General features: G+C 45.0%; 2 protein-coding genes and 2 pseudogenes across 2 annotated transcripts; 2 read left to right on the top strand and 2 right to left on the bottom strand.

Annotated features, from left to right (window-relative positions):
• Positions 1-66,270: 66,270 nt before the first annotated feature.
• Positions 66,271-71,815, bottom strand: LOC137345779 (probable G-protein coupled receptor 139). Its single transcript, XM_068009033.1, has 5 exons — positions 71,774-71,815; positions 69,462-69,698; positions 68,769-68,827; positions 68,154-68,256; positions 66,271-67,173 (listed from the first exon to the last, which is right to left on the bottom strand). Exons 1-5 carry the CDS (start codon positions 71,813-71,815, stop codon positions 66,271-66,273), a joined length of 1,344 nt encoding a protein of 447 aa, XP_067865134.1.
• A 17,039-nt stretch (positions 71,816-88,854) lies between these two features.
• LOC137345778 (zinc-binding protein A33-like) lies at positions 88,855-92,637 on the top strand (annotated as a pseudogene).
• A 17,544-nt stretch (positions 92,638-110,181) lies between these two features.
• On the bottom strand, positions 110,182-244,063 carry LOC137346015 (nuclear factor 7, ovary-like; annotated as a pseudogene).
• LOC137346319 (probable G-protein coupled receptor 139) lies at positions 193,823-198,238 on the top strand. Its single transcript, XM_068009810.1, has 2 exons — positions 193,823-193,937; positions 197,328-198,238. The coding sequence occupies exons 1-2, from the start codon at positions 193,823-193,825 to the stop codon at positions 198,236-198,238; spliced, it is 1,026 nt and encodes a 341-aa protein (XP_067865911.1).
• Positions 244,064-288,358: the final 44,295 nt, after the last annotated feature.

Here is a 288,358-nt window from a genome sequence, read left to right as displayed (position 1 = left end):
TTAATGATTATATTTTTGTTAAAGACATACTGGTTTTTAGGAAAAACAATTTTTTACATGTAAATAACCCTAGAAATATTGGTTATATATATTTTCAATGTGATTATAGTAATAACAGGTATGTCTCCCAACCTGTTAAAATTTCAGAGTATTGTTATTGTATTCTGGGTACCATTTTATATTTAATGTAAACATTTTAAGTGGGGAGTGAGTGTCATATACTGTATTAAACTGGTTGATTGTATTGTAATAGCTGCACTGCAATACTGTCTCTCTGCTGCCCTCTCTGTTCGGAGGTGTTCCAACAAGGTTGTTCCCAGGAAAGACCTCATGCAGTTTTACCCTGTGAATACACAACACTCTGAAAGTCGTGTGGTGAACAATCAGGAAAGAGAATTGTTTTCACTGCTTCCCTTCAATGGTTCAGTTTGAAAAGTGGTGAAATACACTGGAAAGCAAACCAAAGTTATCCTTTGGTCTCTGATTCAATTCCGGGCTTGAAGGAGTGTGTGTCTTTTGGAGTAAGTGTGTATAAGCAGCAATTAACTGAAGGCAGTGCTCTTAACTTGACAAGTAGATTCTGGTTTAACGTGTTGCTGCCAAGGTGCAGGAGCCCTCCTTTCCTGTCTGAAAACAGCCTGCACACGGCTGTTCCACTTCTGCAGTTACATCTGCTGGCCAACAGGGAGCTCCTTTGAGCAGCAACTCATCCAAACACTCAGCACTCACTTGAAAGCAAAAGAAGTCTCTGTCAGTCAGACAGGGCTCTCGACTGCTCCCTCACACTCAGGGCAGCTGCTAGTTTCCAGTCACCTCACTTATCTTCCACAAGTTCGGGCTCCTCTCGGCTTCTTCCATCATTATTGCGTCTTTCTACCCGGCCGGTGCTTGTCTCTGTTGCTCAGACCGAGCAAAGTATTTACTATGTTGGGAGATAGATCGCCCCTGTTGACCTGGATACAGATTACTGGTGGAGGCAATGCCATTCATTCATTTACCTGGATGGATGATTTCCTTCATTTCCCTCCACAGCTTGTAATGTAAAGGATATTTGTATGACCCCAGGCACACATTCCCAGACATAGCAGTGGGCATCTCTTCAGAAAAACTGCCAAGAACATTAATACCTGTCAGAGAACACAAGGACAGAAAAACACCGAGAACCTAGGAGCAGGAGTAGGTTAAATGACCATACCAAACGAACATATGAATTAGGAGGAGAAATAGGCCATTCGGTCCATCTAGCCTGCTCCGCCATTCAATAAGATCATGGCTGATCTGTTTCTGTCTCGTATTCCACAGTCCCATCTACCCCCGATAATCTTTGATTCCCTTGCCTAACAAGAATCTATCTACCTCCACCTTAAAAATATTCAATGACCCCGCCTCCACCACCATCTGAGGTGAGAATTCCAAAGTCGCACAAACCTCAGAGATAACATTTCTTCTTGTCTCTTTAAAACTGTGCCCCATCATTCTGGACTCACCCACAAGAGGAAATATTCTTTCCTCATCCACCTTGTCAAGACCGTTCAGGATCTTATAAACTTCAATCAAGTCTCCTCTCACTCTTCTAAACTCCAGTGAAAACAAGTCCAGTCTATCCAACCTTTCCCCAGAAGGTTAGCACCACAGCCTCACAGCTCCAGCAACCCAGGTTCAGTTCTGGGTACTGCCTGTGCGGAGTTTGCGAGTTCTCCCTGTGACTGCATGGGTTTCTGCAGGTGCTCCAGTTTCCTCCCACAGCCCAAAGACTTGCAGGTTGATAGGTAAATTGGCCATTGTAAATTGCCTGTAGTGTCGGTGGTAGGGAATATGGGATTAATGTAGGATTAGTATAAATGGGTGGTTGTTGGTTGGCACAGACTTGGTGGGCTGAAGGGCCTGTTTCAGTGCTGTATCTCTAAAATAAAAATAAATAAAGACAACCCACTCTTTCCAGGTATCAATCTAGTAACGCTCCTCTGAACCACCTCCAACATTCAGATCCTTCCTTAAATAAGGAGACCAAAACTGCACACAGTATTCGAGATGTGGTCTCACCAATGCCCTGTGTAACTTAAGAATAACATCATTACTTTTGTTTTTTATTCCTTTCCTAATAAAGGATAGCATTCAATTAGCCTTCTTTATTACTTGCTGTACCTGCATACTAACCTTTTGTGACTCATGCACTAGAACAATTAGATCCCTCTACAGCTCGGAATTCTGCAATCGTTCCCCATTTAGGTAATACTCTGCTTTTTCATTCTTCCTGCCAAAGTAAACAACTTCGCATTTTCCCACATTATACTCCATCTGCCAGATTTTTGCCCACTCACTCAACCTATCTATATCCTCTGTCCTCTTCACAACATATTTTCCTACCTATTTTTGTGTTATCTGAAAATTTAGCTATCGTGCCATCACTCCCCTCATCTAAGTCATTGATATAAATTGTAAACAGTTGAGGTCCCAGCACAGACCCCTGCGGGTCTCTACTTGCCACATGCTGCCAGTCAGAAAAGGCCGAATTTATGCATACTCTCTGTTTTCTGCCAGCCAGCCAATCTTCTAACCATGCTAATATGTTACCCTTTACACCATGAGCTCCTACTTTGCACAATAACGTTTTATGTGGCACCTTGTCAAATGCCTTCTGGAAATCCAAGTACAGTACGTCAATGAGCTCCCCTTTATCTAAAGCATATGTTACTCCTTCAAAGAACTCCAATATATTGGTTAAATATGATTTCCCTTTCACAAAACCATGCTGACTATTCCCGATTATCTTGAGTCTTTCTAAGTGCCCAGCTCCAGTCTCCTTAGTGATCGATTCTAACACCTTCCCCAAGACAAACGTCAAGTGAACTGGCATATAGTTACCCCTTTTCTGCCCCACTCTCCCACCCCACCCCCACCTTTCTTGAATAATTTGCTCCTTTCCAGTCTGATGGAACCTTTCCAGAATCTAGTGAATTTTGAAAAATTAACACCAACACATCTACTACCTCATTAGCCACCTCTATTGAGACCCTAGGATGAAGTCCATCAGGACCCAGGGACTTGTCAGCCCACAGCTCCATCAGTTTGCTCAGTACTGCTTCCCTGGTGATTGTAATTTCACCAAGTTCCTCTCTTTCTTCCACCTCCTGATTTACAGCTACTACTGGAATTTTTTTATATCCTCTATAGTGAAGACAGAAGCAAAGTTTTTGTTCATTTCATCCGCCATTTCCTTATTATCTGCTATTAACTCCCCATTCTCACTCTCCAGAGGACCAACACTCACTTTACTTACTTCTTTCCTTTTAAAATACCTGTGGAAATTCTTGCTATCCATTTTTGCAAAACTAGCTAGCATCCGCTCATACTCTATTTCTTTCCCCTGATTAATCTTTTAGGCATTCTCTGCCATTCTTGATATCTTGACAAATTATCTGACCTGCCACTAATCTTTGCACAATTATATGCTTTTCCCTCAAGTTTGATGCTTTCCTTAACTTCTTTACTTAACCACAGATGGTAGGTCCTCCACTGGGAAGTTTTCTTTACAGAAGGAATATACTTATTTTGAGTATTCTGAAATATCGCCTTAAATGTCTGCCACTGTGTTTCGATTAATCTATCCAGTAGCCTGGTAACCCAGTTCACTTCCGCTAGCTCAGCTTTCAGGTCCACATAGTTGCCCTTATTTAAGTTTAAAATACTAGTCTTAGACCCACTCCTCTCTCTTTCAAACTGGATGCAAAATTCAATCATATTGTGGTCACTGCTACCTAGAGGTGCCTTTACTCTTGGGTAATTATTTATCCTGTCACATTACACAATATCAAGTCTAATTTAACCAGTTCTCTGGTTGGTTGCAGAATGTGCTGCTCCATGAAACTATCTCAAAAGAATTCCATGAACTCCTCATCCAGTCTACTATTGGCAATCTGATTTTCCCAGTTTATATGTAGATTAAAATCACCCATGATTATTGCCGCCCCTTTATCACAAGCATCCAAAATTTATTTTTGGATACTTCGTCCTACATTGTGGTTACCATTAGGGGGCCTGTGGACCACTCCCATTAGTGACTTCTTTCCCCTACTATTCCTCAACTCCACCCAAATCGATTCTACATCCTGCTCTCCTCAATCAAGGTCATCTCCGACTATTGCACCAAGGATTAACAGTACTATCCTTACACCTTTACCTAGCTTCCTATTCTTCTTGAATGTTGTATACCCCTCAATAATGAGGATCCAATCCTTGTCATTCTGCAGCCATGTCTCCGTAATGGTTATCAAATCGTATTTATTTACTTCAATGTGCGCTATCAGTCCATCTACTTTGTTATGAATGCTCCATGCATTCTGATACAGAGCCTTTAGGTATGTCTTTTTGCTATCTTTGTAACATCTAGTCTTGACTGTTGGTGTGTTATTTGTTTTTTTCTCTCTGTCCTGTCCTGCCATTCTCTGACCTTCATTTCCCATATTACAAAATACTGAAACTGCTGTAAATCTGATAAAAATAGAAGAATGTTGAAAACACTCAGCAGGTCAGGCAGCATCTGTGGAGAGAGAAACAGAGTTAATGTTTCAGGCTGATAGGCTTTCATCAGAGCTGGAAGGTATTCGAGATTAACAGTTTTAAAGCAATCATGTAGTCAGTGAAAAGTGGGGTATAGGGGGAGCAAAGAACAAAAGGGGAGGTCTGTGATCGGGTGGAGGGCAGGAGTGATTCAATGATAAAAGGGATGATGGTGCAAGGTGAATGGGACAATTAAAGAAACAGAGGATGGGTCCAGAGGAGGTGTAAATAGTTCCAGCAGAATAACAGAGGGAGAGGGGAGCATAGAAAATCTGGCAAAGGGGAGAAGGCTCCAGTGGCCTGGAAAAGTGATGGAGAATGGTGGGTAGACCCCAGGGGTGTGGACCAGCCTGCCAGCTGTGTACCAATAGGGGATCCCAACCCCAAGCACCAGCCCACACCACCTCCACTCCCAGTGACTCTGGTGTAGCCATCCTCCATTACCAGCACAGGCCGTCCCAGAAAGTGGAAGAATGTAACAAAATATCTGAATATATTGATAATAATAATGAATAACCTTTCACAATGGACATTTAAATGGAAAATGAATTTCAGTCGAGCTAAGTGTGAGGTGCTGAATTTTAGGTCAGAAGAATGAGTTACCCAAATATTAAGGAAAAAAATGAGACTGAAGAGGAGCGAAGGGAAAAGGGGTGCAGGGGAAAGATTCACCAATCAACACAGGTTAACAGGGCCATAGAACACAAACAAAGCACTGGAGTTCATTTTGAGAGGAATGGAATTGAAAAAGCTCTTTGAAAAAGCAAAGAGTTGATATTAAACTAAGATAGAATCTTGGTTATACTACACTTAGCATACTGTGTACAGTTCTGGTCTCCATATTACAAAAAGGATGTTGATGCACTGGAGAATATGCAATTATTTTAACCAGAATGATACCAGAAATGAGAGCAGTGTACGATTTATTTCATCATTTGCAGTTTACTGATGTTATTATTTACTGCCATTGGCCTGATCTCTGTTTATTAAAACACAAAGGCAGATTCATGGAATGGAGAGATCAGATACCTGAAACAGTGATTTCAAAATTGAACTGAGTTGTACAACTATACTCAGTACAATTCCCCAGTGACAGATACTCCCAGTAATACATGATCACTGGGATCAGGTGTTCCACTCCGGTTAGTGACCCACACTCAGTACAATTCCCCAGTGACAGATACTCCCAGTAATACATGATCACTGGGATCAGGTGTTTCACTCTGGTTAGTGACCCACACTCAGTACAATTCCCCAGTGACAGATACTCCCAGTAATACATGGTCACTGGGATCAGGTGTTCCACTCCGGTTAGTGAACCACACTCAGTACAATTCCACAGTGACAGATACTCCCAGTAATACATGGTCACTGGGATCAGGTGTTTCACTCCGGTTAGTGAACCACACTCACTACAATTCCCCAGTGACAGATATTTCCAGTAATACATGATCACTGGGATCAGGTGTTCCACTCTGGTTAGTGACCCACACTCAGTACAATTCCCCAGTGACAGATACTCCCAGTAATACATGATCACTGGGATCAGGTGTTCCACTCTGGTTAGTGAACCACACTCACTACAATTCCCCAGTGACAGATACTCCCAGTAATACATGATCACTGGGATCAGGTGTTCCACTCTGGTTAGTGAACCACACTCACTACAATTCCCCAGTGACAGATACTCCCAGTAATACATGGTCACTGGGATCAGGTGTTCCACTCCAGTTGGTGACCCACACTCATTTTGATTTTGCACTGACTGATGCTCCCACTAATACCTTCATTCAGAGTGTTATTAGTATTGGTGTCTGAGTAACAAACTTGCATTTGGACGACACATTCGAGCCTGAATCCTGAAGAATCATTTAATTGTGTTTTAAAGGATTTCCTAACACAGTTTAACAGGCTTGAAGGGGCTGAATGGCCTCCTCCTGCTCCTGTGTTTACACTGATTGGTCAGACATGGTGTAGGGCAGTGGATCTCTCTCACTGGTTAACCCTGTCCATGTCCTGTGTCTCCTCCCCACTCAGGTCTAATTCAGCATTACATGATATTCCACTAAATACAATAACTTGATAATTCAGAGATCCTGTCAGTTACAAACAGAGGTTTATTTTCAGCTGAGACAATAGAATAAAACTGCAGAGATAATTCAGGATATTTGAAAAAAGGAAATGATATCACTGATTGGGTGTCTGTATAACAGTGACCTCAAGATCAGCATTTAACATTATCAGTCACTGAATAAAACCACAGACCAGCTCACACACAGATTAACAACACTTCAGTGGATATAGACACTTACCAGCAACACAAATGACAGCAAAGAATAGGTAATATACTTTCTCGATACTGTCAATTGTTGTTCGATGCATTTTCTCTGTGAAGTGATGTGTCTCTTCGTGCTGCAGACAATCTCTCTGTATTAAACTCTGAGGTGACACATTGTCAGAGCCTGTAATTTATACCCTGTGGGATCTCCCCGGGGATATTGAGGTTGACACATTGTTCAAACTGTTTTATTAAATTGAACAAATAGATTACGATATCGGGTTCAGTCCGTGTTGTGATAGAATATATTTATTTCTGAGATTGAATTGGAAAACGCTAAAGACTGGACAATTCTGATCACATTAATTAACTAATGAAAATTGGAAGCTGTATTCTCCCAGCAATGAGGTTGTTCTCTCAAACACCATCAGTCCCATCTCTAGATCTCATGTTGTTTCAGTGATGTCGGGTGGTGAAGAGCAGATTGTGGTCATTGTCCATCTGGGCCTTGAGCTGCAGGCTCTCATTGTAAAGCACGGAGAACTGGGACTGCAGGCAGTGAAACTCTGGGGAGTCCTTCACCATCTCACTGGCAAGAGTCTTCAGCTGTTCCTGGGGAGGGGAGAGTGGGGAGGAGACACAGGACAAGGACAAGGTTAACCAGAGAGAGAGATTCACTGCCCCATACCATGACTGACAAATCAGAGTAAACACAGGAACAGGAGGAGGCCATTCAGTCCCTTCGAGCCTATTACACAGTATTAGGAAATCCTTTAAAACACAATTCAATGATTCCTCAGGATTCAGGCTCTAATGTATCGTCCAAATGCAAGTTTGTTATTCAGACACCAATACTAATTACACTGTCAACACGAATAACTATTATGGTTATACAACAGATTCATACAATCTATTTCTTGCAAACCCAAGGTTTGCAACATGTAGATGTTGTCTCTCCAGCTGTGCTGTGTGTTCTCCTGATGTTGTCCCTCTGGCTGTCTTGTCTGTTCTCCCGATGTTGTCCCTCCAGCTGTCTTGTGTGTTCTCCTGATGTTGTTCCTCCAGCTTTCCTGTGTGTTTTCCCATTGTTGTCCCTCCAGCTGTCCCGTGTGTTCTCCCGTTGTTGTTCCTCCAGCTCTCCTGTGTGTTTTCCCGATGTTATCCCTCCAGCTGTCCTGTGTGTTCTTAACCAAGGAAAGGACGGTCTCCTGATATTTATGTCTCCTTCCTTTGTGAGTTCTATCACATGATGCTCAGAATGTGTATTGAAGTGAGCTCCTACTCACCCAGTCTTCAGAATTGCATAATGACTGTCTTGATGGCTTAATTGTTGAGCAGTTAATTTTATAAAAGGACTTGGATGACCTGGACAATCCCAAATAGTTAAGTGATATTGCTTGGGTGTTTCCATTGTTCTGGCTAATATCCGATACTCGCACCTTGACTTGGGATGTAGCCAACATGTCTGCTATAGTTGCTACTTGTATTGTTTTGAGTAATCTCTGTTAATTCAAATCCAAATTCTGATAATCAGATTAACTTTGGGACTCAAGCACATTCTAACTTTCCCCCATCGTGAACCTTAGTTTTTAAACTCTGGTTCATATATTTTGCATACAGCTCTCAGCCTGATCACCCTGAGTCTCCAAACTTACACATTACACAGCACCAATTTATGTACTAATATATTCTACTAATTGTGTGTGAGCTTTGTCTACTCATGGAGACCCTCCAAAAGGCCCCCATTAGTTGGCAAATCTTGCTGGACCTGCAACTGATCCTCCAACCGCTGACGCACACTGTCTGTACGTATCCAAGCAATAATGACAGTGATGGTCAACACAACTGGATCAACCAAGAAAACATAAGAAAGCAAACGAGCCCAGACAGATTGTGATCAAGCTTTGCCTCCGTACGTGTTGAACCTCCGACTGTCCTAAGAGCTCTCCCTCTTTAGAAGGCTGCTTCCTCATATTCGTAACCTCTTTTTGGTCAGTCATATCTCATGATGCCCAGAATGCATATTGAAGCTAGGTTTCTTCTCACTGAACCTCCAGACTTGACATCATTGCCATCTGGATGGTTTAACTGTGAAGCAGTTCAACCTGACACACGGCCTTAACATTACAAAAGGAACAGGACGGCCTAGACAATCACTGATAGTTAATGTGATACAGCTTGTGAGGTTCCATTGTTCTGAACAATACCTCATACTCACACCTCACATGGGATGTAGCCAACATGTCTGCTAGTTACGATCCATTATTCTGACTAATCTCCGATGTTAACAAAAATCCTTACCTAACAATCACATTGAGATGTGATTAATTTTGATGGGATGCAAGCAAATTCTAATAATATCACATGAAGTGAATCGAATTGACTGAAGACTGGCATCTGTGGCGCCATGAACCTCAGTCAGAGATTGAATATGTCTGGTATTTTGTGGAGTCGGACCAGTTAATTGGTTCAGTTTCAGTAATTTTATGCTCTGCCCTGCAGTGAGTTTGGAGGCTGGGAGAGCATATAATCGGGTGGGATGGTGGCGAGTGGGGCCCAAATTAGGTCCTTGGTAGGAAATCCCAGCAACATCACTTCTCTCAAATTTTCATATGAGGGTTCCAGAAATCAAAAAACATGTGTTTAATTCTTGCAAATTCAATGTAAATCTGTCTGGGTCTTTTCCGGGTGTGTCTGAATTTCTGTTTATATGCTTCTGGTACCAGCTCATATGCATTTAGAATTGCAGTTTTACTTTGAGAAACATTCTTCTGATCTCAAAGAAAAAGCTTCACGAGCTCTACCCATGAACTCACCTTGTAAGAGGAGAGTGTAAAACTCTTTTCGCCATTTTAGCCTGGTCGCAATTTTCTCAAGTGAGATAAAAGACGACTCCACCTCCTCCTGATTAAATTTTGACACTAACCGTGACTATCGCAGTACATTAAAGTTTTGCTCTGAATTGGGGATAAGGTTTGAGTGTCTGGTAACATTCTCATTCTGGGTTTGCAGCCTTGATAACTCAAACTGTTTCACCTCTCTTTCCTTTCTTTCCCTCTGATACTCCCTTTCTCCCTTTCCTTTTGAAGCTAAAACTCCCTTTCTTTCTTTTCTTTCTGAAGCTGAAAATCTCTCTCTTCCTTTTCCTTTTGAAACTGTATCTCTGCCCTTTTCAACGACAACTGTATTTCTTTCCTTATCATCTGCATCTGGATTCTGGCTACAATTACTTTTTTGGGTACGAGGTAGATTCTAGACTTTCTTCTTCTAGTTCAGTGGTAAATTTAAAAGCTCGGCTTTTCATCAGTTCAGTTTTTTTTTTGTTTTTATTTGAAAGTGATTCCCATCTCTGTAGCTCAGCTTTTTAAACCTTCAATACTTAACTTGTTTAACTTATCGTGGGATAACTCTCCCTGCTGCACAATCTTCTTATCAATGCATGTGGCTATCTCTTTTGTTCCTAACACTGCAGATTAAAAAAAAAGAATAATGCAAGAAAACCCATCTGTTTATTTTTCCACAATTTTCGAGGTTACGTTTCCTCCTGCTTTCCAAATCTCTCATTTGTTTGGCGGTTCAGATCCTGGCTTTGAGCCCCCAATTTGTTATGGCCACGTGGGGAAGTGTGGGGGGTTCCCACTGTTCATCTCCCACCTGACCGCAGCGAGTCTGTTTTGCTATCTGGGTTTAACCCCTTGATGTTTAACTTGTCAAATTAGCAGACACCATCCTGTAGGTACAAAACAGAAAATCAATTATTTATTGATCAATACGCCTTAACCCGAAACTGTTGCAATCACATCCACACACATTCGCTCACACCCACACATCCACAAGAAGAGAGGGATGGAGAGGGAAAAAGGGGTAAGTGATTATCAGTGGGCGGTAGGTTTTGGGAGGAGTCACAGTGTCCTGTTGAATTCTCTTGGAAGTCAAGTTCTCGTTGGTTGCAGGCCTGAGGTGATTGTAGATTTCGCTCTTTGTTGAAAGTTAAGTTGAAGTCGGTGGATCACTTCCAGTTCACTTCTGTGTAGGTGTAGATGTAGAATTCTACAGTAGGGCACATGCCTTCTGGTTTACTGTAAACAAGCTTCTTAGATGCTTCTTTGTGGAAGGTCTTGCTCCAGGCTGCTTTTTTAAGGTAAAGCTGTGTTACATCTCCCCTCTGTGTAGGAGATACTTTGGTCTCTCCCCCATGCTGATCGCATAATGGCCCAGCATGTGGCCACTTCACACCTTCTTTGTTTCAGAAGAACCCATTCCATTCTGGGATATTTTTGGATGGGTGTAGGAAGAGTGCAATTGATACCCCTTAGATTTGAAGATTGTCCTTTGTATATTAAAACTGTCTGACAGGGATAAAGGCCAAGTCTCTTTCCTTTAGCTGCCATTTTGGAGCATTGTACACTTTTTAAAAGAAATGACCAATTTTAAAAGACAAAGTAAGTTTTGTAACTCTTCAGATTTTGTCTGTATGTTTTTATTCTCACACTGCTTGCATGCGTGACATAATTATAACCTGTAATTGTAAGTGTGGTGGAGCAACTCAGAGTGCCACATAATATATTGAAAGAAATTCAACTGTGTTGCAGTTCTATGTAATGTACTTTTACAAATTTTATGAATAAACCCTATTTTTAGAAAAAAATAGTGTCTGCATGGTGAGATCACTTCTGGGTATTGCCACGATGGTGACTGAAGAGGGGAAGAGGCGGTGGTGATCATATTGACCATGGTGTGTGTGCGGTGAGGTCACCTCCAGCAGTGGACACTGAGCCCACAGGCCCCTTCACCATCAGCATCAGTCAGAGGGAAAGACAGGCTTTAATTTGGGAGATTATAAAGCACTAACACACCAAATCCTGAGATATGATTGGTTTTTAATTTTATAAGAATCCGCCTGATTTTCAGCGGCCCCAATTCCCCACCCGCCGAAGTGAATTTTAATCACTCTAATCAACAGCAACTTATATTTATATAGCACCTTTAACATTGTCAAACATCCTGAAAGGTTTCAAACAAAATTTGATACCAGGCCACAAAAGGAGATATTAGGACAGATGACCAAAAGCTTGATCAAAGAGGTTTGTTTTAAGGCATCATATGATATCACTCACAAAAAAGGGGGAACAGCCTTCGAGAGAGGGAGAGCTCTCAGGACGGTCAGAAGTTCAGCACATGCGGAGGCCAAGCTTGATCACCTCTGGTCTTCAGTGAATCATGTTGTAAGAGTCTATTATATAATTGTAATCGTTATTGTACTATTGGTGTCTGAGTAATAAACTTGCATTTGAACAATACACTCAAGCCTGAATCACGGAAATCATTTAATTGAATTTAATTTCCCAAAATACTGGTGTCCCTGGGTGGGCCTAGAGTGAAAGTGTTGAAAGAAACACAAGGGGCTGGATTTTAAATCCTCTCTGCCACTGGGAACGGTGATGGGGGGGCAATGAAGACTGCTACGGAGGAGGCCCGCCACCAACCCCGGGGGCAGCAGGCACAGCAATGAACTTGGTGGTGGCCGCCGCAATAAAATATGTTAATGCCTACTTATCAAGCAGGCCACAGCAATTCTGCCAGCACAATGCAATATATATTCTGGTGTCTGGCAATGAAATGTCTTCAGTTCCCTTCGGGGACACGTGGCGCAACACCTGTGGGGAACAGGGCAGGAGGTGATTATCTCTGTACAGGAGGGGGGAGTGGGGCAGGAGGTGATTATCTCGATACAGGAGGGGGGAGTGGGGCAGGAGGTGATTATCTCTATACAGGAGGGGGGAGTGGGGCAGGAGGTGATTATCTCTATACAGGAGGGGGGAGTGGGGCAGGAGGTGATTATCTCTATACAGGAGGGGGGAGTGGGGCAGGAGGTGATTATCTCTGTACAGGAGGGGGGAGAGGGGCAGGAGGTGATTATCTCTGTACTGGAGGGGGGAGTGGGGCAGGAGGTGATTATCTCTATACGGGAGTGGGGCAGGAGATGATTATCTCTATACAGGAGGGGGGAGAGGGGCAGGAGGTGATTATCTCTGTACAGGAGGGGGGAGAGGGGCAGGAGGTGATTATCTCTGTACTGGAGGGGGAAGTGGGGCAGGAGGTGATTATCTCTATACGGGAGTGGGGCAGGAGATGATTATCTCTATACAGGAGGGGGGAGAGGGGCAAGAGGTGATTATCTCTGTACAGGAGGGGGGAGAGGGGCAGGAGGTGATTATCTCTGTACAGGAGGGGGAAGTGGGGCAGGAGGTGATTATCTCTGTACGGGGGTGCGGGGGGAGAGGGGCAGGAGGTGATTATCTCTGTACAGGAGGGGGGAGTGGGGCAGGAGGTGATTATCTCTGTACGCGGGGGCGGGGGGAGAGGGGCAGGAGGTGATTATCTCTGTACAGGAGGGGGGAGAGGGGCAGGAGGTGATTATCTCTGTACAGGAGGGGGGAGAGGGGCAGGAGGTGATTATCTCTGTACGGGGGTGCGGAGGGAGAGGGGCAGGAGGTGATTATCTCTGTACGGGAGGGGGAGCATGGTTAAACACTTCGGATTGGTTTTTGGGGGGATGATGAGAAGGTGTAAAGGACAAAGGGGTCAGATTTTCAATATAGGCATTCTGGGGGTGCGGGGAGGGAAAGGGCAGGAATTTTGTTTTACGCCATTGTTATTGTTGAGGTCGGGGCGGGGCGGTGAATGCATTGGATGACTTGTCAATACATTTTTTTACCTTTAAAGCAGCTGGATCTTTAAAAATGTAAACCTCATTTTGGGCTGTAAACACTTTAAAAATGGCGCCTGCATTATGCAAATGAGTCGCCATGTTTGAAATTGCAGCGGCTCCTGGACGTGGTCCTCATGTGTCTGGCCTGCATTTTTTTACAACTGCCGCCTGTTTTGGCGGCGGAATCTTAAAATGCAACCCCAGGTTAGGCAGGGTTCTAACGGGAGGGGTATGGTTTGCGACTCAGTGAAATAAATGTGTGGATGGTCTCTCAGTCTCAGTTACCAGTTGAGTACAGGAGGTAGGTGTCATGGTAGAAGAGTTAGTCAGTACTATTCAGGAATATGTCGACAAGAAGGTCGGAGCATATAAATCATCAGTGCCTGAGGTAAACAGTCTGGGACAGGGGTCAGAACTACACCAAAGGTTACAGAAGGAAAAGAAAATGAAACAGCATGATTGGAACACCATGATTATTCTGTGGAAAATGTAGAAAATAACCAAATTAAAAGATGAATTAGAAGGACAAAAGGGATCGGTGGAGATGAACCAAAGCCGGTTGAGTGAGGTTAAGAAGCAGTTCGAGGACAAAAAGCAGCGTTGTGAGTCTCTGTCGGGATCACTTTCTTATTTAAAGATTGAGATTGGTGATAAGATCAGAAAATTGATGCAGTGTGAGGCAGAGCTGGGAGGAAAGAGAGGGCTGGTAGAACAATACCAAAGGAAAACCCATGAGCTTAGTGCTGTCCTCAGGGGTGTTCTTAGGCAACGTGTGGAGGAGCAGAAAATTGCTGGAAAGGGAGACAGTCATGTTGTTTGTCAAAAACAGATTCAGGAGTTGAAGGATAAGTTGGAGCAACAGCAGGGTCTAATGTTCACTGTATCGGGACGACAGGTTGGGGAACAGGAAGGTTCCATGGGAGAAATAGAATGTAATGATCTTACATGGTCTACATGGGAATATGAATGTAGAAGGGAAGAACAGGGTGACCTGAATGTGAGTTATGATAACAATGGCTTAGAGGGAAAAGGGGTGATGATGTCCCTTGAGGTAACAAAGAGGGGTGGATGTGGGAACCACCACAGCACTGAGCATGTGGGAGCAGCGATCTCTCTCCATTATAGGTAAGAACCTGGTCATCAGGTGTGAGGCACTCACGTTGTTGCTGCACGTGGCGCAGGTCTGGCCCATATGCTACTCCTGCGCTGTGGCGGTCACCCAAGACATTTTCCGCTTCATCTGGGGATCCAAAATGGACCTGGTCCGGAGGGACAAGATGTTCAAACCTCTGGATAAGGGCGGGAAAAATGTACCCAACATTGCCCTCATCCTGATGATTGCCTTCATGTGCGGCTGCATCAAGCTGTGTGTAGACCTACAGTACGCAAACTCCAAGTGTCACTATGTGCTGAGGTTCTATCTGTCCCCAGTGTTGCGAAGGATGGGCCTGGTCACATTGCCGTGGAACGCTCCATCCAGTTGGACTGTGCCGTACCACCTATCCTTCATGGACAAGTTTCTGTGGAAAAACATCTTTGACCACCAATCCATCAGGCAGTGGTCTGCATGGAATGTCCTCAAGGCCCTATGGGAAAAGGAGATGGTGGATCCTGTCGATGGTTCCCTGAGCAGACTGCCAAAGTCATTTGGCGGTATGCCTCATCACCAGAACTTTCAAACAAGCACCAAGATGTAGCTTGGCTGGTGGTGAGAAGAGCCCTCCCCGTCAGATCCTTCCTGCACGCCCGAAGTCTCACCCACTCCGCACAATGCCCCCGAGGTGGCTGTGGTGGGGAAGAGACAGTTGCCCAACTCCTTCTGGAATGTGTCTTTGCAAAGCAGGTGTGGAAAGAGATGCAGTGGTTTTTGTCGAGGTTCATCATGAGCAGCTCTGTAACACAGGAGTCTGTGCTCTACGGGCTGTTCCCAAGGACGCATACTGAGATAAACATCAACTGCTGCTGGAGAACTATCAATTCGGTGAAAGACACTCTTTGGTCTGCCCGAAACCTGCTGGTCTTCCAGCGCAAAGAGTTGTCCATGACCGAATGTTGCAGACTGGCACATTCCAAGGTCCAGGACTACGTGCTGAGGGACGCACTAAAGCTTGGGCGCAGCCGCAGCAAAGGCTCAGTGGGGAAAGACCACAGTGTAAGGTCCCCCCACCAAGCTGAACTGAGGGGCTCGATCCATGGAAAACCCCTCAAACTATATCCGGAAAATATTTGTTTGCTGTAAAATATACATGGCAGGTAAAATGAAATGGAAGGGTTGTGAGACAATTCACTCCTGTATTGAAGGAAACTGATCTCCTTTGCACTCTTTGTATTTTTTGACTTGGTACTGTTTTGTACTTTTCTGTAATGTATTTTTTTACAGATTTTTATGAATAAAATATATTTTTGAAATAAAAAAACACAGTACTGTTTGATGCTCTGCAGTTAAAAGAGAGAGCTCAGAATATCCCACAGATTAGACGTAGGGAGGATCCGAGTCCCAGTATAACAGCAATAGAGCAAGTAGCTGACTTACATAATTGTGATGAGGGAGAGAGGGTGAAATTGGTACTGCACATGTGTGCCATCCAGATGTGTATAAGTCTCTTCCTACCTTGATTAAGAAAGGCACTGGGACCTGGAGAGGGGTGAAAGAGACAGTGTGGAAAGCCACAGGTCATGGGTCAGCATCTGATCACAGCTCCCTAAAGGACCTGCTGGAATGCAATCAGGAGGCTAGCGAGTCCCCGAATGTGTTTACAGACTGATTATGGAATCACTATCAGGCAGCCTTTCCCGGGCACGATCGTGATAGTGATGACCCGTTCGAAGTAAAGCAGTGGATTCAATACCTGATTGGGGCTGTGCATGAAAGATATAATGTGATTAATAATGGTTATGATACCTCCAATAAAAACCACAATGAGGAGTGGGTAAGGGAGTGGATAAACCAGAAGTGGGAACAAGTAAAATCCCAAAAGGCAAAGATCCATGTGATCCAGCCCCTGGGTGTACGTCCCACAGCGTCCCCATGGAGGACCGAGGGGAGCCCACAGTATGGGCCCCCTGCCCGGCACTCCCCTAAAACCCAGACTCGGTCAGCTCCAGGGTGTTGGAACTGTGGCCAAAGGGGCCAATTTTCCAGGCAATTTCCAAATGGAGGATCTAGCAGGCCTCATGGGAAGGGCCCGATAGGAAGAGAGACCGATGAGGTGGAATGTTTACAGAAAGAGATTGACTAATTAAAACAATATGTGAGGGAATCCGGGAAGGTGGGAGACCAGGTGATTGCCTGGGTCAATTGTCAAGAGGGGAAATGGAACCCAAAGTTCCAGCGTCCTTACCCGATTATTGACAAATTCAATCCACAAGTATATAAAATACACTGTCCAGGGTCCAAACGGAAAAATGCAGACTGGTGGATCCATGTTCACCAGCTGAAACTGTATAAAGGTCGTGTAACTAAGGGGAAAGTAGACAGTTTAAAAATGATCATGCTGGATAATGCTGATGAATGGTGACCACATGATGAACCAATGGCCATTACTGACAGGGAGCTGTGGCCCCGTCCAACTACCCAGCCCGTGTGGGTACGGTCCGGTGACTATACGGCCCCGGGACCCTCTCCCTCACCCCAGTTATCCTCACACCGGCCAAAACAGGGCTGGAGGTGAGGCCAGAAGAAACAGTAAACAGACTGTTCAGTAACCAGATACTGTGTTTGATCACTTCCCAGGTATGGTGAGAATCGTTGTGTGTATGTGTGTGATAATCAAATTGAGCCTGCTTCATCTGTGCCACTCAGCAGTGATTAAGGGTTGGTGCCAGAGTGACCCTCAAGATGAACAATATAAATACAATACGACCAGAGAAGAAGAAAGGGTGAGACAAATCGAGGAATGACTGAGTTGACAGTGGAACTGCCGCTGGGAGGTGGCAAGTCCTGGTTACATGGAGGAACTGTTGGATGGGAATCGAACTATTGGTGCACATGTGGAGAAAGGGAATGGAGTTCAGGTAAAATGTATTTGTAACGGTAATGGAACAGCAGTGGGGATCCGGTGGCAGTGGTTTCAAACCAATTCAACATGTTTGCCCCTCCTGTAGGGGATGTCAGGGTGCCCTGTAAGGGGAAAATATCCGGACAATCTGATGGAAAGAATGGCCTGGTACTAATTCAAACATTAAACTGGTCCCAGTTCTGGAATAGACACAGTGGTAACGTCCGTTGTGAACCGGGTGATGACAGTGCCTATGTCAGCTCTCAGGTGAGGTTCGAGACCATTGGGAAACCAGGTCAAATCACTGCTGGAAGTCCGGCTCCCCCTTGTCCCATGTTACTCCCTAATCCACAAACAAATGTATTAGAAGTGATGGAATCAGGTGATTTGCTTTATAATGTTGTTCACTTTGAAATTGTTCTGGTTGTTTGTAATTTAACCACTCTGCATTTGCCTGACGGATTGTGTCACAGTAACTACCTGAACTCGTTTCACCTCATGTTAAATGAAGTGGTCGGGGAGGTGCAGGTGAGGAATCACAGGACAGATTGGAGGAGCCCTGACTCAGACATGGGCGAAGGGCTGAAGGCCCAACACAAACAAGGTTTAGCCGAATGGGTAGGGATAGGAGCCACCGCCGCCGGTGTGGCCGGCCTGAATCATATAGATGTCGAGTCTATGTGGGAACATGATGAAGTCATGTGGAGGCAACTGAAGGGGCTTTTAATCAAATTAAATGACCAAAGTGGGATCGAATCCATGAACAAGGTAAAACCCTGTTATCCACCCGAGAGATAGTAGCAGCCATGCATTCCCTCTCAGATAAGGGTGATGAGATTATTGGGGAAAACAATGAAGAGTACACACAGCAGAACATCACCAAAGCAGCCACCTGTAATATGGATGGAAACTTTGTGCTTATCTTTACTACAAAAAGGATTGTCTGACCTCGAATCTAATCATATTCCTGCCCTTGTCAAGAATCACCACTTGACCACCTGGCTTGGAACCAATCAGACAGAAGAAGAATATAAACACATCAGACAGCACGGCCTGGCCTTCTTCACCCCTCTAGCTCACTCTCAGTGCAGGAACGGCCTGGTTCCATTTATTTTGGCAGTCCTGATCATTGTGAACTCTACAGCACCTCCTGTAGAATCCATGGGTATCGTTGAACATTCCCATGATGATATTATCTTTGAGGAATTTCAGGACCATCCTCGATGGTTGATTATTAAAATGAACACGTGGCTAGTCTCAGACTTGGAGTGTTGCTGACAAGTTGGAAACAAGAGGGTGTGTAGGTGTGACATGTACCAGCATACTACACCCACATGTGGGTTCACATTGGACGAGCATTCTCCAAACTGCACAGTCACTGTAAATCGATGGAGTCCCGGTCAGGCTGGAACTGCCTATGTAGACAGGGGAAGGTACTGTGTTACAACAGCGTCTCACTCTGCCCCTTATTAGCACCATGTTCTGTTTCTCCCCAGTTGAACTAGTTGAAATAGGAGGAAAACTGTTATTACCAGTTCACCTGCACAACATTACAGAAATGCAGTTGGAGCTGCCCCTTCAGGAGGAAGCCTAAGGTCAGTGTCCACTTTGGTCACCCGATTAACAACTTTCGCTTAGTTTGAAATCGATCCTTCAGCGTACAACTGCCTCACAAGAACATTTGGTTCATATGCAGCAGGTTAATAAAGGCATCGAGAAAGGAATCAAACCTTTAGGCAAGCACAAATGGTGGGAAATGGTAAATAATGTGGGCCAATCCATCTGGGCTCGTCTACTTTCTTCTGTTTTCTTAGTTGTTCCAGTTGTGTTGACCATCACTGTCATTTGGGTGGCACAGTGGCACAGTGGTTAGCACCTCAGCCTCACAGCTCCAGCGACCCGGGTTTAGTTCTGGGTACTGCCTGTGTGGAGTTTGTAAGTTCTCCCTGTGACCATGTGGGTTTCTGCCTGGTGCTCCAGTTTCCTCCCACAGCCAAAGACTTGCAAGTAGATAGGTAAATTGGCCATTGTAAATTGCCCCTAGTGTAGGTAGGGGAATGGTGGGAATGTGGTAGGGAATATGGGGTTCATGCAGGATTAGTATAAATGGGTGGTTGTTGGTCAGCACAGACTCAGTGGGCTGAAGGGCTTGTTTCAGTGCTGTATCTCTAAATAGATAAATAAAATTATTGCTTGGATACGCATAGACAGCATGTGTCAGCTGTTGGAGGACCAGCTGCAGGTCCGGCAAGACCTGACTACTTATGGGGGCCTTTTGGAGGGTCCACATGAGTAGACAAAGCTCACACACAATTCGTAGAGTCTGTAAAATTTTGAGTAGATAAGTTGGTGCTGTGTAATTTGTAAGTTTGTAGACTCAAGGTGATCAGGTGACAGCTGTATGCAAAATATATGAACCAGAGTTTAAAAACTTAGCTTCATGTGGGGGGAATGTTAGAATTTTCCTGAGTCCCAAAGTTAATCTGATTATCAGAATTTGGATTTGTGTTAACAGAGATTAGTCAGAACAATGGAAGTAGCGACTACAGCAGACATGTTGGCTAGATCCCATGTCAAGGTGCGAGTATCGGATATTAGCCAGAACAATGGAAGCACCCAAGCAGTATCACTTAACTCTTTGGGATTGTCCGGGTCATCCAGGTCCTTTTGTGAAATTAGCTGCTCACCAATTAAGCCATCAAGACAGTCATTATGCAAGTCTGAAGGTTGGGTGAGTAGGAACTCACTTCAATACACATTCTGAGCATCATGTGATAGAACACACAGAGAAAGGATACACAAATATCAGGAGACAGCCCTTTCTTGTGGGGAGAACACACCGAGCAGCCGGAGGGACAACATCGGGAGAACACACAGGACAGCCGGAGGGACAACATTGGGAGAACACCCAGGACAGCAGGAGGGACAACATCGGGAGGACACACAGGACAGCTGGTGGGCAACATCGGGAGAACACACAGGACAGCAGGAGGGACAACATCAGGAGAACACACAGGACAGCTGGAGGGACAACATCAGGAGAACACATCACAGCTGGTGGGACAACATCGGGAGATGACACAGGACAGCTGGTGGGCAACATCGGGAGAACACATAGGACATCTGGAGGGACAACATGGGGAGATCACACAGGACAGCTGGAGGGACAACATCGGGAGAACACACAGGACATTTGGAGGGACAACATCGGGAGAACACACAGGACAGCTGGAGGGACGACATGAGGAGAACACGCAGGACAGCTGGAGGGACAATTTCAGGAGAACACACAGGACAGCTGTAGGGACAACATCAGGAGAACACACAGGACAGCTGGAGGGACAACATCGGGAGAACACAAAGGACAGCTGGAGGGACAACATCGGGAGAACACACAGGACAGCTGGAGGGACAACATCGGGAGAACAGAAAGGACAGCTGGAGCAACAACATTGGGAGAACACACAGGACAGCTGGAGGGACAACATCAGGAGAACACACAGGACAGCTGGAGGGACAACATTGGGAGAACACACAGGACAGCTGGAGCAACAATATTGGGAGAACACACAGGACAGCTGGAGGGATAACATCAGGAGAACACACAGGACAGCTGGAGGGACAACATCGGGAGAACACAAAGGACAGCTGGAGGGACAACATCGGGAGAACACACAGGACAGCTGGAGGGACAACATCGGGAGAACAGAAAGGACAGCTGGAGCAACAACATTGGGAGAGCACACAGGACAGCTGGAGCAACAATATTGGGAGAACACACAGGACAGCTGGAGGGACAACATCGGGAGATCACACAGGACAGTTGGAAGGACAACATCAGGAAAACAGACAGGACAGCTGGAGGGACAACATCGGGAGAACACACAGGACAGTTGGAAGGAAAACATCAGGAGAACACCCAGGACAGCTGGAGGGACAACATCGGGAGAACACAAAGGACAGCTGGAGCAACAACATTGGGAGAACACACAGGACAGCTGGAGGGACAACATCGGGAGAACACAAAGGACAGCTGGAGCAACAACATTGGGAGAACACCCAGGACAGCTGGAGGGACAACATCAGCTTGTTTTCACTGGGGTTTATAAGTATGAGGGGATACTTGGTTGAAGTATATAAGATCCTGAATGGTCTTCACAAGGTGGATGTCGAAAGGATGTTTTCTCTTGTAGGGGCGTCCAGAACTAGGGGGCACTGTGTGAAAATTAGAGGTCACCCTTTTAGGACAGAGATGAGGAAAAGCTTTTTCTCTCAGAGGGTTGGGCGACATTGGAACTCTGCCTCAGAAGGTGATGGAGGCAGGGTCATTGAATATTTTTAAGGTGGGGGTAGATAGATTCTTGTTAGGCAAGGAATTCAAAGGTTATCGGGGCAGATGGGACAGTGGAATTCAGGACACAAGCAGATCATCCATGATCTTATTGAAAGGCGGAGCAGCTACAGGGGCCAAATGGCCTGCTTCTACTCTTAATTCATATGTTCATATATACATATGTTCATGCATGAGAACACTCTGAACAGCTGGAGGGACAACATCTCCAAATTTTATCACCTTGCTCTTGCAATAAATAGGTTGGATGATTCTATTGTCTAACCATAATATTTATTAGTGTTGATCGTGTTATTAGTATTGGTGTCTGAGTCATAAACTTGCATTTGGACAACACACTCGAGCCAGTATCATGAGGAATCATTTAATTGTGTTCTAAAGGATGTCCTCACAATGTGTAACAGGATAGAGGGGCTGAATGGCCTTCTCCTGTTCCTGTGTAACAGGCTCAAGGAACTGAATGGCCTCCTCCTGTTCCTATGTTTACTCTGATTGGTCAGACATGGTGTGGGCCAGTGAATCTCTCTCCCTGGTTAACCTTGTCCTTGTCTTGTGTCTCTTTCCCACTCTCCCCTCCCCAGGAATAGCTGAAGACTCTTGCCAGTGAGATGGTGAAGGACTCCCCAGAGTTTCACTGCCTGCAGTCCCAGTTCTCCATGCTTTACAATGAGAGCCTGCAGCTCAAGGCCCAGATGGACGATGGCCACAATCTGCTCTTCACCACCCGAACCACAGTCGAGTGAAGGACATCACTGAAACAACATGAGATCTAGAGATGGGACTGATGGTGTTTGAAAGAACAACCTCATTGCTGGGAGAATACAGCTTCAAATTTTCATTAGTTAATTAATGTGATCAGAATTGTCCAGTCTTTGGAGTTTTCCAATTCAATCTCAGAAATAAATGTATTCTATCACAACACAGACTGAACTCGATGTCAAAATCTGTTTGTTCAATTTAAAATAAAAAGTTTAACAATGTTGCAACCTCAATATCCCCGGGGAGATCCCACAGGGTATAAATTACAGGCTCTGGCAATGTGTCACCTCAGAGTTTAATACAGAGAGATTGTCTGTAGCACCAAGGGACACATCACTTCACACAGAAAATGCATCGACCAATTGACAGTATCTTGAAAATATATTATCCAATACTTGCTGTCATTGGTGTTCCTGGTAAGTGACTATAACCATTGCAGTTGTGTAAATCTGTGTGTGAGCTGGTCTCTGGTTTTACTCTGTGACTGATAATGTTAAATACTGATCAATGGTTACCTTTACACAGACACCTGATCAGTGATATCATTTCCTTCCGTCAAATTTCATGAATTATCTCTGCAGTTTTATTCCATTGTCTCAGCTGATAATAAACCTCTGTTTGTAACTGACAGGCTCTCTAAATTATCAAGTTATTGTATTTAGTGGAATATTGTGTAATGCTGAATTAGACCTCAGTGAAGGCAACTCTCTGAGTGAAGGTATTTGTGGGAGCATCAGTCAATGTGAAATCAAAATGAGTGTGGGTCACTAACTGGGGTGGAACACCTGATCCCAGTGACCATGTATTACTGGGAGTATCTGTCACTATAGAATTGTACTGAGTCTGGGTCATTGGTAATAGAAACAATGAGTTTCCTCCAGTCAATTTACATTTTTACATGACCAGCATCTTGTCACACATTCAAGAAATGCGACGCTGAAAGACTTCAGGCAAAAACTGAAGAGTTATAAAAACTGACTTTGTCTTTTAAAAATTGAACTTTCTATTAAACAGTGAACAGTGTGCTCCAAAATGGCTGGTAAAGGAAAAGGACTTGCTCTTTGTCTATTTAAACAGCCTGACAGGGACAAAGTAAACTCTTCAAAGCAAGAGGTGTCAATTGCACCCACCCTATACTCATCCTAAAATATTGCAGAATTGAATGGGCTCTTCTGAAATAACGAAGGTGTGAAGTAGTCACATCCTGGGCCACTATGCGATCATCACAGGGGACAGTCCAAAACAACTCCTAACAGGAAGCAAGCTGTAACACATCTTTACCTGAAAAGTCAACCAAGAGAGTGAGAGAGAAAGAAAGAGAGACAACCAGAAAGCAGCATCCAAGAGGCTTGATATCGCGCAAACCAGAAGGCATGCGCCCTGCTGTAGAATTCCACACCTACCCTTTATACAGCTGTCAGGCAAGTTCCCCAGCTGCCAAGAATGAGGAAAATTAATTTCATCACATGAACATTGATTTTAAACTGCTGATGGTGAAGATAGAACTTGCTTTAAAAAAAACAATTGGAAACTTTGGCTGGAGAGAGTCATTAACATATCCACAAACAGTACTTTAAAGAACAAAGGGGCTATTCCCAGCTCCAATTTAATCTACAATGGACTTTTGATTACCAGACATTGAAGGTGGAAAGGCTAACATTCCAGGTTAACTGCTAAGATGGCTGAATACACAAACAGACATGTAAAACCCAAGAAGGTCTGTTTGTGCTCATTTCTTTGCCTTATAATTGGAAAGTGGTGAACAGGGATTCACCAAGGGGGAGCTCAAAACACACTGTGTTTAAAAATTAAACCCTGCTACTATAAGACCATGTGAAGACAGTAAATGACCCCTAGACACCTTTCTCACCTGGTCGTAGCACTGCAGCTAATTAGAGATTTTCCACTGTCTTCAACTGAACTTTCAACCAAGGCTCAGGCTTACAACCAATGAGAACTTGAGTTTCAAGTAAATTCAGCGGGCTTACCGAGACAACCCCCACTACACACCTTCCCACCCGCAACGCCCCCTCTCCCCCTGCCCCCCCTTACACACTTATAAATGCTAACCCCATTTTCCTCTCTATCTGTCTCTGCATGAGGCATGTGGTTACAATAATTTCGGGATAAGGCATATTGATCAATAAATGATTGGTTTTCTGTTTTAAACCTGCAAGAAAGCCTGTCGCTGTCTGTGTATTTGACAAATAAAACACCGAGAGGTTAAATCCAACAAAACACATTTGCTGCAGTCAGCTGGCAGTTGAACAGTTGAACCCAAATCTCACCATGCGGTTGTTACAATCTCCACTCCATGGTGCTGTCTCTGAGTTTAACGAATGTAATATGTGGCAAACAGGAAGTCATTTCCTGTTACTTGAAGATGTTTGGTTATAAGCGTCTAAAGTGAAATCTATCGATTGCTCAGTTTCCTATTGAGTTGCTGCAAGAGAAACACCTACTGTGTGGTCCCTTCCCAAAGATCATTGGAAAACCAATGTATATGATATCACAGAATATCATCTGTATTAGTCTTATCCACTCTTTCTGATATCATTCAAATAATTTAATATGATTGGTCAAGTGTGACCTTTCTTTTGGAATATGTGCTGACTACTATATTATTGCATTATGTTTTTCCAGATGTTTTTCTCTTACATCTTTGACTAAGGATTCCATGATCTTTCCTAACATTGCCATGATGCTAACTGGTCTGTAGTTTTTTGGACTTGTTCTATGTTCTGATTTTTGTGAAAGAGCTTCTGTATGTTTTGGAGGACTTATATTTAAATTGTGGGGATGGATTCATTTGAAGCTGAATATTTCTTCGAAGCTGGACTTTGCTTTGTTGTTGACAGTTCATTGAAAGGACAGTGAGATGTTGTTTAAAAACAACCTTGCTGGAAGTCATGTGTTTTAAGCAATAACCTAAAGAAACCTTGGGAACCTGGGGAAGAGAAGTGACAGGTCAAGATTTATAGGGGTTAGGAGGCGTGACTCTTGAGATATTGTTTTTGGTTTCACTTTGGACAGTGTGTTGGGGTGTGAACTGTTTTGTCGAGAGTTGGAGAAAACCAGCCAAGAGAGCAACCACCATCAGCTCACCCTCTTTCATCTCTTTGAGAACTTCCTCAGAATCAAGTGGAAGAAATAGAGAAAGTGATGCTGCATTTCTCCTGGAAAACCAGCCAAACCAATCCTCAATGTCACCTGAAGAGAACCTGTTTAGGAAGTTCCCAGTGACAGCCATTTTTGGGATGTCAAAATGAAAAGGGACAACTGACCTCTTAATATATCTTCTCTTTTTTCTTCAAGAATTAGCAAATATTTGGACAAAGTATTCCCTTTTCTTTCTTTTTTTTTAAAAATAACAGACCTTTGCAGAGAGAGTTTCTGCATTTTTTTCATGTGTGTCTGTGAGTTTGTGTGTGGGGAATACAAAAAGGAAACTTTTATATCTCAGTCTGTGTATTAATGCTTTGCTTTGTTACTGGTTATGTCTCGTTTTATAATAAACTGATAATTCGGTTGTTTGTTAAAGAAACCTGGTTGGTGAATTTTATTCTGGGATAAAGAGTACAGCATATTCTTAACCACATGGTTAATTGGGTAAGCATTTAAAAAAACATATATCTTGCAGCCTGTGGAGAAGTGGAACTAGAAATGACAGTGCACTTCTCCCACCTCGATTGTAACATGATGATTATTAATGAACAGATAATCGTGCCTCTGCTATCTCTACCTTTCTTTTTTAATATTTGTGGATGCAATCCATCTGGACCAGAGAGTTTGCTCTCTCTCTGATTACTTAATCAAATATCTCCCCATTTTCGACCTTAAATGTCTTGAAGTTTTTCATTGAATTTGTTCACTATTATTTGACAGTTTAGTTCCTCCCCTCAGAGATCTCACTCCCTTCTTCAGGCTCTGAATCCTCATCCACTGGGTCATTCTGGCCCGACTGTCCCACAACACACGAGACTTCCTTCCTTCTGAGCTCGGAGCTGTGCTGCAGAATTCCATTTACATTTCTGTCCATGTCAGTCTGTCCCTCTTTGATCCAAAGTCCAGTAAACCCGAGCTCTCCTTAAACTCACAGTGGTTTGGATCTTGCCTGACATACACCATGAGGCCATTTCCTGGCCAGTTTCCCTCCACCATCTCCTGCTGGGACATTCCGAGGGGCCCATTTGGAATTGATTCATTTTGTTTCAGTCACTCGCCATTCCCGCTGGAACTCCTCTCTTCCTCACTGGCTCTGGTCTGGGAATGAAAACCCTCACATGTTCCTGATCCTGATGCCTGTGCAGGGACCCTGTTGTAAAGTATAGGTGTGTGGACCTCGGGTGTAAACATTGGGATATTCCACACGCGAATGTTGTCACTATGGGAGCTGTATGGGTCCTAGCTATGCTGCCTTTGTGTAGGGTATGTGGACCATTCTTTGTTCCAATCCTACTTAGCTCCCCTCATTCACATATTTTTCCAATACTTTAATGACTGTGCTGGTGTCATTTCCTTCTTTCACCTTGAATTTGAAAATTACATCAACTGCGCCTCGAGTTTCCACCCCTTTCTCATCTTCACATGGTCCGTTTCTGACACTTCCCTTCCCTTCCTCGACTTCTCTACTTCCATTTCAGCGGATTGGCTGTCCACCATTATCCACTATAATCCCACCAACTCCCACAGCTACCTTGATTATACTTCCTCCCACCTGGCTTCCTGGAAAGACTCTGTTCCATTCTCCCAGTTTCTCCACCTCCGTTCCATCTGTTCTGATGATGCTACCTTCCACACCAGTGCTTCTGAAATGTCTTCATTATTCCTCAGCCGAGGATTCCCCTCCACTGTGATTAACAGGGTCCTCGACCATGTCCATCCCATTTCCCACGTTACTGCCTTCACCCCTTCCCTCCCTGCCAGAACCATGATAAGGTTCCCCTTGTCCTCAACTTCCACCCCACCAGCCTCCACATTCAACACATCATCCTCCAACATTTCTGCCACATCCAGCTAAGTCCAACACCAAACATATATTCTGCTCCCCTCCCTTCCCCCCACTCATTGTGACACCCTGATCCACTCCTCAATCACCCCCAACGTCAGCTCCTCTTCCCCAGGCACCTTCCTGTGCAAGCACAGGAGATGTAACACCTGCCCTTTTACCTCCTCCATTCCCACTGTCCAAGGCCCCAAACACTCCTTCCAGGTGAAACAGTGATTTACTTGGACTTCTTTCAATTTATTAACAGTATTCACTGCTCACGATGGAATCTCCTGGACATTGGGAGAGGAGCAAACACAGATTGAGTGATTGCTTTGCTGAACTCTTCTGTTCAGTCTGCAAATGTGACCCTGAGCTTCTGGTCACTTGTCATTTTAATTCTGCATCCCACTCCCACTCTGACCTCTCTATCTCCGACCTCCTACACACTTCACTGAAGTTTAATGAGGAACAGTACTGTATTTTCAGATACTGCATTTTATTGCTTGTCAGACTCAAAAATGAATTAAAAACTTCCGATTATAACCATTGCTCCCACTTTCTGGGATGGCCTGTGCTGGTAATGGAGGATGGCTACACCAGAGTCACTGGGAGTGGAGGGAGTGTGGGCTGGTGCTTGGAGTGAGGATTCCCCATTGGTACACAGCTGGCAGGCTGATCCACATCACTGGGGTCTACCCACCATTCTCCATCACTTTTCCGGGCCACTGGAGCCTTCTCCTCTTTGCCAGATTTTCCATGCCCCCCTCTCCCTCTGTTATTCTGCTGTAACCATTTATACCTCCTCTGGACCCATCCTCTGTTTCTTTAATTGTCCCATTCACCTTGCACCATCATCCCTTTTATCATTGAATCACTCCTGCCCTCCACCCGATCACAGACCTTCCCTTTTGTTCTTTCCTCCCCCTATATCCCACTTGTCACTGTCAACATGATTGCTTGAAAACTGTTAATCTCTAATATCTTCCAGTTCTGATGAAAGCCTATCAGCCTGAAACATTAACTCTGTTTCTCTCTCCACAGATGCTGCCTGACCTGCTGAGTGTTTTCAACATTCTCCTATTTTTATCAGATTTACAGCAGTTTCAGTATTTTGTTTTTACACCAATATTTAGGCCTGGATATTAACAGGGGTGAGTGACATCGCTGCGGAGCGAAGTTTCAGAGTTTTAACTCCACAGACTGCCTCTTTTATCCTCGACAGGTTCCCCGCCCTGAAGTCAGCCTGATTGACAGGCTTGGCTTCCAATCGGGCAGGGTGGACTCTGGAGCAGGCCTCAGGACCAGGGCGGTCCAAATGCTGACCCCGGTGTTTTGGGGGAGATGCTTGATATCGGGTGGGTGTCCAATGACCATCTCCAGAAGGGGAGACAGTGGTGACATCTCTGATCGCTGGTCTGTCGATCTCCAACCCTGGGGAGGAGTCTCCTATCCTGGAGATTGGTCGCAGTCCAGTTACGGAGTGCAGCCGGGGGGAGTGTCTGATCCAAGACACAATGGGGGAACCTAATTTTACAGGACATCTGAACCCAGTAGAGTTGTCTGACCCCAGGAGATGGGTCCAAGCCCATAAGACGTCCCATCCAAGGAGGAGAGTCCGATCACGGGGGCGGGAATTTCTTTATATGTGGCATGGGGTGTAACGGGGAAACCCGGCTGGACAGAGTTAAACCTGTAAAACAGATTAAATTAGAGACTTCAAGCCTCATTGAAATATTTAAATTACCAACCCACCTCCTGGGAATGATTGGCTATCTGGCACCTTTCCCGACACCAATAAACCTCAAAGTAGAGGTTGGATGTGGTCAGCGTTGAGATTTTTAAATTTTAATCTCTGACCTGCCCCCAACCCCCCTGTTTTTGGTGCTAAAATCCTGCCCTTACTGTCTGGGTCAGACACGGAGAATGTTTGATCAGTAATTTCCAGTCTCTTTTCCCTTCTCTCTCTTACAGTTAATTTACTGGCGATTGTGATCCTGTCCCGGGGAAAGTGCGGCCTCTCCACCTGCACCACTCGCTACCTGGTGGCCATGGCAACGGCGGATCTACTGCTCATTATCACTTTGGTCATCCTGTTCAGGATCAATTATTATTATTTCCCAGGATCTTTCCTGTACATCACCCCTGTGTGTAGTGTTAACGCTATACTGATTCGTGCAGCTGGAGACTGTTCTGTCTGGTTCACCGTCACTTTCACCTTTGATCGATTTGTGGCCATTTGTTGCCAGAAGCTGTAAACAAAATATTGCACCAAGAAAACTGCGACTGTGGTTCCAGCAACAACCTGCATTCTGCTCTGTTTTAAAAACATCCCCATCTACTTTGTGTATGAACCTAGAGAGATAATCGACAATGTACCGTGGTTCTGTTATGCAAAGCCAAGCTATTTTACTGATCCCGGATGGGTGGGATATGACAGGTTTGATACGGTTTTAACCCCATTGCTCCCATTCGCTTTAATCCTGTTTCTCAACGCTCTGACAGTCAGACACATTTTAGTGGCCAGTCGAGTCCGTAAGGGACTGAGGGGTCAGAGCAAGGGAGAGAATCACAGTGACCCAGAGATGGAGAGCAGAAGGAAGTCTGTGATTTTACTCTTCACCATATCCGGCAACTTCATACTTCTGTGGTTGGTGTATGTTGTACATTACTTTAACATCGCTGATCACTTTGATGATGATTCTCTTTACATGTTTCAAGAAGTTGGATTTATGCTGATGAATTTAAGTTGCTGCACAAACACATTTATTTATGGGGCAACTCAATCCAAGTTCAGAGAGCAGGTCAAGAACGTGGTAAAATATCCGGTTACATCAATTATTCAATTAATGAAGAAACAAAACAACTGAGAGCAGCCCAGAGGTAGGTCCCAGTGTTTCCAGTCCATGAATGGAATATTTATCCCCAGACTTCCATCAACTGAATGACAGCAGGAATCACCGGGGATGTGAAAATACCCCCAGTGGTGGGAGTGGGGGCTGGAAGAGACTAACACCACCCCCTGCAGGACAGGAGGAGAACAGCAACCACAGTCTCTCCTCCACCTTCACTGGTTCGATTCTCAGCTCTTCACATCTGCTCAGAAAACAACAATTTTCTTATAAAAGGCAAATGCTGCAGATGCTGGAAATCTTCTCCGGTGAATTGATTTTTTTCTGGAGACACTTTATTGAGTCCGACTCCCTTCCATTCCCCCCAACTGGTCACTGCCGTCTTTCTTTCTCCCTCTCTCTCCGATTCAGACGGTGTTGTGTGTTGGAGGTTTGTGTGAGGACAAACCCAACCGAGGGACTAGGATAGGGAGTTAGAACCCGGGACGAGGGAGCGGGGTCAGTCTCAGCACAGCAGCCAGCAGCCCCAGGGCCTCAGCTTCGCGGTGCTCGGATGGACGGGGCCGAGTCCCTTCCTGGCTCCCATGTTAGCTGATATTGTTAACGGTTCCCTCTCATCAGGTTCTGTCCCTCTCCCTTTCAAATCTCTAGTTATCACCCTTCTCCCCAAAAAACAACCCTTGACCCGCTCTGTCTTTGCAAACGAACGCCCCATCTCCAAACTCCCTTTCCTCTCCAAAGTCCTTGAATGTGTTGTCACCTCCCAAATCCATGACCATCTTTCCTGGAACACCATGTTTGAATCCTCCAATCAGGTTTCTGCCCCTGTCACTGTACTGAAACAGTTCTTTTCAAAGTCACAAATGACATCCTATGTCACTGTGACAAAGGTAAACTTTCCCTCCTCGTCCTTCTCGACCTGTCTGCAGCCTTTGACACGGTTAACCACACCATCCTCCTCCAACACCTCTGCACTGTCGTCCAGCTGGGTGGGACTGCTCTCACCTGGTTCCATGCTTATCTATCTAATCATAGTCAGCGAATCACTTGCAACGGATTCTCTTCCTGCTCCCACACTGTTACCTCTGGTGTCCCCCAAGGATTTTTGATTTTTGATTTGGAGATACAGCACTGAAACAGGCTCTTTGGCCCACCGAGTCTGTGCCGACCATTAACCACCCATTTATACTAATCCTACACTAATCCCATATTCCTGCCACATCCCCACCTGTCCCTATATTTCCCTCCCACCTACCTATACTAGGGGCAATTTATAATGGCCAATTTACCTATCAACCTGCAAGTCTTTTGGCTGTGGGAGGAAACCGGAGCACCCGGAGGAAACCCACGCAGACACAGGGAGAACTTGCAAACTCCACACAGGCAGTACCCAGAATTGAACCCGGGTCGCTGGAGCTGTGAGGCTGCAGTGCTAACCACTGCACCACTGTGCCGCCCCAAGGATCTATCCTTGCCCCCTCCTATTTCTCATCTCCATGCTGTCTCTGAGCCACATCATCTGAAAACACATCCCCTGTAAACCCCCCTATCATTGCAACCTCCTCCAGTCCTACACCTCTGCCTCTCTCTGTAACATCCTCCAGCACCTACAGCCCTCCCTATCTCTGTAACCTCTTCCAGCCCTACACTCGCCCCCATCACTGTAACTTCTTGCATCCCCTGCACATCCCCCGTCTCTGTAACCTCATCCAGCCCCTATGACCCTCCCTGTCTCTGTAACCTCATCCAGCCCCTATGCCCCTCCCTGTCTCTGTAACCTCATCCAGCCCCTATGCCCCTCCCTATCTCTGTAACCTCGTCCAGCCCCTATGCCCCTCCCTATCTCTGTAACCTCGTCCAGTCCCTATGCCCCTCCTATATCTGTAATCTCATAAAGACCTTGAAACCTACAAGATCTCAGCGCTCCTCTGATTCTGTCTTGTTAATCTTCCCTGATTTTAATCACTCCACCATTATTAGACCTGTCATTCAGCTGCCTGGGCCTTAAGCTCTGGAACTCCCTCCGTAAACCTCTCCATCTCTCTCTCTCTCTCTCTCTCTCTGTCTTCTTAAAGACAGCCTTTAAACCTCATTTGTTCATCCTAATGTCACTTTATGTGGCTTTGGGTGAAATTTTGTATTATAATTGTTCCATAAAGCACCTTGTGATGTTTTATCCATGGAAAGGAGTTATATAAAGATAACCTGTCACTTTCTCTGCATCTCTTGCATGGTGATACTCGGTGTGTGTCTTTTTCTCTCTCTTTCATTGTCTTTGCCTCTGTCTGTTTCTCTCTCTCTCTCTCTTTCTGTCTCTTGCTCTCACATTCTCTTTCAGTCTCTTGCTTTCTCTCTCTCTGTCTCTCTCGTCATCTCTTGCTTTGTCTGTCTTTTGCTCTCACTTTCTATTTCATTCTGTCTCTTAATCTAAATCTCTCTTTCCCCACTCCTTCTCTTTCACACCTCCCTCTCAGTCCTCTCTGTCCCTCTCTCCCCCTCCCCCTCCCTCTCTCACTTACACTCTCATTTGGTCTTTCAGTCACCCTCTTTCTTTCTATTTGCCTCTCTCCCCCTCCCAACACTTTCTCTCACCCCCTGCCTCTCTCCGACCTGCACCCTCTCCCTGTCTCCCCATCCCTCTCCCCTTTCCCACCCATATCCCCTCTTTCTCTCGACTCCCTCACTCCCTACATCCCCCCTCACCCAGTCCTTGCCCCCCCTCCATCTAACCCTCTACTTAATCCCACACTACCCAATCCATCTCTTACCCTCACTTACCACCCTCCCTCAACATCTCCCTGTCCTAATCCCTGTCCTACGCACTCTTTCTCCCCCTCCCATTCCCTCCCTCTTTTGCCATTTCCTCTCTCTCCACTCCTCCCTCTCTCTGTCCATCCCTCCTCACTGTGTTTGTCAACAAAGTGAACAGGGAGCTTGACTATGTATCTCTTTTTTGTTTGTTGTGGGGGCTTTTATTCTCCAGGACCCCATTATGTGTAGTTTGAATAAATAAATTTGTTAAAACAGGGAAATGAAACAAAATTTAAATTAAAACCTGAAAAATTAGTGAAGAACCTCACAAGGATGTTGTGCTCAGTAATGTGCTCAATAATGTCATGAATGGCTGGTCGAAAGAGTGTGATGATGAGAAATTGCAGGAGTATTTCACATAGAAATGAACTGAGTGTAGATCAAGGCTGTCTCCTATGGGGTTTAAGAGTCATTATTCCACAAGGTTTAGAGAGAGATTGTTAGAGGAACTTCATCAAGAGCACACAGGGATAGTCCGTATGAAAACAGTAGCAAGAAGCTATTTTTAGTCTCCAAAGGTAGATAGAGATATTGAAGAGTTGGTGAAAAGTTGTGAAGTGTGTCTCAGAATGAGAAATGATCCAAACAAGGTTCCTTTCATTCCATGGTCAAACACAAGAAAACCGTGGGAACGAGTACATGTCGATTTCTTTGAAGTGGAAGGGAAAGATTATTTTGTTTTGGTCGATAGCTATAGCAAGTGGATAAATGTTGAGTTCATCTCCAATACCACAAGTGACAGAACTATTGAGGTTTTGCGAAGTTGGTTTGCAATTTACGGGTTGCCAGAGGTGTTGGTGTCAGATAATGATCCACAGTTTATGTCAGAAGAGTTTGAAACATTTCTGAGTAAGAATGGAGTCAAACACACTCTAATACCACCATATCACCCAGCATCGAATGGTGCTGCAGAAAGAAGTGTTCAAATTGAAGAGGTCTTTGCAGAAGTATTTGCTAGTTGACAAGCGAGGCAGTACTTTCCATGTTTCTCTTTGACACAAGCTAGACAATTTTCTGTTCTCTTACAGAACAAGCCTGCAGCCTACAACAGGTTACTCGCCTTATGAGTTAGTGTTGAAACGCACTCCTAGGACAAGGCTTAGTTTGCTTAAGCCAGACGTCAATAGCAAAGTAAGAAAAAAGCAAGACAGAGTGAAGATGAGTCATGATACAAGAGGCAGGAAACTTAGAGAGTTCAGTGCTGCTCAGAAAGTCATCGTGAAAAACCATCAAGGTGATAAGGAGAAGTCTGTGTTTGGAGTTATTGTAAAAAGACTAGGTGCATTCACATATCTAGTGAAGATTGGCGAGACACTCCATCAGTGTCATGTAGATCATTCGCTTGAAAGAGGAAATCTGACAAAGGGAGAGCATGAGAAACCTCCTGTTGTCCAAATTCCTACAGTCTCAAGTGAAAGTCAGAAACTGAAAATTTGCCGCTATCACAGAATCCACAAGTAGAGCAAACTGAGGCAAAGTTAAAAACAAATCAAACAATGGTCCCAACCATTAAGTGGAGTTGGTACTCAAAGTCAAAGTTAAGTGTTGACACAGTCTGAGATGTTGGGAGAGCAGAGTCAAGCTAATGCAAATGGAAGTAGATACCCAGACAGAAAGAGAAAGAAGCCAGATAGGTTAATTGACAGTATGTAGGAAGGAAGAAGAAATATTTGTTCTTCTCATAACGTACGAACACACATACATGCGAACATATAAATTAGGAGCAGGAGTCGGCCACTTGGCCCCTCGAGCCCACTCCACCATTCAGCAAGATCATGGCTGATCTGATTGCAACCTCAACTCCACATTCCCACCTAAGCCCGATAACCTTCCACCCCCTTGCTTATCAAGAATCTATCTACCTCTGCCTGAAAAAAAAATTAGACTCTGTTTCCATTGCCTTCTGAGAAAGAGAGTTCCAAAGACTCATGACCCTCTGAGAGAGAAAAAATTCTCCTCATCTCTGTCTTAAATGGGTGACCCCTCATTTTCAAAAACAGTGACACCTCGTTCTAGATCCTCCAACAAGTGTAAATATCCTTTCCACATCCACCCTGTCAAAACCCCTCAGGATCTTATATGTTTCAATCAAGTTGCCTCTTATTCTTCTAAACTCCAGAGGATGCAAGTCTAGCATGTCCGACCTTTCCTCGTAAGAGAAGGCACCCATTCCAGGTATTAGTCCAGTAAACCTTCTCTGAACTGCTTCCAATACATTCACATCTTTCCTTAAATAAGGAACCACTGTCCTCCAGATGTGGTCTCACCAATACCTTGTATAACTGTAGCATAACCTCCTTACTTTTGGATTCAACACTTCTTGTCAATGGCTATATTTTTTATTAAAGACATACTGGTGTGAAGGAAAACTTTTTTCACATGTAAATTACCTTGGAAATATTAGTTACATGTTTTCATTGTGAGTACAGTCATAGCATGCTTTCTAACCAGTCTTTTTACTGCATTCTGGGAAATAATATACAAGTATCATTTTACATTTAATGTAATAACTTTTAAGTGGGGAGTGAGTGTAGTATACTGTATTAAACTGGCTGATTGTATTGTAATAATTATACTGCTATACTGCCTCTTTGCTGCCCTCTCTGTTCGGAGATGTTCCAACGTGGCTGCTCCCAGTAAAGACCTCATGTAGTTTTACTCTGTGAATACACAACACTCAGAAAGTCGTGTGGAGAACAATCAGGAAAGAGAATTGTTTTCACTGCTTCCCTTCAATGGTTGAGTTTGAAGTGATGAACCGCACTGGAAAGCAAACCACAGTTATCCTTAGGTCTCTGGTTCAATTCCAGCTCAAAGGAGCGTGTGTCTTTTTGGAGTAAGTGTGTAGAAGCTGCAATTAGCTGAAGGCAGCACTCTTAACTTGCCAAGTAGATTATGGTTTAACATGTTGCCACCAAGGTGCAGGAGTCCTCCTTTCCTGTCTGAAAACAGCCTGCACACAGCTGTTTCACTTCTGCAGTTACATCTGCTGGCCAGCAGGGAGCTCCTTTGAGCAGCAACTCATCCAAACACTCAGCACTCGCTTGAAAGCCAAAGAAGTCTCTGTCAGTCAGACAGGGCTCTCGACTGCTCCCCATACACTCGGGCAGCTGCTAGTTTCCAGTCACCTCACTTCCCTCCCGCAAGTTCGGGCTCTTCTCGGCTTCTTTCATCGTTATTGTGTCTTTCCGTCCAGCCAGTGCTCGCCTGCTGCTGCTTGGACCGAGCAAAACATTTTAATGTGTTCAGGCAGCATGTCAACCAGAAGCAGGATTTCACTGCTGGTCACAGAGCATCATGGATGTGGATGCTGAGGGGCTCCTGTGAAACAAGTTAGGGTGAGTTGACAGCAGAGACCAGGGAGTTAGCTCAAATGGTAGAGCACTCACTTTGCCTGTGAGAGGTAGTGGGATCGATATTCACATTCTCCACTGTGTTTTTACCTCGGGGCAATTGATCAGACACAGCAGTGGTGTCTGGTGTCAGTGAACAGTTGTGCACATACTTCCTTCCGAAGCATTTCCATGTGCTGAGGTACAAAGAGGTCGAGAGGCATCAAATCCTTTGGTGTGTTATAGTAAGCAAGGCTTATTTCTTTTTATATGGAGCAAAGATGGAGATCTGTGGTGAGAGAAGGGAAAGAAAGCTTTACAACACTGGATAATTTACTGAGGATTTTTATTCAGGACATTCACATTTTGAGACTGAAACGCTGCCTACGAAGCTAAGAAGACATTTGCCCTGCAAGTGGTCAGGCAGCATGACCAGGTAGATCAGCTTGCAAACTGTGTGAAGTCAGAATGCAAAGTTTACAAAATTCATCGCGCCAGGTAGGAGTCAAACCTGCAATCTTCTGATCATTAGTGTTGCGACCAAGGCAGGAGTAATGCACTGTTAATTCAGTCCCACTACTCCACAGGTCACAGTAATTAGTAAAGTTTCCCACCTACTGGAGAATAGCAAAATTAAACACTATTTGTCCCCCAGAATGAAGCACACCAAACCAAGTTTCTTTAAACAACAACAAAATTATTTATTTATAAATATGGCATATGGGATACTTGCCTTTATTAGCCGAGGCATAGAATATAAGAGTAGGGAGGTTATGATGGAGCTGTATAAAATGCTAGTTAGGCCACAGCTGGAGTACTGTGTACAGTTCTGGTAGCCACACTATAGGAAAGATGTGATTGCACTGGAGAGGGTGCGGAAGAGATTCACCAGGATGTTGCCTGGGCTGGGGCATTTCAGCTATGAAGAGAGACTGAAAAGGCCAGGGTTGTTTTCCTTAGAGCAGAGAAGGCTGAGGGGAGACATGATTGAGGTATACAAAATTATGAGGGGCATTGATCGGTTAGATAGGAAGAAACTTTTTCCCTTAGCGGAGGGGCCAATAACCAGGGGCATAGATTTAAGTAAAAGGCAGGTTTACAGGGGATTTGAGGAAAAACAATTTCACCCAGAGGGTGGTTGGAGTCTGGAACGCACTGCCTGAAGGGATGGTAGAGGCAGGAACCCTCACAACATTTAAGAAGTATTTAGATGAGCACTTGAAATGCCATAGCATACAAGGCTACAGGCCAAGTGCTGGAAAATGGGATTAGAATAGTTAGGTGCTTGATATCCGCACAGACACAATGGGCTGAAGGGTCTGTTTCTGTGCTGTGTAACTCTATGACTCTATGATTGTTACTCATGTAACTCTATAAGGTTAAATGCATGACAAAGCATCAGCAATAACATTGTTCTTTCCCAAAATGTGTACAATCTTCAAGTGATAAGGCTGTAACAATAAACTCCATCTGAATATTCGGGTATTTTGGTTTTTAATTTTTTCCACAAAGGTGCTCCCAATCAGCCAATTTCAATCATCCAAGCATATTCTCCCAGTTGTTTCATGTGTTCCTTCCAAGTGTCCCTATAGACCAGCACCTCAGCAAAAAAATGGAGTGCAGATTGCAAGCTGAGTGTAGAGATACGAGTTTGATGAGTGGCGACTTCGGTGAAGGGGGGAGGAGGTGCTTCTTTTTTCTACTTGTTTTTCTACTTTTTCAACCGTCCAGTATTTGGTTCCTACAGTTGGAAGAGCTGTTCGGTGAGTACCTTTTACACTAATCTACTTATAATAAATAGTTTGCAAGGTTAAGGTATGGCAGGGCAGCTCTGCTGAGTGGAATGTACAGCCTATGGCATGTGGGAAGTCATGGACGCACCATGTGTCCTAGACAAATACATCCACAGGAAGTGTTATTGGCTGCAGAAGCTTAAGCTCCGGGTTTCGGAACTCGAGGAGCAGCTGGAGTCACTGTTGTGCATCCAAAAAGCGGAGGACTATGTGGGTAGTGCAGTTAAGCAGGTGGTCACACCACAGGTTAGGAGCAGGCACGCAGATAGGGACTGGGTGACCGCCAGACAATCTAAGAGAACCAGGCAGGTAGTGCAGGAGTCCCCTGATATGATCTCACTCTGTAATCGATTTTCCATTTTGGATACTGGTGAGGGTGATGTTTCCTCAGAGGAGTGCAGTCAAAGCCAAGTTTGTGGCACGACAGGTGGTTCAGCTGCACAGGAACGGAGGAAGAAGAGTGGAAGAGCAGTAGTGATAGGGGATTCATTAGGTAAACAGACAGGCATTTCTGTGGCAGTAACCATGACTCCAGGATGGTGTGTTGCCTCCCTGGTGCCAGGGTCAAGGATGTCATGGAGAGGCTGCAGGACATACTTCTGGGGGAGGGTGAACAGGCAGAGGTCATGGCCCACATTGATACCAATATGTAAGAAGGGGGATGACGTCCTGAAAGCAGATTTTAGGGAGCTAGGAAAAAATTTAAAAAGCGGGACCTCAAAAGCAGTAATCTCAAGATTACTCCCAGTCCCACGTGCAAGTGAGCATAAGAATAGGAGAATTGAACGATTGAAGATGTGGCCTGAGAACTGGTGTAGGAGGGAGGACATCAGATTTCTGAGACATTGGGACCAGTTCTGGGGCAGGTGGGACCTGTACAAGATGGACAGGTTGCATCTTAGCAGGACTGGGACGAATATCCTCGGCAGGGAGATCTGCTCGTGCTGTTGGGGAGGGTTTAAACTAAATTGTCAGGGGAATGGGAACCTGAGAGTAAGCTCAGATTAGAGGGAAGCAAAACTGGTAACTTGTCTGGGGTGGGGGGACCAGGAGCAAGTATGAGAGAGGAGTGCACAGAATACTGGGGGAGATAGATAGATCAAGAGTAGGGAATAGTACGTTATTAGGTGTCATCAGAGTAAAGGAGAAGGTAATAAAGTTTGAATCAGGGTTAATATGCATGTGTGTGAATGCACGGAGTGTGGTTAATACGATTGGTGAGATGCAGGTGCAGATTGCCATGTGGAAATATGATGTGGCTCTAACAGAGACCTGGCTCAAAGAAGGGTAGAACAGGGTGTTGTTAGCGGGAATGAATCTAGAAGAATCACTCGACACTCAGGTCTGCTCCAATGTCAAACAGTTTATTTAGTTCTGCCAGCGGGGAACAGGTCACTGGACTGTCCAGATGCCTCTCCACTGAACAAAGGAAAATCATCCATACTTATACATTTTCAAACAGTTACTCAGCCCATCCCGGCCGGACATGGTCCAATCACAATGATTATCGATTATATACATTGATTATTAGAGCCAATAGAAGCGGTTGCTAGGCATAGAGGGGCTGCATGACCGGCCCATACACAGATAGGGGATTACTCATGATGTTTTCCATACCCCCTTATCTTCACCTCGTTACCGGCCCATACACAGATAGGGGATTACTCATGATGTTTTCACCTCGTTACAGGCTAGCACCTTTGTCAGCATTCCACAAAGGTGTCTGCTTTTCATATTAATTAGCCTTTTGTTTGAGATTGGATTACTCAGCTCCTGTGGAATGTGGTCAAGTTCACTGAGCCCCATGGTGCTTTGCAACCTCCTCACTGTTCACTAATATTATATGTTACTGGTTACTCAAATAATATTTAAACATTATGATATTTACTGCAAGTGCCTCTGCGCTTGGGAATACCCTACAACAATCCCCCCTTTCGGTAGGAGACTAACCCGAGTCTTCTCAACCGACACTATTTATTGCTGTTGTTGTTTTTTAACCCTTTGCACTCATCCGGTATTCCCTGCCCCAAACGTGCTGGCCAGTCACGTGATTTCAGGAATTCCGGTCGCATTATATCAAATTAATGTGATCCACCTGACTTAGCCCTCTAGATAGACAAATTGTCTCCCTTGCCTTTGCTCTGGTTTTCATCCTCCTTCGCTGCACATAGCGCCTGTATGATCGGCAAGCTAGTATGCCCCATGTTATGGCCAGTATTAACTGTATTCCAACTAGCACATGAGAAATTATCCTAATCCAAGGGTTGATGTAGACGTTCATCCCCCAATCCCAGATCTTCTCCTACCAACTCCGGTCCTGCAATTCTGTGTCCGTATCTTTCTCTAGCTTTTTGAGTTTTGTCTGCAGTTGGTGGTAGAGTTTTACGGATTGGCCCACCCTGAGTCTTAATTCCCTTAGTACTTCGGCCAGGTGTGGGATGGGGACTGGTTCTGGTTCCTTGTAATCCTGTAGGTGGTCATGGAAATGACCAGTGACGTTAATGATCTTGGTACCTCTACGCCGAACCTGCATAATTCGGGCTTGCCCTATAGTGACTGGTCGTAAGGTCGTAAGCAAAAATTAGAAAATGGGATAGGGCATTGTAGATTATTGTAGCGGTAGGAACTTTCTGTGGTGGAAACGCAGTATTTCCCTTTACCTCCGTAGCCTGTTCTTGCAAAATGCTTTGGGGCAGGTATGATCTCTACGACACAACCGTCGGTTCGATTGAACCCACATTCATCCAGTTCTCTCTGTCCCACTGGGTGAGGATATACTGTAAATCCCCACTTTGCTTGCATCCCATGAGGGAGGTTTCATATAGTGTATTGTTTCTGAGTACGGCAGAGGTTTCAGTTAAATAGTAGCGGACGGAGGTATTACCCCGTACAACCCCAATATTTTCCAACTGGTAATGGGGAAATGGCCCTGAGTCCCTACAGTGACTATTGGGATCATCAGGACTATTGCCACTCCTGCAGCTTTGCCCATTTCACAATCTGGGATCACTGGGTATACTCTGATGAGTCCTTTCGGAGTACAATTGTCCAGTATCCCTTTTCTCTTGGTCAGCTGAGCCAGATGTGGGCTGTCTGTCCAATCGGGCACCTCCCCACTTTGGATCTGATCGAGGTTGTGTCGTGACTGTCCCACCATCCACAAGCCATAAGCGTGACCGAGTTGTCCCTGGCTTAGCTTTGCGGCATCTTACCGTTCTCTATCTATGAGGTGGTTGACGGTTCTGGCAAGTGCCTCTAATGTTGTAATTCCGTCTAATTGTGTCTCCGTGCCCTCTTCTCCCAGATTGGTCTGATCCTCCTGATTTTTCTCTGCTCTCTTTAAGAGTCCCTTCATTACTCCTTTAAGGTGTTTCATCTTTTCATTCAGACCTTGTATATCTAATGAGTTTATTATGGAGGCACCGGTATTGAATCCGGTGGCAACGTCATTAACTATCCCCCTCTTTGTTCTATAAAGCTGATCCTGGCCTCTAAATCTAGTGGCACCCATGGCATCGGCAGCCTGCTGCATTACAATCTTACTTAATACACTATACATATTTCTTGCCTGTTCCGTACAATACCCTGGCATTTGCATTCCTGAGATATTGACCAGGGCAGGCACAATCTCATGTTTAACATTATCATACAACGCTTCCCCTGGGCTCGATGTACCCACACACATCCATGTTCCTTTCAACTTTCCTTATCATCTGTTGCCCAATGGGAGGGGCACAAAGAATTCCAAAGACACAGCTCTCAGTTACCCCTTCCCCTTTCTGTCTGGTCACGCAGTTAGCACGGTCATCTGTGGAACACCGTACACATACTGCATCTTTGCCCGGATTCACCGTAAGCCATGCAGTCAAGTAGGTTTACTCACCGTTATACACTTCCCATCTAACATGTTGTGTAATGCCCCATAATTCATATAGTCCATATTAATACTCCTTTCATTAATCCGTGTGCATCCATTACCGGGTCTTTGTTCTTCCTCTCCGGATATTAGCATCAGGCCCCCAGCCACTGCAGTCCAGTTCTTTCCCATTCGCCACTAGTTGGTATATCTGTAATTTAAACACACTGCCCCGGTGGTCACCAGGTGTTAGTACTTGTCCATGTTGTGAGTATCCCCTGACGAGGGATACATGTCTACCTGTGGGGACCGAACATGTCCTGGGGAAACCAGGAGTTAATTTATATTCTTATCATCTCTACTCTTTCGAAATTATCTATATGGTCCCATCACGCTCGGGCTTCGTTCCCCACAATCCTTGCCCAGTTAGTAGCCCATCTAATAATAATCCAAATGCCTATCAACACTACCATTATTCCCAGCCCCCCGAGTAGTCCATTCTCAAGTGTATTCTACCATTCCCGGTATCTCTTTGCGTACCAGGTGGTGTTTATTTCGGAGTCTATCATTTGCTGTTGTCTTGACATACCTTCAGTTGAGACCTATGTTTCCATCGGCCCTTCTCTTTACCATTACTTTGTCTCCCACAACAGGCACCTTTGTCTGTTCCTCTATCATGTTTCTATCGAACCTCCTGCCTCACCTTGTGCAGTTGTCTGCACAACTCCTTCAAAAATCTTTTAACCCTTTCTCTTGCGGGTCCTATTTTCTCACTACCTGCTATGACATCCCCTGGCAACCTCATTGTCCTTCCTGTCATTATTAAAGTGTTTAATTTATCCTAATTATTATAAAGTCATTTTCTCTATGTGAGTTGTCTCACTGCACTGGCTGCATTGAACATTACATGCCATGCTGTTTCTCAAGTCAGTAAACATGTTTGAGACCCGTTCGTCAGGTGATCTTATCAAAAGATCAAAAAGGGCCAGACTTTCAAATGTAGCTCTCCTAAAAACTCATATCTCCAAGAGAAAACTAACAATTGCCAGTCTTATCTACACTTTCCTGACTTTCACTGTAAAATTCTAGACTTCTTGGAAATTTCACACGATATTATTTTAGCTGTTTGAATTCTAATTTCACCATTTGTTTATACCCAGAATTCCTTTATTAGCTCTTGCATCAACCAGATCTAATTGCCAATTCCTATTAATTATAATTCTATTTCATTTTGAGCCCTGGAGAACCTTTACAATCAATATTCATAATTCCTTAAAACAGAAATCAAACATTTCCATTTGATTCCAGGCATTACTATATATTGTTTTTTTTTTACCTTAGATGACATTTTAATTCCTTAAATAACTTGCCAAATTAAACTGGATTTTCGACATCTCAGATTATTCCAAATTCAAATAACAGTAAATTTCCCTTTGAATGCTTTAAATAACCACTCATATCAATTTAATTTTGTTTATCGATTCCAATTTCTTATGCCCAGACTTGGTGATATTGCATTTTTTTTCGTAAAGACAGAAGTGCTTGCAACTATTTCACCTTATCAAGCACTTTGTCTCATTGATAAAGATAGTTGCAGAAAGGTTAATTTCTTGCTTGTCTCCAAATGGGCGGAGCAAAGCATTCTCCGCTGCGTCGCTTTACGTAATCCTTTTTTTTAATGGAAAAGAACTAAACTCCATTTTAAATGTTTTTTGGTATCTTTAGGATTTTCAAACAACAAAATCTTTAGTAACATTATCAACTTCAAAGGAAACCATCTCCATCAGGAAAGACAGCATTTTAGATTAAATTCCAATTGTTTCCAAACTTTTAGCATCTTTTCTAAGAGGTTTCTAATCCAAGGATTTTTTTTTTATAACAAAGATGATTCCAAATTCCAATTCACTGCAATAAATATTTAAAAATCAAAACTGCCGATGTTATATGAGTGAGTCCTATGTCCGGAACTTAACACTCCCCTAAAACTCAACATGCTAAACTTGAAAGTTCATTGTGGTTGCAAATGACATTTCCAGTTTTTTTTTCAACTAAACAGGTCAATTAACCTTAACAGTATTAATTTAATTCAGACTTATTAACTTATAATACTTATTAACTACACACAGAACAGAATAGCACGCGCTTTTTTTTTAAAGATAGGTAAGTTACGTCATTTTTTCTTGTTCTTCGGGCGCCTTTTCAAATGACTGTAATAAAACCAAAAACTAAAAAAAAAGTTATTTAACATTCTTACAACAAAAGACTTAACATCAGCTCCTTACACAAACTTTAATCTTTCCCATGATCTCCTTTGCTTATCCTTCTCTCCCTTAAAACCAATATGCAATTCCTGACATTTGCTACTTAAAACAGTCAGTTAAACATGTCTTTAATTCAAACTCCAAAAAACTTGAACAGATTTTAAACTGGAACTCCAATTAAAGCAGGAGTTGTAAACTTCAAATTGGATTTCTGCCAAACATCTTCAGACCTTCAAGGCTGAAGCTTATCTCTTAGAAAATTGTTCATTGCCTTTTCACAGTTGCAAAACCAACTTTTAAAATAATAAAACTTTAACTTAAAATATAATTCAAGTTTATATCCCATTCCTGGGTGCACAATCTTAAATCGAAATGAACATGCTCAACAATCACTTTTCACACTCATTCAATTCCAAACAACTTAATACTCATGCTTTCAACATTAAAGCCAGACAACAAAGAGTTAACGACAGTCAGTTCTACAGAACACAAGTTCCACAGAACACAAGGGGCACATCCCAGTAATTCAATTCATTCGTGGACGCTTCCAACATTCTCACAGTCGAATCGAAGACATTAACTTGTTTTTACTCTAAAACATAGTCTTTTATGTCGCTCTGCCATAAACTTAGTGAATGCTTTTCTTCTTTTTGTCACCACTCCCTTTGTTTTGTGGCGGGATCGTGGGGATTCCAATTAGATTTAATCATCTTCTCGATCAACTTTTTATGTTTCTTTGCCAGGTGGCAGGTAAGGGACCCCTCTGGTCCCCGCTCGAGCTCTATCTTTTCACTGGCCAGGCTTGGGTAGGATTAGAACCATTAGAATCTACTCTCAGAGGTCCTCTTTTAACTTAGCGCAACTTGTAGTAGACCGTCTCCTGGCTAACTGTCGGGTCACAAGTCTGTCCGTATTTCATAAAACAAGCTTATGATATATATATGCATACATATATTCCAAACCCTCCTTGACAATGCCTAAGTCTCTTAATGAACTACCTACCACCGTTTGACCATTGTTCAGATCCTGTTCACAAACTTGGCATTCGTCGGTCGCGAAACACCACCCGGCCCCGGGATAAGCTTTAAAGATACTCACCCGGTATTCCTGATGGCATTAACGACCGCCGAATCCTGTTCTCAAGTTCGGGATCAGGCTTCAGCCAACTCCCCCTTGCCCTTTTTCGTTCCCTTCGCCCACTTAATTCCTCGCCTTCATGTGGGACTCAGTCCTCTTAATTTCCGGCTCAGGCTGGGTGATTGGGATATCAGGGTCGCAGAAGAGTTGACTTAAACCTGATCCTGCCGACTACGCCAATTGTTAGCGGGAATGAATCTAGAAGAATCACTCGACACTCAGGTCTGCTCCAATGTCAAACAGTTTATTTAGTTCCGCCAGCGGGGAACAGGTCACTGGGCTGTCCAGATGCCTCTCCACTGAACAAAGGAAAATCATCCATACTTATACATTTTCAAACAGTTACTCAGCCCATCCCGGCCGGACATGGTCCAATCACAATGATTATCGATGATATCCATTGATTATTAGAGCCAATAGAAGCGGTTACTAGGCATAGAGGGGCTGCATGACCGACCCATACACAGATCGGGGATTACTCATGATGTTTTCACCTTGTTACAGGCTAGCACCTTTGTCAGTATTCCACAAGGGTGTCTGCTTTTCATATTAATTAGCCTTTTGTTTGAGATTGGATTACTCAGCTCCTGTGGAATGTGGTCAAGTTCCATGGTGATTTGCAACCTCCTCACTGTTCATTAATATTATATGTTACTGGTTACTCAAATAATATTTAAACAGTATGATATTTACTGCATGTGCCTCTGTGCTTGGGAATACCCTACAACAGTGTTAAATATTCCTGGACATAAGGTGCAGGTGTTTCAGAATTTCCACCCCATTCTCAAAGACAGTGATATAAAGAATGTTATCTTGTCCACCCTAACCTCAGACTTGTGAGGTAATCCATCTTTTATTGTTTTTAACCAGGATACTGCCCTGAATGATTTGATCACTGCTTTGGGAATAGATAACACAGACCTGGGAGAAAAGATATATGAAATTAATGTCATGTTCGGTCCCCAACTGCTAAGAATGAGGCACTTTAATTTTATCATGAACATTGATTTTAAACTGCTACTGGAGTGAAGAAACGACTTGTTAAACAGATCAGCCGTGGCTGGAAATATATTTGCATATTAACAGACAGTGTTTGGAAGGACAAAACAGCGACTTCCTGACACATTCAACACATAATGGACTTTTGATCACCAGACATTGAAGGTGGGGGAGCTCGCAATCCAGATTGACTGCTAAGATGGCAAAGACAAAGCTGAGGTGTTTGCAATCACCTTCAGCCAGAATTGCTGAGTGAATGATCCATCTCTGCCTCCTCCTGAGGTTACCCACATTCTAGATGCCAGTTTTCTGCCAATTCGATTCACTTCATGTAATATCTGAAAACGAATGAGCACATTGGACATAGCAAAGGCTATGGGTCACCACGATATCCCGGCTATAGTACTGAAGACATGTGCTCCAGAACTAACTGCACCTCTCGCTAAGCTGTTCCAGTACAGTTACAACACTGGCTTCTACTCCACAATGTGGAAAATTACCCAGGTATGTCCTATCCACAAAAACTAGGACAAAACCAATCTGGCCAATTACCGCCCCATCAATCAACTCTCAGTCATCAGCAAAGTGATGAAAGGTGTCATTGACAGTGCTATCAAGTGACACTTAGAAATAAACTGCTCCCTGACCCTCAGTTTGGGTTCCACCAAGGTCACTTAGCTTCAGACCTTATTACTGCCCTCATTACAGCCTTGGTCCAAAAATGGACAAAAAAAAAAGCTGAATTCCAGAGGTGAGGTGAGAGTGACTGCTCTTGATATCAAGGCCAAATTTGACCAAATGTAGCAAAAAGGAACCCCAGTTAAATTGAAGCCAATTGAAATCGGGGGGAAAACTCTCCACTGGCTGGAGACATACTGAGCACGAAGGAAGATGGTTTTGGCTAATGGAGGCCAATCATCTCAGCCCCAGGACATTGCTACAGGAGGTCCTCAGGATAGTGTTGTAAGTCCAACCATCTTCAGCTGCTTCATCAATGACCTTTCTTCAATCATAACGTTAGAAGTGGGTATGTTCGCTGATGATTGCACAATGTTCAGTATTATTCGCAACTCCTCAGATACTGAAGCAACACAAGTCCATATGCAGCAAGAACTGGAAAACATCCAGGCTTGGGCTGATGAGCAGCAAGTAACATTCGCGCCACACAAGTGCCAGGCAATGACCATCTCCAACAAAAGAGAACCTAGCGATCTCCCTTTGACATTCAATAGCATTATCATCACTGAATCTCCCAGTATCAACATCCTGGGGGTCACCATTGACCAGAAACTGAACTGGAGCAGCTGCATAACTACTGTGACTATAAGAACAGGTCAGAGAATGGGAATCCTGCAGCGAGTAACTCAGTTCCTGGCTCCCTAAAGCCTGTCCATCATCTACAAGGCACAAGTCAGGAGTGTGGTGGTATACTCTCCACTTGCAGCCCCAACAACACTTTGGAAGCTCAACACCATCCAGGACAAAGCAGACTTGATTGGTACCCCATCCACCACCTTCAACATTCACTCCCTCCACCAGTGACGCACAGTGCCAGCAGTGGGTACCATCTACAAGATGTACTGCAGCAACTCGCTACGAATCCTTCGATACTTACCTTCTACACCCGCGACATCTACCACCTAGAAGGACAAGGGCAGCAAATGCATGAGAACACCACCACCTGCAAGTTTTCCTCCAAGCCGCATGCCATCCTAACTTGGAACTATATTGCCATTCCTTCACTGTTGCTGGGTCAAAATCTGGAACTGCCTCACTAACAGTGTGGGGGTACCCACACCAAATGGACTTCAGCGGTTCAAGAAGGCAGCTCACCACCACCTTCACAAGGGCAGTTAGAGATGAGCAACAAATACTGGCGTTGCCAGTGACGTCCACATTCCATGAATAAATAATTTTTTTTAAACTTCACTATATCAAGAAAAAGCTCAAAGCATTGGACAAAGCAAAGACTATGGGCCTCACTATATCCTGGCTGTATTGCTGAAGACTTATGCTCCAGAACTAGCTGCGCCTCTAGCTAAGCTGTACAACTACAATACTGGCATCTCATGGATGAAGTGCAAAATTGCCCAGGTAGATCCTGCCCACAAAAAAAAGGACAAAACCAATCATAGAAACATAGAAAATAGGAGCAGGGGTGGTCCATTCGGCCCTTCGAGCCTGCTCTGCCATTCATTATGATCATGGCTAATCATCCAACGCAGTAACGCGTTCCCACTTTCGCCCCATATCCTTTGATCCCTTTAAACACAAGAGCTATATCTAACTCCTTCTTGAAAACATACAATGTTTTGGCCTCAACTGCTTTCTGTGTTAGAGAATTCCACAGAATCACCACTCTCTGGGTGAAGAAATTTCTCCTCATCTCAATCCTAAATGGTTTACCCAGTATCCTTAGACTATGACCCCTGGTTCTGGACTACCCCACCATCGGGAACATCCTTCTTGCATCTACCCTGTCAAGTCCTGTTAGAATTTTATAGGTTTCTATAAGATCCCCTCTCACTCTTCTGAACTCCCGCGAATATAATCCTAACTGACTCAATCTCTCCTCATACGTCAGTCCCGCCATCCCAGGAATCAGTCTGGTAAACCTTCGCTGCGCTCCCTGTATGTGGGAATTGACAATTTAGTCAATTACCGTTCCATCAGCCCACATTCAATCATCAGCAAAGTGATGGAAGTTGTAGTTAACACTACTATCAAGCAGCACTTACTCACCAATACCTGCTCACTAGGCTCAGTTTGGAATCCGAGAAGATCGCTCAACACAAGACCTCATTACAGGCATGGACCAAATTTGGACAAAACACCTGAATTTCAGAGGTCAGCAGAGAGTGGCTGCTCTCGACATCAAGGAGTCTTGGTTAAATGTAAGTCAATGGGGAATCGGGGGAAAGCTGGAGTCATACTGAGCACAAAGGAAGCTGGTTGGCCCTTTCCAACAATCATCTCAGCTCCAGGATGTCACTGCAGGAGTTCCTCAGGACAGTGTCCTAGACCCAACCATCTTCAGTTTCTTCATCAATGACCTTCCCTCCATCACAAGTTGAAAAGTGGGGATGTTCACTGAGGATTGCACTGTGTTCAGTTCCATTCAAACTTCTCAGATAATAAAACAGTCCATGCTTGTGTTCAGAAAGACCTGGACAACATTCGGTCTTGAGCTGATAAGTGGAGACTAACATTCGAACCAGACAAATGCCAGGCAATCATCATGCCAAGCCCTGGCCATTCAATGTCATTACCGTCTCTGAATCCCCCACCATTAAAATTCCAAGGGTCATCATTGACAAGAAACTGAACTGGACTAGACACATAAATATCGTGGCTACAGGAACAGGTCAGAGGCTGGGTATTTTTCTGTAAGTAAAACACCTCCTGATCCTCAAAGCCTGTCCACCATCCACATGGCACAAGTCAGGATAGTGGTGGAATAATCTCCACTTGCCTGGATGGAGACAGCAACACTCAAAAAGCTCAACATCAATGCAGTCCACTTGATCAGCATTCCATACACCACCTTCAACATTCACTGTCTCCACCACCAGTGCACTGTGGCTTCAGTGTGTACAGTCTACCAGACACACTGCACCAACTCACCAATGCTTGTTTGACAGCACCTCTCAAGCCCTTGTCCTCTATGACGCAGAAAGACAAGGGCTGCAGGTACATGGGAACAGCACCAGCTCCAAGTTCCCCACCAACTCACCTGCCATTCTGAATTGTAAATATATCACCGTTCCTGCATCGTCACAGTCAAAATCCTGGAACACATTTCCTACCAGCAGCATTGGGAGAATATCGTTCCCACACGGATTGCAGCAGTTCAAGGCACCGGCTCACCACCACCTTGTCCAGGGTAATTCGGGATGGGTAATAAATGCTGGCTTTTCCAGTGAAAGCCAGATCCCAAGAATGAAGAAATTTTAAAAAAACTTGTTTTTTTCTGAATATATTGTGCTTGTTCTTTTTTAATTATAAATTAATTTTGCTTTAACCTTTTCCTATTCTTTCTCCTGTTTTTCAATTTTTTTTTAGTTTCCACCTCTCATTTTCATTCCCCATTCTTTACTACTTTCTATCCATCTGATTCTGTACTGAACTTTTCTCTCCCATTCTCTCTCTTATTAATCTCTTCATTGATGAATTATTATTTCTGCCTTTCCTTTTTCTCTTCTCAGTGCTGGAAAATGGGAGTGCAATAGTTAGGTGCTTGATGGCTGGCATAGACACGATGGGCCAAAGGGCTTGTTTCTGCGCTGCATAGCTCTATGACTCTATGACTATTACTCCTCTTGATCTGCAGCCAATCTGGATTAATTGTGAACAAACATTTCAAACATATATCTGGTATGAACACACCATGATCTGAGGATCCTTATTTTGTTCAGAATCCAGTTCTTCAAATCTTTATATTTTCTGAGTCTTTCCTTCACCATCTCTTGGGTCAAGTGACTGACTGTCTTTTACAGCAGAGCTGCCGTTACCTCCCTCTGCAGGGGACTTCCAGCATTTCTCCATCTGCCACAACACAACAACAGGTGTGGGCAGGATGGATGTTGCTGGGTGTAACTGCACATGTCCTACCTCTTAGAGTGGTATGTGAATGAGTTAGATAAAGAGTAACTTTCCCTCTGCACTGTCACAGCAAACACTCCCAGGGCGGTACATGAATGCAGGTGTCAATCCCACTACCTCTCACAGGCAAAGAAAGTGTTCTACAATTTGAGCTAATTCCCTGGTCTCTGCTGACACCTCACCCTAACATGTTTCACAGGAGCCCCTCAGCATCCACCTTCATGTTGCTCTGTGACCAGCAGTGAAATCCTGCTTCAGGTTGACCCGCTGTCTGAACACATTAAATATTTTGCTCGGTCCAAGCAGCAGCAGGTGAGCACCGGCCGGATGGAAAGACATAATAACGATGGAAGAAACCGAGAAGAGCCCGAGCTTAATTTGTTTTTCACATTAAATTTAAAATGGTAATTATATATAATTTCCCAGAATACAATAACAAAACTCTGAAATTTAACAGGTTGGGTTGCATGCTTGTTGTTACTGATATCAGAAAGAAAACATCAATAAACAATATTTCCAGGGTATTAAAAATTTGTTTTTCATTAACACCAGTATGTCTTGAACAAAAACATCATTATTGAGAAGAAGGAATGAACAGAGCAACTTATTTCTTCTTCCTTCCTACATACTTTCAATTAACCTATCTGTTTTCTTTCTCTTTCTGTCTGGGTATCTTCTTCCATTTCCATTAGCTTGACTCTGCTCTCCCAACATCTCAGACTGTGTCAACCTGATCTTTGACTTTGACGACCAACTCCACTTAATGGTTAGGATGTGAAATTGATTGATTAATCTTAATCAAAGACCCTGACTCACTTTGCTGTACCAGTGGATTCTGTGATACTGACAAACGTTGACCTTCTTTGTCATTTACACTTTTTGGGGCACTGTAGTTAACGTTTCTCCCAATCTCTCTCTTATTTTTCTCTTCACTGATTTATTCTTTCTGCCTTTCCTTTCCTCTTTTCATCTTCATTCTACTGATCTTTGGACTGGTTTCTTTCTTTCTCCCCCTCAGACATTTTTCGCTGATTATTTCGTACCTTTTCTAGCATAATTTCCCTTTTTTTTATTTCCCTATTTAATCCACATCATTCTCAAATTGAACCTTAATTCCACATCTCATCTTGTACTTACCACATTTCATCTCCTCAAATCCAATCCTTCCTCTCCATATAATTTCTTCAGTTGGTTTTCTTAATTGTAATTTAATTTTACTTTGCTTATTTCCCATTTTACTCCTTTTTGTTGCTCTCATTTTCTCTTGACGTTTACTCTGAACAGATTTACCTGTTTCGATTTTTCTTTTCTCAATTCCTTTCCATATTTCACATTTCAATCTTGTTTTAACCTTCTCCCTCATTTCTCTTTTTCTTTTTCCTCATTCATTCTACTTCCCTTTTAACTCTTCATTTTCTTATTTTTTTAATTAACCTTTGTCTCTTCTAATTTCCTACACTTTCCTATGTACTTTTTGTCTCCATCACAGGATTCTTGTTTCTTTATTTCTCACTTCCTCACATCTCACTTCACTATTTGCATTTATTAGTTCCTGCTTAAACTTTTCCTCATCTCATCTCCCTCACTTTTCGACAAACCTTTTGTCTCCTTCGTATCTCTCATTTTTACCTCAAACAGATACACAACTGGCACTATCAGCGTTTACACACTCCTTAATCTGACACAATTGAGATCTCTCTGAAATATTCACCGTGATTGGGACGTTACCAGACTTTGGATCAGAAATTGGCTAGCTGAAAGAAGACAGAGGGTGGTGGTTGATGGCAAATGTTCATCCTGGAGTTTAGTTACTAGTGGTGTACCGCAAGGATCTGTTTTGGGGCCACTGCTGTTTGTCATTTTTATAAATGACCTGGAAGAGGGTGTAGAAGGGTGGGTTAGTACATTTGCGGATGACACTAAGATCGGTGGAGTTGTGGATAGTGCCGAAGGATGTTGTAGGGTACAGAGGGACATAGATAGGCTGCAGAGCTGGGCTGAGAGATGGCAAATGGAGTTTAATGCGGAAAAGTGTGAGGTGATTCACTTTGGAAGGAGTAACAGGAATGCAGAGTACTGGGCTAATGGGAAGATTCTTGGTAGTGTAGATGAACAGAGAGCTCTTGGTGTCCAGGTGCATAAATCCCTGAAGGTTGCTACCCAGGTTAATAGGGCAGTTAAGAAGGCATATGGTGTGTTAGCTATTATTAGTAGGGGGATCGAGTTTCGGAGCCACGAGGTCATGCTGCAGCTGTACAAAACTCTGGTGAGACCGCACCTGGAGTATTGCGTGCAGTTCTGGTCACCGCATTGTAGGAAGGATGTGGAAGCTATGGAAAGGGTGCAGAGGAGATTTACTAGGATGTTGCCTGGTATGGAGGGAAGGTCTTACGAGGAAAGGCTGAGGGACTTGAGGTTGTTTTCGTTGGAGAGAAGGAGGAGGAGAGGTGACTTAATAGAGACATATAAGATAATCAGAGGGTTGGATAGGGTGGATAGTGAGAGTCTTTTTCCTCGGATGGTGATGGCAAACACGAGGGGACATAGCTTTAAGTTGAGGGGTGATAGATATAGGACAGATGTCAGAGGTAGTTTCTTTACTCAGTGAGTAGTAGGGGCGTGGAAAGCCCTGCCTGCAACAGTAGTAGACTCACCAACTTTAAGAGCATTTAAGTGGTCATTGGATAGACATATGGATGAAAATGGAATAGTGTAGGTCAGATGGTTTCACAGGTCGGCGCAACATCGAGGGCCGAAGGGCCTGTACTGCGCTGTAATGTTCTAATTCTAATTCTAATTCTAAAAGGTCAACTCCTTAGTGAAGAGCAGACAGTGTCTGTCCAAAGATTGTCAGCAAATTTCCCCTCATGCAGTGGGACTAATATCACTACCTCTCAGGTGGGCATTTCCTCCAGAACCAAAGATACTCTTGTAAATTTCTCCATGAACCAACCTCCCAAAATTAACCACAGTCATTCTATTCCTAGGCCCCAGAGATTGGTTCATGAAGATGGTTCATGGTTCATCACATTCAATCAAATTCTGCTTCTCCTGAGTCTGGGCCGTGCACCTGGAATCATAATTAGAAGAAAAATAGTTTTCAGGATTCCCTGCAGTCTAAGAAAAGGAATCAAAGGAAGACCAGTAAGGTCAAGCTGTTTTTTTTATGATGCAGGAGCTGGTAAAGGGATGTTCTGCTGCTGATGGGTGAAACAGACCCAAGGGCAGTCTTGGTGCCATTAGAGGGAATCCTCCTCACACTCATGAAGTGCTAGAGACTGGATTCTCCATCAGTCAGATGAAGCTTTCCATGGATATGGAGATGTCATCTCAGTATTTCAGAGAGACTGGGCCTTGTGTCCCCAATCTGACCCAGTGTTAACAGGAATGGTGACTAAGGGAGCTCGCGGTTACCACTTGTGTCTCCAAAGAGTTATGGGTGATGTAAAAGATTAGAAAATGATCTGTATAAATTTGCCCTCTGGTCCAGTGTTAGCCAGTGTCTGTACATTAGTCAGCTCTGTACCATCAGCCTCTGGAGAGGAAACATCACAATAAACTGAACTGAAATAAATTGGATGTTAGAAACAAAGAGTGAGATTCACTGTTAGCCCATCGAATGGGGCCAAACCCACTCCAGAAGCAGCAGTGGGAAAGGAAATGTAAGTGGGAAATGTTGATCCTCCTGCTCAGTCCATGGCCCAGCACATTAGTGCTTCAGTGTCCTGGTTATTCCAGATTAGCACCTTCCTTCCTTCTTTTCCTCCTTCCTTCCTGCTGGGTCAAATTTCATCCAATTCCGATCTTCCCAATGATCAATACTTCAATGTTATTTATCTGTGTCCGGTAACAAGCCTCATATGTGTTAACCTGATATTGACTGTTACTCCTCTTGATCTGCAGCCAATCTGGATTAATTGCAAACAAACATTTCAAACACATGTATCTGGTATGAACACACCATGATCTGAGGATCTTTACTTTGTTCAGAATCCAGTTCCTCAAAGCTTTACATTTTCTGAGTCTTTCCTTCACCATCTCTTGGGTCGAGTGACTGACTGTCTTTTACAGCAGAGCTGCCGTTATCTCCCTCCGCAGGGGAATTCCAGCATTTCTCCATCTGCCACAACACAGCAACAGGTGTGGGCAGGATGGATGTTGCTGAGTGTGACTGCACATGTCCTACCTCTTTGATTTCACTCTCTTGTTCCTTGGACAGTCCTGGAAATGCACTGTCAGGAAATGCAGGGCATCTGAAGGACAGTCTTGGTCTTCAATGATGAGCTGAACTCAAAGAATTGAAGAGATCAAAGTGGGAAATTCCTCAGGCTGGATGTCACACACACACAATATTCCAAGTGTAAGCAGAAGAAAAGTATAAAGTAGAATGGGAGTGGACAAGGGCTCATCTCTCGAGGTTTCTAATGTCCCTGTAGAGTGAGTGCTGCACCATCCCAGGGGCAACTCCTGTGAATGGAATATTTCGTGGTCTTGTGCCGATCTCTGTGAGTGTGCAGAATGTGTCTCAATTCAGGTCAGTGCTGGATACAACAACAACTTATATCTGTATAGCACCTTCAACTTTATAAAATGTCCCAACGTGCTTCACAGGAGCATTTTAAAACAAAGCATGATACCGAGCCACAAAAGGAGATATTAGGTCAGATGACCAAAAGCCTGGTCAAAGAAGTCAATTTTAAGGAGTGTCGTAAAGGAGGAAAGCGAGGTGGAGAGGTAGAGAGCTGCTAGAATCAGGGGACCTTAAACAGCAGGAGAGAGGGTTTAGGAGGGAAAAAGAACAACAGACGGCCACAGATGAACATGCAGAGTGAGGAGGTCCCTCGGGAGCTGACTGTCCAGGAATCATGTTACACTGGTATGTGAAGGAGTTAGAGAGAGTAAATCTCCCTCCACACTGTCGCAGCAAACACTCCCAGGGCGGGTACAGCCCCAGTTAGATCCAGTGTAAAACTCTCTCTAAATTGGTTCACAAAGCACAGCCGACTCAGTAACAGCCTATGTTAAACACAGCGGACAAACTCTCTGACACTAACCAACAACACACACCAGTTCAGGTACAGTATGGTAAACAGACAGATTAAAAATCCATCTACATGTCAGTGTCAGGTCCTCCCAGGTGAGGTATAGACTCACTTTACACACTGGTTAAGATACAGTCAACTTGTTGCATCAAAGCCCAAGCCTCATGGTTAGACTGTCACCTCGGCAAAATCCTGGACTGATGGGAATCTCAGTAAAGTTCCTCACCTTTCCAATCATTGAAGCTGCTGTTTCATCCCATCCTCAATACTGAGGGACTTGGAGCCACCAGATCTGCTCTGTGAACCCAGAGACCTTTCTCCAGTCCCAGTTAATGTGGTGATAATTCAACTTCTCTGTGCAGTTTCCTGAGATACTGTTCATCCAAGAATCTTTCAATATTAAAGTGATGAATATTAATTCTAGAATCTGTATCTTCAATACAGTGAGACTATGTGTCTGACTATGATTATATTTAATTTGAATATATTTATAATTGTTGACATTTGTTTGAATTACTTACTTTAATATGAAATTGTTCTTTTCTTTCCATTTCCCTATTGATATGGTCTAAAGTCACTCACAGTGTCAGCTGCCGACTCCAGCCCCTCCCTCAGTAACACCACTGATGTGGAACCAGGGCCGTAAAACCGCCTCCAACTGACATCACATAGGAGCCAGGAGCCAATCACACAGCAGTCAGGATGATGTCACAAAGCAGCCCTCGCCTCTTCCACACATGGTGCTACAGGGTCACATGACCAAGCTCTGCTCCAGTCACAGAGTCACCACAGCACAGAGGAGAAATTATTTCTATTGGCAAAAGCTCTGGTAACCAGAGGACACAGATTGAAGGTGATTGCTAAAAGAAAGAGGTGATATGAGGAAATATTTTTTACAGTGAGTTGTTATGATCTGGAATGCACTGCCCAAAACAAGCAATGGAAGCAAATTCAGTAGCAACATTCAAAAGAGAATTGGATAAATTCTTGACGGGAAAAAATACAGAGCGACAGGGAAAGAGCAGTGGAGTGGGATGAATTGGATAGCGCAAGTAAAGGCCATGCATATATACAGGACACAATCATTCGGGGTCACATCAGTATGAAATCCTACAGGAGGCATATTCATTTGGTGCCAATTCAATACGTAACACGTAATAAGTATCAGGGCATCACATTTCAGATTGAGATGCACCTACAGCTGAGGAGAGGATTTAAACATCCTCGACAGAGATTATCACCCTGTTATTACAGTCCTGCAGGCTGTTAACTGTGAACACAGAAACCTCACCATTTTGGAACTGCCAGAGATCCAGCTTGTTGATACCAATGTCAGCAACTTCATTCCCCAATCCAAGATACTCCATGACCAATAACTCTTCTGGATACAGGCAGTGTCATTGTGTGAATCAAATCCTCCTTCAACATCACAATATCATTTTAGTTTGTCAGGTCCAATTGTATCTCAGGAAGGGCACTTGTAGAATGTGTTGCTTCTGTGCTGGAGAGATTGGGACGATTGGCCCCTTCAAAAGGGTTCCAGTCACAGGTACTGACAGGGTTAATGAGGAAGTTGCTATATCTGTCAATCATCTTTGGAGCTGAGTTCCTAGATCCACTTTACCAGGCAACCCAACTTTACAGCATTTGGGAAATGAATTAAACTCAATTAGATGGAAAGGGAGCCAGTAAAACACATTTAGATGGAAGGAAAGTACTTGCTTCATTCCTCTGCTGTAAGTGCACAGTTTGTTTAAAGCAGAAGAGCTGTTGGATTAATATTAGTAACTGTCCAGTCTCTGGATTGATTGTTTCATGGCTTGCAGTGCAGAGAATGGGAGTTATGGAGAAGTCCTCATCTGTCCCCTTTGCTTCAGGTTATTTGTTGATGCTGTCCTCATGGACTGTGATTGTAATTTCTGCTGTATTGTGTCCTACAGGAAGGTGCAGGGAGGGTCTGTTTCTTGCCCCCCAGTGTGGTGAGGATGCTGCACAGCTGACCCTGCAGCCCAACCATGTGTTGAGGAATGTGGCAGACAAGATTTGTAGGCTGACCAGTCTGCAGGAGGTGATTGAGGAGGAGAGGTGTCTGTGCCAGAAACACCAAGAGAAACTAAAGTTCATGTGTATATTTGATCCTCTTTCCTGAAGAAAATGGGGCGTAATCTGATCTGCCATGTTGCACAGCAGTTTGCTGACCTGCACCAGATCCTCAATGACCAAGAACAACAATTAATGTAAAAGCTAGTGGAAAGTATCTTGACAGGAATGGAAAGCAACCTGACCAAAATGCATGTAATACTCTTCTCCACTGAGCTGGACATCACTAACATTGAGGCCAAGCAGAATCAAAGTGACTTGACCTTTCTGAATGTACACACTGCGCTCATTTCCTCTGCCATGGAGCTGGTTGACATCTGTAACTTGGCTTCCAAATTGCTTGACAACAAAGGGAAGCCAAAGCCAGGGTTTCTGTAGCAGACATCCATTGGTTTCACTTAGTTCATATTATCACACCTTACTCTTCCTCCGAAAATGCATTGTTTTACATTTGTGTTAAATTTAATCAGCCATGTGCCCACCCATTTTACCAGTCCATGCCCTGTTACTATCCCCCTCACTGTCTGATAAATTTGAATTTCATGCCATTTGTAAACTTTGAAACACTGTCCTGTCGCCTCAACTAAATCAGAAAGAACAAGTTCCTACTATTGTCCCCTAGGGGACACCACTATATAACCTCCCTCCAGACTGAAAAACAACCAGTCACCAATCTGCTTTCTGTCTCTGAGCCAATTTTATATCCATGCACCCACTGTCCCGATTAATCCAATGGGCTTTACATTTCTTAGCCAGTCAGTTATCTGGTACTTTATCAAGATATCCTAAACCTGCATCTTTTTTAAAACCTATTGCACAATAATAGAAGAGTAAATCCATGTGAACTCTCTGAGCTGATGGGTGAGGGAGGGGAAGCCATTTGAACCATCCCAGCTCCAGAATCTACAGTTATTCACATTGCTCTGATTTTTGTCTGTTCAATAGTTCCTGGCCGTTCCCTTCACCCATCTGTCTGTCTGGAAATCCATTCCATGTGTCCTCTTTGAGTGAAAAACTTCCTGACCATCCGAAATTTAACTTTACCCGGTTTAACCTGTGTCCCTTTGTCTGTCATAATTTACCTTGAATAAATTCTGATCCATCTCTCAATGCCATCCACTATATCATGAACTTCTCTCCTCTCACCTGTTCCCTCCTTACGAGCCTCAACAGTCACCAGTCGTTTCCTTCTTCCGTCTCGCCTTTACTGATTATTTTTTTGAAGGGTTTAAAAAGGGGAACAGGAGCAGGTAACAGAGCTGCTGGTCCAGTTTGGCTCCTCCTGCTGCCCTTCCCACCCGCGGTGGTCGGGTAACTCGTTCTGCCAGAATGCGGAGCTGCCGACTGTCCCTCAGCTCTGTCATTCATTCAATTCCCGGAGATGGCGATGGCGTCTCCGACTTCCCACAATGCAACGCGCCCGAGAAAAGGCCCCATCGCTCGGGCCGCGCAGCACTCTGGGAGACCAGCTGCATCCAGTGTGCTGAACATGGCAGCATTTTGTGACCAGCAGTGAGATGAATGAGGATCGATTGCTTTTGGTTGAGAATTATAAAACAGTCCAGCACAATAGGAGGCTTTTCTGCCCATCGAGTCTGTGCTAGCTCTTTCGAAGAGCAATCCAGTTGGTCCTGCTCCCCCGCTCCTTCCCCCATTCCTGCAATTTTCCATCCATCAATTATTTCTCCAATTCCCTTTTGAAGGCGACTGTTGAATCTGTATCCACCGCCCTATCAGGCAGTGCATTTCAAATCCTGAGCTCTCGTGTAAAAAGTTTTTATTTTCTCCTGTCATCTGTAGTTCTTTTGCCAATCACCTTTAAATGTGTGGCCTCTGTTATTGATTCTTCATCCGTTGGAATTAGTTTCTCCTGATTTATCTTTTTCAGGATTTTAAACACATGGATCAAATCTGTTTTTAGGCTTCTCTAAGGAGAACAACCCAGCTTCTCCAGTCTGTCTGTGGAACTGTAATAACCTCATCCTGGAACCATTCTAGTAAATCTCTTCTGTACATTCACCAAATCCTTTCTGTCCTTTCTAAAATGTGGGGCCCAGAATTGGACACAATTCTCCAGCTGGGGTCAAACTTGTTTTTTTATAAAGGTCTAACATCACTTCAGGGGGGAACAGTGTGATTTTAATTACTGGAGTGGGGAGAATGAGGGGAGAGGGGCCTTGGCTTAGCACCACTGGGTGATGACAGCACCTCTGGCAGCAAAGCAGTCCCGAGGGAGGTAGGACCCTAGGAAGTACAGAGGGTCAGAGGGACTTTAGTGTACTTGTCCATAGATCACTGAAGGCAGCAGCACAGGGAGATAAGGTGGTTAGGAAGGCATACTTGCCTTTATTAGCCTGAGGCATAGAATTTAAGAGCAGTGAGGTTATGATGGAGCTGTATAAATCACGAGTTAGGCCACAGCTGGAGTACTGTGTACAGTTCTGGTCACCACACTATAGGAAGGACGTGATTGCACTGGAGAGGGTGCAGAGGAGATTCACCTGGATGTTGCCTGGGCTGGAGCATTTCAGCTATCAAGAGAGACTAGATAGGCTAGGGTTGTTTTCCTTATAGCAGAGAAAGCTGAGGGGTGACCTGATTGAGGTATACAAAATTATGAGGGTCTTAGATAGGGTAGATAGGAAGAAACATTTTCGCTTAGTCGAGGTATCAATAACCAGAGGGCATAGATTTAAGGTAAGGGGCAGGAGGTTTAGAGGGGATTTGAGGAAAAATGTTTTCACCCAGAGGGTGGCTGGAATCTGGAACAAACTGCATGAAAGGGTGGTGGAAGCAGGAACCCTCACAACATTTAAGAAGTATTTAGATGAGCACTTGAAATGCCATGGCATACAAGGTGATGGGCCAAGTGCTGGAAAATGGTATTAGAATAGATAGGAGCTTTTTGGCTGGCATGGACCGAAGGGTCTGTTTCTGTGCTGTATAACTCTATGACCCTATTAGCACTGCACTGCAGTGCCTGTTATACCGATTTCCCATCTCAAGCCCAACAACCTTACAGCTGAGCTGCCAACCTGACATTCCTGAGCACAAACCAGCTTTGTGTAGGTCCTTGAATTCTAACCAGATCCTCCGGCCTTTACCACCTGGAAGGACAAGGGCAACAGATGCATGGGAACACCACCATCTGCAAGTTTCCCTCCAAGCCACACACCTTCCTGACTTGGAACTATATTGCCATTCCTTCACTATCACTGGGTCAAAATCCTGAACTGCCTCTCTAACAGCATTGTGGGTTTACTTGTTCTGCTATGCTTTCCATCAGGGTCCCTTTGTCACTGAGCGAGTGTGCCCTGATTAACCCTACCAGTTTTCCCTTTAGTTTCCCCCAGCCAGCTTTTAAATACCCTGTCTTATTACAATGGAAACACACAGGTCTCTGGGTTAAAATTTGTTTTAATTGATTCAAATCTCAGAAACAATTATGCCCAGGATTGATGGTTTAACATTTCAAGGTGGCTTCAATATCTTCCTTTCTCAAGCACTCTGTCTTGGAAGGAAACAAAATGAGCTGAATGGCTTAAGGCCATATCTCCAAAAGACAAAACCTTTTTAGTCCAAATCGTCACTATACTATGACATGTGGGGCTGCATTTTACGCCAAGTGGATGGGAGCTGGCCATCAACATAAAAGTCGGTGGTGAATCCGCTTCCTCCCAGCCCTGGGACCTGTTCCGCATTTTATGGCTCTCCGGGCTTTAATTGGTCCAAGACAGGACCCCCCACACTGAGGGAGGAAGTCCCGCCTCATTGAGCTGCCAGCCAATCATCGGGCCAATAACTCTTAGTCCCAGGAAATGCCACCGGGAGCAGTGGCCACTGCTGGGACTGCAGCCCAGCTGACGACAAGGAGCCAGGAATGCAGGAATGTTAGGATTGCTTGCGCCCCGGCGAGGCAAGGGTGGTTGTTTGGGGGGAAGTCGGGGGCGTGCCTCTCGGGTCCTGGGGGTGGTTGAGGAAGCGGGGCTGGCCTTCAATTGGGCACCCTGTGCCCTTTTGTCAGACCCCGCCCCCGGGTCACTGAGAGGCGCCGACTTTCACTAGGTGACCTTTCACGTCTCCCGGACGCTCACTTGCCAGGTGTAAAATTCCTGTGGAGGCAGATGAAGGCCCTTAAGTGACCATTAAGTGAGCACTTAAGCACCTTGATTGGCCTGGGGCAGGCGGCACATTTCTCGCCACCCCCGCACCCCGGTCCACGTAAAGTGGGGCGGAGGTGGGAGTGGGTTGGAAAGGCCTCCCGGAGCTTCCTGCACAATTTTATGCCACCCTCCGCCACAATCCGGCTTGCCGGAGTGGCGTTCAATTTCGTCCATGATGTCTGCAGATACGTTCCAAAATTATTTTAAAATATTGCTAGCTCTCCAGCTGTGACATCAGTCCTCATGTCGTCCTGGAAACCATCGTCACTTGTTAAAAAAAACACAAAGAATCCATTGTGATTCTGCCTCAGAGTCCAGTGGTTAATTTATCCAATCATATCTGTCAATATAGAAACTTAAAAATTCAACAATGTCCAATATATGAATCTACACTCAACAATAGTGTGTGGTGAATTAAATTTTTTAAAAACACAGATGTCAGCAGAAGGGGTTAACTTCACTGCTTGTTTTCAAGGGGGGGGGGGGGGGGGCGGAGCAAAACCTTCCCAGATGCATCACTTTATGTAACATTTTATTTCCAATCAAAGATGAAACAAGCACTATTTTAAACTGATTCACAAGTTTTAGAGCCTTCATAACATCAACACGTCTTTTTTTGTGGGGGGATTATCCTGCAGTATGTATTCAGGGTTTTTAACAGACCCTATTGAGTGGGGGGATTATCCTGCAGTATGCATTCAGGGTCTTTCACAGACCCAGGTGAGTGGGGGGATTATCCTGCAGTATGCATTCAGGGTCTTTCACAGACCCAGGTGAGTTGGGGGATTATCCTGCAGTATGTATTCAGGGTCTTTCACAGAACCTGGGGAGTTGGGGGATTATCCTGCAGTATGTATTCAGGGTCTTTCACAGACCCTGGTGAGTGGGGGGATTATCCTGCAGTATGTATTCAGGGTCTTTCACAGACCCTGGGGAGTTGGGGGATTATCCTGCAGTATGTATTCAGGGTCTTTCACAGACCCTGGGGAGTTGGGGGATTATCCTGCAGTATGTATTCAGGGTCTTTCACAGACCCTGGTGAGTGGGGGGATTATCCTGCAGTATGTATTCAGGGTCTTTCACAGACCCTGGTGAGTGGGGGGATTATCCTGCAGTATGTATTCAGGGTCTTTCACAGAACCTGGGGAGTTGGGGGATTATCCTGCAGTATGTATTCAGTGTCTTTCACAGACCCTGGTGAGTTGGGGGATTATCCTGCAGTATGTATTCAGGGTCTTTCACAGACCCTGGTGAGTGGGGGGATTATCCTGCAGTATGTATTAAGGGTCTTTCACAGACCCTGGTGAGTGGGGGGATTATCCTGCAGTATTTATTCAGGGTCTTTCACAGACCCTGGTGAGTGGGGGGATTATCCTGCAGTATGTATTAAGGGTCTTTCACAGACCCAGGTGAGTTGGGGGATTATCCTGCAGTATGTATTCAGGGTCTTTCACAGACCCTGGTGAGTGGGGGGATTATCCTGCAGTATGTATTCAGGGTCTTTCACAGACCCAGGTGAGTTGGGGGATTATCCTACAGTATGTATTCAGGGTCTTTCACAGACCCTGGTGAGTGGGGTGATTATCCTGCAGTATGTATTCAGGGTCTTTCACAGACCCTGGTGAGTGGGGGGATTATCCTGCAGTATGTATTCAGGGTCTTTCACAGACCCTGGTGAGTGGGGGGATTATCCTGCAGTATGTATTCAGGGTCTTTCACAGAACCTGGGGAGTTGGGGGATTATCCTGCAGTATGTATTCAGTGTCTTTCACAGACCCTGGTGAGTTGGGGGATTATCCTGCAGTATGTATTCAGGGTCTTTCACAGACCCTGGTGAGTGGGGGGATTATCCTGCAGTATGTATTAAGGGTCTTTCACAGACCCTGGTGAGTGGGGGGATTATCCTGCAGTATTTATTCAGGGTCTTTCACAGACCCTGGTGAGTGGGGGGATTATCCTGCAGTATGTATTAAGGGTCTTTCACAGACCCAGGTGAGTTGGGGGATTATCCTGCAGTATGTATTCAGGGTCTTTCACAGACCCTGGTGAGTGGGGGGATTATCCTGCAGTATGTATTCAGGGTCTTTCACAGACCCAGGTGAGTTGGGGGATTATCCTGCAGTATGTATTCAGGATCTTTCACAGACCCTGGTGAGTGGGGTGATTATCCTGCAGTATGTATTCAGGGTCTTTCACAGACCCAGGTGAGTGGGGGGATTATCCTGCAGTATGTATTCAGGGTCTTTCACAGACCCTGGTGAGTGGGGGGATTATCCTGCAGTATGTATTCAGGGTCTTTCACAGACCCAGGTGAGTTGGGGGATTATCCTGCAGTATGCATTCAGGGTCTTTCACAGACCCAGGTGAGTTGGGGGATTATCCTGCAGTATGTATTCAGGGTCTTTCACAGACCCTGGTGAGTGGGGGGATTATCCTGCAGTATTTATTCAGGGGGTCTTTCACAGACCCTGGTGAGTGGGGGGATTATCCTGCAGTATGTATTAAGGGTCTTTCACAGACCCTGGTGAGTGGGGGGATTATCCTGCAGTATGTATTCAGGGTCTTTCACAGACCCTGGTGAGTGGGGGGGTGGGGGTGGATTTTCCTGAAGTATGTATTCAGGGTCTTTCACAGACCCTGGTGAGTTGGGGGATTATCCTGCACTATGTATTCAGGGTCTTTCACAGACCCTGGTGAGTTGGGGGATGATCCTGCAGTATGTATTCAGGGTCTTTCACAGACCCAGGTGAGTGGGGGGGATTATCCTGCAGTATGTATTCAGGGTCTTTCACAGACCTGGGAGTGTGGGTGAATGATCCTGCAGTATGTATTAAGGGTCTTTCACAGACCCTGGTGAGTGGGGGATTATCTGCAGTATGTATTAAGGGTCTTTCACAGACCCTGGTGAGCGGGGGGATTATCCTGCAGTATTTATTCATGGTCTTTGACAGACCCTGGTGAGTGGGGGAATTATCCTGTAGTATGCATTCATGGTCCTTCACAGAATCTGGTGAGCGGGGGAATTATCCTGCAGTATGTATTCAGGGTCTTTCATAGACCCTCCTCCAGGCCCTGCACCCTCCCTATCTCTGTAACCTCCTCCAGCTGTACACTCCTCGAAATCACTGTAACCTCTTGCAGCCCCGACAATCCTTTGAGATCTCTGTCATCCTTTAATTCTGGCTTCTTCTGAATCCCCTCACGATCCCCACCAACACCACCAACTGACTCGGGGTGGGGGAGAGAGGGAAAGAAACGGCAGTAGGGGAATGGAAGGGAGACAGACTCAATAAAGTATTTCCAAAAAAAAAGTAATAATAATTAGCTGTCATGAGACGATTTCCAGCATCTGTAGCATTTTGCTTTTTTAAAAACAGGTTTTATTTTCTGAGCAGATGTGAGGAGCTGAAAATGGAACCAGTGGAGGTGGAGGCCAGACTTTGGCTGCTGTTTCCCATCCTGTCCTGCAGGGGGTGCTCTGAAACCTCTCCTGCCCCCTTCTGTCCGCTCCTCCAAAGGTCACCTCTTGCCTGCCACTCCGCTGCTCTTTGATGTGTGTGGCCGCCACACCCGGCCTGTGTATTTTGGGTCATCCAGCTGAAGGTCACTTCTTTCCTATTGGGGATAAATATTCCATTCATAGCCTGGAAACACTGGGACCTGCCTCTGGGCTGCTCTCAGTTGTTTTGTTTATTCATTAATTGAATAATTGATGTAACCGGATATTTCACCGCACTCTTGACCTGCTCTCTGAACTTGGACTGAGTCACCACATAAATAAATGTGTTTGTGCAGCAACTTAAACTCATCAGCATCCATCCAACTTTTTGAAATATATATTCAGAATCGGTGTAATCCCTGTGTTCTTTTCCTGTAATGTTATAATAAAAGAATTCTATAACAAACACCAACCACAGAAGTATAAAGTTGCCGGATATGGTGAAGAGTAAAATCACAGACTTCCTTCTGCTCTCCATCTCTGGGTCACTGCGATTCTCTCCCTTGCTCTGACATCTCAGTCCCTTACGAACTCGACTGGCCACTAAAATGTGTCTGACTGTCAGAACATTGAGCAACAGAATTAAAGCAAATGGGATCAATGGGGTTAAAATCATATCAAACCTGTCATATCCCACCCATCCAGGATCAGTATAAGAGCTTGGCTTCAAATAACAGCCCCACGGTACATTTTCGATTATCTCTCCAGGTTCATATGTAAAGTAGAAGGGGACATTTTTTAAACAGAACAGAATGCAGGTTGTTGCTAGAACCACTCCCGCAGTTTTCTTGGTGCAATATTTAGTTTTCAGCTTCTGGCAGCAAATGGCCACAAATCGATCAAAGGTGAAAGTGACGGTGAACCAGACAGAACATTCTATGGCTGCAAAACTAAGGACCCCGATAACACTACACACAGGGGTGATGTACAGGAAAGATCCCTGGAAATAATAATAACTGATCTGCCACAGTATGACCTCAGTGATAATGACCAGTAGATCTGCCGTTGCCATGGCCACCAGGTAGCGAGTGGTGCAGGTGGAGAGGCCGCACTTTCCCCGGGACAGGATCACAATCGCCAGTAAATTAACTGTAAGAGAGAAAAGGGAAAAGAGACTGGAAATTACTGATCAAACATTCTCCGTGTCTGACCCAGACAGTAAGGGCAGGATTTTAGCACCAAAAACAGGGGTGTTAGAGGCGGGTCAGAGGTTAAAATTTAAAAATCTCAACCCCGACCCCAACTAAACTCCGACCTGCCCACTTAAACCAGAGAACCAGAGAAAAAGTGCAGCACAGAAGGAGGCCATTCAGCCGGTCGTGTCTGTGCCAGCCGAACAAACTAGCCACCCAATCTAATTCCACCTTCCAGCACCTGGTCCATAGCCTTGCAGGTTACAGCACTTCAGGTGCATGTCCAGGTACTTTTTAAAAGAATTGAGGGTTTCTGCCTCCACCACCATTCCTGGAAGTAAATTCCAGACACCAAGCACCCTCTGGCTACAAATGTTTTTCCTCATTTCCCCTCTAATCCTTCCCCCAATCACCTTAAATCTGTGTCCCCAGGTAATTGACCTCTCCGCCAGGGGAAAGAGGTCCTTCCTGTCTACTCTATCTAGGCCCCTCATAATTTTTCATATCTTTATTAAGTCACCCCTCAGCCTTCTCTGTTCTAAGGAAAACAACCCTCGCCTATCTAATCTTTCCTCATAGCTGCAACTTTCAAGCTCTGGTAACATTCTTGTAAATCTCCTCTGTACTCTTTCCAGAGCAATTCTGTCCTTCCTGTAATGTGGTGACCAGAACTGTACGCAATACTCCAGCTGTGGCCTAACCAGCGTTTTATACTGTTCCAGCATTACATCCCTGCTTTTGTATTCTATACCATGGCCAGTAAAGGAAAGCATTCCATATGCCTTCTTCACCAGTCTATCTATCTGTCCTGCCACCTTCAGGGATCTGTGAACATGCACTCCAAGGTCTCTCACTTCTTCTACCCCTCTCTGTATCCTCCTGTTTATTCTGTATTCCCTCCCTTATTTTCCCTCCCCAAATGCATTACCTCACACTTCTCTAGATTGTATTCCATTTGCCACTTTTCTGCCCACTCAGTAAATCCATTTATATCATTCTGGAGTCTACAGCTATCCTCTTTACTATCAACTCTTTGGCCAATTTTTATGTCATCAGCAAATTTCCCAATCATGCCTCTCACATTTTAGTCCAAACCATTAATATATACCACAAAGAGCAAGGGACCAAGCACTGAGCCCTGTGGAACACCACTGGAAACAGCTTTCCATTCGCAAAAACATCTGTTGACTACTAACCTTTGTTTCCTATCCTTGAGCCAATTCTGGATATAACCTGCCCCATTCCACAGTATTCCATGGGCTTTCATTTTACTGACCAGTCTGCCATGCGGATCTTGTCAAATGCCTTACTAGAATCCATGTAGACCACATCCTCTGCACTATCCACATCAATCATCCTTGTTACTTCCTCAAAAAACTCAATTTACTTCGTAAGACATGACCTCCCCCTAACAAATCCATGCTGACTATCCCTAATTAATCCATGCCTTTCTATGTGGTAGTTTTTAAAATGATTTTAACAATTTACCCATCAGCGAGGTCAGACTGACTGGCCTATAATTATTTGGCTGATCCTTCGCAACCTTTTTAAACAATGGTGCAAAGTGGCCAGACGTCCAATCGTCTGGTACCTCGCCTGTACCTAGTGAGGATTTGAAAATGATCCTCAGCGCATCCGCTATTTCCTCTCTGGCTTCATTTAATAACCTGGGATGCAATCCATCCGGCCCTGGTGATTTATCCACTTTCAAGGATGCCAGACCCTCTGATAAGCCCTAACCTTTCTTAGTTATCCTCTTGCTCTTAATGTGCTGGTAAAACATCTTCAGGTTTTCCTTGATTATACCTGCTAATAATTTTTCATGTCCTCTCTTTGCTTTTCTAATTTCCTTTTTTACTTCACCCCTGCACTTTCTCCTCCTCTAGGCTTTCCAAAGTATTACAATTTTTTTGATTGTCATTAGCTTTCTTTTTCTGCTTTAACTTGCCCTGTATGCTTCCAGATAACCGGGGGCTCTAGATTTGACAGTACTACCCATTATCTTTGTGGGGCCATGCCTACACTGTGTCTGGAGTATCTCGCTTTTGAATGCCTCCCACTGGTTTGCCAGTGGTTTTCCTTGTATCCAGTCCACTTTCACCAGGTCACCTCTCAATTTCGTAAAATTTGCCTTCCCCCAATTTAGAACGTTTAATCCTGTTCTATCTTTGTCCTTTTCCATGATTATGCTAAAACTAACTGTATTATGGTCACTATCTCCAAAATCGTCACCCACTGTTACTTCATCCACTTGCTCAGCTTCATTACCAAAGACTAAATCCAGAATTGAGTCCTCTCTCATTGGACTTGCTACATGCTGGCTAAAAAAGTTCTCGTGAACAAATTTCAAGAACTTTATCCCCTCTGTGCCCGTCACACTGTTTGTATCCCAAAGGCACGACAGACCCAGCAGAGGTGGTGGCACAGTGGGATACAGTCGGGAGGGAGGTGACCTGCGACTCCTCAACATTGACTGGAAAACCAATTATGTCTCATGGCATTAGGTCAAACATGGGCAAAGAAACCTGCTGCAGATTAACACCTACCGCCCCCTCTCAGTGATGAATCAGAGCTTCTCCATGTTGAACACCAATTGGAACAAGCACTGAGGGTTACAAGGGCACAAGAATGTACTCTGGATGGAGGACTTCAAAGTCCATCAACAAGAGTTGCTTTGTAGCACCACTACTGACCGAGTCCTCATGGATATAACTACTAGACTGGGCTGTGGCAGGTGGTGAGGGAACCAACAAGAGAGAAAAAACATACTTGACCTCATCCTCAGCAATCTGCCTGCTGCAGATGCATCTGTCTATGACAGTATTGGTAGGAGTGACCACCGCACAGTCCTTGTGGAGACGAAGTCCTGTCTTCACATTGAGGATACCCTAAATCATGTTGTGTGGCACTACCAGCATGCTAAATGAGATAGATTTCGAACAGATCTAGCAATGCAAAACTGGGCATCCATGAGGTACAGTGGGCCCTTATCAACAGAAACAGCATTGTACTCAACCACAATCTATACCCTCATGGTCAGGAATATCCCCCCTCTACCATTGCCATAAAGTTGGGGAACCAACCCTGATTCAATGAAGAGTGCAGGAGGGCATGCCAGGAGCAGCACCAGGCATACCTTCTTGTGTGCCAAACAGCAGAAGCAGCATGTAATAAACAGAGCTAAGCAATTCCACAACCAACGGATCAGATCTAAGCTCTCCAGTCCTGCCACATCCAGTCATGAATGGTTGTGGACAATTAAACAACAAACAGAAGGAGGAGGCTCCATAAATATCCCCATCCTCAATGATGGGGGAGCCCAGCACATCAGTGCAAAAGACAAGGCTGAAGCATTGCTTCCATCTTCAGCCAGAAATGTCAAGTGGATGATTTATCTCGGCCTCCTCCTGAGGTTCCCAGCATCACAGATGTCAGACTTTAGCCAATCTGATTCACTCCACATGATTTTAAGAAAGGGCTGAAGGCACTGGAAACTGCATAGGCTGTGGGCCCTGACAATATACCAGCAATAGTACTGAAGACTAGCGCTCCACAATTTGCCACGTCCGTAGCCAAGCTGTTCCAGTACAGCTACAACACTGGCATCTGCCCGGCAATGTGGAAAGTTGCCCAAGTATGTCCTGTACATAACAAGCAGGACAAATCCAACCTAGCCAATTACCACCCCATCAGTCTACTCTCAAATCATCAGCAAAATGATGGAAGGGGTCAACAGTGCTATCAAGCAGCACTTGCTCAGCAATAACCTGCACAGTTTGGGTTCCGCCAGGGCCAATCAGCTCCTGACCACATCCCAGCCCTGGTCTAAACATGGATAAAAGAGCTCAACTCAAGAGGTGAGGTGAGAGTGACAGCCATTGACATCAAGGCAGCATTTGACCTAGTGTGGCATCAAGGATTCTGAGCAAAATTGGAGTCAATGGGAATCGGGGAGAAAACTCTCCACATGTTGAAGTTACACCTAGCATAAAGGAAGATGGTTGTGGTTGTTGGAGGTCCATCATCTCAGTCCCAGGACATTGTTGCAGGAGTTCCTCAGGGTCGTGTCCTCGGCATAACCATCTTCAGCTGTTTCATCAATGACCTTTCCAACATTGTAAGGTCAGAAATGGGGATGTTCGCTGATAATTGCACAGTGTTAACCATTATTCGTGACTCCTCAGATACTAAATCATCCCGTGTCTAGAGGCAGCAAGACCTGGACAATATCCAGTCTTGGGCTGATAAGTGGCAAGTAACATTCACTCTGCACAACTGCCAGGCAATGGCAATATCAAACAAGAGAAAATCTAACCATCTCCCCCTGATGTTCAATGGCATTACCATCAGTGAATCCCCCACTATCAACATCCTGGAGGTTACCATTGACCACAAACTGAACTGGACCAGCCACATAAATGCTGTGGCTAAAAGAGCAGGACAGAGGCTGGGAATTCTCTGGTGAGTAGCTCACCTCCTGGCTCCACAATGCCTGTCCATCATCTGCAAGACACAAGTGAGGAGTGTGATGGAATATTCTCCATTTACCTGGATGGATGCAGCTCTAACAACAATCAAGAAGCTCGACATCATTAAGGAAAACACAGTGCACTTATTTGGCACCCCATTAACAAACATTCACTCCCTGCACCACCGATGCACTGTGGCAGCAGTGTATACCATCTGCAAGATGCAATGCAGAAACTCATCAAGGCTCTTTCGACAACACCTTCCAAACCTGCAATCACTACCACTTAGAAGGACAAAGGCAGAAAATGCATGGGAACACCACTACCTGCAAATTCCTCTCCAAGTCACACACCAATCCTGACTTGGAACTATATCACAGTTCCTTCACTGTCGCTGTGTCAAAATCCCTTCCTCACAGCACTGTGGGTGTACCTACCCCACATGGACTGCAGCAGTTCAAGAATGCAGCTCACCAGCACCTTCTCAAGGACAATTAGGGATGGGCAATAAATGCTAGCCTGGCCAGCAATGCCCACATCCCATGAAAAATTAAAAAATAACACTCCCCGTCCCTGCCTGGAACCAATTTCTAGGATAGGAGACCCCTCCCCAGGGTTGGGAATCAGACTCTTGAGCTAAGGGCAGAGATTGGTACAGGTTACATGTGTCGAGACTTTGAATCATAGATAAGAACTGATCCGTCAAACCATAATCAGTTACAGAAGTGGACGATTCAATAAACACAGCCCAATATTCATCCTGTGGAATAGACAGATAATAAAATTCACCACACGTGACCCACAGATTCTCAGGACCATGTTGGGGGAAGGGGATTAATCATCACTAAAATAACTTGTGTTTACAGTAACAATACACAGAGTAAGAAACGTCATATACAGAGGATTAGAATGCTGTAACTGTGCTGTCCTGCTGTTTAACTGTCAGTAAGTCGTTAACATATGTTTCTGTCGGAGCAGTTCAATAGGAGACAGAGCAATATCAATACATTTCACTTTATACACTTATTACCAAACATCAGCAAAAACCACTTTGCAATAAATTACATTGTTAAAACACAGAGGCAGCTTCATGGAATGGAGAGATCGGATACCTGAAACAATGATTTCAAAATAGAACTGGGTTGTACAGTTGTACTCAGTACAATTCCAAAGTGACAGATACTCCCAGTAATACATGGTCACTGGGATCAGGTGCTCCACTCCGGTTAGTGACCCATGTTCATTTTGATTTTACACTGACTGATGCTCCCACTAATACCTTCACTCAGAGAGTTGCCTTCACTGAGGTTTAATTCAGCATTACACAATATTCCACTAAATGCGATAACTTGATAATTCAGAGGAGCCTGTCAGTTACAAACAGAGGTTTATTATCAGCTGAGACAATGAAATAAAACTACAGAGATAATTCAGGATATTTGACATAAGGAAATGATATCACTGATCGGGTGTCTTTATAACAGTGACCACTAGATCAGCATTTAACATGATCAGTCACAGAGTAAAACCAGAGACCAGCTCACACACAGATTTACACAACTTCAATAGTCAAAGTCACTTACTAGAAAACCCAATCACGGCAAGGAAGGGGTAATATATTTTTAAGTTACGATGTAATGTTTCTATTATTTTCTGTGTGATGTGTCTCTTCATGCTGCAAGCAATCTCTCTATATTAAACTCTGAGGTGACACATTGCCAGAGCCTGTAATTTATACCCTGTGGGTTTGCCCCGGGGGATATTGAGGTTGCCACATTGTTCAAACTGTTTTAAAAAAATTGAACAAACAGATTACGACATCGGGTTCAGTCCATGTTTTGGGAGGATATATTTATTTCTGAGATTGAATTGGAAAACTCAAAAGACTGGACAATTCTGATCACATTAATTAACTATTGAAAATTCGGAGCTGTATTCTCCCAGCAATGAGGTTGTTCTTTCAAACACCATCAGTCCCATCTCTAGATCTCATGTTGTTTCAGTGATGTCCTTCACTCGACTGTGGTTCAGGTGGTGAAGAGCAGATTGTGGCCATCGTCCATCTGGGCCTTGAGCTGCAGGCTCTCATTGTAAAGCACGGAGAACTGGGACTGCAGGCAGTGAAACTCTGGGAAGGCCTTCTATATCTTACTGGCAAGAGTCTTCAGCTGTTCCTGGGGAGGGGAGAGTGAGGAAGAGACTCAGGATAAGAACAGGGTTAACCAGAGAGAGACATTCACTGCCCCACACCATGTCTGACCAATCAGAGTAAACACAGTAACGGGAGAAGGCCATTCAATTCCCTGGGGCCTGTTACACAGCAAAAGGAGGAGGCCTTTCAGCTTCTCGCGCCTGTAACGGAGGAACAGGAGGGAATTCAGCCCTCGAGGTTACTCCATCTTTTGATTGAAGCTGAGGGAATAGGAAATTAGGGAACAGATGAGAGTTTTAATGTGATAGAGAGTCTCTTAGCTGGAAGGTGGGGCCGTGGAATCTTTTACCTCCGACAGAGAATATAAACAGGACCATGTAATAACATCTTATGATAAAACAGCACCTCCAATAATGCAGCACTCCCTCAGCACAGACCCTCTGACAGTCCAGCACACGCTCAGTACAAACTGACAGTATAGCACTCCCTCAGTACTGACCCTCTGACAGTGCAGCGCTCCCTCAATATTGTACTTCCGACAGTGCAGCGCTCCCTCAATACTGACCCTCTGACAGTGCAGCACTCCCTCAGTACTGACCCTCAACAGTGCAGCTCTCCCTCAGTGCTGCCCCTCCGACAATGCAGTACTCCCTCAATACTGACCCTCTAACAGTGCAGCACTCCCTCAGTATTGATCCTCTGACAGTGCAGCGCTCCCTCAGTACTGACCCTCTGACAGTGTAGTGCACCCTCAGTATTGTCCCTCCGAAACTGCAGCACTCCCTCAGTACTGATCCTCTCACAGTCAAGTGCTCCCTCAGTACTGACTTTTCGGGAGGTGGTCACACCGCACTCTGAGAGAGCCAGGCAGGTAGTGCAGGAGTCCCCTGATATGATCTCACTCACTCAGGCACTTGCTGCTGTTCAATATTCAGTGTATTCACACCTAATCTGTACTAATGCTTTGTCTTTCAACACACCATTAACATATTGTTTGCCTTTTCTCCGTGACCTTTTGGTCAGCTATGTGGCCTGGTCCAATCTGCACCTTCTCCTTTGTTATCTCTTGCCCCACCCCCACCTCACTTGTTTATAATCTGTGACTTTTCTAATATTTGTCAGTTCCGAAGAAGGGTCACTGACCCGAAACGTTAACTCTGCTTCTCTTTCCACAGATGCTGCCAGACCTGCTGAGTGATTCCAGCATTTCTTGTTTTTGTTTCTGATCTCACTCACTCATCGATTTTCCATTTTGGATATTGGTGAGGGTAATAGTTCCTCAGAGGAGTGCAGTCAGAGCAGGTTTGTGGCACAACAGGCGACTCAGCTGCACAGGAGGGAAGGAAGAAGAGTGGAAGAGCAGTACTTATAAGGGGTTCATTAGTTAGGGGAACAGACAGGTGTTTCTGTGGCAGTAAACATGACTTCAAGATGGTTTGTTGCCACCCTGGTGCCAGGGTCAAGGATGTCATGCAGCGGCTGCAGGACATTCTTCTACGGGAGGGTGAACAGCCAGAGGTCGTGGTCCACATTGGTATCAATGACATAGGTCAGAAGGGGGATGAGTCCCTGAAAACAGATTTTAGGGAGCTCGGAAGGTGATTAAAAAGCAGGCCCTCAAAAGCGATAATTTCAGCATTACCCCCAGTCCCACAGGCAAGTGAGCATAGGGATAGGAGAATTGAACCATTGAATACGTGGCTGGAGAACTGGTGTAGGAGGGAGGGCATCAGATTTCTGAGATACTAGGACCAGTTCTGGGGAACGTGGAACCTGTAAAAGATGGACAGGTTGCATCTTAGCAGGACTGGGATGAAAATCCTCTCAGGGAGATTTGCTTGTGCTGTTGGTGAACGTTTAAACTAAATTGTCAGGGGGATGGGAACCTGAGAGGAAGCTCAGATTAGAGGGAAGCAAAACTGGTAACTTGTCATGAGCAAGTATCAGACAGGAATACCAAACAGCACAGAATATTGGAGGAGATAGATAGCATGAGAGTAAGGAATAGTACCTCCTCCAGCGTGATGCCACTACCAGTCGCATCTTCCCCTCCCTTCCCCTGTCAGCATTCCGAAGGGATCGTTCCCTCCGCGACACCCTGGTCCACTCCTCCATTACCCCCACCACTTCGTCCCCGTCCCAGGGCACCTTCCCCTGCAATCGCAGGAGGTGTAATACCTGCCCATTTACCTCCTCTCTCCTCACTATCCCAGGCCCCAAACCCTCCTTTCAGGTGAAGCAGCGATTTACTTGTACTTCTTTCAATGTAATATACTGTATTCGCTGCTCACAGTGTGGTCTCCTCTACATTGGGGAGACCAAGCACAGACTGGGTGACCGCTTTGCGAAACATCTCCGCTCAGTCCGGAAGCAGGACCCTGAGCTTCCGGTTGCTTGCCTTTTCAACACTCCCCCCTGCTCTCATGCTCACATCTCTGTCCTGGGATTACTGTAGTGTTCCACTGAACATCAACGCAAGCTCGAGGAACAGCATCTCATCTACCGATTAGGCACACTACAGCCTGCCGGACTGAACATTGAGTTCAATAATTTCAGAGCATGACAGCCCCCCATTTTACTTTCATTTTTAGTTATTTTTTCTTCCTTGTTTTTACATTTTTTACAATTTTTTTTTGCATTTATTCATTTCATCTTAGTTTGTTCAGTTTGCTTACCCACTGTTTTTTTTCAGGTTTGCACTTGCTGCTGTTCAATATTCAGTGTATTAACACCTAATCTGTACTAATGCTTTGTCTTTCAACACACCATTAACATATTGTTTGCCTTTGTTCCGTGACCTTTTGGTCAGCTATGTGGCCTGGTCCAATCTAGACCTCCTTTGTTATCTCTTGCCCCACTCCCACCTCACTTGCTTAAAACCTGTGACTTTTCTAATATTTGTCAGTTCCGAAGAAGGGTCACCGAACCGAAACGTTAACTCTGCTTCTCTTTTCACAGATGCTGCCAGACCTGCTGAGTGGGTCCAGCATTTCTTGTTTTTATTTCAGATTTCCAGCATCCGCAGTATTTTGCTTTTATTATTAGGTGGGGTCTGATTAAGGGAGAACGTAATAAATTCTGAATCAGGGTTAATGTGCATCTCTGTGAATGCACAGTGTGGTTAATAAGACTGGTGAGGTACAGGCACAGATTGCCATGTGGAAATATGATGTGGCTATAATAGAGACCTGGCCAAAGATGGGCAGGACTGGGTATTAAATATTCCTGGATACAAGGTGTCCAGGAAAGCTCGGAAAGGGAAAAAAAAACAGAGAGGGTTGGTGGTATTGATTCAGGAGAGCATTGCTGGAGAATAAGGATGTTCCAGAGGGGTCGAGGACAGAATCAATTTGGCTAAAGCTAAGGAACAAAAAAAGTTGTGGTTACATTGCTCAGTGTTGTCTATAGGCCACCAGCTAGTGGGAAAGATGTGGAGGAATGAATTTTCATGTAAATTACAAAAAGGTGCAAAAATTATAGGGTAGTTATAACGGGTGACTTTATTTATCCAAACATAGACTGGGATAATAGTAGTGTAAAAGGCAGAGAGCGCCAAGAGTTCCTATGGTGTGTTTTGAAAAACCTTCTGCAACAGTATGTTGCTAGACCTGGTTCTTGGGAATGAGGTGGGTGAAGTGGATCAAGTATCCGTAGGAGAGCATTTAGGTGATAGTGATCATTGCATCATACAGTTTAGGTTGACTATGGAAAAGGACAAAGAGCAATCCAGGGTAAGAATAATTAACTGGGGGAAGGCCAACTTCAATAGGGTAAGAATGGAACTGGGGCGAATTAATTGGAGTCAAAATCTGGCAGTAAAACCGATTGAAGAACAATGGGCTACCTTCAAAGCAGAGTTAGTTCGGGTAAAGACAAGGTATGTTCCCTCAAAGGGGAAAAGTAGGACAAAGAAATCAAGAGCTCCCTGGATGACAAAAGAGGTAGCGATTAAGATAAAGAAGAAAAAGTGTGCTTATGACAGATGCTATTGAGAACCAGACTGAATATAGAAGGTCCAGCGCGGAAGTGAAAAAACAAATAAGAAAAGCAAAAGGAGAGCATGAAAAGAGACTGGCAGCTCGCATTAAAGGAAACGCCAAAGTTTTCAATAGGCATATAAATAGTAAAAGCATGGTAAATGAAGGAGTGGGACGATTAGGGACCAGAAAGAGGATTTACACATGGAGGCAGAGGGCATAACTGAGGTTTTAAATGAATACTTTGCATCTGTCTTTATCAAGGAAGAAGATGCAGCCCAGGCAATGTTGAAAGAGGATACTAGAGGGGTTTAAAATTGATAAAGAGGAAGTATTAGACAGGCTGTCTGTACTTAAAGTGGGTAAGGCACCAGGACCAGATGAGATGCATCCAAGGCTACTGAGGAAAGTGAGGGTGGAAATCGCAGAGGCACTGGCCATAATATTTCAGTCTTCCTTAGACCCGGGATGGTGCCAGAGGACTAGAGAATTGCAAACATTACACCATTATTCAAAACAAGGGTGTAAAGATAAGCTCAGCAACTATAGCCCAGTCAGCTTAACTTTGATGGTGAGAAAACTTCTAGAGAAAATAATTCTGGACAAAATTAATAGTCACATGGACAAATGCGAGTTAATTGAGGAAAGCCAGCATGAACTTCTTTAGGGAAAATCATGTTTATCAAACTTGTTGGAGTTTTTAGAGGAGGTAACAGAGTGGGTTGATGAGGGCAATGCTATTGATGTGATGTACATGGACTTTGAAAAGGCATTTGATCCAGTGCCGCACAATAATCTTGTGAGCAAACCTGAAGCTCATGGAATAAAAGGGACAGTAGCAACATGAATACAACAGGAAACAAAGAGTAGTGGTTAATGGATGTTTTTGGGCTGGAGGTAGGTCTGCAGTGGAGTTCCCATGGATCAGTGTTGGGACCCTTGCTTTTCCTGATATATATTAATGACCTAGACCTTAGTGTACAGGGCACAGTTTCAAAGTTTGCAGATGATACAAAACTTGGAAGCATTGTGAACTGTGAGGAGGCTAATGTAGAACTTCAAAAGGACATAGAAAAGTTGATGGAATTGTCAGATAGGTGTCAGTTGAAGTTCAATGCAGAGAAATGTGAAGTGATTCATTTTGGCAGGAAGAACATGGAAAGACAATCTAGAATAAAGGGTACAATTCTAAAGCGGGTGTAGGAGAAAAGGCACTAGGTCATTAAAGGTGGCAGGACAGGTTGAGAGCGCGGTTAATAAAGCATGCAGTATCCTGGGCTTTATGAATCAGGGCACAGAGTACAAGAGTAAGGAAGTTATATTGGACTTGTGTAAAACACTAGTTCGGCCTCAGCTGGAGTACTGCATCCAGCTCTGAGCGCTGCACCTCAGGAGACATGTGAGGGCATTGGACAGAGTACAGAAAACATTCACTGGAATGGTTCCAGGGATCAGGAATTTCAGTTATGGAGAAAGATTGGAGAAGTTAGACCTATTTTTCTTGGAGAAGGGAAGGCTGAGAGATGATTTGATAGAGGTATTCAAAATCATGAAGAGTCTGGACAGAGTAGATAGAGAGAAACTCTTCCCACTCATGAAAGTACCGAGAATGAGAGGGCACAGATTTAAAGTTTTTGTAAAGAGAAGCAAAAGTGACATGAGGAAAAAATTTTTCAAGCAGCGAGTGGTTAAGGTCTGAAATGCGCTGCCTGAGAACATGGTGGAGGCAGGTTCAATTGCAGCAAACAAAGGGAAGTAGACAGTTATATGAAAAGGATGAATGTGCATGGTTACGGGTAGAAGACAGGAGAATGGAACTGAGGGAATTCCTCTTTCAGACAGCCAGTGCGGACACGAATGACCAAATTGCCTCCTGCACTGTAACAATTCTGTGACCTTCCAACAGTGCAGTGTTCCCTCAGCACTTCCCCTGTGACAGTGCAGCACTCCCACAGTATGGCTCTTCTGACAGTGCAGCACTCCTCCGGCACAGGATTTCCATTGTTTATATCCCAACTTGAGGTTCTATATTTATAAAAACTGAAAATGATATCAGTTTCATTGAATCATCTGGAGATGGCTGAATTTGGCATTTTTTTTGAAAGAAGGAAAAAGGTTTGGGACTGAGTTTGACCTGAGTGTGGAATGTAAACAATAACTGGAAAACACCTGTTTACAGTGAACCTGACAGGGGGGTTGTTTTCTGACCTAAAGGGACAGATGTTTACAAGCAAGTGACAACAGAGTGATTTATGGTGGCCATGTGACTTGTTTCTGGAAAATTTCAGCTTCATTTTGAACTTTAAAAAGCAGTGTGTTTGGACAAAAGCAGGCAATTGGAATTTGAGATGGACCTGCCAGGAGATCAGAAAAAGAACCAGGAAAGTATTACCTCTCTGTAAAGAAACCTTGCTCTTGAAAAGCAAACATTTGCATGAAGTGATACTGTTGCCTCCTGCATTTTTGAAGAAACCCTGAATTTGCAGTAACCTTGCAGTTTACACAGGACTTTTGCATCGAGAACTGACACCTGTTGCTACCCTCTGATGGAAGAGCTATATGAAGCCTTCTACAGTTGAATTTCTTTGAACATAGACTGTTCATCAACCTCGCCTAGAAAGACTTCAAGTGGCATCCAACTATTCAGTTTTGGGGCACCTAGTGTAGGTAGGTGGTCGGAGAATGGTGTGGATGTGGTAGGGAATATGGGATTCATGTAGCATTCGTATAAAATGGGTGGTTGTTGGTCAGCACAGACTCGGTGGGCTGAAGGGCCTGTTTCAGTGCTGTATCTCCATGACTATGACAAATAGAGCATTTAATTGGCAGTTTCAGTTCTGGGGAACATTTATTAATATGCTGTGACCTGTGGAGAAGTGGGACTGAATTAACAGTGCACTCCTTCCACCTCGGTTGTAATACCTTTAACGGTGCAGCACTCTCTCAGTAGTGATCCTGTGACAATGTTGTACTCACTCAGTACTGTCTTTAATGCATTCTTTTTATGTTGTCTGAACAAAGATGAGATGTGTGGAGTCCCAGTTGTTGAAGATCTCCAACTGGTTTATTAACAGATAAATTATACAGTACAGAGCTAACTATTTACAGAACTTTCCTCTAAGTGTTCAAGCAACAGAATGAGTCTAGCATGCAGTCACATGACTATGTCCTGGCACTTAGCTCATTAGCATACTAAGATCTTAAAGGGACATCACTCTTATAGGCAATCATACAGCATCCCGTTTCTTTCCAAAGATAAGTCTTGTATGCTAGAATGAAAAAAAAACACTAGATAACATCAAAATTAGTATGCACAAGGATCGAGATTGTGAAATTTAGAAAGAATAGTAGTAGTGGTAATCCTGCCACTGCTGGCCTGCTCGTGTCTACTGGGTAGAACGTTTGTGATTTCCATGCTGACTTGCCAAAGCTGCATTGTATTGTTAGTGTGTCACTGCAAGAAATAGATGACCCATTGTATACGGTGTTACAACTGCTCAGGACAAAGCCCCCAATCAAAATATATGATTCTGATTGTGGTGGGAGAATTGCACTGTCAATTTAGTCCCACCATTCCACAGTTCGCATCATATTTTCCTGAAGCTTTCCAAATCAAAAAAAAACCCAGCCAAACTGAACAATCTCGTAACCCCAGAATGAAGCGAACCAAACCAGGTATCTTTTGTGCCTCTGTGCCTCTGGAGAGTTCTTAAATGTGCACTGTTCTTTTTACGGTCTTAAAGGCACACTGCAATATTTCCGAGGAGAGAAATAAAAACACATGACCGTGATAGCAGAGTACTTGGCAGTTATCGGTTATATAATTAATTTCCAGTGACTCTGGACATATCTTTGAGGATTTGGACTTGTCAGATATTTGCACAAGCTCCAGTGTCAATCTTGACCCTGAGTCTTTGTTTGCCAGCTTTCTTTGGGCATGTGATGTTAATGGGGGCAAAAGCTTCCAGTTGTTTGACTTCATCAACATGATGTGTCAGGTTCACAATGTGGAACGCTTGCTCATCTTCTGTCTGACAACTGCCCAAGTGTCCACATTTCATTTTGATGGTTTGACAACTCCTGCTGGAGAATGTGTGTCTCAGGTGTTGCTTTTCCTTCGAAGTTTGCCCCTTTCTGCATTCAGTTTCTGTTGCTCTGCCTTCAGCCTGCTAACATGCTCTGTTGCTTTTCTCTCGTTGACCACTTTTGAGGCATTGAGGTAGAGTTCCGGCACCTCATCTTGAGCATCCAACAGACAATGCTTCAACTCATTCTTCCTCTGCCTCTTCAGGACATTGTGTGTCCTTCACCTCGCTTCATCCTCCATGTCTGAAAGCTTGAGGCTCAAGGTTAAGGAGCAGTTGGGGGAGGAGTACTTGGCCTCAAGGAGCTACCTGTCTATTCTGGCTTGTTGTGGTGTTGGTGGTTCTCTAGAGAGCAGAAGTGAAGGCATGGCTAGTTGTGCTGTCGCTGGGTTTCCAGACTGCACCATTTGATACTGGTCAGAGTCTGTGAGTGGGTTCTGGTCCATGGAGATTTCCTCTTGGTTTCTTCTGCTGTAATGGGTACCTTGGTAACCTTGTGGATGGATATGATGTTGAGATCCTTATACACTGGTAGTCCTGCCACTGCTGACCCGCTTGACCGTTGTGGTTTCCATGTTGACTTGCCAAAGCTGCATTACATTGTTAGTGTGCCACTGCAAGGGATGGGTGACCCATTGTATGCAAATAACTTGGCAGTTGTTGGTTGTATCATTGATTTTCAGTGACTCCGGTACATATCTTTTAGCGTTTGTACTGGTTGGATATTTGCACTAGCTCCGGTGTCAATCGTGACCCGGAGTGTAAGTTTGTCAACTTTCTTTGGACACATGATGTTAATGGGGGAAAAAGCTTTCAGTGGTTTGATTTCATCAAGATGATGTATCAGGTTTGCTTGCTCTCTTCTGTCTGAGAACTGCTTCTCTCAGAGTCTGGTCTCAGGTCTGTTTTACTGTGGACTTTGTGTCTCAGCTTGCATTTATACAGGTCTTTGGTGCGTTCCTTGCTGCTGTTATCCTATTTTCTGTTTGCTTGCCTTCTACCGTGACTTCTGGCTGCATATTTGGAGTCAGAATTCTTGCATTCGTGGGCTCAGTGTTCTTTTACACTATGCCTTGCACAGGTCTCAGAATGCAGGACAACTTTGCAGTGACAAATTTACCATGCAGTTTGCTTGCTCTATTCAACCTGGTTATCGCAGATACTGTTGGCTGATTCTAGTGCTTGCAGGTCCTGTTGTCCAGCTACAGTAACTTTGTATTTCCTGCCATCTTCCAGCAGTGCATCAATATTGTGACCTTTCTTTTTCTCTAAGAGGTCTTTCTGAAATGCTTCAATGGGTGTTGATATGATCATCATCTCTATTATTTGATCAGACAGCTCAGTTTCTGTGAAGTTGCATTTATTGCACTTACTACAGCATCTACTGATGAACTGGTTTATTGATTCCTGTGGCAGTTGCCTGTAGGACATCAATTCTAGGCGGTGAATATTAACAGACAGTGTTTGGAAGGACAAAACCATGACTCCCTGACACATTCAACCCATAATGGACTTTTGATCACCAGACATTGAAGGTGGGGGAGCTCGCATTCCAGGTTGACTGCTAAAATGGCAAAGACCAAGCTGAAGTGTTTGCAATCACCTTCAGCCAGAATTGCTGAGTGAATGATCCATCTCTGCCTCCTCCTGAGGTCTCCTGCATTCGACATACCAGTTTTCTGTCAATTCAATTCACTTCATGTAATATCTAAAAACAAATGAGCACATTGGACATAGCAAAGGCTATGGGTCACCACGATATCCCGGCTGTAGTACTGAAGACATGTGCTCCAGAACTAACTGTACATCTAGCTAAGCTGTTCCAGTACAGTTACAACACTGGCTTCTACTCCACAATGTGGAAAATTACCCAGGTATGTCCTATCCACAAAAACTAGGACAAAACCAATCTGGCCAATTACCATCCCATCAGTCAACTCTCAATCATCAGCAAAGTGACGGAAGGTGCTGTTGACAGTGCTATCAAGTGACACTTAGAAATAAACTGCTCACTGACCCTCAGTTTGGGTTCCACCAAGGTCACTTAGCTTCAGACCTTATTACTGCCCTCATTACAGCCTTGGTCCAAACACGGACAAATAAAAGAGCGGAATTCCAGAGGTGAGGAGACAGTGACTGCTCTTGACATCAAGGCAGCATTTGACCGAGTATGGCATCAAGGAGCCCTCGCAAAACTGAGGTCAATGGGAATCAGTGGGAAAACCCTCCGCTGGCTGGAGTCACACCTAGCGCAAAGGAAGATGGTTGTGGTTGTTGGAGGTCAATCATCTGAGCTCCAGGACATCACTGCAGGAGTTCCTCAGGATAGTGTCCTAGGCCCAACCAACTTCAGCTGCTTCATCAATGACCTTCCTTCAATCATAAGGTCAGAAGTGGGTATGTTCGCTGATGATTGCACAAAGTTCAGCACCATTCGTGACTCCTCAGATACTAAAGCAGTCCCTGTAGAAATGCAGCAAGACTTGGACAATATACAGGCTTGGGCTGATGAGCAGCAAGTAACGTTCGCGCCACACAAGTGCCAGGCATCTGCACTTCCAACAAAAGAGAACCTAGCGATCTCCCTTTGACATTCAATAGCATTATCATCACTGAATCTCCCAGTATCATCATCCTGGGGGTCACCATTGATCAGAAACTGAACTGGAGCAGCTGCATAAATACTGTGACTACAAGAACAGGTCAGAGCTGGGAATTCCGTTGCAAGTAACTCACCACCAGGCTCCCCGAACCCTGTCCATCATCTACAAGGCACAAGTCAGGAGTCTGGTGGTATACTCTCCACTTCCACCCCCAACACCACTTAGGAAGCTCAACACCATCCAGGACAAAGCAGTCAACTTAATTGGTACCCCATCCACCACCTTCAACATTCACTCCCTCCACCAGTGACGCACAGTGCCAGCAGTGGGTACCATCTACAAAATGCACTGCAGCAACTCACTACGAATCCTTCGACACTTACCTTCCAAACCCGCGACATCTACCACCTAGAAGGACAAGGGCAGCAAATGCATGAGAACACCACCACCTGCAAGTTTTCGTCCAAGCCGCATGCCATCCTAACTTGGAACTATATTGCCATTCCTTCACTGTTGCTGGGTCAAAATCTGGAACTGCTTCACTAACAGTGTGGGGGTACCCACACCAAATGGACTTCAGTGGTTCAAGAAGGCAGGTCACCACCACCTTCACAAGGGCAGTTAGGGATGAGCAACAAATACTGGCGTTGCCAGTAACGTCCACATTCCATGAATAAATAATTTTTTTAAAACTTCACTATATCAAGAAAAATCTCAAAGCATTGGACAAAGCAAAGACTATGGACCCCTTGATATCCTGGCTGTAGTGCTGAAGACTTATGCTCCAGAACTAGTTGCGCCTCCAGCTAAGCTGTACAACTACCATACTGGCATCTCATGGTTGAAGTGCAAAATTGCCCAGGTAGATCCTACCCACAAAAAAAGGTCAAAACCAATCATAGAAACATAGAAAATAGGAGCAGGGGTGGGCCATTCGGCCCTTCGAGCCTGCTCTGCCATTCATTATGATCATGGCATATCATCCAACTCAGTAACGTGTTCCCATTTCGCCCCATATCCTTTGATCCCTTTAAACACAAGAGCTATATTGAACTCCTTCTTGAAAACATACAATGTTTTGGCCTCAACTGCTTTCTGTGGTAGACAATTCCACAGATTTACCACTCTCCGGGTGAAGAAATTTCTCCTCATTTCAGTCCTAAATGGTTTACCCAGTATCCTTAGACTATGACCCCTGGTTCTGGACTCCCCCACCATCGGGAACATCCTTCCTGCATCTACCTTGTCAAGTCCTGTTAGAATTTTATAGGTTTCTATGAGATCCCCCCTTATCTTCTGAACTCCCGCGAATATAATCCTAACTGACTCAATTCCTCCTCATATGTCAGTCCCGCCATCCCAGGAATCAGTCCGGTAAACCTTTGCCAACTCCCTCTGTGTGGGAATTGACAATCTAGTCAATTACAGCTCCATCAGCCCACATTCAATCATCAGCAAAGTGATGGAAGTTGTAGTTAACACTACTATCAAGCAGCACTTACTCACCAATACTTGCTCACTAGGCTCAGTTTGGAATCCGAGAAGATCGCTCAACACAAGACCTCATTACAGGCATGGACTAAACATGGACAAAACACCTGAATTCCAGAGGTGAGCAGAGAGTGGCTGCTTTCGACATCAAGGAGTCCTCGTTAAATGGAAGTCAATGGGAATCGGGGAAAACTCTCCACTGACTGGAGTCATACTGAGCACAAAGGAAGCTGGTTGTTGGAAAGGGTCAATCATCTCAGCTCCAGGATGTCACTGCAAGAGTTCCTCAAGGCAGTGTCCTAGACCCAACCATCTGCAGTTTCTTCATCAATGACCTTCCATCCATCACAAGCTGAAAAGTGGGGATGTTCACTGAGGATTGCACTGTGTTCAGTTCCATTCAAACCTCTCAGATAATAAAATAGTCCATGCCCACATGCAGCAAGACCTGGACACCATTCAGGCTGATAAGTGGTAAGTAACATATGAACCAGACGAAGGCCAGGCAATCATCATGCCAAGCAAGAACGAGTCTAAGTGCCTCCCCTGGCCATTCAATGTCATTACCGTCACTGACGCCCCCACCATTAAAATTTCAAGGGTCATCATTGACAAGAAACTGAACTGGACTAGACACATAAATACTGTGGCCACAAGAACAGGTCAGAGACTGGGTATTCTTCCGTAAGTAAAATACCTCCTGATCCTCATAACCTGTCCACCATCCACATGACACAAGTCAGGATAGTGATGGAATAATGTCCACTTGCCTGGATGGCGACAGCAACACTCAAAAAGCTCAACATCAATGCAGTCCACTTGATCAGCATTCCATCCACCACCTGAAACATTCACTGTCTCCACCACCAGTGTACTGTGGCTTCAGTGTGTACAATCTACCAGACACACTGCAGCAACTCGCCTATGCTTGTTTGGCAGCACCTTTCAAACCCTTGTCCTCTATGACGCAGAAAGACAAGGGCTGCAGGTACATGGGAACAGCACCACCTCCAAGTTCCCCTCCAACTCACCCGCCATTCTGAATTGGAAATATATCACTGTTCCTGCATCGTCACAGTCAAAATCCTGGAACACATTCCCTACCAGCAGCATTGGGAGAATATCTTTCCCACACAGATTGCAGCAGTTCAAGACAGCAGCTCACCACCACCTTGTCCAGGGTAATTCGGGATGGGTAATAAATGCTGGCTTTTCCAGTGAAATCCAGATCCCAAGAATGAAGAAATAAAAAATAAAAAATTGTTTTTTTAATATATTGTGCTTGGTTTTTATAAATTATAAATTAATTTTGCTTTAACCTTTTCCTATTCTTTCTCCTGTTTTTCAATTTTTTTTAGTTTCCACCTCTCATTTTCTATCCCCATTCTTTACTACTTTCTATCCATCTCGTTTTGTACTGAACGTTTCTCCCATTCTCTGTCTTATTTTTCTCTTCATTGATGAATTATTATTTCTGCCTTTCTTTTTCTCTTCTCAGTGCTGGAAAATGGGAGTGCAATAGTTAGGTTCCTGATGGCTGGCACAGACATGATGGGCCAAAGGGCTTGTTTTTGTGCTATGACTCTATGACTATTACTCCTCTTGATCTGCAGCCAATCTGGAGTAATTGTGAACAATAAACATTTCAAACACATGTACCTGGTATGAACACACCATGATCCGAGGATCTGTGTATTTTGTTCAGAATTCAGTTTTTCAAAGCTTTACATTTTCTGAGTCTTTCCTTCACCATCTCTTGGGTCGTGTGACTGACTGTGTTTTACAGCAGAGCTGCCGTTACCTCCCTCTGCAGGGGAATTCCAACATTTCTCCATCTGCCACAGCACAGCAACAGGTGTGGACAGGATGGATGTTGCTGAGTGTAACTGCACATGTCCTACCTCTTCGAGTGGTATGTGAACGAGTTAGATAAAGAGTAAATCTCCCTCTACACTGTCACAGCAAACACTCCCAGGGCAGGTACAGCTGAGTTAGACACAGAGTAAAACTCTCTCTAAATTGGTTCACCAAGCACAGCCAACTCAGTTACAGCCTGTGTTAAACACAGTGTACAAACTCTCTGACACAAACCAATGACACACACCAGCTCAGGTACAGCAATGGTAAGCAGACAGATTAAAAATCCCTCGACATGCCAGTGTCAAGTTCTTCCAGGTGATGCATAGACTCACTTTACACACGGGTTAAACTACAGTCAACTTGTTACATCAAAGTCCAAGCCTCATGGTTACACTATCACCTTGACAATATCCTGGACTGATGGGAATCTCAGTAAAGTTCCTCACATTTACAATCATTGAAGCTGCTGTTTCATCCCATCCTCAATACTGAGGGTTTTGGAGCCACCAGATCTGCTCTGTGAACCCAGAGACCTTTCTCCAGTCCCAGTTAGTGTGGTGATGATTCAACTTCTCTCTCCAGCTTCCTGAGATACTGTTCACTCCAAGAATCTTTCAATATTAAAGTGATGAATATTAATTCTAGAATCTGTAACTTCAAGACAGTGAGACTGAGTGTGTGACTATGATTATATTTAATTTGAATATATTTGTAATTAATGACATTTGTTGCAATTACTTACTTTAATATGAAATTGTTCTTTTCTTTCCATTTCCCTATTGATATGGTCTAAAGTCACTCACAGTGTCAGCTGCCGACTCCAGCTCCTCCCTCAGTAACTCCACTAATGTGGAACCAGGGCCATAAACCCACCTCCAGCTGACATCACAAAGGAGCCAGGAGCCAATCACACAGCAGCCAGGATGATGTCACAAAGCAGCCCAAGCCCACCCCCCCCCCCCCCCCCCCCACTCAAGGTGTTACAGGGTCACATGGCCAGGCTGTGCTCCAGTCACAGAGTCACTACAACACAGAAGAAGACCATTCAGCCCATTGACATCCTTCTCCCATCCCCTGATTTTGATAAGGTAAATAAGGAGAAACTGTTTCTATTGGCAAAGGCTCTGGTGACCAGAGGACACAGATTGAAGGTGATTGGCAAAAGGACCAGAGACATTATGAAGAAATATTTTTTACACAGTGAGTTGTTATGATCTGGAATGCACTGCCCAGAAGAAGTGGTGGAAGCAAATTCAATAACATTATTCAAAAGAGGATTGGATAAATACTTGATCGGAAAAAAATACAGAGTGACAGGGAAAGAATAGGGGAGTGGGATTAATTGAATATCTCAAGTTAAGGGCTAACACCAGCACAATGGCTGAATGGCCTCCTTCTGTGTGGTGTGTTTCTATGATCCTCCATTTTTTCATTAATTGCCTCGAAGAAAAATCCCAGCACATCACACTCTGGGAATGTTGTAGAGCCATGCATGTATAGGACACAATCATTCGGGGTCACATCAGTACCACATCATACAGGGGCCACTTTCATTTGGTGTAAATTCAATACATAACATTCAATAGGTATCAGAACATCACATTTCAGATTGAGATGCACCTACATCTGAGGAGAGGATTTAAACATCCTCCACAGTGATTATCACCCTGTTATTACAGTCCTGCAGACTGTTAACTGGGAATACAGACACTTCACCACTTTGTAACTACAGGAGATCCAGCTTGTTGGCACCAATGTCAGCAGCTTCCTTCCCCAGTCCAAGAGACTCCATGACCAGTGAGCTCTGCTGGATGCAGGCGATGTCATTGAGCGGCAGAATCAAATCCTCATTTAACATCACAATATCATTTTAGTTTGTCAGGTCCAATTGTATCTCAGGGAGGGCACTTGTCAAATGTATTGTTTCTGTGCTGGAGAGATTGGGATGATAAGTCACCCCTTCAAATGGGTTCCAGTCAAAGGTACTGACAGGGTTAATGGGGAAGTTGCTACATCTGTCAATCATCATTGGAGCTGAATTTCCAGATCCCCTGTGTTCTCTAGTCTGAATCCTGTAGTGTTAACTCACATCATACAAAATTAGCCATTATTTCAGGGGCTTGGAGTACAAGAGTAAGGAGGTCTTGCTGCAATTGTCCAGGGCATTGGTGAGATCACACCTGGAGTGCTGTGTACTGTTTTAGTCTCTGTACCAAAGGAGCTATTTGCCTTAGGGAAGGTGGAACAAAAGTTCACAGGATTTAATTTCTGGCATGAGCAGGTTGTGCTATGAGGAGAGATTGAGTAAATTGGGCCCATACTCTCTATAGTTTCGAAAAATGAGAGCTGATCTCAGAATCTTCTGTTTCAATGAGGGGATGTGACAGGGTGGATGTGAAGAGGCTGTTTTCCCCTGGCTGGAGAGTCTAGAACTAGGGGCATAGTCTCAGGATAAAGGAGCAGCCATTAATGACTGAGATGAAGAGAAATTTCTTTACTCAGAGGGCTGTGAATCTTTGGAATTCTCTGTCCCTGAGGTCTATGGATGCTCAGTCACTGAGTATATTCAAGGCTGCGATTGATTAAATTTTGGGACTCTAAGGGATCGAGGGATATGCGGATGGGGTTGGAAAAGTGGAGTTGAGGTTAAGGGTCAGCCATGGTCTTATTGAATGGTGGTGCAGCCTACTCCTGCTCCTAGTTCTTGATGTTCTTCTGTCCTTGTGTTCTCTGACAGATATTAATATTATTGGCAGGTTTTCTGAGGTGATGCCCACTGCTATGTCTGGGAATGTGTGCCTGGGGACATACAATGGTCCTTTTTTAGTACAAACTATGGAGAGAAATTAAAGAAATCATCCATCCAGGTAAATGAATGAATGACATAGCCTCCATCAGTAATCCTGTATCCAGGTCAACAGGGGTGATCTAACTCCCAGCCTGTGTTCAATTGTAAATGATTCTTTCCCAAGTTGTGTCTGCAGAATTCACTTAGAGGGTTGGTGGTTTGACACAAACTGTTGATATTCGAAGTTAGGTTGGTGAGGTGGATGAAGGGATGTGTGATTAGGACTATTCGCCCATGGAGAGGGAATAAAGAGGTAAATACCAATATGGACTAGCTGGGCAGACTGTAACCTGTATGTGGGAGGGTGACAGGAATTTTATTTAAACACTTTACACTTTATAGCATTTAAATACAGTCCCCACTGCTTACAGTTTGTGCTAATGCAGTTTGACCTCTATACACAGTGGTTTTGTCCTAAAGTTGTGACTCTAATAAATCTAAAAATGGATACACACATTCCTTCGAGGGAACCTGTGTGTAGAACCATTAGTACTTCACATAGAAAAGGCACGCTTTGATTGAATCTGTGTCACCTGTTTGTCGTAAACTTATCACAACAATGTCCTGCGTAAGGACAGCAGAGGACCCTGAACTCCACAGAAGCTTGGCAGGAGGAGCAAATGACGTGACAAATAGCAAAGATTAAAAATAGTCTTTTGTTTTTAAACAAAGCTGGTTGGATTATGAGTAGCTGAACTGATTGGTTGGGCTGGTGTAGTGTAATTTACTGAGACACTCACTGTAAACAGGTGCAGCCTCCACACTGAACATCCTGTTTCTGCACTGAAAGAGCTGGTGTGTGGAACACATTAATCAGTAACTTTGTAATTGACGATAGCAGCAATGGAAATTGATCAATGCTCTTTGCCCAGTTGAAGTGGTGCGGACTGTGTGTCTTTTACTGAGGTCGGTGGGGCTGCTGTTCTTCTACCGGGGCCAGTTTGTGGGTCACAGCAATTGGGTGGAAATGCTTGGTGATTTCTGACCCCTCCCCATGCTCAGATTTCTGAGGAAATCTTTTGATTCATGGGAAATGAAATCTGTTTTACAATGTGACGTGATCTTGTGAGAGTGGGAATGAGCCATTTGTTCCTTTACAGGAGTGGAGCAAGTCCCAATTTAATTGGGACTCTGTGTGGGATGGACTCTTAAAATGTCCTTTACATTTCTCGCATTAGGCAGTGCCCTCTCTGAAAAGAGAAAAATGGTGTAATATTTGACCTGTAGTCCATCCCACACAGAGTCCCAATTAAAGTGGGACTCTCTCCACTCCAGTAAAGGAACAATTGGCTCATTCCCCCTCCCCCAAGACTCAATCACTGTCCTCTCTTGGTCATCCATTGACGAGAGGGAACTCCAGTAACCCATGGACTTTGTCCTGCATTCCCGCTTGCCCTGATCCTGGACCCTCGAACAGCAAACCCTTGTCTGCTGCTGTCTGCTGACCTGACCAGTGTGACTGTCATCGATACCAAGCAGCTGCTTCCTGACAGCCCGGCCAGGTTCGACATGTGTGTCTCCGTCCTGGCCGCTGAGGGCTTCACAGCGGGGACGCACGAATGGGAGGTGGAGGTAAGCGGAAAATCCAAATGGGACCTGGGCGTGGCCAGAGAGTCCATTAACAGGAAGGGAGATATCGCTTTGAAGCCAAAGAATGGATAGCTGGCACTGTCCCTGAGCAATGGAGAGCAGTACTGTGCACGAACCTCACTGACAGTCACCCCACTGGCTCTGAGTGGGAAGCCCAACTGCATTGGAGTTTACCTGGACTACAAGGGAGGCCAAGTGTCCTTTTACAATGCTGCTGACTTGTCTCATCTCTACACTTTTACAGAGATATTTGTCGAGAGAATGTTCCCTTTCTTTTACCTGTTTGAATGACACTGGTGACAATGGTGCTCCTCTCTCTGTAGTTTTCTTTAGGTGACTGTGTCTTTAAAGATCTGTTCAGCTCTGGCTGCTCCTGGCTTGGTTGGTGTGTGATTAAAAACACTTGACTGAGAATGTGTAACCGTGGGTGTGAGACTGGGAGGAATGGACTATTTGAATGGTCTTTCTAAGCTAATCTGCATTGCCCAATCTCTACTGTGAGAGCCGAGTGGGACAGGGAATGTGTGTTGACCAAACTCTGCTGTCCATCCAATACACATTCCCTGTCCCAATCTGCTTACACTCATGATGTTTCAGTGTACCTGTGTCAGAGGAATCCACATCCCTGCTCCAATGAAATAGAAGCTTCATAAATTTCATCCTTGACAAATATACAAATTGCTTCTGGTCTCTTTTCTTTACTCTACAGCATTACCCCTGAAATAATCAAGAGTGCCAAGCCTGCTATACTCTCAGCACTACATGAACTGCTATGCCTGTGCTGGGACGAGGGAGCAGTACCCCAGGACATGCGCGATGCCAGTATCATCACCCTCTAGAAAAACAAAGGTGACCACGGTGACTGCAACAACTACCGTGGAATCTCCCTGCTCAGCATAGTGGGGAAAGTCTTTGCTCGAGTCGCTCTGAACAGGCTCCAGAAGCTGGCCGAGCGCGTCTACCCTGAGGCACAGTGTGGCTTTCGTGCAGAGAGATCGACCATTGACATGCTGTTCTCCCTTCGTCAGATACAGGAGAAATGCCGTGAACAACAGATGCCCCTCTACATTGCTTTCATTGATCTCACCAAAGCCTTTGACCTCGTCAGCAGATGTGGTCTCTTCAGACGACTAGAAAAGATCGGATGTCCACCAATGCTACTAAGTATCATCACCTCATTCCATGACAATATGAAAGGCACAATTCAACATGGTGGCTCCTCATCAGAGCCCTTTCCTATCCTGAGTGGTGTGAAACAGGGCTGTGTTCTCGCACCCACACTTTTTGGGATTTTCTTCTCCCTGCTGCTTTCACATGCGTTCAAATCCTCTGAAGAAGGAATTTTCCTCCACACAAGATCAGGGGGCATAGTGTTCAACCTTGCCCGTCTAAGAGCGAAGTCCAAAGTACGGAAAGTCCTCATCAGAGAACTCCTCTTTGCTGACGATGCTGCTTTAACATCTCACACTGAAGAGTGCCTGCAGAGTCTCATCGACAGGTTTGCGTCTGCCTGCAATGAATTTGGCCTAACCATCAGCCTCAAGAAAACGAACATCATGGGGCAGGATGTCAGAAATGCTCCATCCATCAATATTGGCGACCACGCTCTGGAAGTGGTTCAAGAGTTCACCTACCTAGGCTCAACTATCACCAGTAACCTGTCTCTAGATGCAGAAATCAACAAGTGCATGGGTAAGGCTTCCACTGCTATGTCCAGACTGGCCAAGAGAGTGTGGGAAAATGGCGCACTGACACGGAACACAAAAGTCCGAGTGTATCAGGCCTGTGTCCTCAGTACCTTGCTCTACGGCAGCGAGGCCTGGACAACGTATGCCAGCCAAGAGCGACGTCTCAATTCATTCCATCTTCGCTGCCTTCGGAGAATACTTGGCATCAGGTGGCAGGACCGTATCTCCAACACAGAAGTCCTTGAAGCGGCCAACACCCCCAGCTTATACACACTACTGAGTCAGCGGCGCTTGAGATGGCTTGGCCATGTGAGCCGCATGGAAGATGGCAGGATCCCCAAAGACACATTGTACAGCGAGCTCGCCACTGGTATCAGACCCACCGGCCGTCCATGTCTCCGCTATAAAGACGTCTGCAAACGCGACATGAAATCGTGTGACATTGATCACAAGTCGTGGGAGTCAGTTGCCAGCATTCGCCAGAGCTGGCGGGCAGCCATAAAGACAGGGCTAAATTGTGGCGAGTCGAAGAGACTTAGTAGTTGGCAGGAAAAAAGACAGAGGCGCAAGGGGAGAGCCAACTGTGCAACAGCCCCGACAAACAAATTTCTCTGCAGCACCTGTGGAAGAGCCTGTCACTCCAGAATTGGCCTTTATAGCCACTCCAGGCGCTGCTTCACAAACCACTGACCACCTCCAGGCGCGTATCCATTGTCTCTCGAGATAAGGAGGCCCAAAAGAAAAAAGAAAAGAGAACCCCACCCCCTGCCCTGTCGCCTGGTGTCCCAGTCTTTATGGTCAACTATCACAGTCCAGTTACTCTATCCAGTCACAAGTAGGCCAGCTACTGAGAACAATGAATTAACAGGCAGTAACCAAGGCGAATATCTCACTTCCCAGTGAAACAGCATCTGCAATCCCACTCAATTGGCTCGAACTGCACTTATATACAGTTTTACACATAACCTAATATTCATGCAGTAATGTTTGTTTATAATTAATTCTTGTATAAAAATAGTATTTGGCCACGTGTCGTTCTGACACACAGACCTCTGCCACCTTCCTCAATCTCATTGTAACAGGGGCTTGGCCAGGTTAAGGCAGCCCTTGCATTGGAGGAAATGTATGTACAACATCCTTAACACTGTTAAAATTACCCTCATAATGTCAGTGATACCCTTGGGTTGTATGCACAAAAATATGATTTTGCTGTGTAATGCAAATGTACGTTATAAGTAAAATGGAATGGTAAGAGTTATGAGGCAACTCACCTTCTGTATCGAAGGAATCTGATTACTTTACACCCTCTGGAACATCAATTTGCAACTGTTTTGTAATGTATTTTTTATGGATCTTTTTATGAATAAAATATATTTTTGGGGAAAAAAATGTCTGATATTAAAAACATACCAACGTTACTATCATCCTGATGGCCACAGTTTGTGTGTGGTGTATCGAGCTGAGTCTGGACCTTCGGTACACAAACACCAAGTGGCACCACGTGCTATCTACGTCCTTGTACATCCTTTACAACACATTTACATCCTTCCTTATAGGTGTTCTAGTGCATGATTCACAAAAGCTTAGTATGCAGTACAGCAAGTAATTAGGAAAGCAAATAGAATGTTATCCTTTTTGTGAGGGAAATTGAATACAAAAGTAGGGAGATTATACTTCAGTTAATCAGGGCATTGGTGAGACCACATCTGGAGTACTGTGTACAGTATTGGTCTTCTGATTTAAAGAAGGATGTAAATGCGTGGACAGGGGAAGGTACTGCGTTACAACCAGTGCCTCAAATCTACACCACGGGGAAACCCTCTGCCCCCTTAATAGCCCCATGTTCTGTCTCTCCCACGTTGAACCGGTCCATGTTGGAGGAAAACTGTTATTACCAGTTCACCTGCACAACTTTACAGAAATGCGGTTGAAGCTGCCCCTTCAGAAGGAATCCCTAAGGTCGGTGTTCACTTTGGTCACCCGATTCCTCCCATTTCACTTAGATTGAAGTCAATCCTTCAACGTACAACTACCTCACAAGAATATTCGGTTCATATGCAGCAGAATAATAAAGATATCGAGAAAGGAATCAAAACCAAGGAGACCACACATGGTGGGAAATGATATATAATGTGGGCCAATCCATCTGAGCTCGTATGTTTTCTCAGTTGTTCCAGTTGGGTTGACCATCACTGTCATTATTGCTTGGATATGTATAGACAGCGTGCATCATCAGTTGGAGGATCAGTTGCAGGTCCACCAAGACCTGTCGACTTGTGGGGGCCTTTTGGAGGGTCCTCATGAGTATACAAAGCTCACACACAATTAGTCAAGTCTGCAAAATTATTCGTAGATAAGTTGGTGTTGTGTAATTTGTAAGTTTGTAGATTCAAGGTGATCAGGCTGAGAGCTGTAAGCAAAATATATGAACGAGAGTTTAAAAACTAAGGTTCATGAGGGGAGAATGTTAGAATTTGCCTGAGCCCAAAGTTAATCTGATTATCAGAATTTGGATTTATGTTAACAGAGATTAGTCAGAACAATGTAAGTAGCAACAATAGCAGACATGTTGGCTGCATCCCATGTCAAGGTGCGAGTATCGGATATTAGTCAGAACAATGGAAGCACCAAAGCAGTATCACTTAACTATTTGGGATTGTCCGGGTCATCCTGGTCCTTTTGGAAAATTAACTGCTCAACAGTTAAGCCATCAAGACAGTCAATATTCAAGTCTGAAGGTTGGCTGAGTATGAATTCACTTCAATACATATTCTGAGCATCATGTGATAGAACTCACAAAGAAAGTTCCAGAAATATCAGGAGACAGCCCTTTCCTGGGGGGAAGAATACACAGGACAGCTGGTAGGACAACATTGGGAGAACACACATACAGCTGGAGCGACAACATCGGGAGAACACACAGGACAGTCGGAGGGACAACATCGGGAGAACACACAGGACAGTCGGAGGGACAACATCGGGAGAACACACAGGACAGCTGGAGGGACAACATCAGGAGAACACACAGGACAGCTGGAGGGACAACATCAGGAGAACACACTGGACAGCTGGAGGGACAACATCGGGAGAACACACAGGACAGCCGGAGGGACAACATCGGGAGAACACACAGGACAGCTGGAGGGACAACATCAGGAGAACACACAGGACAGCTGGAGGGACAACATCAGGAGAACACACAGGACAGCTGGAGGGACAACATCAGGAGAACACACAGGACAGCTGGAGGGACAACATCAGGAGAACACACAGGGACAGCTGGAGGGACAACATCAGGAGAACACACAGGGACAGCTGGAGGGACAACATCAGGAGAACACACAGGACAGCTGGAGGGACAACATCAGGAGAACACACAGGACAGCTGGAGGGACAACATCAGGAGAACACACAGGACACCTGGAGGGACAACATCAGGAGAACACACAGGACAGCTGGAGCGACAACATCGGGAGAACACACAGGACAGCCGGAGGGACAACATCGGGAGAACACACAGGACAGCCGGAGGGACAACATTGGGAGAACACACAGGACAGCCGGAGGGACAACATCAGGAGAACACACAGGACAGCTGGAGGGACAACATCTACAAGTTCTATCACCTTGGGTTTGCAAGAAACAGGTTATATATACCTAATGTATAAACATTATTGGTGTTGATAGTGTTATTAGTATTGGTGTCCGAGTAATAAACTTGCGTTTCGACAACGCACTCATGCCTGAATCATGATGAATCATTTAATTGTGTTTCAAAGTATTTCCTAACACTGTGTAACAGGCTTGAGGAAACTGAATTGTTCTTGCAGAGAGTGGGCATGGGCTCCACAAGCTGAATGGCCTCCTCCTGGCCTGTGTTTCCTGTGATTGGTCAGACATGGTATGGGGCAGTGAATCTCTCTCTCTGGTTAACCCTGTCCTTGTCCTGTGTCTCCTCCCCACTCTCCCCTCCCCAGGAACAGCTGAAGACTCTTGCCAGTGAGATGGTGAAGGACTCCCCAGAGTTTCACTGCCTGTAGTCCCAGTTCTCTGTGCTTTACAATGAGAGCCTGCAGCTCAAGGCCCAGCTGGACGATGGCCACAATCTGCTCTTCACCACCCGAACCACAGTCGAGTGAAGGACATCATTGAAACAACATGAGATCTAGAGATGGGACTGATGGTGTTTGAAAGAACAACCTCATTGCTGGGAGAATACAGCTTCCAATTTTCATTAGTTAATTAATGTGATCAGAATTGTCCAATCTTTTGAGTTTTCCTGTTCAATCTCAGAAATAAATATATTCTACCACAACACAGACTGAATCCGATGTCGTAATCTGTTCAATGCAAAAAACAGTTTGAACAATGTGGCAAACTTAATATCCCCGGGGAGATCCCACAGGGTATAAATTACAGGCTCTGGCAATGTGTCACCTCAGAGTTTAATACAGAGAGATTGTCTGCAGCACGAAGAGACACATCACTTCACAGAAAATGTATCAACCAATTGACAGTATCTTGAAAATATGTTACCTAATCCTTGCTGTCATTGGTGTTCCTGGTAAGTGACTATAACCATTGAAGTTGTGTAAATCTGTGTGTGAGCTGGTCTCTGGTTTTACTCTGTGACTGATTATGTCAAATGCTGATCTAGTGGTCACTGTAATACAGACACCCGATCAGTGATATCATTTCCCTACATCAAATATCCTGAATTAACTCTGCAGTTTTATTCCAGTCTCTCAGCTGATAATAAACCTCTGTTTGTTACAGACTGGCTCTCTGAATTATCAAGTTATTGCATTTAGTGGAATATTGTGTAATGCTGAATTAGACCTCAGTGAAGGCAACTCTCTGAGTGAAGGTATTAGTGGGAGCATCAGTCAGTGTAAAATCAAAATGAGTGTGAGTCACTAACCGGAGTGGAACACCTGATCCCAGTGACCATGTATTACTGGGAGTATCTGTCACTGTGGAATTGTATTGAGTACATTTGTACAACCCAGTTCTATTTTAAAATCATTGTTTCAGGTACCTGATCTCTCCATTCCATGAAGCTACCTCTGTGTTTTAACGATGTAATTGTTTGCAAAGTGTTTTTTGCTGATGTTTGGTAATAAGTGTATAAAGTGAAATGTTTTGATATTGCTCTGTCTCCTATTGAACTGCTACAACAGAAACAGATGTTAACTACTTACTGACAGTTAAACAGCAGGACAGCACTGTTACAGCATTCTAATCCTCTGTATAATGATGTTTCTTACTGAGTATAGTTACTGTAAACACAGTAGTGATGATTAATCCCCTTCCCCCAATGTGGTCCTAAGAATCTGTATCAACCAATGAGTGGTGAATGTTATTCTCTGTCTGTTACACCGGATGAATATTGAGCTGTGTTTATTGAATCGTCCACTTCTGTAACTGATTATGGCTTTGACAGATCAGTTCTCATCTATGATTCAGAGTCTCAACACATGTAGCCCGCACCAATCTCTGCCCTTCGCTCAGTGAGGTGTGTCCCTGTGAGGAGAGACAACTATAACTGAGGAACAGACATATCGGGTTGTCATAATACAGAGATCAGACCGAGGGCAGTAAATAATAACATGAGTAAACTGTAAATGATGAAATAAATAATACACCTCTCTCAGTTCTGGTATCATTCTGATTAAAATAATTGCACCTTCTCCAGTGCATCAATATCCTTTTTGTAATATGGAGACCAGAACTGTACACAGTACGCTAAGTGTTGTATAACCATATCAGCTCTTTGCTTTTTTAATTCCGTTCCTCCAGAAATGAACTCCAGTGCTTTGTTTGTATTTTTATGGCCCTGTTAACCTGTTTTGTTACTTTAAATGATTTGTGAATCTGTCTCCCTGAACCCCTTTTCCCCTCGACCCCATTCAGAAGCTTACTTTCCAAGTTATGTTACGGAACCTTATTCTTCTAATCAAAATTCAGCATCTCCCACTTAGATCAACTGAAAATCATTTTCCATTTAAATATCCATTGGGTAAGTTTATTAATTATTAATAATTTCTTCAGATATTATGTTACATTCTTCCTCTGTATTAACCCTTCTCAATTGGATATGTCTGCATTCCTTCCCTTCCTGTCAGACCCACCTTCCATCCCACCAGCCTCCACATTCAACATATCATCCTCCAACATTTCTATCACATTCAGCTAAGTCCAACACCAAATATATATTCTGCTCCCCTCCCTTCCCCCACTCATTGTGACACCCTGATCCACTCCTCAATCACCCCCAACATCAGCTCCTCTTCCCCAGGCACCTTCCCGTGCAAGCACAGGAGATGTAACACCTGCCCTTTTACCTCCTCCCTTCCCACTGTCCAAGGCCCCAAACACTCCTTCCAGGTGAAACAGTGATTTACTTGGACTTCTTTCAATTTATTAACAGTATTTGCTGCTCACGATAGAATCTCCTGGACATTGGGAGAGGAGCAAACACAGATTGAGTGCTTGCTTTGCTGAACTCCTCCGTTCAGTCTACAAGCGTGACCCTGAGCTTCTGAATCACAGAATCGTTACAGTGCAGAAGTAGGCCATTCAGCCCATCATGTCTGCACTGTCTAGCTGAAAGAGCAATTCCCTCAATTTCATCCCCCTGCCTTCTCCCCATAACCCTGCACATTCTTCCTTTTCATATAACTCTCCAATTCCCTTTTGAATGCTTCAATTGAACCTGCCTCCACCATGTTCTCAGGCAGCACATTCCAGACCTGAACCACTCACTGCGTGAAAAAATGTTTCCTCATGTCACTTTTGCTTCTCTTACCAAATACTTTAAATCTTTGCCCTCTCATTCTCGATCCTTTCATGAGTGGGAACAGTTTCTCTCTATCTACTCTGTCCAGACCCCTCATGATTTTGAATACCTCTATCAAATTACCTCTCTGCCTTCTCTTCTCCAAGGAAAACAGTCCTAACTTCTTCAATCTATCTTCATAACTGAAATTCCTCATCCCTGGAACCATTCTTGTGAATCTTTTCTGTACTCTCTCCAATGCCCTCACATCTTTTCTCAAGTGTGGTGCCCAGAACTGGACATAATAATTCAGCTGAGGCCGAACTAATGTCTTATACAAGGTCAACATAACTTCCTTGCTCTTCTACGCTATGCCCTTATTAATAAAGCCCAGGATAATATATGCTTTATTAACTGCTTTCTCAACCTGTCCTGCCACATTCAATGACTTATGTACATATACATCTAGGTCCCTCTGCTCCAGCACCCCCTTTAGAGTTGTACCCTTTATTCTATATTGTCTTTCCATGTTCTTCCTACCAAAATGAATCACTTCACATTTCTTTGCATTGAACTTCATCTGCCACCTATCTGCCCATTCCAACAACTTGTCTATATCTTTTTGAAGTTATACACTATCCTCCTCACAGTTCACAATGCTTCCAAATTTCGTACCATCTGCAAACTCTGAAATTGTTCCCTGTACACCAAGGTCTAGGTCATTAATATATTTCAGGAAAAGCAAGGGACCCAACACTGATCCCTGGGGAACTCCACTACAAACCTTCCTCCAGCCTGAAAAACATCCATTCACCACTACTCTTTGTTTCCTATCACTCAGCCAATTTCGTAGCCATGTTGCTACCAGCTATTTTATTCCATGTGCTTCAAGTATGTTCACAAGTCTGTTGTGTGGCACTGTATTAAATGCCTTTTGAAAGTCCATGTTCACCACATCAACAGCATTGCCCTCATCAACCCTCTCTGTTACCTCCTCAAAAAAACTCCAGCAAGTTTGTTAAACATGATTTTCCCTTAAGAAATCCGTGCTGTCCTTCCTTAATTATCTCCATTGACTATTGATATTGTTCCAAATTATTTTTTCTAGAAGTTTTCCCACCACCAAAGTTAAACTGACTAGCCTGTAGTTGCTGGGCTTAACATTGCACCCTTTTTTGAACAAGGGTGTAAAGTTTGTAATTCTCCAGTCCTCTGGCACCACCCCAGAGTCTTAGGAAGACTGAAACATTATGGCCAGTACCTCTGTGATTTCACCCTCACTCCCCTCAGTATCATTGGATTCAAGTCATCTGGCCTTGGTGCTTTGTCCACTTTAATTACAGACAGCCTATCTAATAATTACTCTTTATTAATTTTAAACCCATCTAGTGACCAACTTACCTCTTCTTTCAAAATTGCCTGGATTGCATCTTCTTCTGTGGTAAAGACAGATGCAGAGTATTAATTTAATACCTCAGCTATGCTCGCTTCCTCCATGTGTAAATCCCCTTTCTGGTCCTTAATTGGCTCCAGTCCTCCTTTCCCCACCCTTTTACTATTTATATGCCTGCAGAAATCTTTGGGATTTCCCTTAATGCGAGCTGCCAGTCTCTTTTCATGCTCTCTCTTTGTTTCTCTGATTTGCTTTTTCACTTCCCCTCTGGAGCTTCTATATTCAGCCTGGTTCTCAATAGTATTTTCTACCTGGCATCTGTCATAAGCACACTTTTTCTTCTTTATCTTAATCTCTACCTCCTTTGTCACCCAGGGAGCTCTGGATTTGTTTGCTCTACTTTTCCCCTTCGAGGGAACATACCTTGACTGGGCACGAGCTACCACTTCTTTGCAGGTAGCCCACTGTTCATTTACTGGTTTTCCTGCCAGCTTTTGACTCCAATTTATTTGCCACAGTTCTGTTCTTATCACACTGAAGTTGGCTTTCCCCCAGTAAATTATTCGAACCCGAGATTGCTCTTTGTTCTTTTCCATAGTCAGCCTAAACGTTATGATACATGATCACTATTCCCTAAATGGTCTCCAACAGATCCTTGATCCACTTGGCCCACCTCATTCCCAAGAGCCAGGTCTAACAGGGCGAGTGTCTGATCCCCAACCCGGGGGAGGGGTCTCCTATCCTGCAGCATGGTCCGAGTCTGGGGAGGAGGAGCAGGAGAGGGAGGGAGAGTGCTTGATCCTGAACCCTGGGGATGGGTCTCCTATCCTGCAGCATAGTCGCATTCCGGTTCGGGAGAGTGGACATTTTGGGGCTTCTGATCCCAGGAAGGTGGTCTGATCCTGGGAGAGGGGGTCCGAGCCCGTAGGGAGGAGAGTCTGATCCCAGGGTGGGGTGCAATACTCGGGATCGTGGGGTCCACTCCTGGGGGTGCAGAGCGATCCTGGAGATTGGTGCAATCCTATCATGGGGAAGCTGGGGTGCGGTCCCAGGCGGGGGAGGGGGGAATGATCCTGAGGAACTGATCCAATCCCGGAGTGGGGGATTGTGCCAATCGTCAATCTCAGGTGTCTTTGTATGTGGTGTGGGGTATAATGGGGAAACCCGACTGGACATAGATAAACCTGGAAAATAGATTAAATCAGAGACGTCCAACCTCATTCAAATATTTAAAATACGAACCCGCCTCCTGGGAGAGGTTGTCTGTCCGTCCTCTTTCCCAACTCCGGTAGTGAGCGGGCCGGAGGTCATTTGGGGTCGGTGTTGAGATTTTTTAATTTTAACCTCTGACCTGTCCCCAAACCCGTTTTTGGTGCTAAAATCCTGCCCTTACTGTCTGGGTCAGACACAGCAAATGTTTGATCAGTAATTTCCAGTCTCTTTTCCCTTCTTTCTCTTACAGTTAATTTACTGGCGATTGTGATCCTGTCCCGGGGAAAGTGCGGCCTCTCCACCTGCACCACTCGCTACCTGGTGGCCATGGCAATGGCAGATCTACTGCTCATTATCACTGAGGTCATACTGTTCCAGATCCATTTTTATTATTTTCCAGTGTCTTTCCTGAACATCACCCCTGTGTGTAGTGTTAACTTTGTCCTGATTCATACATCCACAGAATGTTCTGTCTGGTTCACCGTCACTTTCACCTTTGATCGATTTGTGGCCATTTGTTGGCAGAAACTGAAAACAAAATATTGCACCAAGAAAACTGCGGCTGTGGTTCTAGCAACAACCTGCATTCTGCTTTGTTCACAAAACATCCCTGTCTACTTTACATATGAACCTGGAGAGATAATCGACAATGTACCATGGGGCTGTTATACAAAGCCAAGCTATTATACTGAGCCCAGATGGGTGGGATTTGCCAAGTTTGATACAGTTTTAACCCCATTGATCCCATTTGCTTTAATCCTGTTGCTCAACGCTCTGACAGTCAGACACATTTTAGTGACCAGTCGAGTCCGTAAGGGACTGAGGGGTCAGAGCAAGGGAGAGAATCGCAGTGACCCAGAGATGGAGAGCAGAAGGAAGTCTGTGATTTTACTCTTCACCATATCTGGCAACTTCATACTTCTGTGGTTGGCGTTTGTTTTAGATTACTTTAACATCACATATCACTTCGATAATAATTCTTCTTATACATTTCGAGAAGTGGGATGGCTGCTGTCGACTTTAAGTTGCTGCACAAACACATTTATTTATGTGGTGACTCAGTCCAAGTTCAGAGAGCAGTTCAAGAGCGCAGTGAAATATCCAGTTACATCAATTATTCAATTAATGAATAAACAAAACAACTGAGAGCAGCCCAGAGGCAGGTCCCAGTGTTTCCAGTCCATGAATGGAATATTTATCCCCAGACTTCCATCAACAGCAGGAATCGCTGGGGATGTGAAAATACCCCCAGTGGTGGGAGCGGGGTCAAGGGAGCTGGGAGAGATTAACACCACCTCCTGCAGGACAGGAGGGGAAACAGCAGCCATAGTCTCTCCTCCACCTTCACTGGTTCGATTCTCAGCTCCTCACATCAGCTCAGAAAAGAAAAATGTTCTTACAAAAACCAAAATCCTGCAGATGAGACACTTTTCTGGAGACACTTTTTTGAATCCATCTCCTTTCTATTCCTCCTGCCTGGTCACTGCCGTCTCTCTTTCTCCCTCTCTCTCTGAGTCAGATGGTGTTTTGTGTGTAGGGGGGTGGTTTGCATCAGGGAAAACCCAGCCGAGGGTCTAGGATAGGGAGTTGGGACCCAGGGTGAGGGAGTGGGGTCGGGGTCAGCGCAGGAGCTGGTAGCCCCGGGGCCTCAGCTTCGCAGTTCTCGGATGGACGGGGACGAGTCCCTTCCTAGCCCCCATGTTAGCTGATATTGTTAACGGTTCCCTCTCCTCAGGTTCTGTCCCTCTCTCTTTCAAATCTCTGGTTATCACCCTTCCCCTGAAAATAAAACAACCCTTGACCTGCTCTGTCCTTGCAAACTAATGCCCCATCTCTGGACTCCCTTTCCTCTCCAAAGTCCTTGAACATGTTGTCACCTCCCAAATCCATGGCCATCTTTCCCGGAACGCCATGTTTGAATCCTCCAATCAGGTTTCTGCCCCTGTCACCGTACTGAAACAGCTCTTATCAAAGTCACAAATGACATCCTATGTGACTGTGACAAAGGTAAACTTTCCCTCCTCGTCCTTCTCGACCTGTCTACAGCCTTTGACACAGTTGATCACACCATCCTCCTCTCACCTGGTTCCATGCTTATCTATCTAATCATAGTCAGAGAATCACTTGCAATGGCTTCTCTTCCTGCTCCCACACCATTAACTCTGGTGTCCGCCAAGGATCTATCATTGGCCCCCTCCTGTTTTCATTTGCATTTTGCCCCTCAGCTACATCATTGAAAACCCTACACCCCTCCCTGTCACTGCAAACTCCTCCCCCCCCCCCCCCCCCTCCCAACAGCTCTGGAACCTCCTCCAGCCCTTACAACCACCCCTCTGTCTGTAACCTCCTCCAACCCCTACACCCTGCCCTAGCTCTGTAACCTCCTACAGCCCTAATACCTCCCTATCAGTGTCACCTCCACCAGCCCCTACAACCCTCCCTATCTCTGTCACCTCCTCCAACCCCTACAATCCTCCCTTTCTCTGTAACTTCCTACAAACCTCCGAGATCTCTGCACGTCTCTAATTCTGTCTTGTTAATCTTCCCTGATTTTAATCACTCTGCCATTAGTGCTCGTGCCTTCAGCTGCCTGAGCCCTTAGCTCTGTAAATCGCTCCCTAAACCTCTCTGCCTCTCTCAGTCTCCTTAAAGACCACTCCCCCCTGAAACCCCACCTATACATCCGGAAAAAAAATCACATTGTGGTTTTATGTAGAATTTTACTTTATAATGCTTCTGTGAAGCACCTTGGGATGTTTTATAACATTAAAGGATTTCCATAATGATAACGTCACTTTCTCACGTTCTCCAGCACCGTTTCTCATTGTCTGTGTCTTTGTATCTGCCTCTTTTTCCCTTTCTCTGTCTCTCTCTGTCTCTCTCTTTGTCTCTCTTCACTCTCCCCAGATTCGCTCTCATCCCCCATCCCTTTCCCACCCACAGCCTCTCGGTGTCTCTCCATCCCATTCCCTTTCCTGTCTCCCTCCCCTCACCTGCCCGACTTCCTCACCCCTCCATCTTCCCTCACCTCATCCCTCTCCTCCTCTATCTCACCCTCAATCTCCTCTCTCTCTACCCATTCCATCTCTTACCACCCTCCCTCACTATCTTCCGTCTCCCTCCCATTCTTTCTTTTTACTTCAGTCTCTTGCCTCTCCCTCTCTTTCTCTCCACCCCTCCCTCCCTCTCTCATGTGCCATCCAACTCTCCTCATTGATGTTTCTCAAGAAAGTGGACAGGGAGCTTGACAATTTGTCGAGGGTTCCTTTATTCTGCACCCCACTTTCTGTGTAGTTGAAATAAATACATTTATTAAAACAGGGAAAGAAAACTTAATTTAAAACCCCCCAAAATTAGTGAAGAACCTCACAAGATGTGGTGCTCAGTTAGGAGCTCAATTATGTTATAAATGGCTGGTCTAAAGTGTGTGATGATGAGAAATTGCAGGAGTATTTCACACGTAGAAATGAACTGAGTGTAGATCTAGGCTGTCTCTTATGGGGTTTAAGTGTCATTATTCCACCAAGGTTTAGAAAGAGATTGTTAGAGGAACTTCTTCAAGAGCACACAGAGATAGTCTGTATAAAAGCAGTAGCAAGAAGCTATTTTTAGTCTCCAAAGGTAGATAGAGATATTGAAGAGTTGGTGAAAATTTGTGAAGTGTGTCACAGAATGAGAAATGATCCAACCAAGGTTCCTTTCATTCCATGATCATACATTGGAAAACCATAAGAACAACTACTTGTCGATTGCTTTGAAGTAGGAGGGAAAGAGTATTTAATTTTGGTTGATAGCTATAGCAAGTGGATAAATATTGAAGCTATGCTCAATACAACATGTGCCAAAACTATTGAGGTTTTGAGAATTTGTTTGCTATTTATGGGTTGCCAGAGGTGTTGGTGTCAGATAATGATCCACACTTTTTGTCAGAAGAGTTTGAAATATTTCTGAGTAAGAATGGAGTCAAACCACTCTAATACCACCATGTCACCCAGCATCGAATGGTGCTGCAGAAAGAAGTGTACAAATTTTGAAGAGGTCTTTGCAGAAGTATTTGCTAGGTGACAAGCTAGACAGTAATTTCCATGTCTCTGTTTCTCTTTTTACCTTTTACACAGTAGGTGCTAATAACCTGGAACTCGCTGCACACAAGGATGATGGAAGTGGTGATGATTGATGACTTAAAGAGAAAATTGAATGGCCACTTGAAGGAAATTGACTTGCAGTGGTATGGGGATCAGGCGAGGGAATGGGACTGACTAGACAGTTCCATGGAGAGCCAGCATGGACTTATTGAGCCGAAAGGCCTCCTTCTCTGCCATAAATGACTCTATGGTTGTATGACTTGCTTCCCTTCTGGAAGGTCAGGCTCTTCTCAGCTTCTTCCATTGTCATTATATCTTTCCGTCTGGCCGGTGCTCGCCTGCTGCTGCTCGGACCAAGCAAAGCAGTTAATATGTTCAGGCAGCAGGTCAATCCAAAGCAGGATTTCACTGCTGGTCACAGAGCAATATGGAGGTAGATGGTGATGGGCTCCTGTGAAGCAAGTTAGGGTGAGGTGTCAGCAGAGACCAGGAAGTTAGCTCAAATGGTAGAGCACTCGCTTTGCTTGTTGGGGGTAGTGGGACCGATATCCACATTCTCCACTATACTCTTACCTCGGGGTACTTATTCAGACACAGCAGTGGTGTCAGGTGTCAGTGAACGGTAGCGCTCGTACTTCCTTCCAAAGTGTTTCCACATGCTGAGGTACAAAGAGGTCGAGAGGCAGGCATCAAACCCTTTGGTGTGTTATAGTAAGTAAGGCTTCTTTCTTTTTATATGTAGTAAAGATGGAGAGCTGAGGTGAGAGAAAGGAAAGAAAGCTTTACAACACTGAGGAGTTTTATTCAGGACCTTAGTGCCTATGGCAAGTGGTCAGGCAGCACGACCAGGTAGATCAGCTAGCTAACTGTGTGAAGTCAGAATACAAAGTTTACAAACATCATCGAGCCAGGTAGGAGTTGAACCTGCAATCTTCTGATCTGTAGTCAGGTCTCTGCTGACACCCCACCCTAACTTGTTTCACAGGAGCCCCTCAGCATCCACCTCCATGTTGCTCTGTGACCAGCAGTGAAATCCTGCTTTGGGTTGACCCACTGCCTGAACACGTTACTTTGCTCGGTCTGAGCAGCAGCAGGCAAGCACGGGCCAGACAGAAAGACACAATAACGATGGACGAAGCCGAGAAGAGCCTGAGCTTGTGGAAGGGAAGTGAGGTCAAAGAGTCGTAGAATCACTTATGGCACAGAAGGAGACTATTTGTCTCAACAAGTCCATGCCGGCTTTCCACAGAGCTAACCAGTCAATCCCACTGCCCGGCTCAGTCCCCATAGCCCTACAAGTCTATTTCTCTCATTGACCATTCAACTTCTGTTTCAAATTAGTGATTGTCTCCACTTGCACCACCTTGTGGGCAGCGAGCTCCAGGTTACGACCACCTGCTGCGTAAAAAAAAAGTTCTTACTCGTATTCCCTCTGCATCTCTTTCCATTGCACCACTGGCCCAAGCAGTGAGTGATGAATGGTGGCTCACATCCTGTACGGCTGTGGTGTTAGTAGGTACACAGAACAAAATGGAAAAGTAAACTAAAGTTATCCTTAGGTCACTAGTTCAATTCCAGACATTACATAAAGAGCAATACAGATCAGTTTCTTTCAATACAGCACATGAGGTGCCTCACTACACTTACCATTACAGGTTATATTTACAATGTTTACAACCTTTCGTGTTTAACATTCTCTGATGTATGCAGCCTGAGGGGTTTTACACAGGCACCAGTGCCTTGGTTCACTATGGCAGGAGGACCTTACACAGTGGCCTTTCCCCATTGAGCCTTCGTGGTGGCTGCCCTAAGCTTTAGTGCGTCCCTTAGCACGTCGTCCTGGACAACTAGATTACCCTTCACAACATCGGGGACAGATAGGACCTCAGCACATCAAGACACTTGGCGTTTATGTCCCGGGGGTCTACACACAGCTTGATGCAGCCACACACAAAGGTGGTAATTTTAACAGTGGTAAGGGTGCTATACACACATGTCCTCAACTCCAAGGGCTGCCTTAACCTGGCCAAGCTCCTGTTACAGTGAGGTTGAGGAAGGTTGCAGAGGTCTGTGTGACAGAAGGACATGTGACCATGAGCTACTTTTATACAAGAGTCAAAGACAAACAAACATCACTGCATGAATATTAGGTTATGTGTAAAACTGTAGATAGTGCAGTTCAAGCCAATTGAGTGGGATTGCAGATGCTGTTTCACTGGGAAGTGAGACATTCTCCTTGGTTACTGCCTGTTGATTCATTGTTCTCAGTAGCTGGCTGACTTGTGACTGGATAGAGTAACTGGACTGTGATAGTTGACCATAAAGACTGGGACACCAGAGGACAGGGCAGGGGGTGGGGTAGAGTAAAGAAAAGAGACCAGAAGCAATTTGTATATGTCAAGGATGAAATTTATGAAGCTTCTATTTCATTGTAGCAGAGATGTGGATTCCTCTGACACAGGTACACTGAAACATCATGAGTGTAAACCGAGTGGGACAGGGAATGTGTATTGGATGGACTGTAGAGTGTGGTCAATACACATTCCCTGTCCCACGAGGCTCTCACAGTAGAGATTGGGCAATGCAGATTAGGTTAGAAAGACAATTCTAATAGTCCATTCCTCCCAGTCTCTCACCCACAGTTACACATTCTCAGTAAAGTGTTTTAATCAGACACCAACCTAGCCAGGAGCAGCCAGAACTCAACAGATCTTTAAAAACACAGTCACCTGAAGAAAACTGCAGTGAGAGGAGCACCATGGTCATTCAAACAGGGGCAAAAGAAAGGGAACATTCTCTCGACAAATGTCTCTGTAAAAGTGTAGAGACAGAGACCAGTCAGTGTAAGGTCCCCCCACCAAGCTGAACTGAGGGGCTGGATCCATGGGAAACCCTTCGAACTGTATCAGGAACATTTTGTGTGCTGTCAATGTAAAAATGTATATGGCATGACAATGAAATGGAAGAGTTGTGAGGCAACTCATGATTGTATAGAAGGAAACTGATCACCTTTGCACTGTTTGTATTTTTTGACTTGATGCTGTTTTAAACTGTTTGGGAATGTAATTTTTACAGATTTTATGAATAAAGTATATTTTGGAAATTAAAAAAAAAGACAGAGACAAGTCAGCAGCATTGTAAAAGGCCTCCCTCGTAGTCCAGGTAAACTCCAATGCGGCTGGGCTTCCCACTCAGAGCCAGCGGGGTGACTGTCGGTGAGGTTAGAGCACAGTACCGCTCTCCATTGCTCAGGAACAGTGCCAGGTATCCATTCTCGGGCTTCAAAGCAATGTCTCCCTTCCTGCTAATGGACTCTCTGGCTACGCCCAGGTCCCATTTGGACTTGCCGCTCACCACCTCCCAGTAGTGCATCCCCAACTGGAAGCCCTCAGCAGCCAGGACGGAGACACACGTCGAACCTGGCCTGGCTGTCGGGACGCAGCTGCTTGGTATCAATGACAGTCACACTGGTCAGGTCAGCAGACAGCAGCAGCCAAGGGTTTGCTGTTCGAGAGTCCAGGGTCAGGGTGAGCGGAACTGCAGAAAAAAGTCCATGGGTTACTGGAGTTCCCTCTCATTGGTGGATGACCAAGGGAGGAAAGTGATTGAGTCTTTGGGGTGGGGGAGGGGGAATGAGCCAATTCTTCCTTTACTGGAGTGGAGCGAGTCCCACTTTAATTGGAACTCTGTGTGGGATGGACTACAGGACAAATGTCCTCCCTTCAGAGAGAGAGGACATTGTCCAATGTGAGAAATGTTAAAGGATCTTTTACAATGAAGTGATCTTTCAAAACAGATTTCATTTCCAATCAATTAAAAAAAAAGAATTCCTCAGAAATCTGAACATGGGGAGGGGTCAGAAATCACCAAGCATTTCCACCCAACTGCTGTGACCCAGTTCCCCACAAACTGGCCCCTGTAGAAGAACAGCAGCCCCACCGACCTCAGTAATAGACACACAGTCCGCACCACTTCAACTGGGCAAAGAGCACTGATCAATTTCCATTGCTGCCATCGTCAATTACAAAGTCACTGCTTAATGTGTTCCACACACCAGCTCTTTCAGTGCAGAAACAGGATGTTCAGTGTGGAGGCTCCACCTGCTTACAGTGAGTGTCTCAGTAAATTACACTACACCAGCCCAACCAATCAGTTCAGATACATATAATCCAACCAGCTTTGTTTAAAAACAATCGATTAAAAATAATATTTTCTATTTGTCTCGTCATCTGCTCCTCTGCCAAGCTTCTGTGGAGTTCAGGGTGCTGTCCTTAAACAGGACATTGTTGTGATAAAGTTACAACAAACAGGTGACACAGATTCAATCAGAGCGTGCCTTTTCTATGTGAAGTACTGATGGTTCTACACACAGGTTCCCTCGAGGGAATGTGTGTGTCCATTTTTAGATTAATTACAGTCACAACTTTGGGACAATCCATCCACCGTATATACAGGGCAAACTACATTAGCACAATCTGTAAGCAGTGGGGACTGTGTTTAAATGCTAGAAAGTGTAAAGTGTTTAAATAAAATTCCTGCCACCCTCCCACATACAAGTTACAGTCAGCCCAGCCAATCCATATTGGTATTTACCCCCCTGTCCACCCTTCATGGGAGAATAGTCCTAATCACACATCCCTTCATCCACCTCACCAACCTAACCTCGAATGTCAAAAGCTTATGTGTCAAACCACTAACCCTGCAAGTGAATTCTACAGACACAACTTGGGAAAGAATCATTTACAATTGAACACAGGCTGGGAGTTAGATCACCCCTGTTGACCTGGATACAGGATTACTGGTGGAGGCAATGTCATTCATTCATTTACCTGGATGGATGATTTCCTTCATTTGCCTCCATAGTTTGTACTGTAAAGGACCTTTGTATGTCCCCAGGCACACATTCCCAGACATAGCTGTGGGTGTTTCATCAGAAAACCTGCCAATCACATTAATATCTGTCAGAGAACACAAGGACAGAAGAACATCAAGAACTAGGAGCAGGAGTAGGCTATACACCCCCTTGAGCCTGCACCGAATTCAATAAGACCATGGCTGACCCTTAACCTCAACTCCACTTTTCCACACAATCCCCAAATCCCTCAATCCCTTAAAGTCCCAAAATCTATTGATCTCAGCCTTGAATGTGACTGAACATCCACAGTCCTCAGGGGTAGAGAATTCCAGAGTCGCAACATTGAGTGAAGGAATTTCTCTTCATCTTAATCCTACATGGCTGTTCATTTATCCTGAGACTGTGCTCCCTCGTTCTAAATTCTCCAGCTAGGGGGAAACAGCCTCTCCACATCCACCCTGTCACACCCCCTCATTGAAACAGAAGATTCTGAGATCAGCTCTCATTCTTATAAACTCCAGAGAGTATGGGCCCAATTTACTCAATCTCTCCTCATAGGACAACTCTCTCAAACCAGAAATTAAATCCCGGGAACTTTTGTTTCACTTTGTCGAAGGCAAATAGATCCTTTGGTACAGACTAAAACTGTAAACAGCACTCTAGGTGAGGTCTCACCAAAGCCCTGTACAATTACAGCAAGACTTCCTTACTCTTGAACTCCAAGCCCCTGCAATAAAGGCTAATTTTGAATGAAGTGAGTTAACAGTACAGGATTCAGACTAGAGAACACAGTGGGCTGTGAACTATTGCTGATGTAGCAGTTCCATTATTGACAAAACATACCTGTCCAAGAATTCACCTCCTTGAAGAGAAAACAGAAACAATGTTAGATCGTTGTTGCAGCTACATGGAATACAAAAGCACGCTGAAGTGAATTAAACTGGGTGAGGTGAAAACCAACTTGGGACAGTGCATTCTCATCAATTCCACACTCCGTGCAACTTGGACACACATCGCCAACAGATTTCATCACTTGTGAAGCTTCTCTTTGGTTTGGCCTAATATTCCACTTTAGATCAACTCCTCTTTGAACACAGTTATTGTAATAATCTAAAAATCAATATGGACATGAGAAAGAAAGAATCAGATGCTTTTTTAAAAATTAATTCCTGGGACTCTTCATTGGCTAGGCCAGCATTTATTGCCCATCCCTAATTGCCCTGAGAAAGTGGTGGTGAGCTGCTTTCTTGAACCACTGCAGTCTGTGTGGTATAGATACACCCACAGTGCTGTTAACGAGGGAATTCCAGGATTTTGACCCAGCAATAGTGAAGAAACGATGATATAGTCCCAAGTCAGGACGGTCTGTGGCTTGGATTGGAATTTACAGGTGGTGGTGTTCCGAACTGTCTGCTGCCCTGGTCCTTCTGGTGGTAAAGGCCACAGGGTCTGGTTAGAATTCCGGGACCAACACAAAGCTGGTTTGTACTCAGGAATATTAGTTTGGCAGCTCAGTTGCAAGTTTGTGGGTCTCAAGATGGAAAATCAGGATAAGAGGGGCGGGGCTAAGCTTGGTCTGCAGCTGTGTCACTTGTTCCCCTTTTAAAATCCATTTATCCCTTCAGAAAAATAATCAGTAAAAGCGAAACGGAAGAAGGAAACTACTGGTGGCTGTTGAGGCTCGTAAGGAATGAGCAGGTAAGAGTGGAGAAGTTTGTGATACAGTGGGTAACATTTAGAGATAGATCAGAATTTATTCAAGGTAAATTATGAAAGACTAAAGGCACACACGTTAAACCGAGGAAGTTAAATTTTGGAAAGTAAGAAAGTTCTTCACTCAGAGGACACATGGAATGGATTTCCAGACAGAGGAGTGGAGGGAACCATTGCACAGACAGATCAGGTGAATCAGAGGTCAGAGCAATGTGAAGAACTGTAGATTCTGGAGCTGGGATAGGTCAAATGGCTTCCCCCTCCCATCAGCTCGGAGGCTTCAGATGGATTTACTTTGATATTATTGTGTAATTAAAAATGTGTAAAAAGCAAGATGCAGGTTTAGAATATTTTGATAAAGTACCAGATAATCGAGTGGTTAAGAAATGTAACCCCTATGGGATTAATAGGGACAGAGGGTGCATGGATATAAAATTGGCTAAGAGACAAAAAACAAATAAAAGCAATGGTGAAATTGTTGCTTTTCAGTCTGGAGAAACCTGCTCTTTTTCATATTAATAACTTGGAGATGGGTCTACAGGGCATGGTTTTAAAGTTTTAAAGTTAACAGATGGCATGAAAATCCAATATAGTAAACAGTGAGGGGGATAATGATAGGATATAGACTGGTAAAATAGGTAGACATGTGGCTGATGAAATTTAACACAGATATGTAAAATAACGCATTTTGATAGGAAGAATGAAGCGTGATAATATAAACTAAGTTAAACCAATGGACATCAGACACAGAAAACCAGGCTTAGGTTTCCCTTTGTAGCTAAGCAAGTTACAGATGTCCACTGTCATGGCAATCAGTCACTGGAAGGGGGCAGAGAGGGAAGGGGGGGGAAGGGGGAGAGGGAGAGGGATCAAATATGGACAGGAACTTTAGAATTCAACAGGATTGACAGAGAGATCACTGGTTTCCAGTAAATAAAAAAAGTCTGAATGTCCTCAACATTCTTCAAACTAAACAACTGTGAATTCCACAGCCTGCAACCTTGCCCAGCTGGTAACCTCTATGAATAATGTGGATCTTGAACCCATGACCCAAGACTTGAGCACACAATCTGGGCTGAGACCTTCAGTACCATACAAAGGGAGCACGGCACTAATCGGAGATGCAGTACCGACGGAGCACTGCACTGTTGTGGGTGCAGCCTTTTGGATAAGACATTAAACCAAGGCCCTGTCTGGATATTAAAGATCCCTTGGCACTATTGCAAACAGCAGGGAGTCCTCCCAATACCTTAAGTGACATCGCTCCTTCAAAACAGACTCAAACAGTTTAACTAGTCATTTATTTATTTCATGAGCACATATAAAACGGCTGCCACATTGAAAAAAAAACTTGCATTGATATTACACCTTTAACATCGTTCAGACTTCCTATAGCACCAAGTGTCGTCACTGTTGTCATGTAGACTTTAGCTTGTGTAACAGCCACAACACACACTAAGTGACTGCAGACTGAAAATCTTTCCATACATAGGTGGATCAGACCAACTTACTTCAGTTTGTACAATCTCGAGTCCTTGTCTCTGCAGCACATCTTTCAAAGAGATCACTTTCTGGTTCAGTGAGTTTAAGAAAGCAACTCCTTTATTCTGCAGGGGATACAGGAAGGAAGTGTAATGAACTGTGATACCTGGATAACAGACTAGTTCTGCAATGTTACTAAGTAGAAGAGAAGACAGAATTACCCCATGATAAAGTATACAGGAGACCCCAGTCCACCTTCATGTACTGACTGAGTTGTACATTTCCACCATTCCCCCCCATCACCATTCTCACCTTTGAGAAGGGATCCCAGTATAGGTCACTAGTATAGGTAGGTGGTAGGGAAATACAGGGACAGGTGGGGATATTTGGTAGGAATATGGGATTAGTGTAGGATTAGTATAAATGGGTGGTTGATGGTCGGCACAGACTCGGTGGGCCGAAGGGCCTGTTTCAGTGCTGTATCTCTAATCTAAAAAAACATCCTGTCCGTCTCACAGATCAGGGTCAGTTTTTCTTGGTGTTCCTGGCACAGACGCCTCTCCTCCTCAGTCACCACCTGCGGACCGGTCAGCCTGCGAATTTTGTCCACCATACTCCTCAACACATGGTTGGGCTACAAGGTCAGCTCGGCAGCATCCTCACCACACAGGGGGCATCAAACTGACTCGACCTGCACCTTCCTGTAGGACACAATATAGGGGCAGCAGCAATTACACACACAGCCCACCAGGCCAGGATCAACAAATAAACCGAGACAATGGGGACAGATGCTGGCTTCTCCATAACTCCCATTCTCTGCAAACCATGAATGAATCAATCCTGAGACTGGACAGTTACTAATATTAACCCAATAGCTCTTCCCCTCCTTCTAACAAACTGTGCACTCACAGCAGAGGAATGAATCAGGTACATTCCTTCCACCTGAATGTGTTTTACTGGATCCCTTTCCATCTAATTGAGTTTAATTCATTCCCCAATGCTGCAAAGTTGGGTTGGCTGGTAAAGGAGATCTCAAAATTCAACTGCAATGATGATTGACAGATGTAGCAACTTCCCCATTAACCCTGTCAGTACCTTTGACTGGAACCCTTTTGAAGGGACCAAACATCCCAATTTCTCCAGCACAGAAGCAACACATTCTACAAGTGCCCTCCCTGAGATACAATTGGACCTGACAAACTAAAATGATATTGTGATGTTAAATGAGGATTTAATTCTGCCGCTCAATGACATCGCCTGTATCCAGCGGAGCTCACTGGTCATGGAGTCTCTTGGATTGGGGAATGAAGCTGCTGACATTGGTGCCAACAAGCTGGATCTCCTGCAGTTACAAAGTGGTGAAGTGTCTGTGTTGCCAGTTAACAGTCTGCAGGACTATAATAACAGGGTGATAATCACTGTGGAGGATGTTTAAATCCTCTCCTCAGCTGTAGGTGTATCTCAATCTGAAATGTGATACTCTGATACCTATTGAATGTTATGTATTGAATTTACACCTAATGAATGTGGCCCCTGAATGATTTGATACTGATGTGACCCCGAATAATTGTGTCCCATACATGCATGGCCCTACAACATTCCCAGAGTGTGATGTGCTGGGATATCTCTTCTCAACAATGAATGAAAAAATGGATGGTCACAGAATCACACCACACAGAAGGAGACCATTCAGCCATTGTGCCTGTGTCAGCCCTCTAATTGAGCTTTCCAATTAATCCCACTCCACTGCTCTTTCCCTGTCACTCTGTATTTTTTCCCATCAGGTATTTATCCAATAATCTTTTGAATTTGCTATTGAATCTGCTTTCGCTGCTGTTTTGGGTAGTGCATTCAGATCATAACAACTCAGTGTGTAAAAAATATTTCCTCATATCACCTCTGGTTCTTTTGCCGATCACCCTCAATCTGTGTCCTCTGGTTACCAGAGCTTTTGCCAATAGAAACAGTTTCTCGTCATTGACTTGATCAAACATCAGAAGCTGGGAGAAGGATGTTGATGGGCTGAAGGGCCTCCTTCTGTAATGACTCTCTGACTGGAGCAGAGCCTGGTCATGTGACCCTGTAACCCCTCCACCCCCTGCAATTGGGATGGGCTCGGGCTGCTTTGTGACATCAACCTGGCTGCTGTGTGATTGGCTCCTGTCTCCTTTGTGATGTCAACTGGAGGCGGGCTTACGGCCCTGGTTCCACATTAGTGGAGTTACTGAGGGAGGAGCTGGAGTCAGCAGCTGACACTGTGAGTGACTTTAGACCATATCAATAGGGAAATGGAAAGAAAAGAACAATTTCATATTAAAGTAAGTAATTTAAACAAATGTCATTAATTACAAATATATTCAAATTAAATATAATCATATTCAGACACAGTCTCACTGTATTGAAGTTACAGATTTTAGAATTAATATTCATCACTTTAATATTGAAAGATTCTTGGAGTGAACAGTATCTCAGGAAGCTGGAGAGAGAAGTTGAATCATCACCACACTAACTGGGACTGGAGAAAGGTCTCTGGGTTCACAGAGCAGATCTGGTGGTTCCAAGACTCTCAGTATTGAGGATGGGATGAAACAGCAGCTTCAATGATTGTAAAGGTGAGGAACTTTACTGAGATTCCCATCAGTCCAGGATTTTGCCGAGGTGACCGTGTAACCATGAGGCTCAGACTTTGATGTAACAAGTTGACTGTAGTTTAACCCATGTGTAAAGTGAGTCTATATCTCACCTGGGAGGACCTGACACTGACATGTAGAGAGATTTTTAATCTGTCTGCTTACCATTGCTGTACCAGAACTATGTGTGTCATTGGTTAGTGTCAGAGAGTTTGGACACTGTGTTTAACACAAGCTGTAACTGAGTTGGCTGTGCTTGGTGAAGCAATTTAGAGAGAGTTTTACTCTGTATCTAACTCAGGCTGTACCCGCCCTGGGAGTGTTTGTTGTGACAGTGTAGAGCGAGATTTACTCTTTATCGAGCTCATTCATATACCAGTGTAAGATGACTCCTGGACAGTCGGCTCCTGACTGTGCCCATCCATCCATGGCCATCTGCCGCCATCTGTTGCTCTTTTTCCCTCCTTAACCCTCTCTCCCGCTGTTTAAGGTCACCTGATTCTAACACCTCTCTCTCTCGCCACCTCACTTTCCTCCTTTAAAACACTCCTTGAAACCAACTTCTTTGACCAAGCTTTTGGTCATCTGACCTAATCTCTCCTTTTGTGCCTCTGTATCCTACTTTGTTTTATAATGCTCCAGTGAAGCACCTTGGACATTTTATTAAGTTGAAGGTGCTGTACAATATAAGTTGTTGTTGTACCCATCACTGGCCTGAAATCGGACACATTCTGCACCCTCACAGAGATCAGCACAAGAGCACAAAACATTCCATTCACAGGAGCTGCCCCTGGGATGGTGCAGCACTCACTCTACAGGTAAATTAGAAACCTCTAGAGATGAGCCCTTGTCAACTCCCATTCTACTTTATCCTTTTCTTCTAGTTTCAGTTGGAATATTGTGTGTGTGTGACATCCAGCCTGAGGAATTTCCCACTTTGATCTCTTCAATTCTTTGTGTTCAGCTCATCATTGAAGACCAAGACTGTCCTCAGATGCCCCACATTTCCTGACATTGCATTTCCAGGACTGTCCAAGGGACAAGAGAGTGACGTCAAAGAGATAGGACATGTGCAGTCACACTCAGCAACATCCATCCTGCCCACACCTGTTACTGTGTTGTGGCAGATGGAGAAATGTTGGAATTCCCCTGCAGAGGGCGATAACGTCAGCTCTGCTGGAAAAGACAGTCAGTCACTCGACCCAAGAGATGGTGAAGGAAAGACTCAGAAAATGTAAAGTTCTGAAGAACTGGATTCTGAACAAAATATGGATTCTCAGATCCTGGTGTGTTTATACCAGATACATGTGTTTGAAATCTTTGTTGTTCACAATTAATCCAGATCGGCTGCAGATCAAGAGGAGTAACAGTCAACACCAGATTAACACACATGAGGCTTTTTGCAAAGGGATTGGAAATCAAGCCGGACACAGATAAATAACATTGAAGTATTGATCATTGGGAAGATTGGAATTGGATGAAATTTGACCCAGCAGGAAGGAAGGAGGAAAAGAAGGAAGGTGCTAATCTGGAATAACCAGGACACTGAACCACTAATGTGCTGGGCCATGGACTGAGCAGGAGGATCAACATTTCCCACTTACATTTCCTTTCCCACTGCTGCTTCTGGACTGGGTTTGGCCCCATTCGATGGACTGACAGTGAATCTCACTCTTTGTTTCTAGCATTCAATTTGTTTCAATTCAGTTCATTGTGATGTTTCCTCTCCAGAAGCTGATGGTACAGAGCTGACCAATGTACAGACACTGGCCAACACTGGATCAGAGGGGAAATTTATACAGATCATTTTCTCCTCTTTTACATCACCCATAAGTCTTTGGAGACACAAGTGGTAACGTCTGACTCCCTTAGTCACCATTCCTGTTAATACTGGGTCATCTGACTGATGGAGAATCCAGTCTCTGGCACTTCATGAGTGGCAGTAGGATTCCCTCTAATGGCACCAACACTGCCCTTGGGTCTGTTTCACCCATCAGCAGCAGAACATCCCTTTACCAGCTCCTGTGTCAAAAAACCAGCTTGACCTTACTGGTCTTCCTTTGATTCCTTTTCTTAGACTGCAGGGAATCCTGCAAACTATTTTTTTCTAATTGTGAACCCAGGTGCAAAGGCCAGACTCAGGAGAAGCAAAATTTGATTGAAGATGATGTTGGGATCAGTCTCTGGGGCCGATGAATAGAATGACTGTGGGTAATTTTGGGAGGTTCGATCATGGAGAAATTTATAAGAGTATCTTTGGGTTCTGGAGGAAATGCCCACCTGAGACTTAATGATATTAGTCCCACTGCATGAGGGGACATTTGCTGACAATCTTTGGATGGACACTGTCTGCTCTTCGCTAAGGAGTTGACCTAGTCTGGTAATGTCCCAATCATGGTGAACATTTCAGAAAGCTCCCAATTGTGTCAGATTAAGGAGTGTGTAAACGCTGGTAGTGCCAGTCCCACCATGTTGTGTATCTGTTTGTTTGTGGTAAAAATGAGAGATATGAAGGAGAGAAAAGGTTAGTAGAAAATTTAGGGAGAGAAGAAGAGGAAAAGTTAAGCAGGAACTAATAAAGGTAAATATGAAAGTGAGATGTGAGGAAGAGAGAAATAGAGAAACAAGAATAATGTGATGGATACAAAAAGTACAAAGGAAAGTGTGGGAGATGAGAAGCGACAACGGTTAATAGAAATGAACAAATGAAGTGTTCAAAGGGAAATAGGATGAAAATGAGGGAAAGGAAATAGAAAAATGAAGGAGGAGATTAAAAAAAGATTGAAATGTGAAATAGGGAAAGGAATTGAGCAAAGAAAAGATAAATGGAAACAAATAAATCAGTTCAGGATCGTAAAAGGTCAGGAGAAAATGAGAGCAACAGGAAGGAGTAAAATGGGAAATAACCAAAAGTAACATTAAATTACAATTAAAACCAACTGTAGAAATGATATAGAGAGAAGAGATTGGAATTGAGATGAAACACGGTCAGTACAAAATGAAAGATGAGGAATTAAGGTATAAAATGAGAGAGATATGGAGTTAAATAGGAAAATAAAAAATGGGAAATGATGCTGGAAAAGTAAGTAAGAAATAATCAGCTAAAAATGTGAGAGGGAAAAAAAAGTCCAAAGATCAGTAGAATGAAGATGAGAAGAGGAAAACGTTAAAGCAAAACTAATTTACAGTTAAAGACAAGAAGTACAATATATCAAGAAAAACAAGTTTTTATTTTTTTTATTTCTTCAGAAATGGGTCAAGATGTATTATCCATCCTGCACTTCTATCTGAAGAGAGCTGTGATTGTTTCAGCCTTTTTTTTACATTCACCACCATAATTGAGGATGGGGATGTTAATGGAGCCTCCTCAGCCTGTTAGTTGTGACATAGGCCATCACCATTTATGACTGAAATAAAAACAGGAAGTGTTGGAAATACTCAACAGGTCTGGCAGCATCTGTGAAGAGAGAAACAGAGTTAACGTTTCAGGTCTGTGACCTTTCATCAGAACTGGCAAAGATTAGAAATGTAATAGGTGTTCAGTGAAGCAGGGGTGAGGGGAAAGAGAACTAAAGGAAAGGTGTGTGATAGAACAGAGGGCTGGAGAGATTAGCTGATAAGGAGGTCATGGGGTAAAGGTAAAGAGAGTGTTAATAGTGTGGTGAAAGACAAAGCATTAGTGCAGATAGGGTGTTAATGACAGAATAATGAACAGCCCTAGTCAAAACCATAAACAGGAAAAAACAGCAGGCAGGCACATCGTAAAAAAAGGATGAAACAAAATAAAATAAAATAAAAATAAAAAAGGGCCAGTCATGCTCTGAAATTATTGAACTCAATGTTCAGTCCAGTAAGCTATAGAGTGCCTCATCAGAAAATGAGGTGTTGTTCCTTGAGCTTGTGTTGACTGGAACACTGCAGCAGGCCAAGGACAGAAATGCGGGCATGAGAGCAGGGGGTGTGTATTGAAATGGCAGTGACCGGAAGCTTGGGGTCATGTTGTATGACTGGATGTGGCAAGAATGCAAATCTTTGATCGGATCCATTCAGTGTGGGATTGCATTGCTCTGTCTGTAGCTGCTGCTTCTACTATTTGCACTGTACCTTCACCAGGTTTGTATCTCATTTTAGGTATGCCTGGTGCTGCTCCTGACCTGCTGTTTGACACTCCTCATTGATCCAGGGATTGTCACCTGGTTTAATGGTAATGTTAGAGCGATGACCATGTCGGGCCATGGGGTTATAGATTGTGGTGGAATACAATTCTGCTGCTGCTGATGATGATGACTCACACTCTCTCATAGATGGCCAGTTTTGATCTGATCTGTTTTTAAACTGTCCCATTTACAGTGGTGGTCTTGCCACACAGCACGATGGAGGATGTCCTTAGTGGGGCGGAAACAGTGGCGCAGTGGTTAGCACCGCAGCCTCACAGCTCCAGGGACCGGGGTTCGATTCTGGGCACTGCCTGTGTGGAGTTTGCAAGTTCTCCCTTTGACCGCGTGGGTTTTCGCCGGGTGCTCCGGTTTCCTCCCACCGCCAAAGACTTGCAGGTGATAGGTAAATGGACCATTGTAAATTGCCCCTAGTGTAGGTAGGTGGTAGGGAATATGGGATTAATGTAGGGTTAGTATAAATGGGTGGTTGTTGGTCGGCACAGACTCGGTGGGCCGAAGGGCCTGTTTCAGTGCTGTATCTCTAAATAAAAAAAATAAAAATGGGAGCATAGCTCCGCAAGTACTGTGCAGCGGTCAGTTGTATCAATAATATGCAAAGATACATCTGTGACAGGGAGGTAGATTGGTGAGGATGAGACAAAGTAGATGTTTCCTATGTGCTGGTCCTCTAACCACCTGTTCTAACCCCTTTTTGACAGCTGTGTCCTTCAGGGTCCAGCCAGCTCAGTAAGTGCTGGTACCACCGAGTAACTCATGGTGATGGACATTGAAGTAACCCATCCAGAGTACTGGATGTGCCCTGGCAGCCACGTGATGGAGGGAGTGAATGTTTTAGTTGCTGGATGGGGTTTGCTGATCATGCTTTGTCCTGAATGGTGTTGAATTTCTCGAGTGTTGTTGGATCTGTAATCATCCAGGCAAGTGAAGAATATTCCATCACACTCCTAACTGGTGCTTTCTAAGTGGTGGAATGGCTTTGTGGATCCAGGAAGTGAGTCACTCACCACACAATTCCCAGCCTCTGACCTGCTCTTGTTGCCACATCATTGATGTGACTGGGCTCAGTTAAGTTTCTGGTCAGTGGAGTTGCCCAGGATATTGGTGGTGGGCAATTCAATGATGGTCATGACATTGAATAACAAGAGGAGGTGGTTTGACTCTCTCTCGGCAGAGATGGTCATTGCTTGGCAGGTTTGATCTGATAGTTACTTGCCATTAATCGCCCAAGCTGGATGTTGTCCAGGTCTTGCTGCATGCAGGCATGGACTTATTCATTATCTGAGAAATTGAGAATGGTACTGAACATTACAATCCTCAGCGAACACCCCCACTTCTCACCTTATGCTGGAGGGAAGGCCATTGATGAAACAGCTGAAGATGATTGGTCGTAAGACATTACCCTGAGGAAATCCTTCAGCAATGTCTTAGGGCTGAGATGACTGGCCTCCAACAACCACAACCATCTTCCTTTGTGTTGGGTATGACTCCAACCAGTGGAGAGTTTCTCCCCTGGTTCCCATTGACTTCAATTTTGCTAGGACTCCTTGATGTCACACTCGGTCAAATACAGCCTTGATGGTGATAGCGGTAACTCTCACCTCACTTCTGAAATTCAGCCCTTTTGTCCATGTTTGGACCAAGACTGTAATGAGATCTAGAGGCGAATGGCCCTGGCAGAACCCAAACTGAGCTTCGGTGAGCAGGTTATTGGTGAGTAAATGCCACTTGATAGTAGTGTTAACGACACCTTCCATCACTTTGCTGATGATTAAATGTGGGCTGATGGGGTTGTAATTGACCAGATTGGTTTTGTCCTGTTTTTTGTGGACAGAACCTACCTGGGCAATTTTACACTTCATCGGTTAGATGCCAGTATTGTAATTGTACAGCTTGGCTAGAGACGCAGCTAGTTCTGGAGCACAGGTCTTCAGCACTACAGCCTGGATATTGTGGGGCCCATAGCCTTTGCTGTATTCAGTGCTTTGAGCCATTTCTTGATATCATGAAATGAATAGAGTTGGCTGAAAACTGGCATCAGTGATGGGACCTCAGGAGGAGGCCGAGATGGATCATCCACTCAGCCTGCCTTCTGTCTTAAAGTGGTTGTGATCATTTTAATCCACCTGCTGGGCTCCCCCATCATTGAGAATGGGGATATTCATGGAACCTCCTCCTCTTGTTAGTTGTTTAATTGTTCACCACCATTCACAACTGGATGTGACAAGACTGCAAAGCTTTGATCTAATCCATTGGTTACAAGATGGTTTAGCTCTGTTTATAACATGCTGCTTCCACTGTTTAACATGCATGTAGTCCTGTGTTGTAGCTTCACCAGGTTGGTACCTTTTTGTCCAGCACAGCTGGTGCTGTCTCTGGCCTTGCACTCCTACATTCCTCATTGAACCAAGGCTGGTTGCCTGGCTTGATGGTAATGATGGAGTGATGGCCATGTCTGGTTGTCAGGTTAGGGATTGTGGTGAAATGTAATTCTGCTGCTGCTGATGGCCTACAATCTCTCATGAGCAACTGGATCTGTTCTTAAACTATCCCATTTAGCATGGTGGTAGTGCCACACAACACAATGCAGGGTGTCCTCAGTGTGAAGACGGGACATTGTCTCCACAAGGTAACTTAAATCAGTAATGTTTCAGACCAATTTATCTGCAACAGGTAGATTGGCGAGGATGTGATCAAGTATGTTCATCCCTCGTATTGGTTCTCTCACTACCTGCCCAATGCCCAGTTTAGCAACTCTGACTTGATTTAGAGATACAGCACTGAAACAGGCCCTTCGGCCCACCGAGTCTATGCCGACCATCAACCACCCATTTATACTAATTCTACACTAATCCCATATTCCTACCACATCCTTACCTGTCCCTATATTCCCCTACCACCTACCTATACTAAGGTAAATTGGCCATTATAAATTGCCCCATCAACCTGCAAGTCTTTTGGCTGTGGGAGGAAACCAGAGCACCCGGAGGAAACCCACCCAGACAAAGGGAGAACTTGCAAACTCCACACAGGCAGTACCCAGAATTGAACCCAGGTCGCTGGAGCTGTGAGGCTGCGGTGCTAACCACTGCGCCAGTGTGCCACCCCTAAGGATTCAGCCAGCTCAGTCAGTGGTGGTGCCACCGAGCCACTCAGCGTGATGGAAATTGAAGGTCCCGGTCCACTCTATGCCCTTGTAGCCACGGTGCATTGGTGTTGAAGGGAGTGAATGTTTAAGGTGGTGGATCAGCTGTTGATTATGTGGCCTGCTGTGTAATGTTTTGATTCATTTATGTAATGTGGGCGTTATTGGTAAGACTAGCATTTGTTGCCCATCCCTAATTGCCCTTGAGAAAGTGGTGGTGCACTGCCTTCTTGAACTGCTGCAGTCCATGTGGTGTAAGTACACCAACAGTACTGTTAGGGAGGGAGTTCCAGGATTTTGACCCAGCAACAGTGAAGGAATGATGATCTAGTTCCAGGTCAGGAGGCTGTGTGACTTGGAGGGGAACTTACAGGTGGTGATGTCCCCACGCATCTGCTGCCCTTGTCCTTCCAGCTGGTAGAGATCGTGGGTTTGGGAGATGCTGTTGAATGAACCTTGGCGAGTTGCTGCAGTGCATCTTGTAGCTAGCACCCACTGTTGTCACTTTGCATCAGTGGTGGAGGGAATGAATGTTTAAGATGGTGGATGGACTGCTGATCAAGTTAGCTGCTTTTTCCTGGATTGTGTTGAGCTTCTTGAGTGTTGGAACCGCAGTCATCCAGACAACTTGAAAGTATTCCATCACACTTCTGACATGTAGATGGTGAACAGGATTGGGGAGACAGGAGGTGAGTTACTCGCCGCAGAATTGCCTGTCTCCAACTTGCTCTTGTAGCCATAGTATTTATGTTTTTTCAAAATTCATCCGTGCGATGTGGGCATCGCTGGCTAGATGGTACATACTACTACCACTGTGCATCAATGGTGAAGGAGTGAATGTTGAAGGTGGCAGATGGGGTGCCAATCAAGTGAAGTGCTTTGTCCTGATGTTGTTTGAGCTGCATCCATCCAGGCAGGTGAACAGTATTCCATCACACTCCTGACTTGTGCCTTGTAGATGGTGGGTTTGGGGAGGTGAGTTACTCACTGCAGAATTCCCAGTCTCTGACCTGCTTTGCTGCTACAGTATTTATGTGGCTGGTCCAGTTCAGTTTCTGGTCAATGGTGATTCCGAGGATGTTGATGGTTGGTATTCAATGATGGTAATGCATTTGGATGACAAGAGGTGATGGTGAGACTCACTTGTTGGAGATGGTCATTGCCCAGTGCTTGTGTGAAAGAATGTTACTTGCCACTGATCAGCCAAGCGTGGATGTTGTCCAGGTCTTTCTGTATACGGACATGAACTGTTTCAGTATCTGAGGAATTACAGATGGAGCTGAGCACTGCAATTATCAGCGATCGTCCTCACATCTGAACTAATGATGGGTGGAAAGTCATTGATGATGGTTGGGCCTCAGGCACTGAGGATTAGATGATAGGCCTCCAACAACCACCACCATCTTCCTTTGTGCTAGGTATGACTCCAAACAGTGGAGAGTTTTTCCCCTTAACCCCATTGACATCAATGTTGCTGAGCTCCTTGATGCCATACCTGATAAACAGCTGCCTTGATGTTGAGGGTAGTGACTCTCACCTGTAGAATTCAGCTCTTTTGTCCATTAAGTCTGGAGCTGAGTGGTCCAGGCGGAACAAAAACTGAGTATCAATGAGCAGGTTACTGGTGGTTGAATGTCACCATTGATGACACCTTCCATTGTTTTGCTGATGATTGAATGAAGGCTGATGGGGCAGTCATTTTGACCTAGCAGTAGTTAGATTTGTCCTGCTTTTTGGTGCAGGTCATACCTGGGTGATTTTCCATATCATCGTGTAGATGTCAGTGTTGTAGCACTACTGGAACAGCTTGGCTAACAGTGTGGCGAGTTAGAGATCACAGGTCTTCAGCTCTGCAGTTGGGATGTTGTGGGAGCCCCATAGCCTTTGGTGTATCCAGTGCCTTCAGCCATTTCTTGACATCACGCGGAAAGAATCAAATAGGCTGAAGTCTGACATCTGTGATAGTGAAGAGTTCAGGTGGAGGCCGAGATGGATTAACTGTGATGGTGAGGAGTTCAGGTGGAGACCGAGATGGATTAACTGTGATGGTGAGGAGTTCAGGTGGAGGCCGAGATGGATTAACTGTGATGGTGAGGAGTTCAGGTGGAGGCCGAGATGGATTAACTGTGATGGTGAGGAGTTCAGGTGGAGGCTGAGATGGATTAACTGTGATGGTGAGGAGTTCAGGTGGAGGCCGAGATGGATTAACTGTGATGGTGAGGAGTTCAGGTGGAGGCTGAGATGGATTAACTGTGATGATGAGGAGTTCAGGTAGAGGCTGAGATGGATTAACTGTGATGGTGAGGAGTTCAGGTGGAGGCTGAGATGGATTAACTGTGATGGTGAGGAGTTCAGGTGGAGGCCGAGATGGATTAACTGTGATGGTGAGGAGTTCAGGTGGAGGCTGAGATGGATTAACTGTGATGGTGAGGAGTTCAGGTGGAGGCCGAGATGGATTAACTGTGATGGTGAGGAGTTCAGGTGGAGGCTGAGATGGGTTAGCTGTGATGGTGAGGAGTTCAGGTAGAGGCCGAGATGGATTAACTGTGATGGTGAGGAGTTCAGGTGGAGGCCGAGATGGATTAACTGTGATGGTGAGGAGTTCAGGTGGAGGCTGAGATGGGTTAGCTGTGATGGTGAGGAGTTCAGGTAGAGGCCGAGATGGATTAACTGTGATGGTGAGGAGTTCAGGTGGAGGCCGAGATGGATTAACTGTGATGGTGAGGAGTTCAGGTGGAGGCCGAGATGGATTAAATGTGAGGGTGAGGAGATCAGGTGGAGGCCAAGATGGATCATCTGTGATGGTGAGGAGTGCAGGTGGAAGCCGAGATGGATTAACTGTGATGATGAGGAGTTCAGGTGGAGGCCGAGACATATTAACTGTGATGGTGAGGAGCTCAGGTGGAGGCTGAGATGGATTAACTGTGATGGTGAGGAGCTCAGGTGGAGGCCAAGATGGGTTAACTGTGATGGTGAGGAGTTCAGCTGTAGGCCGAGATGGATTAACTGTGATGGTGAGGAGCTCAGGTGGAGGCCGAGATGGATTAACTGTGATGGTGAGGAGCTCAGGTGGAGGCCGAGATGGATTAACTGTGATGGTGAGGAGCTCAGGTGGAGGCCGAGATGGATTAACTGTGATGGTGAGGAGCTCAGGTGGAGGCCGAGATGGGTTAACTGTGATGGTGAGGAGTTCAGGTGGAGGCCGAAATGGATCATCCACTCAGTACTTCTGGCTGAAGATGCCTGTGAATGGTTCTGAGCTTTAAGAAAGCCATGTGATCTACGATGGAGCCAAAAATGGCAAAAAAAGAGATGATTTGCAGCACATGTTAGCAGAAAATAAAAGGCTGAACAGGAAATAGAAAAAGGTCTAATTAAAATGAGAAGACAAGAATAGGAATAAAAAAAGTCAAGATGAAATGGAGAGAAAGGAGCGATGTGAGCAAAGGAAGACAAACAGAAAAAAGCATTGAGGTGATAATCAGAGTAATAAGGGAAGTGAAATAGAACTTCTAACAAAATGAGATAACAGGAAAGGAACAACTAAGAATAAATAGAAAGATCAAAATGAGATTGAGACAAATGAATAAAATAAGAAGGAAAGATTTGAGGATCTGAGAGAAAAATACAGAAATGAATCTATTGTGGAAAATATAAGCAGAAAATGAGAGAGATGTGAAGAAATAGTGAAATAGGAAAATGAGAGAGGAGAGGAATGGATAAGTAAGAATAAAGAAAGATCTTGAATTTCTATCAAATCTTTCATGGCTTCAGAACGTCTCAAAGAGCTTTCCATCAATTGCAGTAGTTTGGAAGTGTAGTCACTGTTGTAATGTAGAAAACACGGCAGGAAATTTGAGAGCAGTGCGGAGAGGAAAGGGAAGAGCAGGAAAGGAGAATGTAAATAGGAAATGAGGGAGATATGGAGAGGAATCGGCTGATATAAAAGGACAAAAAAGAGAAAATCAGAAAAAGGTGAGTAGAATTCCGATGAGTGAGATGGAAATTGAAGAATGAGATGAGGAGAGGAAGAAGAAGAAAAAGCTGAGGAGGAGAAAGAAAGGAAATTTCAGAATGAAAGATGAGAGCTGGAGGATTTGGGATGAATAAAGTTTAAATAACAAAATGGTCAAGATGAGGAAAGGAAAAGCTCAGTCGGAAAGGAGCAAGAGGAGAAACAGGGAAATCAAAAAATAAGGAATAGAAAAGTTCCTGTGTCGGGAAAATCTGAACCAAATGAGAAGATTGAGGCGAGAAAAATAAAAATCAGAAATTTCATCGAGATTAAAACAGTGAGTAGAAAGATGAGAGGATCAGGTCGGTAGGAAATAGAAAATATGAAAAGGAGACGAGAATGAAAAGAAAATACAAGATGAGGAGGAGGGAAAATCAGATAGAAACCGAGGGAGATGAGCAGAGGGAAAACAAAATCTAAAAGCTGCAGCTGATTTTAATCTTTTATAACAAACATTACCAAATCTAACACTAACCTTTTACATGTTAGTGTTAATGGAGAAACCAAATGCTGCAGGTTAATTCTTCCCTAAGGCTAATGGAACAGACGGCTGCTGATTGGAGATAAGGAGCTGGGTGACACTTTCAGAATGAGCCCAGTACAGGGAGAGAGAGGATGGGGGAGGAGGGGGAGGGGAGCGGAGGAGAGGAGTGGATGGGGGAGGGGAGGAGGGGAGCGGAAGAGAGGAGTGGATGGGGGAGCGGAAGAGAGGAGTGAGTGGGGGGAGGGTCAGGATGGGAGGTGGAGGGGAGAGAGGGGGAGAAGGGAATGGATGCCCCGTGACCCCGGCAGCTCCTGTAGGGCACTGAGGTCAATGGAACAGTGAACCCAAGGTCTCTTCCTCCTCCCATGACCCTCTGCCCTGTCCTCTCCCCATTTTAGATGCTACCTTATAACAGATGTTAAAATATGAGGATATTCACTGTATGTCCCACTCCATAAACAATCCCAACAATGGGGAGGTGGTGGTGTAGTGGTAATGTTACTGGACTAGTAATCCAGAGGCCCTGGCTAATGTTCTGGGAACAAGGGTTCGAATCCCACCACGGCAGATGGTGAAATTTGAATTCAAATAATAAAAAAAAACATCTGGAATTAAAAGCTAGTCTAATGGTGACCATGAAACCATTGTCGATTGTTGTAAAAACCCATCTGGTTCACCAATGTCCTTTAGGAAAGGAAATCTACCATCCCTACCTGGTCTGGCCTACATGTGACTCCAGACCCACAGCAATGTGGTTGACTCTTAACTGCCCTCTGAAATGGCCTAGCAAGCCACTCAGTTCAAGGGCAATTAGGGATGGGTAATAAATGCTGGCCTAGCCAGTGACACCCACATCCCATGAACGAATAAAAAATAAATGTCATCTTAAACGTCTTTTGATGTGACATTTTATACTTCATGTACAGATTGCGGACTTGAGAAGTACTTCCCTGTAAAAATCTGTATCATGTAACAATTAAAAAATTGTATTTAACTTCTTGTTTAATGTTTTCATTTCAAATTGTCATCTCATTAACTCATGTCAGTAAAGACCTTGAGTGAGAGTGACTGAGTTATCAGATTGGTTCCCTGCAATATAAGATTAACAGTGATGTCTCAGGGCTGTTTCCCCTATTTTGCTGAGGAAGGTTTTCAACAAGTGTTACTTCAGAAAGTGATGTCCATCTGGAGATTGTGTTCTGTCCAAGGGTAGCTCCCAACTCCAATCTCACATGAGATTCTTGAGCCACTTACCAGGGAAATGTAGCTGAGCTGGTTTCCTGTTGTCTTCCTCATAGTTTCTATCTTCTGCTGGGTCATCCAGAATCAGAGAGCCAGAGATCGGGAGGAGTTTATCACTGGGTTCAGGAAACCTGTCTGCCAGAGATTTTTGGGGGGGAGTTGGGTTGGGTTTGTGTTTTAGAAACCAGTATCTGTTCCTGTAATGTTATCTCCCCTTCAATTATTACAATAAATGAGGTTCCTTCTCCCCTTCCTGTCTCTGTCTGTCTAGTCCTCAGTTCAAACCTAATGTACCTGTAGTGGGGAACATTTTGAGTCTTTTACGGATGAAATTATCAGGAATCCATGTCAAGAAGAAAAAATAACAATAAATAAGAAGCTGGTAGAGATTTTAAAGGGGAAGATGATGCTCCCTAAAGTTCCGAGTATTTTCTGAGGAGGTGACAGTCATGGTGATGGGGAAATGCAGTGGATGTAGTGTACATGGAAGTTAGGAAAGCCTTTGACAAGTTACCACACAGGGAATTATTAGAGAAGATTAACTGAACATTTTACATCTGTTAGAGGGTCAGTACTGAGGGAGTGCTGCACTGTCAGAAAGTCATATATTACCCTCTTTGTCCCTAATAGGCCCAACTCCACCGCCAAGCCGCTTACTATTTATATGTTGGTAGAAGATTTTTGGGTTCCCTTTTATGTTGACTCCCATTCAATTCTCATATTCTCTCTTTGCCAGTCTTATTTTCCTCTTCACCTCCCCTCTCAATTTATTGTATATGGCCTGGTTCTCATTTGGAAAATTCACTTGACCTGCATCCTACACCCTCTTTTTTTTGTTTCATCATAATCTCCATCTCCCCGTCATCCAAGGTGCCCTGTTTTTGATTCCTTTACTTTTCACCCTTGTTGGAATGTTCCTAGCCTGTCCTGAAGAATCTCTTTTTAAAGATACCCCATTGTTTCGATACAGATTTTCCTGTCAGTCTTTTGTTCCATCTTACCCTGACCAGATCTCCTCTTATCGCGTTGAAATTAGCTTCTTCCAATCTAGCCGTGTCTGGAAACGAGCAGCTGCCCTGAGTGTGAGGGAGCAGTCGAGAACCCTGTCTGACTGAAAGAGACTTCTTTTGCTTTCAAGTGAGTGCTGAGTGTTTGGATGAGTTGCTGCTCAAAGGAGCTCCCTGCTGGCCAGCAGATGTAACTGCAGAAGTGAACCAGCCGTGTGCAGGCTGTTTTCAGACAGGAAAGGAGGGCTCCTGCACCTTGAAAGCAATATGATAAACTTGTCAAGTTAAGATCACTGCCTTCAGCTAATTGTTGCTGACTATGCACTTACTCCAAAAAGACACACAATAACACAAGAAATAGGAGCAGAAGTAGACCATATGGCCCGTTGAGCCTGATCATTCAATACAATGGCTGATTTTCGGCTTCAACTTCTCTTTCCCATCCACTCAACATGTTGGAACCCAACAGAGAGGACAGCAGAGAGGCAGTATAGCAGGATAGCTATTACAATACAATCAGCCAGTTTAATACAGTGTACTGCACTCCCTCCTCTTTCTTTTTACATTAAATGTAAAATGGTGCTTGTACATAATTTCCCAGAATACAATAATAAATACTCAGAAATTTAACAGGTTGGGTTGCATGTCTGTTTGACAGTTATCACAATGAAAATATATAGAACCAATATTTCCAGAGAAATTTGCATGTTAATTATTTTTCCTTAGCACCAGTATGTCTTGAACAAAAATATCATCATTAACAAGAAGTAATGAAAATAACAACTTATTTCTTCTTCCTTCCTACATACTTTCAATTAACCTATCTGGCTTCTTTCTCTTTCTGTCTGGGTATCTTCTTCCATTTCCATTAGCTTGACTCTGCTCTCCCAACATCTCAGACTGTGTCGACCCTGAACTTTGACTTTGACTGCCAACTCTACTTAATGGTTGGGACTTTGAAATTGTTTGAATCATCTTAATCAAAGTATCAATTTGCTCTACTCGTGGATTATGTGATACCGGCAAACTCTCAGTTTCTTTGTGACTTGCACTTGGGACTGTAGGAATTTGGACTACAAGGGGTTTCTCATGCTCTCCCTTTGTCAGATTTCTCTTTTCAAGCAAATGACTGCATGACACTGATGGAGTGTCTCTCCCGTCTTCACTAGATAAATGAATACACCAAGTCTTTTTACAACAACTCCAAACACATATTTCTCTTTATCACCTCGGTGGTTTTTCACCATGACTTTCTGAACAGCACTGAACTCTCTGAGGTTCCTGCCTTGTGCATCATGACTCATCTTCACTCTGTCTTGTTTTTCTTCTACTTTGCTATTGATGTCTGGCTTAAGCAAACTAAGCCTTGTCCTAGGAATGTGTTTAAACGCTAACTCATAAGGCGAGCAACCTGTTGTGGACTGCGGGGTTATTCTGTAAGGGAACAGAAAATTGTCTAGCCTGTGTCGAAGAGAAGCATCGGAATGTAGAAATTACTGTCTAACTTGTCACCTAGCAAATACTTCTGCAAAGACCTCTTCACAATTTGGACACTTCTTTCTGCAGCAGCATTCAATGCTGGATGATATGGTGGCATTACAGTGTGTTTGACTCCATTATTACTCAAATATTTCAAACACTTCTGACATAGACTGTGGACCATAATTTGGCTCCAACATCGCTGATAAGCTATAAATTGCAAACCAACTTCTCAAAACCTCAATAGTTTTCTCACTTGTGGTATTGGGCATAGACTCAACATTTATCTACTTGCTTTAGCAATTGACCAAATCGAAATACTCTTCCCTTTCCATTTCAATTAAATTGACATGTACTTGTTCCCATGATTCTCTGGTGTTTGACCGTGGAATGAAAGGAACCTTGGTTGGATCATTTCTCATTTTGAGACACACTTCACAACGTTTCGCCAACTCTTCAATATCTCTATCTACCTTTGGACACAAAAAATAGCTTCTTACTGCTGGTTTCATACGGACTATCCCCGTGGGTGCTCTTGATGAAGTTCCACAAATAATCGCTCTCTAAACCTTGTAATAACAACTCTTAAATTTCATAGGAGACAGCCTTGATCTACACTCAGCTCATTTCTGTGTGAAATACTCCTGCAATTTCTCATCATCACACTCTTTAGACCAGCCATTCATGACATAATTGAGCACTTTACTAAGCCCCACATCCTTGTGAGATCCTTCACTAATTTCTCTGGCAGACACTGGCATAGTGTTGCAAAATGTCGGCTGTGCATTGTCCTTTATCTTGACCTCGGCCTTGTGATGTCTAATTTTATCATTTTGTCCTCCTTTCTTGAAGTCCATCTTGTGCTCTCTTAGTACTTCCTCAATCTCAGACGTACTCTTACTGATCACTACTGTAAATAACTCATCCCAGTTAAACCGTATTTTCTTAAGCCAATTCCTTCCTATCAGGGAGACTTTGTTCCCTCCTTCGATCACCAATGGTAAGTAATAGGATGCATCATCGTATTCCACGTCAGTAGACGTGGTCTTTTCAGACTATTAGAAAAGATTGGATGTCCACCAAAGCTACTAAGTATCATCACCTCATTCCATGACAATATGAAAGGCACAATTCAGCATAGCGGTGCCTCATCAGAGCCCTTTCCTATCCTGAGTGGTGTGAAACAGGGCTGTGTTCTCGCAACTACACTGTTAGCGATTTTCTTCTCCCTGCTGCTCTCACATGCGTTCAAGTCCTCTGAAGAAGGAATTTTCCTCCACACAAGATCAGGGGGCAGGTTGTTCAACCTTGCCCGTCTAAGAGCGAAGTCCAAAGTACAGAAAGTCCTCATTAGGGAACTCCTCTTTGCCGACAATGCTGCTTTAACATCTCACACTGAAGAGTGCCTGCAGAGTCTCATCGACAGGTTTGCGGCTGCCTGCAATGAATTTGGCCTAACCATCAGCCTCAAGAAAACGAACATCATGGGACAGGACGTGAGAAATGCTCCATCCATCAATATTGGCGACCACGCTCTAGAAGTGGTTCAAGAGTTCACCTACCAAGGCTCAACTGTCACCAGTAACCTGTCTCTAGATGCAGAAATCAACAAGCGCATGGGTAAGGCTTCCACTGCTATGTCCAGACTGGCCAAGAGAGTGTGGGAAAATGGCGCACTGACACGGAACACAAAAGTCCGAGTGTATCAGGCCTGTGTCCTCAGTACCTTGCTCTTTGGCAGCGAGGCCTGGACAATGTATGCCAGCCAAGAGCGACATCTCAATTCATTCCATCTTCGCTGCCTCCAGAGAATACTTGGCATCAGGTGGCAGGACCGTATCTCCAACACAGAAGTCCTTGAAGCGGCCAACATCCCCAGCTTATACACACTACTGAGTCAGCGGCGCTTGAGATGGCTTGGCCATGTGAGCTGCATGGAAGATGGCAGGATCCCCAAAGACACATTGTACAGCGAGCTCGCCACTGGTATCAGACCCACCGGCCGTCCATGTCTCCGCTACAAAGACGTCTGCAAACACGACCTGAAATCCTGTGACATTGATCACAAGTCGTGGGAGTCAGTTGCCAGCGTTCGCCATAGCTGGCCGGCAGCCATAAAGACAGAGCTAAAATGTGGCAAGTCGAAGAGACTTAGTAGTTGGCAGGAAAAAAGACAGAGGCGCAAGGGGAGAGCCAACTGTGCAACAGCCCCGACAAACAAATTTCTCTGCAGCACCTGTGGAAGAGTCTGTCACTCTAGAATTGGCCTTTATAGCCACTCCAGGCGCTGCTTCACAAACCACTGACCACCTCCAGGCGCTTACCCATTGTCTCTCGAGATAAGGAGGCCCAAAAGAAAGAAAGATCGTATTCCACCCTAACACTAACTTCACCTCCCATGGGATACTGTTATTGGAATAACTAGACAGTTTTGCACCAGTTTTGTGTAAGGGAATATGACTTAGTGACTTCTTGTACTCTCCTTCCGAGATAACAGACACTGCTGCAGCTGTATCAACGATGAAAGTAAGTTGTGAATCTCCAACTTTCATTTTTACTGTGGGTGCTGGAATTATATCTTCAGCCCTTTTACTCTCATCTTCCATGTGTTGTTTTTCTTGCTCTCTGACCGAGTACAACTCTTGATCTTCCTGCTCGATAACATCAACTTCTGTTTCCATATCCATCAGATGTGCATTCGAGGACTTCCAGGCTCCTGAACTAGTTTTAGATCTACCACCACCTCGACCTGGTGCATTGCTGCAACCTGAAGCTTTTCCGTGACCTGGAACATTACTGTTTCCTCTACTCCTGCATGTCGACTGGATATGACCGACTTTCCTACAGGGATAGCACTTTGACTGGAAATGGGGGCATTTAGATGGTTGGTGGCTACCATGACAACAATAGTATCTAAATGTCTGACTCTGAGTCTGTGAACTTGGCTGCCATGGCCTGGTTCCCACTGAAATCCAGTGGACCTCCCCTGCCTAGCTGCTCCTGCACACTCTCCACTTCCTCACCCTCGTCTGTCACCCAGACACATCATTGCGGTCTGTGTTCCCATCTGGCAGTGAGGGGGTGCCCAGTGGAGGGCTCTCTATGCAGGAGTCCTCCCCCTTTATATTGGGAACCTGGGGTGGAGAGTTCTGCACAGAGCAGTCCCATACAATAGGCTTTTCAGTCGGTTTACAGACTCCCAGGCCGCCTATAATTTCTGCAGCATGGATGATTCTATGTTTATATAGAGCGTGTGAGGTTACAGCCCCTGTTTTAATATTTAAAAGGGCTGCTCCTCAAATTTTGGATATGCTTCAGCCCCACGCTCTTGATCTTTGAGCACCCGGAGTGAAGGGGGAGTGGGCCTGGAGGAGGACCTCCTTGTTGATCTGCTCCTGGGCCTGGTCAAGGTGCCGATTCACAGGTCCAGGCTGTGGCTGAAGATGGGGTGGGAGGGGGAGTCTGTCTGCCCTGACTGCCTGCCCCTCTTGTGAGGTTACATTCATGCCCGGGTGTTCCTGGAGCTGGAGCATGCAGTGTCCACCAGTTCACTTAACACCGTCTGTGATCGATGAGCATCGCAGGGGCTGGAGTGTATTATTGATCTGGATAATTGAATTTCAATTTAAGTTTTGCATTATTTCCCTGTTTTAATGAAGTTATTTATTTAAAACACACAGAAAGGGGGCCTGGAGAATAAAGGCCCCTTTACAAATTTAAAAAAAAACCAAGTTGCTTATATAGTCAAGCTCCCTGTACACTTTCTTGAGTAACAGTGAGGAGGGATGGTCGGAGAGAGAGGGAGGGGTGGGAGAGTGGAGGACACAGAGGGAAGGGGAAGGGCAGAGAGAGAATGGGTCAGGGTTCGGACAGAGAGGTGGTGGGGGAGGGCAGTGAGTGAGGGTGAGGGATGGATCGGTAGAGTGAGAGAAGCTTGAGGGTGAGACGGAGTGGGAGAGGGATTGGGTGAGGGAAAATGTAGGGGGTGATGGAGTCAGTAAAGGGAAGACAGGGAGAGGGTGTGGGTGGGAGAGGAGAGGGGGATGAGAGAGAATCTGGAGAGGGTGGAGAGATAGAGAAATAGAGAGAAAGAGAGTGACTAAGAACAAGTGAGAGAGACTGTAAGTGACAGAAGGAGAGGGGGAGAGAGAGGGACAGAAAGAGGTTGTGGGGGTGTTGATGGAGGTGAGAGAGAGGGAGTGGGTAAAAAGAGATTAGGAGAAAGAGAAAGTGAGAGTAAAAGATCGAAAGAGAGAGACCGAGAGAAAGAGATAGGTAAAGAAAGAAAGCAAGAGATTAAAAGAGAATGTGAGAGCAAGAGACAGAAAGAGAGAGAGACAAAGGTAAAGAAAGACAGACACTGAGAAACAGTGCTAGAGACGGTGAGAAAATGACAGGTTATCTTAAAATAACTCCATTAATATGATAAAACATCCCAAGATGCTTGACAGAAGCATTATAAAGCAACATTTTACACAAAGCTACATAAGGTGATCTGAGGTTGAACCGATGGGTCTTAAGGGGGGTCTTTAAGGAGACAGAGAAAGATGGAGAGGTTTAGGGAGGGAATTCCAGAGCTTAGGATCCGGGGAGCTGAAGGCACGGACGCTTCTGGTGGAGTGGTTAAAATCAGGGAAGATTAACAAGACAGAATTAGTGGAGCGCAGAGAACTTGGAGGTTGGTAGGGAGTTGGAGGGGGTTACAGAGATAGGGAGGGTTGGAGGAAGTCACAGTGATAGAGATGGGTGCAGGAGCTGGAGGGGGTCACAGAGATAAGGAGGGTTATAGGGACTGGAGGCGGTTACAGAGAAAGGCAGGATTGCAGGGACTGGAGGAGGTAACAGAGATAGGGAGTGTTGTAGGGTCTGGAGGAGGGTACATAGATAGGGAGGGGTGCAGGGGCTGAAGGAGGTTACAGGGGATGGAGTATGATACAGAGATATGGAGGTTTGTATGGTCTGGAGGAGTTTATCGAGATAGGGAGGGGTGTAGGTTTGGAGAAGGTTAGAGAGATAGGGAGGGGTGAGGTGATGGAGGGATTTGAAAGCACTTATGCGAATATTAAAATTAAGGCATTGCTGGACCGGGAGTCAATGTAAGGCAGCGAGCACAGGGGGTGATGTGTGAACGGGGTTTGGTGTGAGTTAAGACATGGGAAGCAGAGTTTTGGATGACCTCAAGTTTAAGGAGGGTAGAATGTGGGAGACCAGCCAGGAATGCATTAGAATAGTCGAGTCTAGAGGTAACAAAGGAATGGATGAGGGTTTCAGCAGCAGATGAGCTGAGGCAGGGGTGGAGTCGGGAGATGTTAGAGGTTGAAATAGGCGGTCTTAGTGATGGAGTGAATATGAGCTCGGAAGCTCAACTCAGGTTGTGAACAGTCTGGTTGAGCCTTAGACAGTTGTCAGGGAGATGGATGGAGTCAGTGGCTCGAGAACAGAGTTTGTAGCAGCACCAAAGAGAATGGCTTCTGCCTTCCCGATACTTAAATGGAGGAAATTTCTGCCCTCCCAGTGCTGAATGTCAGATAAGCAGTTTAATAATTTATCAACAGTGGAGGAGTTGTGAGAGGTGGTGGTGAGGTAGAGCTGGATGTTGTCAGTGTACATGTGAAAATTAACAGTGTGTTTACAGATGATGTGACTGAGGGGCAGCATGTAGATGAGAAATAGGAGGAGGCCAAGGATAGATCCTTGGGGGACACCAGAGGTAACGGTGTGGGAGCAGGAAGAGAAGCCGTTGCAAGTGATTCTCTAACTACAATTAGATAGATAAGCATGGAACCATGTGAGAGCAGACCTACCCAGCTGGACAACAGTGCACAGGTGTTGGAGGAGGATGGTGTGGTCAACCATGTCAAAGGCTGCAGGCCGAGAAGGACGAAGAGGAAAGGTTTTAAAGGAGAGAGAGGGAGAAAGAGAGACTGAAGTGACCAGGCGGGGGGAATGGAAGGGAGATGAACTCAATAACGTGTCTCCACAAAATAAATCAATTCACACGAGAGGATTTCCAGTGTTTGCAGCATTTTGGCCTTTGTAAGAACATTTTTCTATTGTGAGAAGCTGAGAATCGAACCAGTGGAGGTGGCGGAGAGTCTGTGGCTGCTGTTTCCCCTCCTGCCCTACAGGGGGTGGTGTTAATCTCTTCCAGCCCCCACTCCTGCCACTGGGGGTATTTTCACATCCGCAGCAATTCCTGCTGTCATTCAGTTGATGGAAGTCTGGGGATAAATATTCCATTCATGGACTGGAAACACTGGAACCCGCCTCTGGGCTGCTCTCAGTTGTTTTGTTTATTCATTAATTGAATAATTGATGTAACCGGATATTTCACCGCACTCTTGACCTGCTCTCTGAACTTGGACTGAGTCGCCACATAAATAAATGTGTTTGTGCAGCAACTTAGATTTACCAGCATATACCCGACTTCTCCAAATGTATAAAAAGAATCATCATCGAAGTCATATCTAATGTCGAGGAAATATAAAACATAAACCAACCACAGAAGTATGAAGTTGCCGGATATGGTGAAGAGTAAAATCACAGACTTCCTTCTGCTCTCCATCTCTGGGTCACTCTGATTCTCTCCCTTGCTGTGACCCCTCAGTCCCTTACGGACTCGACTGGCCACTAAAATGTGTCTGACTGTCAGAGCGTTGAGCAACAGAATTAAAGCAAATGGGAGCAATGGGGTTAAAACCGTATCAAACCTGGCAAATCCCACCCATCCAGGCTCAGTAAAGTAGTTTGGCTTTGTATAACAGAACCACGGTACATTGTTAATTGTCTCTCCTGGTTGAAGTGTAAAGTAGAAGGGAATGTTTTTTGAACAGAGCAGAATGCAGGTTGTTGCCAGAACAACAGCCGCAGTTTTCTCGGTGCAATATTTTGTTTTCAGCACCTGGCAACAAATGGCCACAAAACGATCAAAGGTGAAAGTGATGGTGAACCAGACAGAACAGTCTATGGTTGCACGAATCAGGACAATGTTAAGTGTGCACACAGGGGTGATGTCCAGGAAAGATCTCCGGAAATAATAAAAATTAATTCGCCACAGTATGACCTCAATGATAATGACCAGTAGATCCGCCGTTGCCATGGCCACCAGGTAGCGAGTGGTGCAGGTGGAGAGGCCACACTTTCCCCGGGACAGGATCACAATCGCCAGTAAGTTAACTGTAAGAGAGAGAAGGGAAAAGAGACTGGAAATTACTGATCAAACATTCTCCGTGTCTGACCCAGACAGTCAGGGCAGGATTTTAGCACCAAAAACAGGGGGTTTGGGGAGGGTCAGAGGATAAAATTTAAAAATCTCAACCCCGACCCTAACAGACCACCGATCTATCCACTTCCGGGATTAACGGAGTTGGGAAAGGGGACGGACAGACAACTGGCAGTCTGTGGAGTTAAAACTCTGAAACTCCGCTCCCCACCTATCAGACTCACCCCTGTTAATATCCAGGCCTAAACATTGGAGTGAAAACAAAATAATGAAACTGCTTTAAATCTGATAAACATAGGAGAATGGTGAAAACACTCAGCAGGTCAGGAAGCATCTGTGGAGAGAGAAACAGAGTTAATGTTTCAGGCTGATAGGCTTTGATCAGAACTGGAAGATATTCGAGATTAACAGTTTTAAAGCAATCATGTCGTCAGTGAAAAGTGGGATATAGGGAAAGGAAAGAACAAATGGGAAGGTCTGTGATCGGGTGGAGGGCAGGAGTGATTCAATGATAAAAGGGATGATGGTGCAAGGTGACTGGGACAATTAAAGAAACAGAGGATGGGTCCAGAGGAGGTGTAAATGGTTACAGCAGAATAACAGGGAGAGGGGAGCATGGAAAATCTGGCAAAGAGGTAAAGGCTCCAGTGGCCTGGAAAAGTGATGGAGAATGGTGGGTAGACCCCAGGAGTGTGGACCAGCCTGCCAGCTGTGTACCAATAGGGGATCCTCACCCCAAGCACCAGCCCACACCCCCTCCACTCCCAGTGACTCTGGTGTAGCCATCTTCCATTACCAGCACAGGCCGTCACAGAAAGTGGGAGCAATGGTTATAATCTGAAGTTTTTAATCTCAGTGTTGAGTCCGACAGGCAATAAGATACCCAACTGAAAAATCCAGTGCTGCTCCTCATTGAGCTTCAGTGGAAGAGTGTAGGAAGTCGAGGCTAGAGAGGTCAGAGTGGGAGTGGGATGTAGAATTAAAATAACAAGTGACCAGAAGCTCAGGGTCACACTTGCAGACTGAACGGAGGAGTTCAGCAAAGCAATTACTCAATCTGTGCTTGTTCCTCTCCCAATGTCCAGGAGATTCCACCATGAGCAGCGAATGCTGTTAATAAATTGAAAGAAGTCACTGTTTCACCTGGAAGGAGTGTTTGGGGCCTTGGACAGTGGGAAGTGAGGTGGTAAAAGGGCAGGTGTTACATCTCCTGTGCTTGCACAGGAAGGTGCCTGGGGAAGAGGAGCTGATGTTGGGGGTGATTGAGGAGTGGATCAGGGTGTCACAATGAGTGGGGGGAAGGGAGGGGAGCAGAATATATGTTTGGTGTTGGACTTAGCTGGATGTGACAGAAATGTTGGAGGATGATGTGTTGAATGTGGAGGTTGGTGGGATGGAAGGTGAGGACAAGGGGAACCTTATCGTGGTTCTGGCAGGGAGAGTTAGGGTGCAGACAGATCCAACTGAGAGTAGACTGAAAACAGCGGAAGAATGTAACAAAATACCTGACGATATTGATAATAATAACTAATAAACTTGCACAATGGACATTTAAATGGAAAATGAATTTCAGTAGATCTCAGCGTGAGATGATGAATTTTGGTCGGAAGAATAGCTTCCCAAAATATTCTTTGGAAAATAAGCATCTGAACGTGGTCGAGGGAAGAAGGGGTTCAGGGGGCCAATTCACAAATTATTTAAAGTAACACCACAAGTTAACAGGGCCATAAAAATGCAAACAAAGCACTGGAGTTCATTTATAGAGGTAAACAATTGAAAAAGCAAAGCCCTGATATTAAACTAATATAAAACCTTGGTTATACGAGATTTAGCGTACTGTGTACAATTCTGGTCTCCATATTACAAAAAGGATATTGATGCATGAGAGAAGGCGCAATTATTTTAACCAGAATGATACCAGAACTGAGGGAAGTGAACGTTTCATTTCATCATTAACAGTTTACTAATGTTATTATTTACTGCCCTCGGTCTGATCTCTGTATTATGAAAACTGATATATCTGTTCCTCAGTTATCGGTGTCTCTCCTCACAGGGACACACCTCACTGAACTAAGGGCAGAGATTGGTACAGGTTACATGTGTCCATACTCTGAATCATGATAAGAATTGATCCGTCAAACTATAATCAGTTACAGAAGTGGACGATTCAATAAACACAGCCCAATATTCATCCTGTGTAATAGACAGAAAATAAATTTCACCACTCATGACCAAAAATCCTCAGGACTATATTGGGGGAAGGGGAACAGCTGTCCTGCTGTCTAACGGTCAGTAAGTAGTTAACATCTGTTTCTGCTGGAGCAGTTCAATAGGAGACAGAGCAATATCAATACATTTCACTTTATATACTTATTACCAAACATCAGCAAAAAACACTTTGCAATCAATTACATTATACAGTAATAGAGTTCTGCAACACAGAAACAAACCCTTCGGCCAATTGTGTCTGTGCCGGCCATCAAGCACCTATCTAACCTAATCCCATTTTCCAGCACTTGGCACGCAGCCTTGTATGCTATGGTATTTCAAGTGCTCATCTAAATACTTCTTAAATGTTGTGAGGGTACCTGCCTCTCTAACCACCCTCTGGATGAAAAAAAAATCCTCAAATCTCCTCTAAACCTCCTGCCCCTTGCCTTAAATCTGTGCCCCCTGGTTATTGACACCTCTGCTAATGGAAAAAGTTTCTTCCAGTCTACTCTATCTATTCCCCTCATAATTTTGTATACCTCAATCAAGTCTCCTCACAGCCTTCTCTGCTCTGAGGCAAACAACCCTGGCCTACCCAGTGCTTTTTCATAGCTGAAATGCTCCAGCCCAGGTAACATCCTGGTGAATCTCCTCTGCACCCTCTCCAGTGCAATCACATCCTTCTTATAGTGTGGCAATCAGAACTGTACACAGTATTTCAGCTGTGGTCTAAATAGCATTTTATACAGTTCCAACATAACCTCCCTGCTCTTATATTCTATGCCTCGGCTGATAAAGGCAAGTATCCCATATGCAAAGAACAAGAACAAAGAACAGTACAGCACAGGAACAGGCCATTCGGCCCTCCAAGCCTGCGCCAATCTTGATGCCTGTCTAAACTGAAACCCTCTGCACTTCCGAGGTCCGTATCCCTCTATTCCCATCCTATTCATGTATTTGTCAAGATGCCTCTTAAACGTCACTGTCGTACCTGCTTCCACCACCTCCCCTGGCAGCAAGTTCCAGGCTTCACCACCCTCTGTGTAAAGAACTTGCCTTCCGAACCACCTTGTCTGCCTGTGTTGCAGCCTTCAGTGATCTATGGACAAGTACACCAAGGTCCCTTTGACACTCTGCACTTCCTAGGGTCTTACTATTGCATTGTATATTCCCTTGGTATGTTAGTCCTCCCAAAATTCATCACCTCACACTTCTCAGGATTAAATTCCATTTGCCACGGTTTTGCCCATCTTACCAGCCCATCTATATTGTCCTGTAATCTAAGGCTTTCCTCCTCACTATTTACGACCCCACCATCAATTTTCGTGTCATCTGCAAACTTACTGATCAAACCTCTTATGTTCACGTCTAAATCATTAATGTAGACTGCAAACAGCAAGGGTCCCAGCACCAACCCCAGCGGTACACCACTGCTCACAGGCTTCCAATCACAAAAACAACCCTTGACCATTACCCTCTGCCTCCTACCATGAAGCCAATTTTGGATCCAATTTGCCAAATTGCCTTGAATCCCATGGGCTCTTACCTTCTTGACCAATCTCCCATATGGGACCTTATTAAAAGCCTTACCGAAATCCATGTCGACTACTTCAACTGTTAAATTTAATCAAGTTTGTTAGACACAATCTCCCCTGACAAAGCCATGCTGACTATCCCTGATTAATCGCCGCCTCTCCAAGTGGAGATTAATCCTGCCCCTCAGAACTTTTTCCAAAATGCTCCCGACCACTGATGTTAGACTCACCGGCCTATAATTACATGGTTTACCCCTACTACACTTCTTGAATAATGGTACCACATTCACCGTCCTCCAGTCCTCTGGCACCTCTCCGATGGCCAGAGAGGATTGTTAAAACACAAAGGCATCATCATGGAATGGAGACCTGAAACAATGATTTCAAAATAGAACCGTGTTGTACAATTGCACTCAATACAATTCTGCAGTGATAGATACTCCCAGGAATACATGGTCACTGGGATCAGGTTTTCCACTCCAGTTAGTGACCCACACTCATTTTGATTTTACACTGACTGATGCTCCCACTACTACCTTCACTCAGAGAGTTGCCTTCACTGAGGTCTAATTCAACATTACACGATATTCTACTAAATGCAATAACTTGATAATTCAGAGAGCCTGTCAGTTACAAACAGAGGTTTATTATCAGCTGAGACAATGAAATAACACTGCAGAGATAATACAGGACATTTGACGCAAGGAAATGATCAGCATTTAACATTATCAGTCACAGAGGAAAACCAGAGACCAGTTCACACACAGATTTACACAACTTCAGTGGTCACTTACCAGGAACACCAATGACAGCAAGGATTGAATAATATATTTTCGAGACACTGTCAATTGTTCGGCGCATTTTCTGTGTGAAGTGAAGTGTCCCTTCGTGCTGCAGACAATCTCTCTGTATTAAAGTCTGAATTGACACATTGTCAGAGCCGGTAATTTATACCCTGTGGGATCTCCCCGGGGATACTGAGGTTGCAACATTGTTCAAACTAATTTTAAAAAATGAACAAACAGATTACGACATCGAGTTCAGTCTGTGTTGTGATCGAATATATTTAATTCTGAGATTGAATTGGAAAACTCCAAAGACTGGACAATTCTGATCACATTAATTAACTAATGAAAATTTGAAGCTATATTCTCCCAGCAATGAGGTTGTTCTTTCAAACACCATCAGTCCCATCTCTAGATCTCATGTTGTTTCAGTGATGTCCTTCACTCGACTGTGGTTCGGGTGGTGAAGAGCAGATTGTGGCCATTGTCCATCTGGGCCTTGAGCTGCAGGCTCTCATTGTAAAGCACAGAGAACTGGGACTGCAGGCAGTGAAACTCTGGGGTGTCCTTCACCATCTCACTGGCAAGAGTCTTCAGCTGTTCCTGTGGCGGGGAGAGTGGGGAGGAGACACAGGACAAGGACAGAGTTAACCAGAGAGATGGATTCACTGTCCCAAACTATGTCTGACCAATCAGAGTAAACACAGGAACAGGAGGAGGCTAGTCAATGCCATCAAGCTTGTTACACAGTGTTAGGGAATTCTTTAAAACACAGTTAAATTATTCCGTATAATCCTGGCTCAAGTGTGTTGTCCAAATGCAAGTTTGTTACTCAGACACGAATAGTAATAATTAAAAAGAATAACATATGGTTATACAACAGACTCAAACAATCTACTTCTTGCAACCCCAAAGGTTACAACACTTGTAGATGCCCCTCCAGCTGTCCTGTGTGTTCTCCCAATGTTCTCCCTCGAACTGTCCTGTGTGTTCTCCTGATGTTGTCCCTCTAGCTGTCCTGTGTTCTCCCGATGTGGTCCCTCTAGCTGTCCTGTTTTCTCCCGATGTGGTCCCTCTAGCTGTCCTGTGTTCTCCCGATGTGGTCCCTCCAGCTGTCCTGTGTGTTCTCCCGATGTTGTCCCTCCAGCTGTCCTGTGTGTTCTCCTGATGTTGTTCCTCCAGCTGGCCTGTGTGTTCTCCCGATGTTGACCCTCCAGCTGTCCTGTGTGTACTCCTGATGTTGTCCCTCCAGCTGTCCTGTGTGTTCTCCCAATGTTGTCCCTCTGGCTGTCCTGTGTGTTCTCCCGATGTTGTCCCTCCAGCTGTCCTGTGTGTTCTCCGGATATTGTCCCTCCAGCTGTCCTGTGTTCTCCCAATGTTGTCCCTCCAGCTGACCTGTGTGTTCTCTGGATATTGATCCCTCCAGCTGTCCTGTGTTCTCCTGATGTTGTTCCTCCAGCTGTCCTGGGCTCTCCTGATGTTGTAATTCCAGCTGTCCTGTGTGTTCTCCAGATTTTGTCCCTCCAGCTGCCCTGTGTTTTCCCGATGTTGTCCCTCCAGCTGTCCTGTGTGTTCTCCCGATATTGTCCCTCCAGCTGTCCTGTGTTCTCCCGATGTTGTCCCTCCAGCTGTCCGATGTGTTCTCCCGATGTTGTCCCTCCAGCTGTCCTTTGTGTTCTCCTGATGTTGTCCCTCCAGCTGTCCTGTGTGTTCTCCTGATGTTGTTCCTCCAGCTGGCCTGTGTGTTCTCCCGATGTTGTCCCTCCAGCTGTCCGATGTGTTCTCCCGATGTTGTCCCTCCAGCTGTCCTGTGTGTTCTCCTGATGTTGTCCCTCCAGCTGTCCTGTGTGTTCTCCTGATGTTGTTCCTCCAGCTGGCCTGTGTGTTCTCCCGATGTTGTCCCTCCAGCTGACCTGTGTGTTCTCTGGATATTGATGCCTCCAGCTGTCCTGTGTTCTCCTGATGTTGTCCCTCCAGCTGTCCTGTGTGTTCTCCCGATGTTGTCCCTCCAGCTGTCCTGTGTGTTCTCCCGATGTTGTCCCTCCAACTGTCCTGTGTGTTCTCCCGATGTTGTCCCTCCAGCTGTCCTGTGTGTTCTCCCGATGTTGTCCCTCCAGCTGTCCTGTGTGTTCTCCCGATGTTGTCCCTCCAGCTGTCCTGTGTGTTCTCCCGATGTTGTCCCTCCAGCTGTCCTGTGTGTTCTCCCGATGTTGTTCCTCCGGCTGTCCTGTGTGTTCTCCCGATGTTGTTCCTCCAGCTGTCCTGTGTGTTCTCCTGATGTTGTTCCTCCAGCTGTCCTGTGTGTTCTCCGGATATTGATCCCTCCAGCTGTCCTGTGTTCTCCTGATGTTGTCCCTCCAGCTGTCCTGTGTTCTCCTGATGTTGTCCCTCCAGCTGTCCTGTGTTCTCCTGATGTTGTCCCTCCAGCTGACCTGTGTGTTCTCTGGATATTGATCCCTTCAGCTGTCCTGTGTTCTCCTGATGTTGTCCCTCCAGCTGTCCTGTGTTCTCCTGATGTTGTCCCTCCAGCTGTCCTGTGTTCTCCTGATGTTGTCCCTCCAGCTGACCTGTGTTCTCCCGATGTTGTCCCTCCAGCTGACCTGTGTGTTCTGCGGATATTGTCCCTCGAGCTGTCCTGTGTTTTCTCCCGATGTTGTCCCTCCAGCTGTCCTGTGTTTTCTCCCGATGTTGTCCCTCCAGCTGACCTGTGTGTTCTGCGGATATTGTCCCTCGAGCTGTCCTGTGTTCTCCCGATGTTGTCCCTCCAGCTGACCTGTGTTTTCTCCTGATGTTGTCCCTCCAGCTGACCTGTGTGTTCTCTGGATATTGATCCCTCCAGCTGTCCTGTGTGTTCTCCCAATGTTCTCCCTCGAACTGTCCTGTGTGTTCTCCTGATGTTGTCCCTCTAGCTGTCCTGTGTTCTCCCGATGTGGTCCCTCTAGCTGTCCTGTGTTCTCCCGATGTGGTCCCTCTAGCTGTCCTGTGTTCTCCCGATGTGGTCCCTCCAGCTGTCCTGTGTGTTCTCCCGATGTTGTCCCTCCAGCTGTCCGATGTGTTCTCCCGATATTATCCCTCCAGCTGTCCGATGTGTTCTCCCGATATTGTCCCTCCAGCTGTCCTTTGTGTTCTTCCGATGTTGTCCCTCCAGCTGTCCTGTGTGTTCTCCTGATGTTGTTCCTCCAGCTGGCCTGTGTGTTCTCCCGATGTTGACCCTCCAGCTGTCCTGTGTGTACTCCTGATGTTGTACCTCCAGCTGTCCTGTGTGTTCTCCCGATGTTGTCCCTCCAGCTGTCCTGTGTGTTCTCCCAATGTTGTCCCTCTGGCTGTCCTGTGTGTTCTCCCGATGTTGTCCCTCCAGCTGTCCTGTGTGTTCTCCGGATATTGTCCCTCCAGCTGTCCTGTGTTCTCCCAATGTTGTCCCTCCAGCTGACCTGTGTGTTCTCTGGATATTGATCCCTCCAGCTGTCCTGTGTTCTCCTGATGTTGTTCCTCCAGCTGTCCTGGGCTCTCCTGATGTTGTAATTCCAGCTGTCCTGTGTGTTCTCCAGATTTTGTCCCTCCAGCTGCCCTGTGTTTTCCCGATGTTGTCCCTCCAGCTGTCCTGTGTGTTCTCCCGATATTGTCCCTCCAGCTGTCCTGTGTTCTCCCGATGTTGTCCCTCCAGCTGTCCGATGTGTTCTCCCGATGTTGTCCCTCCAGCTGTCCTTTGTGTTCTCCTGATGTTGTCCCTCCAGCTGTCCTGTGTGTTCTCCTGATGTTGTTCCTCCAGCTGGCCTGTGTGTTCTCCCGATGTTGTCCCTCCAGCTGTCCGATGTGCTCTCCCGATGTTGTCCCTCCAGCTGTCCTGTGTGTTCTCCTGATGTTGTCCCTCCAGCTGTCCTGTGTGTTCTCCTGATGTTGTTCCTCCAGCTGGCCTGTGTGTTCTCCCGATGTTGTCCCTCCAGCTGACCTGTGTGTTCTCTGGATATTGATGCCTCCAGCTGTCCTGTGTTCTCCCGATGTTGTCCCTCCAGCTGTCCTGTGTGTTCTCCCGATGTTGTCCCTCCAGCTGTCCTGTGTGTTCTCCCGATGTTGTCCCTCCAACTGTCCTGTGTGTTCTCCCGATGTTGTCCCTCCAGCTGTCCTGTGTGTTCTCCCGATGTTGTCCCTCCAGCTGTCCTGTGTGTTCTCCCGATGTTGTCCCTCCAGCTGTCCTGTGTGTTCTCCCGATGTTGTTCCTCCAGCTGTCCTGTGTGTTCTCCCGATGTTGTTCCTCCAGCTGTCCTGTGTGTTCTCCTGATGTTGTTCCTCCAGCTGTCCTGTGTGTTCTCTGGATATTGATCCCTCCAGCTGTCCTGTGTTCTCCTGATGTTGTCCCTCCAGCTGTCCTGTGTTCTCCTGATGTTGTCCCTCCAGCTGTCCTGTGTTCTCCTGATGTTGTCCCTCCAGCTGACCTGTGTGTTCTCTGGATATTGATCCCTTCAGCTGTCCTGTGTTCTCCTGATGTTGTCCCTCCAGCTGTCCTGTGTTCTCCTGATGTTGTCCCTCCAGCTGTCCTGTGTTCTCCTGATGTTGTCCCTCCAGCTGACCTGTGTTCTCCCGATGTTGTCCCTCCAGCTGACCTGTGTGTTCTGCGGATATTGTCCCTCGAGCTGTCCTGTGTTTTCTCCCGATGTTGTCCCTCCAGCTGTCCTGTGTTTTCTCCCGATGTTGTCCCTCCAGCTGACCTGTGTGTTCTGCGGATATTGTCCCTCGAGCTGTCCTGTGTTCTCCCGATGTTGTCCCTCCAGCTGACCTGTGTTTTCTCCTGATGTTGTCCCTCCAGCTGACCTGTGTGTTCTCTGGATATTGATCCCTCCAGCTGTCCTGTGTGTTCTCCCGGTGTTGTCCCTCCAGCTGACCTGTGTGTTCTCTGGATATTGATCCCTCCAGCTGTCCTGTGTGTTCTCACGGTGTTGTCCCTCCAGCTGTCCTGTGTGTTCTCCTGATGTTGTCCCTCCAGCTGTACTGTGTTTTCTCCCAATGTTGTCCCTCCACCTTTCCTGTGTGTTCTGCCGATGTTGTCCCTCCAGCTGTCCTGTGTGTTCTCCTGATGTTGTCCCTCCAGCTGTCCTGTGTGTTCTCTCCCCAAGAAAGTGCTGTCTCCTGATATTTCAGTATCCTTTCTTTGTGAGCTCTATCACATGATGCTCAGAATGTGTATTGAAGTGAATTCATACTCAGCCAACCTTCAGAATTGCATAATGGCTGTCTTGATGTCTTAACCTTTGATCAGTTAATTTTACAAAAGGACTGGGTTGACCTAGACAATCCCAAATAGTTAAGTGAAACTGCTTGGGTGCTTCCATTGTTCTGGCTAATATCTGATACTCGCACCTTGACATGGGATGTAGCCAACATGTCTGCTATAGTTGCTACTTACATTGTTCTGACTAATCTCTGTTAACACAAATCCAACTTCTGAAAATTAGATTAAGTTTAGGACTCCAGCAAATTCTAACATTCCCCCCTCATGAACCTAACAGCTAACAGCTCTCAGCCTGATCACCTACAATATACAAACTTACAAATTACACAGCACCAGCTTATCTACTAATAATTTTACAGACTCTACTAATTGTGTGTGAGCTTTGTATACTCATGGAGACCCTCCAAAATGCCCCCATAAGAAGGCAGGACTTGGCGGATCTGCAACTGATCCTCCAACTGCTGACGTACGCTGTCTATACGTATCCAAGCAATAATGACAGTGATGGTCAACACAACTGGAACAACTAAGAAAACATAAGAAAGCATACGAGCCCAGACGGATTGGCCCACATTATATATCATTTCCCACCATTTGTGGTCTCCTAAGGTTTTGATTCCTTTCTCAATATCTCTATTATCCTGCAGTATATGAACCGCATATTCTTGTGAGGTAGTTGGACGTTGAAGGATTGACTTCAAACTAAGTGAAAGTGGGGTAATCGGGTGACCAAAGTGGACACCGACCTTAGGGATTCTTTCTGAAGGGGCAGCTTCAACTGCATTTCTGTAACGTTGTGCAGGTGAACTAATAATAACAGTTTTTCTCCGACTTTGACCATTCAACTGGAGCGAGACAGAACATGGGGCTATTAAGGGGGCAGAGGGTTTCCCTGTGGTGTAAGTGTGAGGCACTGGTTGTAACACAGTACCTTCCCCTGACTATGTAGGCAGTTCCCACCTGACCAGGACTCCAGTGGCTTACAATGACTGTGCAGTTTGGAGAATGCTCGTCCAATGTGAATCCACACATGGGTGTCGTATGCTGGTACACGTCACACCTACACACCCTCTCGTTTCCACCTTGTCAGCAACACTCCAAGTCTGAGACTAAACACGTGTTCATTTTGATCATCAACCATCGAGGATGGTCCTGAAATTCCTTAAAGACAATATCATCATGGGAATATCTAACAATTCGTATGGTTTCTACCTTATACATTTGCATAGGAGGAGCGACGAACATACGAATTAGGAGCAGGAGGAGGATATTCAGTCCCTCTAGCCTGCTCCACTATTCAATAAAATCATGGCTGATCTGTTTGTGTCTCCGATTTACCCCCGATAACCTTTCGTCTGCTTGCTTAACAAGAATCTATCGACCTCCGCCTTACAAATATTCAATGACGCCGCCTACACCACCTTCTGAGGCAGAGTATTCCAAAGTCGCACAACCTTCTGAGGGAAAAAAATCTCCTCATCTCTATCCTAAAAGGACGCCCCCTTAATTTTAAAACAGTGCCTCCTAGTTCTGGACTCCTCCTCAAGAGGAAACATCCTTTCCACATTCACCTTATCAAGACCTTTCAGGATCTTATCTACTTCAATCAAGTCTCCCCTCACTCTTCAAAACTCCAGTGAAGACAAGCCCAGTCTTTCCAGGTATCAATCCAGTGAACCTCCTCTGAACCACCTCCATGTATTTACATCCTTCCTTATATAAGGGGACCAAAACTGCACACAGTATTCGAGATGTGGTCTCACCAATTCCCTGTATAACTGAAGCATAACAGCCTGACTTTTACTTTCAATTCCTCTTGCCCTTTGAATGTACTGAACCAGTGGTATGCCCGGGTACATGAATTACCTGACAATTACGTTTCTCCTTTCACAAATGGAGAATAGAACATGGAACATAGAACAGTACAGCACAGTACAGGCCCTTTGGCCCACGATGTTGTGCCGACTCTTTAACCTACTCTAAGATCAAACTACCTACATACCCTTCATTCTACTATCATCCATGTACCTATCCAAGAGTCGCTTAAATGTCCCTAATGTATCTGCTTCTACTACCACCGCTAGCAGAGCATTCCACACACCCACCACTCTCTGTGTAAAGAACCTACCTCTGACATCTCCCCGAAACCTTCCTCCAATCACCTTAAAATTATGCCCCCTGGTGATAGCCCTTTCCACCCTGGGAAAAAGTTTCTGGCTATCCACTCTATCTATGCCTCTCATCATCTTGTACACCTCTATCAAGTCACCTCTCATCCTTCTTCGCTCCAATGAGAAAAGCCCGACCTCCCTCAATCTTTCTTCATAAGACATGCCCTCCAGTCCAGGCAGCATCCTGGTCAATCTCCTCTGCACCCTCTCTAAAGCTTCCACATCCTTCCTCTAATGAGGCGACCAGAACTGAACACAATATTCCAAGTGTGGTCTAACCAGGGCTTTATAGAGCTGCAGCATAACCTCGTGGCTCTTAAACTCAATCCCCCTGTTAATGAAAGCCAACACACCATACGCCTTCTTAACAACCCTATCAACTTGGGTGGCAACTTTGAGGGATCTATGGACATGGACCCCAAGATCCTTCTGTTCCTTCACACTGCCAAGAATCCTGTCTTTAAGCCTGTATTCTGCATTCAAATTCGATCTTCCAAAATGAATCACTTCACACTTTTCCAGGTTGAACTCCATCTGGCACTTCTCAGCCCAGCTCTGCATCCTGTCAATGTCCTGTTGCAACCTACAACAGCCCTCCACACTATCCACAACTCCAGCAACCTTTGTGTCATCGGCAAACTTACTAACCCAGCCTTCCACTTCCTCATCCAAGTCATTTATAAAAATCACAAAGAGCAGAGGTCCCAGAACAGATCCCTACGGAACACCACTGGTCACCGAGCACAAGGCTGAATACTTTCCATCTACTATCACCCTCTGTCTTCTATGGGCCAGCCAATTCTGTATCCAGACAGCCAAATTTCCCTGTATCCCATGCCTCCTTACTTTCTGAATGAGCCTACCATGGGGAACCTTATCAAACGCCTTGCTAAAATCCATATACACTACATCCACTGCTCTTCCTTCATCAATGTGTTTTGTCACATCCTCAAAGAATTCAATAAGGCTTGTAAGGCATGACCTGCCCCTCACAAAGTTATGCTGACTATCTCTAATCAAACTATGCTTTTCCAAATAATCATAAATCCTGTCTCTCAGAATCCTCTCCAATAATTTGCCCACCACCGACGTAAGACTGACTGGTCTGTAATTCCCAGGGTTATCCCTATTCCCTTTCTTGAACAAGCGAATAACATTTGCCACCCTCCAATCATCTGGTACTATTCCAGTGGACAGTGAGGACGCAAAGATCATCGCCAAAGGCGCGGCAATTTCTTCCCTCGCTTCCCGTAAAAACCTTGGGTATATCCCGTCTGGCCCCAGGGACTTATCTATCCTCATGTCTTTCAGAATTTCCAGCACATCCTCCTTCTTAACATCAACCTGTTCGAGCATATCAGCCTGTTTCACGCTGTCCTCACAAACGACAAGGTCCCTCTCACTAGTGAATACTGAAGAAAAGTATTCATTAAGGACCTCCCCTACCTCCTCCGACTCCAGGCACAAGTACCCTCTACTATCCATGATCGGCCCTACCCTCACTCTGGCCATCCTCTTGTTCCTCACATAAGTGTAGAACGCCTTGGGATTTTCTTTAATCCTACCCGCCAAGACTTTTTCATGTCCCTTTCTAGCTCTCCTAAGTCCATTCTTCAGTTCCTTCCTGGCTACCTTGTAACCCTCTAGAGCCCAGTCTGATCCTTGCTTCCTCAACCTTAAGTAAGTTCCTTCTTCCTCTTGACTAGCTGTTCCACATCTCTTGTCATCCAAGGTTCCTTCACCCTACCATCCCTTCCTTGCCTCATCGGGACAAACCTATCCAGCAGTCGCAGCAAGTGCTCCCTAAACAACCTCCACATTTCTGTCGTGCTTTTCGCTGAGAACATCTGTTCCCAATTTTAGCGCCCCAGTTCCTGCCTAATAGCATTGTAATTCCCCCTCCCCCAATTAAATATTTTCCCTTCATGTCTGCTCCTGTCCCTCTCCATGACTATAGTAAAGGTCAGGGAGTTGTGATCACTATCACCGAAATGCTCTCCCACCGAGAGATCTGCCACCTGGCCTGGTTCGTTGCCAAGCACCAAATCCAACATAGCCTCCCCTCTAGTCAGCCTATCTACATATTGAGTCAGGAAACCTTCCTGGACACACCTGACAAAATCTGCTCCATCAAATCTATTCCGGAGCGGTGAGTATATAAAAAAACTTACCTCGGGGATTCTCGGAGCAGACTCGGAGGGCGGAGTTCCGGAGCGGTGAGTATATAAAAAAACTTACCTCGGGGATTCTCGGAGCAGACTCGGAGGGCGGAGTTCCGGAGCGGTGAGTTTACAGAGTAAGTTAGCTCGGGTGGAAAAAAAGCTGAAAAAGTGATGTCACAGGAAAGCTGTGACCTGATTGGCTGGTAGGGAATCTGTACCGAATTTGAAAATAAAACTGATAAAAATTGATTAAAACACTAATTAACTAATTAATAAGTAGAGTAACTAAACCAGAGGGAGGAGATTACTGTATTTAGACAACATTTAACATTTATTGTAGAAATCTAGTACTAGGGACCACATAGTGAAGTGTGTCATAATTTAGTAAGGATTTAATAAGTATTTATTTATTTTATATCAGTTAACTAATTAGTGATAGAAATGTCAGTTAGAGGGGTGAAGTGCTTCACCTGTGAGATGTGGGAAGTCCGTGACACTTCCAGCGTTCCGGACGACTACATCTGCAGGAAGTGTACCCAGTTGCAGCTCCTCACAGACCGCATGGATTACCTTTATGATTGGTAAAGCCTGTTTTCTCCCAGAACACAAGTTGTCGGCCCATTTACGATAGTCACTGTCTGTACAAATTATTGGAGGCTTAATAGGGTCTGCCTTTTCTAAAGCTCACCGGGCGGCACAGTGGCGCAGTGGTTAGCACCGCACCCTCACAGTTCCAGGGACCCGGGTTCGATTCTGGGTACTGCCTGTATGGAGTTTGCAAGTTCTCCCTGTGTCTGCGTGGGTTTTCGCTGGTAGCTCTGGTTTTCTCCCACATCCAAAGACTTGCAGGTGATAGGTAAATTGGCTGTTGTAAATTGCCCCTCGTGTAGGGAGGTGATAGGGAATATGGGATTACTGTCGGGTTAGTATAAATGGGTGGTTGTTGGTCGGCACAGACTCGGTGGGCCGAAGGGCCTGTTTCAGTGCTGTATCTCTAAATAAATAAAAAATAAATTAAAAAAAAAAGTAAGCTGCAGCTTCAGCATTCGTAAAATGTGTCAGGACCTGATCTCAATTAGGATTTAAAGGGAACTTTAAAGGAAATTTCCAAGCCTCAGAAGTAGAATGAGGGAGTTCTAATTTAAGATCCACAAACCATGATCAAGAGTTTGCAATCTCTAGATTCTTAAATCAGGGTCTTAATACCACGGACAGAAAACATTCCTTCTGTACTTACAAATCTAAAATAAACATTAAAGACTACAGGATTCTGTTAACAACAAGACCAAGTTTTTGTGCGCCAACTGAAGTGATCTATGACATTAACGCCTTATAGGGACTAAACCAAATCAGGAATACATCCCGATGAATTTCCGTCAATTCAGTTCAAACCAGACAAATTCTCATAGATACTGATTTGGGTCCAAAGAATTGAACTAGCTTTCCCTCAAAGGAAGAAAACTAACAGATTATTGCCATCTTTTGAATAGCCTATTTTTAATAATTATGGCAAATTCATAAATATCCCAGATATTATAAGGGTCTGGGAAACTCTCTTCAATATGTATCTTTGAACTTAAAAAGACAAGGAGACGGTGTTCTTGTAGTTGTATGCAGAATACTACATGAAACAATTTATTAACTTTTATAGATTTATTAAAGAATTTAACATGCAATAAACTTCTTAAATGGATAAGTATATTACAATATCAAACATTGCTGAGAGATGTAACACAAAATCTTATTTCTAACAGAGAATCCTAAAGTTTAACCCTGCTAACGTTACAGCAAAATATCTTAGAATATCCATCAAAATTTAAAGTAAACTTTTTAATTCCCCAAGTAAGGCATCGGGTGAGAATTATTGTTTGAGGAATTCAACACTTCTAATTTTTTGCTTCAGAACTTCTCATGTTTATATTGTTTCTAAGGTGTCATATGACCTCTCAGCATATAGGTTTTACCATTCTGTGTGTGTTTTCTTGCTTTCAAATTCCATATTTGGTAGTATCATTAACTAACTCTCCACTGAATGTTTGACTGGAAATTCCCTGTTCTTGAAGTTGTGAGCATTTATCTGGTCAAAAAGTTTATAATTGTGTTTACTTGACCTCTTGTTCCTCTAAGTCCATGCCATTTATTGTTTTATTATCTATGATTGCCTTTTTTATAGTTCCTTTAAGCAACTTTTTGAGCCGATTTGTCTGCATTTGCAACCCCATAAACTAATTAAGTTTATTGCTACCTCTTACTGATGTTAGACAGGATATTTCAATGTGTGTTTATCTTCCAATTCCCTGTCAACAGAAATTCTATTCTAACAGGGACCTTAAAATTTTGTAAGTCTACATTCTTAAAGGGGAATGTCAGTGAGTCTTGAAAACTGACCAAATATTAAATCTTTAATTCAAAATGGTATAATATATTAACTAAATCTAAATGCTATCTAATAAAGTCTATTATAGCTATATTCAAGCACAGCACCCCACACTAGCATGCATACGTGATACGCGCATGCAAATAGAGACAGAAAAGAGAAGAAAAATAAAATGGAGAGGTTTGAGGCAATCTCTGAAAAGGGTTTTTTATTTACTGTGCTTCGAGCTTGCTGTAGGGTCCTTGATTGTAAATAGTCTTGCTTTTTGTTGGGGCCCAGTATTCTTCTTAAACCTTATTCACTGGAGGAGACTTTTCTCTCTTGGGGTTCATATGTCTTCAATGGTTTCTGAAGTTGGTGAGAGCAAGATGAGAGCAGACATGAGAGAGGTTTTTTTTTAGTCCAGGAGAAAACAGCTTTTCTCATTTCAAAATTCCTTGCTGGAAGTTCAAATTCAAATAAAAAAAACTCGAACAGTCAGTTGGTCATGTTACCCAAACTGCTCTGTCCAAGTCTGTTTGTGTATTCGGCCATCTCAGCAGTTAACCTGGAATGTTAGCCTTTCCACCTGCAATGTCTGGTAATAAAAAGTCCATTGCGGGTTAAATTGGAGCAGACAATAGTTCCTTTGTCCTTTGAAGTACTGTCTGTTGAGATGCTAATGTATCTCTCCAGCCAAAGTCTCCAATTGTTTTTTTTTAAAGCAAGTTATTTCTTCACCAACAATAGTTTAAAATCAATGTTCATGTGGTGAAATTGATTTTCAGCATTCTTGGCAGGTGACTTGCCTGACACAGTGTAATTGTATTTTTCAATTAACAATTAGCTGCAACTTTATTCCCCAGTCTCGTGCTTGTCTGGTCAAAATTAACAATTAGCAGTAACACTATTATGCTTTGTATTGGTTATTGCATACAATTGAACTGTCCCTGTAACATCATTCCAAATTATGCTGGTCTTCAAGCCCAATTTAAAAATTAACTGTAACCTTTCTCCCTGCGTCCTGTCACCAAGCCCAATGTAACAATTAACTGTGATCTCTCACCCTTGTGTACTGTCAACAAGCACACTGAAACAATTAACTGTTAACATATACTCTGTGCATTAGTTATCAAGCACAATAAACAATTAACTGTAACTTGACATTTTGTGTATTATTTATCAGTTCCAATTTAACAATTACCTGGAACTTTAATCAGTCGCACATTGGCTATCATGGCCAATTAAATAATTAACTGTCACTGTTTTTTGTATTGTTGATCAAGATACAATTAATAATTGTATTTTTTACTCCATGTGTATTTTTTAACACGTTAAATATAAAATTAGATGTACATTTCTATCCTGTGTACTCGCTATCATGCCCAATTTTACGACTGATTGCATCTTTATTCCCTTGTGTGATGGTTATCATATTTAACTAAACAATTAATTATAATCTTATTCCCTTGTATATTGCTATGAAACCCAGTATAACAATTGCTTGTAACTTTATGCACCAGTGTATTGATAGCAAGCCCAATTTAACAATTAACTGTAACCTTATTCCCCTGCGTATTGTCACAAAACCCAATATAGCAATTAACTCTAACAATATTCACTGTGTATTGGTTATCAAGCTCATTTTCAGGATTAACTGTAGCATTGAGCACATATACACTCGTTATCACAACCAGTTTAACAATTAACTAATTCTGTAAGACAATATGTATACAATTCAAGAGTAAATTGTTACTTCATACCCCAAGACAATGTTTCTCATAACCCAATACACCAATTAGCTGCAATTTTCTGCAACAGGATTCAATTTATCACATCAATCTTAAATACTGTACTTTTTCTCCTCTGCATTTTATAATTAACTGAAACACACATAACCCATGTATTGGTTATTGTGTCCAATGTAACAAGGAACTAATTTATTAGCCAGTAATTTGTTATATGCAATTGATCAATTAATTGTAACATTGTTCGCCAGCATACTTCTTATCTGGTCAAATTTAACAAATAGTCGTAAACTATTACTCTGTGTATTGGTTATTGTGTTCAATTTGAACATAACTGGAAATGTATTCTACAGTGGCTCTGTTATCAAGCCCAATGTAACAATTCATTGTAACTTTATATGCTCTGTACGAGTTGCCATGTTCAATTTAGTATTAGCTATAACTTTATTCCCCAATGTATTCCATGGCAAGCTCAGTTTAACAATTAACTGTAGCCTTGTACCCATGTGTATTCAGTATCACAACCAATTTAACAAATAATTCATTTTATTAGTCGATGTGCATACAATTAAACAATTAACTTTAATCCCTAAGTATTCTTTATTGTAATCCAAATAACAATAAACTGTTATTTTCATGTACCCTGATAAAATTTATCAAATCAAATTTAAGTAACTGTAACTTTTGTTCTCTGTGCACAGTTATCAAGACTGATATAACAACTATCAAATGCAATAAACAATTAACTGTAACTTGATACACTACATATTATTTTCAGGTCTAATTGAACAAATAACTGTACCTTTAATCTGTTGTGTATATATCATGTCCAATTAAACAATTAACTGCAATTTTATTCTCCTTTGTATGATTTAGCAAGCCACAATTAACAATTAAGTATATCCTTATTCCCAAATGGATTGTAATAAGCTCAATATAACAATTAGCTGTATCTTTATATCATGTGTAGTAGCTATCATTTCCAATATTGCTACTGACTGTATAATTATTCCCTTATGCATTGGCTATCATATCCAATTAATCAATTCATTATAACTTTATTCCCCTGTAAATTGTTATCAAGCCCAATGTAACAATTAATTATAACTTTATGGATCATTGTACAATTTATTGTACCAAATTTAACTAACAGTTATTTATCCCCTCTGTGTTGTCTTGTAAGTGCATTTTTATAATTTACGCAATGTTTTTATCAGTGTACTCATTATGGCATCCAATTTAACTAGTTAACTGCAGCTATGCAGTGCATGCACTCATTTTCATGACAATTTAAACAATAACTAATAGTATTAACAAGCGCTCCTGTTATATGCAATTGAACAATAAACTGTAAATTTATTCCATGGCATGTTGCCTACATCAAATTTTAAAAATAACTAACTTTAACTTCCAATGCATGAGTTGTCAAACCCAATTTTACAATTAACTGTAACCTTATTCCCCAGCACATTGTTATCAAGCCCAATATAACAATTAACTTTCCACTTGCCTGAATGGGTGCAGCTCCAACAACACTCAAGAAGCTTGACACTATCCAGAACAAAGCAACCCGCTTGTTTGGCACTCCATCCATAAACATTCATTCCCTCCATCACCGACGCACAGTTGCAGCAGTGTGTACCATTAACTGTCACCTTATTCCTCTGCGCATTGTTATCTCGTCCACTATAATACTTAACTGTAACTATATTCTTTGTGCTTTAGGTATCATGCACAATGAGCAACTATTTATAACTATAGACCTTGTGTATTAGTCATCACACTCAATTAAACAAAATGCAATCTTATTCCTCTAAGTTTTGTTACCAAAACTGATACATTAATTAATTTTAACTTTAATCCCTATATATTGGTATAAGGAGCAATGAATAATTAATTGCAAATTTATACTGGCCTCAATTTTACATGTCTGCCATCGAGATAGGTTAATCTAAATGGCCGGGGTGGACCACCACCCCCTCCCCTCCACCAAATAATGTGGAGGGGGCGGGTGGTCCGTTTCTGACAATGTGTCTGGTGCCATTGCTCAGGTGCCAATTCTATTTTTAAAGGGCTTCAAGCACTTACATTTAATTTGAAATGTTAAAATTCTCTGCATTTCAATTTTAATTTAAAAATATAAATGTTTCTAGCCCCTCTCCCACCCACCCTCAAAAGTCATACAGCTCATTACTTGCCCTCACCCCTCTCCCAAATACTTACCTTCTGTAGCTGCCCTCCCTCCTCCAAAGTTCACACACCTTTGTCTTTTCCCCTTCCCACCATCCCCTAAACCAATCATATTAGTTTGACCCACTCCCCCTTCCTCACTGAAATACCGATCCCCTCCCCCCTCCCCACCAGTGTCCCACATTCAGCCCACTGTGTGTATTCATTACCAATTGCAATAAAATAATGAACTGTAACATTATTCCACTGTGTATTGATTATCAAGCCCAATTTAATAATTAACTGTAACTTGATGCTGGGCTGAATTTTAACAGCCCTCCAACATCAGGGTTTGTAGAGGGGTGGGAAGGGGGACCAGAAAAGTCTTCTGGGAGTGGCCCGCCATGATCCCCGAGCCCCTCATTACTCAGTGACTGAGCCTTAATCTAAATTTGCTAATTATATTACAATTAATGAATAAAGACTTAACCTGGTAGTGATGGCTGTCCCACGCCGATATTCTAGCCACTGGCCGGAACTCCCACGCCTTCGGATCTCCATTTGGAGATCTGAGGCATGACACTGGTAGGGACGGGGGAGGAGTGACATTTTCAGGGTGGCGGGGAGGGGGAGCTGCGCGGATAAAACTGTTTCCATTGGCTGAGGGGATGGTGGTAAGAGGTTGTTTAGTTTAGTTTAGTTTAGAGATACAGCACTGAAACAGGCCCTTCGGCCCACCGAGTCTGTGCCGCCCATCAACCACCCATTTATACTAATCCTACACTAATTCCATATTCCTACCACATCCCCACCTGACCCATATCCTCCCTACCACCTACCTATACTAGGGGCAATTTCCAATGGCCAATTTACCTATCAACCTGCATGTGAGAGGAAACCGGAGCACCCGGAGGAAACCCACGCAAACACAGGGAGAACGTGTAAACTCCACACAGGCAGTACCCGGAATTGAACCCGGGTCGCTGGAGCTGTGAGGCTGCGGTGCTAACCACTGCGCCAATGTGCTGCCCACCCACCGCCCCCCATGTCATTGGTGGGTGGGAACACCCCGGCCATTTAAATGAGCCTCTCTTGGCAGTGGACATGTAAAATTGAGGCCAGTATAAGTTTGCAATTAATTATTCATTTCTCCTGATACCAATATACAGGGATTAAAGTTACAATTAATTGTTGAATCAGTTTTGATAACAAAAGAAAGAGGAAAAAGGTTGCATTTCATTTGTCTAAAGTTACAATTAGTTGTACATTGTGCTTGATAGCTAAAGAATATAGTTATAGTTTTTTTTAATTCATTCATGGTATGTGGGCATCGCTGGCTAGGCCAGCATTTATTGCCCATCCCTAATTGCCCTTGAGAAAGTGGTGGTGATCTGCCTTCTTGAAACACTTCAGTCATGTGGGTAGGTATACCCACAGTGCTGTTAGGAAGGGAGTTCCAGGTTTTGACCCAGCGACAGTGAATGAACGGCGATATAGTTCCAAGCCAGGATGGTGTGTGTCTTGGAGGGGAATTTGCAGGTGTTGGTGTTCCCATGTATTTGCTGCCCTTGTCCTTCTAGGTGGTAGAGGTCGCGGGAGTGGAAGGCACTGTTTAAGGAGCCTTGGTGCATTGCTGCAGTGCATCTTGTAGATGGTAAACACTGCTGCCACTGTGCGTCATTGGTGGAGGGAGTGAATGTTTGTGAATGGGGTGCCAAGCAAGTGGGCTGCTTTGTCCTGGATGGTGTCAAGCTTTTTGAGTGTTGTTGGAGCTGCACCCATCCAGGCAAATGGAGAGTTAATTGTTATATTCAGCTTGATAACCATTCACAGGGGAATAAGGTTACAGTTAATTGTGAAATTGGGTTTGATAACTCATGCAGGGGTTTATAAAGTTAGTTTTTTTTAAAAATTGCCATAGGTAACATGCCATGGAATAAATTTACAGTTTATTGATCAATTGCATAAAACAGGAGCACTCGTTAATAAAATTAGTTATTATTTAATTTGTCGTTATAACGACTTCATGAAATGCACAGCTGCAGTTAACTACTTATATTGGATACTGTAATGAGTGCACAGGTAAGGGCATTGAGTAAATTATATAAATTGACTTACAAAGCAACACAGAGAGGAAAAAGTAACTGTCAGTTAAATTTGGCAACAATAAATTGTACAGTGGTGCATAAAGTTACGATTAATTGTTACATTGGGCTTGATAACAATTTATTGAGGAATAAATTTATAATTATTTCTTTAATTGGATATGATTACCAATGCAGAATGGAATAAAGATGCAGTCAGTTGTAAAATTGGGGATGATAGCTAATACACAGGATAGAAAGTTACAGCTAATTGTTATATTGTGCTTGTAACAATACATGTGGACAAAAGTTTACATGAGGCAAAAAGGTAGTTATTTAAATTTGATCTGATAAATTATACCCAGGTGCATAAAATAGTTTATTCTTATACTGGATTATAATAAAGAATGCTTAGGGAAATAATGTATTATTAATTGCTCAATTGTATGCTGAATAATAAAATGAGTTAATTGCTAAATTGGTCATTATACCAAGAGCACATGTGTAAAAGGCCACAGTTATTTGTTAAACTGGGCTTGACAAGCAATACACTGGGGAATAAACTAGCAGCTAAATGCTAAACTGGACATGGTAACTAGTACACATTGGATAAAGTTACAGTGAATTGTTATGTTGGGCTTGTTAACAATCCACAGGGATATAAGGTGAGAGATAATTCTTAAATTGACATTGATAAATGATGTTCAGTGGAATAAAGTTACAATTAATTGTAAAATTGTGCTTTTCAACACATACATAAGAGACTGATGTTGCAGCTGATGTGACATTGGGCTTGATAACCGATACGCATGGAATACATTAAAATTTAATGTTAAATTGTGCTGCGGGTATTCTTCATGTTGTTTCTTCATTGGGACTATGTCAGTGTCTTCAGTCCCTCTCATAGACTCTGCCTGGTACACTATCTGAGGCTGACTCCCATTCTCTGCTATCATCGGTAGTGCCAAGACTACCACATCTTGGGTTGGTGGTGGGGAGGTGGAGTACATTCCCATCTGGTGCATCATATTATGATTTGTTTCCTGGTCCCTTTGACCCATTTTCTCAGTCGTTCGCCATGAATAAATGAAGGGACTTGATTAGTACTTGGAGAACAGTGGTGGAATCGGACAGTCAGCATGGATTTACAAAAGGGAAATCATGCTTGAAAAATCTACTAGAATTCTTCGAGGATGTAACGAGTAGAGTTGATGAAGGGGAACCAGTAGATGTGGTTTATTTGGACTTTCAGAAGGTTTTCGACAAAGTCCCACATAAGAGATTAGCATGTAAAATTAAAGCGCATGGGATTGGGGGTAGTGTATTGCAATGGATAGAAAATTGGTTGGCAGACAGGAAACAAAGAGTAGGAATAAATGGGTCTTTTTCCGAATGGCAGGCAGTGACTAGTGGGGTACCGCAGGGATTGGTGCAAGGACCCTAGCTATTCACAATATACATTAATGATTTAGATGAGGGAACTAAATGTAATATTTCCAAATTTGCAGATGACACAAAACTGGTTGGGAGCGTGATTTGTGAAGAGGATGCAGAGAGGCTTCAGGGTGATTTGGACAAGTTGAGTGAGTGGGCTAATGCATGGCAGATGCAGTATCATGTGGATAAATGTGAGGTTATCCACTTCGGTTCCAAAAAGAGGAAGGCAGATTATTATCTGAATGGCTATAAACTGAGAGAGGGGGGATATGCAGCGAGACCTGGGTGTTCTCGTACACCATGCAGGTGCAGCAGGCGGTAAAAAAGGCAAATCGTAAGTTGGCCTTCGTAGCGAGAGGATTCGAGTACAGGAGCAGGGATGTCTTGCTGCAATTATACAGGGCCTTGGTGAGGCCACACCTGGAATATTGTGTGTAGTTTTGGTCTCCTTATCTGAGGAAGGATGTTCTTGCTATAGAGGTAGTGCAGCAAAGGTTTACCAGACTGATTCCTGGGATGGTAGGACTGAAATATGAGGAGAGATTGAGTCGGTTAGGATTATATTTGCTGGAGTTCAGAAGAGTGAGGGGGGATCTCATCGAAACCTATAACATTTTAACAGGACTTGACAGGGTAGATGCAGGAAGGATGTTCCCGATGGTGGGGGGGGGGGGGTCCAAAACAAGGGATCATAGTCTAAGGATACGGGGTAAACCATTCAGGACTGAGATGAAGAGAAATTTCTTCACCCAGAGAGTGGTGAGCCTGTGGAATTCGCTACCACAGAAAGCAGTTGAGGCCAAAACATTGAATGTTTTCAAAAAGGAGTTAGGTATAGCTCTTGGATCGAAAGGGATCAAAGGGTATGGGACGAAAGACGGAACAGGTTACTGAGTTGGATGATCAGCCATGATCATAATGAATGGCGGAGCAGGTTCGAAGGGCCAAATGGCTTACTCCTGCTACTATTTTCTATATTTCTATGTACTCCATCCCTTCTGTATCACATTCTTCACCAGTGCCACATACAGGCTACACATGACACATCTAGTATGGTCTGGATTCTGGTCAGCCTCATTGTTTGCCTGCATCAACTCACTTATTTTACTTTGGATCTTCCCAGCTCTGGCACTAATTTTTCTGTCAACAAAAGTAGATTCTGATGCTCCCTCAGATTATTAACATCTTATTGATCAATATTCACCAATGATCTGTTTATTTGTCTCCTTATTACCTCATGGTGCCCCCACATTCTCTCTATATCTATTCTGTTTACTTCTGCTAATCTTGCCAAGATCCAGTTATTCAGTCAAACCTCACTTTCTTCATGATTGAAAATAATTTTTGAGAGTTTCTGAAAATAGGGACAAGTTATCCGAGCTTTTCATCTTGTAGTCATCAGGATAATATGCAGAAATAACCAATATAGGGGAAAACAGCAACTCATACTGCATTAAAAGTCTACCTCAAATTTCCCTGGAAGCGGAATATATCCCAAAAATGTGAGCAACAAGTAAAGCTAGCTGTTTCACGCTGCTACTATAAAGTAGCAACACGTGTGTTATTCATCACTAACAGTATGCTGACGTCAAGCCAAAAAGAAGCCTTGCCTATCACACAAATGAGTAATGTGATATTTGAATTTCAATGCCAGTGTGATGCTATGTATATCAGCCGTACATCGCAAAGACTGATGGATTGTATAAAACAGCATGTCCCTTCTGCTGTTCGCAATGGGCAAAGTACAGGCCGTACCCAACCAGCCCGTGCTTGCAAAACTCAAAACGCAGTGTCCAACATTAGATGTGACTCTGTGATTGGACAACATTTGCTAAATAATCCGCAGTGTTCTAAGAATTACACTGACAATCAATTTAGTTTAGTTTAGAGATACAGCACTGAAACAGGCCCTTCGGCCCACCGAGTCTGTGCCAACCATCAACCACCCATTTATACTAATCCTACACTAATTCCATATTCCTACCACATCCCCACCTGTCCCCTACATTTTCCCTACCACCTACCTATACTAGGGGCAATTGCTAATGGCCAATTTACCTATCAACCTGCAAGTCTTTGGCATGTGGGAGGAAACCGGAGCACCCGAAGAAAACCCACGCAGACACAGGGAGAACGTGCAAACTCCACACAGGCAGTACCCGGAATTGAACCCGGGTCGCTGGAGCTGTGAGGCTGCGGTGCTAACCACTGCGCCACTGTGCCGCCCTAAGATTGCACCCGGACTGTGGTGCATTTGCGCATATTGGAAACTACATACATTAATACACAGTGCCCTGTTCTTTGCAGACAGAAAGAACATGTACACACATTGCACCTGTTTCAGCTAAACAAAATAAATGACATAATTCACTGGTTTATTCCTCAGGGCAATGCCTTGACCAATCAGAGTCAAGCTGCCTGGTTTAAATTTCAAACAAAGTTTGACAGTTAACTGTCAGTCACCGTAAACTGGTGCATTCTTCATGACAATGCCTCTACCAGTCAGAGTTCACTTGCCTTCCAATCAGCACTCTCGTCTCATGCGGTATAAGTTGTTGTTTACCCTTACATTGGTTAATCTTGCGTATTGTCCTGATGAGTGCAAGATGAAAAGCTTCGACAACATGTCTCTATTTTCAGTAATTCTCATGTTCTTTCCGACCAAACGACGATTAAAATAATTAGACCATAAGAAATAGGAGCAGGTGCAGGCCATTCAGCCCCTCAAGCCTGCCCCGCCATTCAATAAGATCATGGCTGATCTGTCCCAGGCCTCAACTCCTCTTTCGGGCCTGCTCTGTGTAACCCTCGATTCCCCAAGATTTCAAAAATCTATCTACCTCCTCCTTTAATACATTTAGTGACCTAGCATCCACAACTCTCTGAGGCAGCGAACCACCCTCCGAGAGAGGTAATTCCTTCGCATCTCAGTTTTAAATGTGTGACCCCTTATTAGAGTCATAGAGTCGTACATCATAGAAACAGGCCCTTCCGCCCACCGCGTCCATGCTGACCATAATGCCAATCTGTACAAATCCCACCTGCCTGCATTAATTCCAAATCCCTCTATGCCTTGCTCATTCAACTACCTGTCCAGATGCCTCTTAAATGTTGCTACTGTTCCTGCCTCCACCACCTCCTCTGGCAGCTCATTCCAGATACCCACTCATTTTTGTGTGAAAATTTTAACCTTTGATCCCCTTTAAACCTTCTCCCTCTCACCTTAAATCTATGCCCTCTAGTTTTAGTCACCCCTACTGTGGGAAACAGACTCTGGCTATCTACCCTATCTATGCCTCTCATCATTTTATATCCCTTTATCATGTCCCCTCTCAGCCTCCTTCACTCCAGGGAAAACAGACCCAGCCTATCCAATCTCTCTTTATAACTCAAGCCCTCCAAACCAGGCAACATCCTTGTGAATCTTTTCTGCACCCTCTCCAGCTTAATCACATCTTTCCTGTAGTGTGGCAACCAGAACTGCACACAGCACTCCAAATGCAGCCTAACCAACATTATGTACAACTGTAACATGTCGTCCCAACTCTTGTACTCAATGCCTTGGGCGATGAAGGCAAGCATGCCATACGCCTTCATCACCACCCTGTCAACCTGTGTTGCCACTTTTAGGGAACTGTGTACTTGCACCCCAAGGTCTCTCTGCTCAACAACTCTCCCCAGGGCCCTGTATTTGTCCATACCTGGTTTAACTTCCCAAAATGCATCACTTCGCACTTGTCTGCGTTAAATTCCATTTGTCAATCCCTTGCCCACTTTCCCAGTTTATCTATATCCTGTTGTAACCTTAGACAACCTTCTTCACTGTCCACTAAACCACCAATTTTGGTGTCATCTGCAAACTTACTAATCATGCCCCCGAAATTCACATCCAAGTCATTAATATATATGACAAACAACAGAGGGTCCAGCACCGATCCCTGCGGCACACCACTGGTCACTGGCCTCCAATCTGGAAAAGCAACCCTCCACTACCACCCTTTGCCTCCTATCACCAAGCCAATTTTGTATCCAATTTGCTAGCTCACCCTGGATCCCATGTGTTTGAACCTTCTGGACCAGCCTACCTTGCAGGACCTTGTCAAAGGCCTTGCTAAAGTCCATGTAGACAACGTCCATCACCCTGCTCTCATCAATCCTCTTGGTCACCTCCTCGAAAAACTCACTCAAATTCGTGAGACATGACTATCCCTAATCAGGCCATGCCTTTCCAAATGCATTTATATCCTGTCTCTCAGAATCCCTTCCAATAACTTTCCCACCACTAATGTAATGCTCACCAGCCTGTAGGTCCCTGACTTATCCCTGCTGCTCTTCTTAAATAAAGGCACAACATTAGCTATCCTTCAGTCTTCCGGTACCTCACCCATGGCTAACGATGACACAAAACTCTCTGCCAATGCCCCAGCAATCTCCTCCCTTGCTTCCCATAGTATCCTAGGATACACCTGGTCAGGCCCTGGGGATTTATCCACCTTAATGTGCTTCAAAACCTCCAACACCTCCTGTTTTGTAATGTTGATATGCTCCAGGATATCGCTGTTCCCTCCCTTGAACTCACTAGCTTCCATGACCTTCTCCATGGTAAATACAGACGAGAATTATTCATTTAAGACCTCGCCCATTTCCCATGGCTCCACACATAGATTACCACACTGAGCCTTATTCTGTAATTATGTCCCCTAGTTCAAAGATTCCCCCACTCGGGGCAACATCTTCTCAACATCTATCCTGTCAAGCCCCCTTAAAGTCTTTTATGTTTCTATAAGAGCACCTCTCATTCTTCTAAATTCCAATGAATAAAGGCCTAACTTGTTTAGCCGTTTTTGATGAGACAGCCCCTTCATCCCAGGAATTAGCCGAGTGAACCTTTTCTGAACTGCCTCCAAAGCTAGTATATCCTTCTTTAAATACGAATACCAAAACTGTACACAGTACTCCAGGTGTGGCCTCACCAACACCCTGTCCGTTGTAACCGGACTTCCCTATTTTTAACCTCTAACCTCCTAGCAATAAAGGCTAAAATTCCATTTGCCTTCCTAATTACTTGCTGCACCTGCATGTTAACCTTTTATATTTCATGCACAAGAACACCCAGATCCCTTTGTACTGCAGTATTTTGTAGTCTTTCTCCATCGAAATAAAAATCTGCCTTTTTATTTTTCCTACCAAAGTGGATGACCTCACACTTTCCCACATTGAACACCAATCTGCCAAGTTTTTGCCCACTCACTTAACTTATCTACATCCCTTTGCAGATTCCTTGTTTCCTCATCACGACATGCCTTCCCACCTATTTTTGTATCATCAGCAAATTTGGATACACTACACTCTGTCCCTTCCTCTAAGCCATTCATGTAGATAGAAAATAGTTGAGGCCCCAGGGCTGATCCTTTTGGCACCTCATTAGTTACGGCTTTCCAACCTGAAAAAGACCCATTGATCCCGACTCTCTGCCTTCTGTGTGTTAGCCAATCCTCAATCCATGTCAACACCTTACCCCCAATACTCTGAGCTCCTATTTTGTGCAATAACCTTTCATGTGGCACCTTATCAAATGCCTTATGAAAATCCAAATACACAACATCTACTGGTTCACCTTTATCCATTCTGCTTGTTATATCCTCAAAGAACTCAAACAAATTTGTCAAACATGATTTCCCTTTCGTAAAACCACGTTGACTCTGTTTGATTGCATTATGTTTTTCTAAATGTCCTGCTATTTCTTCCTTAATAATCAACTCAAGCATTTTCCCAATGACTGATGTTAAGCTAACTGGTCTATAGTTTCCTGCTTTCTGCCTCCCTCTCTTCTTGAATAGGGGTGTCACATTAGCAGTTTTCCAATCTGCTGGTACCCTACCGGAATCCAGTGAGTTTTGGTATATTATGACCAATGCCTCCACTATCTCTGCAGCCACTTCTTTTAAAACCCTTGGGTACAGGCCATCAGGTCCTGGCGACTTGTCTGCCTTTAGTCCCATCAATTTGTCCAGCACCTTTTCTCTCGTGATAGTTATTGTTACAAGTTCCTCCCTCCCATTAACACCTTGCTCATCTATTATTGCTGGGATGTTTATAGTGTCCTCCACCAAGAAGACTGATGCAAAATATTTGTTTAAATTATCTGCCATTTCCCTGCTCCCTGGTATTAATTCCCCATTCTCATCCTCTAAGGGTCCCACACTTACTTTAGCTACTCTCTTCCTTTTAATATACCTATAGAAGAAGCTCTCACTGTTTATTTTTGTATTTCTTGCTAATTTGCTCTCAAAATCAATCTTTTCCCTCTTTATCAGTTTTTTAGTCATCCGCTGCTGGTTTCTAAAAACGTACCAATCCTCTGGCCTACCACTCGTTTTCGCTGCATTGTACACCTTTGCTTTTGATTTGATACTCTCCTTAACTTCCTTTGATATCCATGGATGGTTCATCGTTCTCTTCGAATCCTTCCTTCTGATTGGAATAAATGTTTGCTGAGTGTTAGGAAATATCTGCTTAAATGCCTGCCACTGCTTATCTACTGACTTCCCCTGCAGTCTATCTTTCCAGCCCACTTTAGACAACTCTTTCTTCATACCTCTGTAATTGCCCCTTGTTTAAGTTGAAGACACTGGTTTGAGGACCAGAGTTGCTCACCCTCAAATTGAATTTGAAATTCTACCATGTTATGATCGCTTCCCGCTAAAGGATCCTTAACTACGAGATCTCTTATTAATCCTACCTCATTACACAATACCAAATCTAAAATAGCCTGTTCCCTGGTAGGTTCTGCAACATATTGCTCGAAGTAGCAATCCCTGAGGCACTCTACAAATTCATCTTCCATGCTACCCTTGCCAATTTGATTTGTCCAGTCTATATGTAGATGAAAATCACCAATGATAATTGCAGTGCCCTTCTTACACGTCTCCATTATTTCCTGATTTATATATTGTCCTACAGAAAGGCTACTCTTCGGGGGCCTATAGACCACTCCCACCTGCGAGTTCTTTCCCTTGCTATTCCTTATTTCCACTCAAACTGATTCTACATCACGATCTATTACACCTATATCATTACTCACAACTGCACTGATCTCTTCCTTTAATAACAAAGCTACCCCATGTCCTTTTCCTTTCTGCCTATTCTTGCGGAACGTCGAATATACTTGAACATTGAGATTCCAGTCCTGGTCATCCTGCAACCACGTCTCTGTGATAGCTATCAAATCATATTCATTTATTTCTATCTGTGCCATCAGCTCATCTATCCTGTTACAAATAATAAGAACTAGAACCAGGAGCAGGAGTAGGCCGTCCGGCCCCTCGAGCCTGCTCCGCCATTCAATAAGATCATGGCTGATCTTTTCGTGAACTCAGATCCACTTACCCGCGCTCTCACCGTATCCCTTAATTCCTTTATTGTTCAAAAAGATATCTACCTTAGCTTTAAAAACGTTTACTGAAGAAGCGTCAACTACTTCACTGGGCAAGGAATTCCATAGATTAACAACCCTCTGGGTGAAGAAGTTCCTTCTTAATTCAGTCCTAAATCTGCTCCCTCTAACCTTGAGGCTATGCCCTCTTGTCCTAGCTTCACCTGCCAGTGGAAACATCCTCTCTACTTGTATCTTATCTATTCCCTTCATAATTTTATATGTTTCTATAAGATCCCCCCTCATTCTTCTGAATTCCAATGAATATAATCCCAATCTACTCAGTCTCCCCTCATAAGCCAACCCCCTCAACTCCGGAATCAACCTAGTGAACCTCCTCTGCACCCTCTCCAGTGCCAGTACATCCTTTCTCAAGTAAGGATACCAAAACGGCACACAGTACTCCAGGTGCGGCCTCACCAGTACCTTATACAGCTGCAGCATAACCTCTCTGCTTTTAAACTCAATCCCTTTAGCAATGAAGGACAAAATTCCATTTGCCTTCCTAATTACTTGCTGTACCTGCAGACCAACCTTCTGCGATTCATGCACAAGGACACCCAGGTCCCTCTGCATAGCAGCATGCTGCAACTTTTTACCATTCAAGTAATAATCCTTTTTACTGTTACTCCTACCGAAATGAATGACTTCACATTTATTAACATTGTATTCCATCTGCCAGACCTTTGCCCACTCACTCAATGTATCTATGTTCCTCTGAAAAGTTTCACAGTCATCTGCACACTTTGCTCTGCCACTCATCTTAGTGTCATCTGCAAACTTTGACACCCTACACGTGGTCCCCAACTCCAAATCATCTATATAAATTGTAAATAATTGCGGTCCCAACACCGATCCCTGAGGCACACCACTGGCGACTGATTGCCAACCAGAATAGCACTCATTTATCCCCACTCTCTGCTTCCTGTTAGTCAACCAATCCTCTATCCATGCTAATACTTTCCCCCTAACGCCATGCATCCTTATCTTATGCAGCAGCCTCTTGTGCGGCACCTTGTCAAAGGCCTTTTGGAAATCTAGGTACACCACATCCACTGGGTCCCTATTGTCCACCTTGCTCGTAATGTCATCATAGAATTCCAAAAGATTTGTCAAGCATGACCTGCCCTTCATGAACCCATGCTGCGTCTGCCCAACGGGACAATTTCTATCGAGATGCCCTGCTATTTCTTCCTTGATAATATACTCAAGCATCTTCCCCACTACAGAGGTTAAGCTAACTGATCTATAATTCCCCATCTTTTGTCTACCTCCCTTTTTAAACAGTGGCGTCACATCTGCTGTTTTCCAATTTGCTGGGACTACCCCAGAGACCAGCGAATTTTGGAAAATTACCGCCAGTGCACCTGCTATTTCTCCTGCCATCTCTTTTAGTACCCGAGGATGTATTCCATCAGGGCCAGGAGACTTATCAATCCTTAGCTCCATCAGCTGGCCCAACACTACCTCTTCCGTAATAATGATTGTTTCCAGGTCCTCACCTACGTTTGTCTCTTTGTCAATTACTGGCATGTTATTAATGTCCTCCACTGTGAAGACCGATACAAAATACCTGTTCAATGCCTCGGCCATTTCATCATATCCCATAACTAAATTCCCCTTCTCATCCTCTAAAGGACCAACGTTTACTTTAGCCACTCTTTTTCGTTTTATATATTTATAGAAACTTTTGCTATCTGTCTTTATATTCTGTGCTAGTTTTTTCTCATGTTCTATCTTACTTTTCTTTATAGCTCTTTTTGTGGCTTTCTGTTGACCTTTAAAGTTTTCCCAACCTTCTAGTTTCATGCTGTTTTTGGCCACTTTGTATGCCTTCTCTTTCAATTTGATAGCCTCCCTTATTTCCTTAGACACCCATGGCAGGTTACCCCTTTTCTTCCAGTCCTTCCTTTTCACTGGAATATACTTTTGCTGAGCACTTTGAAAAATTGCTTTGAAAGTCCTCCAATGCTCGTCAACTGTCCCACCATAAAATCTTTGTTTCCAGTCTACTTTAGCCAAGTCCTCCCTCATTCTATTGTAGTCCCCCTTGTTCAAGCGCAGGACCCTGGTATTGGATTTTATCTTCACACTCTCCATCTGTATTCTAAATTCAACCATACTGTGATCACTCCTTCCAAGAGGATCCCTAACTATGAGGTCATTAATTATTCCTGTCTCATTACACAGGACTAGATCTAGGATAGCTTGCTCCCTCGTCGGTTCCATTACATACTGTTCAAGAAAACTATCACGGATACACTCAACGAACTCCTCCTCAAGGCTACCCTGACTGAGCTGGTTCGACCAATCTACATGTGGATTAAAATCCCCCATGATAATTGCCGTACCATTTTTACAGGCATTAGTTATTTCTTTGTTTATTGCCCGCTCCAATGTGATGTTATTATTTGGTGGCCTATAGACTACGCCTATCAATGACTTTTTCTTCTTAGAGTTTCTAATTTCCACCCAAATGGATTCAACCTCATTCTCCATAGAACCTATATCATCTCTCAGCACCGCCCTGATGTCGTCCTTGAATATCAGAGCTACACCACCTCCATTACCTTCCTGTCTGTCCTTCCGAATAGTCTGGTACCCCTGGATATTTAACTCCCAGTCGTGACCAACCTGTAACCATGTCTCCATAATGGCTACCAAATCATATTCATTTGCGATGATTTGTGCCATTAACTCATCAACCTTGTTACGAATGCTACGAGCATTCAGGTAAAGTGCCTTTATGCTAGCTTTCTTACCCTCATGATTTCCAACATCTCTGATAATAACTCCTGAGTTATCCTTCCTTTCTGCTTCTTTCATAGTCTGCCTTGAACTTAAACCCTCCTGCACACATGTTAACCTGCTGCTTACCTTTCTATTTACCATCATACTCCCTGTCGTTTTCCCTTTCCCTTCCCCCCGAGTCACTAGTTTGAAGTCCTAGAGACCACCCTATTTATCCGTTTCGCTGGAACACTGGTTCCAGATCGGTTCAGGTGGAGACTGTCCCATCGGTACAGATCCTCCCGGTTCCAAAACTGATGCCAATGCCCCATGAAATGGAACCCCTCTAATGCTACGTGCATTCAGATAAAGAGCCTTAAGCTTTGACTTATTACTATTTTTAACTACTCTGGTTCTAAGTTCTGCTGTACTCTTGTGCTTGTATTCTCTGTCCCTTCCTGCCACTCTCTGATTAATGTATGCTCCTTCACTACCCTGCACCTCTGCTCTTTCGTTATTATTCAACTTTTTAAACTTCCCTTCAATTGAACCCTCCCCCCCACTATTTAGTTTAAAGTCTTGTCTCCAACCCTAGTTATACTATTCGCCAGGACTCTGGTCCCAGCACAGTTCAAGTGAAGCCCATCCCAACGGAACAGTTCTCTCTTTCCCCAGTACTGGTGCCAGTGTCCCATGAATCAGAACCCATTTCTCCCACACCAATCTTTGAGCCACGCATTTACCTCTATAATCTTATTTACCCTATGCCAATTTGCACTTGGCTCAGGTAGTAAACCAGAGATTGTTACCTTTGTGGTTCTGCTTTTTGATCTAGCCCCGAGCTGCTCATTGTCCCTCAGCAGAATCTCTTTCCTAGTCCTATCAATGTTGCTGGTACCGACGTGGACCACGACAACTGGATCTTTTCCCTCCCACTCCAAGTTGCGCTCCAGCCCAGCAGAGATGTCCTTAACCTTGGCACCAGGTAGGCAACACAGCCTTCGGGACTCCCTGTCTTTGCTGCAGTGAACAGTATCTATTCCCCTAACTATGCTATTCACTACTACAACTACATTTCTCTTTTCTCCCCCCACTTGAATGGCACTCTGAACCACGGTGCTGTGGTCAGTTCGCTCATCCTCTCTGCAGCCAGTGTCCTCGTCCACACTGGGAGCAAGAACCTCATACCTATTGGATAAGGGCACTGACTGAGGCTCCTCCAAAGCTAAGTTCTGGATCCCCGTACCTGTCTCACTCACAGTCACACCCTCCTGTCCCTAACCACGATCCAGATTGGATGTAATTAATCTAAGGGGTGTGACAGTCTCCTGAAACACAGTGTCCAGGTAACTCTCCCCCTCCCTGATGTGTCGCAGTGTCTGCAGCTCGGACTCCAGCTCGTCTACTCTGAGCCGAAGTTCCTCGAGCAGACAACACTTGCTGCAGATGTGGTCACCGTGGATCACACCAGCGTTCACCAGCTCCCACATACTACAGCAGCAACACATCACCTGTCCAGCCATCTCTATTTGATTTAATTAATTAATTTGGGTCACTATATTTAAGGAAAAAAAATTATTTAAGTTTACTCCTAACCTGTAATGACGTCGCCTGATTTAAATTACTTGGCCAAAACCAAAAAAGAAGAAAACAAGAATAAAAAAACAACACGAGACACGGAAGAAGTAAAGAAATACTGACCAATCACTTACCAACCCTCCTGCGACATCACACTTCGATTTTTGCTGGTCAAGCAGGACTACAGAACAGAACAGAACAGAGCGCTTTCACCACCGCTGCTGCTTCTGGTGTCGGGCCTCGCTCTCCGCTCCTCTTATACCCCCGGCACCTCTCAATGCCGCCGCTGCTGCTTCTGGTGTTGGGCCTCGCTCTCCGCTCCTTTTGTAGCCCGGCTCCACTCACCGCTGCTGCTTCTGGTCTCGGGCCTCGCTCTCCGCTCCTTTTGTAGCCCGGCTCCACTCACCGCTGCTGCTTCTGGTGTCGGGCCTCGCTCTCCGCTCCTCTTATACCCTGGCACCTCTCAATGCCGCTGCTGCTGCTTCTGGTATCGGGCCTCGCTCTCCGCTCCTCTTATACCCTGGCACCTCTCAATGCCGCCGCTGCTGCTTCTGGTCTCGGGCCTCGCTCTCCGCTCCTTTTATAGCCCGGCTCCGCTCACCGCTGCTGCTTCTGGTGTCAGGCCTTGCTCTCCGCTCCTTTTATATCCCGGCTCCTCTCACTGCTGCTGCTTCTGGTGTCGGACGTCGCTCTCCGCTCCTTCTATATCCCGGCTCTGCTCACCGCTGCTGCTTCTGGTGTCAGGCCTCGCTCTCCACTCCTTTTGTACCCCAGCTCCGCTCACCGCTGCTGCTTCTGGTGTCAGGCCTCGCTCTCCGCTCCTTTTATAGCCCGGCTCCGCTCACCGTTGCTGTTTCTGGTGTCGGGCCTCGCTCTCCGCTCCTTCTATATCCCGGCTCTGCTCACCGCTGCTGCTTCTGGTGTCGGGCCTCGCTCTCCGTTCCTTCTATATCCCAGCTCTGCTCACCGCTGCTGCTTCTGGTGTCAGGCCTCGCTCTCCGCTCCTTTTATAGCCCGGCTCCGCTCACCGCTGCTGCTTCTGGTGTCAGGCCTCGCTCTCCGCTCCTTCTATATCCCGGCTCTGCTCACCGCTGCTGCTTCTGGTGTCGGGCCTCGCTCTCCGCTCCTTCTATATCCCGGCTCTGCTCACCGCTGCTGCTTCTGGTGACGGGCCTCGCTCTCCGCTCCTTTTATACCCTGGCTCCTCTCACTGCCGCACTGCTTCTGGTGTCGGGCCTCGCTCTCCGCTCCTTTTATATCCCGGCTCTTCTCACTGCTGCTGCTTCTGGTGACGGGCCTCGCTCTCCGCTCCTTTTATACCCCGGCTCCGCTCATTGCCACGCTGCTTCTGGTGTCGGGCCTCGCTCTCCGCTCCTTTTATACCCCGGCTCCTCTCATTGCCGCGCTGCTTCTGGTGTCGGGCCTCGCTCTCCGCTCCTTTTATATCCCAGCTCCTCTCACTGCTGCTGCTTCTGGTGACGGGCCTCGCTCTCCGCTCCTTTTATATCCTGGCTCCTCTCACTGCCGCTGCTGCTTCTGGTGTCGGGCCTCGCTCTCCGCTCCTTTTATATCCCGGCTCCTCTCATTGCCGCTGTTGCTTCTGGTGTCGGGCCTTGCTCTCCGCTCCTTTTATACCCCGGGTCCTCTCACTGCCGCTGCTGCTTCTGGTGTCAGGCCTCGCTCTCCGCTCCTTTTATACCCCAGCTCCTCTCACTGCTGCTGCTTCTGGTGTCGGGCCTCGCTCTCCGCTCCTTTTATATCCCGGCTCCTCTCACTGCCGCTGCTTCTGGTGTCGGGCCTTGCTCTCCACTCCTTTTATATCCCGGCTCCTCTCACTGCTGCTGCTTCTGGTGTCGGGCCTCGCTCTCCGCTCCTTTTATATCCCGGCTCCTCTCACTGCCGCTGCTTCTGGTGTCGGGCCTTGCTCTCCACTCCTTTTATATCCCGGCTCCTCTCACTGCTGCTGCTTCTGGTGTCGGGCCTCGCTCTCCGCTCCTTTTATATCCCGGCTCCTCTCACTGCCGCTGCTGCTTCTGGTGTCTGGCCTTGCTCTCCGCTCCTTTTATACCCCGGCTCCTCTCATTGCCGCGCTACTTCTGGTGTCAGGCCTCGCTCTCCGCTCCTTTTAAACCCCGGCTCCTCTCATTGCCGCGCTACTTCTGGTGTCAGGCCTCGCTCTCCACTCCTTTTATATCCCGGCTCCTCTCACTGCCGCTGCTGCTTCTGGTGTCTGGTCTTGCTCTCCGCTCCTTTTATACCCCGGCTCCTCTCATTGCCGCGCTACTTCTGGTGTCAGGCCTCGCTCTCCACTCCTTTTATATCCCGGCTCCTCTCACTGCTGCTGCTTCTGGTGTCAGGCCTCGCTCTCCGCTCCTTTTATATCCCGGCTCCGCTCACCGCTGCTGCTTCTGGTGTCAGGCCTCGCTCTCCGCTCCTTTTATATCCCGGCTCCTCTCACTGCTGCTGCTTCTGGTGTCAGGCCTCGCTCTCCGCTCCTTTTATATCCCGGCTCCTCTCACTGCCGCCGTATGTGTGTGATAATCGAATTCAGCCTGCTTCATATGTGCCGCTCTGCAGTGATTAAGGGTTGGTGCCGGAGTGACCCTCAAGATGAACAATATAAATACAATCTGACCAGAGAAGAAGAAAGGGTGAGAGATATCGAGGAACGGCTGAGTTGATGGTGGAACTGCCGCTGGGAGGTGACAAGTCCTGGTTATATGGAATAGCTGCTGGATGGGAATCGAACTATTGGTGTATCTGTGGAGAAAGGGAATGGGATTCGGGTAAAATAAATTTTTCACGTCAAAGGAACAGCAGTGGGTATCCGGTTATGGTGGTTTCAAACCAATTTTCCCCCCCTGTAGGGGATGTCGTGGTGCCCTATATGGAGAAAATATCCGGATAATCGGATGGAAAGAATGGCTGTGCCAGGCAAGCCGTCCACCTGCCATGAATGAGGAAAATTAATTTCACTACATGAACATTGATGTTAAACTGCTGATGGTGAAGAAAGAACTTGTTTTCAAAAAACAATTGGAGACGTTGGCTGGAGAGAGACATTAGCAGGTCCACAGATTGTACTTCAAAGGACAAAGGGGCTAGTCCCTGATCCAATTTATTCCACAATGGACTTTTGATTACCAGACATTGAAGGTGGAAAGGCGAGCATTCCAGGTCAACTGCTAAGATGGCTGAATACACAAACAAGTATAGTCAGACCGGTTTGGTCACATGGCTGGCTGACTGCTGGAGATTTTTGAATTTGAATTTCCAACAAGGAATTTGAAATCAGGAGACTGTTAGCTCCTGGACTGAGAACACCTCTCTCCCATCTGCTCTCATCTCACTCTCACCATCTTCTGGACCATTGAAGGCACATGAACCCCAAGAGAGAAAAGTTTCCTATTGTGAACAAGGTTTAATAAGAATACTGGCCCCCAACGAAAAGTAAGAGCTGTCTACAATCAAGGACTCTTGATTACAAGAAACCCCCTTTTAGAGCATGCCTCAAACCTCTCCATTTTATTTTTCTTCCGCTCTTCTCTGTCATTATTTGCATGTGTGTATCGCTTCTGCATGCTAGCACGGCACGTCAGATATCTGTAGGCGTTAACTGTATTAGAGTTTAAGTTTAAGGTTTAATAAATTTCACTTTTCTTCTTTAAACTTGAAGAAAACCTGGTGTGCTTATTTTTTGTCTTATAATTGGAAAGCTGTGAACAACGATTCACAAAGGGAGAGCTCCAAACAAAGTGATTTTAAATTAAACCCTGTTACAATAAGACCACGTGGAGACAGTAAAAGAGCTGTAGACACCTTTCTCACCTGATCGTAACACCTGGTACTAATGCAAACATTAAACTGGTCCCAGTTCTGGAATAGACACAGTGGTAACGTCCATTGTGAACCGGGTGATGACAGTGCCTATGTCAGCTCTCAGGTGAGGTTAGAGACCATTGGGAAACCAGGTCAAATCACTGCTGGAAGTCCGGCTCCCTCTTGTCCCATGTTACTCCCTAATCCATAAACAAATGGATTAGAAGTGATGAAATCAGGCAATTTGCTCTACAATGATGTGTGCTTTGAAATTGTTCTGGTTGTTTTTAATTTAACCTCTCTGCATATGCCTGACGGATTGTGTCACAGTAACTACCTGAACTTGTTTCACCTCATGTTAAATGAAGTGGTCGGTGAGGTGCAGGTGAGGAACCACAGGACAGATTGGAGGAGCCCTGACTCAGACATGGGTGAAGGGTTGAAGACCCAACACAAACGAGGTTTAGCCGAATGGGTGGGGATAGGAGCCACCACCGGTGTGGCCGGCCTGAATCATATAGATGTCGAGTCTATGTGGGAACATGATGAAGTCATGTGGAGGCAACTGAAGGGGCTTTTAACCAAATTAAATGACCAAAGTGGGATCTAATCCATGAACAAGGTAAAACCCTGTTATCCACCTGAGAGATAGTAGTGGCCATGCAGTCTCTCTCGGATAAGGTCGATGAGATTATTGGGGAAAACAATGAAGAGTACACACAGCAGAACGTCACCAAAGCAGTCACCTGTAGTGTGTATGGAAACTTTGTGCTTACCTTTACTACAAAAAGGATTGTCTGACCTCGAATCTAATCGTATTCCTGCCCTTGTCAAGAATCACCACTTGGCCACCTGGCTTGGGACCAATAAGACGGAAGAATATAAACACACCAGACGGTGCGGCCTGGCCTTCTTCACCCCTCGAGCTCACTCTCAGTGTAGTAACAGCCTGGTTCCAGTGATATTGGCAGTCCCGATCATCGTGAACTCTACAGCACCTCCTGTGCAGTTGTATAAGCTAGAATCCATAATAATCGTTGAACATTCCATTGATGATATTATCTTTAAGGAATTTCAGGACCATCCTTGATGGTTGATTATTAAAATGAACACGTGGTTAGTCTCAGACTTGGAGTGTTGCTGACAAATTGGAAACGAGAGGTTCTGTAGGTGTGAAGTGTACCAGCATACTACACCAACGTGTGGGTTCACACTGAATGATCATTCTCCAAACTGCACAGTCACCATACGCCGATAGAACTGCCTATGTGGACAGGGGAAGGTACTGTGTTACAACCAGTGCCTCACACCTACACCACGGGGAAACCCTCTGCCGCTTTAATACCCTCATGTTCTGCCTCTCCCCAGTTGAACCGGTCAAAGTCGGAGGAAATCTGTTGTTGGCAGTTCACCTGCACAATGTAACAGAAATGCAGTTGGAGCTGCCCCTTCAGGAGGAAGCCCGAAGGTCAGTGTCCACTTTGGTCACCTGATTCCCCACTTTCACTTAGTTTGAAGTCAATCCTTCAACGTGCAACTACCTCACAAGAACATTTGGTTCGTATTCAGCAGGATAATAAAGATATCGAGAAAGGAACCAAAACCACAAATGGTGGGAAATGATATATAATGTCAATCCGTCTGGACTCGTATGCTTTAGAGTCATAGAACCATAGAAGAATTATGTTGTCGAAGGAGGCCATTGAGCCCATCGTGTCTGCACCAGCCAAAAAACTAGCCGTTCAATCTAATCCCACCTTCCAGCACCTGGTCCACAGCCTTGCAGGTTACAGCACTTCAGGTGCATGTCCAGGTACCTTTTCAAGTAATTGAGGGTTTCTGCCTCCACCACTGTTCCTGGAAGTTAATTCCAGACACCCACCACCCTCTGGGTGAAAAGGTTTTTCCTCATGTCCCCTTCATCCTTCTACCAATCACCTTACATCTGTGCCCCCGGTAATTGACCTCTCCACTGGGCGAAATGGGTCCTTCCTTTCTACTCTATCTAGACCCCTCTTAATTTTGTTCAACTCAATTGTTCTAAGGAAAACAACCCAAGCCTATCCAATCTTTCTTCATATCTGCAATTTTCAAGTCCTGGCAACATTCTCATAAATCTCCTTTCTACTCTCGCCGCAGCAATTATGTGCTTCCTGTAAAGTGGTAACCAGAACTGTACGCAATAATCCAGCTGTGGCCGAACCAGAGTTTTATACAGTTCCAGCATTACATCCCAGCTTTTGTATTCTATACCTTGGCCAATAAAAGAAAGCATTCTATATTCCATCTTCACCACTCTATCTACCTGTCCTGCCACCTTCAGTGACATGTGAACATGCACTCCAAGTTTTCTCACTTTTTCTACCCTTCTCAATATCCTCCCATTTATTCCCTCACTTCTTCCTGAAATGCTTTACCTCACACTTCTCTGAATTGAATTCCATTTGCCACTTTTCCGCCCACTCAACCAAATCATTGATATCTTTTTGGAATCTACAGCTATCCACTTCACTATCAGCTACACGGACAATTTTTGTGTCATCAGCAAATTTCTGAATCACGCCTCCCACATTTAAATCCAAATCATTAATATATACCCCAAACAGCAAGAGACCCACACTGAGCCCTGTGGAACACTACTGGAAACCACCTTCCATTCGTAAAAACATCCGTCGACTACTACCCTTTGTTTCCTGTCACTGAGTCAATTTTGGATCCAACCTGCCACATGTCCCTATATCCCATGGGCTTTTATTTTTTTGACCACTGCCATGTGGGACCGTGTCAAATGCCTTGCGTAAATCCATGTAGACCACATCCTCTGCCCTACCTTCATCAATCCTCTTTGTTACTTCCTCAAAAAAGTCAATCAAGTCAATAAGATTAATTAATCTTATGTTTTCTTAGTTGTTCCAGATGTGTTGACCATCACTGTCATTATTGCTTGGACACATAGATATAGCGTGCGTCAGCGGTTGGAGGATCAGCTGTAAGTCCGGAAAGCCTTGCTTACTAATGGCGGCATTTTAGAGGCTCCCCATGAGTATACAAAGCTCAGACACAATTAGTAGAGTCTGTAAAATTATTTGTAGATAGGTTGGTGCTGTGTAATTTGTAAGTTTGTTGACTCGAGGTGATCAGGCTGCGAGATGTACGCAAAATATATGAACCAGTGTTTAAAAACTAAGGTTCATGAGGGAAGATGTTAGAATTTGCCTGAGTCTAAAGTTAATCTGATTATCAGAATTTGGATTTGTGTCAGAACAATGTAAGTAGCAACTATAGCAGACATGTTGGCTACATCCCATGTCAAGGTGCGAGTATTGGATATTAGCCAGAACAATGGAAGCACCCAAGCAATATCACTTAACTATTTGGGATTGTCTGGGGCATCCTGGTCCTTTTGTAAAATTAACTGATCAAAAGTTAAGACATCAAGACAGCCATTATGCAAGTCTGAAGGTTGAGTGAGTAGGAACTCAGTTCAATACACATTCTGAGCATCATGTGATAGAACTCACTAGGAAAAGGGACAGAAATATCAGGAGACAGTCCTTTCCTGGAGGGAGAACACACAGCACAGCTGGAGGAACAGCATCAGGAGAACACAAAGGACAGCTGGAGGGACAATATCGGGAGAACACACAGGACAGCTAGAGGGACAATATCGGGAGAACAATCCGGACAGCTGGAGGGACAACATCGGGAGAACACAAAGGACAGCTGGAGGGACAACATCAGGTGAACACACAGGACAGCTGGAGGGACAACATCAGGTGAACACACAGGACAGCTGGAGGGACAACATCTGGAGAACACACAGGACAGCTGGAGGGACAACATGGGGAGAACACACAGGATAGCTGGAGGGACAACATCAGGAGAACACACAAGACAGCTGGAGGGACAACATCGGGAGAACACACAGGACAGCTGGAGGGACAACATCGGGAGAACACACAGGACAGCTGAAGGGGCAACATCGGGAGAACACACAGGACAGCTGGAGGGGCAACATCAGGAGAACACACAGGACAGCCGGAGGGACAACATCAGGAGAACACACAGGATAGATGGAGGGGCAACATCGGGAGAACACACAGGACAGCTGGAGGGGCAACATCAGGAGAACACACAGGACAGCTGGAGGAACAACATCAGGAGAACACACAGGACAGCCGGAGGGACAACATCGGGAGAACACACAGGACAGCTGGAGGGACAACATCAGGAGAACACACAGGACAGCCGGAGGGACAACATCAGGAGAACACACAGGACAGCTGGAGGGACAACATCAGGAAAACACACAGGACAACTGGAGGAACAACATCAGGAGAACACACAGGACAGCCGGAGGGACAACATCAGGAGAACACACAGGACAGCTGGAGGAACAACATCAGGAGAACACACAGGAAAGCCGGAGGGACAACATCAGGAGAACACACAGGACAGCTGGAGGAACAACATCGGGAGAACACACAGGACAGCCGGAGGGACAACATCGGGAGAACACACAGGTTAGCTGGAGGGACAACATCAGGAGAACACACAGGACAGCTGGAGGGACAACATCAGGAGAACACACAGGACAGCTGGAGGGACAACATCAGGAGAACACACAGGATAGATGGAGGGGCAACATCAGGAGAACACACAGGACAGCTGGGGGGACAACATCAGGAGAACACACAGGACAGCTGGAGGGACAACATCAGGAGAACACACAGGATAGATGGAGGGGCAACATCAGGAGAACACACAGGACAGCTGGTGGGACAACGTCCACAAGTTTCATCACCCTGGATTTGCAAGAAACAGGTTGTTTGAATCTATTGTATAACCGTAATATTTATTAGTGCTGATCGTGTATTTAGTATTGGTGTCTGAATAATAAACTTGCTTTTGGACAACACACTCGAGATCCTGAATCATGAGGAATTGTATAATTGTGTTTTAAAGGATTTCCTAACACTGTGTGACAGGCTTGAGGGGCTGAATGGCTTCCTCCTGTCCCATTATCACAGGCTCAAAGGGGCTGAATAGCCTCCTCGTGTTCCTGTGTTTACTCTGATTGGTCAGACACGGTGTGGGGCAGTGAATCTCTCTCTCTGGTGGGTAGTGAATCTCTCTCTCTGGTTAACCCTGTCCTTGTCCTGTGTCTCCTCCCCACTCTCCCCTCCCCAGGAACAGCTGAAGACTCTTGCCAGTGAGATGGTGAAGGACTCCCCAGAGTTTCACTGCCTGCACTCCCAGTTCTCTGTGCTTTACAATGAAAGCCTGCAGCTCAAGGCCCAGATGGACGATGGCCACAATCTGCTCTTCACCACCCGAACCACAGTCGAGTGAAGATCATCACTGAAACAACATGAGATCTCGAGATGGGACTGATGGTGTTTGAAAGAACAACCGCATTGCTGGAAGAATACAGCTTCAAATTTTCATTAGTTAATTAATGTGATCAGAATTGTCCAGTCTTTCGAGTTTTCCAGTTCAATCTCAGAAATAAATATGTTCTATCACAACACAGACTGAACTCGATGTCGTAACCTGTTTGTTCAATTTAAAAAACCGTTTGAACAATGTTGCAACCTCAATATCCCCGGGGAAATCCCACAGGGTATAAATTACAGGCTCTGGCAATGTGTCGCCTCAGAGCTTAAGACAGAGAGATTGTCTGCAGCACGAAGGGACACATAACTTCATGCAGAAAATGGATCAACCAATTGACAGTATCTTGAAAATATATTACCCAATTCTTGCTGTCATTGGTGTTCCTGGTAAGTGACTATAATCATTGAAGTTGTGTAAATCTGTGTGTGAGCTGGTCTCTGATTTTACTCTGTGACTGATCATGTTAAATGCTGATTTCGTGGTCACTGTTGTAAAGACACCCGATCAGTTTAGTTTAGTTTTAGTTTAGAGATACAGCACTGAAACAGGCCCTTCGGCCCACTGAGTCTGTGCCGACCATCAACCACCCATTTATACTAATCCTACACTAATTCCATATCCCTACCACATCCCCACCTGTCCCTATGTTTCCCTACCACCTACCTATACTAGGGGCAATTTATAACGGCCAATTTACCTACCAACCTGCAAGTCTTTTGGCTTGTGGGAGGAAACCGGAGCACCCGGAGGAAACCCACGCAGACACAGGGAGAACTTGCAAACTCCACACAGGCAGCGCCTGGAATTGAACCCGGGTCGCTGGAGCTGTGAGGCGGCGGTGCTAACCACTGCGCCACTGTGCCGCCCTATGATATCAGTGATATCATTTCCTGACATCAAATATCCTGAATTATCTCTGCAGTTTTATTCTATTGTATCAGCTGATAATAAATCTCTGCAGGTAACAGACAGGCTCTCTGAATTATCAAGTTATTGTATTTAGTGGAATATCGTGTAATGCAGAATTAGACCTCAGTGAAGGTAACTCTCTGAGTGAAGGTATTAGTGGGAGCATCAGTCAGTGTACAATTAAAATGAGTGTGGGTCACTAACTGGAGTGGAACACCTGATCCCAGTGGGCATGTATTACTGGGAGAATCTGTCACTGTGGAATTGTATTGAGTACAGTTGTACAACCCAGTTCTATTTTGAAATCATTGTTTCAGGTATCTGGTCTCTTCATTCCATGAAGCTACCTCTGTGTTTTAACAATATAATTGATTGCAAAGTGTTTTTGCTGATGTTTGGTAATTAGTGTCTAAACTGAAATGTATTGATATTGTTCTGTCTCCTTTTGAACTGCTCCAACAGCAACACGTTAACTTGTTACTGATGTTTAAATAGCAGGACAGCACTGTTACAGCATTCTCATCCTCTGTATCATGATGTTTCTTACTCTGAGTTGCTATTGTTATGACCGAGGTGGGAGAAATGCACTATTAATTCAGTCCCACTTCTCCACGGGTCACACCAGATCAATAAATGTTCCCACCTACCGAAGAATAGGCAATTAGATTCTCTATTTCTCCCCCAGAATAAAGCTCATCAACCAAGTTTCTTTAAACGACAATATTAACAAGTAATTGGAAAAAAAGTCTGAACCACTCATGAGATAAATCTATATATATGAAAATCTCCTTATTTCCTAAGCCCTCATGCACACAGGCATACTTTTAAAAAGAAAAACCGGTTAACTGGGGAGAAAGAATTTTGGGTTTGCAATTGTTTTAGAGGGACAACATCGGTTGGGTGATGTGTACCAGAGTCAAATAGTCGGATGTGATGTGAAGTCTCTCCAGGCGAGGTTGATGAACAGTCTGTGATGGGTAGGCATTCAAGTCAATTCAGCTAAAGGCAGTGGCAGATAGGTATTTCAGCAGGGTTGCAGCAACAAGTCTGCTTCGGACTCTCAGCAGCAGGAGAGCAGTCGAAGCTTTCTCCAGATTCCAGGATTTCCCAAAACACAGAAGGAAACAGGAACCACACTGGATGCAGGAATTCTTCGGAGTCGGGAAGCAAGAGGAATCTACGACCTTTCAAATACAGGGTTTCTTTTCAAGAGATGCAAGTCTCCTTTACAGAGAGAGGTTTTTTCTGGGTCTTCCAGTTTGATCTCCAGGCAGGTAAAAAAACAAATTACAAAATGCCTGCTCTTTGTCCAATTGATTGGTTTTTAAAAGGGTCCAAAATTAAAGTAAACCTTCCTGAGCTGAGCACATGACCAGACACAGTATCTCCCCTGTCATTCACAGTGTTGCTCTGAGGAGGTAAAAACCACTGGCTGGCTTCCTTCAAACTGCTTGCTTTCTTATTCTTTTATATAAAGTCAACATCCAAAACTTTGAGCTATTTGCAGGTGTCCTTGTCCACTGAAAATCCTTTTTCAATTTTTAAAACACACAGAATTATAAGTTTTTAATACAAAAATAAAACCCTTGTAACACAATAAATACATCAGTTACTTGAGTGATAATTAATCCCCTTCCCCCAATATGGTCCTGAGAATCTGTGGGTCATGAGTGGTGAATTTTATTATCTATCTATTCCACAGGATGAATATTGGGCTGTGTTTATTGAATCGTCCACTGCTGTAACTGATTATGGTTTGACGGATCAATTCTTATCTATGATTCAGATTCCTGACACATAAACTGTACCAATCTCTGCCCTTAGCTCAGTGAGGTGTGTCCCTGTGAGGAGAGACACCTATAACTGAGGAACAGACATATCAGGTTTTCATAATACAGAGATCAGACCGAGGACAGTAAATAATATAATTCGTAAACTGTTAATGAAATAAATAGTACACTTCTCTCAGTTCTGGTATCATTCTGGTTAAAACAATTGCACCTTCTCCAGTGCATCAATATCCTTTTCGTAATATGGAGACCAGAACTGTACACAGTACGCTAAGTGTTGTATAACCAAGGTTCTATATTAGTTTAATATCAGCTCTTTTCTTTTTCAATTGCATTCCTCTAGAAATGAACTCCAGTGCTTTGTTTGTATTTTTATAGCCCTGTTAACCTGTGTTGCTGCTTTAAATGATTTGTGGATCTGTCTCCCTGAACCCCTTTTCCTCTCGACCCCATTCAGAGGCTCATATTCCAAGGAATATTAGGGAACTTTATTCTTCCAACCAAAATTCAGCACCTCACACATAGTTCAACTGAAATTCATTTTCCAATTAAATGTCCATTTTGCAAGTTAACGAATTATTATTAATAATCTCTTCAGGTATTTTGTTTCATTCTTCCTCTGTATTTAACTTTATTTTCAACTCTGATTGTCTACAAATCTTCAAATTCTGCTTCTGCTTCCCGAGTTCATATTGTTTCTGTAAATGGTGAATGACAATGTTCCCAGCGCTGATCCTTGTGGAACACCACTTCCCACCTTCCACCAATCTGAGGAAATACCTTTAATCCCTACTCCCTGTTTTCTGTTTCTGTAGCTAGCTCACTGTCCATTCTGCTGCTTGTCCCCGAACTCGAATTGCTCTGAGATTAGTTATGAGTCTGCTGTATGGTCCCTTATCGAAGACCTTGAGAAAATAAATGGATATTACATCATCTATATTAGTCTTATCCGTTCTTTCTGATATTATTCAAAGAATTCAATAAGGTTGGTCAAGTATGACCTTCCTTTTGTAATATGTGCTGACTAATCTTCATTATATGAGTGTTTCTGGATGTTTTTCTGTTACTTCTTTGAATAAAGATTCCATTATCTTTCCGATCACTGACATTATGCTAACTGGTCTGTAGTTTTTTGGACTTGTTCGATGTTCTGATGATTATTAATGAACAGGTAATCATGCCTCTGCGATCTCATATTTCGTTTTTAGTATTTGTGGATGTAATCCTTCTGAACCAGAGAGTTTGCTCTCTCTGATTACTTTATCAAATATCTTCCCACTTTCTACTTTGTTTTGAAGTTTCTCCTTTAATTTTTTCACTATTATTTGACAGTTTAGTTTCTCCCCTCAGAAATCTCACTCCCTTCTTTCGGCTCTATATCCTCATCCACTGGGTCATTCTGGCCCCGACCGTCCCACAACACATGAGACTTCCTTCCTTCTGAGCTCAGAGCTGTGCCGCAGAATTCCATTTACATTTCTGTCCATGTCAGTCTGCCCCTCTTTGCTCCAAAGTCCAGTAAACCTGAGTTCTCCTTAAACTCACAGTGGATGGGATCTTGTCTGACAGACACCATGAGGCCGATTCCCGGCCAGTTTCCCTCCACCATCTCCTGCTGGGACATTCCGAGGGCCCGATTTGGAATTTATTCATTTTTTTCATTTACTCACCATTCCCACTGGAATTCCTCTCTTCCTCACCGGCTCTGTTCTGTGAATGACAACCTTCACAGGTTCCTGATCCTGATCCCTGTGCAGGGATCCTGTTGCAAAGTATAGTTGTGTGGACCTCGGGTGTAAACATTGGGATATTCCACACTCTGATGTTGTCACTATGGGAGCTGTATGGGTCCTAGCTATGCTGCCTTTGTGTAGGATACGTGGACCATTCTTTGTTCCAATCCCACTCAGCTCCCCTCCTTCACATATTTTTCTGATACTTTGATGACTGTGCTGGTGTTGTTTCCTTCTTATACCTTGAACGAGAAAATTACATCAACTTTGTTTCGAATTTCCGCCCGTCCCTCGTCTTCACATGGTCCGTCTCTGACACTTCCTTTCCCTTCCTTGACTTCTCCATTTCAGGGGATTGGCTGTCCACCAATATCTACTATCATCCCACTGACTCCCACAGCTGCCTTGATTATACTTCCTCCCACCCAGACGGACTGTGCTGGTAATGGAGGATGGCTACACCAGAGTCACTGGGAGTGGAGGGGGTGTGGGGTGTTGCTTGGGGTGAGGATCCCCTCTTGTTTCACAGCGGGCAGGCTGGTTCACACCCCTGGGGTCTACCCACCATTCTCCATCACTTTTCCAGGTCACTGGTGCCTTCTCCTCTTTGCCAGATTTTCCATGCTCCCCTCTCCCTCTGTTATTCTGCTGTCACCAGTTACACCTCCTCTGGACCCATCCTCTGTTTCTTTAATTGTCCCATTCACCTTGCACCATCATCTCTTTTATCATTGAATCACTCCTGCCCTCCACCCGATCACAGACCTTCTCTTTTGTTCTTTCCTCCCCCTATACCCCACTTTTCACTGACTACATGATTGTTTTAAAACTGTTAATCTCTAATATCTTCCAGTTCTGATGAAAGCCTGTCAGCCTGAAACATTAACTCTGTTTCTCTCTCCACAGATGCTGCCTGACCTGCTGAGTGTTTTCAACATTCTCCTATTTTTATCAGATTTACAGCAGTTTCAGGATTTTGTTTTTACTCCAATGTTTATTCCTGGATATTAACAGGGGTGAGTGACATCGGTGAGGAGTGGAGTTTCAGAGTTTTAACTCCACAGACTGTCTCTTTTATCCTTGACAGGTTCCCCACCCTGACGTCAGCCTGATTGACAGGCTTGTCTTCCGTTCGGGCAGGGCGGACTCTGCAGCAGGCCTCAGGACCAGGGCGGTCCAAATGCTGACCCCGGTGTTTAGGGGGAGATGCCTGATATTGGGGGGTGTCCAATCATCATCTCCGGAGGGGGAAAGAGTGGTGACATCCCAGATCGCTTGTCTCTCGATCCTCAACCCCGGGGAGGGGTCTCCCATCCTAGAAATTGGTCCCAGGCAGGGACGGGGAGGGTTATTTTTTAATTGTTCATGGGATGTGGGCGTCGCTGGGGAGGCCAGCATTTATTGCCCATCCCTAATTGCCCTTGAGAAGGTGGTGGTGAGCTGCCATCTTAGAATTAGAATTAGAATATTACAGCGCAGTACAGGCCCTTCGGCCCTCGATGTTGCGCCGACCTGTGAAACCATCTGACCTACAGTATTCCATTTTCATCCATATGTCTATCCAATGACCACTTAAATGCCCTTAAAGTTGGCGAGTCTACTACTGTTGCAGGCAGGGCGTTCCACGCCCCTACTACTCTCTGAGTAAAGAAACTACCTCTGACATCTGTCCTATATCTATCACCCCTCAACTTAAAGCTATGTCCCCTCATGTTTGCCATCACCATCCGAGGAAAAAGACTCTCACTATCCACCCTATCTAACCCTCTGATTATCTTATATGTCTCTATTAAGTCACCTCTCCTCCTCCTTCTCTCCAACGAAAACAACCTCAAGTCCCTCAGCCTTTCATCGGAAGACCTTCCCTCCATACCAGGCAACATCCTAGTAAATCTCCTCTGCACCCTTTCCAAAGCTTCCACATCCTTCCTATAATGCGGTGACCAGAACTGCTGCAGTCCATGTGGGGTAGGTACACCCACAGTGCTGTAAGGAAGGGAGCTCCAGGACTTTGACCCAGCGGCAGTGATGGAACGATGATATAGTTCCAAGTCAGGATGGTGTGTAACTAACTTGGAGAGGAACTTACAGATAGTGGTGTTCCCATGCATTTTCTGCCTTTGTCCTTCTAAGTGGTAGTGATTGCAGGTTTGGAAGGCGTTGCGAAGGAGCACTGATGAGTTGCTGCATTGCATCTTGCAGATGATATACACTGCTGCCACTGTGCATCAGTGGTGGAGGGAGGGTATGTTTGTTAATGGGGTGCCAAATAAGTGGGCTGCGTTTTCCTTAATGGTGTCGAGCTTCTTGATTGTTAGAGCTGCGTCCATCCAGGTAAATGGAGAATATCCCATCACTCTCCTGACTTGTGTCTTGCAGATGATGGACAGGCATTGTGGAGCCAGGAGGTGAGCTACTCACCAGAGAATTCCCAGCCTCTGTCCTGCTCTTTCAGCCACAGCATTTATGTGGCTGGTCCAGTTCAGTTTGTGGCCAATGGTAACCTCCAGGATGTTGATAGTGGGGGATTCACTGACGGTAATGCCATTGAACATTAAGGGGAGAGGGTTAGATTTTCTCATGTTTGAGATTGCCATTGCCTGGCAGTTGTGCAGAGTGAATGTTACTTGCCACTTATCAGGCCAAGCCTGGATATTGTCCAGGTCTTGCAGCCTCTGGACATGGGATGATTTAGTATCTGAGGAGTCACGAATAGTGGTTAACACTGTGCAATTATCATCCAACATCCCCATTTCTGACCTTACAATGGAGGAAAGGTCATTGATGAAACAGCTGAAGATGGCTGGGTCGAGGACACTCCCCTGAGGAACTCCTGCAACAATGTCTTGGGACTGAGATGATTGACCTCCGACAACCACAACCATCTTCCTTTATGCTAGGTATAACTTCAACATGTGGAGAGTTTTCTCCACGATTCCCATTGACTCCAATTTTGCTCAGAATCCTTGATGCCACACTAGGTCAAATGCTGCCTTGATGTCAATGGCAGTCACTCTCACCTCACCTCTTGAGTTCAAGTCTTTATCAATGTTTGGACCAAGGCTGGAATGTGGTCAGGCACTGTCTGGCTCTGGTGGAACCCAAACTGAGCAGGTTATTGCTGAGCAAGTGACGCTTGATAGCACTATTGACGACCCCTTCAATCATTTTGCTGATGATCGAGAGTAGACTGATGGGGTGGTAATTGGCCGGGTTGGATTTGTCCTGCTTTTTGTGTACAGGACATACCTGGGCAATTTTCCACATTGCTGGGCAGATGCCAGTGTTGTAGCTGTACGGGAACAGCTTGGCTACGGACGTGGCAAATTCTGGAGCACGATTCTTTCGTACTCTTGCCGATATATTGTCAGGACCCACAGCCTATGCCGTATCGAGTGCTTTCAGCCATTTCTTAATATCAAGTGGAGTGAATCAGATTGGCTAAAGTCTGACATCTGTGATGCTGGGAACCTCAGGAGGAGGCCGAGATAAATCATCAATTTGACATTTCTGGCTGAAGATGGAAGCAATGCTTCAGCCTTGTCTTTTGCACTGATGTGCTGGGCTCCCCCATCATTGAGGATGGGGATATTTATGGAGCCTCCTCCTTCTGTTAGTTGTTTAATTGTCCACAACCATTCATGACTGGATGTGGCAGGACTGCAGAGCTAAGATCTGATCCGTTGGTTGTGGGATCGCTTAGCTCTGTATATTACATGCTGCTTTCGCTTTTTGGCACACAAGTAGGTATGCCTGGTGCTGCTCCTGGCATGCCCTCCTGCACTCCTCATTGAACCAGGGTTGGTTCCCCGGCTTGATGGTAATGGTAGGTTGGGGGATATTCCTGGCCATGAGGGTAGAGATTGTGGTTGAGTACAATGCTGCTGCTGCTGTTAAGAGCCCACAGTGCCTCATGGATGCCCAGCTTTGCATTGCTAGATCGGTTCAAAATCTATCCCATTTAGCATGGTGGTAGTGCCACACAACACGATTTCGGGTATCCTCAATGTGAGGATGGGACTTCATCTCCAGAAGGACTGTGCGGTGGTCACTCCTCGCAATACTGTCATCGACAGATGCATCTGTAGCAGGCAGATTGCTGAGGATATGGTCAAGTATGTTTTTTTCTCTTGTTGGTTCCGTCACCACCTGCCACAGACCCAGTCTAACAGTTATGTCCTTTAGGACTCAGCCAGCTCGGTCAGTAGCGGTGCTACAAAGCAACTCTTGTAGAGAGACATCCAGAGTACATTCTTGTGCCCTTGTAACCCTCAATACTTGTTCCAATTGGTGTTCCACATGGAGAAGCTCTGATTCATCACTGAGAGGGGGCGGTAGGTGTTAATCTGCAGCAGGTTTCTTTGCCCATGTTTGATCTGATGCCATGAGACTTAATTGGCTTTCAAGACAATGTTGAGGACTTGCAGGTCAACTCCCTCCAGACTGTATACCACTGTGCCAACACCTCTGCTGGGTCTGTTGTGTCTTTGGGATACAAACAGTGAGAAGGGCACAGAGGGGACAAAGTTCTTCAAATTCGTTCAAGAGAACCTTTTGAGCCAGCATGTAGCAAGTCCAATGAGAGGGGACACAATTCTGGATTTAGTCTTTGGTAATGAAGCTGGGCAAGTGGAGAAAGTAACAGTGGGTGACAATTTTTGAGATAGTGACCATAATACAGTTAGTTTTCGCATAATAACAGAAAAGGACAAAGACAGAACAGGATTAAATGTATTAAATTGGGGGAAGGCAAATTTTACGAAATTGAGAGGTGACCTGGTGAAAGTGGACTGGATACAAGGAAAACCACTGGCAAACCTGTGGGGGGCATTGAAAAGCGAGATACTACAGACACAGTGTAGGCATGTCCCCACAAAGATAATGGAGGGTACTGTCAAATCTCAAGCCCCCTGGTTACCTAGAAGCTTACAGGGTAAATTAGAACAGAAAAAGAAAGCTAATGACAATCAAAAAAATTGCAATACTTTAGAAAGCCTAGAGCAGTATAGAAAGTGCTGGGGTGAAGTAAAAAAGGAAATTAGAAAAGCAAAGAGAGGACATGAAAAATTATGAGCAGGTATTACCAGCACATTAAGAAAGGTTAGGGCCCATCAGAAATGTACAAGGGAACTTATCCATGGATGCAGAAGATGTGGTCAGGGTGCTTAATGGGTTTTTTGCCTCTGTCTTCACAGAGGAGAAGATTGATGCAGACATTGTAGTTGAAGAGGAGGAGTGTGAAATATCAGATACGAGAAGCATAATGAGAGAGGAAGTACTAGAGGGTCTGGCATCCTTGAAAGTGGCTAAATCACCAGGGCTGGATGGATTGCATCCCAGGTTGTTAAATGAATCCAGAGAGGAAATAATGGATGCGTTGAGGATCATCTTCAAATCCTCACTAGATACAGGCGAGGTACCAGATGATTGGAGGTCTGTGCACTTTGCACCATTGTTTAAAAAGGGTGCGAGGGATCAGCCAAATAATTATAGGTCAGTCAGTCTGACCTCGGTGGTGACCCAGGTTCAATTCTGGGTACTGCCTGTGTGGAGTTTGCAAGTTCTTCCTGTGTCTGCGTGGGTTTTCTCCGGGTGCTCCGGTTTCCTTCCACAGCCAAAGACTTGCAGGTTGGTAGGTAAATTGGCCATTATAAATTGCCCCTAGTATAGGTAAGTGTGAGGGAAATATAGGGACAGGTGGGGATGTGGTAGGAATGTGGGATTAGTATAGGATTAGTATAAATGGGTGGTTGATGGTTGGCACAGACTCGGTGGGCCAAAGGTCCTGTTTCAGTGCTGTATCTCTAAATAAATATATAAATAAAAATAATAAACGACCACATAGAAAGGCACGGATTAATTAGGGGTAGTCAGCATGGAGTTGCTTGGGGTAGGTCATGTCTTACCAAGTAAATTGAGTTTTTTGAGGCACAGTGGCGCAGTGGTTAGCACCGCAGCCTCACAGCTCCAGCGACCCGGGTTCAATTCTGGGTACTGCCTGTGTGGAGTTTGCAAGTTCTCCCTGTGTCTGCGTGGGTTTCCTCCGGGAACTCCGGTTTCCTCCCACAGCCAAAAGACTTGCAGGTTGATAGGTAAATTGGCCATTATAAATTGCCCCTAGTATAGGTAGGTAGTAGGGAAATATAGGGACAGGTGAGGATGTGGTAGGAATATGGGATTAGTGTCGGATTAGTATAAATGGGTGGTTAATGGTCGGCACAGACTCGGTGGGCTGAAGGGCCTGTTTCAGTGCTGTATCTCTAAATCTAAATCTAAATCTAACAAGGATGATTGATGTGGATAGTGCAGTGAATGTGGTCTACATGGATTCTACGAAGGCATTTGACAAGACCCGCATGGCAGACTGGTAGGTAAAATGAAAGCCCATGGGATACATTGGAATGTGGCAGGTTAAATCCAGAATTGGCTCAGGGACAGGAAACAAAGGGTAGTTGTCAACAGATGTTTTTGCGAATGGAAAGCTGTGTCCAGTGGTGTTACACAGGGCTCAGTGCTGGGTCCCTTGCTGTTTGTGGTATATATTAATGATTTGAACTAAAATGTGGGAGGCATGATTGGGAAATTTGCTGATGACATAAAAATTGGCCAAATACTTGATAGTGAAGAGGATAGCTGTAGACTCCAGAATGATATAAATGGTTTGGCTGAGTGGGCAGAAAAGTGGCTAATGGAATTCAATCCAGAGAAGTGTGATGTAATGCATTTGCGGAGGGCAAATAAAGCGAGGGAATACACAATAAATGGGAGGAAATTGAGAGGGGCAGAAGAAGTGAGAGACCTTGGAGTGCATGTTCACAGGTCCCTGAAGGTGGCAGGACAGATAGATAGAGTGGTGAAAAAGGCATATGGAATGCTTTCCTTTATTGGCTGAGGTATGGAAGACAAAAGCAGGAATGTAATGCTGGAACTGTATAAAATGCTGGTTAGGTCACATCTGGAGTATTGCGTGCAGTTCTGGTCACCATATTACAGGAAGGACATAATTGGGGTCGGAATTGAGATTTTTAAATTTTAACCACTGACCTGCCCCCAAACCCCCTGTTTTTGGTGCTAATATCCTGCCCTTACTGTCTGGATCAGACACAGAGAATGTTTGATCAGTAATTTCCAGTCTCCCTCTTACAGTTAATTTATTGGCGATTGTGATCCTGTCCCGGGGAAAGTGCGGCCTCTCCACCTGCACCACTCGCTACCTGGTGGCCATGGCAACGTCGGATCGACTGGTCATCATTACTGAGATCATACTGTGGCAGATCAGTTCTTATTATTTCCAGGGATCTTTCCTGTACATCACCCCTGTGTGTAGTGTTATCGGTGTCCTTAGTTTTGCAGCCATAGAATGTTCTGTCTGGTTCACCGTCACTTTCACCTTTGATCGATTTGTGGCCATTTGTTGCCAGAAGCTGAAAACTAAATACTGCACCAAGAAAACTGCGGCTGTGGTTCTAGCAACAACCTGCATTCTGCTCTGTTTAGAAAATGTTCCCTTCTACTTTACATATGAACCTGCAGAGCTAATCGACAATGTACCGTGGGGCTGTTATATGAAGCCAAGCTATTATACAGAGCCTGGATGGGTGGGATTTGACAAGTTTGATATGGTTTTAACCCCATTGATCCCATTTGCTTTAATCCTGTTGTTCAACGCTCTGACAGTCAGACACATTTTAGTGACCAGTCGAGTCCGTAAGGGACTGAGGGGTCAGAGCAAGGGAGAGAATCACAGTGACCCAGAGATGGAGAGCAGAAGGAAGTCTGTGATTTTACTCTTCACCATATCCGGCAACTTCATACTTCTGTGGTTGGTGTATGTTATAGAATTCTTTTATTATAACATTACAGGAATAGAACACAAGGATTACACCCATTCTGAATATATATTTCAACAAGTCGGATGGATGCTGTTGAACTTAAGTTGCTGCACAAACACATTTATTTATGTGGTGACTCAGTCCAAGTTCAGAGAGCAGGTCAAGAGTGCTGTGAAATATCCAGTTACATCAATTATTCAATTAATGAAAAAACAAAACAACTGAGAGCAGCCCAGAGGCGGGTTCCAGTGTTTCCAGTCCATGAATGGAATATTCATCCCCAATAGGAAAGAAGTCACCTTCAGCTGGATGACCCGAAATACACAGGCCGGGTGTGGCAGCTACATACCAAAGAGCAGCGGAGTGGCAGGCAAGAGGTGACCTTTGGAGGAGCAGACAGAAGGGGGCAGGAATGGTTTCAGAGCGCCCCTGAAGGACAGTAGGGGAAACAGCAGCCACAGTCTCACCTCAGCTTCCACTGCTTCCATTTTCATCTCCTCACATCTGCTCAGAAAATAAAACCTGTTATTATAAAAGCAAAATGCCACACATGCTGGAAATCATCTCATGACAAAGAACAAAGAACAAAGAAAATTACAGCACAGGAACAGGCCCGTCGGCCCTCCAAGCCTGCACCGATCCAGATCCTCTATCGAAACCTCTATGTAAATGACAGCTAATTGTTATTACTTGGTTTATTTTTGGAAATACTTTATTCAGTCTGTCTCCCTCCATTCCCCCACTGCTGACTCTTTCTCTCTCTCCCCCCACCCCAAGTCAGTCGATAGTGTTGGTGGGGATCGTTAGAGAATTCAGAAGATGCCAGAATAGAGGATCACAGAGATCTCGAAGGATTGTCGGGGCTGCAGGAGGTTACAGTGATAGGGATGAGTGTACATCAGGTAGAGGTTACAGGGATAGGGAGGGGTGTAGGGCCTGGAGGAGAGTCTGTGAAAATCCCTGAATACATACAGCAGGGTAATCCCCTCACCATGAATACATACTGCAGGATAATTCCCCCACTCACCAGGGTCTGTGAAAGACCCTGAATACAGACTGCAAGATAATCCCCGCACTTATCCGGGTCTGTGAAAGACCCTGAATACATACTGCAGGATAATCCCCGCACTTATCCGGGTCTGTGAAAGACCCTGAATACATACTGCAGGATAATCCCCCCACTCAGCAGATTCTGTGAATTTTTCCGGTACATTGATGACTTTATCGGTGTTGTTTCCTGCTCCCGCCCTGAACTGGAAAACTTTATCAACTTTGCTTCCAATTTCCACCCTTCTCTCATGGTACATCTCTGACACTTCCCTTCTCTTCCTCGACTTCTCTGTCTCCATCTCTGGGGATAGGTTGTCTACTAATATCCATTATAAGCCCACCGACTCCCACAGCTACCTCGACTACACTTCTTCACACCTCACCTCCTGCAAGGACTCCATCCCATTCTCCCAGTTTCTCCGTCTCTGAGGCATCTGCTCTGATGATGCTACCTTCCATGACGGTGCTTCTGATATGACCTCCTTTTTCCTCAACCGAGGATTCCCCCCCCACAGGGCCCTCAACCGTGTCCGGCCCATTTCCCGCACCTCGACCCTCACCCCTTCCCCTCCCTCCCAGAACCGTGACAGGGTTCCCCTTGCCCTCACTTTTCACCCCCATCAGCCTCCATATCCAAAGGATCATCCTCCGCCATTTCCGCCACCTCCAGCTTGATGCCACTACCAAACGCATCTTCCCCTCCCTTCCCCTGTCAGCATTCCAAAGATTTTGTTCCCTCTGCGACACCCTGGTTCACTCCTCCATTACCCCCACCACCTCATCCCCTTCCCATAGCACCTTCCCCTGCAATCGCAGGAGGCATAATACCTGCCCAGTTACCTCCTCTCTCCTCACTATCCCAGGCCCCAACATTACTTTCAGGTTAAGCAGCGATTTACTTGTACTTCTTTCAATGTAATATACTGTATTCGCTGCTCACAATGTGGTCTCCTCTACATTGGGGAGACCAAACGCAGACTGGGTGACCGCTTTGCGGAACACCTCCGCTCAGTCCGCAAGCAGAACCCTGAGTTTTCGGTTGCTTGCCATTTCAACACTCACCCCTGCTCTCATGCTCACATCTCTGTCCTGGGTTTGCTGCAATGTTCCAGTGAACATCAACGCAAGCTCGAGGAACAGCATCTCATTTGCCGATTAGGCACACTACAGCCTGCCGGACTGAACATTGAGTTCAGTAATTTCAGAGCATGACGGGCCCCCCATTTTACTTTTATTTTTAGTTATTTTTTTCTTTTTTACATTTTTTTTTGTATGTTTATTTCATTTCATCTTAGTTTGTTCAGTTTGCTTACCCACTTTTTTTTCATGTTTGTACTTGCTGCTGTTCAATCTTCAATCTGTTAACACCCTATCTGTCTTTCAACACACCATTAACATATTGTTTGCCTTTGCTCCATGACCTTTTGGTCAGCTATGTGGCCTTGTCCAATCAACACCTCCTTTGTTATCTCTTTCCCCACCCCCGCCTCACTTGCTTATAACCTTTGACATTTCTAATATTTTCCAGTTCCGAAGAAGGGTCACTGACCCGAAACGTTAACTCTGCTTCTCTTTCCACAGATGCTGCCAGACCTGCTGAGTATTTCCAGTATTTCTTGTTTTCATTTCATATTTCCAGCATCCGCAGTATTTTGCTTTTATTTTGCTTCATATCTGTTTTAAACCAATAAACCAATCTGCTTGCTGCCGCTGAGTGGCCACAAGCTCGCACTAGTGCTGTTGGAGGAGACTGGCACCTTTGGTTCACTCTTGTCTCCTCCCAGATCCTCCTCATCAACAATGGCAGCCACGATTGGTTGTGTTGCCTCTCAGCAGCCGCCATCTTTGTGAGGAGCAAAGAAAAATAAAATTTCAACACAAAAACTTTCAACCGGGACCAGATTAAAATACTGACCACTCCCAATGAAGAAAAAAGCATTTTGGCATTTTGATTGCTTAAAAACCATTAATCCTGTAGGAAATCTGACCCCTTTAAGAAATAATACATCTCAGAGTTATATAGAATTCTTATAGAAACAGTCAGCAGAGTATGAAACAGACCCACAGAGAAACTGATTTCCTTTCTCTCCGTCAAAAGGAACAGAGAAGCAGTTCCTAACACCCGGGTCATCACTGGTGTAAACAAGATAGAGAGAGAAGAGCATAACATGAACAAGGAGGTCAAATAGAAGCCACTAGACACCATAGACATTCCTAAGCTGATACGAAGGAGTCTTCCAGCACCTTGTTTACCCTCTTATCGGGACACGTGTCAAATGAAATTGAACATTTGGCCTCCAGTATGAAGTAATCTGAAAGATGACCTTGAGCTGAAGTGCTGGACAAGGGGGAAGTGACAACCCTGACAGCTTGCCTACCTGTCCTGTATTCTTTAGTTAGAAGGATTTGAACAAGTGATTGACAGAGGGTGAACTACCAGCTCCCAATAATAAGGTTTAGCAATGGATGCTGGGAGGAGCAGAGACAGCAGATACTGTCTGGCAGAAGATAGAGAGCTTACTGACACCTCAGCTAACTGGAGGAGGTGAAAAGACAGAGGGAGAAGAAGAAGAAGAAGAAGAATTCTGCCCTTCCAGCTGCAGAGATCAGCTGTAAAAGACGGTCACCCCAGTTGCATCAGATAAGCTCACTCATTTCTTCTGGATCGGTAAACCGTTCTCATCTGTCACGGGTTGTATACCTCTACTGTCTAGTTAGCTTCTGCATTATCTAAACTGTTGCTTCTCAATAAATTTAATAAACTGCTTTAAAATTATTCATGATTTCTCGACCACCTATTTTTGGGTAATGTGTGACTCCTGAACCTAATTCTTACAAACTGGTGTCAGGAGTGGGATTCACAGTGGTCAGAATCATAGGCTTGAGTTGTGAGAAGAAACAGCTCAGTTAAATGTATGAGACGGGTAGAAAACATCAGGAGAGTTTTGGTTAAGTAAAGACAGAAGTACAATGGTGTTGGTATATCACAGGGAACGGCTGATAGATAGATTGATGGTGAAGACAGGGGAGTGAGAGATATACTGGAGATTGTAGAAGAGTGTGATGGGGATTACGAGTCCATTCTCGGTCGGCTCTCTGAGGAGGTTCAGAAAAACAAACTTCAGTTAAAAAAGGGCCGGGATAAATTGGCCTGTGGGATACATTTATCTGCCTCACAGTTAAATAGAAAAAAAAAGAACTAAGAGAGAAAGTGGATAAGTTACAAAAAGAAAGTGAAGGTTGACAGGACAGCATTGCCATCCTGTACAATCAGTTACACTGGGAACAGGAAGCACATGACAGAGAGCGTTATACAAGGAAAAAACTAGAGCGGATACTGGAACAAAATATTGAATTACAGGCAGAAAATACCAGACTGAGTGAGGAGTTAGAAGATGCAAGAGGGACTTTGAGGGAGTTAGTTCAGCAGCAAACTGTCACCTCCCCTGAAGCAGACCATACCCCATGTTTAACTAAAATCCATCAACTCCAGGTACAAACCAGCCAACAGCGGGCAGTGGTGGCTGCTGTCTCCAAAACTAGAGCAGGAACCCTGGTCCTTGTTGGGACAATATCGTTGAGAACCTCACCCCCTCTGCTCCACCTCTCCCATACAAGACAGACAGGAAAATACCAGTGTGTGTGGTTACTTGACCCAGGGCCATGACAGAGGGGGGAGAGGGAGTGGTGAAGAACCATCCCCATCCACCCTGCTCAGAGAAGAGGTCACAACTACGCACAAGCCGCTTTCCCCCAGCGAGGTCAGGGCCCTGAGGGAAGCATTAGGGATAACAGTAGATATGAGCACTGACACCCTCCTCCTCATGCCAAAATAGGACATTTGTAAGAGCTCACACCCTGTGTTAAAGAGCAATGACTTTAAACAGATCCTCCTAGCTGCATGCTCTCTAGAGTTAAAACAGGAGATGGACTGGGACACTATGACCAAAGGCTCACTCAAGGAGATAGAGGCTGACCTACGAAGGGCCCTAGGGGAAGAGAACATTGATTTTCATGACGTCATTATTAACATCAAACAGGCCCCCACTCAATGTCTGGGTGTATATACAGAGAGACTCCATGACTGTTACCATAAGACTCGAGAGGGGGAGGACCAGGAGGACTATGTTGATACATGTTATGATACCCCATATTTTAAGAGGATTTTCCTGAGAGGACTCCAGCCAGCAGTCTGTAATGGGTTGGTTGTTGATAAGACTTAAACAGTGACCTGGGATGATTTGATCCTCCATGTCGGTACAGTCTGGGGACAGGTCCGTGTAACCTCCCTCGAACACCTGTGAAAGCTAAGGTAGCAGCCGTCGAAGGCCCCTTTCCCAGTCAGGAATCTGGACCTCCTAAAAACCCCGTGTGGAGAAGGAATTTCCCGCTGCGTTGTTTAAACTGTAACCGCTTGGGTCTTTACACACACGACTGCTGTAATAGACGGAAGGGGGAACTGACAGAAGTAGTGAGTCTTGTTCCTCTCCTTCTCCTCCAGCATCAACGAGTGCCGACCCTGTCGAACAGCGACTAGAGAGAATGGAGGCAGTGATAGAGGCAATATGAATTGGAACTGGGACCCAGCCAGTGGCTGCCTCAGTGTCTCAGTCCTCCAGGCCAGTACGCAGCCTCCCCAGTGACTCCTACTGGTCTCCCTGGGAGAGGTGGTTTCCCCTCTCCAATATGACGGTAGTGAGAGACCGCTCGTCTGCACTGTTGATACCAGAGGCCGTGTATTCACAACCCATAAACATGATTGTGGAAACATGACCAACCTCGAAGATATTAACAGACTGGTACATGCTCCTGTGAGGCAGTATCCTTACACAGTTGAAAGTTTATTGTATATTTGAGCCACTGCCGAGTCATTGTTAAAGCAGAGTGTTGTTCACAAACATCAGAAATTGGAAAATCAGTTTGAGGAAGAAGCTGATAAATTTGGAAACAATTGGAGTTTAATCTAAAATACTGTCTTCCCTGATGTCAATGTTTTCCTTTGAAGTTGATGATATTGCTACTGATTTTGTTGTTTTCAATTCCCAAGAATTAAAAAAAAATCTTTGTAGATGTTTAACAAGGCTCTAAAACTTGGGCAACAGTTTAAAATAGTGCTTGGTTCATCTTTGATTGGAAAAAAAAGGTTACATAAAATGATGCATCTGGGAATGTTTTGCTCGGCCTCCTTGAAAACAAACACAGAAGTTAACCATTTGTGCTGACAGCTGTGTTTTTTAAATTTTATATATTGGACATTGTTGAATTTATAAGTTTTGTAAATTGACAGATATGATTGGATAAATTAACCACTGGGCTCTGAGACTGAATCACAATGGATTCTTTGTGTTTGTTTAACAGGTGACGATGGTTTCCAGGACGACATGAGGACTGATGTCACAGCAAGAGATCTCGCAATTTAAAAAAATAATTTCAGAACTTATTTGCAGAGATCATGGCCGGAATTTTACGCCATCCCAGCGAGCTGGATTGTGGCGGGGATGTGGCATAAAATTGAGCAGGAGGCCTTCCCGACCCGCTCCCGCCTCTGCCCCCCCTTACGTGGGCCGGGACATGATGGGGGGGGGTTGGGGGTGAGGGGGGCGAGAAATGGGCAGCCTGCCCCTGGCCAATCAAGGCCCTTAAGTGGTCACTTAACGGCCACTTAAGGGCCTTCGCCTGCCTCCACAGGGATTTTACCCATGGCAAGCAGGCGTACGGGAGATGTGAATGGTCGCCCAGTGAAAACCGGCAGCCTCTCAGCACCCCGAGGATGGGCCCTGACAAACGGGCACAGGGTGCCTGATTGAGGTCCATTCCCACTTCCCCAAACACCCCCAGGACCCGAGACACAATCCCCCTTCCCCCCAAACAACCACCCTTGTCTCACCAGGACATGACCAATTTCCCTGGCGAGAAAACTCTAATGTACCTGCATTTCTGGCTGCATGTCCTCTCCTGATCTGCAATCCCAGCAGTGGCCACCACTCCCGGTGGCATTGCTGGGTCTAAGAGCTGTCGGCCCAATGAGGCGGGACTTCCTCCCTCAAGCGGGAGAAGTCCTGCCTCGGACCAATTATAGCCGGGGTACCCATAAAATGCGGGACGGATCCCTGGGCTGGGTGGAAGCGGGTTGGCCACCGACTTTTATGTCAATGGCCAGCTCCCGTCCGCCCAGCGTAAAATCCAGGCCCACATGTTACAGCATAGTGATGATTTGGACTAAAAACGTTTTGCCTTTCAGAGATTTGGTCTGAAGCCATTCATTCCATTTGTTTTCTTCCAAGACAGAAGGGGAGATATTGAAGCCACCTCGAAATGTTAAACCATCAATCCTGGGCATAATTGTTTCTGAGATTTGAATCAATTAAAATAAATTGATCTGAGTAGCTATTTCAAGCACTCAAAGGGAAAATCTGCATGAAATTTAAGGAGATAATGTTCATTCAACAAAAAACTGTTGGAAAATCAGTCTCGGTCATTCCTGAGTATCAAAAAAAAAACAGAAAGATACGTTTGTGGAGAAAATAATTGAACATTGGCAAGTTCTCCCTGTGTCTGCGTGGGTTTTCTCCGGGTGCTCCGGTTTCCTCCCACAAGCCAAAAGACTTGCAGGTTGGTCGTTAAATTGGCCATTATAAATTGCTACTAGTATAGGTAGGTGGTAGGGAAATATAGGGACAGGTGGGGATGTTTGGTAGGAATATGGGATTAGTGTAGGATTAGTATAAAATGGGTGGTTGACGGTTGGCGCAGACTCGGTGGGCCGAAGGGCCTGTTTCAGTGCTGTATCTCTAAACTAAACTAAAAACCTGTTAGTCCAATAACACTGTTATTTGGATATGGGATAATTGTGAAATAACAAAACATAAGATGCAGATAAAAATAATGTGTTAATGCCTGGCGCCACTGGGGAATGTCTGATTTTTGTTCTAAAGATATGATGAGAATATTATATTGGACTGTAAAGTTTCTCCAGGGCTCATGAATGTGATAAAATGGTAACTAATGGGATGTGTAAAACTGGATGATAGGAAGTGATTGAAGGTTAGTGATAGAGACAAAAACAATCACATTATTACAAAGGAATTGGAAGAGTTAGGGAAGTGTGGTTAAGAATTGTCCTTGATGGCTTTCTCTTTGAGATGTCTGTGTCCTGTCTATAAACTCTTTAAGAGAGAAATGCATTTGATAGTCTGGCTAGAACCCAAGACATTGGCACAATGCAGGAGGAGATAAAGAAAAGTCTTCAGATAGACACTCCCCCACCCCCACTTAATCTTTTGATAAGATCACCAGAGATTCAAGAATGTGTGACATGACACTGGGATGCTAGTGTAAGTTTGGAAATGTTATGTTTTTAGTTTTAGAGATACAGCACTGAAATAGGCCCTTCGGCCCACCAAGTCTGTGCCGACCATCAACCACCCATTTATATTAATCCTACACTAATCCCATATTCCTACCACATCCCAATCTGTACCTATATTTCCCTCCCACCTACCTATACTAGGGGCAATTTATAATGGCCAATTAACCGATCAACCTGCAATTCTTCGGCACATGGGAGGAAACCGGAGCACTCGGAGGAAACCCACGCATACACAGGGAGAACTTGCAAACTCCACACAGGCAGTACCCAGAATTGAACCCGGGTCGCTGGAGCTATGAGGCTGCGGTGCTAACCACTGCGCCACTGTGTGAAGTATCTAACATGCAAAATGCATGGTGAACCTGCACTGAAGACCGGATCTCTGAAATGCTGAGCTACTTGACAACAGGACACCATGAGATGGTTAATATAGCCAGTAGAGTGAAGCAACATTTGAAAACATCAAAGTACTGACATATACTGCAGAGAGAAACTAACTTTACAATAATCAGAGGAATAGAATTGCTCGGCACTTAACATACAGAGGTTGTGGAATCTAGATTATGACAGTTGAGGAATAGATCTAGTACTTAGTAAGAATTATCCACACGATGGATACAACTAAAAGGAGAGCTTTCGAATCTTTGAAGTTCATGCATGATCTTTTGTTTGAATCATATATACCAGTGACGTGTCAATAATTTAGAATTGAGTGAGATGATCTGCATGTGGGGAACACCAATATAAGTTGATAGTGATCACATTTTATCAGAAAGGTTTTTAAGTTTATTCTTGGTTGCAGCTTAGAAATATCTAGTTTAGCTAAAAAGCAGTTGTGAGAAGTCAAGAAGGATATTACCTTCTCGAGGATTGCGGGGGTGGGGGGGGCGGTGCGGTGGGTGGTGGGAGGTGGATGGTGAAGGGGAGCTGTAAGAAAACGCTGCCTGTGATGGAAATCACACCTGCCAAATTGAAACATATTAATTTTGTCACATGGGACACTACTTGAAACTTTTTTGCTGGACATTGAAAATAAATTGTTTAAAAAAAAAGAACGGAACAGCTGAAATCATGGTTACACATTTGCATTCTGAGAAGACCGGGACAAGCTGAGAGACAGTTGAATGGAGAGACAATGGGAATGCTCACTGATTCAATTAGCGAGATGGGTTTTGTCAATAGTGATGATCAAAAGACATTGATAACCTTTGACTTTGAAAGAGACAAAACTCCACCCCCCACCAAGTATGTCTGGAAGGCTCTGAAATTCAACAACCCTCCAAGAAGTTGCTGCTTCAAACAAAGGGATGGTCATATGACCTATCTGCTGGTAAGACTGGGGCATTTGAATTGTGCCTCATAGAAAGGAAACAAACTGCAACTGGACTGTGGTAAGCTAAAATCACTGTATTTTGGAAGATAAACGCTGTTATGGCAAAACCAGGAAAGGGGGAAGAGGGAGCCTGAGACCCCTTCCTCACCCAGTCGTAACAGACCTAGAATAAATGATACTTCACATAATAATGTAGAATTCATTTTGAGATAGTTCTCTCTCTCCCTTATTAAGAAAGATTCTATAGCAGGCAGCTAGGACAGCACAGGCCTGTTATCTCTGTCAAGGACATGACTCTAGCACAGGCTCTGAAACAAGACATTCCTAAAGATGATAAGATGGAGTCTCCTACCCTCTCTAGATAAGTGTCTGGCAGATGTTTACAAACGAAACCAAGCATGAGATAAAGTGAAAGGTGACTTTACGGGAAGACTGATGGACAAGGGGGAGGTGACCAACCCTGAAACCTCAGGTCCCTGTCATGTATTCATTGGTTAGAAGGGTTCAAACAAGTAACTGACAGAGGATGAACTACCAGATCCCAATAATAAGGTTTATCAATGGATCCTCGGAGGAGCAGAGACAGCAGCTCCTGTCTTGCAGAAGATAGAGAGCTTCCTGACACCTTGGCTAACTGGAGGAGGTGAAAAGACAGAGAGAGAGAGAGAGAGAGAGAGAAGACTGCCGTTTCAGCTGCGTAAATCGGCTGCAAAATCATCCGTCACAGGTCATATACTTATTTCTATTCAGCTTATGCATCATTTCTAACCTGGTGCTTTTTAATAAATTATATTATATATTAATATTATAATTTTAAAATTACTTATGAGTTCTCGACTGCCTATTTTGGGTAATCTGTGACTCTTGAACCTAAGTCAAACCCTGTGTAACCGGCTTGAGAGGCTGAATGGCCTCCTCCTGTTCCTGTCTAACAGGCACGAGGGGGGATGAATGGCCTCCTCCTGTTCTGGTGTGTTAGAATTTGCCTTAGTCCCAAAGTTAATCTCATTATCAGAATTTGGAATTGGGTTAACAGAAATTAGTCGAGAACCGGGTGATGACTGTGTCTATGTCAGCTCTCAGGTGAGGTTAGAGACCATTGGGAAACCAGGTCAAATCACTGCTGGAAGTCCGGCTGCCCCTTGTCCCATGTTACTCCCTAATCCACAAACAAATGGATTAGAAGTGATGGAATCAGGTGATTTGCACTTTGAAATTGTTCTGGTTGTTTTTAATTTAACCTGTCTGCAGATGTCTGACGGATTGTGTCACAGTAACTACCTGAACTTGTTTCACCTCATGTTAAATGAAGTGGTCGGGGAGGTGCGGGCGAGGAACCACAGGACAGATTGGAGGAGCCCTGACTCAGACATGGGTGAAGGGCTGAAGGCCCAATATAAATGAGGTTGAGCCGAATGGGTGGGAATAGGAGTCACCGCCGGTGTGGCTGGTCTGAATCGTATAGATGTCGAGTCTATGTGGGAACATGATGTAGTCATGTGAAGGCAACTGAAGGGGCTTTTAACCAAATTAAATGACCAAAGTGGGATCTAATCCATGAACAAGGTAAAACCCTGTTATCCACCTGAGAGATAGTAGTGGCCATGTTGTCCCTCTCGGATAAGGGCGATGAGATTATTGGGTAAAACAATGAAGAGTACACACAGCAGAACATCACCAAAGCAGTCACCTGTAGTATGGAAGGAAACTCTGTGCTTACCTTTACTACAAAAAGGATTGTCTGACCTCGAATCTAATCGTATTCCTGCCCTTGTCAAGAATCACCACTTGACCACCTGGCTTGGAACCAATAAGATGGAAGAATAATATAAACACATCAGACGGCATGGCCTGGCCTTCTTCAGCCCTCGAGCTCACTCTCAGTGTAGTAACGGCCTGATTCCTGTGATATTGGCAGTCCTGATCATCGTAAACTCTACAGTACATCCTGTGCAGTTGGATAAGGTAGAATCCATAGGAATCGTTAAACATTCCCTTGATGATATTATCTTGAAGGAATTTCAGGACCATTCTCGACGGTTGATTATCAAAATAAACACGTGGTGAGTCTCAGACTTGGAGTGTTGCTGACAAGTTGGAAACGAGAGGGTGTGTAGGTGTGACATGTACCAGCATACTACACCCACGTGTGGGTTCACATTGGATGAGCATTCTCCAAACTGCACAGTCATTGTAATCTGATGGAGTTCCGGTCAGTCAGGAACTGCCTACATGGACAGGGGAAGGTACTGTGTTACAACCAGAGCCTCATAACTACGCCACAGGGAAACCCTCTGCCCACTTAATAACTCCATGTTTTGTCTCTCCCCAGCTGAACTGGTCAAAGTCAGAGGAAAACTGTTATTTCCAGTTCACCTGCACAATGTTACAGAAATGCAGTTGGAGTTGCCCCTTCAGGAGGAAGCCCAATGGTCGGTGTCCACTTTGGTCACCTGATTCCCCACTTTCACTTAGCTTGAAGTCAATACTTCAACATATAACTACCTCACAAGAATATTTGGTTCGTATGCAGAAGGATAATAAAGATATCGAGAAATGAATCAAAACCTTAGGCGACCACAAATGATGGGAAATAGTATATAATGTGGGCCAATCCATCTGGGCTGGTATGCTTTAGAGTCATCGAACCATAGAAGAATTATGTTGTAGAAGGAGGCCATTGAGCCCATTGTGTCTGCACCAGCCAAAAAAAGCTAGCCGCTCAATCTAATCCCACCTTCCAGCACCTGGTCCACAGCCTTGCAGGTTACAACACTTCAGGTGCATGTCCAGGTACCTTTTCAAGTAATTGAGGGTTTCTGCCTCCACCACTGTTCCTGGAAGTTAATTCCAGACACCCACCACCCTCTGGGTGAAAAGGTTTTTCCTCATGTCCCCTCTCATTCTTCTACCAATCACCTTAAATCTGTGCCCCCGGTAATTGACCTCTCCACTAGGGGAAACAGGTCCTTCCTGTCTACTCTATCTGGGCTCCTTGCAATTTTGTTCACCTCAATTAAGTCACCCCCCCAATCTCCTCTGTTCGAAGGAAAACAACCCTAGCCTATCCAATCTTTCTTCATATCTGAAATTTTCAAGTCCTGGCAACATTCTTTTAAATTTCCTCCGTAAAGTGGTGACCAGAATTGTACGCAATACTCCATCTCTGGCCAAACCAGCGTTTTATATAGTTCCAGCATTACATCCTGGCTTTTGTATTCTATACTTCGGCTAAGAAAAGAAAGCATTCCATATTCCTTCTTCACCACTCGATCTGCCTGTCCTGCCAACTTCAGTTACATGTGAACATACACTCCAAGTTCTCTCACTTTTTCTACCCTTCGCAATATCCTCCCGTTTATTCCCTCACTTCTTCCCTAAATTTTTTACCTCACACTTCTCCGAATTGAATTCCATTGGCCACTTTACCGCTCACTCAACCGAATCATTGATATCTTTCTGGAGTCTACAGCTATCCACTTCACTATCAACTACACGACCAAATTTTGTGTCATCAGCAAATTTCTGAATCATGCCTCCCACATATAAATCCAAATCTTAATATATACCACAAACAGCAAGAGACCCACACTGAGCCCTGTGGAACTCTACTAGAAACCACCTTCCATTCGTAAAAACATCCGTCGCCTACTACACTTTGTTTCCTGTCATTGAGCCAATTTTGGATCCAACCTGCCACATGTCCCTATATCCCATGGGCTTTTATTTTTTTGACCACTTTGCCATGTGGGACCGTGTCAAATGCCTTGCGTAAATCAATGTAAACCACATCCTCTGCCCTACCTTCATCAATCCTCTTTGTTACTTCCTCAAAAAAGTCAATCAAGTCAGGAAGATTAATTAATCTTATATTTTCTCAGTTATTCCAGTTGTGTTGACCATTACTGTCATTATTGCTTGGACACATATATATATATAGTGTGCGTCAGCGGTTGGAATATCAGCTGCAGGTCCAGCAAGATCTGCCTTCTTATGGGGTCCTTTTGGAGGGTCACCATGAGTAGACAAAGCTCAGAAACAATTAGTGGAGTCTGTAAAATTGTTAGTAGATAAATTGGTGGTGTGTAATTTGTAACTTTGTAGATTCAAGCTGATCAGGCTGAGAGCTGTATGCAAAATAAATGAAACAGAATTTAAAAACTAAGTTTCATGAGGGGGAATGTTAGAATTTGCCTGAGTCCCAAAGTTAATCTGATTATCAGAATTTGGATTTGTGTTAACAGAGATTAGTCAGAACAATGCAAGTAGAAACTATAGCAGACATGTTGGCTACATCCCATGTCAAGGTGTGAATATCAGATATTAGCCAGAACAATGGAAGCACCCAAGCAGTTTCACTTAACTATTTGGGATTGTCCAGGTCAATGTAGTCCTTTTGTAAAATTAACAGATCAAAAGTTAAGCCATCAAGACAGCTACTACTCAAGTCTGAAGGTTGGGTGAGTAGGAATTCACTTCAATACACATTCTGAGCATCATGTGATAGAACTCACAAAGAAAAGGTACAGAAATATCAGGAGACAGCACATTCTTGGAAGGAGAACACACAGGACAGCTGGAGGGACAACACTGGGAGAACACACAGGACAATTGGAGGGACAACATCAGGAGAGCACACAGGACAGCTGGAGGGACAACATCAGGAGAACACACAGGACAGTTGGAGGGCCAACATCAAGAGAGCACACAGGATAGCTGGAGGGACAACATCAGGAGAACACACAGGACAGTTGGAGGGACAACATCAGGAGAGCACACAGGATAGCTGGAGGGAAAACATCAGGCGAACACACAGGACAGCTGGATGGACAACATCAGGAGAACACACAGGATTTCTGGAGGGACAACATCAGGAGAACACACAGGATTTCTGGAGGGACAACATCAGGAGAACACATAGGCTAGCCAGGAAGCTACAAGCTAGCCAGGAAGGATCTAAAGGGAGAGCTAAGAAGAGCAAGGAGAGGACACGAGAAGTCATTGGTGGATCGGATCAGGGAAAACCCTAAGGCTTTCTATAGGTATATCAGGAATAAAAGAATGACTAGAGTTAGATTAGGGCCAATCAAGGATCGTAGTGGGAAGTTGTGTGTGGAATCAGAGGAGATAGGGGAAGTGTTAAATGAATATTTTGCGTCAGTATTTACTGTAGAGAAAGAAAATGTTGTTGAGAATACTGAGATTCAGGCTACGAGGCTAGATGGGATTGAGGTTCACAAGGAGGAGGTATTAGCAATTTTGGAAAGTGTGAAAATAGATAAGTCCCCTGGGACAGATGGGATTTATCCTAGGATTCTCTGGGAAGCTAGGGAGGAGATTGCAGAGCCTTTGTCCTTGATCTTTATGTCGTCATTGTCGACAGGAATAGTGCCGGAAGACTGGAGGATTGCAAATGTTGTCCCCTTGTTCAAGAAGGGGAGTAGAGACAGCCCTGGTAATTATAGACCTGTGAGCCTTACTTCGGTTGTGGGTAAAATGTTGGAAAAGGTTATAAGAGACAGGATTTATAATCATCTTGAAAAGAATAAGGACATGAGAGATAGTCAGCACGGTTTTGTGACGGGTAGGTCGTGCCTCACAAACCTTATTGAGTTTTTCGAGAAGGTGACCAAACAGGTGGATGAGGGTAAAGCAGTGGATGTGGTGTATATGGATTTCAGTAAGGCGTTTGATAAGGTTCCCCACGGTAGGCTATTGCAGAAAATACGCAAGTATGGGGTTGAAGGTGATTTAGAGCTTTGGATCAGAAATTGGCTAGCTGAAAGAAGACAGAGGGTGGTGGTTGATGGCAAATGTTCATCCTGGAGTTTAGTTACTAGTGGTGTACCGCAAGGATCTGTTTTGGGGCCACTGCTGTTTGTCATTTTTATAAATGACCTGGAAGAGGGTGCAGAAGGGTGGGTTAGTAAATTTGCAGATGACACTAAGGTCGGTGGAGTTGTGGATAGTGCCGAAGGATGTTGTCGGGTACAGAGAGACATAGATAGGCTGCAGAGCTGGGCTGAGAGATGGCAAATGGAGTTTAATGCGGAAAAGTGTGAGGTGATTCACTTTGGAAGGAGTAACAGGAATGCAGAGTACTGGGCTAATGGGAGGATTCTTGGTACTGTAGATGAACAGAGAGATCTTGGTGTCCAGGTGCATAAATCCCTGAAGGTTGCTAACCAGGTTAATAGGGCTGTTAAGAAGGCATATGGTGTGTTAGCTTTTATTAGTAGGGGGGTCGAGTTTCGGAGCCACGAGGTCATGCTGCAGCTGTACAAAACTCTGGTGAGACCGCACCTGGAGTATTGCGTGCAGTTCTGGTCACCGCATTATAGGAAGGATGTGGAAGCTATGGAAAGGGTGCAGAGGAGATTTACTAGGATGTTGCCTGGTATGGAGGGAAGGTCTTACGAGGAAAGGCTGAGGGACTTGAGGTTGTTTTCGTTGGAGAGAAGGAGGAGGAGAGGTGACTTAATAGAGACATATAAGATAATCAGAGGGTTAGATAGGGTGGATAGTGAGACTCTTTTTCCTCGGATGGTGATGGCAAACATGAGGGGACATAGCTTCAAGTTGAGGGGTGATAGATATAGGACAGATGTGAGAGGTAGTTTCTTTACTCAGAGAGTAGTAAGGGCGTGGAACGCCCTGCCTACAGCAGTAGTAGATTCGCCAACTTTCAGGGCACTTAAGTGGACATTGGATAGACACATGGATGAAAATGGAATAGTGTAGGTCAGATGGTTTCACAGGTCGGCGCAACATCGAGGGCCGAAGGGCCTGTTCTGCGCTGTAATGTTCTAATTCTAAAAAAAAAAGACAGCTGGAGGGACAACATCAGGAGAACACAGAACAGCTGGAGGGACAACATCAGGAGAACACACAGGACAGCTGGAGGGACAACAGCGGGAGAACACACAGGACAGCTGGAGGGACAACATCAGGAGAACACACAGGATTTCTGGAGGGACAACATCAGGAGAACACAGAACAGCTGGAGGGACAACATCAGGAGAACACACAGGACAGCTGGAGGGGCAACATCAGGAGAACACACAGGACAGCTGGAGGGACAACAGCGGGAGAACACACAGGACAGCTGGAGGGACAACATCGGGAGAACACACAGGACAGCTGGAGGGACAATATCGGGAGAACACACAGGACAGCTGGAGGCACAATATCAGGAGAACACAGAACAGCTGGAGGGACAACATCAGGAGAACACATAGGACAGTTGGAGCGGCAACATCGGGAGAACACACAGGTCAGCGGGAGGGACAAGATCAGGAGAACACATAGGACAGCTGGAGGGACAACAGTGGGACAACACACAGGACAGCTGGAAGGACAACATCGGGAGAACACACAGGACAGCTGGAGGGACAACATGAGGCGAACACACAGGACAGTTGGAGGGACAACATCAGGAGAACACACAGGTTAGCTGGAGGGACAACATCAGGAAAACACATAGGACAGCTGGAGGGACAACATCAGGAGAACACATAGGACAGCTGGAGGGACAACATCGGGAGAACACACAGGACAGCTGGAGGGACAACATCGGGAGAACACACAGGACAGCTGGAGGGACAACATCGGGAGAACACACAGGACAGCTGGAGGGACAACATCGAGGGAACACACAGGACAGTTGGAGGGACAACATCAAGAGAACACACAGGACAGCTGGAGAGACAACATCGGGAGAACACACAGGACAGCTGGGGAACAACATCTACAACTTTCATCACCTTGGATTTGCAAGAAACAGGTTGTTTGAATCTATTGTCTAACCATAATATTTATTAGTGTTGATCGTGTTATTGGTATTTGTGTTTGAATAATAAACTTGCTTTTGGACAAAACACTCAAGAGTCTGAATCACAAGGAATCATTTAATTGTGTTTTAAAGGATCTCCTAACATTGCGTGACAGGCTTGAGGGGGTTGAATGGCCTCCTCCTGTTCCTGTGTTTACCCTGATTGGTCAGACATGGTGTGGGTAGTGATTCATTCACTCTGGTAAACCCTGTCCTTGTCCTGTGTCTCCTCCACACTCTCCCCTCCCCAGGAACAGCTGAAGACTCTTGCCAGTGAGATGGTGAAGGACTCCCCAGAGTTTCACTGCCTGCAGTCCCAGTTCTCCATGCTTTGCAATGATAGCCTGCAGCTCAAGGCCCAGCTGGATGATGGCCGCAATCTGCTCTTCACCACCCGAACCACAGTCGAGTGAAGGACATCACTGAAACAGCATGAGATCCAGAGATGGGACTGATGGTGTTTGAAAGAACAACCTCATTGCTGGGAGAATACAGCTCCGAATTTTTATTAGTTAATTAATATGATCAGAATTGTCCAGTCTTTGGAGTTTTCCAATTCAACCTCAGAAATAAATATATTCTATCACAACACAGACTGAATTCAATGTCGTAATCTGTTTCTTCAATTTAAAAAACAGTTTGAACAATGTTGCAACCTCAATCTCCCTGGGGAGATCCCACAGGGTATAAATTACAGGCTCTGGCAATGTGTCACCTCAGAGTTTAATACAGAGAGATTGTCTGCAGCACGAAGGAGCACATCATTTCACACAGAAAATGCATGGACCAATTGACAACATCTTGAAAATTTATTACCCAATTCTTGCTGTCATTGGTGTTCCTGGTAAGTGACTATAACGGCTGAAGTTGTGTAAATCTGTGTGTGATCTGGTCTCTGGTTTTACTCTGTGACTGATCATGTTAAATGCTGACCTCGTGGTCACTGTTATAAAGACACACGATCAGTGATATCATTTCCTGACATCAAATATCCTGAATTTACCTCTTTGGTTTTATTCCATTGTCTCAGCTGATAATAAACCTCTGTTTGTAACTGACAGACTCTCTGAAAATGAGTGTGGGTCACGAACCGGAGTGGAACACCTGATCCCAGTGACCTGGCAGTATCTGTCACTGTGGAATTGTACTGAGTACAATTGTACAACCCAGTTCTATTTTGAAATCATTGTTTCAGATATCTTGTCTCTTCATTCCATGAAGCTGCCTCTGTGTTTTAACAATATAATTGATTGCAAAGTGTTTTTGCAGATGTTTGGTAATAAGTGTATAAACTGAAATGTATTGATATTGTTCTGTCTCCTTTTGAACTGCTCCAACAGTAACACGTTAACGAGTTACTGGTGGTTAAATAGCAGGACAGCACTGTTACAGCATTCTCATTCTCTGTATCATGACGTTTCTTACTATGAGTTGCTATTGTTATGACCGAGGTGGGAGAAATGCACTGTTAATTCAGTCCCACTTCTCCACGGTTCACTGCATATCAAATAAGTTTTCCCATCTACTGAAGAATAACTCTATTTCTCCCCCAGAATAAAGCACATCACCCAGGTTTCTTTAAACAACAATATTAGCTATTTATTAGGAAAAAAAAGTCTTAACCACTAATGAGATAAATCTATATATATGAAAAACTCCTTAGTTCCGAAGCCCTCAGGCATACTTTTAAGAAGAAAAACTGGTTAACTGGGGAGAAAGAATTTTGGGTTTGCAATTGTTTTAGAGGAATAGAAGAAATATAATTTAAGTCAGTTTGTCATGTTCTGGAGGAAATCCTTCGGTTGGGTGATGTGTACTAGAGTCAAATAGTCGGATGTGATACGAAGTCTCTCCAGGTGAGGTTGGTGAACAGTCTGTGATGGATAGGCATTCAAGTCAATTCAGCTAAAGGCGGTGGCAGATAGGTATTTCAGAAGGGTTGCAGCAACAAGTCTGCTTCGGACTCTCAGCAGCAGTATAGCAGTCAAAGCTTTCTTCAGATTCCAGGATTTCACAAAACACAGAAGGAAACAGGAACCACGCTGGATGTAGGAATTCTTCGGAGTCGGGAAGCAATAGGAATCTGCGACCTTTCAAATACAGGGTTTCTTTTCAAGAGATGCAAGTCTCCTTTACAGAGAGAGGTTTTTTCTGGGTCTTCCAGTTTGATCTCCAGGCAGGTCAAAAAACAAATTGCAAAATGCCTGCTCTTTGTCCAATTGATTGGTTTTTAAAAGAGTCCAAAATTAAAGTAAATCTTCCTGAGCTGATCACATGACCAGACACAGTGTCTCCCCTGTCATTCTCAGTGTTGCTCTGAGGAGGTAAAAACCACTGGCTGGCTTTCTTCAAACTGCTTGCTTTCCTATTCTTTTATACAAAATCAACATCCAAAACTTTGAGCTATTTGCAAGTGTCAATGTCCACTGAAAATCCTTTTTCAATTTTTAAAACACACATTATAAGTTTTTAATACAAAAATAAACCCTTGTAACACAATAAATACATCAGTTACTTGAGTGATAATTAATCCCCTTCCCCCAATTTGGTCCTGAGAATCTGTGGGGCATGAGTGGTGAATTTTATTATCTATTACACAGGATAAATATTGGGCTGTGTTTATTGAATTGTCCACTTCTGTAACTGATTATGGTTTGACGGATCAATTCTTATCTATGATTTAGATTCTTGACACATGTAACCTGTACCAATCTCTGCCCTTAACTCAGTGAGATGTGTCCCTGTGAGAAGAGACAACTATAACTGAGGAACAGACATATCAGGTTTTCACAATACAGAGATCAGACCGAGGACAGTAAATAATATAATTCGTAAACTGTTAATGAAATAAATAGTACACTTCTCTCAGTTCTGGTATCATTCTGGTTAAAACAATTGCACCTTCTCCAGTGCATCAATATCCTTTTTGTAATATGGAGACAAGAACTGTACACAGTACACTAAGTGTTGTATAATCAAGGTTCTATATTAGTTTAATATCAGCTCTTTTCTTTTTCATTTTCATTCCTCTGGAAATGAACTCCAGTGCTTTGTTTGTATTTTTATGGCCCTGTTAACCTGTGTTGTTACTTTAAATGATTTGTGAATCTGTCTCCCTGAACCCCTTTTTCCCTCGACCCCATTCAGATGCTTATTTTCCAAAGGAGATGAGGGAAGTTTCTTCTTCTGACCAAAACTCAGCACCTCACACTTAGCTATACACGAGAATTAATTTTCTACTTAAATGTTCATTGTGCAAGTTTATTAATCATTATTAATAATGTCTTCAGGTATTTTGTTTCATTCTTCCTCTGTATCAACTATACTCTCAACTCGGATTTGTCTGCAAATGTTGAAATTGTGCTTCTGCTTCCCGAGTCCATATTGTTTCTGTAAATGGTGAACGACAATGTTCCCAGCGCTGATCCTTGTGGAGCACCACTTCCCACCTTCTGCAAATCTGAGGAAATACTTTTAACCCCCACTCCCTGTTTTCTGTTTCTGTAGCCAGCTTACTGTCCATTCTGCTGCTTGTCCCCTAACTCCACTTGCTCTGAGATTAGTCATGAGTCTGCTGTGTGGTCCCTTATCGAAGACCTTCAGAAAATCACTATATATTACATCATCTGTATTAGTCTTAAACACTCTTTCTGATATTATTCAAAGAATTCAATAAAGGTGGCCATCTATGACCTTCCTTGTGGAATATGCGCTGACTACTCTTTATTATATTATGTGAATTCAGAATTTCTTATCCACAGCTGTTACGTAAGTTTCTAAATTCACTTGAAAAAGCCCTTCAAAACAATCCTGCAGGGGATGCAGTGACGAAGTGGGCCCACATCAGAGACGCCATCTATGACTCAGCAATGACCACCTTTGGCAAACGTGAGAAGCAGAATGCAGACTGGTTTCAATCTCACTTTGAAGAGCTGGAACCTATCATAGCTGCTAAGCACATTGCACTACTGAACTACAAGAAAGCCCCCAGCAAGTTGACATCCGTAGCACTTAAAGTAGACAGAGGCGCTGCACAAAGAACGGCCAGGTGCTGTGCAAATGACGACTGGCAGCATCTATGCAGTCTTATTCAGCTGGCCATCTGACACTGGAAACATCAGAGGAATGTATGATGGCATTAAGAGAGCTTTTGGGCCAACCATCAAGACGATCGCCCCCCACCTCATGTCGAAATCAGGGGAAACGATCACTGACCAACGCAAGCAAACGGACTGCTGGGTGGAGCACTACCTAGAACTGTACTCCAGGGAAAATGTTGTCACTGATACCGCCCTCAATGCAGCCCAGTCTCTGCCAGTCTTGGATGAGCTAGACGAACAGCCAACAAAATCGGAACTCAGTGATGCCAATGATTCTCTAGCCAGTGGAAAAGCCCCTGGAAAAGACGGCATTACCTCTGACATACTCAAGAGTGCCAAGCCTGCTATACTCTCAGCACTCCATGAACTGCTTTGCCTGTGCTGGGATGAGGGAGCAGTACCCCAGGACATGCACGATGCCAATATCATCACCCTCTATAAGAACAAGGGTGACCGCGGTGACTGCAACAACTACCGTGCAATCTCCCTGTTCAGCATAGTGGGGAAGGTCTTCGATGGAGTCGTTTTAAACAGACTCCAGAAGCTGGCCGAGCGTGTCTACCCTGAGGCACAGTGCGGCTGTTGAGCAGAGATCCACCATTGACATGCTGTTCTCCCTTCGCCAGCTACAGGAGAAATGCTGTGAACAACAGATGCCCCTCTACATTGCTTTAATTGATCTCACCAAAGCCTTTGACCTCGTCAGCAGATCTGGTCTCTTCAGACTACGAGCAAAGATCGGATGTCCACCAGAGCTACGAAGAATCATCACCTCATTCCATGACAATATGAAAGGCACAATTCAGCATAGCGGTGCCTCATCAGAACCCTTTCCTATCCTGAGTGGCGATAAACAGGGCTGTGTTCCCACACCCGCATCTTCTCCCTGCTGCTCTCACATGCGTTCAAGTCTTCAGCAGCAGGAATTTTCCCCCACACAAGATCAGGTGGCAGGTTCTTCAACCTTGCCCATCTAAAAGCGAAGACCAAAGTATGGAAAGTCCTCATCAGGGAACTCTTCTTTGCTGACGATGCTGCATTAACATCTCACAGAGAAGAGTGTCTGCAGAGACTCATCAACAGGATTGCAGCTGCCTGCAATGAATTTGGCCTAACCTCAGCCTCAAGAAAATGAACATCATGGGACAGCACGTCAGAAATACTCCATCCATCAATATCGGTGGCCACGCTCTGGAAGTGGCTCAAGAGTTCACCCCTACCTAGGCTCAACTATCACCAGTAAACTGTCTCACGATGTAGAAATCAACAAGTGCATACAAAGGCTTCTGCTGCTATGTCCAGACTGACCAAGAGGGTGTGGGAAAATGGCGCACTGACACAGAACACAAAAGTCCGAGCGTTTCAAGCCTGTGTCCTCAGTACCTTGCTCTATGGCAGTGAGGCCTGGACACGTATGTCAGCCAAGAGCGACGTCTCAACTCATTCCATCTTCGCTGCCTTCGAAGAATCCTTGGCATCAGGTGGCAGGACCGTATCTCCAACGCAGAAGTCATTGAGGCGGTCAATATCCCCAGCATATACACACTACTGAGCCAGCGGTGCTTGAGATGGCTTGGCCATGTGAGCCGCATGGAAGATGGCAGGATCCCCAAGGACGCATTGTACAGCGAGCTCGTCACTGGTATCAGACCCACTGGCTGTCCATGTCTCTGCTTTAAAGACATCTGCAAGCACGACATGAAGTCCTGTGACATTGATCACAAGTCATGGGAGTCAGTTGCCAGTGATCGCCAGAGCTGGCGGACAGCCATAAAGGCGGGGCTAAAGAGTGGCGAGTCGAAGAGACTTAGCAGTTGGCAGCAAAAAGACAGAAGTGCAAGGAGAGAGCCAACTATGTAACAGCCCCGACAACCAATTTTATCTGCAGCGCCTGTGGAAGAGTCTGTCACTCTGGAATTGGCCTTTATAGCCACTCCAGGCACTGCTCCACAAACCACTGACCACCTCTATGCGCTTGCCCATTGTCTCTCGAGACAAGGAGGCCAAAGAGGAAGAATATATTATGCGTTCCCAGATGTTTTTTCTGTTACATCCTTGTATAAGGATTCCATTATCGCTCTGATCACTGACATTATGCTAACTGGTCTGTAATTTTTTGGACTTGTTTTATGTTCTGATGATGATTAATGAACAGATATTCATGCCTCTGCTATCTTTACATTTTTTAGTATGTGTGGATACAATCCATCTGAACCAGAGAGGTTTCTCTCTCTGATTATGTTATCAACTATCTCCCCACTTTCTACCTTAAATGTATTGAAAATTTAAAGAATTTTTTCACTATTATTTGAAAGTTTAGCTCCTCCCGTCAGAGATCTCATTTCCTTCTTCAGGCTCTCAATCCTCATCGACTGGGTCATTCTGGCCCCAACTCTCCCAAACACATGAAAATTCCTTCCTTCTGAGCTCGGAGCTGTGCTGCAGAATTCCATTTACATTTCTGTCCATGTCAGTCTGCCGCTCTTTGCTCCAAAGTCCGGTCAACACGAGCTGTTCTTAAACTCACAGTGGACGGGATCTTGCCTGACAGACACCATGAGGCCGTTTCCCAGTCAGTTTCCCACCACCATCTCCTGCTGGGACATTCCGAGGATTCCATTTGGAATTTATTCATTTTGTTTCATTCACTCACCATTTCCACAGGAACTCCTCTCTTCCTCATCGGCTCTGGTCTCGGAATGAAAATCTTCACAGGTTCCTGATCCTGATCCCCATTCAGGGACCCGTTGTAAATATATGTGTGTGGATCTTGGGTGTAGACACTGGGATATTCCACACTCAAATGTTGTCACTATGGGAGCTGTATGGGTCCCAGCTATGTTGCCTTTGTGTCGGATACGTGGACCATTCTTTGTAGCAATCCTACTTAGCTCCCTCCTTCACATATTTCTCTGAAACCTTGATGACTGTGCTGGTGCCATTTACTTCTTTTGCTTTGAATTGGAAAAGTACATCAACTTTGCTTCTAATTTCCATCCCTCCCTCGTCTTCACATGGTCCATCTCTGACACTTCCCTTCCCTTCCCTGACTTCTCTACCTCCATTTCAGGGGATTGTTTCATTTTGAACTGTTAGAAGCCACTGGGTTTGGACTAAAACAGGCTTTTGGAGTTTGATATGGACCTGCCAGGAGTTCAGAAGAAAATTGATACCTCTCTTTGAAGAATCCCTTCTCTTGAAAAGTAAAAAAGATTGTTTGAAGTTGTACTGTTGCCTCCTGTGGTGTTGAAGACATCCTGAATGACCATGTATTACTGGGAGTATCTGTCACTGTGAAATTGTACTGAGTGTGTGTCACTAACCGGAATGGAACTCCTGATCCCAGTGACCATGTATTACTGGGAGTATCTGTCACTGTGGAATTGTACTGAGTGTGTGTCACTAACCGGAATGGAACACCTGATCCCAATGACCATGTATTACTGGGAGTATCTGACACTGTGGAATTGTACTGAGTGTGGGTCACTAACCGGAACGGAACACCTGATCCCAGTGACCATGTATTACTGGGAGTATCTGTCACTGTGGAATTGGACTGAGTGTGTGTCACTAACCGGAACGGAACTCCTGATCCCAATGACCATGTATTACTGGGAGTATCTGACACTGTGGAATTGTACTGAGTACAATTGAACAACCCGGTTTTAATTTGAAATCATTGTTTCAGGTATCTGATCTCTCCATTCCATGAAGTTGCCTCTGTGTTTTAACAATGTAATTGACTAAGAAGTGTTTTTTGCTGATGTTTGGTAATAAGTGTATAAAGTGAAATATATTGATATTGCTCTGTCTCCTATTGAACTGCTCCAACAGAAACAGATGTTAACTACTTACTGAGAGTTAAAAAGCATGGAGTCATAGAGTTATAGAGTTATATATCACAGAAACAGGCCCTTCGGCCCATCGTGTCTGTGCCGGCCATCAAGCACCTGACTACTCTATTCCCTTTTCCAGCACCTGCCCCATAGTCTTGTCTGCTATGGTGTTTCAAGTACACATCTAAATACTTCTTAAATGTTGTGAGGGTTCCTGCCCCTCCCACCTCTTTAGGCAGTGCGTTCCAGATTCCAACCAGCCTTTGGGTGAAAACTTTTTACCTCAAATCCCCACTGAACCTCCTGCTCCTTACCTTAAATCTATGCCCCGTGGTTATTGACCCCTCCGTTAAGGGAAAACTCTTCTTCCTATCTAACCTATCAATGCCCCTCATAATTTTGTATATCTCAATCTTGTTCCCCCTCAGCCTTCTCTGCTCTAAAAAGGACAGCTAGCCTATTCAGTCTCTCTTCATAGCTGAAATGCTCCAGCCCAGGCAACATCTTGGTGAATCTCCTCTGCACCCTCTCCACTGTAATCACATCCTTCCTATAGTGTGGTGCCCAGAACTGTCCACAGTACTCCAGCTGTGGTCTAACTAGCATTTTATACAGCTCCATCATAACCCCCCTGCTTTTATATTCTATCCCTCGGCTAATAAAGGCAAGTATCCCATATGCCTTCCGAACCACCTTATCAACCTGTGCTGCTGCCTTCAGTGGTCTATGGACAAGTACACGAAGGTCCCTCTAATCTTCTGTACTTCCTAGGGTCCTAGGAATATCCATTGTATATTCCCTTGCCTTGTTAGTCCTCCCAAAATGCATCACCTCACACGTTTCAGGATTAAATTCCATTTGCCACTGCTCCGCCCATCTTACCAGCCCATCTATATCATCCTATACTCTAAGAATTTCCGCCTCACTATTTCCGACACCAACAATGTTTGTGTCATCTGTGATCTGACTGATCATACCGCCTATATTCATGTCTAAATCATTAATGTACACTACAAACAGCAAGGGTCCCAGCACCAATCCCTGTGGTACACCACTGGTCACAGACATCCACTCGCAAAAACAACCCTCGACCATCACCCTCTGCCTCCTGCCACTAAGCCAACTTTGGATCCAATTTGCCAAATTGCCCTGGATCCCATGGGCTCTTACCTTCTTAACTAATCTCCCATGTGGGACCTTATCAAAAGCCTTACTATTGTCCATGCAGACTACATCAACTGCTTTACCCTTCATCTACACATCGAGTCACCGCCTTGAAAAATTCAATCAAGTTAGTTAGACACGATCTCCTCCGACAAAGCCATGCTGACTATTCCTGATTAATCCCTGCCTCTCCAAATGGAGATTAAACCTGTCCCTCAGGATTTTTTCCAGTAGTTTCCCAACCAATGATGTTAGACTCACCGGCCTGTAATTACCTGGTTTATCCCTGCTACCCTTCTTGAATAATGGTACCACATTTGTTGTCCTCCAATCCTCTGGTACCTCTCCTGTGGCCAAAGAGGATTTGAAAATTTGTGTCAGAGCCCCTGCGATCTCCTCCCTTGCCTCACATAACAGCCTGGGATTTATCCACTTTTAAGCCTGCTAAAACAGCTAATACTTCCTCCCTTTCAATGCTAATATGTTCAAGTATATCACAATCCCCCTCCCTGATCTGTACACCTACATCACCCTTCTCCATAGTGAACACAGATGAAAGTAATCATTTAAAACCTGACCTATATCCTCCGGCTCCGCACACATATTGCCACTTTGGTCCCTAATGGGCCCTACTCTTTGCCTGGTTATCTTCTTGCCCTCAATATACTTCAAAATGCCTTAGGATTTTGCTTTATCTTGCCAGCCAGTGTTTTTTCATATCCCCTCTTCGCTCTCCTAATTACTTTTTTAAGTGCCTCCCTACGCTTTCAATACTCCTCTAGTGCCTCCGCTGTTTTCAGCTGTCTGAATCAGCCATATGCCTCCTTCTTTTTCCTGATCCAATCCTTTATATCCCTTGACATCCAGGGTTCCCTGGACTTGTTGGTCCTACCCTTCACCTTAACGGGTACATGTTGGCTCTGAACTCTGACTATTTCCTCTTTGAATGACTCCCACTGGTCTGATGTCGACTTCCCTACAAGTAGCTACTCCCAGCCCACTTCGGCCAGATCCTGTTTTATCATATTAAAATCGGCCTTCCCCCATTTCAGTACCTTTATTTCCGGTTCCTCTTTGTCCTTTTCCATAACGACCTTAAATCTTACAGAGTTATGGTCACTATCCCCAAAATGCTCCCCCACTGACACTTCTACCACTGTCCAGCTTCATTTCCTAGGATTAGGTCCAGTACTGCCCCTTGTCTTGTCGGACTTTCTCCTTACTGGCTCAAAAAGCTCTCCTGCATGCATTTTAAGAATTCCACCCCTTTGAGCCCTTTGCACTAAGATTATCCCAGTTGATATCAGGTAAGATGAAATTCCCTACTGCTATTACCCTATTATTTTTACACCTCTCTGAGATTTGCTGACATATCTACTCCTCTATCTCTCCCTGACTGTTTGGAGGCCTGTCGTACACTCCCCGCCAAGTGATTGTCCCCTTTTTGTTTTTAATTTCTACCCATTTGAGGAACCTTCTAATATATCATCCCTCCTAACTGCAGTAATTGACTCCTTGATCAACAGTGCAATACCACCTCCTCTGTTACCACCCCCCCACCCCCGCCCCTGTCACGCCTGAAGATTCTATACCCTGGAATATTGAGCTGCCAGTCCTGCCCCTTCCTCAAACATGTCTCTGTGATAGCAATAATATCATAATGCCATGTGCTAATCAAAACCCTCAATTCATCTGCCTTACTAGTAAGACTCTTTGGATGAAAGTAGATGTAATCCAGCCTTGCATTGTTATCTTGTTCCTTAACAGGTCTATATTTGCTCTGCTTTCCAGACTGACTCAGTTTTTCTTTTATATTTGACTGTGCATCATCCACTACTGTACCTCCACTCTGTATCCCATCCCCCTGCCAAATTAGTTTAATCCCCCCAACCCCTCGCCAACAGCACTAGCAAACCTCCCAGCAAGGATGTTGGTCCCGTTTCAGTTTAGGTGCAACCTGTCCAACTTATACAGGTCCCACCTTTTCCAGATACAGACCCAGTGATCCAGGAAACAAAAGCACTCCCTCCTGCACCATCTCCTCAGCCACCCATTCATCTGATCAATCCTCCTATTCCTGTACTCACTAGCACGTGGCTCTGGGAGTGGCTCTTGCGCGCCTGGACTGCTTTCCACTCCCGGAAGGTAAGTGATTGGGCCGCGGTCCTCGGGCTCAATTCATCGGCTCCGTTCTCGGTGTTCTCAACACAGGTCCGCTCCTCTCTGCTGCTCTCCCAGAAGGTATGTGACTGGGCCGCAATCCTTGGGCTCAATTTATCGGCTTGCTCTCAGCGTTCTCCCCACAGATCCGCTCCTCTCCACTCCCGGAAGGTAAGTGACTGGACCGCGACCCTCGGGCTCAATTTATCAGCTCCTTTCTCAGCATTCTCCCAACAGGTCCGCTACTCTCCGCTCCACTCCCGGCAGGATAGCACTGTTACAGCATTCTAATCCTCTGTATATGATGTTTCTTACTCTGAGTGCAGTTACTGTAAACACTTTAGTTATTTTAGTGATGATTAATCCCCTTCCCCCAACATAGTCCAGAGAATCTGGGGGCCATGAGTGTTGAATTTTATTTTCTGTCTATTAAACAGGCTATGTTTATTGAATCGCCCATTTCTGTACCTGATTATGGTTTGATGGCTGAGATTTTATCTATGAGTCGGAATCTCGTCACATGTAACCTGTACCAATCTCTGCCCTTAGCTCAGTGAGCTGTGTCCCCGTGAGGAGAGACACCTATAAATGAGGAACAGACATATCAGTTTTTATCATCTTGCACCATCATCCCTTTTATCATTGAATCACTCCTGCCCTCCACCCGATCACAGACCTTCCCTTTTGTTCTTTCCTCCCCCTATACCCCACTTTTCTACAAATACCTGATTGCTTTAAAAATGTTAATCTCTAACATCTTCCAGTTCTGATGAAAGCCTATCAGCCTGAAACATTAACTCTGTTTCTCTCTCCACAGATGCTGCCTGACCTGCTGAGTGTTTTCAACATTCTCCTATTTTTATCAGATTTACAGCAGTTTCAGTATTTTGTTTTTACTCCAATGATTAGACCTGAATATTAACAGGGGTGAGTGACATAGGTGGGGAGTGGAGTTTCAGAGTTTTAACTCCACAGACTGGCTCTTTTATCCTTGACAGGTTCCCCGCCCTGAAGTCAGCCTGATTGACAGGCTTGGCTTCCAGTCGGGCAGGGTGGACTCTGGAGCAGGCCTCAGGACCAGGGCAGTCCAAATACTGACCCCGGTGTTTTGGGGGAGGTGCCTGATATCGGGGGGTGTCCAATCACCATCTCCAGAGGGTCCAGTGGTGACATCTCCGATCACTGATCTGTAGATCCCAAACTCTGGGGAGGGGTCTCCTATCCTGCAGTGTTGTCCACGTCTGGGGAAGAAGAGTGGAAGGGGAGAAGGAGCCAAGTGTCAGATCCTCAACCCCAGGGAGGTAGCTCCTATTCTGGTAATTGGTCCCAGTCTGGTTGGGGGGAGCGGGCGGGGGAGTTTCTGATCCAAGACACGATGGGGAGGGGACATTATTTTTCTGGGCTTCCGAACCCAGTCGGTTGGTTTGATCCTGGGAAAGGGGGTCCAAGCATGTAGTTGGGTCCTATCCAAAAGGAGAGACTGAACCCAGGGTGAAGTATGATCTTAGGGCTGGCAGGGTCCAATCCCGGAGCTGCTGGAGTCCAATCCTGGCAGAGGGTCCATTCCTGGGGTTCTGATCCTGGGTGTGTTGGGGTCTGATCCTGAAGGTCAAGTCCGATCCCGTGGAATGGTGGGTTTGTATGGTGGGGATGGTGGGGTGTGGTCCCAGTGGGGGAGTATGATCGTGAGGAAGCCGTTCGATCCCGGAGGAGGAACTGTTCCTATGGCCAATCCCGTGTTTCTTTGTATGTGGTGTGGGGTATAACGGGGAAACCCGGCCAGACAGAGTTAAACCTGTAAAACAGAATAAATCAGAGACTTGCAGCCACATTAAAATATTTAAATTACCAACCCGCCTCATGGGTGCAGTTATCTGTCCATCCCCTTTCCCGACTCCGTTAAACCCGGAAGTGGGTGGGTCGGAAGTCGGTTGGTGTCGGGGTTGAGATTTTTCAATTTTAACCTCTGACCCGCTCCCTACCTCCCCTGTTTTTGGAGCTAAAGTCCTGCCCTTACTGTCTGGGTCAGACACGGAGAATGTTGATCAGTAATTTCCAGTCTCTTTTCCCTTCTCTCTCTTACAGTTAATTTACTGGCGATTGTGATCCTGTCCCGGGGAAAGTGCGGCCTCTCCACCTGCACCACTCGCTACCTGGTGGCCATGGCAATGGCGGATCTACTGCTCATTATCACTACGGTCACACTGAGGATAATTAGTTTTTATTATTTCCCGGGATCTTTCCTGGTCCTCACCCCTGTGTGTAGTGTTAGCAGTGTTTTGATTCGTTCAGCTATGGACTGTTCTGTCTGGTTCACCATCACTTTCACCTTTGATCGATTTGTGGCCATTTGTTACCAGAAGCTGAAAACAAAATATTGCACCAAGAAAACTGCGGCTGTGGTTCTAGCAACAACCTGCATTCTGCTCTGTTTAAAAAATGTCCCCATTTACTTTAGATATGAACCTGGAGTGATAATCGACAATGTACCGTGGCACTGTTATAAAAAACCAAGCTATTATACTGAGCCCGGATGGGTGGGATTTGCCAGGTTTGATAAGGTTTTAACCCCATTGCTCCCATTTGCTTTAATCCTGTTGCTCAATGCTCTGACAGTCAGACACATTTTAGTGACCAGTCAAGTCCGTAAGGGACTGAGGGGTCAGAGCAAGGGAGAGAATCACAGTGACCCAGAGATGGAGAGCAGAAGGAAGTCTGTGATTTTACTCTTCACCATATCCGGCAACTTCATACTTCTGTGGCTGGTGCATGTTTTGTATTTCTTTAACATCAGATATCTCTTTGATTATGATTCTTTTTATATATTTCAACAATTCGGATATATGCTGTCGTATTTAAGTTGCTGCACAAACACATTTATTTATATGGTGACTCAGTCCAAGTTCAGAGAGCAGGTCAAGAGCGCGGTGAAATATCCAGTTACATCAATTATTCAATTAATGAATAAACAAAACAACTGAGAGCAGCCCAGAGGCAGGTCCCAGTGTTTCCAGTCCATGAATGGAATATTTATCCCCAGACTTCCATCAACTGAATGACAGCAGGAATCGCTGGGGATGTGAAAATACCCCCAGCAGGTGGGAATGGGAACTGGAAGAGACTAACACCTCCTGCAGGATGGGAGGGGAAACAGCAGCCACAGTCCCTCCTCCACTTCCACTGGTTCAATTCTCAGCTCCTCACATTTGCTCAGAAACAAAGATTTGCTTACACCCAGCCATGTGGGACTCCTCTCACCTGGTTCTATGCTGATCCAGCTAATCATAAACTCCCCCGCCCGCTTGCAGTGGCTTCCCCTGAATCACTTGCAATGGCTTCTCTTCCTGCTCCCACACCGTTACCTCTGGTGTTCCCCAAGGATCTATCCTTGGTCACCTCCTATTTCTCATCTACATGCTGCCCCTCAGCCATATCATGTACACTGACAACATCCAGCTCTACCTCACCACCACCTCTTGACTCCTCCACTGTTGATAAATTATTAAACTGCTTATCTGACGTCCAGCACTGGGAGGGCAGAAATTTCCTCCATTTAAGTATCGGGAAGGCAGAAGCCATTCTCTTCGGCGCTGCTACAAACTCTGTTCTTGAACCATTGACTCCATCCATTTCCCTGGCAACTGTTTGAGGCTCAACCAGACTGTTCACAACCTGAGATGAACTTCCGAGCTCATATTCACTCCATCACTAAGACCGCCTATTTCTCCTGTAATATCTCCCGACTCCACCCCTGCCTCAACTCATCTGCTGCTGAAACCCTCATCCATTCCTTTGTTACCTCTGGACTCGACTATTCTCATACATTCCTGGCTGGTCTCCCACATTCTACCCTCCTTAAACTTGAGGTCATCCAAAACTCTGCTGCCCATGTCTTAACTCGCACCAAACCCCATTCACCCATCACCCCCTGTGCTCGCTGCCTTACATTGGCGCCTGGTCCAGCAACACCTCGATTTTAAAATTCTCATCCTTGCTTTCAGCTCCCTCCTCCCTATCTCTGTAACCTCCTCCAACCCTACACCCCTCCCTATCACTGTAACATCCTCAAGCCCAGTGTTGACCCACTCAACCTCTCCAAATACTTTGACACCATCTCCAACCTGGAAATCTGTGGGCAGTGGTTGCTCCTCTCCATCTCTTTATCCCTCTGTCTCACTTTTTGTTTCTCTCTTCATCTCCCTGTCTTTTTCTGCCTTTTTCTCTCACTTTCTCTTTCAGTCTCACTCTCAATCTCTCGTTTCTCACCTCCCTCTACCTTCCCAACCTCTCTCCAACTCTCTTTCTCTCCTCCTCGCCTATCTTACACTCTGTCACTTGCTTTTTCAGTCACCCTCTTTCTCTCTCTTTGTCTCTCTCCCACTCTCCAGACTTTCACTCCCCTTCTCTCCATCCCTCTCCCCTTTCCCATCTCGCTCCCCTCTCTCTCTTGACTTCCTCACCCCCCACGTCCTCTCTCACCGAGTCCCTCTCCCCCTCTTTCTCACCCTCTACCTCCTGTCACTCTGTCGGCTCCATCTCTCACCCTCACTCACCACCCTCCCTCACCATCTCCCATTTCCCAACCCCTGTCCCACTCATTCTCTGTCTCCCTCCCATTCAATCTGCCTCCTTCCCTCTCTCTCTTGCCCTTCCATCTCACTCCGTCCATCCCTCCTCACTGTTGTTGCCAGAGAAGTGTACAGGGAGATTTCTTTTTGTTTTTTTGTTGTTATTTGAGCTGGGAGTGTTTGATCAGACATAGTACAGCGAGCTTGAATCTGTGTGTGACCTCTTTTTTAAATTTGGCGAGGTGTCCTTTATTCCCCGAGCCTCCTTTATGTGTATTTTAAATAAATAACTTTATTAAAACAGGGAAATAAAACAAAACTAAAATTAAGACCCTATTATCTACATCGACAATGCACTCCAGCCCCTATGATGCTCATCGGTTGCGGAAGGTCACCAGTGAACAGACGGACACCACATGCTCATTGATCATTGTGTGAATGATACACTCAAAAGCTCATTGCTCTGCCTCCCTCCGTCCTTGTGTCTCCCTCCATCCCCGTGTCTCCCTCCGTCCCTGTGTCTCCCTCCGTCCCTGTGTCTCCCTCCATCCCTGCGCCTCCCTCTGTCCCCGCATCTTCCTCTGTATCCTTATCTCCCTCTGTCCCCCTCTGTCCCTGTGTCTCCTTGTCTCCTTATGTCTCCCTCTGTCTCTCCCTCTGTCTTTGTATCTTGCTCACTGACTCTGTTTCTGTCTCTCTGAATGAGGGGAATCCTCATCCAACTCCTTCGCCAGTACCTGAGGTATGAATTGTGTTGATCAATAGTCTGAGCAGATCCTTCCCTGGCCTTCTAACTGGGCTATTACAGCTGGTATTAACTGTACAATCTGGTGGGTGGAATCTGAGTGCAGTGTCTGTCTCTCCCTGTATAGTCACTCAAGACCAGCTCATACAATTCAACACTGAGCTTTGAGATTGGCCCTCTGGAAATGGCTGCTCCTTAACTGTCGGAGGCTGGAGATATCCTGGGGGAGGGGGTGGGGATTGAGGATAAAGACCCCTGGAAACGTCTCACACTGGACGTGGACTCCTGTCAGCTGCTCAGTTTCCTTAAGAAAGTCGAAATTGCCGATGTTTTTCCAGAATTTGGTCACATTATCTCTTCTATTTTATTGCAGTAAAAGCTTTGAACCCTCTGTGTAAAATAAACTCAGGGTAAAGTAACGGAGGTGGATGTGAAAGTGCTTCACAACCAAATAAATACTTCACAAATGTAGTCACTGTTGTAATGTAGGAAACCCATCAGCAAAATCCCTTCACCCTCCCCTCCCCCCACTAACCCCATCACCACCCCCTCCCCCTCCCCTCCGATCCCCCTCCCTTTCCCTCCCTGCCGATCCCCCTCCCTGACACAGTCAGGAGCCGGGTCCTGAGGCCAGGACACTTGATGCAGGAGTTTTTATTGTAGTCCAGTGTAAAGTGACGAGGCCTTTGCTGGATCTTGGGAGACTTTCCCGAGCTGGAAACTCCGATTCTTTGATGCAGCAAATTGCAGTTCCAGAGAAATCTGTGCACAGGAAAATCAGACAAAGAAAATGGTCTCTTTGCTGCCATCACTGGGAGTTCCACAGTGACAGATATATTCACCAACACAAACCACTATTCATACAAAAACTACATCACACCTTGTGGGATTGCAAGAAAATAACTTCATCTCAATACAAAACAATCAATAAACATACTAACACTGCGATCACTGCTCAGGATTCTTCCCACATGGGACTGATGCAGCCTCCGTGGATAGACCAGGATAGGAGCGGGATTTCATAAGGAGGGGGTCGGGGGGGGTAAGTGATTACACAAAACCCCAGTGACCAGGATTACACAGCAACGCTCACTGAAGCCCAGGCTGTGGGACACTCGAAGCTGCTCCTCACATTCCCTCAGGTCACAGTGCACTAACAGAGAGGCCTGGTCCCCACTCAGCAATCCCTCACAGAGAGGGAGAGGGAGGATAACTATTACAGTAATACAATAACTTCGTACAGCCTGTTTCTTCCAAACCCAAGGTGAGAAAAAATGTCGATGTTGTCCTTCCAGCTGTCCTGTGTGTTCTCCTGATGTTGTCCCTCCAGCTGTCCTGTGTGTTCTCCTGATGTTGTCCCTCCAGCTGTCCTGTGTGTTCTCCTGATGTTGTCCCTCCAGCTGTCCTGTGTGTTCTCCTGATGCTGTCCCTCCAGCTGTTCTGTGTGTTCTCCCGATGTTGTCCCTCCAGCTGTCCTGTGTGTTCTCCTGATGTTGTACCTCCAACTGTCCTGTGTATTCTCCCGATGTTGTCCCTCCAGCTGTACTGTGTGTTCTCCCGATGTTGTCCCTCCAACTGTCCTGTGAGTTCTCCTGATGTTGTCCCTCCAACTGTCCTGTGAGTTCTCCCGATGTTGTACCTCCAGCTGTTCTGTGTGTTCTCCCGATGTTGTCCCTCCAGCTATCCTGTGTGTTCTCCTGATGCTGTACCTCCAGCTGTCCAGTGTGTTCCCCCGATGTCCCTCCAACTGTCCTGTGTGTTCTCCCGATGTTGTCCCTCCAACTGTACTGTGTGTTCTCCCGATGTTGTCCCTCCAGCTGTCCTGTGTGTTCTCCCGATGTTGTCCCTCCAGCTATCCTGTGTGTTCTTCCGATGTCCCTCCAGCTGTCCTGTGTGTTCTTCCGATGTTTTCCCTTCAGCTGTCCTGTGTGTTCTCCCGATGTTGTCCCTCCAACTGTCCTGTGTGTTCTCCTGATGTTGTACCTCCAGCTGTCCTGTGTGTTCTTCCGATGTCCATCCAGCTGTCCTGTGTGTTCTCCCGATATCACTCCAGCTGTCCTGTGTGTTCTTCCAATGTTTTCCCTCCAGCTGTCCTGTGTGTTCTCCCGATGTCACTCCAGCTGTCCTGTGTGTTCTTCCAATGTTTTCCCTCCAGCTGTCCTGTGTGTTCTCCCGATGTCACTCCAGCTGTCCTGTGTGTTCTTCCGATGTTTTCCCTCCAGCTGTCCTGTGTGTTCCCTGATGTTGTCCCTCCAGCTGTCCTGTGTGTTCCCTGATGTTGTCCCTCCAGCTGTCCAGTGTGTTCCCTGATGTTGTCCCTCCAGCTGTCCTGTGTGTTCCCTGATGTTGTCCCTCCAGCTGTCCTGTGTGTTCCCTGATGTTGTCCCTCCAGCTGTCCAGTGTGTTCCCTGATGTTGTTCCTCCAGCTGTCCAGTGTGTTCCCTGATGTTGTCCCTCCAGCTGTCCTGTGTGTTCTCCCTCCAAGAAAGGGCTGTGTCCTGATATTTCTAAACCCTTTCTTTGTGAATTCTATCACATGATGCTCAGAATGTGTATTGAAGTGAGCTGCTACTCACCCAATCTTCAGACTTGAGTAATGACTGTCTTGACAGCTTAACTGTTGAGCTGTTAATTTTACAAAGGCACCAGGATGACCTCGACAATCCCGAATCGTTAAGTGAAACTGCTTGGGTGCTTCCATTGTTCGAGCTAATATCCGATACTTTCACTTTGACATGGGATGTAGCCAACATGTCTGCTACAGTCGCGACTTACATTGTTCTGACTAATCTCTGTTAACCTAAATCCAAATTCTGATATTCAGATTAACTTTGGGACTCAGGCAAAACCATGGTTTTTAAACTCTGGTTCATATATTTTGCATACAGCTCTCAGCCTGATCACCTTGAGTCTACAAACCTATGAATTACACAGTATCAACTTGTCTCTTCATAATTTTACAGACTCAACTAATTGTGTGTGTACTTTCTATACTCATGGGGACCCTCCAAAAGGCCCCCATTAGTTATCAGGTCTTGCTGGACCTGCAGCTGATCCTCCAACCACAGATGCACACTGATTATATGTATTCAAACAATAATGACAGTGCTGGTCAACACAACAGGATCAACTAAAAATACATGATACGTGTCTTACTAACTTGATTGAGTTTTTTGAGGAAGTAACAAGGAGTATTGATGGGAGTTGTGCAGAGGATATTGTCTACATGGAATTTAGTAAGGCATTTGACAAGGTCCCACATGGCAGTCTGGTCAGAAAAAAATTGGGATACAGGAGAATGTGGCAGATTGGATCCAGAATTGGCTCAGTGACAGGAAACAAAGGGTAGTAGTCGACGGAAGTGTTTGCGAATGGAAAACGGTTTCCAGTGGCATTCCACTGTGTGGGGTCTCTTGCTGTTTGTGATATATATTAATGATTGGGACTTAAATGTGGAAGGTATGATTGGGAAATTTGTTGTTGACAGAAAAATTGGCCGTGTAGTTGATAGTGAAGAGGCTAGCTGTAGACTCCAGAAAGATAGCAATGGTTTGGTTGAATGGGCGGAAAAGTGGCAAATGGAATTCAATTCGGAGAAGTGTAAAGTAATACATTTGGGGAGGGCAAACAAAGCGAGGGAGCACACAATAAACAGGAGGATTTTGAGAGGGGTAGAAGAAGTGAGAGACCTTGGAGTGCATGTCCACAGGTCCCTGAAGGTGGCAGGACAGGGAGCTAGAGTGATGAAGAAGGCATATGGAATGCTTTCCTTTACTGTCTGAGGTAAAGCAGGGATGTAATGATGGAATTGTAAAAGAACATTGGTTCGGCCACAGCTGGAGTATTGCGTACAGTTCTGGTCACCACATTACAGGAAGGACATAATTGTTCTGAAGAGTGTACAGAGGAGATTTACAGGAATGTTGCCAGGGCTTGAAAATTGCAGATATGAGGAAAGATTGGATCGGAAAGGATTGTTTTCCTTAGAACAGAGGAGGTTGAGGGATGACTTAATTAAGGTGCACAAAATTATAAGGGGCCTAGATAGAGTAGACAGGAAGGACCTGTTTCTCCTGGTAGAGAGGTCAATTACCAGGGGGCCACAGATTTAAGGTGATTGGTGGAAGGATTAGAGGGGACATGAGGAAATATATTTTCACTCAGAGGAATTCACTGCCAGGAATGGTGGTGGAGGCAGAAACACTCAGCTTTTTAAAAAGGTACTTGGACATGCACCTGACGTGCTGTAATCTGCAAGGCTACGGACGAGGACGACTAGAATGGACAGCTAGATGTTTCGGCCGCGCAGACACAATGGCCCCTGCTGTGCCATAATTTTTCTATTGTTCTATGGTTCTAAAGCATGCGAGCCCAGATGGATTGGCCCACATTATATACCATTTGTGGCCTACTAAAGTTTTGAATCCTTTCTCGATATCTTTTTTATCCTGCTGCATATGAACCAAATGTTCTTGTAAGGTAGTTACACATTGAACGATTGACTTCAAACTAAGTGAAAGTGGGGGAATCGGGTGACCAAAGTGGACATTGACCTTCGGGCTTCCTCCTGAAGGGGCAGCTCCAACTGCATTTCTGTAACGTTGTGCAGGTGAACTGGTAATAACAGTTTTCCTCTGACTTTGACCATTTCAACTGAGGAGAGACAGACATGGGGCTGTTAAGGGGGCAGAGGGTTTCCCATGGTATTGGTGTGAGGCTCTGGCTGTAACACAGTACCTGCCCCTGTCCACATAGGCAGTTCCCACCTCCATCGGCTTAACTTGACTGTGCAGTTTGGAGAATGCTCGTCCAATGTGAACCCACACATGGGTGTAGTATGCTGGTACACCTACACACCCTCTCGGTTCAAACTTGACGGCAACACTCCAAGTCTGAGACTAACCACGTGTTCATTTTGATAATCAACCATCGAGGAATGCCCTGAAATTCGTGAAAGATAATATCGTCATGGGAATGTTGAACAATTCCTATTGATTCTACCTTATACAGCACAGGAGGTGCTGGAGAGTTCACGATGATCAGGACTGCCAATATCACTGGAACCAGGCTGTTACTGACCTGAAGTGAGCTCGAGGGGTGAAGAAGGCCAAGCCGTGCTGTCTGATGTGTTTATTTTCTTCTTCCATCTTATTGGTTCCAAGCCAGGTGGCCAAGTGGTGATTCTTGACAAAGGCAGGAATATGATTTGATTCGAAGTCATACAATCCTTTCTGTAGTAAAGGTAAGCACAAAGGTTCCATTCATACTACAGTTGACTGCTTTGGTGATGTTCTGCTGTGTGTACTCTTCATTGATTTCCCCAATAATCTCATCGACCTTCACGAGAGGGACTGCATGGCCGCTACTATCTCTCGGGTGGATAACAGGGTTTTACCTTGTTCATGGATTCGTTCCCCACTTTGGTCATTTAATTTAATTAAAAGACTCTTCAGTTCCCTCCACATGATGTCATCATGTTCCCACACAGACTCGACATCTATACGATTCAGGCCAGCCACACTAGCAGTGGCTCCTATCCCAATCCAGTACCAGGCCATTCTTTCCATCAGATTGTCAGGATATTTTCCCCTTATAGGGCACCCCGACATCCCCAAAAGGAGGGGCAAACATGCTGAATTGGTTTGAAACCTCCGCCACCAAACCCCATTCCTTTCCTCCACATGTGCACCAATAGTTCGATTCCCATCCAACAGTTCCTCCATGTAACCAGGACTTGTCACCTTCCAGTGGCAGTTCCACTGTCGACTCAGTCGTTCCTCGATTTCTCTCACCCTTTCTTGTTCTCTGGTCGGATTGTATTTATATTGTTCATCTTGAGGGTCACTCCGGCACCAACCCTTAATCACTGCTGAGTGGCACATATGAAGCAGGCTCAATTCAATTATTACACACATTCTTTCTTTCTTTTTCTTTTGGGCCTCCTTATCTCGAGAGACAATGGATACGCGCCTGGAGGTGGTCAGTGGTTTGTGAAGCAGCGCCTGGAGTGGCTACAAAGGCTAATTCCGGAGTGACAGGCTCTTCCACAGGTGCTGCAGAGAAATTTGTTTGTCGGGGCTGTTGCACAGTTGGCTCTCCCCTTGCGCCTCGGTCTTTTTTCCTGCCAACTACTAAGTCTCTCCGACTCGCCACAATTTAGCCCTGTCTTTATGGCTGCCCGCCAGCTCTGGCGAATGCTGGCAACTGACTCCCACGACTTGTGATCAATGTCACACAATTTCATGTCGCGTTTGCGGACATTATAGCGGAGACATGGACGGCCGGTGGGTCTGATACCAGTGGCGAGCTCGCTGTACAATGTGTCTTTGGGGATCCTGCCATCTTCCATGCGGCTCACATGGCCAAGCCATCTCAAGCGCCGCTGACTCAGTAGTGTGTATAAGCTGGGGGTGTTGGCCGCTTCAAGGACTTCTGTGTTGGAGATATAGTCCTGCAACCTGATGCCAAGTATTCTCCGAAGGCAGCGAAGATGGAATGAATTGAGACGTCGCTCTTGGCTGGCATACGTTGTCCAGGCCTCGCTGCCGTAGAGCAAGGTACTGAGGACACAGGCCTGATACACTCGGACTTTTGTGTTCCGTGTCAGTGCGCCATTTTCCCACACTCTCTTGGCCAGTCTGGACATAGCAGTGGAAGCCTTACCCATGCGCTTGTTGATTTCTGCATCTCGAGACAGGTTACTGGTGATAGTTGAGCCTAGGTAGGTGAACGCTTGAACCACTTCCAGAGCGTGGTCGCCAATATTGATGGATGGAGCATTTCTGACGTCCTGCCCCATGATGTTCGTTTTCTTGAGACTGATGGTTAGGCCAAATTCATTGCAGGCAGACGCAAACCTGTCGATGAAACTCTGCAGGCACTCTTCAGTGTGAGATGTTAAAGCAGCATCGTCAGCAAAGAGGAGTTCTCTGATGAGGACTTTCCGTACTTTGGACTTCGCTCTTAGACGGGCAAGGTTGAACAACCTGCCCCCTGATCTTGTGTGGAGGAAAATTCCTTCTTCAGAGGATTTGAACGCATGTGAAAGCAGCAGGGAGAAGAAAATCCCAAAAAGTGTGGGTGCGAGAACACAGCCCTGTTTCACGCCACTCAGGATAGGAAAGGGCTCTGATGAGGAGCCACCATGTTGAATTGTGCCTTTCATATTGTCATGGAATGAGGTGATGATACTTAGTAGCTTTGGTGGGCATCCAATCTTTTCTAGTAGTCTGAAGAGACCACGTCTGCTGACGAGGTCAAAGGCTTTGGTGAGATCGATGAAAGCAATGTAGAGGGGCATCTGTTGTTCACGGCATTTCTCCTGTATCTGACGAAGGGAGAACAGCATGTCAATGGTCGATCTCTCTGCACGAAAGCCACACTGTGCCTCAGGGTAGACACGCTCGGGGTTTACTGTATTAAACTGGCTGATTGTATTATAATAGCTATACTGCCTCTCTGCTGCCCTCTCTGTTGGGAGGTGTTCCAACATGGCTGCTCCCAGTAAAAACCTCATGTACTTTTACTCTCTGAATACACAACACTCTGAAAGTCATGTGGTGAACAATCAGGAAAGAGAATTGTTTTCACTGTTTCCCTTCAATGGTTGAGTTTGAAAACTGGTGAACTGCACTGGAAAGCAAACTAGAGCTATCCTTCAGTCGCTGAATCAATTCCAGCTCGAAGGAGTGTGTGTTGTTTTGGAGTAAGTGTGTATAAGCAGTGATTAGCTGAAGGTAGTGCTCTTAACTGGACAAGTAGATTATGGTTTAACATGTTGACACCAAGGTGCAGGAGCCCTCCTTTCCTGTCGATAAACAGCCTGCACACAGCTGGTTCACTTCTGCAGTTACATCTGCTGGCCAGCAGGGAGCTCCTTTGAGCAGCAACACATCCAAACACTCAGCACTCACTTGAAAGCAAAAGAAGTCTCTGTCAGTCAGACAGGGCTCTCGACTGCTCCCTCACATCCGGGGCAGCTGCTAGTTTCCAGTCACTTCGCTTCCCTTCCACACGCTCGGGCTCTTCGCGGTTTCTTTCATTGTTATTGTGTCTTTCCGTCCGTCCGGTGCTCACCTGCTGCCACTCAGACCGAGCAAAGCAGTTAATGTGTTCAGGCAGCGGGTCAACCCGAAGCAGGATTTCACTGCTGGTCACAGAGCAACATGGAGGTGGATACTGAGGGGCTCCTGTGAAACAAATTAGGGTGAGGTGTCAGCAGAGACCAGGGAGTTAGCTCAAATGGTAGAGCACTCGATTTGCCTGTGACAGATAGCGGGATCAATATCCACATTCTCTCCTGTGCTTTTACCTTGGGGTAATTGATCAGACACAGCAGTGGTGTCAGGTGTCAGTGAACGGTAGCGGATGTACTTCCTTCCAAAGTGTTTCCACATGCTGAGGGACAAAGAGGTCGAGAGGCATCAAATCCTTTGGTGTGTTATAGTAAACAAGGATTCATTCTTTTCATATGGAGCAAAGATGGAGAGCTGAGGTGAGAGAGGGGAAAGAAAGCTTTACAATACTGGATACTTTACTGAGAATTTTTATTCAGGATCTTCACATTTTGAGACTGAAATGCTGCCTACGGCGCTAATAAGGCACTTGCCCTGCAAGTGGTCAGGCAGCACAATCAGGTAGATCAATTTCTAAACTATGTGAAGTCAGGATCCAAAGTTTACAGGTAGGAATCGAACCTGCAATTTTCTGATCTGTAGTTCAACACGTTTTCCATTATACCACTGGCCCAAGCAGTGAATGGTGAACGGCAGCTCATTAAAATTAAAATCAGGATGTTAAAGATTCTATCACACCAGTCTCCCCTGAAGTGATGCTAAACCTTTATAAAATACTAGTCTGGCCCCAGCTGGAGAATTGTGTCCAATTCTGGGCCCCACGCTTTGTGAAGGATTTGGTGAATGTACAGAAGAGATTTACTGGAACGCTTCCAGGAATTAGGTTATTACAGTTTCACAGATAGACTGGAGAAGCTGGGGTTGTTCTCCTTAGAGCAGAGAAACCTAAAAGGAGATTTGATCGAGGTGTTTAAAATCATGAAAAGGTAAATCAAGAGAAGCCGTTTCCAGTGGCTGAAGGATCAATAAACAGAGGGCACAGATTTAAGGTGATTGGCTGAAGAACCAGAGGTGACATGAGGAAAACATTTTACACAACGAGTGCTCAGGATTTGAAATGTACTGCCTGATACCCCCTTTTAAACCCATTTAATACTTCCAAAAATAAATAAATAAATTAGAATTCAGCAAAGTTGAGCCAGAGGAAGGGAAACTACGAGTCACTGTTCTGGCTTCGAAGGAGCGAGCAGGTGAGAGCTGAGAAGTTATGTGATATAATGGGTGACATTAAGAGATGAATGAAGATGAATTCCAGGTAAATGACGACAGGTGGATAAAGGGACACATGTTAAACAGGGGGAAGTTAAATTTAGGATGGTCAGGAAGTTCTTCACTCAATGAGGACACATGGGATGGATTTCCAGATAGAGGGTGGAGTGAAGAATCCAGGAACCATTGCACAGACAGATCAGTGTGATCATTGAGCAAAGTGAAGGAGAAGAACTGGAGATTCTGGAGCTGGGATGGGGAAAATGTCTCCCCCTCCCCCACCCATCAGCTCAGAGGGTTCAGATGGATTTACTCTGCAGCTCTTACGTATCAATATTTTTTTGTTTTAATGAGCAAGGTATAAGTTTAGAATGTAATAAACAGCTAATATACTGGTAACAAAATTAAACCCCATGGGATTAATAGGGATATTGGGTGCATGGATATAAAATTAACAAAGAGACAGAAAGCAGAGAGTAATGGTGAACGGTTGTTTTTCATTCTGGAGGGAGGTTATACAGTGGTGTCCCCCAGGAGTCAGTATTCGGAACCTTATCTTTTTGATATATTAATGACTTGGAGTTGGGTTGACAGGGCATTGTTTCAAAGTTTACAAAGGACATGAAATTCAAATGTAGTAAACAGTGAGGGGGACAGTAACAGGACATTGTCTGGTAAAATGGGCAGAAACATGGCTGATGAAATGGAACAGAGAAATGTAAAAAATTGCATTTTAGGAGGAAGAATGAAGTGAGACAGTATAAACCGATTGAAACCAATGGATGTCAGCAGCAGAAACCCTGGCTTAGGTTCCCCTTTGTTGCTGAGCAACCTGGAAGCCAAGTTACAGATATCCACCATTGCCATGGCAACGCATCATTGGGAGGGAACAGATACCTTCAACCAGAATCAAGGGGAGGTGGGGAGGGAGAGGAGAAGAGCACAGTGTGGATCTTCAGAGAGGTCAAGTCACTTTGATCCAGTTTGACCTCAATGTTAATGATGTCCAGCTCAGTGGAGAAGAGTATCATATGAATTTTTGTCAGGTTTCTTTCCATTCCTGTCAAGTTACTTTCCACCTGAGCTTCCAGCTTTTCCATCAACTGTAGTTCTTGGTCATTGAGGAACTGGTGCAGATCAGCAAACTGCTGTGTAACATGGAAGATCAGATTACACCCCATTTCCTTAAGGAAAGAGGATCAAATATACACAGGTACTTTAGAATTAAAAAGAATTGATAGATCACTTGTTTCCAGTCAAGAAGAAAATAAAACAAGTCCTACAATATCCTCAACATTCTTCAAACTAAACAATTGTGAAACTCACAGCTTGCAGCCTTGGCCCAGTTGGCAGCCTCTCTGACAAACGTTCATGGTTTCGTGACCCACTCAAGAGACTTGAGCACATGGTCTAGGCTGAAACCTTCAGTTCAGTACCGAGGGAGAGCTGCACTGTCAGAGCTACCAAGCTTTGGATAAAATGTTAACCTGAGGCCCTTTCTGCTCTCCCAGGCAGATGTTAAAGATCCCTTGGTACTATTGAAAAGAGCGGGGAGTCCTCCCAATGCCCCAACTGACATCCCTCCTTCAAAACAGTATCAGAAACAGATTAACTACTCAGTCATGTATTTCTCTAGCATATGCAAAATAGCTGCCTCATTGAAGGAAAACTTGCATTGATATTACACCTTTTACAACCTTGGAACTTCCCAAAACACCAAGTGTAGTCACTGTTGTCATGTAGACATTAGCCTGTGTAACAGCCACAACACACACAAAGTGACTGCAGATTGTAAACCTCTCTGGACACAGGTAGATCAGACCAACTTACTTCAGTTTGTACAATCTCGAGTCCTTGTTTCTGCAGCACAATTTTCAAAGAGACCACCTTCTGGTTGAGTGAGTTTAAGAAAGCAACTCCTTTATTCTGCAGGGGAGACAGGAAGGAAGTGTAATGAGCTGTGATACCTGGATACCAGACTAGTTCTGTAAAGTTACTAAGTAGAAGAGAAGACAGAATTACCCCATGATAAAGTATACAGGAGACCCCAGTCCACCTTCATGCACTGACTGAATTGTACATTTCCACCATTCCCCCGTCACCATTCTCACCTTTGAGAAGGGATCCCATACCTTGCATGTTGTGATGAATTCAATTCTCTCTCTGCATTTGTGCTGCTTGTGAAGTTTCAATTCCCTACACACCAGGCAGATGAACATCCCGTCTGTCTCACAGATCAGGGTCAGTTTCTCTTGGTGTTCCTGGCACAGACGCCTCTCCTCCTCAGTCACCTCCTGCAGACCAGTCAGCCTGTGAATCTTGTCCACCACATTCCTCAATACACGGTTGAGCTGCAGGGGTCAACTCTGCAACATCCTCACCACACTGGGAACAACAGACAGAGCCTCCCTGCACCTTCTTGGAGGACACAATACAGGAGCAGCAGAAATTACACTCACAGACCACTAGGACAGGATCAACAAATAACCTGAGGCAAAGGGGACAGATGAGGGCTTCTCCATAACTCCCATTCTCTGCACTGCAAGACATGAAAGAATCAATCCTGAGACGAGACAGTTACTAATGTTAACCCGACAGCTCTTCCCTCCTTTGAACAAACAGTGCACTCACAGCAGAGGAATGAATCAGGTACATTCCTTCCACCTGAATGTGTTTTCCTGGATCCTTTTCCATCTAATTGAGTTTAATTCATTCCCCAATGCTGTAAAGTTGGGTTGCCTGGTAAAGTGGATCTCAGAACTCAGCTCCAATGATGATTGACAGATGTAGCAACTTCCCCATTAACCCTGTCACTACCTTTGACTGGAACCTGTTGAAGTGGCCCAATCTCTCCAGCACAGAAGCAACACATTCTGCAAGTGCCCTCCCTGAGATACAATTGGATCTGACAAACTAAAATGATATTGTGATGTTAAATGAGGATTTAATTCTGCCGCTCAATGACATCGCCTATATCCAGCGGAGCTCACTGGTCATGGAGTCTCTTGGATTGGGGAATGAAGCTGCTGACATTGGTGCCAACAAGCTGGATCTCCTGTAGTTACAAAGTGGTGAAGTGTCTGTGTTCCCAGTTACCAGTCTGCAGGACTGTAATAACAGGGTGATAATCACTGTGGAGGATGTTTAAATCCTCTCCTCAGATGTAAGTACATCTCAATCTGAAATGTGATGCTCTGATACCTAGTCAATGTTATGTATTGAATTTGCACCGAATGAATGTGGCCCCTGTATGACTTGATACTGATGTGACCCTGAATGATTGTGTCCCATACATGCATGGACCGACAACATTCCCACAGTGTGATGTGTTGGGATATCTCTTCAAGGCAATTAATGAAAACAGGGAGAGTCATAGAAGGAGGCCATTCGGCCCATCGTACCTTTTAAAGAGCTATCCAATTATTCCCACTCTCTTACTCTTTCCCTAGCGCGCTGCAAATATTCCCTTTTCATTTATCCAATTCCCTTTGGAACTCAATCCAGTCCGGATGGGATGCATCCTCGGTCACTGAGGGAAGTAAGCATGGAAATTGTGGAGGCTCTGGCCACAATCTTCCAATCCTCCATGGATATGGGGGTGGTCCAGAGGACTGGAAGATTGCAACTGTTACACCCTGTTAAAAAAGGGGAGATGGAGAAACCTGTCAAATACAGGTCAGTCAGTTTAACGTCAGTGATGGGGAAACTTTTAGAGACAATTGTCTGGGACAAATTTATTGCCATTTGATAAAATATGAAATGAAAGCCAGCATGGATCTGTTAAAGACAAATTGTGTTTGACTAACTTGATTGAGCTCTCTGATGCAGTGAGGGAGAGGGTTGATGAGCCTAGTGGGGTTGATGGTGTGTAGATGGACTTTGAAAACATGTTTGACAAGTTCCACATGATAGATTTGTTTGCAAATTTAAAGCCCATGGGATTAAAGAAACAGTGGCAGCATGGATACAAACTTGTCTAAGGAACAGAAAGTAGAGAATAGTGGTGAGTGGTTGTATTTCAGACTGGAGAGAAGTATACAGTGGTGTTCCCCAGGGGGGTGGTATTAGGATCAATGCTGTTCTTGATATTTATTAATCATCTGGGCTTGGGTTTACAGGGAATAGTTTTAAAGTTTACAACTGATACAAAACTCTGAAATGTGGTAAACAATGAGGCAGATAGTCACAACGTCAGGAGGACAGAGACAAACTGATGAAATAGGCAGACACGCAGCAGATGAAATTTAACACAGAGAAGTGTGAAGTGATACATTTTGGTCGGAAGAATAAGGAGAGACAATATGAACGAAATGGTACAATTTTAAAAGGGGAGCAGGAACAGGGAGAGTGGGTGTTTGTACACAAATCTCTGAAGGTGAGAGGACAAGTTGAAAAGGCTGTTAAAAGATCCTCAGCTTTATGAATAGAGGTGTAGAGTACTAAAGTAAGTTGTTGTTGTTATGTGAAAGTTCTGCTAAATCTTTATAAAACGCTGGTTAGTCCTCAGCCTGAATATTGCATTCAATTCAATTCAATTGAGGGCACCACACTTTATAAAGGATGTCAAGACCCTGAGGAGAGTGAAGAAGAGTCAGAGAGGCATGACAGCACAGAAGGAGGCCATTCAACCCATCGAGTACATGCTGGCTCTCAATAGAGCAATCCAGTCAGTCCCATCACAGGCTCTAGCCCCGTCGCCCTGTAAACTTATTTCCGTCAAATGCCCAAAAAATATTCTTTTGAAATCATTCATTATCTCCATTTCCACCAAGCTCATAGGCAGAGAGTTCCAGGTCACTCGCTATGTAAAAATGTTCTTCCTCATATTCCCCCTGCACAAAACCTTAAATCTGTGTCCCTTATGTATGATCAGCTAATGGGAACAGATTTTCTTTGTCTACCCCTACTCCCTGTTTTCTGTTTCTGTAGCCAGCTCGCTGTCAATTCTGCTGCTTGTCCCCGAACTCCACTTGCTCTGAGTTTAGTCATGAGTCTACTGTGTGGTCCCTTATTGAAGACCTTTAAAAATCAATGTATATAACTTCATATTATCTACTTCTTTTGCTATTATTCAAAGAATTCAATAAGTTTTTATATTATTTTTTTCACTATTACTTGACAGTTTAGTTCCTCCCCTCAGGGATCTCACTCCCTTCTTCAGGCTCAGAATCCTCATCCACTGGGTCATTCTGGCCCCGACTGTCCCAAAACACACGAGACTTCCTTCCTTCTGAGCTCGGAGCTGTGTTGCAGAATTCCATTTACATTCTGTCCATGTCAGTCTGCCCCTCTCTACTCCAAAGTCCAGTAAACCTGAGCTCTCAAACTCACAGTGGATGGGATCTTGTCTAGCAGACACCATGAGGTCGTTTCCCAGCCAGTTTTCCTCCACCATCGCCTGCTGGGACATTGCGAGGGCCCCATTTGCAATTGATTCATTTTATTTCATTTACTCACCATTCCTGTTGGAACTCTTCTCTTCCTCACCGGCTCTGGTCTTAGAATGGAAACCCTCACAGATTCCTTTCTGATCCTGATCTCTGTACAGGGACCCTGTTGTAAAGTATAGGGGTGTGAACCTCAGATGTCAGCCAATGTTGTCCCTATGGGAGCTGTATGGGTCCTAGCTATGCCGCCTTTGTGTAGGACACGTGGACCATTCTTTGTTCCAATCCTACTCAGCTCCCCTCCTTCACATATTTTTCTGATACTTTGATGACTGTGCTGGTATCATTTCCTTCTTTTGTCTTGAACTGAAAAATTACATCAACTTTGCTTCTCGTTTCCTCTTCTCCCTTGTCTTCACATGGTCTGTCTCTGACACTTCCCTTCCTTGACTTCTCCACCTCCATTTCAGGGGATTGGGTGTCCACCAATAACTACTATAAAGTCATAGAGTTGTACAGCACAGAAACAGGCCCTTCGGCCCACCGTGTCCATGCCGACCATAATGCCTATCTATACTAATCCCACCTGCCTGCATTATTTCCATATCCCTCTATGCCTTGCTCATTCAAGTACCTGTTCAGATGCCTCTTAAATGTTGCTACTGTTCCTGCCTCCACCACCTCTTCTGGCAGTTCATTCCAGATACCCACTATTCTTTGTGTGAAAAATTTACCCCTATGATCCCCTTTAAACCTCCTCCCTCTCACCTTAAATCTATGCCCTCTAGTTTTGGTCACCTCTACCATGGGAAACAGACTCTGGCTATCTACCCTATCTATGCCACTCATAATTTTATATTACTCTATCATGTCCCCTCTCAGCCTCCTTCTCTCCAGGGAAAACAGACTCAGCCTATCCAATCTCTCTTCATAACTCAAGCCCTCCAAACCAGGCAACAGCTTTGTGAATATTTTCTGCACCCTCTCCAGCTTAATCACATCCTTCCTTTAGTGCGGCAACCAGAACTGCACACAGTACTCCAAATGCGGCCGAACCAACGTTATGTACAACTGTAATATGACGTCCCAACTCTTGTACTCAATGCCTCGGCCGATGAAGGCAAACACGCCATATGCCTTCTTCACCACCCTGTCTACCAGTATTGCCATTTTCAGGGAATTATGTACTTGCACCCCAAGGTCTCTTTGCTTAACAACACTCCCCAGGGCCCTGCCATTCACTGTCTATGTCCTGCCCCGGTTTAACTACCCAAAATGCATCACTTCACAGTTGTCTGCGTTAAATTCCAATTGCGAATCCCTTGCCCACTTTCCCAGTTGATCTATATCCTGTTGTAACCTTAGACAACCTTCTTCACTGTCCATTACACCACCAATTTTGGTGTCATCTGCAAACTTACTAATCATGCCCCCTACATTCACATTTTAGTCATTAATATATATGACAAACAACAGAGGGCCCAGCACCGATCCCTGCGGCACACCACTGGTCACTGGCCTCCTGTCTGAAAAACAACCCTCCACTACCACCCTCTGCCTCCGATCACCAAGCCAATTTTGTATCCAGTTGGCTATCTCACCCTGGATCCCATGTGTTCAAACCTTCTCTCAGAATCCCCTCCAATAACTTTCCCACCACTGATGTAAGGCTCACCGTCCTGTAATTCCCTGGCTTACCGCTGCTGCCCTTCTTAAATAAAGGCACAACATTATCAATCCTCCAGTCTTCCAGTAACTCGCCCGTGGCTAACGATGATAAAAGAAATCTCTGCCAGGGCCCCAGCAATCTCCTCCCTTGTTTCCCAGAGGGGGAACTGTTCAAATCAACAATGCCGGGTGTCTTTGTATGTGGTGTGGGATATAACAGGGAAACCCGGCCGGGGAGAGTTAAACTTGTAAAACAGATTAAATCAGAGACTTCCAGCCTCATTAAATATTTAAATTACCAACCTGCCTCCTGAGAGCGGTTGTCTATCCATCCCCTTTACAAATCCGTTAAGCGGTGAAGTGGGTGGGTCAGAGGTCAGTTGAAGATGTAGTTGAGATTTTAAAATTTTAGCCTCTAATCTGCCCTCAAACTCCTTGTTTTTGATGCTAAAATCCTGCCCTTACTGTCTGGGTCAGACACAGAGAATGTTTGATCAGTAATTTCCAGTCTCTTTTCCCTTCTCTTACAGTTAATTTACTGGCGATTGTGATCCTGTCCCGGGGAAAGTGTGGCCTCTCCACCTGCACCACTCGTTACCTGGTGGCCATGGCAACGGCAGATCTACTGCTCATGATCATTCAGGTCATACTGTGGCAGATCAGTTATCATTTCCTGGGATCTTTCCTGGACATCACCCCTGTTTGTTGTGTTAAAATTGTCCTGCTCCGTGCAGCCACAGACTGTTCTGTCTGGTTCACCATCACTTTCACCTTTGATCAATTTGTGGCCATTTGTTGCCAGAAGCTGAAAACAAAATATTGCACCGAGAAAACTGCGGCTGTGGTTCGAGCAACAACCTGCATTCTGCTCTGTTTGGAAAACATCCCCCACTACTTTGTATATGAACCTGGAGAGATAATCGACAATGTACTGTGGTTTTAACTCCATTGATCCCATTTGCAATAATTCTGTTGCTGAACGCTCTGACAGTCAGACACATTTTAGTGGTCAGTCGAATCCGTAAGGGACTGAGGGGTCAGAGCAAGGGAGAGAATCGCAGTGACGCAGAGATGGAGAGCAGAAGGAAGTCTGTGATTTTACTCTTCACTATATCTGGCAACTTCATACTTCTGTGGTTGGTGTATGTTTTATTTTACTTTAACATTGGATATCACTTTGATGATGATTCTTTTTATATATTTGGAGAAGTCGGATATATGCTGCAGGCTTTAAGTTTCTGCACAAACACATTTATTTATGTGGTGACTCAGTCCAAGTTCAGAGAGTAGGTCAAGATCGCGGTGAAATATCCGGTTACATCAATTATTCAATTAATGAATAAACAAAACAACTGAGAGCAGCCCAGAGGCAGGTCCCAGTGTTTCCAGTCCATGAATGGAATATTTATCCCCAGATTTCCATCAACTGAATGACAGCAGGAATCGCTGGGATGTGAAAATACCCCCAGTGGCGGGAGTAGGGGGAGGGAGAGACTAACACCACCCCCTGCACGGCAGGAGGGTAAACAGCAGCCACAGTCTCTCCTCCACCTCCACTGGTTCAATTCTCAGCTCCTCACATCTGCTCAGAAAACAAAAATGTTCTTACAAAAGCTACAATGCTGTAGGATGCTGGAAATCATCTCATGTGAATTGATTTTTTTTTTCTGGAGACGCTTTATTGAGTCCATCTCCCTTCCTTTCCCCCATTTGGTCACTGCCATCTCTCTTTCTCCCTCTCTCTCCATGTCAGACGGTATTGTGTGTGCAGGGCATTAGCATCAACACAAGTCCAGCCGAGGGACTAGGATAGGGAGTTGGGACTTGGGGCGATGGTGTGGGGTTGTGTTCGGCAGAGGAGCCGGCAGCCCCGGGGCCTCAGCTTCGCGGTGCTCGGATGGACGGGGCGGATCCTTTCCTGGCTCCCATGTTAACTGATATTGTTAAGGGTTCCCTCTCCTCAGGTTCTGTCCCTCTCTATTTCAGATCTCCATTTATCACCCATGTCCTAAAAATAAAACAACCCTTGACCTTCTCTGTCCTTGCAAACTAACACCCCATCTCCAAACTCCCTTTCCTCTCCACAGTCCTTGAATGTGTTGTCACCTCCCAAATCCATGGTCATCTTTCCTGGAACACAATGTTTGAATCCTCCAATCAGGTTTCTGCCCCTGTCACCATACTGAAACATCATCTGAAAACACACTGTTAATTTTCACATGTACACTGACAATATCCAGCTCTACCTCACCACCACCTCTCTCAACTCCTCCACTGTTGATAAATTATTAAACTGCTTATCTGACATCCAGCACTGGGAGGGCAGAAATTTCCTCCATTTAAGTATTGGGAAGGCAGAAGCCATTCTCTTTGGTGCTGCTACAAACTCTGTTCTTGAGCCACCGACTCCATCCATCTCCCTGGCAACTGTCTGAGGCTCAACCAGACTGTTCACAACCTGAGATGAGCTTCCGAGCTCATATTCAGTCCATCACTAAGACCGCCTATTTCAACCTGTGTAACATCTCCCGACTCCACCCCTACCTCAGCTCATCTGCTGCTGAAACCCTCATCCATTCCTTTGTTACCTCTGCACTCGACTTTTCTAATGCATTCCTGGCTGGTCTCCCACATTCTACCCTCCTTAAACTTGAGATCATCCAAAACTCTGCTGCCCATGTCTTAACTCACACCAAACCCTGTTCACCCATCTCCCCCTGTGCTCGCTGCCTTACTTTGACTCCTGGTCTAGCAACGCCTCAATTTTTAAATTCACATCCTTATTTTCAAATGCCTTCATTGCCTCACTCATCCCTCTCTCTATAACCTCCTCCAGCCCCTGAAGCCCTCCCTATCTGTATAATCTCCTCCAGCCCTTACACCACTCCCAATCTCTAACCTCCTCCAGCCCTACAACCCTTCCTATCTCTAACATCCTGTAGATGCTAAAACCCTGCCTCTCGCTCTACTCGCCTCAAGCTCTACAAAACTCTGAGATCTCTGCGCTCAGCTAATTCTGTCTTGTTAATCTTTCCTGATTTTAATCTTTCTACCATTAGTGACCGTGCCTTCAGCTGCCTGGGCCCTAAGCTCTGAAATTCCCTCCCTAAACCTCTCTGCCTCTCCCTGTCCCCTTAAACCCCATCTGTTTATCCTACTATCACCTTATGTAGCTTTGTGTCAAATTTTGATTTATAATGCTTCTGTGAAGCCCCTTGGGACTTTTATAACATTATTTAATAACATTAAAGGAGTTATAGAAAGATAACCTGTCACTTTCTCAACCTCTCCAGCACGGTTTCTCAGAACGTGTCTATCTCTATCTCTCTCTGTGTCTGTATCTTTGTCTCTCTCTCTCTCTCTCTCTCTTGCCCACACATTCTCTTTCAGTCTCTTGCTTTCTCTGTCTCTCTTTCCCTCTGCCTTCCCTCTTTGTCTCTCTCTCTGTCTCTCTTTGTCTTTTGCTCTCACCTTCTTTGTCGTTTACTTGCTCCCAATCTCTCTTTCCTCACTCCCTCACCTCCCTCTACACCGTCAACCTCTCTCTGTCCCTTTCTCTCTCTCTCACTCCCCACTCACACTCTCCCTCACTTACTCTTTCAGTCACCGTCTTTCCCTCTATTTGTCAGTCTCTCTCCCACCCCCCTCGCCAAACTCTCTCACTACCTACCGCTCACCCACACACACCCTCTCCATCTCCCTTTTTCCTGCCTCCCTCCCACTCCCCTCTATCTTGCCCGGTTCCCTGACCCTCTACATCCTCCCTCACCCCCTCGCGCTCACCATCACACCTTCTACTGCCTCTCACTCTACCTGATCCATCTATCACCCTCATTCACCATCCTCCCTCACCATCTCCCCAGCTGAACCCCTGTCCTATGCACTCTCTTTCCCTCTTCTGTTTCCTCTACTCCCTCCCTCTCTCAGCTGCCCCTCCCCCCCACAACCTCATCCCTCGACAAACACATTGAGGACGGACAGATGAAGAGAGAGTGTACATGGTTTCTTTTGCTGTAGCTGCACTGGGAGTGTTTGATCAGTGTACAGGGATCTTGACTGGGTACGTGACTTTTTTTTTGTCAACAGGGCCTTTATTCCCCAGGCCTCCCTTATGTCTATTTGTAATTAATAACCTTATTCAAACAAAATAAAAATGTAATTACAACCCAATTATCCACAACGATAATAGACTCCAGCTCATCAGTCATGGAAGGTCACAAGGGGACTGGCGGACACTACATGCTCCTTCTCCAGGGACACTGGGCATGAACATAACCTCAGAAGAGGGGCAGGAAATCACAACGGACAACTGCCCTCATACCCCCAGCCCCCAGCCTGGACCTGTGAACCGCCACCTTGACCACGCCCAGCAGCAGACCGATGAGATCCCCCTGGCGGCCTAACCCCCATCTGCACCAGGTACCCAAAGTTCAGGAGCATGTGTAGACCCAGTAAAAACACATAAGAACTTAGATGAAACAAAGGGGCTAGTCACACAACAATGAACAGTGTGTTAAAGCATAGGGGATCTGGGTAGAAAGGGGCCACAGCACTCAGATGGCCGAGGAATTATAGACAGTACAGAAAAGACATATTGATGATCCCAGACACTGTCCTTGCACGTACCAGGTAAAGGTGTCTCATTGGACACGAGATACGATTAGACTCACAGTAGACAATGGGAAACTGTAAAGAAATGAACAGGTTCTCACTGAGCCAAATAAGGAATTATCATTATGTCATTATGACTGAAACTGGGGAAGGGAAGAGAACCCCGGGGAAGAACACTCGAGAAGATACCCCTGGGTCAAGGGCTCAGAGAATAGAAGAGCAATCGCAAGTCCGAAACTGGTCACCTTGTGTTTGACGGGTAGTGTACTGTGCAAGTTAGTGAGAGCTTGTACTTGATGATTCTTGATACTGTGCAAGTTAGTGAGAGCTTGTACTTGATGATTTTGTGTGTGAATAAAATATTGATATACCTTTCACCAGCCAGCTTCTGTGGATTCTTTAAGAGTAATTACAGATTAGACACAACACATGGAGCTGAAGATCAAACAAGACTGAGGAACAGCCCCCTTAACTATTAAAACAGGAGCTGCAAACTTAATAGGTCAGAGAATACCAGACAGAAGAATATCAACAACTAGGAGCAGAGTAGGTTATTCACCCCCTTGAGCCTGCATCACCATTCAATAAGGCCATGGCTGACCCTCAACCTCAACTCCATATCCCTCACTTTCCTGAAAGTCCCAAAATCAATCTCAGTCTTGAATATACTCAATGACTGAACATCCACAGCCCTCAGGGGTACAGAATTCCAGAGAATCACAACCCACTGATGGAAGAAATTTCTCATCACAATCCGAAATCCTATCGTGAAACTAAAACCCCTAGTTTTAGACTGTCCAACCAGGTAAACAGCCTTACTGCATCCACCCTGTCACACCGCCTCATTGAGGCACAGGATTCTGAGATCAGCTCTCATTTTTCTGAACTCCAGACAGTATGGGCCCAATTTACACAAACTCTCCACACAGGACAACCCTCTTGTAAGGGAAAAAATAGCTAAGACAGATAGGTAGAGTGGAAAAGTATGTGTTCGGTGAAATTGAACTGTAAGCTCAGCATGACAATGACACACAGATATAGGCAGTAAAAGGGTTGAGAGCTGATTAGTTTAGCACGGTCTTAACAAACTATGGACGTCCAATCGCTCGACACCTCCATCCCCCAACAGGACGGTTTGAGGGCTCTCCGCTTCTTCCTGGAACAGAAGCACAACCAGTCCCCATCCACCACCATCCTCCTCCACTTGGCTGAACTTGTTCTCACATTTAACAACTTCTCCTTCAACTACATGCACTTGAATCAAGTAAAAGGTGTCGCTATGGGTACCCGCATGGGTCCTAGTTATTCCTCTCTTTTTGTGGGATATGTCGAGCATTCTTTGTTCCAGTCCTACTCAGGCCCCCTCCCCCAACTCTTTTTCCGGTACATTGATGACTGTATTGGTGCCGTTTCCTGCTCCCGCCCCGAACTGGAAAACTTTATCAACTTTGCTTCCAATTTCCACCCTTCTCTCACCTTTACATGGTCCATCTCTGACACTTCCCTTCCCTTCCTTGACTTCTCTGTCTCCATCTCTGGGGATAGGTTGTCTACTAATATCCATTATAAGCCCACCGACTCCCACAGCTACCTCGACTACACTTCTTCACACCCTACCTCCTGTAAGGACTCCATTCCATTCTCCCAGTTTCTCCGTCTCCGACGCATCTGCTCTGTTGATGCTACCTTCCATGACGGTGCTTCTGATATGACCTCCTTTTTCCTCAACCGAGGATTTCCCCCCACTGTGGTTGATAGGGCCCTCAACCGTGTCCGGCCCATTTCCCGCACCTCTACCCTCACCCATTCCCCTCCCTCCCAGAACTGTGACAGGGTTCCCCTTGTCCTCACTTTCCACCCCATCAGCCTCCATATCCAAAGGATCATCCTCTGCCATTTCCGCCACCTCCAGCGTGATGCCACTACCAGTCGCATCTTCCCCTCCCTTCCCCTGTCAGCATTCCGAAGGGATCGTTCCCTCCGCGACACCCTGGTCTACTCCTCCATTACCCCCACCATCTCGCCCCCGTCCCATGGCACCTTCCCCTGCAATCGTAGGAGGTGTAATCCCTGCCCATTTACCTCCTCTCTCCTCACTATCCAAGGCCCCAAACACTCCTTTCAGGTGAAGCAGCGATTTACTTGTACTTCTTTCAATGAAGTATACTGTATTCGCTGCTCACAATGTGGTCTCCTCTACATTGGGGAGATCAAGCGCAGACTGGGTGACCGCTTTGCGGAACATCTCCGCTCAGTCCGCAAGCAGGACCCTGAGCTTCCGGTTGCTTGCCATTTCAACACTCCCCCCTGCTCTCATGCTCACATCCCTGTCCTGGGATTGCTGCAGTGTTCCACTGAACATCAACGCAAGCTCGAGGAACAGCATCTCATCTACCGATTAGGCACACTACAGCCTGCCGGACTGCACATTGAGTTCAATAATTTCGGAGTATAACAGCCCCCCATTTTACTTTCATTGTTAGTTATTTTTTCTTTTTTTCTTTTTTACATTTTTTACAATGTTTTTTTTTGCATTTATTTCATTTCATCTTAGTTTGTTCAGTTTGCTTACCCACTGTTTTTTTTTCAGGTTTGCACTTGCTGCTTTTCAATATTCAGTCTGTTAACTCCTAATCTGTACTAATACTTTGTCTTTCAACACACCATTAACATATTGTTTGCCTTTGCTCCAAGACCTTGTCAGCTATGTGGCCTTGTCCAATCTGCACCTTCTCCTTTGTTATCTCTTGCCCCACCCCCACCTCACTTGCTTATAACCTGTGACTTTTCTAATATTTGTCAGTTCCGAAGAAGGGTCATTGACCCGAAACGTTAACCCTGCTTCTCTTTTCACAGATGCTGCCAGACCTGCTGAGTGGTTCCAGCATTTCTTGTTTTTATTACTTAACAAACTTTTGTCTTGTCTTATAGACCTGTGATATACAGAATACATTGTGAACTAAAAGATAAACAGGACATTTGGAACAGTGTGTGTACTGACACATAGGCACTGTTACAACAGCTTATAAATATGTGAAGTGGACGGTGACTGTCGAGCAGTCTCTCTCAAGTGGATCGAGCGAGCTGCATCCCCTGTATACATACTTGTATTGAATAAACCTTGGTTTGTTTGTACCCTCATTCATCTCGGTGTCAATTGTCTTTTGATAGTCCACAACACCCCTCACGCCAGAATTAATCCTGTAAACTTTTGTTGCACCCTGTCGAAGGCAAATAGATCCTTTGGTATGGAGATTAAAACTGTACACAGCACTCTAGGTGTGGTCTCACCAAAGCCCTACTGAAGGAATTAAGTTTCTAAACTCTTCTAAGAGAATCAATTCTTGAAGGTTCCATTGTGGTTTCTATTTTAAATGCCTGTATCCAACAGTCAAAATTAATTGGCTTCACCCTCTCAAATTCTAATTATGTCTGCCCAGTCAATCTCCGTAAGTTCCTAAACTTCTTTTTTAAATTTTATTTTATTTATTTAGAGATACAGCACTGAAACAGGCCCTTCGGCCCACCGAGTCTGTGCCGACCAACACCACCCATTTATACTAACCCGACAGGAATCCCACATTCCCTACCAACCTACACTAGGGGCAATTTACAATGGCCAATTTACCTAATTCATTCAGGTGGAGGTAAAAGATTCCACGGCCCCCATTCCCAGCCAACAGACCGTGTGTTGGTTTAAAACTCTCATCTATTCCCCAGCGTCCCTAGGCATATCTGCAACTTGCATCAAAAATCAGAACAGGCTCAAAGGGGCTAAATGGCCTCCTCCTGTTTCTGTGTTTACTCTGATTGATCAGACATGGTGTGGGGCAGTGAATTTCTCTCTGTGGTTAACATTGTCCTTGTCCTGTGTCTCCTCCCCACTCTCCCCTCCCCAGGAACAGCTGAAGACTCTTGCCAGTGAGATGGTGAAGGACTCCCCAGAGTTTCACTGCCTGCAGTCCCAGTTCTCTGTGCTTTCCAATGAGAGCCTGCAGCTCAAGGCCCAGATGGACGATGGCCACAATCTGCTCTTCACCACCCGAACCACAGTCGAGTGAAGGACATCACTGAAACAACATGAGATCTAGAGATGGGACTGATGGTGTTTGAAAGATCAACCTCATTGCTGGCAGAATACAGCTTCAAATTTTCATTAGTTAATTAATGTGATCAGAATTGTCCAGTCTTTGGAGTTTTCCAATTCAGTCTCAGAAATAAATATATTCTGTCGCAACATGGACTGAACTTGATGTCGTAATCTGTTTGTTCAATTAAAAAAAAAGTTTGAACAATGTGGTGACCTCAAAACCCTGGGGAGATCCCACAGGGTATAAATTACAGGCTTTGGCAATGTGTCACCTCAGAGTTTAATACAGAGAGATTGCCTGCAGCACAAAGGGACACATCACTTCACACAGAAAATGCATCGATCAATTGATAACTTTGTGAAAATATATTACCCCTTCCTTGCTGTCATTGGGGTTCCTGGTAAGTGACTATAACCATTGAAGTTGTGTAAATCTGTGTGTGAGCTGATCTCTGGTTTTACTCTGTGACTGATAATGTTAAATGCTGATCTAGTGGTCACTGTTATACAGACACCCGATCAGTGATGTAATTTCCTTACGGCAAATATCCTGAATTATCTCTGCAGTTTTATTCCATTGTCTCAGCTGATAATAAACTTCTGTTTGTAACTGACAGGCTTACTGAATTATCAAGTTATTGCATTTAGTGGAATATTGTGTCATGCTGAATTAGACCTCAGTGAAGAAAACTCTCTGAGTGAAGGTATTAGTGGGAGCATCAGTCAGTGTAAAATCAAAATGAGTGTGGGTCACTAACTGGAGTGGAACACCTGACCCCAGTGACCATGTATTACTGGGAGTATCTGTCACTGTGGAATTGTACTGAGTCCAATTGTACATCTGGTTCTATTTTGAAATCATTGTTTCAGGTATCTGATCGCTCCATTCTATTAAGCTCCCTCTGTGTTTTAACAATGTAATTGATTGCAAAGTGGTTTTGCTGATATTTGGTAATAAGTGTATAAAGTGAAATGTATTGATCTTGCTCTGTCTCCTATTGAACTGCTCCAACAGAAACAGATGTTAACTACTTACTGACAGTTAAACAGCAGGACAGCACTGTTACAGCATTCTAATCCTTTGAATAATGACATTTCTTACTCTGTGTATTGTTACTGTAAACACTTAACGAGCCTCAGAACATAATGTCTGTCGCTTCCCTTTGTTTTTAGTATGTCTGGATGCAATCCATCCAAACCAGAGAGTTTACCATCTCTTTTATTATCAAATATCTCCCCACTTTCTACTTTAAATGTCTTTGTTACTGACAGGAACCAGAGAGAACTGAAACCCCAGTTCCCTTCCCTTTACTTTTGTAATCAGTGTGTTTTTGACAAGAAAGGGATGCGTTACAGGCCTGGTGATGAAGGAGTTTTTAATCCTGAAGTGTAGTTATGTGGATTTGATAGCCGGAATAGTAAATCAAAGTCGCTACCGGATTCTCTCTAAGGTGTGGATTTTCAGCAGGTCATGAAGTTAGTTGCCTGTAGTCTCATCACTCGGAGGTCAGTTTTCCGGACTGGAGGACTTGAAAAGGAACAGGCTTGGAGACAATAGGATGTTACAACCTCCAGACTTTGTTGCTGTCTCTCCAACTGTTGTTTGCAGACTGACCAGTTTCTCCCTGGTGCTTGGAGTAAAAAGATTCAGTATTTGTGATGAGTTTCAGTCAGGTGACCACCTGATCAATGATTCTATTGTCCACCCAGAATGATTTGAAGGTCGAAGCCATTTCTACACAATGAGGATGGACGGTGACCATTCACACCTACTTATGATTTAACTGTTTTCTTATCACTCTCTTTGTTAAGTTTTGAGCTCGGAGACCGTGAGTTCATAGATATTCAGTTTTGGGTCAGACCACAAACAATCGGAGGCGTGAATTCCACAAATGATTTTGTCTTTGTTATGTCCATTAAAGGGAGGCACTCCACCCATGATCATTCAATTAGGAACTTTCCGGAGGCTGGAGATAACTTTGAGTCCGGGCTGAAATTGCAAAAGTCACCTGACCCTTGGCAGCCACCTTGTGTAGCCTTAAATGTCCATTGTGGTTCATTTAAAAAGACAATTCAGTTCCAGAAGTTTCTATGCGGAATCCAGTTCATGTTTAAAGTTATGAATAGGCCGTAACTTTACTGGGTATGACACACCTCCACCACATGGAAAAAGAATGGAATATCATTTTTTTTTACATTGCTTTCCCGGTAAAGCAAGAGAAATATGAACACACTTTCTGTACACACATTACAACATCCATACCATGAACAGACTAACAAGTGCGATAGCTCTTACAGAATTCAGCCACATCCGACTGCAGCTGAGGCCAGTAAAAATGGCTGCTTATTTGGGCTAGGGTCTTGTGGACACCCACAGTCATTGGAAGGACAAGGGCAATTTGTCAGATTTCCTTACGATACTCTGGGGGCACGACAGTCTGGTGGAGCACTGTCCACCCCTCTTCTACCAGTCTCCACTTCGGACTAGGACAGATCAGCCATGATCTTATTGAATGGTGGGGCAGGCTTGAGGGGCTGAATGGCCCACTCCTGCTCCTATTCCTTATGTTCTTATGTGCCACCTTACTGCCAGACAAATTATTACCCAGCAGGAAATCTTTCCCAGTCACCGACAGCTCAGGGACAATCCCTACAGTGACTGGTCCAGAGACTAGGTCACATTGTAAATGAACCCAATAGAGGGGAATGGACATGTATCCACCTCCAATCCCATTGATTAGGGTCTTGGCATTCATGGAGCTTTCTGGGAGAAGTGTCAGGTCTTTTCCCAACATCAGGAAATGAGTGGCCCTGGTATCCCTGAGCAGTAAGATGGACTTGCTCATTTCCAATGGGGGATATAGGGATACTGTTCCCTAGAGGACAAAAATCCAGTAACTTTCAGGGATTTTTCTCCAGTTCTACCATGCATTGGGCGGTATTGATAGAGGGGTCAATTTTGGGAGCTTGGGCCATGGTCTGATCTGCTATACCACCCACAGGGGTATCCTTTTCAAGGGCTGCTTTTGTGGATCCCTATTAAGCTGACGGACTTCCCCTTGAGTTTCCAGCAGTCTGACCTTGTGTATCCTGTTTTACTGCAATGGGAACACACAGGTCTTCAGGTGTCAGTCCTGCTCCCTGTACCTTCTCTTCTGACTTGGGGGGAACATCTCACACCTTCATTCCAAGTTTCTTTCTCCTGGCTACCCCATCCCCTATCGTATTCTCCTTTTCTGTATTTTCTGAATTTCTGGGGGTTATTAGGTAAAGGTTTTCCTGTGTTCCTGGGTCTATGTGTGAGCTCATAATCAGCAGTGAGGGTTGCAGTATTCCTGGCTGTTCGAACCCTCTACTCTTCCACATGAGTCTTCAGGTTGTACAGAAGACAGTTTTTGAAATCCTCTAACAGGATTTTTTATTATTCATTCATGGATGTGGGTGTCGCTGGCTAGGCCAGCATTTATTGCCCATCCCTAATTGTCCTTGAACTGAGTGTCTTGCGATACCATCTGAGAGGGCAATTAAGAGTCAACCACATTGCTGTGGATCTGCAGTGATGTGTAGGCCAGACCAGGTTACCTCTCTTAATACCTTGTGGTTAATTTTGAGATCTCGCACCCACTGGTCAAAGGCAAATTGTTTAATTCTCTCAAATTCGAGGAGGGTTTGAGTGGGCTTTCTGTGGGAGTTCCTAAACTTTTGGTGATATGGTCCTGGTGCTAACTTATAAGCACTCAGGATAGTATTTTTCATTTGCAGCTGATCAAAGCTTCTATTATCCACCCAGAATGATCTGAAGGTCTAAGTTATTTCTACACAATGAGGATTGATGGTGACCATTCACACCTACTTATGATTTAACTGTTTTCTTACAGCTCTCTTTGTTACGTTTCAAGCTCGGAGACAGTGGGAGACATTGGGCTGCATTTCACCAGCTCACCGCCAATCTTGAGCGCGGCGGCTCATTAACTTACACGCGATGTGCAGCCCCCCACCCCCCCCCCCCCACCCCCGCTCCACAAAAGATGTCGAGGGGACGGGATTTCCTGTGTTGGGTTATATGATAAACAGGTGTTGGGCCCTATTTAAAGGGCAGCCAGTCCTGCATTAGATTTAAAACCTGAAAAAAGACCCTTGCATCCAGAGGTTCGAGCAGTTACATTACGGAATAGCCTGTGCATTTAAAGGAGCAGACAAAAATCCAATTATGTCAAAGGGGCGCTCCAGGGTGGCCCCACGGTTCAGCGAAGCCTCCCTGCTCACTCTCCTCCAGGCTGTGTGGGTAAGGCGGGAGGTCCTTATCCACAGCGGTGGTAAGAAGATGTCCTCCCACCCGACCAAGGCAGCCCGGCTGGAGGTGGCAGAGGAGGTCAGTAGCCGTGGCGTCATCTGGTGTAACTGGGTTCAGTGTCAAAAGAGGATGAACGATCATCTCCACTCCGCACAAGTAAGTGGCACTTTGTATCATGCCTCTACTGAACCTGGATGTCCCCCTCACAAAGTGACACATGTGTGCCACTGCGATGCCCAAAGACAGTGAGTTTGGGCAGGGAGGAATGACGTGATATAAATGGATGAATGTATTGTCGTGTTCGTCCCCCACCTGCCAAGAACGGGGCACATTGATTTTGTCATGAACTGTTTGAACATTTTAAATTGTTACTGGAGTTAAGCAGTACTTGTTGAACAGATCAGCCATGGCTGCAAAATGAATTTGCATATTAATAGACGGTGTTTGGAAGGACAAAGCAGTCATTCCCTGACATTTAAACTATAATGGACTTTTGATCACCAGACATTGAAGGTGGAGGAGCTCACATTCCAGGTTGACTGCTAAGATGGCCGACTACACAAACAGATATGGTCAAACCAGCTAGTCACAGGACTAACCTGCTGGGCAACCTGAGATTTTGAATTTGTACAAACAGTTTGGGCAGAAAGCTGTTTACTTTTGGACTGAGAAGATCTCTCTCCTGTCTGCCCCCATCTCTTTCTCACAAGCCTCTGAATCCACTGAAGCCACATGAACCCCAAGAGAGAAAAGTCTCCTACCGCAAACAAGGTTTAAGAAGAATACTGGGCCCCAATGAAAAGCAAGATCGACCTCAATGAAGGACTCTACAGTGAGCTCGAAGAACCTTAACTCTTCAGATATCGCCTCAGACCTTTCCACTTTATTTTTCTTCTGCTCTTTTCTGTCTCTATTTGCATGTGCGTAACGCGTATGCATGCTAGCGTGGGGCACAGTGTGTATCCACAGGCATTAACCGAATTAGAGTTTAAGTTTAAGTTTAATAAATTTCAGCCGGTTTGTGCTGGTTTCTTTGCCTTATAATTGGAAAGCAGTGAACAAGCATTCACCCAGGGGGAGCTAAAAACACGGTGTATTTAAAATTAAACCCTGTTCCAGTAAGACCAGGTGAAGGCTGAAAGAAAACCCGAGACCTCCTTCTCACCTGGTCACAACAGAATGAAAGAAACATAGAAAATAGGAGCAGGAGTAGGCCATTTGGCCCTCAGGCCTGCTCCGCCATTCAAAACAGATCATGGCTGATCGTCTACTTCAGTACCCTGTTCCGCTTTTTCCCCATATCCCTTGATCCCTTTGGAATTAAGAAATATATCTATCTCCATATGAATAGATTTAATGACTTGGCGTCCACTGCCTTCTGCAGTAGAGAATTCCATAGGTTCACCACCCTCTGAATGAAGGAATTTCTCCTCATCTTGGTTCTTTTGTTTTATTCATTCATGGGATGTGGGCATTGCTGGCCAGGCCAGCATTTATTTCTCATCCCTAATTGCCCTTGAGAAGGTGGTGGTGAGCTGCCTTCTTGAACCGCTGCAGTCCATGTGAGGTAGGTATACCCACAGTGCTGTTAGGAAGGGGGTTCCAGGATTTTGACCGAGCAACAGTGAAGGAACGGCGATATTGTTCCAAGTCAGGATGTTGTGTGGATTGGAGGAGAACTTGCAGGTGGTGATGTTCCCATGCATCTGCTGCCCTTGCCCTTCGAGGTGGTGGAGGTCGTGGGTTTGGAAGGTGCTGCCTAAGGAGCCTTGGTGTGTTGCTGCAGTGCATCTTGTAGATGGTACACACTGCTGCCACTGTGCGTCGGTGGTGGAGAGAGTGAATGTTGCAGATGGGGTGCCAATCAAGCGGGCTGTTTTGTCCTGGATGGTGTCGAGCTTCTTGAATGTTGTTGGAGCTGCACCCATCCAGGCAAGTGGACAGTATTGCATCACATTCCTGACTTGTGCCTTGTAGATGGTGGACAGGCTTTGGGGAGTCAGGAGGTGCGTTACACACTGCAGGATTCCTAGCCTCTGTCCTGCTCTGGTAGCCATTGTATTTATATGGCTAAATGGTATATCCGGTATCCTGAGAGTGTGGCCCCTGGGTCTGGACTCCCCAGCCATCAGGAACATCCTCCCTGCATCTAGCCTGTCCAGTCCTGTTAGAATTTTATAGGTTTCTATGAGATCCCCTCTCATTTTTCTAAACCCTAATGAATATAGGTCTAGTCGACCTAATCTCTCCTCATACGTCAATCCTGCCTTCCCAGGAATCAGCCCAGTAAATCTTCTTTGCACTCCCTCCATGGGAAGAACATCCTTCCTCAGATAAGGAGACCAAACATTTTTTTTTATTCTTTCATGGGATGTGGGCATCACTGGCTATGCCAGCATTTATTGCCCATCCCTAATTGCCCTTGAGAAGGTGGTGGTGAGCTGCATTCTTGAATTGCTGCAGTCCATGTGACGTAGGTCCACCCACAGTGCTGTTAGGAAGGGAGTTCCAGGATTTTAACCCAGCAACAGTGAAAGAACGGCGATATAGTTCCAAGTCAGGATGGTGTGTGACTTGGACGGGAACTTGCAGGTGGTGATGTTCCCATGCATCTGCTGCTCTTGTCCTTCGAGGTGGTGGAGGTCGTGGGTTTGGAAGGTGCTGTCTAAGGAGCCTTGGTGCATTGCTGCAGTGCATCTTGTAGATGGTACACACTGCTGCCACTGTGCGTCGGTGGTGGAGGGAGTGAATGTTTGTAGATGGTGTGCCAATCAAGCGGGCTGCTTTGTCCTGGATGGTGTCGAGCTTCTTGAGTGTTGTTGGAGCTGCACCCATCCAGGCAAGTGGAGAGTCTTCCATCAAACTCCTGACTTGTGCCTTGTAGATGGTGAACAGGCTTTGGGGAGTCAGGAGGTGAGTTTCTCGCTGCCGGATTCCGAGCCTCTGACCTGCTCTTGTAGCCACGGTATTTATATGGCTACTCTAGTTCAGTTTCTGGTCAATGGTAGGCCTTAAGATGTTGATAGTGGGTGATTCAGCGATGGTAATGCCATTGAATGTCAATGGGAGATGGTTAGATTCCCTCTTGTTGGAGATGGTCATTGCCTGGCACATGTGTGGCGCAAATGTTACTTGCCACTTATAAGCCAAAGCCTGGATATTGTCCAGGCCTTGCTGCATTTCTACACAGACTGCTTCAGTATTTGAGGAGTCGCACACAATACTCCAGATGTGATCCCTCCAAGGCCCTGCATAACTGCAGTAAGACATCCTTGCTCCTGTACTCAAATCGTCTTGCAATGAAGGCCAACATACCATTCGCCATCCTAATTGCTTGCTGCACCTGAATGCTTCCTTTCAGCGACTGGTGTACAAGGACACCCAAGTCTCGTTGCACTTTCCCCTTTCCCAATCTATCACCATTCAGATAATAATTTGCCTTTCTGTTTTTGCAACCAAAGTGAATAGCCTCACATTTATCCACGTTATACAACATCTTCCATGCATTTGTCCATTGACCCACCTTGTCCATATCACATTGGAGCCTCTTTGCAACCTCCTCACAGCTCAGATTCCCCTCCCAGCTTTACATTGTCTGCAAATTTGGAAATGTTTCATTTAGTTCCCTCACCCAAGTCATTGATATAGACTGTGAATAGCTGGGACCCAAGCACTGATCCCTGTGGTACCCCATTAGTCACTGCCTGCCACCTGGAAAAAGACCCATTTATTCCTACTCTGTTTCCTGTGCATCAACTAATTCTCAATCCATGCCAGTATATTACCCCCAATCCCATGTGCTCTAATTTTGCACATTAACCACTTATGTGGGACCTTATCAAAAGCCTTCTGAAAATCCAATTACACCACATCCACTGGTTCTCCCTGATCTATTCTACTAGTCGCATCCTAAAAAAACTCCAGTAGATTTGTTAAGCATGATTGCCCTTTCGTAAACCCATGCTGACATTGCCCAATCCTGTTTATGCTTTCCAGGTGTTCTGCTATCACATCCTTTATAATAGACTCTAACATTTTTCCCATTAGTGATGTGAAGCTAACTGGTATGTTTTTTCTCTCCCTCATTTTTTAAATAGTAGGGTTACAATTGCCATCCTCCAATCTGTAGGAGCAGCTCCAGAGTCTATAGAATTTTGGAAGATGACCACCAATGCAGCCACTATTTTCAGGGCCTCTTCCTTTAGTACTCTGAAATGTAGATTATCAGGGCCTGGGGATTTGTCAGCCTTTAACCCCATTAATTTACCTGGCACTATTTTTTTACCAATACTGATTTTCTTCAGTTCCTCCCTCTCATTGGACCCTTGGTTCCCTAACATTTCTGGGAGGTTATTTGTGTCTTCCTTTGTGAAAGAACTCACCCTAGTCTGCTGCTCAGACAGTTCTTTGTTATTTGACAGTTCAGTTCCTCCCCTCAGAGATCTCACTCCCTTCTTCAGGCTCTGAATCCTCATCCACTGGGCCATTCTGGCCCCGACTGTTCCACAACACACGAGATTTCCTTCCTTCTGAGCTCGGAGCTGTGCTGCAGAATTCCATTGACATTTCTCTCCATGTCAGTCTGTCCCTCTCTGCTCCAAAGTCCAGTAAACCTGAGCTCTCCTTAAACTCACAGTGGATGGGATCTTGTCTGACTAACACCGTGAGGCCGTTTCCCAGCAGTTTTCCTCTACCATCTCCTGCTGGGACATTCCAAGGGCCCCATTTGCAATTGATTCATTTTGTTTCATTTACTCGCCATTCCCACTGGAAATCCTCTCTTCCTCAACGGCCCTGGTCTGGGAATGAAAATCCTCACAAGTTCCGGATCCTGATCCCTGTGCAGGGACCCTCTTGTAAAGTATAGGTGTGTGGATCTCGGGTGTAAACACTGGGATATTCCACATTCAAATGTTGTCACTGTGGGGGCTATACGGGTCCTAGCTATGCTGCCTTTGTGTAGGATACGTGGACCATTCTTTGCTCCAATCTTACTCAGCTCCCCTCCGTCACATATTTTTCTGATACTTTGATGACTGTGCTGGTCCCATTTCCTTCTTTTGTCTTGAATTGGAAAATTACATCAGCTTTACTTCTAATCTCCACCCCTCCCTCGTCTTCACATGGTCCGTCTCTGACACTTCCCTTCCCTGACTTCTCTACCTCCATTTCAGGGGATTGGCTGTTCACCAATATCTACTATAATCCCACCGACTCCCACAGCTACCTTGATTATACTTCCTTCCACCCGGCTTCCTGGAAAGACTCTGTTCCATTCTCCCAGTTTCTCCACCTCCGTTCCATCTGTTCTGATGATGCTACCTTCCACACCAGTGCTTCTGAAATGTCTTCATTATTCCTCAGCCGAGGATTCCCCTCCACTGTGGTTAACAGGGCCCTCGAATGTGTCCATCCCATTTCCCACATTACTGCCTTCACCTCTTCCCTCACTGTCAGAACCACAATAAGATTCCCCTTGTCCTCACCTTCTACCCCACCCCACATTCAATACATCATCCTCCAACATTTCTGCCACATCCAGCTAAGTCCAACACCAAACATATATTCTGCTCCCCTCCCTTCCCCCCATTCATTGTGACACCCTGATCCACTCCTCAATCACCCCCAAAATCAGCTTCTCTTCCCCAGGCACCTTCCAGTGCAAGCACAGGAGGTGTAACACCTGCCCTTTTACCTCATCCTTTCCCACTGTCCAAGGCTGCAAACACTCCTTCCAGGTGAAACAGTGATTTACTTGGACTTCTTTCAATTTATTAACAGTATTCGCTGCTCACGATGGAATCTCCTGGACATTGGGAGAGGAGCAAACACAGATTGAGTGATTGCGTTGCTGAACTCCTCCATTCAGTCTGCAAGTGTGACCCTGAGCTTCTGGTCACTTGTCATTTTAATTCTACATCCCACTCTGACTCCTCTATCTCCGACTTCCTACATTCTTCCACTGAAGTTAAATGAGGAACAGCACCGGATGTTTCAATGAGTCATTTTATTGTGTCTCAGACTCAACGCTGTGATTAAAATGTTCAGATTATAACCATCGCTCCCACTTTGTGGGACAGCCTGTGCTGGTAATGGAGGATGGCTACACCAGAGTCACTGGGAGTGGAGGGGCTGTGGGCTGGTGCTTGGGTTGGGGATCCCCTGTTGGTACACAACTGGCAAGCCGGTCCACACCCCTGGGGTCTACCCACCATTCTCCATCACTTTTCCAGGCCAGTGGAGCCTTCTCCTCTTTGCCAGTTTTCCATGCTCCCCTCTCCCTCTGTTATTCTGCTGTAACCATTTGCACCTCCTCTCGACCCTCCTCTGTTTCAGAAGGCTTTCGATAAAGTTCGACATAAGAGATTAGTGCGCAAAATTAAAGCACCTGTGATTGGGGGTAAGGTACTGACATGGATGGAGAACTGGTTGGCAGACAGGAAACGAAGAGTAGGAATAAACGTGTCTTTTTCCGAGTGGCAGGCAGTGACTACTGAGGTACCAAAGGGATCAGTGATAGGACCCCAGCTATTCACAATATTTTTTAATGGTATTGATGAGGGAATTAAATGTAATATATCCAAGTTTACAGATGACACAAAGTTGGGTGGGAGTATGAGCTGTGAGGAGGATGCAGAGAAGCTCCAGTGTGATTTGGACAGGTTGAGTGAGCGGGCAAATACATAGCAGATGCAGTATAATGTGGATAAATGTGAGGTTATCCACTTTGGTGGCAAAAACGGAAAGGCAGATTATTATCTGAACAGTGATAGATTGGGAAAGAGGGAGGGGCAGCAAGACCTGGGTGTCTTTATGCACCAGTCGCTGAAAGTAAGCATCCAGGTGCAGCAGCCAGTGAAGAAGGCAAGTGGTATGTTGGGCTTCATAGCGAGAGGACTCGAGTACAGGAGCAAGGATGTCTTGCTGCAATTGGATAAGGCCTTGGTGAGACCACATCTGAATATCGTGTGCAGTTTTGGTCTCCTTATCTGTGGAAGGATGTTTTTGCTATGGAGGGAGTGCAGTGAAGGTTCACTTGCCTGATTCCTGAGAAGGCACGACTGACCTATGTTGGGGTGGAATGATTAAATGAATCAATCGACACCCAGATCTTATCCAACTATCAAAGAGTTTATTATTTTACACCGGTGGGGAGCAGGCCTGTCGGCAATCCAGGTACCTCTCCACCAGAAAAAGGAAATCAACAGGCCTTATACATTTACTCAGCCCATCCCGGCTGGATACAATCCAATCGTAATGTTTATTGATTACATACATTGCCAGTAGGATTAATAATTAGGCATCAGTTGGCTGCGTGATCAGCTCATGGTCAGTCCCTGTCAATCTATGATGTTTTCCACCCCTTGTCATCAATCCTTAGGCCTCCATAATGAATCTTTCTACTCAGCTCATCCTTATCAGCCCCACATTCCTGTTTCCTTTGTGTAGCTCGCAATTATACAAGTAGCTGCCCATGCACTGATAGGAGAGGCCCTGCTGTGTCAGTCTAACCATCTGTGTTTGCAGTAATATTCACAGGAATGTGGTTGAGCTAACCTAGTCCCACAATGCCTTGTGTAAATATTCCATTTTGTAAACAATGTGTGGCTATACTCCAATATGTGGCAATATTCCATCTTGTCTATTTAACCGCGTCGATCATGACTTCTCCCAGCAATCCCCACTTTTGGTAAAGGACTACCCCCAGTCCGATTAACCAACATAGTCTGCTTGTTTTGTTATCCCTATTTTAATATCGTCTGGTATTCCCTGCCTCTACGTGCTGGCCAGTCACGCGATTTCAGGAATTCCGGTCATCTAGATCAAATCAATATGTCCCAAATTATCATGTCCCTTTGAGGTTATCTGTTTCCGTTGTTCCCTCACCAGAGCCTTTGCCTTCTTCCGCAAGGTGTATCGTCTGCATGACCTACAAGCTAATATTTCCCAGGTGAGTGCCAGTACCAATTGCACCCCCACCAATACATGTGATATTATCCCAATCCAAGGATGAATGTTGATGTTTATCCCCCAATCCCATACTTTCTCCCTCCAGCTTGGGTTTTGAAGTTTCCATTCAGTATCTTCTTTGAGGACCTTTATATTACTTTGCAATTGGTGGTAGAGCTTCACTGACTGACCTACCCTGTCCCTTAACTCCCTTAGCTCCTTTACTAGGTGTGGGATTGGGACCTGCTCCGGCTCTTTATATTCCTGAAGATGATCATGGAGCTGATCGGTAGCATCAATGGTTTACAGCTCCCGTTGTTGGATATAAACTATCTGGGCTTGTCCTATAGTAACTGGTCATTGAGAGGTAAAACAGAAGTCTGGGCATGGTATGGGGCAGTGCAAATGTCCGTAGCAGTATGATATTTCGGTGGTAGACACACAGTACTTTCCTTTTCCCTGGTATAACGACCTTGCAAAGTGTCGGGTGGCGGGGACAATTTCCAGGACGCACCAGTCCGTGCGATTAAATCCACATTCATCTAATTCGCCCTATCCCACCAGATGAGGACACACGGTGATGTCACCTTGCTGCTTATACCTGATAAGGGAGACTCCATACAGAGTTTGGTTTTTCCGTATTGCACGAGTCTCTGCCAGATAATACCAGAGGGAGGTATTGCCTTGCATAATGCCAATGTTCTCCAGCTGGGAGTGGAGGAATGGCCCAGTATCTGCAGTCACAATGGAAATCATAAGGACCATTCCTATCCCCATGAGATGGCTGACTTCGCAATTGGGGACTAATGGATTTACCCTGATCAAACCCTTTAGGGTACAGTTGTCCAGTGTTCCCCTGAGTCCAGCTAACTGGGCCAACTGTGTGCTATTAATCCAATCCGGTACCTCCCCCTTTGGATCTGATCGAGATTGTGTCTCATTTGTTCCACCATCCACAGCCCATAAGCATGTTCCAATCGCCAATCCCGGGTGTCTTTGTTTGTGGTGTGGTGTATAATGGGGAATCCCGGCCGGACAGAGTCAAACCTGTAAAACTGATTAAATCAGAGACTTCCAGCCTCATTCAAATATTTAAATTGCCAACCCGCCTCCTGGTAGCAGTTGTCTGTCCGTCCCCTTTCCTGACTCTGTTAAACCTGGAAGTGGGCGGGTCAGAGGTCATTTGGGGTCAGAGTTGAGATTTTTAAATTATAACCTCTGACACGCCCCCATTCCTCCTGTTTTTGTTGTTAAAATCCTGCCTTTACTGTCTGGGTGAGACACAGAGAATGTTTGATTAGTAATTTCCAGTCTCTTTTCCCTTCTCTCTCTTACAGTTAATTTACTGGCGATTGTGATCCTGTCCCGGGGAAAGTGCGGCCTCTCCACCTGCACCACTCGCTACCTGGTGGTCATGGCAACGGCGGATCTACTGCTAATTATCACTGAGGTCATTCTGTTCCAGATCAATTATTATTATTTCCCAGTGTCCTTCTTGAAGATCACCCCTGTGTGTACTGTTATCCTTGTCCTGGATCATACAGCCATAGACTGTTCTGTCTGGTTCACCGTCACTTTCACCTTTGATCGATTTGTGGCCATTTGTTTCCAGAAGCTGAAAACAAAATATTGCACCGAGAAAACTGCGGCTGTGGTTCTAGCAACAACCTGCATTCTGCTCTGTTCAAAAAACATCCCCTCCTACTTTGTATATGAACCTGGAGAGATAATCGGCAATGTACCGTGGTTCTGTTTTATGAAGCCAAGCTATTATACTGAGCCCGGATGGGTGGGATTTGACTGGTTTGATAAGGTTTTAACCCCATTGCTCCCATTCGCTTTAATTCTGTTGCTCAATGCTCTGACAGTCAGATACATTTTAGTGACCAGTCGAGTCCGTAAGGGACTGAGGGCTCAGAGCAAGGGAGAGAATCGCAGTGACCCAGAGATGGAGAGCAGAAGGAAGTCTGTGATTTTACTCTCCACCATATCCGGCAACTTCATACTTCTGTGGTCGGTTTACGTTTTATATTACTTTGGGATCGCAGATCACTTCGATTCTGATTCTAAATATACATTTCAAGAAGTCGGATGGATGCTGTTGAATTTAAGTTGCTGCACAAACACATTTATTTATGTGGCGACTCAGTCCAAGTTCAGAGAGCAGGTCAAGAGTGCGGTGAAATATCCAGTTACATCAATTATTCAATTAATGAATAAACAAAACAACTGAGAGCAGCCCAGAGGCTCCAGTCCATGAATGGAATATTTATCCACAGACTTCCATCAGCTGAATGACAGCAGGAATCGCTGGGATGTGAAAATACCCCCAGTGGAGGGAGTGGGGGCTGGAAGAGACTAACACCAGCCCCTGCAGGACAGGAGGGGAAACAGCAGCCACAGTCTCCCCTCCACCTCCACTGGTTCGATTCTCAGCTCCTCACATCTGTTCAGAAAACAAAAACATTCTCACAAAAGCCAAAATGCTGCAGATGCTGGAAAGCTTCTCGTGTGAATTAATTTTTTTCCGGAGACAGTTTATTTGAGTCCGTCTCCCTTCCATTCCCTACACCTGGTCACTGCCGTCTCTTTTTCCCCCTCTTTCTCCGAGTCAGACGGTGTTATGTGTGTTGGGGGGTTTGCTTCAGGACAAGTCCAGCCGAGGAACTAGGATAGGGAGCCGGGACCTGGGGTGAGGGAGTGGGGTCAGACTCGGCACAGGAGCCGGCAGCCCTGGGGCCTCAGCTTCACGGTGCTTGGATAGACGGGGCCGAGTCCCTTCCTGGCTCCATGTTAGCTGATATTGTTAACGGTTCCTCTCCTCAGGTTCTGTCCCTCTCTCTTTCAAATCTCTGGTTATCACCCTTCTCCTAAAGCAAAAAACCCCTTGACCTGCTCTGTCCTTGCAAACTAACGTCCCATCTCCAAACTCCCTTTCCTCTCCAAAGTCCTTGAACCTGTTGTCACCTCCCAAATCCATGTCCATCTTTCCCGGAACTCCATGTTTGAATCCTCCAATCAGGTTTCTGCCCCTGTCACCGTACTGAAACAGCTCTTATCAAAGTCACAAATGACATCCTATGTGACTGTGACAAAGGTAAACTTTCCCTCCTCGTCCTTCTCGACCTGTCTGCAGCCTTTGACATGGTTGACCACACCATCCACCTCCAACACCTCTGCACTGTCGTCCAGCTGGGTGGGACTGCTCTCACCTGGTTCCATGCTCATCTATCTAATCATAGTCAGAGAATCACTTGTAATGGCTTCTCTTCCGGCTCCCTCACTGTTACCTCTGGCGTTCCCCAAGGATCTATCCTCGGTCCCCTCCTATTTCCCATCTACATGCTGCCCCTCAGTTACCTCATCTGAAAACACACTGTTAATTTTCACATGTACACTGACAACATCCAGCTCTACCTCACCACCACCTCTCTCAACTCCTCCACTGTTGATAAATTATTAAACTGCTTATCTGACATCCAGCACTGGGAGGGCAGAAATTTCCTCCATTTAAGTATCGGGAAGGCAGAAGCCATTCTCTTCGGTGCTGCGACAAACTCTGTTCTCGAGCCACCGACTCCATCCATCTCCCTGGCAACTGTCTGAGGCTCAACCAGACTGTTCACAACCTGAGATGAGCTTCTGAGCTCATATTCACTCCATCACTAAGACCGCCTATTTCAACCTCTGTAACATCTCCCGACTCCACTCCTGCCTCAGCTCATCTGCTGCTGAAACCCTCATCCATTCCTTTGTTACCTCTAGACTCGACTTTTCTAATGCATTCCTGGCTGGTCTCCCACATTCTACCCTCCTTAAACTTGAAGTCATCCAAAACTCTGCTGCCCATGTCTTAACTCGCACCAAACCCGGTTCACCCATCACCCACTGTGCTCACTGCCTTACATTGGCTCCTGGTCTAGCAACGCCTCAATTTTAAAATTCTCATCCTTGCTTTCAAATCCCTCCGTTGCCTCACCCCTCCCTATCTCTGTAACCTCCTCCAGCTCTACAAGCCTCCCTATCTCTGTAAATGCCACCAGCCCCTACATCCCTCCCTATCTCTGAAACCCCTCCCTATCGCTGTACCCTACACCTCCTCAATCCCATTGTAGACCCACTCAACCTCTCCAAATACTTCTACACCATCTCCAACCTGGAAATACGTGGGCAGTGATTGCTCCTTTCTATCTCTTTCCCAGTGACTCTCTCTTTGTTACTCTCTTCGTCTGACTCTGTCTCTTCCGTCTTTTGCCCTCACTTTCTCTTTCAGTCTCATTGTTACTTTCAATCTCTCATTTCTCAACTCCCTTCACCCTCCCAACCTCTCTTCAACACTCTCTCTCTCCCCTTCCCCTCTCTCCAACACTCTCTCTCTCCCTCTCTCCTCTCTCCAACCCTCTCTCTTCCCCTCCCCTCTCACTAACCTTCTCCCTCCCTTGCTCTTTCAATCACCCTCTTTCTCTCTATTTGTCTCTCTCCCCCCGCACCCCACCCCCCAGACTCTCTCTCACCTCACTCACCCTCACCCTCTTCCCATTTCCCAATCCCTCTCCCCTTTCCCACCTCCCTTCCCTCTCTCGCCCTACTCCCTCACACCCTACATCCTCCCTCCCCCGGTCCCTCTCTCCCTTTATCTCACCCTCTACCTCCACTCACGCTTCTCAATCCATCTCTCTCCCTCTCCCATTTCCTCTGCCTCTCTCCCCCTCCCTCACCACTCCCTCTCTCTCTTCATCCATCCCTACTCACTGTTACTATTTGGAAATTGTAGAGGGAGCTTTCCGTTTTGTTTTTTTTTGTAACTGCACTGAGAGTGTTTGATCAGACATTGTACAGGGAGCTTGAATCTGTGTGTGACCTATTTTTTTATTTGTCAAGGGTGCCTTTATTCCCCAGGCCCCATTTATCTGTATTTTAAATAAATAACATATTTAACAGAGAGAAATAAAACAAAACTTGAATTGAGACACTATTATCCACATCGATAATGCTCTCCAGCCCCTGCGATGCTCATCGGTCGCGGAAGGTCTCAAGTGAACAGATGGAAACCACATGTTCATTGATCATTGTGTGTCTGATACATTCAACAGCTCATTGCTCTGTCTCCCTCCATCCCCGTGACTCCCTCCGTCCCCGTGTCTCCCTCCGTCCCCATGTCCCCCTCCGTCCCCATGTCTCCGTCTGTCCCCATGTCTCCCTCCCTCCCCGTGACTCCCTCCATCCGCGTGTCTCCCTCCGTCCCCGTGTCTCCCTCCATACCCATGTCCCCCTCCATCCCCGTGTCTCCCTCCGTCCCCATGTCTCTCTCCGCCCCCATGTCTGCCTACGTCCCCGTGACTCCCTCTGTCTCTCCATCTGTCTTTGTATCTTGCTCACTGACTCTGTCTCTGTCTCTCTAATATTGTTTTGTCTTTTTGTCGTTTCTGGTTCCCAGACGTTGGAAAGAATCAAACTTTAAACTTGGAAAAGGCTGGAGTCAGTCTTGTTTATTACAGAACCTCTGTGCTCTCGAACCTGATTCAACTGATTCTTGTGTTACAGATAGCATGACTCCCCAGTGCAGCAGTGAATGTGGCCCCCCACCTGGAACACTTACATCTAACAACTAGTTCCCAGCTAATTCGTTCCTAACACTGTACAGATAGAAAAACTATATATAACAAATATAACATCCCTCTTTCTTTAAAACATAATCCCCCTATATCAATATAACTGTCAATATAAATAAAGAAGATTATCATCCGACTTTTGGAAATAATCTGAACCCCTTTTTAGAGTCTTTTGTAGTGTGTATTTTTTAAAAATATTATTCAGGGTATCGCTTGGGTGGTAAGATGTTGTGCCTCCATCTTGTAGATTTGTCATTCACTGCTCTTAGTGGTGAGTTGGCACACTGTACAGGCTATGTCATGTCACTTGCTGATGATGTTGTTAATGTTGTCTTGCTGGATAGTGATGTTTCCGGTGTTGTTGATGGTCTTTTCTGTTGTTCCAGCTCAGGTGTAGGTCGAATATAGATTCTGTTTCTTCTCATTTGGTTACTGGTTTCGGTCTCAATGATAAATGACCTTGGAGTCTCAGCTTCACTGATAACTTTTCTGGGCTCCAGGCTTTCATGATTGGATCCTGCACATGTACAGTTTGTCCTTTCAACAGCTCGGGTAGGGATTTAGCATATTTGTTGAAGTGTTGCTCTCCTCTTAACTGTGCTCCAGTGAGTTGTTGCCTCACTTCCTCCTGGTCACATGAAGGATGTATTTTGCTTGGCAGAGTCGTCTTATATTTTCTTCCATTTAGCAGCTCTGCAGGTGATTTCATGTCAGCCTTGAGAGGTGTGGATCAGAGTGACAGTAAGGCCAGGTTTGGGTCTACCTTTGTCTCTTGGCATTTGACAAGTGTCTTTTGACCATCTGGATGTGTCTTTCTATAAATCCGTGTCCCCATGGGTAGTGTGGTGATGAGGTGATGGTGTTGAACCCATACTGGTCAGGGAATTCCTTAAATTCTCAGGATGTAAATTGGGTGCCTCGTCAGATATTAGCCTTTCAGGAATCCCTTGCTCAGCAAATGGAACTCGTACTGCTGAGATTATTGTTGTGGCTCTCAAGTCTTTCATCTTCTGGATAAAAGGGAATTTTGAGCAGTAGTCTGTGACTATTAGATATCATTCTTGATTATGTGTGAATAAATTGACTCCTGCAGTGTGTCATGGTCTGAGTGATACTTCAGTAGCTATCATCTCTTCTTTCTGTTGTGAGTTTCTGTACTTCTGGCATACACTGCATGTAAACACCATATTTTCAATGTCTTTGTATATGCCTATCCAGTACACAGTTGGTTTGGCTCTGAGCTTACACTTCTCCATTCCCATGTGGCCTTCATGTATCTTTTGGAGAGGTTCTTCCTGCATTGTTTTGGGTTTGATTATTCTGGATCTGGCCAACAGAACACCATCTTCTAGTGAGATATCATCTCTGATAGACCAGTACTTCCGTATTGCTGGCTGTGTGTGCTGTAACTTATCAGGCCATCCCTGGATCACTTGCTGAGATAGCATCTGTAACTCCTCATCTTTGCTGGTCTCATCTCTAAATTGACTCAGTTTCGGTGGTGTTACATTCACTAGGTGATGAATCTTTATGCCTAGATCTTCTATCTCATGGTTCTCCGATGGTGACAACTGAGATAGGGTGTCTGCCAGCACCATTTTTCTTCCTGGCTTATATTTCAGAGTGAAATCATAACTCTGAAGCCTCAAGAGTAACCTCTGCAGTTTTGCTGGTGTTTTGCATTGATTTTTCTTGTAGATCTGCTCCAGTGGACGATGATCACTCCCCACTGTGAACTCCCTCCCATAAAGATATGTGTGGAACTTATCACATCCATGCACGACTGCCAAAAACTTTCTCTCTATATTGGCATATCTTGTCTCAGTCGTTGTCAGAGCTTTGGACGCAAATATTATTGGCTTTCCCGCTTGTACCAGGGCTGATCCCAGTCCTTTTGTGGAAGCCTCTACTTGCAGAGTGACAGGTTTCTTTCTGTCGTAGTATAACAGACTTGTCGGCTTGCATACTGCCTTTTTGAGTTTGTTGAAAGTCCTGTCATGTGACTCTGACCACTGGTATTCTACATCTTCTTTCATCAGCTCCTGCAGGTTTGCTATGTGTTCCGATGTGTGGAATACAGGAGCTCACGTATTGTATCAAACCAAGGAAACTTCTCAACTCTCTCTTATCTCTTGGGGCTTCCATCCCCGAGATGGCTGAGATTCTTTCAGGGCTCGGCTTAACTCCATCATGTGTGTACACCATTCCCAAGAACTGGCATTCTGTCACTTTCACAATGCATTTGTCTGTGTTTAGCATAATCCCAGCTTTCCTGGTTCTCTCCCTGGCTCCATGTAGATGGTTGTCATGATCTTTTCCATCTACACCAAATATCATCAGCTATGCCGACTGCTCCTTTGCATCCCCTGTATGTCTCGTCTACTTTCTATTGAAACACATACTCACATTGATGCCAAAGGGTAGACGCAAAAATTTTTACCGTCCAAAGGGCGTGTTGAATGTTGTCAACAGTGAAGATTCTGTGTCTTCACATTCCAGTAGCCATTTCTGGCATCAAGCTTGCTGAAAACTTTTTCCCCTGCCAGTGCTGGTGTGATTTCTTCCAGTGTGGGAATAGGGTAGTGATCCCTCTTTATTGCTTGGTTAAGATCTTTGGGATTTAGGCAAATTCTTAGCCGTCCATTTGGCTTCTCTCTCACCACAATGGAATTTACCCAATCTGTAGGCTCTGTGATTCTGGCGATCACCGTCTTTTCTTCCATTTCTCAGAGCTCTCTTTCAAGCTTTCCTTTTAGTGCTACTGGTACTTCACGCGGGGGATGAATCACTGGTTTCACCGCTAGGTCAATTGTGATGTGATACTCAAAGTCTTCGAAGTATCCAACCGTCTCATCTAAACAGTCTGAGGACATTTGTACCAGATCTTCTTTTCTTCTTATCAGAGGGTGCTTTTGAACGGGTGTACTATCTTCAACCCTCAGTGTCGTCTCCTTCACCTCATGGTTTACTGAGATAATCTGCAGCTCTTCCCAACAGCTCCACCCCAGGATTGCAGAGCCATCTGTTTCTGTGACATACAGTTAACATCTTTTCCTTTGTGTATCCTGCTGATTTGGGTTGTTCCTAGCTGCCAAGTCTCAGTTCCCCCGTATGCTGTTACCATGAGGTTGTTTGATTTCAGAGCACCTTCCCTTGGATAACATTTTTTCTCCAAATTTCCAGGAAAGATCTTCTGGTATAGTCTGAGCGGGATGACGTTACTCTGCGCTCCAGTATCAATCTTTGCCTTCAGATTTATCGTTGTGGGCTTATTTCTCAGCCTCTTCTTGATCTGAAGGGTTGTGTGAATTTCTTTTCTCTGGGAACTGTCACATCCAGACATTTCATGCAATTCTATGGTTCCTCTGTATATCATGTTCTCAAACCCATTGCCATCTTCCAGGGTATGGATGCTTTGGTTTCTTTCACTATTCCTTTGCCCAGTTACTCCGGCTCTGAAAACTCGTCTACCACCTTTTACCTTGTTGTGCACATCTTTTCCCAATGATTGGTCTTTCCGCAAGTTCTGCAGATTGATCCATACGAGGGACATTTCCCTTTATCTGTCAATTCATGTTGTCGTCCACAGCACCTGCACATCTTTCTCTCTGTTTGGTTTCCATTCTTCAGTTGTTGTTTCATTGCATCGACCCTGCTGCCTGTCTCTTGGCTTAACTTAAGGCTAGCCATTTGGGAGGTCAGAGTCTTCATCTGTCTGCTCGTGGCTTCATGTGCTCTGCAGTGTCTGCAGCCTACAATATTGTGAGCTTGTCCTGTCCAATTAGAGCTTTCTGTACTTCAGGATGTGCAGAACCTCAAATGAGCTGATCTATCAGCTGTTCATCTGTGTCCTTAAATTTACATTTTCAAGCTGCATTTTTAAAATCTTGTTACAACATTGTCAATAGGCTCACCTAGTTCCTGACTAAGGCCTTGAAATTCATGTTGTTACATCTGATGATTTGATTTTGGCTGGAAATGGGTTCTGAATCTTTCAAAAAATTTGTCTGGGTTTCTGCTGTTCTCTTTGAACATAGAACATAGAACATAGAACATACAGCACAGAACAGGCCCTTCGGCCCACAATGTTGTGCCGATCCTTTGTCCTCTGTCAAGGACAATTTAATCTATACCCCATCATTCTCCTTTATCCATATACCTATCCAAAAGCCTTTTGAAAGTCCCTAAAGTTTCTGACTCAACAACTTCCCCGGGCAAGGCATTCCATGCCTCGACCACTCTCTGGGTAAAGAACCTTCCCCTGACATCCCCCTTATATCTCCCACCCTTCACCTTAAATTTATGACCCCTTGTAACGCTTTGCTCCACCCGGGGAAAAAGTAGGTCGCAGCTGTTAAATAAATGTAATCCTTTATCTCCAGCCCACAGAAGGATATAGCTGACCTTCTCCTCTTCACTACTGCCTTTTAGGAAACTGCTGAATGCCAAATTGCACTTTTGTTTGAACTTCTCAAATGCCTCTGCGACATCATCAGCTTTCCAATTCGTGATGGGCTGTAGCAGTGCATTCATTCCTGTCCTGGCTGACATTTCGATCTTTGTTTTAGAGTTTTCGCATGAATCACTCAGCTTTTCTTTCTCTCTTTCTGGCACTAATTTGGGTCAAATTTCTCAATCTGATGCTTTTAAAAATGTTCTCGGTTTACTCACAGACACTCACTGCCACCATGTTTCATCTTTATGTTGCTTCTGATTCCCAGATGTTGGAAAGAATCACACTTTAAACTTGGAAAAGGCTGGAGTCAGTCTGGTTTATTACAGAACCATGCTCTGTGCTGGAGAACCTAATTCAACTGATTTTTGTGTTACGTATAACATGACTCGGCAGTGCAGCTGTAAATTTGGCCCCCCACTGGAACACTTACATATAACAACTTCTTCTTCTTTGGCCTCCTTGTCTTGAGAGACAATGGGTAAGTGCCTGGAGGTGGTCAGTGGTTTGTGAAGCAGCGCCTGGAGTGGCTATAAAGGCCAATTCTAGAGTGACAGACTCTTCCACAGGTGCTACAAATAAAATTGGTGGTCGGGGCTGTTGCACAGTTGGCTCTCCCCTTGCGCTTCTGTCTTTTTTCCTGTCAACTGCTAAGTCTCTTTGACTCACCACACTTTAGCCCCACCTTTATGGCTGCCTGCCAGCTCTGGTGATCGCTGGCAACTGACTCCCATGACTTTTGATTAATGTCACAGGACTTCATGTCGCGTTTGCAGATGTCTTTAAATCGGAGACATGGACAGCCGGTGGGTCTGATACCAGTGACGGGCTCGCTGTACAATGTGTCCTTGGGGATCTTGCCATCTTCCATGCGGCTCACATGGCCAAGCCATCTCAAGCGCCACTGGCTCAGTAGGGTGTATATGCTGGGGATGTTGGCTGCCTCGAGGACCTCTGTGTTGGAGATACGGTCCTGCCACCTGATGCCAAGGATTCTCCGGAGGCAGCGAAGATGGAATGAATTGAGACGTCGCTCTTGGCTGACATATGTTGTCCAGACCTCGCTGCCATAGAGCAAGGTACTGAGGACACAGGCATGATACACTCGGACTTTTGTGTTCCGTGTCAGTGTGCCATTTTCCCACACTCTCTTGGCCAGTCTGGACATAGCAGTGGAAGCCTTTCCCATGCAATTGTTGATTTCTGCATCTAGAGACAGGTTACTGGTGATAGTTGAGCCTTGGTAGGTGAACTCTTGAACCACTTCCAGAGCGTGGTCGCCGATATTGATGGATGGAGCATTTCTGACGTCCTGTCCCATGATGTTCGTTTTCTTGAGGCTGATGGTTAGGCCAAATTCGTTGCAGGCAGCCGCAAACCTGTCGATGAGATTCTGCTGACACTCTTCAGTGTGAGATGTAAAAGCAGCATCGTCAGCAAAGAAAAGTTCCCTGGTGAGGACTTTCTGTCCTTTGATCTTCGCTCTTAGACGGGCAAGGTTGAACAACCTGCCACCTGATCTTGTGTGGAGGAAAATTACTTCTTCTGAAGATTTGAACGCATGTGAGAGCAGCAGGGAGAAGAAAATCCCAAACAGTGTAGGTGCGAGAACACAGCCCTGTTTCACGCCACTCAGGATAGGAAAGGGGTCTGATGAGGTGCGGCTATGCTGAATTGTGCCTTTCATATTGTCATGGAATGAGATGATGATACTTAGTAACTTTGGTGGACATCCGATCTTTTCTAGTAGTCTGAAGAGACCACGTCTGCTGACGAGGTTAAAGGCTTTGGTGAGATCAATGAAAGCCTTCAGAGCCATCAGCAAAGATGCACCACCTAAATTGATTGATTGCTGCTTGTCCATCCTCTTTCGTAGATATAACAACTAGTTCCTAGCTAATTAGTTCCTAACACTTTACAGATAGTATGTATAATATATATAACAGATAGTAAAAAAAAAGTTACTGCCTGTCCTTCCATTAACAGTTTGTGATAAAAGGGAATCCTCATCCAGCTCCTCCGCCAGTGCCTGAGGTATGAATCATGTTGATCAATAGTGTGAGCAGATCCTTCCGTGACCTTCTAACTGGGCTATTACAGCTGGTGTTAACTGTACAATCTGGTGGGTGGAATCTGAGTGCAGTGTCTGTCTCTCTGAGAGAGGCTTCAAAATCCTGAAGGGTTTTGATGGAGTAAATAAGGAGAAAGTGTTTCCAGTGGCAGGAGGGTCAGTGACCAGAGGACACACATTGAAGAGAATTAGTAAAGAACCAGAGGGGGAGAGGAGGAGAATTTTAGATATACACAGCGAGTTGTTGTGATCTGCAATGTTCTGCCTGAAAGGGCAGTGGAAGCAGATTCAATAATAACTTTCAAAAGGGAATTGGATAATTACGTGAAGAAAGTGGGATTAATTGGATTCTGACCCTCTGACAGTGCAGCACTCCCTCTGTACTGACCCTTTGACAGTGTAACACACCCTCAGTACTGCTCATCTGACAGTGCAGCATTCCCTCAGTACTGGCCGTCTGACAGTGCAGCGGTCCCTCAGTGCTGACCCTCTGACACTGCAGCACACCATTAGTACTGACCCTTTGACAGTGTAACACACCCTCAGTACTGCCCATCTGACAGTGCAGCATTCCCTCAGTACTGCCCATCTGACAGTGCAGCATTCCCTCAGTACTGGCCGTCTGACAGTGCAGTGGTCCCTCAGTACTGACCCTCTGACAGTGCAGCACTCCCTCAGTACTGACCCTCTGACAGTGCAGCACTCCCTCAGAACTGCCCCTCTGACAGTGCAGCACTCCCTCAGTACTGCCCCTCTGACACTGCAGCATTCCCTCAGTGCTGACCCTCTGACAGTGCAGCACACCCTTAGTACTGACCCTCTGACAGTGCAGCAGTCCCTTAGTACTGCCCGTCTGACAGTGCAGCACTCCCTCAGTACTGACCCACAGACAGTACAGCACTCCCTCAGTCCTGACCCTCCAACAGTACAGCACTCCCTCAGTACTGACCCTCCAACAGTGCAGCATTCCCTCAGTACTGCCCCTCTGAAGTTCAGCACTCCCTCAGTACTGTCCCTCTGCCAGTGCAGCACTCCCTCAGTACTGCCCCTCTGAAGTTCAGCACTCCCTCAGTACTGTCCCTCTGACAGTGCAGCACTACCTCAGTACTTTACCTCTGATAGTCTCCCAACATCAATCCTTGTTGAAATTCACTTCCCACCTTCTGCCAGTCTGAGTAACTGGCTTTAACCTCTGCTCTCTGATTGCTGTTTCGTAGCCAACGTGTTATCCATTCTGCTGCTTCCCCTTAACTCCACATTGTTCTGACTTCCATCATGAGTCTACTCTGTGGTACCTTATAATCTAGATTTATTACATCAACTACATTACCCTTATTTACTCTTTCCATTGCTTCTTCAAAGAATTCAATAGAGTTAGCCAAGTATGACATTCACTTTTGGAATCTGTGCTGATCACACTTTATTATAGTTTCAGTTTCTGAATGTTTTTCTATTATATCTTTGATAAGGATTCCATTATCTTTCCTACCCCTAATGTTAAGCTCATTGGTCTATTGTTCCCTTGACATGTTCTATGACCCTTTTTAAATATATGAATCACATGATCTGTCTGCCTGACCTTTGAATGAATTTCTAATCCTCATTCCAATGAATTTATATATCTATGTATTAGAGTCTGTTACTTCTTGCCTAACTTCATATAATATCCACCGATACAATGCATCTGGACCAGGGGTTTTATCCACTTTAAGTTTGATTAGTTTATCAAGTTCCCTTTCTAACATCATTTCTTTTTGATTTCTTCCTCTAATATCATTTCCACTATATTAGTCTCCCTGGTAAATCCTGAGGCAAAGTAATTATTTCATATTTCTGCCATTTCACTGTCATTACCTGTGAGTTTATCATGTTTATCCATTAGTGACCCTATCCTTGTCCTGATTTTCCATTTGTTGTTTATGTGTCGGACGAATACTTTACTAATTCATTTTATATCCCGTGATAATTTAATTCCGAAGTTTCTCTTTCTTTTCCTCATTGTTTCCTCACTTCTTTCCGAACCTTTCCGTATTCCCTTTGGAATCTACACTGATTATTCATTATTACATTCTTGGTGTCTGGATGTTTTTATAATAAAATGTTTTGTGAAAGTGAAACACTGGGAGTGGTGACAGTTGAAACATTCTGTAACATGGTGAGATTTTCAATGATCTGAACCTTTCTTTTTTCTGCCTCTTGCAGCGCGCGTGTGTGATAACTTGCTGACAATGTGTGAGAATGGAGGAGTGTGTGAGGACAATGGGAGGTGTCTCTGCCCCGCTCTCTACACCGGCCTCCTGTGTGAGAAAGTCCAGTGCAGGAACGAAGTGGGAGGATGTGTCTCCCAATCCCCCGGCTGGGAGCCCACCTTCCACCGAGTGCTGCTGTCACTGACTGCACTGCTAACCACTGCTAACGGCCGCCCGCTGCTCTGACCCACTTCCAGCACCATGGCCGCTCACTGGAAGGTGTGAAGAGAACAGGAGAATCCAGTGTTTACTGCGTCTCCGTTAAAACACACTCCCCTCCCCCACACTCCCAGGAAAGGCAAACTGGAACCGAGGCCTGAGCCCAGCCACCCAGCCAGTCTGACTGGATCTCAGAGCCTGGAAGGAATGGGCAGTCAGTGGGGACTGGACTCTCTGACATGTGAAAATTAACAGTGTGTTTTCAGATGATGTTGCTGAGGGGCAGCATGTAGATGAGAAATAGGAGGGGACCGAGGATAGATCCTTGGGGGACACCAGAGGTAACGGTGTGGGAGCAGGAAGAGAAGCCATTGCAAGTGATTCTCTGACTATGATTTGATAGATAAGCATGGAACCAGGTGACAGCAGTCCCACCCAGCTGGACGACAGTGCAGAGGTGTTGGAGGAGGATGGTGTGGTCAACCATGTCAAAGGCTGCAGACAGGTCGAGAAGGACGAGGAGAGAAATTTTACCTTGGGCAGCACAGTGGCGCAGTGGTTAGCACCGCAGCCTCACAGCTACAGCGACCCGGGTTCAATTCCGGGTACTGCCTGTGTGGAGTTTGCAAGTTCTCCCTGTGTCTGTGTGGGTTTTCTCCGGGTGCTCCGGTTTCCTCCCACAGCCAAAAAAGACTTGCAGGTTGGTAGGTAAATTGGCCATTATAAATTGCCCCCAGTATAGGTAGGTGGTAGGAAAATATAGGGACAGGTGGGGATGTGGTAGGAATATAGGATTAGTATAAATGGGTGGTTGATGGTCGGCACAGACTCGGTGGGCCGAAGGGCCTGTTTCCGTGCTGTATCTCTAAACTAAACTAAACTAAAAGTCACACAGGATGTCATTTGTGACTTTGAGAAGAGCTGTTTCAGTACGGTGACAGGGGCAGAAACCTGATTGGAGGATTCAAACATGGTGTTCTGGGAAAGATGGCCATGGATTTGGGAGGTGACAACACGTTCAAGGACTTTGGAGAGGAAAGGGAGTTTGGAGATGGGGCCTTTGCAAGGCCAGAGTGGGTCAAGGGATTTTTTCGGAGAAAGGTGATAACTGGAGATTTGAAAAAGAGAGGGGCAGAACCTGAGGAGACTGAACTGTTAACAATATCAGCTAACATGGGAGCCAGGAAGGGACTCGGCCCCGTCCATCCGAGCACAGCGAAGCTGAGGCCCCGGGGCTGCCGGCTCCTGTGCCGAGCCTGACCCCACTCCCTCACCCCAGGTCCCGACTCCCTATCCTAGTCCCTCAGCTGGGCTTGTCCTGATGCAAATCCCCCCACACACACACACCATCTGACTCAGAAAGAGAGAGAGAAAGAGAGGCGACAGTGACCGGGTGGGGGGAATGGAAAGGAAACGGACTCAATAATGTGTCTCCAGAAAAAAATTCAGTTATTCCAGAAGATTGCCAGCCTCTGCAGCATTCTGGCTTTTGTGAGAATGTTTTTGATTTCGTCGCAGATGTGAGGAGCTGAGAATCGAACCAGTGGAGACGAAGGAGAGACTGTGGCTGCTGTTTCCCCTCCTGCCCTGCAGGGGGTAGTGTGAGTCTCTTCCAGCCCCCACTCCAGCCGCTGGGGGTATTTTCACATCCCCAGTGATTCCTGCTGTCATTCAGTTGATGGAAGTCTGGGGATAAATATTCCATTCATGAACTGGAAACACTGGGACCTGCCTCAGTTGTTTAGTTTATTCATTAATTGAATAATTGATATAACCGGATATTTCACCGCACTCTTGACCTGCTCTCTGAACTTGGACTGAGTCACCACATAAATAAATGTGTTTGTGCAGCAATTTAAATTCGACATCATCCATCCGACTTCTTTAAATTTATAATTAGAATCAGAATCGAAGTGATATACAATTCCAAAGTGATATAAAACGTATATCAACCACAGAAGTATGAAGTTGCCAGATATGGTGAACAGTAAAATCACAGACTTCCTTCTGTTCTCCAGCTCTGGGTCACTGTGATTCTCTCCCTTGCTCTGACCCCTCAGTCCCTTACGGACTCGACTGGTCACTAAAATGTGTCTGACTGTCAGAGCGTTGAGCAACAGGATTAAAGCGAATGGGATCAATGGGGTTAAAACCGTATCAAACCTGGAAAATCCCACCCATCCGGGCTCAGTATAATAGCTTTGCTTTATGTAACAGAACCACGGTACATTGTCGATTATCTCTCCAGGTTCATATCTAAAGTAGATGGGGATGTTTTTTGAACAGAGCAGAATACAGGTTGTTGCGAGAACCACAGCCGCAGTTTTCGCGGTGCAATATTTTGTTTTCAGCTTCTGGCAACAAATGGCCACAAATCGATCAAAGGTGAAAGTGACAGTGAACCAGACAGAACAGTCTGTGGCTGCACGAATCAGGGCATTGTTAACACGACACACAGGGGTGATGTCCAAGAAGGACACTGGGAAATAATAATAATTGATCTGGAACAGAATGACCTCAGTGATAATGAGCAGTAGATCCGCTGTTGCCATGGCCACCAGGTGCAGGTGGAGAGGCCGCACTTTCCCCGGGACAGGATCACAATCGCCAGTAAATTAACTGTAAGAGAGAGAAGGGAAAAGAGGCTGGAAATTACTGATCAAACATTCCCTGTGTCTGACCCAGACAGTAAGGGCAGGATTTTAGCACCAAAAACAGGGGAGTTGGGGGTGAGTCAGAGGTTAAATTAAATTTAAAAACTCAACCCAACCCCCCACCAATCTTCGATTCGCCCACTTCCAGGTTTAACGGAGTCGGGAAAGGGGACGGACAGACAACCGCTCCCAAGAGGCGGGTTGGTAATTTAAATATTTGAACGAGGCTGGAAGTCTATGATTTAATCTGTTTTACAGGCTTAACTCTGTTCGGCTGGGTTTCCCCGTTATACCCCACGTCACATACAAAGACACCCGGGATTGGCGATAGGAACAGATGTTCCCTCCGGCATTGGACCGCTCCACAGGATCGGACTGCACCCCCACCGATAGGAACCACAACCCCCACCCCATTATGGATCAGACCCCACTACCCACAAAAGGATCAGAGCATAACCCCATGGATCGGGTCTCACCATCCCCGGGTTTGGACCCCACCACCACTGGGATTGTACCCCCGTCCCCAGGATCAGACTCTCCTCCCTTGATGGGATCCCCCCCACAGTCTCAGAGCCCCAATTCCTGGGAGCAGACCATCCTCGTTCAGATCCCCCAAAAAATCAGGTCCCCCCCATTGTGTATCGGAACAGACACTTGCCCCGCTCGTTCCCCCGAACTGGATTGGGAACAAGCTCCAAGATAGGAGACACCTCCCCGGGGTTAAGAATCAGACACTCACCCTCCCCCTCCCCTCCCAATTCTCCTCCAAAGACTGGGACCTCGCCGCAGGATAGGAGACTCTTCCCCAGGGTTTCGGGATTGACAGACCAGCTATTGGAGATGTCACCACTCTCTCCCTCTGGAGATGGTGATTGGACATCCCACGATATCAGGGATCTCCCCCAAAACACCGGGGTCAGCATTTGGACCGCCCTGGTCCTGAGGCCTGCTCCAAAGTCTGCCCTGCCCGACTGGAAGCCAAGCCTGTCAATCAGGCTGACTTCAGGGCGGGGAACCTGTCAAGGATAAAAGAGGCAGTCTGTGAAGTTAAAACTCTGAAACTCTGCTCCTCACCTATGTCACTCACCCCTGTTAATATCCAGGAATAAACATTGGAGTAAAACCAAAATACTGAAACTGCTGTAAATCTGATTAAAATAGGAGAATGTTGAAAACACTCAGCAGGTCAGGAAGCATCTGTGGAGAGAGAAACAGAGTTAATGTTTCAGGCTGATAGACTTTCATCAGAACTGGAAGATATTCCAGATTAACAGTTTTAAAGCAATCATGTAGTCAGTGAAAAGTGGGGTATAGGGGGAGGAAAGAACAAAAGGGAAGGTCTGTGATCGGGTGGAGGGCAGGAGTGATTCAATGATAAAAGGGACGATTGTGCAAGGTGAATGGGACAATTAAAGAAACAGAGGATGGGTCCAGAGGAGGTGTAAATGGTTACAGCAGAATAACAGAGGGAGATGGGAGCATGGAAAATCTGGCAAAGAGGAGAAGGCTCCACTGGCCTGGAAAAGTGATGGAGAATGGTGGATAGGGGTGTGGACCAGCCTGCCAGCTGTGTACCAATAGGGGATCCTCACCCCAAGCACCAGCCCACACCCCCTCCACTCCCAGTGACCCTGGTGTAGCCATCCT

Source organism: Heterodontus francisci, chromosome 29 (assembly GCF_036365525.1).
Source record: "Heterodontus francisci isolate sHetFra1 chromosome 29, sHetFra1.hap1, whole genome shotgun sequence".
In the NCBI taxonomy this organism is placed as follows: Eukaryota; Metazoa; Chordata; class Chondrichthyes; order Heterodontiformes; family Heterodontidae; genus Heterodontus; species Heterodontus francisci.
This window is presented reverse-complemented; position numbering and strand designations above follow the sequence as displayed.

What these genes read in the sequence shown, in the direction of transcription:
- LOC137345779 (XM_068009033.1), bottom strand. Translation starts at nt 71,815, where the DNA reads ATGTCGAGCTTCTTGATTGTTGTTAGAGCTGCATCCATCCAG. An exon ending in AGCAAGTGGATGAAGTAACA is followed by an intron (nt 68,828 to 69,461) that starts GTGGGTGACGAT and finishes AATCCTCACTAG; the next exon opens with GTACAGGCGAGGTACCAGAC. An exon ending in TTGCACCATTGTTTAAAAAG is followed by an intron (nt 68,257 to 68,768) that starts GTTGCGAAGGAT and finishes AATTGGCCAAAG; the next exon opens with AGTTGATAGTAAAGAGGATA.
- LOC137346319 (XM_068009810.1), top strand. Translation starts at nt 193,823, where the DNA reads ATGACTGGATGTGGCAGGACTGCAGAGCTAAGATCTGATCCGTTGGTT. An exon ending in CACACAAGTAGGTATGCCTG is followed by an intron (nt 193,938 to 197,327) that starts GTGCTGCTCCTG and finishes TCCCTCTTACAG; the next exon opens with TTAATTTATTGGCGATTGTG.